Here is a 288,358-nt window from a genome sequence, read left to right on the forward strand (position 1 = left end):
CACGTGTTGAACTTCTAGATGACTGCTTAAAGCTTTTAAAAGTTATGTGCCATGACATATTTCAATTTAAAATAATCCGATTCATCATCTGGACCCTGTTCATACTCCATACAGCGATTGCTCTCTTGACAGTATATGCTGTTTTGTATACAATAACAATGAAAGATTTTGCCAACTTTGCACCCGTATTTTGTGGAAGTTTTTACGTAAGTATCACCCTTGGTTTTTGCGTAAACTACATTCTTCTTCAACTTAGAGCTTAATAGCACTTTGGACCCTGCTGTGCAAATCCGAGATGGTCGACAGTTTTGTGAGAGATTTCAGTTTCTGGAGCATCGACAGCGCTGGAGAAGAGGTCCACTACAGGATAAAATTCGAATCAAAAATAATAAAAATCTTCGTTGTGGCCAACGCGATCGTCACAATGATAGGAACGACACTGTTTACCATTCCTTTGTCTCTAGATGATGACGTCTTTTATGCTTTATATTTCTTCAAGACGTATATACCTGAACACAAGTACATATTAACGTTCATTTATAAACTTACTTATCCGTTTTTGGGATACGTCATGATAGTACATCCTTATCAGTTCCTTTACGCAATCGCGCACGCCAGATTCCAAATTATAATGTTCATTCACTATGTGGCAAATATAGCAGAATCTGAAGAAGACATCGAAGAGAACGAAATCTTCTACGACAAGAATTATCAACAGGTTATTCAAGAGAGACTCAAATTTTGTGTTAAGAGGCACCTGGACTTTTTAGCGTAGGCTTCCCCCAATGGATTTTCCGCTTCTCTAAAAACTGTCAATTTTAGAATCCATTCGAGCCAGATGAGTCAAATGAGAAACTTGATAGTGACATTTTCGATCTCTGGATGCTTGTTAGGAATAAGCCTTACATTCTATATGTTTTCGGTATGAAAAACACTTTGTCAATAAACACATAACCAATTACGAGTCTGTTGCAGGACAAATTTACTCCCGAATATTATTTAAGAGTTGGTATTACAGCTATTGGAAGTTGTAGTACTTTTGGTGCTGTCATCTTTGCAGGGCAGTCGATTGAAACGGAGGTACGTATAAACAAGAAATCAAAAGTTATTGTGTCACAATTATTGCAGTTTGATGTTACTCTCAGTGCCATAAACAAAGTTGCTTGGTATAATTTCAATCATAGTAATAAGAGGAGTTACTTGATTTTTTTGTTAAACATGATGCAACCTTGGAAACTTAAATTTTCCGAAAACTATTCCGTTAATTATGAACTTGGTAGAGCTGTAAGTTTTTGGTTTCTAACTGAATGCATTCTTGAGAATCTTGTTTTAGATTGTTCAAGGAATCTACTCGATTATGTCCGTTGTTGTTAATATGATGTAAAATAAATTTTCACTTTAAGTGTTATTTACCTCTTGATGGTGTTACCGATAGTTTAAAATTATATAGCACATACTCTGCAACATATTTTATTTACTGTCAATAAATTGTGACGGTGTGTACGTAGTTAGTAGGTTCTGCGTTGATTCATTGTTATAAAATAAAAAGTGTACGATCTATTAATAATTATTATTGATCTTTATATGGATATTTCTTTTTGTAGTAAGCAGGTTTATGTTATAATTATAATATTTTTTTTGCAAATCTTAAACAAAAAGATTCGCATAGTGTTGTAAGGAAAAATTCTCCCCTATCGAACCTTAAAGAACTAAATATTTAAGGCTAGGAAGTTTCTAGATTACAGACCACATTAGGAATTAAACAAGGTCTCATTCATTATGAAAAATGGCCGCTTATTAAAATCGAACAGTTTTAAAATAGTGGTTATTCAATTTTTTATTGTCAACCTGTGATTATTTGTTTAAGTTTATTTATTAATCTCTATCTACGCCACATTTAATACGTTTTCACGGTTCAGAGAAGAAAAGTACACAGCATTGTGAAAATGCAGCCTTTGTATAAATTATGGAAGAAGAAATTCTTGGAAGAAAACGAAGGTGCAGAATATGGTTAAAAAGCCCACAAACTTTGCCTGTATAAGCACTTACAAATCAGCAAACATGAATGAAAGGGTCTCAGAATGGAACAAAATGATAGCTCATTTAATAAAATTTTTCTTTGTTTACTTTATAGTTCTCTTATTTCCGTACAATTGCGTTGAAATCAATCGCTCTGTTTATTTTTCTAGTTGATTGTTTTATTAAACTAAATGACGAACGTTTAACTTTCATAAAATAAACATCGTGATTATAGCATGACATTTATCAAGCATCCAGATTCCATATTTATAAACAGAAATAAGGTAAACAACTAATAACCCCAATCCACATTTCTGGAACTTTTATAAGTATAAGTATTTGCTTCAATAGCGTAGCAAAATCAACCTTGGGTAAAATATTACAAACTATGGACAAAAATATTTCTTATGTATTATTTTAGATAAACGACGAGAGTGTAATCAAAGCTATTTTAACCATTAATCCAATTAGCTTCGTTCGAAACAATACTTAGTTTAATAAAATAGAGAAAATTGTATTTTGCAGCTTCCTATATTTTTATTACGTCGATGTACGAGTATTTTCTTATTATTTGATATAATTACCTTTTTATATCGACATTCGTTTTACGTAGCAGTCATTTTCGTAAGTGGTGTCCGAAACTCTGGGTTGAAAATGGATTATACAACCAAAAATGAAATGCAAGGTAAGTTAAAGATCAAGATAAAATACTGTAAAAGACATAATTTTTTTGTTTGTTCGTGGCCATTTTTTTAAATTTCATTTTTATCATAAAGTCTTTAGATAGGGTGTTCAAATAACTGATTTACTTAGAAAAATTAACTTCTAAAGTTTGAAACAAGCTAAAGAAACATACTTTTAAAACTTTTTCTATAAAAATTGGATTTGCCCAATTTTTTGAAATTTGTACTTTAGAAAAGTATTTCACTTTAATAGTGCGTCCTGCGCTTAAGACTTAATATACCACAGTTATTCTGAATACTTCCCTGATTTTATCTACTTAACCACAACAGGTGTTATACTTCTAGATGACTACTTAAAGCTCTTAAAATTTATATGTTGTGACATATTTAAATTCAAAATAGTGCGATATCTCATATGGATCCTCTTCATAATTCACACAGTAATTTTCCTCATGACAATTTATGCCGTTTTGTACACAATAACAATGAAAGAATTTGTCAATTTTGCACCGGTGTTTTGTGGAAGTTTCTACGTAAGTATGACACTTGGTTTTTTCATAAATTATAATTTACTTCAACTTAGAGCTTACTTGCACTTTGGACCCTTCTTTACAAATCCGAAATGGTCGACAACTTTGTGCGAGATTTCAGTTTTTGGAGCATCGACAGCAGTGGAGAAGAGATCCACTCTAGGATAAAATTCGAATCAAAATTAATAAAAATCTTCATTGTGGTGAACGCGATCGTCACACTCATGGGAACGGCATTATTTACGCTTCCTTTATCCCTAGATGATGAAGTGTTTTATGCTTTATATTTCTTCAAGACGTATATACCTGAACACAAGTATATGCTAGCATTCATTTATAAACTTACTTATCCGTTTTTGGGATACGTCATGATAGTACATCCTTATCAGTTCCTTTACGCAATTGCGCACGCCCGATTCCAAATTATGATGTTCATACACTATGTGGCAAATATAGCAGAATCTGCAGAAGACATCGAAGAGAACGAAATGTTTTACGACGATAATTACCAACAAATGATTCGAGAAAGATTAAAATTTTGTATTAAGAGACACGTGGACTTTTTGAAGTAAGTTCGCTGATTGGGTTTCCGGTTCTTTAAAAACTGTCGCTTTTAGAATCCATTCGAGCCAGCTGGGTCAAATGCAAAACATGATAGTGACATTTTCTTTCGCCGGATGCCTGTTAGGAATAAGCCTTGCATTCTATATGCTTTCGGTACGCAGAACTTAAAAAAACAAAAACAAATAACCAATTTATGTTGTAGGACAAGTTTACTCCAGAATATTATTTAAGAGTTGGTGTTACAGCTATTGGAAGTTGTAGTACTTTTGGTGCTGTCATGTTTGGAGGGCAATCGATTGAAACGGAGGTATGCATATACAAGGTATGTAAAGTTATTAACTTTTTAGTATTTCAGTTCGATATTACTCTCACCACCATAAACAAAGTTGCTTGGTACAATTTTAATCATAGTAATAAGAAGAGTTATTTGATTTTTTTGTTGAATATGATGCAACCCTGGAAACTTCAATTTTCCGAAAATTATTCTGTTAATTATGAACTTGGTCGAGCTGTAAGTTTTTGGTTTCTAACAGAATACACTATTGGGAATCTTGTTTTAGATTGTTCAAGGAATCTACTCGATTATATCCGTTGTTGTTAATATGGTGTAAATTTTAGTGTTATTTACATGTTAATCGTGTTACCGATAGTTCAAAATTATGTAGCACGTACCCAATTTTGTACTGCAATGTACTTTATTTATACAAAACTCACCTAACACACATTGTAAAACTTAAGCCAAAGCACCCTTATAAGTCAAACTGGCTATTGTATAACTTAACTCAATTCACATATACCTAGCAAAGCTTTACAGTTCCATTATGGCAACAATGGACAGTAATAAAAGGCTGATTTGACTTAGCCCGCTTAAGTCATAAAAGTTTTACAAGGTGTATGTCAAATGAATTTTGTATACTATGAATAAATTGTGACAATATGTAGTAAGTTCTAAATTTATTCATTGTTATAAAAACATATCGACACTCTTTTTGTAGTAGGTAGGTAGAAATTGTGATTGTAATAATTTTCTACAAACTTTAAATAAAAACATTCGCACGGTGTTTTAATGAATAATTCTCCCTTGTCTTAACTCTTAGAGAACAATATATTTTAAGACTCAAAACCTTCCAGATTACTGATCATTGAGAGAGTTAAACAAGGTCCCATATGTCTGTTTGATACTGACAATAATCATAATTCATTATAAAAAATGGTCGGTTGTGTTTATTCAAAGCTAACATTTTTATTAATCCCCGGCGAAAAATGAGCGGTGTTATAAATTTGTTCGTAGTTCCCGAACAGTTGAACAGCTTTCAGTGCGTTTTTCTGTTTGAAAGCTGGTTTAATTGGTATGGTTCTTAGCTATGTTTTTTTAGAGTTATTTTTTTTGTGTCGGGAGTTGATTTCATAATAATTGATATCTTAGTATGCGTATTAGATACTGTACGGTTTGGTAGATCTAAACATTAAAAAAAATCAATGCTTCGCAAAATTACAAAAGTTGTTTCTGAAAGAACATTTAATAATCTTGAATCCAAATTTATAAATAGAAATAATGACAATAACCCACGTTTTTAGAACAATTAGAGGTATTATACTAGCTACAATAACGTAGTAAAATCAACCTTGGATATAATAGCACAAGTTATGAAACAAAATACGCCTTACGTATTGTTTTAGATAAACGAAGAGAGTGTAATCAGAACAATTTTAACCATTAATCTAATTGGCTTCGTTCGAAACAAACAATATTTAGGGCCAGTTTGGGGAATATTTTAATTGAGATTAACTTAATCACGCATTTAATGGGGCGCTTAGCGACATCTGACTGGCGTAAAGTCGGTCACGTGGTACTTTAATGGAGCATTAAAAATTTAATTGCAAGAGTCACTTGAGCTTCGGGTTGTTAGTTTATTAACTAAAAGAAAAAGCTGTATTTTGCAGCTTCCTATATTTTATTACGTTGATGAACACATTTTTTTATTATTTGTTGTAATTGCCGTTTTATATCGACATTCGTTTTACGTCGCAATCATTTTGGTAAGTGATGTTCCAAACTATGGGTAAATAATGGATTGTACGACAAAAAATGTAATGTAAAATAGGTTAGAATTTATAAAAAAATAATATTTGCGGTCTCCGTTGAAGTTAAACTCTGTATAATTTGCATAAATTTGTACAAAATATTCGCAGTAAAACCCTCATTCATTTATCTATTACAAAAAATAAACGTATGCAGCATTTTGGACCTCGTACGGTGGTGGTATAAATTATGTAAAGAAGAAATTGTTTGCAATAAAAGATGAAAATAAAGCACAGAAGTTACTTAAATAATCATAAACAAACCCACAAATGTTATAAGTTAAAGCAGCTTAAATACAGGAAATCTAAAAAAATGTTATTTAAGTAATCAGTTGACTTGTTTGTTTAATTTGTACTTCTTTTATTTCTATGCAATTACGATAAAAGTAATTGTTTTGTTTATTTTTCCAGTTGATTGCCTTATTATACTGACTGACAAAAGTTGAATTTTCATTAACTAGTGATTATAAAATTCAACATTTACAATAATTATTTAATTAAGAAAATATGTGTGTGCTCGCAACGTCGAGGTGTGCGGTAGTTGTGATTCGCTGCTTCACACTCAAGTTTTAGCGAGAACGTTTAATTTTATTCTGGGCAGATTGAAGAATTTGCTATTACTAGTGCAGTGCTTTCTCCATTACAATTGGTGAGGGTGTGGTGGTTCCCTGTAAAGGACCAATTTGTAATTTAATGTGCTGGTCACTACTAAGGTCTTTTATCGCTTAAGTTTTTCTCTATGGGTCCTAAGTTGAAAGAGGTGAAGGACTGCGTCAGGTCGTAGTCTTCGCCTCAGTACATCTCTCTCTACACTTTGTTTTAAAATATTTTACAACGGCGGGTGATATGCCCGTTTTTCTCTCAAAAGAACAAGCGGTACTTTTTAACGCTACCGACGATCTTCAAAGAATAGGGTACCTCACTACTATTGGGTACATTATAACACCTAAGAATGTTCTGTTTTCATCGAAAATGTCGAAAGGAAGGGTTTGCATTTATCTGAGTAGAGTACCACATCCTTTGTTGACGAGGTCGTTTTTAAACACTCGTCACTTACTATAAAGAATAAGATTACTGCAACCATTTCTAGTCTTCAGGAAGAAGTTAATAATTTAAAAAAAGTAGTAAGTGATAACTTAAACAAGGCAACCTCTGATAAAGCTGATATCGTCAATGCGATTACAACGAAATAATGAATGAAATTATGGATCGTCAACGTCGTGAATCAAATTTAATCTTCTTTCAAGTACCGAAATCCCACAATGATGATTTAACTGTCATCCAAGAACTAATCACCTCTTTGGTACTACCTCTTTAGTATTGTTCCTAAGATCGATGTATTCCACCTCCGCTAGAGCTTTAACTAAAATTTCCTGCTGAATATAAAGAATTAGTTAGTAATATTAAATTTCGATATATGTAATTTCAGAAAGGATTTTTTTTACTATTTTTCCCAGACTCACCAGTTGATTGTTAAGAGGGTAGCGGAGAGTTAATCCGCCATTTTCCAGACACCCGGTATTTTATAATATTTTAGATAATGTATATGATAGATTTGTCCCTAAGATCCTATTAAATGATTGTCATTTTCCTAATTGGTTCTCAGTAAACACAAAAAAATTTATAAATAAGAAAAATAGATTATATAAGAAATTCAAAAAATGTCAGTCAATTTACTTTTTTAATAAATAAAGGTTATACGAGCTTTAGTTAAATCTTGTACTAAGAAGGATTATAAAAAATTTATTATGTATATAAATGTATATGTATACAGAAAATAACATTAATTTAAATACCAAATATTTTTGGAATCAGTCAGTTTGCCAAATTTTATGTCTTATAACAATACTAGTTCAGCTGATCCTATAATTACAGCAGTAATTATAGCTGTTGAAACAAGTTAGGCAGTTTTGTAAAAAATCCAAACTCGGTTATTTATTTGTTATTCTGAAATTGAATTAATATAATACTCCTACATAATTGTACGATTCCACAACCTTCAGGTAGTACACACTACGGTCACCTCATTTGCATACTTTCTCAACAAGGGTTTTAAATCTGTCTAATTTATCAATAGTGGCCAACCCCCATCGTAAATCACATACTTTCTTGACGAAAGAAGATGTTTGGTTGTCTACATTTACAAAAATGCCCTTTTTAGGTCTTGCTTTAATCAACAATAACTAAAAAATGGATAGTTTAACGAAAAAATAATTATTAGTCCCAGGTGAGCAATAATATTATCTACACTGTCAGATTTTTTTAAGCCAAAATACGTTATAGCTTTGGCTCAAAAAGAAAAATACGTTTTTCTGTTTTTATTTTTTATTAAAAAACGAAAGCCTTTAATGCAATATAAAAACTATTTCCATGAAGATTTTTGTATCACGAACAAGTAGATATGTCTTCAAGTGCTATAGTAAGGATGATATTGGAAGTGGCGTTTTGCCGTATTCCGGCAGATTTTAATGACTGTAAGGAGGAGCCTTAAGGCCAGTGGGGTATTTCTCATTACACTGTTTTGCTAAATGGTTGAAGCCAGAACAATTGTAGCACCGTCGAATTTCAGTTGCATCCCAAACTTTGCAATAATCATACCCAATCAACAATTTACCTGCTTTGATTATGTTGTTATATGAATTTAGATCAACTTCGATAATTGCTTGATTGAATGTATTGTTATTACGCAGGGGCAGAAATTTCTTTAAGTTACACACATAATTAGAACAAAATAACGATGCATTTAAGTTCACAGCATATTCAACTAATACTGACTCTTTTGCAATATCTTTATCTATGCCTGCTATTCTAATTCTAGGATTCAATTGTTTAAATTGCTTCACTTTGTATTCTGTGAGATTAGTTGTGATCAGATTTTTTATTTTATTCGAATCCTCAGAATTGTTGCAGCTTATGATTAGACTGCCATTGCGACACGTTTTTACACCTGATATGCCAATGTTTGACTTAACAGGATCTATTTTATTTAGGAGATGTTTTTTAGTCACAGATGCTGTTTGTTTATTATCTTTAGGTTGAAGAATGACAGATGACGTCTTATTGATAACAGTTTCTGCACTTGAACTTGGGTATTACTGACAACAGATGAATTATTAGAATTAATTTCCTTTAATATTTATTTATGTATTAAGGGCATAATCAGGGAGATTGTGGCACGAGGGAATGTTTAAAGCCCGACGAAGGAGGGCTTTTAATTTCCCGAGTGCCACAATCGGACAATTATGCACGTGGTACATACAACGTTTTATTCTATTTTAGTTTCTAAACTATTTTTAACGAAATATTGAGTATTTTCGGCAAGACTGTGTTATTGTGCCGATGCGAATTTTAATACATAGCTGGCTATTATTTTGATGTTGTTATGGATACCACGTTGATTATTTGATAATTCGTTTTTCAAAATGGAAACTAAAGAAGCGGAAAACGAAAGTTTAGAAGAATTTGAAGTCGGTCAGGTAACGATTTGATAAAATATTATTTTCCCAACTTAAGAAAAACGTTGAATACCGAAGCTTGTTTGAATAATTAATTGATTAGTGTAAATGAACAATCAATTGTTGCTTAGCAATTTTTGACAGATTTGTGCTAAAAAGACCAATTTAAGCCCGCATTTGGGCGCTTATAAATAAGATTATGGTTCTAAAGTAGAATAAAATTTTTGAATGGGATTCAATTGATTCATTTTATTTTGCAATGAGAGACATACATTTATCCACCAAATCTTTTAGAACATCGAGTTTTAATGAGCCTCCTACAGCGATACATTCATTACATAAATAATGAAAATTAGACTACTTATTTAGAACTTTTAAGTCAGCATCATCGATCTTTAAACATTTAGAATGACATTTGCACTCGCATGAGAAACATTTTAAAGTTTTATCGAAGTTTTTCAGGGTAACTTCACATATCTTATACGTCGGCAAGATAGAAAAAAGTGAAAAAAATATATCAGCTGATAGCCTCAACAGTGACATATCACCGAGACGTTAAAGAACAAGATAACCTAATTAAACTAAATACTTAGATGCAAAATATTAATCTGATGCTGAAAAAAAATCACACCATTATCCTTCGATACATCTTGCATCAAAAACTCAACCAACCTAACTTTTATAATGAATCTGAGGAAACTGCTCACCACACATCCACCTTGACACATACCACCGACAGAGTTAATTAGCTATAGATGCTTTTGTTTCTTCAATATTTATACTTTTTAGTTACTGTCATGAATTAGTTTAGTTAGTTTGATATTATTGCTGTAATTGGGTGTTACCTGTAGGAATAAATATTATTATTATATAATATAGCAGTCCTTGCAAAAATATTGATGCCGTTATCACAAAGTTTTGTATTGGAAAAACTCACTTGAAACAAACGCTTATCACGTTTCTCTATATTTATTTAATATTAAGACATATCGTTATTTTAACTTATAAGGGTTATCATAAAAAAGTTAATTCGCAAATTCAATTGGTTTTCGAAAAATTGGACTTGTATTCAAAGGCGAGGGAAGTTTTGTCGAAATAATTTTCGACCGATTGTTTAGATTTGCTCATACAGAGTGACTCAAAAAAAATAATGAATGATTTAATTTATTTTACTGATTAAATCGGGAACTGTAACACCGAACGCTTTGAAATCTTGCAGACGTTTTGAAGTTATTGTAAACATGGTATTTTTAAGCAAAATATATGTATTTATCTCCCTAAAAAATTGATGATGTCATCTCAAAATTTTGTAAACTATGTAGAAACTCATTTGGCAGATAAGCGTAGGACGCTTCTTTATATTGCACATTACATATACGCGTCGGCAAATGGATAAAACCACTTGTCACATATGCTTGCCTACATATCTTTACTTACTTACTTACTTACTTACTTACTTACTTACTTACTTACTTACTTACTTACTTACTTACTTACTTACTTACTTACTTACTTGCTTGCTTGCTTGCTTGCTTGCTTGCTTGCTTGCTTGCTTGCTTGCTTGCTTGCTTGCTTGCTTGCTTGCTTGCTTGCTTGCTTGCTTGCTTGCTTGCTTGCTTGCTTGCTTGCTTGCTTGCTTGCTTGCTTGCTTACTTACTTACTTACTTACTTACTTACTTACTTACTTACTTACTTACTTACTTACTTACTTACTTACTTACTTACTTACTTACTTACTTACTTACTTACTTACTTACTTACTTACTTACTTACTTACTTACTTACTTACTTACTTACTTACTTACTTACTTACTTACTTACTTACTTACTTACTTACTTACTTACTTACTTACTTACTTACTTACTTACTTACTTACTTACTTACTTACTTACTTACAAAGAGTTTCAATGGGCATATCCTTCGTCTTCCCAGCATGAACACGAGTTATATTTTTTCAGTACGAAACCGTGGCAGTAACTATAACATTTACAACTGTACTTGTCAACCACCCAGTCCACGTTGTTTATTTTTCACACCACCCAGTGACTCAGTACCATCCTCTTATCGTATCATTAACCAGCTCATTTTCCTGCAGTGTTCGAGAAGTCAAATAAGAACGCCTCTACTCCAACACAAATCCGGACAACTTCCCGAATATCCTAGACCTTTCCCATGGAAGAAGTCAAAATGGTTTACGGATTTTGAATTCAAAGATCTAAATTTTCACGTATTTGAAAAATTCGTCAGAACGAGTTTTCACAATTCAGGATTTATTTAATTTTGCCATTTTTTAGATCTTTAGGATTTTTATCATCTTTCCAATTTTTAAATATTTGAAATTTGTGGAATTTTCGGATTTTTGGAATCCCTGAAATCCCTTTAGAATTTTTAAATTGCCGGTTTCTCTAGCTTTTTTTAATTTTTTGAAATTCCTGAAGTCCTTGTAGTCCTTAGAGTTTTTGGTATCCTTGGAAGCTTTAAAACCTTTGAAAGAGTTAGAATATTTGGAGGCTATTTGTTCAGAGAATATGTCATTTGCCGAAATAAATCTTATCTTAGCAAGTACTAGCCCCACCCACCCACCCTCTATTTTATTGGAAGGTATGTGATTTGCCAAAATCAGTCTTATCTTGGCAAGTACTACCCCCGCCCACCCACCCTCGATTTTCTTGAAAAGTATGTGATTTGCCAAAATCAGTCTTAGCAAGTACTTAGTCAACGAATGAAAAATTTATCACATTTGAGGTTGGGGCTTATTTTTTGACTCTTTCTTTCTTGACATACCTATATAGTTTTCTTTTAAAAACATAATACGTATACATGAAAATATGTTTTACGTGGTAGATTCTTGTAGAGAAATAAGCATTTTGCAATTAAACTCCGCCCCTCGGCTCACAACAATTAAAAAAGTCGTCACAATTGAGATGAGAGTGGGTGAGCGGGGTTTGTGTTTAGCTTTTTTTTCTTAATATATTTTCTTTTCTTGTAAATTTGTATAGAAATATGAGGGAGAAAATGTACTATTTTAAACATGTTTTCAGTTTCTTGTTGTGAAGAGAAAATTATATTAAGAAGAAAAAGAAAAGACGTCAAAACCTTTAACCATAATCAAAATATGTATCTTCATTTCTCCTCAAAAAATGATGACGTCATCTCAAAATTTTATCAAATAAATTCTACTTGTGATTTATCATTCCATTCATATTTTTAAAATTGCTTCAACAGGTGGGTCAAAAAAAATGAACGAATTTATTTTATTGATTAAATCAGGAACGACTCACTCCATTTTTCCAGAAAATTTTGGGAATACAATACTGTTATTTTTAGTCTTGGACTGCACCAATCCAAGTTGATATACGTGTCCTTGCAAAAATGCTGGATATGTTTCATTGTACTTCAGGAGCGAGGGAAGTTCTGTCGAAACAACTTTCGACCAATTTTTAAAAATTGCAATATTTCAATTGGCGATTCTGGAAAACCGGTTGGAGTTAAAAATAAAATTCGCAAAATTAAATCTTATTTTTTGGAAGATCTGGATTTATTTACCTTCGATCAATTTTTTGATATTGGAATTTTTCGTTTTTCCTTTTTCTTCAATTTCAAATTTTCCATATTACAATTTTTCGTTTTTTCATCTTCTTACATTTTCAGTCCTTCGATTTTACAATTTTTCATTTTTCGAGTTTTCAGTTTCTCGTTTTTAATTTTTTGGATTTTTCAATTTTTCGTTTGCTCAATTTTTCAAGTTTTGATTTTTGTTTTTCATATTCTCGATTTTTTGATTTTCTCGATTTCATATCACAATTTATCCGTTTTACAATTCCTTTATTTTTTTATCGAATAATAAAATATTGAAAACCGATGGAATTCTTTCTTCAGAGCCAATAAGAATGAATGATGAAATCGGAATAAGGGTGGGTGGGAGAGGCCCCCAAGTACTAGTAATTTTGTTCTTCTGTCAAGTAGGAGGGGCAACTAATAGAATCTAGGATGTAAAAACAGTAAAAAAGCGCTAATCGTGACATTTTTTTGTGACCGAATATGTCAAAAATCCAAAAATCAGTCTTATCTTATCAAATACTAGCCCCGCCCACCCGCCCTCTATTTTCTTTAACGATATGTCATCTGCCAAAATCAATTTTATCTTAGCAGGTACTAGCCCCACCCAACCTCTCTTTTCTCATTATAACGACTAATTTTATTTCTGTTCAGTGTAAGATTATTAATTTCTTTCAGATCGGATAAAATCAATCACTGAAAAAAGACAGGGTGGGTGGGCGGGGCTAATTATGTTCTTGTGTCGTGTGGGAGTGGAAACTAATAGAATCTAGAGTATGAAAAAAATTTAAAAAGCGCTAATCGTATTTTTTTTATTATATACTATTTGTTTTTCGATTCTTCAATTTTTCGATTTATCAAATTCACGAATTAAAAAAATTAACACATTTCAAAAACAAAATAAAAAAAAAGAATAAATAAACAATGAAAACTTTGAAAATTCTAAAAATTGAAAAAATAAACAGTTATTATTTTCAATTTTAATTATTTAAATTTTGCGATTTTTCCGTTTTTCTTTATTTTTCGCTTTTTTAATATTTCATTTCTTCACATTTCCCATTTGCGATTTTTCGTTTCTATTTTTCATTTTCTTTGTTTTTTACAATTTTTCGGTTTTTCACTGTTTTGTTTTTATAGTTTTTTTTCTTCAATGTGAAAATTTTCAATTCTTGGATTTTTAAGATTTTCGGTATGCAATTTTTCGATTTTCCAGCTTTTGGATTTTTTAATTTTTCGTTTTTTCAGTTTTCCGAATTTACAATTTTGACGATTCTATAATTTTTTTCGATTTGCAAGTTTTCCGATTTTTATTTTTTAATGTTTCAATTTTTCGTTTCTTCAGTTCTTTGGATTTACAATTTTTCGATTTTCCAATTTTTCCCAATATTTTAATTTTTCGACATTTAATTTTTTGGTTTTCAACTTCTCGAATCAAACAAATGGGAAAATTGTAAAACTGAAAAATAAATGAAAAATACGGAAAAATATAAAAACTGGAAATCAAGAACTTGAAAAATTGAAGAAACGAAGAATTGGAAACAGAAAGATTGTAAAATTGAAAAATTGGAAAACCCAGAAAAAACGAAAAATTATAAAGTTGAAGGAAACATTGAAAAGTAAGGGAAATGAAAAAACGAAAAATTGTGACGAAAGATTAAAATAAAAAAATCTGAAACCTGAAAAATTAAAATCAGGAACTTAAGAAGAAATTAAAGAAACAAAATTCTGAAAAAACGAAAAATGATAAATTGTAATTGAAAAAACAATTTTTGTTTTTTTGAATTTTAATTTTTTAAATTTTTTGTTTCTTCAATTATGCGATTTTTCAACTTTTCATTTTTCTGTTTCTTCATTTCTTAAACTTTGCGTTTTCGTTTAAAATTTCTTGAGTTTTTTTTTAATTTTTCAATTTTTCCCTTTTATAATTTTTCGTTTTTTCAATTTTTCAATTTTTCGTTCCTTCAATTTTTGCTATTTTTGATAAGCATGTCCCAATTTGTCCAAATAAATTCAGTAAGATGCAGTTTCCGCCATGGTTTAATTCTGTGATTATCAATAACATTAAATTAAAAGGTTATTATCATAATCAATGTAAGCACACTAATGATAGCTCCTATTACGTCAAATTTAAACATTACCGTGCTATAGAGGTTCTCAAAAAAAAAAATTCACAAAATCAAATTTTATAATTTTCGAAAATGCTGGATATGTTTCATTGTACTTCAGGGGCAAGAAACGTTCTGTTGAAACAACTTTCAATCAATTTTTTTAAGAAGTAGTTCTCTAAATAGTTATGTGCCGAAAAAATAAAAAGTCTTTACTGCACAGAAAATTCATAAATTTCTAAAAAAAGCTTAAGATGTAATATATTTAATAAGTAATGACAAAGGTAATTGTACAAGTAGAAGGTTTCTATAAATGATTATAGGGTCGCAGTAGGTCATGTAAACGTGCCGCCTCTCAAATGCTTCATGTCTTTTTAAAAAATAAAAACTAATTCATTACAATAAAAAGAAACAAATTTATTGCGGCTAAACATCGCAGTAAATGTTCAAAGTCACATGTTTACTCCCTTTTTAATTTCAAAAATGTTCTGTAACATCCTTTCGTCAATAGTTTGGACCCACTGTTCAATTTCATATTGCAGCAGAAACTCCTGACTGCTGAGCAAATTTAGTCAAAGATGTTTGCGAATTCTGCTCAAGTCGTCTCAAATCATCAACACCTTCCTCAGATACTGAAGGTGTTCCACGAGATTTCTCTTTGTTGACTCTGCACTAATGTAATCCTCAAACACTATATAGTCTGTCATTTCTATTGAAACACCACTTGTTGTTCCTAAATTTGGCAACGTTCATCTTCAGAGAATTTTCTAACTAAAAGCCGTTGTCAATCAACCGAAAGCTGTTACCAATTGCTAAATTTTAAGCAAAATCAACAGATGGTGTTTCAATAGAAATGGCAAAGACAATAGGCACGCTGCATAGGCAGTTTATCAGGATTAAAAAATGTTCAATTTATGTTTGTTTCAGATGTGTCATTTATTTAGTGAATAGTTTTACAATAATAATATTTACTAAAAATAGTATTAAGTTTTATGATTTACTTCAACAAGTTATAGCTATTAACATACCTAGGACGTAAAGAATGCCATAACCGCCACAGCTGTCCGTTTGAAATCCGAGCGTTTAGAGAGATAGTGTATTTTACCGGTTTCTGCCCATTTTAATCCAATGATCCAAAAATTAATCAAAAAATAAATAAATTTGTTGATCAGGTTTGCATGATATATTTCGGTGTCATAGTTACATTTTGTTGTTTATTCAAAAAAATTTATAAACAGAATTAGAAAAATCATGGATTAAAGTTTAAATAAAACCGGTAAAGTTGCTTCCATTTATTGTTTTTCACATCCATTGCTTTTCGATTCCTTGACAAATGTTGACAATTGACAATTCGGTAAGGTAATATAGTACCCTAGCGATTTTACATACAGGATACAGTTATGGCTTTCCTATCAGCCAACTTTCATAAATCTAAACAGGCATTATAGACACTATTATAAAGCAAAATAGCTGTATAATGTACTCACATTGGCCCAGTTGTGAAATATGTTATTTAAGTAGTTAATTAGAAAATAAAACATTTATTTTTAATAAAAAAACGAAACCGCCAAATAACCAACAAGGACAACACAAGTTTTACAAATCTGTAATGTAGTAGCTTTTGGTTCATAAATTAAGATTTCTCCAGATGGCTACACTAATGTACCTCAAAAAGGTAGTTGATAATGGACACTGATTTGGCAAAATCCTTAAAAATAGCTATTATTTATCAAATTGAATAGAAGCTATACAATATAAAAAAAAATATATATTAGGTACTTGGTCGTATTATAAATATTGTATTACTCTAAAACAATAAAATTTCGTAAGTTCAGAGGCAGATGCAATGGCAGATGTTAAGAGGATAACAATACTGCAAGCTATTGGGGAAAGTCAGGAACAACTGAGTCTATTATGAAGTAAAGCAAATGACAAACATTTTTTGAGATCTAGATCAATAAAGAAGCACAAAGTTTCTGTTTCACGCTTCTGTAAATAATGGCCGCGGAAAAAAAGTAACGTTTTATTCAATATGTTTAAAAAGAAATGTAAAAGAGAGTAGAGGTCGGAAGCATATTGCAGGCAAGTTTTGTGACATTTATTTAAGAATCTATGCAGAAACTGGAACAAATTCAATATCGAATAATTTACGCCAGAAGAATTCTGGGCGTGGTTCAACGAGTTGTTTAGTAAAAATAATAGTAACGTTAAGTAATGATTATTTTAGTTAGGAGAAATTGCAGTTAAGTTTATGTTATCTCTATTTAATTATATTTTATTTTCTTAAATATTGTTGATGAATTTGCAGAGAGTACATTTTTCGTTTCTGAGCCAAATTATCATTGCCTTTTTTTATTCTCATTTATAAATTACTTATACAAATATTAAACTAACTTTAATTGTGTGGTTGTAATATTAAGATGTGTAAATAAATCTAAGCTATTCCAAGTTATTTGGTTTCATGGAATTCGCTTAACTTAGCCATTACTGCAGCAAAAGAATATACAATTTTCGAAACCTAAAAGGAAACATGTAAATACGTTAAATTCCCTTAAAGTAAGTTTAGAAATAACTAAAAATGAATGCAATTTTTCTGTATCAATTTTCACGTAAACTTTCAAAAAAATTTGTTACTGATAGGTAAGTTAACGACAACTCAATGCATTTTACTTAAAAGCTAGCACCTCGTTGTTTTAACCTAGCACTAGCTAGCACCATCAATCAAAAAGCTAACGCTGTCACATTATTGGGTTGCCAACTTAATGGACCCATACCGACAAGCTTATTTGCCTGCGAAGATATTTATATCGGAATCGATAAATTTATAAAGATGTATAGTAGAGGCACGTTATGCTCGTATTACTTTTTTGTCTTGATTATATACCACTTAAATCAGTAACAAGTTACAAGTTGAAACCAATATAACTTGCCAATTTTACATATTCATTCACATATGGCTAAACACAAGTAAAAGGCAAAAATGTGACAAAATGGAATAGTATATTAAAGCAACTTTATTTTGGTTGTTCTTGATGCAAACCATTCTACATCACTGAGGAGGAGTTGTCGAGTAAAATTTTATACCGGGCTGAGCGTCTTTATACTCGTTTGGTGTAAGAGCCAATTTTGTTCGCTACTCGTTTTAGACGAAAACTGCAATCATTTTCACTTATTTGTGTAGTACGTTTACCGAATAGATGGAATGATTACATACGTTTCACGTGCTTACAAACTTAGCGTGCAAACTACCACGATAACGTCAAAATTGAAAGCATACAGAAAATCGACGGTATATTTGAAAATATTTTTCCTTGCTTATAAATGCATATTATTTTCCTTGTTTTTGAAATAGCATGCAGTATTATTCACAGTGTTTCTCACAAGAAACGGGCATGGAATAATATATTCTCAAAACAACGTACAAACAACAATCATTGACACAATGTTTAAGGTGGTCAATAACGGATATTTTCCCCACGAGCCTATAAGATTGTTGCCATTCTCCAGGGCATCATACGAATTAAAATGTACTTATTATTGTTGGATATTTTACAATTCTAAAAGTACATTTTAAAGCTTATATAAATTGCGGGATGCAATTAGACTCAATTGATATGCTGGCTAAGACACAAGATCAAAAAGTTTTTGTGCTGGTGAATCTATTAGGGTTTGAAAAGATCACGTGAAATCACGCACCTTTACTACTCCATTTGTTCGGTAAACAGATAACCGTTCTTTAATTTGAGTTTACCTGCACTCCAAGTTCGTAGTTGCAAGAAACAGTGTCCGTAAAACTCAGCTTCTTAGGTTCCTGTACCGCCATCAACGTCAGGAGAAAAATTTTCCTGTTGCTTCGGTCAAACGAGGTCCAACGCGTTTCACAAAGTCCATCAAAAAGTTTTCCTGTCTGAAAAGTTCCCGCAAAATAAAGTTGAGATTTTGCACTGTCGTATGACACTAAATTTAAACAACTAGTAGCAAGAAAACAAGGGAAATCGTTTTCCCGTTCTGAATTTAAAGTCGTCATTCTTACAGCAAGCTACGTCGCAATCGACACAATATGGGATTTTAAATTTAGTGGCACTTGAAATAGGCTTCAGATAATTACCACATTTTCAAAGGTTTGGCCACAATGCGTGTATATTACTAAGACCGACGCTGTCGCGAAACACCACATGAAATTTTGAAAATAACACCAGTAGCCGAAAAAATCACCCTACAAAATGCAACAGCTCTAACTCAAAACTTCGAAGATGATATCAACTTACAAGATAAGCGAAACTCATTGCACTAAGACCCATTAAAAATCCAGAAATTGCAATTGCTGGTATCATTTCGTAGCAGATATTCGCTGCATAATTAGTTACTCTAAAACGAAAACAGACAGTTAAGCAAATTATACTAAGAATTTTGTTTTACTTCATCAAGTTTTGCATTTTGGTGACAACAGATATGAGTCGCTCTCTCACCACATCTTGATATTCTTTCGATTCGAGTAATTCGTTGTCGTCTTTGTTGTCATAATCAGAACATATCTCTTGTATGAAGTCAAGGCATACGTAAACAGAAAATTTTGTATGTGAGACGAAATACAACAGTCCGTGTGGCAAGCGAACGGACAGTAAAGCATATATCGGAAACATAGGATAGTAAAGCATCTCCAAGATAGACAAATGGTGGTCTTTCAAGAAAGTGAGTATAAACTGGAGCTTTCTCTCTTTTCCAACTGGAATAATAATACATCCGGTTATTACTGCTAATACTAGATGAACTTTTACGAAAGTTGTTACATATTTGACTTCTTTTTGTATAAGTTTTGTTCTTTTATGTGTAGCGTCATTTAGATATCTCGTATACGGTCTACATTCAGTATCAAGACGTTTTATTGCTGATTGTTTCCACAATAGAGCTGAGCCAGTAACTAAGCTCTAAAAAATACAAGAATAAACAACATGATGTGATATGAGCAACGAACGACGTCAAATAGCTGATTGGGGTTGAAAAAGAATGTTGATTAAAACAAAGTGTGAAATACTTTAAGGAGCAATCGTAATTGAATGATTTATCAAAATTCGTTAAAAATATCTAGGTAGGTATCTTCCATTAAAAAAAACATAAGTCATATCTGCAATGTACTAAATTAAACTTTCCCATTCAAGCTAATAACAATGGAGTTTACAGAATTTCAATATATTTATTCGGTCTTAAGTTATAAGGCCAAGAATTTTAATCTGGGCTACATATAGCGTTTAAAATGACTTAAAAAGTAAATAAATGTACATTCATAGTTTAGCAACCTAACTCTTAAAATATGCTGGTAATATTTTAGAAAAATGTTTAGCTTTAGATAAAACAAGAAATATTTTCCTATGTTTTTTAAAGACATTGTTAATATTTACATCTAATTTCAATGCTACCAGTTGCGGAGATTCTAGAAAAAATTCTTAATAAAAAAAATGTCCTCCATTATTATCTACCGATTTCTAGCACAACAAAAATGCTCTATAAAAATTTAGTAAAATTTTGACGATTGTTAAATCTTTTGTTAATTATAATTTGTCTAACCAGACTAATTTAAAGAACTTTATAATAAAGACATTTGAGGTTTTTATACTTACCGACAATGTGCCTAAATATACTGAGACATATTGATTAAAGAATTTCATATTAAACTCCTTTATGAAGTAGTACGAGTTAAGTAAGACAAGAGATGCTGACAGAGCAAGTACAAAAATTTGAATCATTACCATATATTTATTTTCATAAATTTTCATTATGAGGAAATATATAGAAGATAAAACATCGTCTGGAAAGATAAAATAGACATTTTAGTGACTGAATTTCAAGTGGATGATAAGACTTCTATTGTTTATATGTACGACTCTTTAACAATACATTCACAGAATTTGGTTGCCGTCAGAAATTGGAAGAATGTTGGCATGAATCTATCAACTCAAAATACTACCGTCAGAAAATATTATGTTAATTTTGTGGAAAATTCACACAATTTTCAAAATTAGGTGTGTTAGTTTTGATATCAGTGGCACACAAATGTAATCTTTTAACTGGTGAGGTTAATTAGTTTTAATTTTTATTCTCAATAGAACTAAGTAGGAATTCAAATATCTGTTGTTTATAATAATTACTACGTAGGTATTATATACTTGTTCAAATATTGTAAGAGTCTATTTGTTGAAAAAATCTAATAAGAGTCGTAGATAAAACGTCGCATATGAGGGCTATTATTTACTCGGAATGATTTATAAACTCGCGTTCGGTTCGTATGGAAATTTCATTCACTTGAATCATAAGCCACGTTACATAACGTACTGTTAAAATCATACCTGATGCTGTCTGTTGGGTGTTAGTTTTTTTTGATGTATTGTTCGTCATTTTAACTAACAAGGCAGACCTTTAGGTACAGAGTAAACTTACGAATGTCTGAAGTTTAACTTTACCTAGAAGTATAATTATTTAGTATTGATCACAAATACATTACATTAATCTTAGTTGACTAAGAGTCAAGGACAATAAAGATAATTAAGAAAAAATCAATCACCATGAAAAATTTGTGGTAATGTAATAGCTATTTACGGGGGTATATAACTACTTACGAAAAGCTAAGAGTCAATTTTATGAAACGAGTTTACGTACAACGTTTTATCGATTTCTGTCCATTGACCCAAAAATTGAGAACAGTTAATTTGCTTAGAAAAGATTGAGCTGATCGAATTTGCATGAGATGTTTCCCTGTCATTGTTACATACTGTTGTTTATTCAAAAAAATTTTGGAAACAAATTTGGAAAAATTCCCGAAAATGTTAAAAATGCAGCCAGTCAAGCATTAAAAAGTTTCATTCCGGAAAAATCGAACGTCAGGTAAGTATAAAAAGGCGTAGCAGGCATTCAAAAATTGGCAAAGGAAGAACGGCATTTCATTGATAAACCAAGATGTTCTTCTAGGATATTTTCCGGTACTGGTAAGTTAATTCAAATGTTATTTTCTGATATATTTTTTTGGACTCCCGTTTTTGTAGTCTAGAAACCATAGCCCATCATCGTTATGGGTATATTACTCAAAGTTGCGAAGTATGTTTAACATCAATGAAAATATACATATAAAAGAATTTTACAAATTGCAAGCATTTAAATATTGAAGAATTAAAAAAGTTTTTGGTAGGAACATGTGATGAAAAATATTTATTACCCGAGGTATTTCTAAATTTTCTTTTTCTAAAAAGATAATAAATTTTAAGCTTTTTAGGTTGTTAAGTCGCTTGCTGTGCATAATCATAATCAGCTAATGCAATTTGATTCTATTTTCATCGCATTTATTCGGATCCTTTCGGCATAATAGCCACCCGTATTGGTCGAACGTAACTTGCGTCGGTTTCGGACTCGCTTCTGTTAGCAAAACCTGGTGTTGAACTTTCTTCCGTTGCGTCATCTGGGCCCGTTTGCGTATCCGGAATAGTTATAAATTAGCTTTAAGCATGATATATTCTTCCTTAATTGCAGGGGAGGTAAAGATACCCAGCAACCGGTAGGAATAAATAGAATTGCAAGAATCCCAAAGAAGATTGCTATTGCATTAGGATTATCTGAACCAGCGAATTATACTGGTCATTGTTTTCGTATACCCCCGGCATCACTATTCGCAGATGCTGGGGTCTATATGCATACTTTCAAGCGTCACGCAGGCCGGAATTCGGATTGGATATGTTGAAACATCGGTCGAAAATAAGAAAATAAATATATAATAAGTTCTTCAGTTCCGTGGGTTCAACAAACGTCACGGTGGAAAAGCCCAAGCTCCAACAAGCCAACGGCGTGTGGAGTTAACTTCGTAGTAAATAATTAAATAGTTTCACTGTCATTCGTTCAATATATCGTCCTTGAACCTTATGAATATGCTATTTAATATTAAGTTTAAAATATTCAGAAAACCACTCTTAAAGCAACCGTTACCATTACCAATTTTGTTCAAGCCATTCCCGACTTAAAATTAATACCAATAAAAAAGTAACAACAAATTAAAGCAAAAAAGACGGGATGACTTATCTATTTTCCTTGACGAACGACTTGTCCTCCTCCTGAAAGGTCGGAAGTTAAGGTGTTGCTGGACCGCTACGATCATCGCTTAAGAATCATTAAAAACAAAACAGGAAGCGAACCAGGCAAATCAATCCCAAAAACGGCGAAATCGATAATCAAAGTTGCAGTTGTAATCGTAAACTCTGGACAACGTAACGAAACTTGACGTAATTCTCAATGTAACGTCTAACGTAACGGCTACGTTAACTTCAAAACCAAAAAAAAAAATTGGTCGAGTTGTTTTGACAGAATTTCCCTCGCTCCTGAAATACAATGATTTTTTTTTTGAGTCAGCCAATCTGCCAGTCCTGTTGTCATTAATGTCCCTGCTCCTGACTTGACCTGTTCTCACCTGACCTGGTCTGACCGATTTTTTTTTTATGTTTTCATTATTTATTAGCTACAATAGTTGTAACTACATATTTCAAAAAATAGCTATTTCAGTTCTTGGTTTTTTCGGTTTTAAGACACAAAAGCTTAGATCATATAATAAATAGATACCAATACTCAAACTCAAAGGTGTGACTAGACATGAAGCTATCTGTTGTCGTTTTCTACGTCAAGGGGAGTAGTATAATGCTATCCTTGTGTGATCACTACATCTTCATCTTTGTTATATGCATTTCATCTGTATATGTCTATTTCACTTCCATCCTTGTACCGCACCAGCACAACAAATCGCTTTTGACAGATGTTTCTTCTAACCTCTCTTTCGAGTTGTTGTACAAAAAACAATTTTAGAATTTAGAACAAAGATCCTATTTTAAGTGATGTAATCATAAAGGATCACAATTGTTGCCCAATAATTTACTATTCCTTTCGTTATCTACTGTGAATTATTTATAAAATCAAGCTGTCAACATCTTTCTTCCGAAGTTATTTCAGACATACTTCCTAAAATTTAGGCGCGCAAAATTCAAATAGTGATCAGGCAAGGATAGCTTCATTGTAATCCCTCCATGCACGAGAGAGATGTGTGACAGGAGGATGTCGTCACAGGCTGTCCTAGGGAAAGAACACGGCATGGTGGTATCTATTTATTATATGATCTAAGCACAAAAGGCACTAATTACTCCCGCAAATTATTGTATAAATGACTTCATTTTAGTACGATTTTACAAAAACGGTATTTTTGATATTAACCCGGTTTTACAATGTATAGTTAACTATCAAGTTCGAGTTAACTTCAAGTTAAATTTTTGAATGAGTTTTACAAAGCGTGGTTATGAACTTAACTACTAGTTCCCTTGACCACCACTTCGACTGCTGGTTAACTTGGAGAATGAATTGACTAAAACTTGTACGTCGGCGCATGATGACATAACCTTTTAAACTGTTCTGTGCTTGTAAATTCTGTGTGTAATTTGTGTTGGAGTATCTTCTTTACTTTTATACTTGTAATGGATTACCTTATGGATTTTGACATTAATGCATATAGTAGTGACGAAGAACAATTTCCCAGACGGCCAAAAATAATACGGAATCGACCAAATCATCGTGAAGAATGGGATGAAACTGACTTCATTGCAAGATTCCGATTATCGAAAAGAACGACGGAAAATTTGATAGAGGAAATAGAGGAATTAATTACACATCCTACTGAAAGGTAATTTTGTAAAAATTAATTTTTAACAAATCAAAATATTAATATCCTTTTTGTTTAATAGAAATGACTGTTTATCAGCCGAAAACCAGGTACTTCTGACCCTAAGGTTTTTAGCAACCGGCTCATTTTTAAGTGTAGCTGGTGACTTTTGTGGTGTACACAAGTCGACAGCGAGTAGGACCGTAAAAAGAGTAACCGTGGCATTAGCAAATTTAAGGCATCGGTACATAAAAATGCCACAAACCTACCAAGAAATTTTAACTTGTCGGCAACAGTTCTTCAATATTGCAAGATTTCCACGATGTATAGGAGCTATTGACTGCAGCTATGTAAAAATACAGTCGCCTGGTGGAGATAATGCAGAGATTTTTAGAAATCGGAAACAGTTTTTTTCGTTGAACGTTCAGACGGTGTCAGACACTAATTTAAAAATTTTGGACATTGTGTCACGTTGGCCAGGATCTGCACATGATGCACATATATTCCGGAACTCTGCACTATGTGCAAGATTTGAAATGGGCCAATTTAGAGATAGTGTATTGGTGGGTGATAGTGGTTATCCAGTTAAAAAATATCTGTCACCCCACTATTAAATAGAAATTCGAATGCAGAAAATTTATACAACGAGTCACTCATTAGAACCAGGAATGTCGTCGAAAGAAGTTACGGGGTGTGGAAAAGGAGATTTCCGTGTCTGCCAATGGGGTTGCGATTAAAGTTAGACACCGTTCAAGCACTTACTGTCGCTACAGCAGTACTTCACAATATAGCAGTAAATGAAAATGACATCTTACCAGCTGTAAACTCTGAACAAGAAGCAGCAATAAACATTGTAAACAATGTTGATGAAGAATTATTAGCTGTACAGGCAGTTGGTTTAAATTACAATTTAAACAACCAATCTCGTTTGAATTTAATAAATAACTATTTTGCACGTTTCTAAAATGTTAATATGTAGTATTAATTTACATTTGCACTGTAAGGTATATAACTTTTTAATTGTTTTTATTGTTTCACATGATTTGCTTAACGTTTTTTTAATTGTTTAGTGTTGTACTTGATGTTCATAATAAAACTACTCTAGTGACTGCATTTTTGTTTTATTGTTTAAAATTACGCAATTGTCTTTGCTTCAATCTTATCTCCGTTTTCAATATCGCCATTTTTAACTGATGTTCTTCCAAAAACTTTTGTTTTTGCAGCTTGATGAACTCAAGTTTCGCCTCAATGACAGGATTAGAATAAACTTTTTTTCCTTGGTTAACTCCAACTGAAAAATTAACAGAATTCATTTTGTGGACTTTAAAAACAATGCAACTTACATCGACTTTTCCTCCTTAATTTTTTGGAAGTTTGTTGAGAGAGTTTTTTTGGACAATATGCAGTCCAGTCCGTCTCTATTTCCTCCACGCCTTCTTGTTGATTACTTCCCGAAGGTCCTGGGACAATCTGTTCATATTCTGCCATCACATATTCCTCAATACTAGGGGGGTTATGAACTAAAAAGTGAAGATAAAAAATATTATTTCACGACTAATTATATATATAATATATATATATATATATATATATATTGCAGCAACCTAACTTTTTATAGTCACCAACGCGTGGAGAGGTAATGTCGACTTTTTAAAAAACACACGGGCGCTTCGCGCCCTGCGCTCCCTTACAAATATACTCCTAAACGTGGACATTCTTGCTCCGTGGATCATTTAGTTATTGTAATTTGTGCGAGTGAAATTGCGTGTGTATTTAGTTGCCTACACTTGGCGTAACTAATAGGGTGCCAACCACAGTACGAACAATAAATATTTTTTATATTATACATCGACTTACTCGCGCCAAGATGGCTTGCGCCAAGATGGTTCGCGCCAAGATGGCTTGCACCAAAGTGTCCCTGCGCCAAGTTGGCTTTGCGCCAAAATGTCTCGTGCAAGTCAGCCGCGCCAACTTGCCCGCGCCAAGTCGGTCGCGCCAAATAGTCCCATTCCGTGAAATTTCGTTTGACCTAGTCTTTAATAAATTATCTTTATTATCTAATACCACTAATCCTGGTCCGGATGGTATTCCACTGTATTTTTTAAAACTTTGTAGTCTAACTATTACAGTTCCTATCACTCTCCTCTGTCAGTCATCTTTAAAAAGTAGTATTTGCCCTGATAAATAGAAAATGTCTTATATATTTTGCCATTATTTAAATCTGGTACAAAAAATGATGTGTGTAATTACAGACCAATTTGTTCCATCTCACTTTTGTGTAAAGTGTTAGAGTCAATTATCACTGATAGTTTCTTAACCATATCTATACTTATATTATAAAGCTGAAGAGTTTGTTTGGTTGAACGCGCTAGTTTCAGAAACTACTGGTTCGAATTGAAAAAATCTTTTTGTGTTGGATAATCCACTTATCGTATCTACATATAGGCTATATAACATCACGCTGCGATCAATAGGAGCGAAGTAGCAATGAAAAAGGAAAATTAGTCCTCCTTTGACAGCTTCCGTTGCTTACGGTGCTTAAACGGTTAAAGTTACTTAAAAATCATGTATGATGAAACTGTTCCCCTCTAAAAGTTCTAAAGAAAAGTCCCCGACAGCATATGTCTATCTTTTAAGGTCGACTCAGTATTACGTTTTTTATGGTAATGAAATTTGTTCTAAAATAATAACGCATCTATGCATCTATATAAATAAAAATGAATCGCCGAAATGTATGTACGCGCATAACTTCAGAACGACTGCACCGAATTGGATGATTCTTTTTTTTATGTGTTCCTTATTGTCAGGACAAGGTTTATATGTAAGAAAATTTATAAAAAATAAGACAGCTAAAAGACAAAAAAAATTTAAAAATTTTGTATGGGAATCGCAAGTGTCCCTAGATATACTTTGGGGTTTCTTGTATTTCTTGAATTTTTCTTGGATTTTTTTGGACTCTTTGCACTTTTTGGACTTTCCGGACTTTAAGGTTTCTCCAGATTCTTTGGATTCTTCGGATTCTTCGAATTATTTTCTTGGACTTTTGGGATGTTTTCCATTTTTTTTAATGTTTTGGGTTTTTTTTTTTTTGGATTTTTGGATATATTGATGTCTTGAGTTTTTTGGATTTCTTGGATTTTTTGGAATATTGGAATTTTTGAGGTTCTTGGGTTTCTTGTATTTCTTGGATTTTTTGAATATTTTTGGACTTTTTGGATTTTTTGGACATTCCGGACTTTGCGCTTTTTCCGGATACTTTGAATTCTTCGGATTCTTCGAATTCTTCGGATTCCTCGGATTCTTCGGTTTTCGATACTTCGGATTTTTTTTCTTTGGATTTTTGGAATATTTTCGATTTCTGGAATTATTGGAATTCTTGAGTTTTTTGTCTCTTGGATTTTTTGGATTATTGGGGTTCTTGGGGTTTTTGGGGTTTCTTGCATTTCTTGAATTTTTCATGGATTTTTTTGGACTCTTTGGACTTTTTAGACTTTCCGGACTTTGCGGTTTCTCCGGATTTTTTGGATTCTTCCGATTCTTTGGATTCTTCGGATTCTTCGAATTATTCGGATTATTCGGATTCTTCTGATTTCGGATTATTTTCTTCATTAGACTTTTGGGATATTTTCGATTTTTTGGATTTTTGCAATTAGGCTCCGCCCCATAATTACAAAATCCATATTTCGTTGAAAAAATGTAGGGAGTACCATTTTAACCATGTTCTAAGTTCCCTGTTGTGAAAAGTTGACTATGTATATTAAGAAAAAAAAGCCAAAATATAAGTCCCATCCACCCGCCCTGTCTCAATTCTGATGATTTTTTTTATTCGTCGTAAGCCGAGGGGCGGAGCTTAATTCTAAAATCCAGATTTCCTTACCAAAAATTTACCATTTTAAACGTGTTTTAAGTTTTGTAAGGATAAAAAGAATCATCACAATTGAGATGGGGTGGGTGCATTTTTTTCTTAATGTACATAGTATTCTTTGAACAACACGATACTCAAAAATATGTTTTTCATTTCTTGTAAAGAAATAAGTGTTTTGCAGTTAAAATTCGCCCCCTTGGTTCACGCTGAATAAAAAAAAATTATCACAATTGACACAGGGTGGGTGGGCGGGCTTACATTTTGCCTTTTTGTTTTAATATGTGTAGACTTCTTTTCACAACGTGAAACTTAAAATATGTTTCAAATGGAAAATTTGTAGAAGGAAATATCAATTTTGCAATTAGGCTCCGCCCCATAATTGCAAAATCCATATTTCCTTGCAAAAATGTACCATCATGTTTTAAGTTTCTTTTTGTGAAAAGATGCCTAAGTATATTAAGAAAAAAAGTCTATCTGGGGTCTCTAGGAATCGCCACTTCGAATTAATGTCAATAGTTGGCGTTCCTGACGGACCTGTCGTCTAACTGACGTATCATACAAAACTATTTCTTCCGTGCGATTGTGAAAAGTACATTGTATTTCAAATCGTTTTTTGTTTTTTCGTAAAAAAAACGTCGTTTATTTTAAGAAAAGTCTTGGTTAAAGTAAATTTAGTTACACATTGCGAAAGTTTTTTATTAATTTTGATCTACCATTCTATTTACCTATTTTCACTTTGTTGGTTTCGACAAAACCTCAAACTTTACCGTTATTCGAGGATTTAATTTGAAGTTTTCAATATTTTAACATTCTCAAGACAAAATTTACAGATTTGATTGACTGTGAAAATAATTCTGTCTCATTTTATGAAGTTCATTACAATGCCGAGAAGACGACAAGCTGACATAGGTCCACGAAGTCAATCAAATGTGCAACGACCTACCTCATGTGCAAACCGCAATCAAAGCATCAAAGGTGCATTTAAAAAACACATTAGGAGCGGGAATATGGAGAACTTTTCAGGTAATTAACTTTTATTTATGCATAAATTGTGCAGTGCGTTTTTTCTAACACTGGCCATAGAGATTCCCATCTCAAGGTGTCTACTCCATACTAACTTATATTTTGGTTACTCGATTTTTGCCTTGATGGTTGAACACTGTCACTGTTTTCCTTTTTTGTTGTATCGAGACGCTACTTGAGCATCAACTGTTACCGACTGAAGTATTACCACCATCTAGAAAAACTAGAAATATTTTGGGTTAATATTCGAGTAAATACTTCGTATTTCGAGTATGAGCATCTACTGAGTTTTATTTATATCAACCATTGTCAAAAATTGATCGAACGTTGTTTCGACAGAACTCTCTTCGCACTAAAAGTACTTATAATGGAACATATTCAGCATTTTCAAGTTGAGTCTTTTCTTCACACAATTTTGTGATGATCTAATCAACATTTACGATCAACACGTATACCACCTTGGATTGGTGCAGTGAATAATTATAAAAATAACTGTATTGTATTCCCAAAATTATCTGCGAAAATCGACTGAGCCGTTCCATCAATTTTTTGGGGGAAATAAATAAATATTCTTAAGAATTTACCATGCTTACAATAACTTTAAAACGTCTGCAAGATCTCAAAGTATTCATTTCTGCAACTCTTGAGTTATTCTCTAAAATAAATTGACTGATCCATACATTTTTTTGAGTCACTGTAAAAGCACATCAAAAAAATATGATTGCAATGATAAATTACGTATATATATCGATGATATTTTGCACATTTTAGATAGGATTTATTCGGCAAAATTTTGAGATGACGTCATCAAGTTTTTGGGCTTGATATACAGATATATTTCGATTAAAAAGCTACCATGCCATACAGTAACTTCAAAACGTCTGTAATATTCCAAAATTCAGTTTTGCAATTCTTGATTCAGTCAATAAAATAAATTGACTCAGTGATTAATTTTTTTGAGACACCCCCTATAAGCAAAACTAAACAATATGAATGGAATGATAAATCGCAAGTACAGTCTCATCCTATTTTGGACATTTTAGATAGGATTCATTTGGCAAAATTTTGGGCTAAAGTCATCAATTTTTTGGAGCGGATAGTAAATATATTTTGAATAAAAATTTATTATGCTTATCATATGTTTAAAACATCTGAAAGATTTCCAAGCATTCGGTTTTGCAGATTCAAAGTTAAATTGTAGGTGAAACGAAGTTCACGGGGTCAGCTAGTATAAAAATACAATTACTACAAACCAGCATGATTTTATGCCCCAACGTAGTACAGTTACTAATCTTTTCGTTTATACTAACTATATTATTATCAAAGCGCTGGAACGTGATAACCAAGTTGATTCCGTATATACCGATTTCTCCAAAGCGTTTGATCGAGTAAACATTAAATTATTATTAACAAAACTAACGAAATGCGGTATAATCGGAAATATTTTTAAATGGTTAACTTATTCACACTTAATTCGTCGTATCCAAAAAGTCAATCTTAAGGGCTTTTTATCAGAAGAAATCCAGGTAACATCCGGTGTTCCCCAAGGGAGCCATTTAGGCCCAATATTATTCCTATCATTTCTCTTATTTATAAATGATATTGTTCATTTTTTCAAATATTCAAAGTGTTTATTATTTGCAGATGATTTAAAACTCTTTTTACAAATAACGAACAATAATGATGCTATTAATTTTCAAAAAGACATTGATTCATTAAATAATTGGTGTAAGGATAACGACATGTCATTAAATATAAATAAGTGTAAAATTATATCTTTCGCATGGTTAATACAGCCCCTTGAATATCGGTATTATATTGGTTGCAACCATTTCGGACCTAAGTATTATTTTGGATCCTCTACTTAAATATAATTTTCATATTGACAATATCATAAAAAGAGCGTATAGATTAACTGGATTTATAAAAAGGCAGCGTAAACATTTTAATAATGTAACGATAAGCATAAAATTATTTCATTCGTTAGTTAGGTCTTTTCTTGAATATGGCTATGTCATTTGGAATCCATATTACAGAAATGGAGTTCAGCGTATTGAAGAGATACAAAGAAAGTTGGTTAATTTCATTTTATTTAAGCTTAAAATAGACAAAAATAAATATTCTTATGAGGATCGAACTTAGTTGCTAGGATTGAATCACTTGAATTTCGTACGAATAAATTTATGTTAATTTACGGTTATAAAGTTTTGCACAATCAATTTGATTGTCCAATTTTAATATATTTTTTTAACTTTCGAGTTCCTAATTATAATACTAGAGGTAATGATTTATTTTCTATTGAGCTTCAAAGAACTAATTATGGAATTCGCTCCCCTTGTATGAGAATTGCAAGACTAATTAATGACTTACCTTCATCTATCGATATATTTAATTGTAATTTGAATCTCTTTAGAAAAATGTTATCCTGTAATCATATTTATTGAGTTTTATTATTTCTGTTTGTTTTTAAGGTACAATTTGCATTGCTTAAATTAGATTAATTTTTATTAACTATATCTCATTAGTTTTAGGTCTAAATTACTTTGTAAATTACCTATTTGGATTTTTCTGTTGGCAATTAAGTAACAATAAACAATAAACAAAACAAAAAAAAAGATAATTAATATGCGCCGATTAATAAACCCAGCCCCGGGTATCATTATATCCAATGTCTGCCTGTCCATTCCTCACCAGGTTGCTGAAACCTTGATCAAGTCTAGTTAGGAAAAAGTTTACTTTTCCAAATCCAAATGAATATGGAAAACTTAAACAATTAACCACCGAATTTTACAAAATATATATTATCAGTCTGTATTTGTTGCTTTTCAATACTTTCATATTTTTTTAGAATCACTTACACACCGGTTATGTGTTTCTATACTTCAGGGGAAAGAGCACTTGTGTCTAAACCTGTCTAACATTAAACCATTTTTTTTTGAGACATGTGCGTGTATTTTTTCAAGTTTTTAACTATCTATGTATACTCTGTATTGTACACACATAATTTTCTCACCAAGCTTCAATCCTTGTTTGATTTAAACGTTGTGCAAATATCTTTGAGCTTAAAATATATTAAATAATCAAAATGTGCCATTATTTATGAAAGCACTAATTAAACATAAAGTCAAGGCAAGTTTTCCTGAGGTGAAGAACTCAGGTTTGCACAGCAAGCAGAAAATTTTAGCATGCAATGACTGCTTTCGTCCATGTTTCATTTCAGAGCATATTTGACCGTTGAATATTTGGTAGCATTAGCTGGAAAATTGTGTCTGATTCGCAATCCAGGCTTAAAAAACATGTTTTGTTAAGATAAACTTTGTTAAAAGATATTTATCCAAAATAAGTGGTGTTAAATAACAAAATAATAAAAAAGACGGTAAACTACAATTTAAACAATTTTGGTAATGCGCCTATTTAACCTTGGTCATGTCATATGATTTATAATACTTAAAATTAACGCAATAGTAAACAGATAAAATGAAAACCGTATTGTGTGAAATCTGTAATTTTATGCATTTTTTGCTCTTCTCGCACAACGCATTGCTCACCTAATTGTCCCAATTTGACAGAATTAACTTTTTACACAATTTCGGTCACATAATTTTTGTCGTCAGATGAAGGTCCATGGTTTTTGCAACATATAAAAGCGTCCACAAGTGTTAAACAACATCAAACGCCAAAATGAAAAACTTGCGTCTCTTCTCAGTGTTCGTTGTTTTAGCAGCTTTATTGGTGAGTTCTATTAGATATATAAAAGCAGTTGTTTTTATTTAAATAATTTAGTTGGTTAATCTTGCATTGGCCCAACAACAATCTGGGGGACCACCTGGCGGTTCTGGTGGTGGACAAGGTGGATTCAGCGGAGGTTTTAGTGGAGGAGCATCTGGGGGAGCATCCGGAGGTGGTCCTAGTGGAACTGGAGGATTTGGTGGAAATGCTCAAGGAAATTTCGGTGCGGGAGGACAGGGGGGTGTTCCTGGACAGGGTTAAATGCTTGAATGGTTTATTTGTTTGAATGGGAGTGGTGAATATTATTAAAATATCAACTAAACATGTTTTTTTTATTTTTGTTATGCTTCGATCGATTTGATAAGGTTTGAAATATTTTTTTTAACGGGAGACTATTTTTTTTTCGTACTGTTGGGGTCATGAAACGTCGAGAAAACATATGGCCATTCGTCCGATAGACTCGGTTACTATACTTCGTTGGCTTACGCTCGGGAAATAATATTATTTTGTTGTTTTAAAATTTATTTTATTTATTATTTGGCAATGGCATTTGTAATGACCGCCAATCCTGAAAACATAAGCTATACCACTTCTATTAAAGCATTCAATTTGGGTTTTTTTTTAAAGGACAATTTGCCGCATGAGCCCAAGGCAAGTGTACAAATACCCCTAGGGGAAAAAAGTTACTTTACTCACGAATTGCATACAAACATTTTTTCACGTTCGTAATAAAAATCAAGAACTGCAGCATGTTTCAATAAAACTACAGGCTTTTCTTTCAACTCCCCATTTCACAAATAAGTCGTATATTTTTAAATATTAGCCCTTGGGTTTTTCCGGCAATAGATTCAATGTGATCATACTTGCCTCCTTGACAATTTATTCAGGGGTAAAAGAGAAATTCGCGTCGGTATCTGATTCCATTGTGCGAACACACCGTGGAACCTAATACAAAGCACTCAAATAAGAACTAAATTACAAAATTTTTCGATGCGTTCTAATTTCTGATAAATGTGTTAATCAATCGTCATAACAACGACAACGCGTCGACACATTTTTTTTTTAAGTGCGTGAAGAAAAATCCTATGACAGTTTTTTCACGGTTCTAGAGGATTGAAAAAAACTTACCCTCCGTATACAAAAAAAAATGAAAAACGTTACACTTTTTTCACAGACGGATTGCTAATGTTTTGCAGTATTTTACGGCATTAACGAATTTTTAAACAATTGTCAGTTTTCATATTTATTATAAGCATTAGGCGGCTTCCGGTATTTTATCTCGACAATTTGCAGACTTTTCACAAGTCTTGTGATTGATAGTGGGACGATAGTGGGTGAAGAGAAATATCTCCCTTTCTACAATAATAATAAAAAGGGATAGGCATCAGTTTAAATGTTTCAAAGCAATCGGATTTGTGACACGATGGAATGGATCTCGTATCAAACGATGAACGGAAGATTTCGTTTGACACGTTCCGTCTAAACGCAGAAAAAAAATGTTGAGGAAAATCTACACGATATTTGAGAATTTAACAACGACGAGGTGAAAGTTTAGTCAAATCAGTAGTGCATGTGAATAACGACAAAAAAAATTAATAAGTTCACAAAATTTTAATGAGTTAAAAACCTACGTAAAAATCAGTACATCTTGTGAGATTTTATAAATAAAAATTGAAAAATCTACAAAGCTTTACCTGTGCTGTTTTTTTCTTAAAAAAATCTTATAATTCTTGTACAATACAACACAATTTGCGATGTTACTTGGTCAAATTATTTTCAATAAAAAAATGTATCTAAAGATTGCGTGTTTAATAAATATTAACATAATTTAAATACATACTCCTATTTTTTATTCAACTCTTCCTAACTTTCTTAAATTTGTTTAAGTACAACAACTTTTAACGTTGAACATGCAGTGTCTTGCATCAATTTAGGACTAAAATTTTTACAAAATTAAAACAAGGGATGAGCGGTTAGGTGTTTAGAATAAAACTGGTTGTACAGAAAAATATATGATAATCAAATATACGAGTATATTACAAAAAATTAAAATAAGAAGATTAGAATAGGGGTTGTTGATGTTATTTTTTTTTCAACATTTCAAGAAGAAAGGCACAACGACAAGAAACAGCCATGATGGAATCCTATCGATATTTGTGGATGAATCCACATATGCTGAAACTAATATATTGTAAAATTTAAGTTTATTAATAAAACTTGAACAAACTTTTATTTGTTTCGTGTTTCAATAATCCAATAATGTTCTAAAGGTGACATACAATTTAAAACATTGTAACGAAATTTAATCAATATGCGTGCTTGAGACACTTTAAATAGAGTCGCACTGGCTAAAAGGTGAGAAAAACACATTGTTAACCGCTAACTATCATACGTCAAAGAAGTTTTTATTAAAGCCTCGTTGAATGTACAGGTCTAGAAATACAAATTTCCACTTAAACCTCTATTAACCAGCTGTGGAAATTGATTAAAGTGTGTAAATTTTTGGGCTAATTCCTCCAGTTCGGTAGTTACTGAAAAATGTTTTTTTTTTTTTAATTGTTGATATAAAGTGAATTAGCTTGCAGACAAAGTAATTTTGTTTGCGTTACTGATACGATTATAAGAATATGAATCGAAATTTAACTTTAAAGAAAGCGTACACATTTTCACTTTTGTAGAAAAATAAAACAACAACGCTTGTGATGAAGCTGCAAAGAAAATGGTACAACTTAAATAAAATATTAAATTAATTAATATCCATTAAACATTGGTGTTACTCAAGCTTTGGCATAAAAAGGTATTCACTTTTTTGCAAAAACGATAATTGAAAAATTTCACCTTTGTATACGATTTCTTTCTGATCCAGAAGCAGTTCATACATTAAAGGTCAAACGGCTAAAAACATCATTTTCCAACAGCTACAGAACAATATGGATTTTATCTTAATTTAAGTAAAAAAAGTTGGTTACTGTCGCCACGACGATAAATACATCTTCTGGAAAAATTATGTTTTCAAGCATTATCGTATAAGCTACAACCAAAGCTGATGAATTATTTACAAGGGTGAGTGTTAAATCGCCGAGAAACTCTTCGCGATAATCATTTGTGGAAAAATAGCCTGTTACATTTTACGACCATAAGTATAATAATGTTGTATTATTAGCAAATAAAGGGTTTCTTATTAATGATAATAATAACTTTTACTGAGTACCATGAAACAATTAAAAAAGCAATAACAGTAAAAATAATAAATAATAAATTGTGCATACTCAAAAGGACTACAGATTCAGTAGTACTGATTTACAATCTGTCTCTAAGTAAATAAATAAATTAGACATTGAAATAAGTATAAAGTGTAAAATATTGAAGATATACGCGAATACGTATTATAAACTAAAAATTAAATAATGACGTTAATAATGTTATTTATGATATACGCAGTTAAATATAAAAATAACGATTTATATAAACTCAAGAAGTGAGGAGGTACGTATATCAACAATCAAATCCACTTGTCGCCGTTTTCTGTCATGCACAGAGCTACGAAGTACGATTTTATTATGCAGGTAAGAGACTCATGATGAAGTTGAACTTTTATAATAAGTTTTACGGAATGACGAAAATATCTTTCAAGGATTTTTATCCAGTGTAAATTTTATACAAACGGTGTTATATATAGTTCTCGTGGAAGCCCATACGCCGCCCCGGTACGACGTCTATGCGTCTTCTAGTATGTACGCGTTGCTTCTCGTATGTAGTCTGACTCAACGGCCGCGCGGATGCAAGCGGATGTCTAATAAAAAAAGGCAACGATCTTCACGGTAAATCTAGGCCCAAAATAGTACGTACAACTCTTTTTTGTAGGCAAAAAATAATAAAATAATGATGGAAGAAGTACAGCATAGGTAATGTTTGAATAAAATAAACCGTAGTAACCAGACTTTAGCGCTTCAAAGTTAATAGTGTCCTTAATATTGTGTATAGGAATAGGACTGACGATAGTTTACCTGCCAAATTTTTTATATATTCACTCCATGTTATACTTGCAGCAATAATTATGCCTAGTAATTTAACACAACTGATGCTGGTGGAGTTACTTAGGGATACCTGAAGTTGCTGAGTTTCAGATCTGTTGAGCTTTAAAGAAGTAGAGACAAATCAAACGTTGGCACTATTTAATGCTGTCTCTGTTATAGCTCGGTATTATTCTTGATACAGTTATAAAAATCGTTAGTGTAAATAATAAAAAGAAGGGCCCCTAATACGGAGCCTTGAGGCACTCCATAACTAACTTTTAAGGTATTCGAGTGACTATTATTCACAGAGACACTATTTTCTACCAGTGAGGTAGGATGCAAGTAAGTCAAGTGGCACTCCTCTAATTCCATAAAACTCAAGTTTTGCTATTAATATTTAGTGTAATCATACTATGTTCATAATAATTAATGTTCAAGACTTTGTTTTGATCAAAATTTCAAATATTTTACCAAAAATTGGGACAATGTTAATGGGTCTGTAGTTATCCATATTAGTAGGGTCATCTTTCTTGAAGACTGGTATAATTCTACTCACTTTGAAGGAATCAGTAAAATTTCCAAAGCTAAAACATGTATTAATGAAATTAGTGAATGCAGTTAACAATACGTTCACAGTAGATTGCAAAAGTAACAAAGCATTACTCAGTAGCCGCCTGGAGCGAGTGTCCAGAAGATTTTTATAAGGATCAATCATTTTAAATGCATTAAATACAGTTTGACATATATAGTCAGTAAATTTTAGCTGATTCTCAAACCCAAGACTGTTAACTACTCCTACAGAAGAAATTGCCTTTATTTTATTGGTGTACCTACAGTAACTAAAATAGTTTTTAACGATTTAAAGAAAACAGTTACCTATTACAAGTCCAATCACGCGAAATTTCAAAATTTGAGTTAATTTTATCTGTAGCGTTGTTCAGATACAAAATTGAAAGAATAATAAATTTGAAAGTCATCAGCACACATATGAAATTGACAGTGATGAAGATATAGTTAGGAAAATCAATAGATTGTATAAATGGAAAACTAAACAGAACCGTGCACAGATCGTTGAAGTACGTGGTGTCAATGTTACCGTCAGTCACCATGATCAACCTTTAGTAAAAGAGGATAGTTATCACCCTTGTTTGTCAATAGAAGTAGACTGTTTGATTAATAACGACTGCAAATTTGTAAATGATAAACTGCTATCCAGATACAATTATCGTAAAGCAAAATTCTCAGGTATGTACACAGCAATGCAATCGCTAACTTGGGATGAGATTAATAGCACTGAAGATGTAAACCATGCTTGTGATATATTGTACAATAAGATATTTTCAGTTATTGAAATGCATGTCCCAAGATCTAGTGTGAAAAATTCTAAATATCCTATATGGTTTACTAATGAGATAATAAAAAATATCAAGAGTAGAAAATATTACTGGAAATTATATAAGAAGACCAATTTTGAAATGTATCGCGACAAAGCAAAAAATTTACAAAAGTCAGTAAAGAGAAGCATACAACGTGAACACGAACAGTTTATCTGTTCGGCTGAATCTGATATCAAATTGAATCCAAATAACTTCTGGAGTTATATAACTAACAAAAAAAAAAACAGCAGAATACCAGGGAAAATGTTCCAAAATGACTTCTCCTATACTACAGCTCAAGAAATTGTTGATGGTTTCGCTAATCATTTTAAGAGTGTCTTTGTTAAACCTTTCAACTCTAGTCGTCAAACAAGTGATAATTCCTGTGATATTTTTCATTCATCTAATGATAACATAGATCCAAATTTTGATAGCGTTATTGATACTAATATTAGCTGTGATAAATTTAATGTCTGTGATATCCCTGTCAATTCTGATATTAATGTTTTGCATACGTTTGAAATTACTGTTATTGATGTACGTAAAGCTAGTCGCAAACTTAAGTCAAACTTTACAATGGGCTGTGATCAACTACCCTCATTCTTTATAAAAGACTGTCTTAGCTGTTTTGAGGTCGCTCTTTGTGTAATATTTAATCGAATTATTAGAAATTGCACATTTCCTGATATATGGAAAGTTTCTAAAGTGTGCCGAGTTTTTAAGTCTGGGAATAGATCAGATGTTACAAACTATCGTCCCATAGCTATAATTCTCAACTTCGCAAAAATTTTCGAAAGTATAATAGCACACAAATTATACAGCCATATAGCTAACTCTCTTGTTCCTGAACAACATGGTTTCGTTAGAGGTCGGTCCACAAGCACAAATCTTTGTAATTTCACTCAGCTTGTGTCAAATGCCCTGAACGATAGAAAACAAGTTGATGTCGTATATACTGATTTCAGTAAGGCGTTTGATCAAGTGAGTCATGAACTTGTTGTAAATAAGCTGCACACTTTTGGTATCTGTGATAATCTTGTCGAATTATTAATTTCACTATTAGAAGACCGTAAGAATTATGTAGAGTATCGTGGCGTTGAATCATAATTATATGACACATTTAGTGGGGTTACTCAAGGGTCAAATTTAGGGCCTCTTATGTTTCAAGTATTCATTAATGACATTGTCAAGTGTTTTAATTCAAAAGTTTATTTATATGCGGATGACTTAAAAATTGTTACAATAATTGAATCATATGAGGATTGCCTAGTCCTACAATCTGACATTAAAGCTCTATGTGGATGGTGTAATGGTAATAAACTTCAAATTAATAAGAAGAAGTGCGATGTCATGACACTCTCACGGAAGCCTGTGAATATAATATTTGATTATACTTTTGATACCGATTTAATTAATAGGTGTGACGTTAAAAAAGATTTAGGTGTCATATTTGATCCAGTATTGTCATTTATACCCCATTATCAGTATGTAGGTAAAAGCTACAAGATGCTTGGTTTTATAATAAGGAACTCTAGAAGTTTTACACATATTGATAGTTTCAAAATATTATTTTTTGCATTTGTAAGAAGTAATCTAGAATACTGCAGCATAATATGGAACCCGCACTATCAAATACACATTCGCAACTATGAGTCAATTCAGCGCAAATTTTTTAAAATACTTATATTTTGTTAAACATAGAGAGTACCCGGAGCGTGGCTATCCATATTATAATCTTGTGACAGAATTTGATATAGATCCACTTTATGTAAGACGACAAATAAGTTCTGTAATGTGTCTTTATAACATCATTCATAACAACATAGACAACTCTGAATTGTTAGAGATGTTAAACTTTAACGTCTCTAGGTTAGGTATACGTTGTGTTAAAACTTTTTATTGTTCAAGTGCACGAACTAACCAGCATAAGAGTTCACCTATGTTATTGATGTGTACGTTATATAATGAGTTACAAATATTTGCAGATATCTTTCTAAATAATAAAAAAAATTCTATTCTGATATTTCAACAGCACTTAAAATGCGTGTATTACTGTAAGTTAGATACTTATTTAGTATACTTATTTATTACATTGTATTCCTTTAATTTTTTAATTAGGCATAATATTTTTATTAATTTCTTCTTTATTATCTTAAAGTGTGTCCTAAATGGTACCCTTCTTGGACATTTTGTATTTTGTTCTTGGGTTAAATATATATTATTATTAATAATATTATTAGTACACCACTTTCTATTGTTATGGCTTTAGAAATAGAATCATGGCAGGACACCACTTGAGATCTGTTACAAAGGTAGTTTTCAAGCCAAAATACGCAATTTTCACAAAGGTCATAATATTTTATTTTAGCAAGCAACACGTTAAAATTAACCGCATCGAATGCTTTAGACATATCTAGTAAAGTAAGTGAAGTTACCTTCCCATCACAGCAGCCTCTCAATACGTCATCAATTAAAGCACTAAAAACAGTGCAAGTACTAAAGTATATTCTGAAGCCTGCTATTTTCAACAATGTAATAAGTAAGCTAATCGATCTTAGATCTTTAAGGCAAGTTGGAACACATTTCTTTGTAAATGGTTTTGCCATAGCATATTTCCATTAGCTAGGAGTTTGTTTTAAAATCCATGGAAGGGCAATTTGCAACATTTGACATGATATTCCATCAAGGCCTGCAGAGTCAGCTTTTTGTTTACAAGTGATTTCAGTAATAGTAAATAGTATTTACGGGATGACAAACAGATTTTAAAGTATTATCATAAGCATATTGAGATGAGAATTTAGACAGATATTCGACATTGGGAGTCAATTGGGGGACACTTCTAATAAAGTATTAATTTATTAGATCTACATCATTAAACATTTAAGAAATCATTGTAGTAATACATATAATATTACTCCAGGATTTTATTTTTCTCTAGAATAAGATCGAGTTAAGTCCATATGAAGCGAGACTGTGACAGTAATATCCTCGTTTTTCTAGAATTATGGCTTAATTGTAATAGTTTCTAAGTTAACAATAATAATTTTTATATTGAAGTTTTAAAGTTTTTTTTTTTTTGCTTTACTTGTTTTTATATTTCACTCAATCATTAATAGCTTATATCTATGATACAGAGTAAGACCAGGGCGTTATGAGAGGGCGTTATAAATCATAATAGCCTTTAATTTTCACATAAGTTTATTGTTGCTAATACTCCTTATAATAACAAAATTATATAAACAGTAAATAAATAGTTATATTTTCCAAAATTAGTCAGGGTTGTGAGATGTTCCTGAAAATGAAGCAAATGTAGAACGTGAAAATGGACTCTCTCTACGATTGCATCATTCAAAATCGATAATGAAATTGACTGATCTTGGGTCTTTAGCCATTTCTCTTTGTTTTGGTGACAACTTTCCTTGGGAATGTGTTCGGAATGTTTTCATTAGTCAGTAATATAGCTTCCAAAATTAATATTTTGACCACAATGACTTGGGAGGGACTTTATTTTTCAAATTACAAAAGAACAAAAATCTTAACGAAATCATTAATCTAAAACAAAAGAATCATAATAGCGTACCAATTCTTGAAAATACGCCATCATCGTTTCATTTGCGGGATGTACAGAATTTTGTAGCTTCCAAGTGGTAAACACTTTTCATTGCCTTTCTGCGCATTAGTCAAAATTTCTTTAGTAATATCTTATTTTTCCATTTTTTGTCGGTAGTGAAAACTACATATTTGTTAGTGCAAATGAAGTAAGCAATAAATAGCGCAACGTCAAGGTTGCTTTACTTTTTCCCGCATTTTTTTTTTTGAAAAATTTAATAAATGAAAAAAGGGGTTTTTGTATTTTTCATGAAACATAAAATTACCTATGAACCACGGGAGTTGTCGGATGATAATGTCCATCAGGCAACATCCATCCCTCGGGCTGGATCCCCGCTGCCCTCCGGGCATTATCACCTTTGCAACGCCCTACATACATACGTAAATATAAAAATTTCAAATTGTCAGTAAATCAGGAACAGTTGTTGCGTGTTATTTTATAACCGGAGCATGAACATCAAACAACGATAGTCGAGAGCCGTTAAACTACTCAAGATTTTCATCTAGGCCACAAATATCATATTCGTAAACCTTGCTCTAATTCATTTTAGTTGCATCTTCGAAAAATAACTCAGTTTAGCTTCTTAAAAGATCTAACTCTTTTAAGAAGGCACCTAATCAAATCTACCGCTAGTTCACATACATTTATGTTGTGCTATTTATGGGTAACACTCATAGACACAACTGTTGTAGTAGAGAATATTAAAGCTAATAAATGTTCACTTGTAAGGTAACACGTGTTGGTGAGTCAATTAAATGAGAGAAATTACTCATGAGATTTAACAAATACATAGTTTGTATCGGGTTCATCTACAAGTAATTTTGCGTTAAATCTCGAAGGGGAATAATATTAAAATAGTTATTAATCACTACAAAGTTAAAAATATCTTCTAAATTAGAAAAACAGGAATAGTGAATTTTTGGAGTTTTATAAACCACACCAACAATTAAGATTACCTTTAATAATGATTTTGACAAATAGGAATTCTAAATCAGTTGAAGTATTAACAGATATATCGATAACTGTAATGTTAAATGTTAATAGAACATATAATCCTAACCCTCTAGATGGAAAATCTTTACCTATCATGTTAGAATAGGGATTGAAACGACAGTCTTGATTGAAGCCATGTCTCTGTTACAGCAAAAACAGAGAATGGATTTTAAAGAACAAATTTTCTAAAAACATCAAATTTCATTCATATGAAAGAATAGAAACCAGTTACGTACCTTAGTAATTATTATTATTATTATTATTAAGATTAAGAATAACAGAAGGATTAACTAACGCCATAAACAATATTGCAGCGGCCTAGAGGCACGTGACTGATGAAGGTAAGACCAAGAGCTCATTTAGGTTTACACTAAAATGGGCAATATTTTCGGAATATACAGTAATTTAATTACATTCGTTTAATAAAAATTACTAATTAATGTTGTAGCAATTTTAATTGCAACTTCAAACTTAATTAAAAATCTTATTGGAAGTGTTTGCCATTTTTTTAAACACTGGTTTAATCCCCGACATGCTAAATCCTTTCCAAAGACTACAAAATGTTGATCGCCCAATACAAGCATGTTCTTACAATGAAATCGTTATTTTTATGGATACTATACAGGATGTTATTGAAAAGTACGTACATACAACAAAATTGACAGTTATTCGCGAAAGTCTAAAAAGTCTGAAAAACTTATTTTGTGTTATCAAATAATCCTTATCCTTCTTAGACGCTACTGAAGGATAAATAGGTAAAATTAATTTATTTTAGTAAATCCTAGGAACTGTAACAATGAAACTTTTGTCAAGACTAAATGTTGCTATAGAAACAAAAGATGATATTTTTATCAGAGGCGTACAACAAATTTGGATATAAATTTTAATAATTTTTGTCTCTAAAAAGAGAACACATTTACCAAAACTTTTTTTTTACTTTTAGCAGCCATACTTCCAGACCAACTGCCGATTTTATTTTGTACGTACCTTTCAATAGCAGGCTTTATATAATAATTGACATCACGAGGTATGTTAATATATTTTACCATATCTGAACAATGCTTAGTTCATCTTTACAGGTATAACATCTTCAAGTTTTTCGTTCCGAACTTTCCGTCTAAAAAACTACGTTTCAATCAAACCAAATGGAACAACGACACAACTCTGTAGCTTTCCGCAATAAAACGAACAGCTTCCTTATTTCAACCATCAGCACGTATCGCATCCTTTTGTTCTATCCTGGCGTTCACCAAACCATGCGACGTAACCCCATTCGCCAAAAAATGGCCCCAATTTATTACCATCCTCTCCAAAACCCATCTCCTGTCCACAGATAACGCTCCGGCTCCGCCCGACACCGTCCGATCTCCTCGAGCTTTCTCGATAAGCTCTGTACCATTCATTCTCATGTTCTGAATCCGCGTAGCTTACAAGCTTTTTCACGTCGCGTAAACAAGGCGATTCACAACAGCTGTTGACTAATTTCCACGTTTCGAGCATCGATTCCGGCCGGAGTTTCCGGTAAGTGCCACATTCAATCAAATCAAGCCACAAATTTTCCTCAAAAAAAATAAAAATAAAAACAGAATTAATTGCGAACAATTCCAGCGCGCCGTATTATACTGCGCTCCAACTTTATTATGTTGTTGTGTTTTCGGAAAGTGTTGGAGCGGGGGCTTTCCGTGGTGTAATTTCCCTGTGCGGAATGCGAATTTAGGTAACTCGTAAAAGCTTTTTGTTTGAGATTCGACTCACGTTGCCGATACGTCTTGATATTTCTCCTGGTTATGCAGGAAGTGTCGCAGGTTTGTCGTTTAATCAAGGTTGCATGTATTTTTGGGCGGAGATGTTTGAGGTCTGTTAAGTCCGGATGCGAGTGATTATCCGCATTTTTGCGTCGAGGACTGATTTTTCCGTTTGCATAATTTAATACCTGCGAGGATTCTGTCTTCCTTTCGAGGCGTGAAATTATTTTTGTGTCCGTTTTGCGAACTTGCTTAATTTAATTTCCGGGATTCATTTGCCGGGTTGTAGCGACTTGAGGAATTTATTATGATTGTTATCGGGGTGCTTCCAGTAAACACATTTCTTAGTTAAGTGTTCAAATTACTTGCAAAACGGCCAGTAATTGCGTTAAAGTTGCATCTGTTTCGAATTAGCAGCTTCCCGGCTTCAATATTTCCGCTTTATATTTGAAATTTAAATTCGCGTAAAATAGCCTTTGGATAATTGCTGATTAAAGCGAAACCTTTTTTCGATATTTTCGGTCGTTGAGAGCGTTATTGCTCTCCGACTCCTCTAATTAAACAAATCGTTTAATTTTTCAACGGGTTTATCGCTTTTTGTTTGTTTGACGTTTTGCATGGAAACGAGTTTTAATGTCGCATATATTAATGTATACTGCCTGTTTTCTGCAAATGATAAAAATTACTGCAGGAAGTTATGACCGGAATCGGTTATAACGTACTTTATTCCCTTTTTATTTTTTAAATAAGTAAATAATAAAATACTCCTACTTTGTTTATGGGTATAGAGGGTGCCACACTGTTAGTGCATATTTGAATTGTTTTTTTAGCAAAAAAGTGTCTAAATCACAATTTATTTGTAATTAAAATTTCTTCAAATATTTTGACTCATACATACTTACAAAAACAGCTACCACTCCACGCTTATCATCCCCCCTTAAAAAATTGATCACACCACCCCAAATTTTTTTCGAAAAAATGCTATCTTAAATGTGCATTGTGCAAAGTATGATGAGTCTATAATTGTGCTTTATCACTGCATAAATATTTTTTAGATTTGCTTATACGGGGTGTGTGAAAAAAATCAATGACTGAGTCAATTTATTTTATAGATTAAATCAAGAATTGTAAAACTGAATACTTTGAAATTTTGACGTTTTAAAGTTATTGCAAGCATGGTAACTTTTTAATGAAAATGTATCTGTTCATCAACCCCAAAAAACTGATTACGGCATGTCAAAATTTTGCCGAAAAAATTCTTTCGCAAATGTGCAAAATATGAACAGACTTTTAATCATTGCATTCATATTTTTTTAAATTTGCTTAAACAGGTGACTCAAAAAAATTAATGAACCAGTCAATTTATTATTGATCAAATTAAGAACGAGCCACCCCATTTTCTGGAAAATGTGAGAATACGCTCGTCTTTATAACAATAAAATAATGATAAGGTAAGAATAATAATAATAACATTCAGAATATTTTGTTCAATGGAGGCTTATGAATAGAGAGCGGAAAATATGCAGCAAAATTTTGGGAAATATGATCATATGATATGCATCAAATTTATGCAAATATGCAATAACTTTCTTAATATATGCAGAGATATGCAGTTGCATATGCTCCAAAAATAATAAAAAAGCGTAATAACCGAACTAAATTTATTTACAAATTGCAAAAACACCTTACCTTTTATTACAAAAAATACATAAATCACATTGCAAAGTGTTTAATTAGATCTCACTGACAAATAAATGACACTTTTTAAGATAATATTCTTATACTAAAAAATAAATATAGGTAAACAGAACGAATTAAAAAATAGTAGTAAGGTAATCGACTATTTAATTACTATTTTGGTAACAATTTATTTTTAAATATTTTTCGAAATATTCTAACAAAAATTTTTCCGGTGATTCAAAAGTATATATTTGTAAATAGAAAAACTGCGTATTGCGTGCACAGATGTAAAAATACTTATCGGATTAGAGCAGGCACAACAAAACACAGTTCCTTCTTGAAGAATAAGTTCAGGAAAAGGTTTAATTCATAAATTAATTTGAGTTATCTACATATTGACACACATCTCTATCGCTTTAAATACTTAAATGCAAACTCACGATGAAAAATAATAGGATAACGTCCCTTCGACCACCATAAAACATACCATTAATACACTTAAGTAACGAACAAAAATATTGAAATGAACTGTATTTCCAAAAGTAATTAGGACCCGAATTTACCTGGAAGGATGGCTTAACACTCAGTGGTTCCTCCAAACTACCATAAAACCCAAACCTTTCCCAGTTATTTGAAGCTCAGGACAATATTTGCAATATGATTCATGAAATTTCGTCTTTCTAGAAAAATGTCGATCGAATGGCAATTTTTTTTTTCAAAGTAGTACAAAAATTGATAAAAATGCTAAATATGCACCCGTTACGTGAAATATGCAGCAGAAGGCAAATATATGCAAATATGCAATTTTTTTATAGCTGTATTCATTTTTAATTAGCATGATTCGTTCACATATTAAATATCAAGACTTATATGCAAAAAATAACAGATATGCAAATTTCATAAAATCCGCTCTCTACTTATGAATAATTTTAGTCATCTGTTTTGGGGAGATAAACTCATTCAAATCAAACAAATGTCTACGGGACATTCTTCCGATGTAATGTACTCCCGTTTATAAGGTGCTGTAAATAATTTTTTTGCACTCATAACCTTTTTTGATGATCTTAGCGTATTCAACAGCATGCGGCACGTCGCACGTCATGCACAGATGCGTTTTTCTATGACGTCGTTGTTTACAAATAAAGCTGGGCGGTCGAAATTTATTCGTCCTATCTACCCGTCTGAAGTGCGCCCGATGCATCCTTGCCTTACTCGCTTCTCGCTTTCCAATTGTGGATCATTTTTAATAATTTACAGAAATAGTTTTCTATTCAGCGAGACCGACACTGGAAAATTATTAAAAACATTATTATTATTTGCCACAGCGGACTATTTAGGTTAAGTACAATAAATCGTTGAATTCGCTAAATAAAGTGGCACGGCATTACAATAAGTAGTGCTCTAGTGGCATACTGTTGTGTAAAAGTAGACATCATTTTCACAGGAAAAAGCACCAAAATGTTTGAAGCAAACAACCGTAAAATTCATTGTAGAAGGTGTTGAAATGAAAAGACATAAAAGAAAATTAACTTTTTATGAAAGATATTTTACGATTTAAAGCAATCAAGAAGATATTGGTTTCATAAATTATGCAGAAAATTGTAATGAACTAATGACTAACCATCCGTTCATCGGAATTTAATAAACACAAACTATGAAGAGAAATATGGATTTTGACTGTTCTGAAGATAATCAAAAATAATGAAGTAGACGGTTACATAGACGCACATTGGGATTTCTATGTCCAGGATTGAAAATTATACACTGAATAAGCATTTATATTCGGAGGAGCAGCTATACGGCCAGTATCATGCAATAAATACAGAACTGTAGAACCCTACAGCAGTAGTCCGATGCTACAAAAAAAGCTCTTCATTTGGAAATATTTCTCTCTATTATTAGTGTTTTCAATTTCAATAGAATCAAAGTACTCAAGATGAACTTAAAAGTTTTCAATCTATCCAATTGTCCGTTCTAAAAACAAATTAATAAGAACGAAAGATTGTATGTTCAGTGACAGTAGTTAATATGCTAAATATGTATTAATATATATATGATTGATTTAAAGTTATAAAGAAAACAGTGCTTTGGTCAAAAGAACGGTGTAGATTAGAGTATGCAAATTTACTTCCATGTCTTATCATCGTGATGGAACTTTCCAGAATGCACATACTCAGTACAAGCTTGTATAAACGAAATGTTACAAAGTTCACAGATATCCAAATTGAAGAAGTTTCTGTATTAAATCACACTCAGAATAAAATTTATAACTTTGTTAGAACTGGTACACTGAATAAAACTAAATTACCATGACATTAGCGACCAGTCAAAGTTGTTGAAAAAAGATTTCGTATGCATCCATACACGATTACAACAGTTGATGACCTTTCATTTGTGGACATTAGAGGCAGGAATTTATGCAACAATTCACACATTAACTGAACGACGAAGAATTTCGCTTGAGTTATTTCCAACAAAATGGAGTGACTACAAAAAAGGCAGCTTTAATTTTGCAACAGTTTTATGAAAAGCGAGTTGTAAGCCTGGAGTTTAATCGAAAATTCCTCTCATCTTACAGCATTAGATTTTTGAGTTGGCTGTTTAAAAGGGCAAGGATATAAACAGGAATTTATTAATTTAGAACTACAAAATGAAATTAATCCGTCCTAACATAAACGAAGAAATGTTTCGTAATATGAAAAATGTTTACTTTTTTGTACCTATAAATAAAAAACTGTTTATGATAAACTTGAGAAATTATTTTATGTTTATTTAAGCCAACGTTTTTTAATTTAAAATTTTCAGTTTTAAATTAATCTTTTCTAGTTTATGGACAGATTAAAGAGTTAGAAACAATAAACAGTGCAGTAAATCAGCTTAAACTATTTAATTTAAAAACATTTTCTTGAATGAAAAATCTGTTTAAAGGACTGCATTGACTTTGGTTGGAATACTTAATAAAAAATGTATTAGTAAAAGACCATCCGTCTGATAACTAGTAAGAAAATAATCTTAATGTTAAAATATCGCGCAAACAACATACTTTATAATCGACTCATCGTTGGAAAGGACTCAGTTGCATAGGATTTGTTGATTACAAATTATGTTGTTCGCTCCTATTTTCATTTCCTGGAGATTACATATTTGGAAATATTTCTATAGAAAAAATTATTATTTCTCTTTGATTTTCGTTCCCGATCGTAAGCTAAGGAAGTACTGTAATCGAGTTCATTAGGTGAATGACTGCTTTCATGATTTCTTGACATTTCATTAACCCTAGAGTACGAAATAATGGGTCTCCCATTTCCTTCTGTCTGTCAGTCTGGATGTGTTGATTTTTTATGGACAGATAATCTCCGAAACTACTTACTTTACCGACTGTTATCATATTTTAGACAGGTGTTTCTCAGAATCAAAATAAATATCACATTATTTGGAAATTAAGTTAAAATATTCACACATAACAGAAATTGGTGACCGTATAAGCGTATTGCTTCTGGATAGATTTGTATAAAACAACATATGTTGTCTTGAACTGAGACATGGAATATTGAAATTAATTAGGCTCAAAAGGGAACTACAATTTATTTTGTTGTTTAATAAGTTAAATAAAAATTTAACTATGATAAAAGAACGACGTGTTTCCAAGAATTATAACTAAACCTAAATAATAGTTCTACATGATCACAAGCTCTAGCAGGGTAGACTCCATCTAATACATAACACATGAATTTCAAAAATTTCCTCTAAACCGCCTCAATTTGGTTAATGTAGAACTTATATACGGGATTCCAAGCAAGTGCTGCATATTCGAGATGTGATCTTATTAATGAAAAATACAAAACATTTAGGGATTTAATATTAATGAAATCCTTACAGTTACGGTATATAAAGCCGAATATCTTGTAACATTTACAAACTATATCTAATATGTGTTCATTGAATGTAAATTTGTAATCAAAAGGTACGCCTAGGTCTTTAATTACGGATTGCCTACTAAGTAGGTGCAACATTATCTATACAATACGGAAAAAAAATAATACTTATTTTTCGATTATACGATACAACAAAGCACATAAGTATATTTAAAAACAATCTATTAACTACACACCATTTCAAAATAGCATTAAGATCCCTTTGAAGAGACAAACAATCCTCAATAGAATATATTTTAAGAAAAATCTTCAATAAGAGCTTTTGACTTGTAATGACTTCAACTATGTCATGCATAAATAGTAAAAACAGTAGCGGTCCAAGATTAGAGCCTTGTGGTAACCCAGGTAAAGGACTGTATGACCGAGAAACATAATTTTTATACCTAAAACACACTGTTCTCTACCAAGGAAGTAAGACTTGAATAAATTAATAATAGGTGCTGAAAAACCATATTAAGGATAACTTCCAATGGACGCGGGCGAGGATTAACCCATATTAAAAAAAATCAAACTTATATAATAACATTTTTTATCCCTGCCCCCAAAAAAATTATCACGTCATCTCAAAACTGTACCCAATAAAAATAAAATTTGCAAAATAATATCAGCCTATACTTGTTTATAAATGCATTCATATTTATTAGAATTGCTTATACAGTATGACTCAGAAAAATTATGAACGAGGCAATTTATTGTATTGATCCAATCAAGAACGACTCACCTATCCAAACTAATATTAGATAAATGAAAATATCCACAATAACCAGCTTAAATTTAATATTTCCCAGTAGTTAAATCATCGTCCTCTCTAATGTACATTTTATTGCGTTTGCTTCTCAGGACGTCTTTATCACCATACATATACGTATTCTCCCACACGTTCTGAGAAATTCACATTTTTCAAATGTTTGATGCAATATTTCCCACTGAACGCACTCGTTCTTCGCGACTTATTTTACCCTACTTAATCTTATTAAAAGTCGTTTACAGTCCTGAAAGAGAGGAACTGTAATCATAACGCATCATAAAACAATGTAATAAAAAATGACAAAAGGAACATTAAAGACAACATTTCTCGTCAGGTTCGTAAAACCCTCGAAAATAAACGCTTTAGTAACACATAAAATAAATTATGAGATCCAAATTGTGCCTAGAGTGACGGAAATAACGATAAAATTTAGTTGCAAAAAGTTCGGTGAAGTTTATTGAAGACCCAAAACGCTGTAAAAATACTCACAAATTTTATACAAACATTTACTTCATTTCAACTCCGTTTCCCTTTAATAAAAATGCATTTCAACCTTTCTAGAACTAAGACGAATTTTATTTTCTTCTACCAACAAACGCAGCCTAATGAAAACGGCATTTCGAATATGAAAGCAATAACGTAGCCAAGTTTATGTCGTCTGAAAAATATGTCAACAATCCCCCGGATCTGCAAACTCCACTAAATGAAAACTTCACGTAAATTCCATTAAAGAACAAAACGCCAATTCAAATAGAGATTTAGTTCGAAATGAAAACCATTTCACCGGGATATTTCATCCGGAAGGTAACAAATATACCATTATACTGGAAATCGTAAATGCTCCTTAAGTGGCCGTAAAACAAATGTCACAAACGTGATGAACGGAATTTAAACAAAAAAACTTCTCTGCAGGACAAGCAGCAGAAAAATGGGTTTCATTTTGCAGAATTCGTGGCGTTAATGTGATGAAAAAAGTTCCGGTGTTGGTAATTAATGGAATTTTATTTTAATTTTCAGGGCGCTTTGATGGTTAATTACGAAAAATAGCTACATGGGAGGAGCTTTTTGTCTAAGTTTTATTTAACAAATAGTGGCGAAAAGCTCCCTCCTTTTTTTGTTAAAAATCTATCAATATTGCAGCTTAACTTTTTGATTGGTAAGGAAACAACTTCGACTTATTTTTGACGATTTCTAAGATTATCAACACATACTTTTCAATCATTTGTAAGACACGTGACGCGCACGTTTGTCCCAATTTGCATTTGCCCCACGTGCCCCTAGTTCCATAATATAGTAAGTTGTAATTAAGTGAAATTATTAACTGAAGCTCCTCATTACTGTTTATTGCGGGAGTCTCTTGTGATTAAGCAAACGTAACTTGAAATTAACTGGTAATGCGAGCCTTTGAAGCATAGATGTAGAGAAATATAGAAGCGAGGTGCATAACGACGCGGACTTTTAGCACTCATCCGTTCTATCTAGTTCAAGAGCGCAGTAAAATGAACTGTTTCATCAAATTCAAGCACAGACAAGAAATCCCTTTATTTGAAATTGTTCTAACTTGTGTAAAGTTTCGAATATTTTATCCCTAAAGTAAGTTTTGTAAGGGTTCAGGACATAATTATCCTTTTGCGTTTTCTGTTGAAATGTATCCTGTTTTATAAGAAAAGTTTAATATAAAATTGACGCCATTCACACTTTGTAGTTGAAGGCAAGTAATATAATTATTATTATAGGTCGTAAATGGAGAAAATTATTTTCCAAAATTATGTCGGTGCTTTTAATGATTATTTTCACCCAGAAACATTAGAATCTATTGATGTAATGAACAGAAAAACAAAAATGTTTCAGGTTCAGCTAAAGAGTCTAGAATATAAATATCAATGTCTATGATCTAGACTAATGAAGAAAGTTTTGTATGGCATCATAGAGAACGGCAGTCCTGCACCGAAATAAAAATCTATTTGTATTCTATTAAATAAAGAAACCTTCTTTCAGTTTACATTAGCTGCCTCCATCATCTTTTTGATTGGGTGATTTCGACTCATATTTCTTCTTGAGGTCGGAATCCTGAAAATAATCTAACCTCTAGTTGTTCTAGACGAAGATGGTACCATAAATGTCAATTTAGACAAGAGACTTGGAGTATCAATAAGTCCATTAATAATACCATGCAAGAAGCAAGCATCAAAAACACGTTTTCTGGACTCTAAAGTTTGAATATTAAAATAATGCATCAGTTCATGAGTTCTTCCAAGTTTAAACACCAATGTACGTAGAAATTTCTTCTGAACTCTTTCCATTAACTCTAAATTGATGATATAAATTGGAGATCATATAGCTGAGCAATTGTATTCAAGACGAGATTCAAGACGAGATCGAATAATGTTTTTTGAATGTAAGGACGAAATCAAATATGATCCCTAAATCATTTATCTCGAAGACACGAGTTAAATGATGGTTGCTTAACATATATCCAAAATCAACCATTGATTGTATATTATAAAAAGAAATAATTTTGAAATTTTCAGTATTCAAAGGAAGCCATTTATTGGAGCATCAATTAGATAATGTGTCGAGATCCTTCTGAAGTTCTAATGCATCATTATATGAACAAATAGTTTTGAAAAGTTTTAGATCATTGGCATATAAAAGGAAAGATGAAAACTTAAAAGAAAAAATCAAATCATTAATGAAAAAAAAAGAAAGAACCGGGCTGCAGTGAGTGCTTTGAGGAACGCCAAAGGGAACACATAAGGAGGTGGAAATAAAAGATGACAACCACTTTAAAGTTTTATCGTTAAAGCCAAGTTTATTTTGCTAATCAGCAACCTACGATTCGCCCAATCAAAAGCTTTAAGGTAGATTTATAAACTTGCCGCTGACGTTGCTGTTCGCCGTTGACGTTGCCGCTATAAGATAAATACGCAGCGAAGGTATGCGACGTTGCCGTGGAAAGTTGGCAAGCCGTTGGGGTGACGTTCGACATGACCAACTTTTAACTTTCGCCGTTACGTTGCTATTGACATTGCGGTAGTGTGCAGTACTGGCGCTTGTAGGGAAGTCCCCTGAAGCATGGGGGGACATTCTCGTTGAAAGCACTAATTCCAGGAAAATCAAATTTTGATATAAATAATAAGGTCCACTAATATTAAGTCATTTAACAAGTGTTCACCGAAACCCTCATATTTTAAAAAGCTGCCATCATTTTCTACACTGTAACCACCTATGGAACCTATCCACGTTTGAGCAAAGAAAAAAAAGAGGCGATAGGATAATTACTTTTAGAATTCTTCATGATCATTTTCCAGTTGATCTCCAAACATTGTTTACAATTAATGACGATGCACATCTTCGAGGCCACCCCCTGAAGCTCAAAAAAAAAATTCAAAACTTCCATCCTCCAGAATTTTCTCCCAAATAGAATATTTGATACTTGGAACAACCTCCCCCAGGAAATTGTAGAGACGCGAACTACAAACAGCTTTAAAAAAGCATATGACGATCTCAACGGGGCAAATAACTAATACAATCAACTTTTTTTTTAATTTTGTATTATAGAATTTAATTTCAATTTTTCTATAGAAGACCATTTATATTTGTTAACTTAACAGTCTCAATCTGTATTTATATTGTAATAATAATAATAATAAAAATTTGTTAACAGATTCACTAGCTTCTTTAGTTTGGTTTCCACCTTTTTTTTTCTTCCATTACATGGAATTGTTTCACAATTGAATACAAACACAAATGTCTAGTGCCTAAAGACTAGTGGCGCCGCGGAAAGTCAGCGGTACATAGTGAACTACACAATACAATCTCATACTTCCCCTACTCTGTGGCATTGCTAAAGATAGTCCTCGACGTTCAAATCAACAACATTTAATGCTATTCATCTCAAAAAAATTAGTCTTAGGTATATCCACAAGGGCTTATATTTTGCTCTTTTCTCTTAATACATATATATATATATATAGTGCAGTCTTCTTTTCACAACAAAAAGGTAAAACATGTTTAAAATAATAAATTTTTGTAGGACAGTATCGATTTTACACTTAAGATCTGTCCCTCGGTCTAACAACGAATGAAAAATTCAGCACAATTGAGATTGGGATGGAAATGAGTGGGGCTTAATTTTTGGCTTGTTTTTTCTGAATATACATAGTATTCTTTGAACAACACGATACTCAAAAACATGTTTTTTATTTCTTGTAGTATCATCATTAATTAAAATAGGGCGGGTGGGTGGGGCTTATATTTTGCCTTTTTTGTCTTAATATACATATCCATCTTTTCACAACAAAAAATTTAAAACATGGTTAAAATGGTACGGAGCCTAATCTCAAAATCAATATTTCCTTATACAAATTTTCCATTTTAAACATGTTTTAAGTTTCTTATTGCGAAAAGGAGTCTATAGACCGCCCACCAGCCCTATATCAATTGTGATGATTTTTTTTTATTCGCCGAGAACCACGGGGGCTGAGCTTAACTGCACAATACTTATTTCTTTATAAAGAATTAAAAACATATTTTTTCAGTATCGTGTTGTTCAAAGAATACTATGAAAATTAGGAAAAAAGGCAAAATGTGCTTCGACATTAAATAACTATTAATTAATGAACCGAATCAACTTGGCAACGATTTGCAAAAGACTCATTCAGGAATGACTGATACTCAAGTAAATTAGTTCATTAATTAGTTATTTAATGTCGAAGCACATCACTGAATTTGGGTAGTTATAATTGAAACTAATAATAATTTTGGAATAGCAGATTGATTATACACCTCTCTGTAAATGTCAACTTTATTACGCTCATTAGCTTTATGAACTAGACTAATATAACTACTTTTCCATGCTTTAGGAAATACTCCTTTCTCCGAAGAATTCTTAAACAACAAAAATAAAGGTAGACATTATGAAAATTTGCATTTACTAATTACTATGCTTGGAGCACCATCCGGACCAGCATTACATGTTAGTTTCAATTTAGAAATATAATTAAAGACTTCAGACATACTGAGTAGAAATAAGATCAGCTATTTGTTGTCCATCGGCATTTCTAAAATCTTTTCACTGGGAATTCCATTTTTTTTTCTTTAATAAATTTCCAAAAAAAAACTGAGGATTTTTTAAGATGCTGGTGTTAACTTTGTTTACATAGAAAGCATAAAGATGTTCATTCAGTTCTTTGCATCCAGATCTCAAGGATTTAAAATGCTAATAATCATCAGTCAATCCAGTCCTTTTATATTTAGAATGGGCCAACGTTTTCGAACGACAAAATTCCTTCAATTCTAAATTAAACCATATAGGATAACTGCTAACATTGCTCTTGATAATATTTACGGGAATAAATTTTCTAAAACCAGATAAGAGTAACTTATAAAACATCTCCACCTTCCTATCCAAGTTCTCATCAACCAAATAACTCTCCCAACAGATAGAAGCATAGTACTCATTTAATAAATCATAATCCCCGTTTATAAAATCAAAAACTCGCTTTTAAGAAGACAACACAGGCGAAGAGTTACATTCGAGAATATCAAGAATTTGGTGATCTTGGTTTCTGGGGTACCTAGGATCTAATTTCATATCAATTATAATCATCCCCTGAAATCATTCGTTATATCTACATCAGCTACTTCGAATTTTTCTGGAACATTAGAAGCGCGGATAGTCCTTTTAATGGATTCCTGAATTAACTCACCTTGATTAGAAACAGATATTTCAGAAGTTAAAGCATTATTTTCAAAAGATGCTAAGCGATCTTCGATAAATTTTCGCATTTCAGAAACGAACTTCTTCAACTCACCAACAGTGGAAAGATGAAATTTACATGGATTGCAAATGACATGCAAGTTTTTGGACTTCGAATGTTGTAAAAAGTTGATTTCGTCTTGAGTCAAACCCCTATATTGCAAATGAATTGATAATAATTTACAACAGCCAAGTTGTTGAGTTTGAAAGATTACCACTTCCTGAACAATAAGTCCATTTGCTGGTCACTTTGTTTAGAAAAGGCAAAATTAATAAAACTCCAGCGACTGACACACAAAAGGAGAAAACAGACGGGGTAGGTACTGATTGACGCTTTTTACAACTGCAGCGATAAGGTATTGCAAAAACTAGATGTAGATGGAATTTTCTTCAAATATCACCGCTATTCTTGCAGGTGACAAACAACCAAAAATATTACGTGGTAGAATTACAGAACTTGACAGACAAAACATATCGTCATCGCACAACTAGCAACCACTTAACAATCGACTTTTATGAAGAGAAAAACAAGCAGGACCTACTGGTGATATATATGTATATATCATATGCAGGACTCTATCTTTAACGTCATTAAATTAATACCACAGATCCAACAAGATGGTTTTAAGCTATAGTTGCGCTACTTCTGTGGATATTGTTGGTGTTTGTTTTAAGTTAAAAAAATGGATGTACTATGTGGCATTTGCAAAAAAACTACCCCAGATAATGACAAGATTATTTGTGACTCCTGCAAGAAACCTTATCACTCTGCATGTACTGGACTATCAAGGCAAGAAATCCAATGTATGAGAGTTGCTAGTCGTACACTACATTTTTTCTGTGAAAATTGTGATATTTCCACAATACTGAATAGTCTTTATGCGACGGTTACCAAACTGCAAACGGAGGTTGATCTTCTCAAAGCTAATGCTAAAGAAGTTCAAGTTCCTCACTCTTTCGATTCTGAGGAACTTATGCAAGAACTCGAAGAACGTCATCGTCGGTCTACTAATCTAATTGTGTTCAACGTTGAAGAAACTACTCCCAGGAACCTAAATGCAGACCGTGACAATGTAATTTAACTAATATTAGAGTGGCTCGCTTAGGTAAACCTGAACCCCAAAAAATACGACCTATTAAGGTATGTTTGCAAGACAAGTCTGACGTACTAAATATATTAAAAAATTCAAAACTTCTACCTAATAACATCAAGGTATCTTCGGATAAAACCAAACTGCAGCAACAACATCTAAAAAATCTCAATCAGGAGCTCAAGGCTTTAAGGGATAATGGTGACAACACTAAGACCATCAAATACATTAGAGGAGTTGCCCAACGGTTTGTCTCGCTTATCGATATATTTTCAAAATGTACGTGGTTTGAGAACGAAATCTGCTGATCTCTACTTATCTGCAAGTGCCTGTGAGTACGATTGTGTTTGTTTAGTCGAGACCTGGTTGTCTAGTGATGTGAGTAACTCGGAATATTTTACAAATAATTTTTGTGTCTTTCGGAAGGATCGTAATCATGAAGTTTCAAATAAAACGAGAGGAGGTGGTGCACTTATACTTAGCGGTATCTAGCAAGTATGTGGTTCTTGGTTTGGACCTCTCGGCATTTTCTAATTCTATTTCTGCAATTGACATAGTGGGATGTAAAATTAAGTTTGGCCATGAATTTACTTATTTATTTTCTATATATATTCCCCCTGATATTTCACTGCATGATTTCGAGTCATTTTTTCAACTTTTTGAGTCTTCTGTACTTGATAAAAAAAATATATTGCTTTTAGGCGACTTCAATGTACCAAATTTTATCAACAGCACTAAAAAAGAGTTGAAATCGGAGGTAATTGTTAACTTTCTATATTATTGTAATTATGATCAATTTAATACTATTACTAATAACAATAACCGTTGCTTGGATTTAGTTATTAGTGATTTTCAGTGTAATGTGTCACGAGAGTGCAGTCCATTGCTTACTGAAGACGATCATCATCCCTCTTTGCTGATTGAGTTTACATTAGTTAAACCAATTAATAATAACTTTCCTTGTGCTTCTAACTCCAAAGTGTATAACTTTAGAAAAGCAAACTTTCCAAAACTCTATAATGCTATTTTGAATCTTGATTGGTCTGAGTTAGAAAAATTCACTGACGTCAATGAGGCTTGTGATGCTTTTTATAATAAAATATATTCTGTATTCGACCTATATGTCCCATGCTATAGAAACAAAAGCTTTTCTCGTTCGTATCCTCCATGGTACAGCAAAGAAATAATAATTAACATAAAAAATAAATTTAAATGTTATGAAAGATATAAAAAAGCGGTGTTGCATTCCAGTTACAAAAGTTCAAAGATTTAAGATCGCTAATTAAGGGTCAAATGTCTGCAGCTTATCGGATTTATATTGATAATGTGCAACATAACATTTCAGCTGATCCAAAAAAACTTTGGGAGTATATTCAAAGCAAAAAGGGAAGTACTAGAATTCCAAAGGTAGTAACCGATGAAAAAAATAGTTCGCATGAAACTCCTGATGATATAGTGAACAGTTTTGCTTCATATTTTAAGAGTCTATATGCTGTGCCTGATACTATCTCAGCCAACGTGTCCCCTGAACTGAACCATTCTCCCCAACATGTGGTTGTTACTAGTATAACGTTCGATGAAATTATATCAGCATCAAAAAGTTTAAAAAATAAACCAACAGCGGGTCCAGATCAAATACCAAGCTATCTAATTAAAGATTGCAGATATGCTTTGCTCAAACCTCTTCACATCTTATTTAACTTAGCACTATTTGCTAACACTTTTCCAAATACCTGGAAAATTGCCAAAATTTGTCCAGTGCTAAAAACAGGCAATCCATCATTAATTTCTAACTACCGCCCAATTTCCGTTCTCAATAATTTTGCGAAAATTTTTGAAAAGACTATATAACTGCATTTATAATCAAGTTAAACAGTTTGTATCTCCACAAAAACATGGGTTCATGGACAAAAGATCTACAGCAACAAATCTTTCCTGCTTTGCCCAGTACGTGGCAAATGTGCTCGACAATCAAGGGCAAGTAGACGTAATTTATACGGACTTCTCAAAAGCTTTTGATAAGATTAACCATGAACTTCTGTTGCAAAAGTTACACGCTTTTGGTTTCAGTGAATCCCTAATCTTATTATTTAGGTCATATTTAAGCAACCGGAAACAATACGTCACATACAACGGTTTTAAATCTAATAATGTTACACCCTGTTCAGGCGTGCCCCAAGGCTCTAATCTTGGTCCGTTATTATTTATACTTTTCATCAATGACATCACAGATATTTTGAGACCTGATCTTTTGATACACCTCCTATTGTTTGCTGACAACCTCAAGATTTTTTTCAAAGTTACATCTATTGCAGACTGCATTTTACTGCAAAATGTTTTAGAGAAGATTGTAACCTGGTGTGTCAAAAATAAGTTGCCGCTCAACATAACTAAATGTCATGTGGTTAGTTACACCCGCAAAAAGGAATATTGTTCATTTGATTACAGTATCTGTAACACATCTTTAATCCGATGTAACGTCGTTAAAGATCTAGGAGTTATATTTGACAATAGTTTCACCTTTGATGACCATATCGCACATATCACTACTTCTTCTTTAAAAATGCTGGGTTTTGTAATAAGGAACTGTAAAATATTTGATGATATCGAAACTCTTAAACAAGTATACTACTCTTATGTCAGATCTAAAATAGAATATTGTTGTATTGTTTGGACGCCGTATTACTATTGTCAAAAAAACGCTTTGGAAAGAGTACAACGAAAATTTTTGAAATTTCTCTATTTTAAGGCTTTCAGTATCTATCCGCAAAGAGGCTTCGATCACGCTACCCTTCTGTCAAAATTTGATTTTAAGTCGTTAGAGTTTAGACGTAAGATTGCCTGTTTGAAATTTTTATATTTCTTATTCCATGGTAAAATAGATTGTGCACATCTCATTTCACTGTTTGATTTTTACATACCTCGAGTAAGTACTAGATCCAACTTAACGTTTCGGTTACAAGTAGCTTAAACAAATTTGTTAATTAAGTCACCAATCTATGTAATGTCGAATTTATTTAATCAAATTTCCTTGGTTTCTGATCTTAACTTTTCATTGCTATCTGACATATTGCATGCGGCAAGCTACTTTTTCAGTAATAGGAATGAATAATGTAACTTGAGTTAATCTTATATATAATATTATTATTATTAGTATTATTATTAGTATTATTATTTATTTAGTTTAGTTTCATCATTCTTTTCTTTGAATTTTATTTTATTTTTTGTTATGTTTTATTATCCATCGTTATATTGTGTGTATTACGTGGTATTACCATGCATTATAATTTTTGTTTTTTTGTTTTTTTTGTCCTATAATTGGATTTTCTAATCTGTTGGGCAAATAAAGATTATTATTATTATTATTATTATAAGACTAAAATTGAATTTGAAAAAGACACAGTCAAGTCTAACACACAGTTACTAAGTTGTGTTAAAACGACAGATAAATCACAAAATTTTGATATATTTAATTCAACATAAAATATTGTAATATTTATTCCCCAAACACGGAAACCACACAAAATACTTGTCGGCGCGTTTCTCCAACCACAATCTATTTTTGTTTAGATAATGCCAACGTGGTTGGCGAAACGCGCCGACAAATATTTTGTGTGGTTTCCGTGTTTGGTGAATAAAGCGTACCGAGTGGTAATAAAAGATTCCAACATGAAATCCGTTGTTTAGAAATAATCGATGTATTGTTTTATAATGCATCTCATACACAAAATTTAATTGTGCTTCAGAGTTGCAAGCTGGTTTGAAAACTACTGTACCTTTTGTTGTCTTTTTATTTAATGATACTCGATACTAAACAGAAACGACAAGATTATGCAAACTAAGTGCAACCTTAATTCTCATCAGCTGAATCAAGTACATTTTCTTTTACGGTGTGGATAGAACTTCATTAAAACGTGAAATGAACTGACGTCAAATTAAATTCGTTGCGTCACAACTCATTATCCTCAAAAAGTCACCGGTGATCACAGACAATTTATTTAATGCGGGAATAAATCGGTTTCTTTATTTTTTAGCAGAAGTTTCAAGTCACAATTATCGCACTGGATCTTTTTATTGTGAAAATATATAAATTGTAAGACAAAAAGTTAAAAAAATGTATCTGTTTGAGAAGTCTGTGATAAATTTTGGTGCTATTCTTTAACATAACTAGTTTTTTTCAATGAAGAGAACAATAATAAATAATAACAGTATTTTTACTATAATATGCTAGAAAGAAACATGATACAAACTTATGTAATCAAATACTGGGCTAGGAAATATATATTTATTTAATTCAAAACGCTACAAGCCAAGCGAGATTTATAAAATGTGGGCGAAGATATTTCAACATTTAAGTAAAAAAACATACTAAAATGGGATATTTTTTTTACTTCAAAGAATAAATTAAAATTTGTAATCGAAACATACTCAAAAAGAGCTTTGTCAACTATGAATAGAACTGCGCCCTATTAACACTTCCTTAAAGGTATATGTAATTATTTGTAAAACAGCTTCATTTAAAACTTTGCAAACTTTTCCAATTTAGTTTTTTAATATGCCATGTACTTTAGCACAGTTTTTGCTATTTGTAAATGATTAGTGCTTAATATTAATTTGATCACATTTTTATTACCCAGAACTGTATTTTTTAAAATCTGGGACACCGGATATACTCGTACACAGCAAATAATGTTTTGAGAAGAATGTACCAAAAGGCTTTTCATAACAGAACAAAAACCTGTAATTTGAAACAAATTTAAAAACACTGAATTAAATAAAATCTTGTGGAATCCGAACGACTAGTGAATGCCCTCAGTGAAAAGCACTCTTGTTACACAACTAGAGCTTTCTTAACGATTTGCTTAACTAAATAAAGTCTATTTAAAACGTTAAATAGACTTTAACTGTGTTTTTGTTTCCACAGTCTACAGCACCGCTCCAATTAGTTTAAAGAAAAATTTGAATTAAAATAATTTCAATTAATTCTGCTTTGCTTCAACAAGATTTATCTGTTTAAATTACCGAAAAAAATTTCTTGGCATTTGTAATCAACAAACTCTCGTAATATCCCCGTATCAACTTCAAGCCCAAGCTAACCAGCTTAAAGCAGAAACTGCGTTACGTTACAGACAGCAATCAGACTTTAAGCACAGTAGTTACAAAATACACTTTAACAAAATCCGTACTAGTTACTAACAGAAAATTAGTACATTTAATTAATCCAGAAATGTATCCTCATATGTTTTTCCGTGTGACTGCGCAATATTTGGATCTACTAGTTAGACATATTCCAAGCAAGTCAACAAACAACTAAAACAAGTGTGATTATCTGCACGAGTCTGTACCTCATGAATAAAAACCGACCCCATTCCAAAGACGTCTCTAAGTCTTCTAAACAAAGTTAAAAGCCTTCGAAGCAAGTTCCACTGTGCTTTATTTTCAGGTGGAAACACGACATTATAACGAGTCTCCGGAATGAGCGAAAAGGTCGCATTATCTATGTGTGATATCTTTATTCATACGAAATTATGACGAACCTCCTTACGTAAAAGCGACGTGAAATTTCCCAGGAGACCACTCGTTACTATCTATACGGAATTTAAAAGTTTATGCTTCGCAGACTCCAACTTTTCACTTTGGCCACTGCATCAAATTCGAACATTTAGAAACTTTTCCGATGCACTAAACTCCCAAAAGGTTAATTAGAGTTTCAGGCTTGGTAAGGATTTTATTTTTTTGCTTGTTTTTTCTCATCAGAAATCCTGTTGGTGTTTAATTTGCGGAAATTAGCGCTAATTGAGTCGCATGGAAGGAAAAGAACATCGAAACGACTGTCTCAATCCTTACAACTATCGATTCCAGGAAAGTAGATTTCTAAACCCACTCGACGTCTAAATTTAGAGGTTCTGTCGGAGCTTTAATTTATTTTCTACCTGGAAAAAAGAAGTTTAATTGGGATTAACTTATTTCGGTGAAATAAAAATAGGAAAGGGATTTTATAAATAGGTGTGTTGAAAGGTTATTGACGTTCTTGTTTACTCTTTCGATGCGATAATTACCTGCTGTGTTAAACCTAAAATGAAAGGCAATTATTCTGAGTGATGACTGATGAAGCGATGGGTTTCGATGGAATTATTAAATGGCACGTAATGACAAAGGGACGAACAAATATGCTTTGCTGAGTTTTGACGTGGTCTCCATTCCGTTGAGCGTGATTAAACCCAAAAAGTTTAATTTTTTCGAAACTAAATACGAGAACAACTCGCTCTCTATGGACAATCAACAAAATTTTGAAAATTTTGGATTTCTGTAAAAATCTCAAGCCGGACAGATTCCACAAATGTTGAAATGAACTAGCTTTTATTTTCTTTGACTTATTATTGTAACACAAATTTCACTGTACTTCGCCCTATTTTAGTTTTTACAGTTTTATAATTACTATTTTGTTGCGAAAGGACTTTCTACAAATTCGTTGCTAAAAGAGATCAATAAGGATACAAGGTATTTTTATATTGTCGCTAAAAAAACCCTTTACGTTTGATAAATTATCAGCTTGATTTATCCTTATTAAAGGTAAACACAAAAATATCTTCAAAGTGTTTAGGAATTATTTTTAATTTTGTGCCTAAGGGGACGAAAAGAAAAAAATCTTAAACAACGTTCAAAAGACTTGCCTTTAAAGTATTTTAAGTGGGCGAACTCGTGAAAAAAGGGTTTGTACCGTATAAAAATAACGCACATTTTTACGCGCGTGAGATATAAATTAGTCGTTCTAAAAACAGCTCGATTTTTATTATATAAACCAACGTCTTCCCCGCCTCAAAACTGGGAACCCCTATTTCTAGATTTTAATTAAATGGGCTTTTATTCTAACAAACATTTTTCTCAAAGTCTTCTTTTTTAGCTTGTCAGAAATAGGTATTTGATTTTTGATACCTCGTCTTAACACCTCCAATTCCCAGTATTTCTATATTGAACTCGATACATATATCCAGTTTATTTGCCAGAACGGTTAAAAATAAGAATGAATCATTTTGAATTTCTCGAAGACCTAAAACGACAAATTGCTTTATTGATTAATTTTTTTTTTCACTAGCAGCCATAAAGCATACAAATGTCGACTCATTTAGAGGTAGCAAATTCAACTTTTGCGACCACGGGTTCAAAAAGAAGATTGAGGTTATGTACGCAATACTTGATGTGATTATTTCTCTCGGTGATGTAAATTTTAGCGTTGCGAGAAAGTGCCTCGGTGATGTAATCAATCTTTAACGTTGCGAGGACATGCCTCGATGATGTAATAAATCTTTAACGTTGCGAGAAAATGCCTCGGTGGTGTAACAATGATAACTGTCTAAGGGAAGAAATTATTTTAACCTCCCGCTAGTTCACGGTATGAGTTAGTTAATTTAACTGCCGTAAATGAACTATTAGCAATCTTGTGTGAAGAATTCAGAAGTGTTATAATGTAAATCTTACGTATTAGCAGAAACTTATTTATAATTAGACAATCAAAATGAAACGAGTCCTGACTCAGTTAATTTGTGTTAGCACCACTTAACGATTAAAATCCTAACCTGATCGATGAATTTACAAACAATAAAAGAAATTTACAGTATGTGTTGGTGTCGGCATCGAAAATTAACACTTTGTAAAAAGCCGCAAGAATTAGCTGCGTGTATTGGGGAAACCTGTGACGTTGTCGTTATGATTAATTGTCGTTAAACAAAGGCTTCCTCCATTTTATTAACTACTAAACCAACTAATTTAACTTAGCTAACTTACAGCGTCTTTTTCACCATGCACCCAAACACACCACCAAATCAAGACTACACACTACCGTCCTCTCATCACCATCCCCAACTAAAATGTCCCATCGACCTACCAACTACCAAAAAAGAACTAAACGTGCACAAGACCTATGTTTAACGAATTTTTGTTTATTGAATTTTTTTTTATTCAAATTCGGTCACCATGGTATGTTTCTAAATAAATTCATGTACAATGCCTACGGATTTTTTAATATGTACGGTGATGAATAGTCATCACCGATAACGGTGTTCGATTAAAGGAAGCGGAAGTCGCGATTGGTACTCCAGAACAACTTCGATCGCGAAATACCTAGAAAGGAGCGATGACTGTTTAAATAGGGACCACCGCCGGGAACGGTCAGTCGAGTTCAGTCAATGAGAGGATGACTCTAGTCCACTTCATTTTAGTCGAGTCGGAATTATACTGTACATGTGTATTAGTCATGTAAGTTAGTATTACTGAGAAATAAATTGTTGAGTTTTACCCACGCCGATTTTAAATTACCGATCGTCGTAACAGTATTATACCTAGATATTTAACATAGTCATAGGTTATTTCCACTTCATATTTTAAATAAAAAAAATTGCAATTTAATTTTGAATCTGCAAAATAGATTGTTTTCCAGATATTTTATAGTTAAATTGACAATTGGTAAATTTTTAATCAAAATATATGTATTGTTTAATAATTATTCTTTAAATTTTATAAAATTACATGCTCTCGCGTGTATGACTTATGAATCCGTATTGAGTTCTTACCTTTTGCATCTAGATTTTTGTGAAAAAAAAAAGTCTAACTAGGGTTTACAATTATTTAATAATCTTGCAATGACAAAAACCGAATGCTATAAAATCTTGCAAATATTTTAAGGTCATTGGAATCATAGTAAATCGTTAATCAAAATTTATTCGTCATCTTACAATTTTACCGAAATGTTCTTCAAATTTATTAGTTTTTAAGAAAAAAAAACTAGTATGGTTAATTAACTAAACAGTCCTCTCCACAGCGTTGAGGAGACAAAATCAATAAAATTCCATTTTTTTTTTCAACAGCTCATGTTTATAATAAGAACGTACTAATTGTCGAATTCTTTCGAAGTATAAACATAAACAGTTGAAGTTAAGCATGCAATAAGAATTTGAGAACATGTACATTTTTCCCCGTTAATTATCTGCTCTAAATATATTTCATTTTGTCCACGCTTGTGCGAACCGCACCCTCTTAGAATGTATTGGTTTTATTTTTTAATAAGATATGAATCATTTAGGCAACCAATTATACAAATGCGTGTCGTATATGTCGTGAATCCTTGGGCATTTAGTAAAGTGCAAAAGTGAAAAGCGGCACGTTTTCATGACCTACTTCCACCCCATAATTATTTATAAAAGTACTGTATAAGAAAGTTTTTGTTGTAAGATATAATTAAGAACTTCATTAATGTCCATAGATAAAAGAACTTAGAATTTTAGTGATTGACTGATGATATGGACAGTGTTTTTTTCATTTAGTATGATAGCTACAACTTCGGAAGATATTTCAACACAGTATTGCCTGACGTCAAATTCATTCCTGTTCTAGTCAAAATACTCACATTTTTGACATTATACAGTGAGGTTTCTGAAGTCGACAGCTAGTGTTCACTGACGTACAAGATGGCTGTATTATTTTTGTTCAGGAAAACTTCCGAATAATATACCTAGTTTATTGCGGATACACTGAAATGTTGATATACTTAGAACAGAGTTAATTTATTTTCGATTGAGAGATCCCATATTTTGCTTTCGAAAAACTTAAACCGTTGTAATACTGCGCCTTTGGACCAATAGGAATCGTAAATTGTATTTGTAATGTTTTCCTCGTAGTGAATGGCCACCTGGAAAGAGGAACGAATGTCTTTACTATCTAATTTTGTTACTTCTCATGATTGTATTAGGCGAGCAAGCTTAAAGATGCTACCCTCTTTCTTTGAGTCGAGCTTATTATCGTTCAAAATTACTGTTTCGGTGGAGTCATTTAAATTGTTTAATCCCTCGAAAGTCACTTCGTCCTGAAGATACGAGTACATTATTAAACCACAAAAAATATATAAATTTCAAGCAAAGTTTACTTAACAAAACACCACGAAGAGTCTGCAAAAATTCAGAAAAATACGTTTTGCAGTTTACATGTTAAATTGTAACATTTTTTGGTGCAATTCTACGTTATTTTTCGAAAAAAATGCATATAGGAAAGTAAAAATACGGCCGAAGATATAGAAAGATCCTATTTCTATACTTTAAACAAGGTTCAGCTACGAAAAGACTGATTTCGGGAATTGATATACCCTCTAAGAAAAAAAATTGAGAAACTTTAAAATCAAAAAAATTAATGAATTGAAAAAAGGTAAGAAGAAAAAGCGAATCGAATTGAAAAATTGGAAAACCCAAAAATTGTGACATCGAAAAATTGTAAAGTTGAAAAACTGTAAGTTTGAAAAAATTAAATATGTATCGCGAAATTGAAAAATTAAAAATCGAAATATTAAAAATTGAAAAAATGAAAAGTTGAATAAATGACAAAGTTTTAAAACCCAATAATTGAAAAGTGTAAACATCTTAAAAATTACAATTACTATTCCATATTTAAAAAGGAAAATTTTACTACTAAATTAATGACCCGATTATTGTACAATTAGTTATTTGTAAGTTAAGTTTAGTATTTAAAAGTATACACAGGGCATAGTTATCACGGTGAAATCAGAGGAAATCCACTCTAAAATCTGTTGTCATTTGTAGTTGTTCAAAATTTTTTTAGCACAAAATAAAGAGTCTAATAATAAATTATATTATTGTCATTGATTATAACAAATTTGGATGATTTTAGTAGTAAATGAACAAAAATAGACTTGCTGATTTTTTTTTAAATGGACAGATAAATTTTGATCTGCGGTTTAGAAAAACGATCAAAATTTTTCGTAACGTTCAGGGATTTTTAACAATAATTTCCAATGACTAGTAAATCAAAAACTGAGACTTTACAACTAAATTAGTAACTAGATTCTTGTACAGTTAGCTAGTTATTTGTTAATTTAATACAGTATACACCGGGCATAGTTATCACGGCATCGAAAATATCTGACGCGTATTCGCTTAGAAAAAAAAAGGGAAAATCCATTGTCTTCGTCATTTTTAGTCACACAAAATTGTTTCAGCACAAAATAGAGTCTAAGAAATTTAAAACTTAGTATATAAAATTTGGATTTGAGCACCGCTGGTCTGGAGTACCACGACCACTGGCATCTCTGGAAAGTTCCCGATTTCCAGTTGGTAATTTGAAGAATATGAGTAGTAATCCCCGAAAATCCCTTGCATTTGATATTTGAAGTGGTTTGAAAGAATCTGGGGATCCCTTGTTTGGTTTTTGAAGCAGTGTGAAAGAATCTCAGGCACACCTTTCTGTTTTTAAAGTAATTTTAAAGAATCTCGGTAATGTTTCTGCACATTGCTTTGAAGCAATTTAAAAGAATCTCGGGAACCCATTGTGTTTGTTTTTTGAAGTAGTTTGAAATAATCTTGGGGATCCCTTGTCAGGTTTTTAAGTAGTTTGAGAGAATCTTGGGGATCCTTTGTCTGGTTTTTGAAGTAGATTGAAAGAATCTCGGTACCTGTTGTGACTGGTCTTTTCATAGTTTGAAAGAATCTTGAGGTTTTCTTTTATTTTGTTTTTGAAGTAGTTTGAAACAATCCCGGGATCCTTTGATTGGTTCTTGAAGTTTAATAGAATCTTGAGGATACCTTGTCAGATTTTTGAAGTACATAATTTGAAATAATCTCCATTACCCCTGTCTGGTTTTTGAAGTATTTTGGAAGAATCTGATGAGACCCCTTGTATTTGATTGTTGAAGTAGTTTGAAAAAATCTCGGGGACCCCTTTTGTTTTATTTTTGAAGAAGTTTGAAAGAATCTTGAGGATCCGTTGTCTGGTTTTTGAAGTAGACTGAAAGAATCTCGGGGACACCTTTTGTTTTGTTTTTGAAGAAGTTTGAAAGAATCTTAGGATCCCTTGTCTGGTTTTTGAAGTAGATTGAAAGAATCTCTGGACCTGTTTTGTGTGGTTTTTGATATATGTAGTTTTAAAGAATCTCAAGAACCCCTTTTGTTTTGTTTTTGAGGCAGTTTGAAAGAATCTTATGGGTTTCTTTCATTTTGTCTTTGCAGTAGTTTGAAAGAATCTCGGGATCCCTTGTTAAGGGATTTGAAGTAAATAGTTTAAAAGAATCCTAGGGATCCCTTGTCCAGTTCTTAAAGTTTAATAGAATCTTGAAGATATCTTGTCTGGGTTTTGAAGTATTTTGAAAGAATCTCATAGGACCCCTTGTGTTTGGTTGTTGAAGTAGTTTGAAAGAATCTAGGGACCATTTTTGTTTTGTCTTTGAAGTGGGTTTAATGAATCTCGGAGACACCTTTTGTTTTGCTTTTGAAGATAGAAAATAGTTTAAAAGAATCCTAGGGATCCCTTGTCCAGTTCTTAAAGTTTAATAAAATCTTGAAAATATCTTGTCTGGTTTTTGAAGTATTTTGAAAGAATTTCATAGGACCCCTTGTGTTGGGTTGTTGAAGTGGTTTGAAAGAATCTAGGGACAATTTTTGTTTTGTCTTTGAAGTAGTTAAAATAATCTCGGAGACACCTTTTGTTTTGTTTTTGAAGAATTTTGAAAGAATCTTGGGGATCCCTGGTATGGTTTTTGATGTAGATTGTAAAAATCTCGGGACCTGTTGTCTGGATTTTGACATAGTTTGAAAAAATCTCGAGAACCCCATAAGCTTTGTTTTTTGAAGTAGTTTGAAACAGTCTTGGGGACCCCTTGTCAGGTTTTTAAGTAGTTTTAGAGAATCATGGGGATCCCTTGTCTGGTTTTTGAAGTAGATTGAAAGAATCTCGGTACCTGTTGTGACTGGTTTTTTCATAGTTTGAAAGAATCTTGAGGTTTTCTTTTAATTTGTTTTTGAAGTAGTTTGAAACAATTCCGGGGATCCTTTGATTGGTTCTTAAAGTTTAATAGAATCTTGAGGATACCTTGTCAGATTTTTGAAGTACATAATTTGAAATAATCTCCATTACCCCTGTCTGGTTTTTGAAGTATTTTGGAAGAATCTGATGGGACCCCTTGTATTTGATTGTTGAAGTAGTTTGAAAAAATCTCGGGGACCCCTTTTGTTTTATTTTTGAAGAAGTTTGAAAGAATCTTGAGGATCCGTTGTCTGGTTTTTGAAGTAGACTGAAAGAATCTCGGGGACAGATTTTGTTTTGTTTTTGAAGAAGTTTGAAAGAATCTTAGGGATCCTTTGTCTGGTTTTTGAAGTAGGTTGAAAGAATCTCGGTACCTGTTGTGTCTAGTTTTTTCATAGTTTTTAAGAATTTCGGGGACCCGTTTTGTTTTGTTTTTGAGGCAGTTTGAAAGAATCTTGAGGTTTTCTTTTATTTTGTTTTTGAAGTAGTTTGAAACAATCCCGGGGATCCCTTGTGTGGTTCTTAAAGTTTAATAGAATCTTGGGGATACTTTGTCTGATTTTTGAAGTATATAATTTGAAAGAATCTCCATTACCCCTCTCTGGTTTTTGAAGTATTTTGAAAGAATCTCTTTGGACCCCTTGTGTTTGATTGTTGAAGTAGTTTGAAAGAATCTCGGGGACACCTTTTGTTTTGTTTTTGAAGTAAATTTGAATGAATCTCGGGAACACTTCTGTTTTGTTTGTGAGGGTCTCTTTTAGTTTGTTTTTGGACTAGTTTGAAAGAATCTCGAGGATCCCCTGTTTGGTATTTGAAGTAAATAGTTTAAAAGGATCCTAGGAATCCCTTGTCTGGTTCTTAAAGTTTAATAGAATCTTGGCGATATTTTGTCTGATTTTTGAAGTATATAGTTTGAAAGAATCTCGATTACCCCTGTTTGATTTTTGAAGAATTTTAAAGGAATCTCATAGGACTGCTTGTATTTGGTTTTTGAAGTAGATTGAAAGAATCTCGGTATCATTTTTCTTTTGTTTTTGAACCGAAAAATTGAAAAATCCGAAAATTGAAAATTTTCACATTCAAAAAAAGGAAAATTATAAAATCAGGACAATGAAAAACCGAAAAATTTAAAAAATAAATAAAATAAAAACGTAATGACGTGAAAACTCAAACTCAAAGAAACAAAAAAAAATTAAAAATAGCAAAATTGAAGAAATAAAAATTGTAAAACAAAAGATTATAAAATCTGAACAGTCATGAATCGAATAATTGAAAATCGAAAAACTGAAAAATTATAAATTGAAAACTCGAGAAACTCAAATCCAACAATTGCAAAATCTAAAAATTGAAAAATTTAAAAATTGGAAAATTGAAAAACTAAAAAATGTAAACTGAAAAACTCGAAAAATTGCAAATCGAAAAACTGAAAAAATGAAAAATCGAAGAATTGAAAAATGCAAGTGTCTTCTGCGCTCCGAAATCTACAAGAAAATGTATTCAGTCAAATTTCGAAAATCGTTGAAAATAGGTCGAAATAAGGGGGGTATACATAGAGGAAAATATCATTTTGAAAAAGTCGTCTAAAAATTCAGAAAAAATTCAGGATTAGAGATCTTGATGTGCTAATTCCAGAAACATACGTCTTTACGGTTACGGAGTAATATTTTCGAAAAATCCGGTGTGAAATTCCAATTTTTTGAAATTTTTCAATGGGTGATTCTGGAAAAACGGTTGAAGTTATCCAACAAATGAGACCGGAAGTGATTTCTGCGGCCCGAAATCTACAAGAAAATATGGTTAGTTAAATTTCGAAAATCGTCGAAAATGGGTCGAACTTTGCATAAGGCAAGTTTGGCAAGTACTAGCCCCGCCCACCCGCCCTTTACTTTTTTAGAGCGTAGGTCATTTGCTAAAATCAGTCTTATTTTGGCTAGTACTAGCACCGCCCACCCGCCCTTTATTTTTTTTAGAGGGCATTGATTTTACCAAATGGCATGCTCTCTAAGACAATAAAGGGCGGTTGGGCGGGGACAGTACGTGCTAAAATAAGACTGATTTTGCCAAATAACGTATCCTCTAAAAAATTAATTTTTGAAAAAGATGAAAATTTCAAAATTCAATTTGTAATAATTTGTTTCTGTCAGATGTTGAAATACATGTACCCACTTGTTGGATGTATGATTGTTATTCATACATACGTACCGAAAAAGATTGATATAAAATGAAACACAAACATGTGCTGTGTAACACTGTATTTACTTGTTGTTGACGGTTCGAAGTCTATGTACAAAGTTGTTAAAATCGGAAGCGATACATTGCAGGTAGAAGAGAAAGTTGGGGACGCTTGTTGACAAGGGTTGCGGTTGGTAGGTAAAACCGAAACCCGAACATGGTCCGGCGCCTTGAAAGAACTAACTTTCAACATGACAAAGTATAACAATTACAAATATGAAATACATAATATGTGTCTACATGACAGGTGCATACATTGACAATGAAATAGAGTACAGAACACATAGAAAAAAAGGGGTAAATTCAGACACTGCACATTTGTTTATGTCGGAAGCACACACAGCTTAGTCACTTGCAGGTTAATCACATCATGCGCGGTTCTCACTGTCACTACGCGAATGGGGGCATGTAGACCGGGATGAACAGTAATAACGCGTCCCAGTGGTCCATATAAGCGGGGGTGTGTGGTCTTCCTTAACGACCACCAAATCGTCCACCTTATGCTGTTGCGGCTGGCCTTGGTCCATTTTGGGCGATGATGAAGTTTACCCATATGTTCTGCTGTCCACCGTTTCCAAAATTGCTGCTGAGTGCGGCTGAATTGTTGCCACCTGGAGAGCCGGTTCGTTGAGACCGTGGTGACGTTATCCTCTGGAATAACAGTTAGAGGGGTTCCAACGAGGAAGTGACCGGGAATTAAAGGAGTCAGGTCATTTGGATCTTTGGACATGGCGGTTAACGGGTACGAATTCAAACACGTTTCGACTTGTATTTGCAACGTCTGCATTTCTTGCAAATTAAATAAAAATATACCAGTAACGCGCTTCAACTGACTTTTCGAAGATTTGACCATTGCTTCCCCGATAGTCCCCATATGTGGCGCAGAAGGCGGAATGAAATGAAAATTGATGTGGTTAGTTGTCAAATCATTCAGCAAATTTGTATTCGAAGCCCGTTTGGCTAAAGTGACACGTGCTTGGTAAAGCACGGGATCATCCCACCACAAAGTTTTTTCGTATCGTCTGTCTTCGGGTTGAAATAAAATTTGATGATACATGTTACAAATGTCCGCAGTAAAAGCGACCTCATGCGTCCTAGATCGAATTATTGAATCGGAAATGTCGTTTTGTATTTTTGGCCCTGTACTCAGACAAGCATTTATGCTTTTTCCGACTAATGGTTTGACTGACCCGTCAAACACTACGCAAATCTTTTCAGTGACCCCGTCATTTTTGAAAACCGCGTGGTGAGGCAAGAGGTAATAGGGTTCACTTTCGATTCTATGCTCTGTCAATGGACCTAGTAAACGGATGTGATTTGAATTAATGTTTTCTTTTATAAAATTATGATAGTTGATTTCTAACATAATATTTTTTGCGAGCTTAAGTTCCGATGAGTACAATCGTTGAAGCGCGATTTCTTTCGAATTCCTCAAAATTGGGAAACTCTTGCTAAAGGTTAATCTGACTTGAAATCGTCCGTTGGACAATCGAGTGGCATTGTTAATAAAATAGTTCTCCTGTTGCATTTCAGGAGCTGTGAGCGACTTGGCATCGCTTGAATGGCTTTCAAGTTTGCAAAACTTTTCAACTTGCTTTTCTAAATTGACATTATTGACCGCGCAATGTAGATTTTGACGAGTGTTACTGGTGGGGCATCCATGCAATGGCCCTCCTGCAATCCAACCTAATAAAGTTTTTTGTAATATTAAGCCATGTCCTATCGTTTGAATTTGACCTACACATAACAGTTGCCAAAATAATCCAGCTCCGATTAACAGATCGATTGGCTGTGACAAATTGAAATTAGGATCGGCAAGTTTTACCGCTTCAGGTATGTCCAGCTCATCTTTAGAAAAGGTACGGACAGGTATGTTCTTCGAAATTTTTGGGATTACCAGACAATTTAAAGCTGTTGTAAATGAGTAATGCAACGACTCGATCTGTACCTGAACCTTTTGTCTAGCGGTCGTATTTGAACATTGAATACCTGCTACGACCACATTTGCATTTTCTGTACTTAAACCCAATTTGTTAGTGGCGGCTTCAGTAATAAAATGCGATTCTGAACCCACGTCTAACAAAGCCCGGAATTTTTGAAATTTGTTTTTACAATCCTTTATTAGAATTATTGCTGTAGACAAAACGGCTTGTGGAAAAAGGGCGGATGAGCAATAAACTCCACTGGTACTAGGCTGGTTTTCGTTTGAATGGGAGGGTTGGTCACTATGTAAAAGTGTATTATGTTTCAATTGGCATAATTTACATGACATAGATTTACAGCTATCGGACGTATGCGATGGTTTGAGACAATTTTGACATAATTTCAACCTATCTACCTGAGACCTTCTTTCCGAAACACTGAGTTTTGAAAAGGTAACACAGTTGTAAATTAAATGAGATTTTTTACAAAAATAACAAGTGGATTGTGTACTATTGCGATTTACTGCCGCTGTAAATGTAGACACCTTTTGTGTTTTAAATGTATTATAAAAAGGTAGCCATTCAGTATAAATTCCGCTAAACGGTTTAATAACATTCGGGAGCAACTGCACCGATGGTGACGGTGTGCTCGTAGGTGCGTTACCTTGCGGTGCAGGTGAAGATGTGTTAACGCGTTTTTGTTCAATAGCATCTTCGACATCTGCACATAAATCGTAATACGCGTTTTCAAAATAAAGTCTTGTGGTAGCTTGTTCTAAATCGGGGGTGGCGTCATCAAGAGCTTCAATCTGAGAATGGATTTTGTCAAACTGAGCCTTAATACGTACAAAATCGCGCAATCTTACTCTTAGTCGAGAAGCGGATGTACTTAGATTGTTTGTTTCAAACCACAACTTGAAACGCGATATTTCGTCGTGAATGCGATTTCTTTTTAAGAATAAAATTTGTAAATTTCCTGCATCCTCTGATGTAGGATTTGAGTCCGAAAATGTTTCGGCATTGTCGTCACCTTGCGCGCCTGCCATGTGTGGAGCATCGAAAGTTTGCGAACGCGTCATAACCATTTGAAAAACCGCTTAGTTGAAATACGTAAAACTGGTACAGTTCGGGCAAGGTAAATGGTACTTGCCAATGAAATTTAAATAAAATGACGTGCAATTACGGTCGAATGCGTGCTTGACCGGAAATAGATAAAGAAAAGGAATAGTTGGAACCCACTCACCGCAATAAGGCCCTCTGGCACCTGGGACGGCTAGACTGATTCGCTGCTCTCCTGTCCGGTTGGGAATTTCCAATGGCTGGATCCCGTCTCCCGATGCAGGCGTCGAAAATTGCCAAAACCGTAATAAGATCACCTGGAGCCTGGGTGAATTGACTAGATGGGCTGAATTCGCTGCTCTCCTGCTCGGTAGGGAACTCCGATGGCCGGTAGGTCACGTCTCCAGATACAGGCGTCGAAAATTACCAAAAACGTGATAAGGTCACTTGGAACCTTGGATGAAACGACTGGATGGGCTGGATTCGCTGCTCTCCTGTCCGGTAGGGAACTCCGATGGCCGGTAGATCACGTCTCCCGATACAGGCGTCGAAAAATGGCACCACCGCGTTTTATTGTTGAATTCACAGCACTGGATCACACATGTGGAGAGATCCGGCTCGAAGGACCAATGTTGGATGTATGATTGTTATTCATACATACGTACCGAAAAAGATTGATATAAAATGAAACACAAACATGTGCTGTGTAACACTGTATTTACTTGTTGTTGACGGTTCGAAGTCTATGTACAAAGTTGTTAAAATCGGAAGCGATACATTGCAGGTAGAAGAGAAAGTTGGGGACGCTTGTTGACAAGGGTTGCGGTTGGTAGGTAAAACCGAAACCCGAACACCACTTTTTCTAGTTGTATCTAAAGTACTTTTTAAATAATATCTAAGCAAAATGTTTCACCAATTCATTTCCTAATAGTGTTTATCTCAATTAATCTTACACGAGTTGTACCTCGAGGAGTGTTTCGCTTATTTCATTTATGTACTCGTGCATGAGTCCATCATTGTAGAGCATAAGCTGTATGAGTGTTGATTGCTGCGACTATGTCGATAGTAAAATTTGAATATTTAGTCCTATTTACTTGGTAATTTTAGCAGCAGTTTAATTAAGTCTTTTGTGCGATGCATTCTAACATCTCTGGGTATGAATATCGGTACACAAATTTAATTAAATTTGTCTTTGACGAACTTGTATTGATGGATGTTCTGTATAATTCATCACATTTACCTCACTGCGGCAATTGTAAACATTTCAAATTGCAAATTACAAAAGAAAATTTATTAAGGAATAACTACATAGTTTTAACTAAATTGTAAAATATTGTGCCGAAAGAATACAGATCCTAGTTTTTTATTATTTTTAGTCATAAAATAATGGTCACCTTCCTTCGTGAATAACGATGGTCCCTGCCCGAACATGGATTATTCTGCTTTCTAACATCTGGGGATTAACGGCACGCGACAACTTTAAGTTGTAAATATCTCTTGCTATTGTACTAAGTACTACTGTCCGTCTCGTTATTGCCAATAAAATTTTATAGGGTAGAATTAAATTTCCAAAACTATACCACCATATTGGACCGCCTCAACCCTTATTACCCCTTAAATTATTATTACTTAACTTCACCGTGAGAAAATAATGCAATCAATACATTTTATAAAATTTTGCAAAACAGACTAAGAAATTTCTGCCGCTATTAAGGAAGAGTCTCAGTCACGCACTCGCTTTTTCAATAAAGTGAGGCGTCTGCCCATAAATACGCCACAAAGAAACCACCCAACCTTTCAAACCCTAATTTCTAACTCAAACAAGGAAGCGCCCCTCGAAAATTTAACCGAATTAGTCCATCACACACTCAACTCATGTCAATTAACTCTTAAGATGTAACATCCCGAACCCAAACATCCTGCATGAGGTCCAATTACGTGACGTCAATGTAATCTAATCATTGACAGCCCCCATATTGCGAGTAGAACCGATTTGTGATTATCGGCAAACTCATATTGATTATGATGGAGCAAAAGATAAAAAGCAAACGAACGGATACGAAATTAACTCGACGTCGAGCTTAAAATCTTCCATTTCGCGTGGACGCAAAAAAGCGATAAAATTTTCTCAAAACAGGTGAGAGAAAAGCGGATAAATGCGCGATTTAAATCGCACTTGAGGGAGTTCGATGCGGGGAAGAAACGAAAGATAAAGGGCGAAAAAACTCCGGACGAATCCGGTTTTTATCTGGAGGAGACATGATAACGCGGCAGACGTGTGTTATTGACAGAAATGTCAAGGGCACGCGATGAGACACTTTTTTTAATTTTGTGTTTTGCTTTGCTTAATAGGAAAGTCGATAAATTTGTGTCAGGTTCAGAGGAAGTCGGTGTGGGGACGGTAGAGGGGGTTTTATTGGAAGATTGAAAGGAACGGCATTTTGTGGGCATCGGAAGAGAATAATATATCTGGTATAATGTGATTTTAGGCGGCCATTTATTACCGCCACTCTAAATAACGATCGCTGTAACCTACATTTACAACACTAAATTTGTTATAGCGTCTATTAGAATTTATTAGCTTCGACGAAGTGGAGAAAAGGTAAAAATCTATTCCGGCACTATATATTTTACAGGTGGACGGTTTTCACGACATATAGGTAAAATAAATTAACTGCTCATAAAAAAGTAAATCTGAACGTAAAACTTCTAAATAAAGCGCGTATTTTATTATGTTGTATTATAGGTAAACAGTGAACAATGAGCCGGTCGTTCCTTTTGATTAAAAAACATGTCCTACACCATGTCTGTGCATTGTTGCTGTAGATTGTAGAAATATTATTGTCCCAACTGATTTTATGAAGGACATACAAAATTTTTTCCACTAGCATAAATTAAGAAAAAAGATGTAATTTTGTGATGAATTATGTTTTTGCCGTTTCCATGGTAACGAATTTGTTTACTTATGAAAACCACGCACGGTAGTGAAGACCACTGTAGACCTCACGCTTACAACCCTCGACATTTCGCCTCTGAGGCTCTAATCCGCGTTCGGTCTATAATGATTGCCTTCACTACCTTGGCGTATAATATACTATTATAATTCTCTAGTAGCTTATAACCCTAACTCACTAATGATTTATAAGTCTAACTCACTAACTTCATACATCGCCTTGTTTATAAATGCAGACTAATCATTATAACTCCATTTCTCTAACTTTGAAACCAAATTTCAAAATTAAATTTAAAAAATCAATATTTTTACCAAAAATTACTCATGTGTTGAATAAAGTTTTACATTAAACTGGTGTGTTATTGTTCTATGATGTAGATATGTATGTAATGTTAAAGTAAATACAAGGAAGCCTGCTACATGATGTTTCAAATAAGTTTTTCTTTAACAAAATTTTGTGATGACGTCATTAATATTTTTGAAAGGACACGTAAATCAATTTGTACAGATACAGTGCAATACTAATAATAACAGTATTGTGTTTCCAAATTTTCGGGAAAATAAAATAAGCCGTTCTTGATTTAATAAAAAAAAAATAATTAACTCAATCATTAATTTTTTGAGACACCCTGTATAAACAATTCTAAAAAGTATAAATCCAATGCTAAATCACAAGTATAGATTTATCATATTTTGTATATATTTTAAATAGGATTTATTGGTAAAATTTTGAAATGACGTCATCCATCTTTTGGGGGGGAACCTCATATATTTTAGCATACATTAATTTCCTCACGCGTGTATTCAAGTGTTCATTTTCAATAACATGGTTGTAGGGAAAACCATACGATTTGTTTTTATATTTATTATTGCGTGGGCGCATTTTTTTAATCGGCATTTAATTTGTTAATTTTACAAATTCTTCAGTTTTCGATTTTACGATTTTTCAATTACTCCATTTTTTTGCTTTGTTAGTTCTTCGATTTTACAATTTTTTGAGTTTTAAACTTTTAGTTTTTTAAATTTTCAATTTCGTGTTTTTTTATTTTTCTGCAAAAGAACAAATTTATCCAAACTAAAATATTGGAAAATTGGAAAATTGTATCATTGAAATAATGAAGAATACAAAAATTTTAAAATGAAAATTCCAAAAATTTTAATATGAAAATCGAGAAACTAAAAAATCGAGACACCGACAAATTGGAAAATTGTAAAAACATAGAAAAATTAAAAATAAAACTGCAAAATCGGTAATTGGAAAATTGGAGAACGAAAAAATAAAAAATCCCGAAATTGAAACATTAAAAAATCGAAAAACGAAACAATTTTGCAATTTTTCAATTTTAAAGATTTCAGGTTCTTGATTTTCAATTTTAATCAAAATAAAATTTTGCAAAATCGAATCACTGTAACATCGAAACAATTGCAACAATTAAAAATCGAGAAATTGAAGAATCGCCCAAACGAAACAATTTTGCAATTTTTCGATTTAATATTATATATATTTTAAAGGACAAATTAATTCAAACTGAACTTTTGAAAAACCGAAAAACTGTAACACTGAAACATCAAAAAACAAAATTATTAAAAATCGAGAAATTGAAAAAATCGACAAAAAGAAACAATTTTGCAGTTTTTCGATATGAAAATTTTTCAAATCCTCAATTATTGTTCTTTTTTTTTCTCGATTTTTCATTGGTTAATTGTTCAACAAAAGGACAAATTTATTCAATCTGAAATTTTGAAAAATTTAAAAATTTAAAAATCAGAAAATTGTAACACTGAAACGTCCAAAAACTATAAAATTGAAAAATCAAAAACTTTTAAGATTGAGAAGTCGAAAAATTGAACAAATAAAAAAAAATAGAAAAAATCGAAAAAATGAGAATCAAAAATTGAAAAATAAAACTTGAAATATCGGGAAATTTAAAATTAAAAAATCGAAAAATGAAAAAATGAGAAATTAAACAAGTGGATAATTGAAAAAACAATTGAAAAATTGAAAAATTGTAATATTGATACCTGAAAACCCTAATTAATTAAAAATCGAGAAATTTGAGAAACCGAAAAAACGAAAAACAAAAGTTCTATAAATTAAAAAATAAAAAATACTAAAAAAAATTAATTTCAAAATTCAAAAATTTTAAAATGAAAACCGGAAAACTAAAAAATTAAGAAATTGTAAAAACGAAACATGGAATAATTTAAAAATTGTAACCTCGAAAAAACGAAACACTGAAAAACTGAAAAATTTAAAAGTTGAGAAATCGAAGAATTGAAAAAATACAGAAACTGAAAAATCGGAAAATTAAAAAGCCAAAAATTGAATAATAAAAACCCTAATAATTATTTGAAAAAAGTGAAAAAAATACAAAATTGTAAGTTTGAAAAAAAAATTGAAATTGGTACAATTGAAGAAATGAAAAACTGAAAATCAAAAATTGAAAAACCATTCTTGAAATATTGAAAAACTGGAAAAAACGGCAAACTGAAAATTGGGTAGAGAGAAAACAATTAAAAAATAGAACTGATAAAAAGATAGAAACTGAAAATCGAAAATTTGTAACATTGAAACCTGAAAAAGGGATAAATTAAAAATCTAGAAATTGAAAAATCGAAAAAACGAAAAATTGTAAAATTTTACTGAAAAATGCAACAATTTCATAATGAAGATGGAAAAACTAAAAAAATGGAGAAATCGAAACACGGAAAAATCGAAAAACTATCAATTCAAAAAAGTAAAAACTGAAAAATCGAAAAAGAAACATTGAAAAACCGAACAATTTAAAAATTGAGAAATCGAAGAACTGCAAAAAATGAAGAAACTGAAAATCGAATAATTAAGAGGTTCAACAATTGGAAAAAAAATTGTAACCTTAAAAATTAAAAAACTGAACATTTAAGAAACAGAAAAATCGAACAATTGCAAAATTGAAAATCAAAAATAGAAAAAACGAAACTTGAAACACCGAGAAATTCAAAAATTGTAATCTTAAAACTTGAGAAACTGAAAATTTCGGTAACTGAAAATACAACTAAAAATTTGAAAACTGAAAAAAAAAACTAAAATCGAAAAACTGATTAATTAAAAATCGACAAATTGTAACATTAAAAAGTTGAAGAATGTCAAAATAAACATCGAAAAACTGTAAAATTAAAAAATCGAAAACTGAAAAATTGAAAAAATGAAACACTGAAACAATAAAAAAAATAAATACCGAAATGTTGAAAAAATGGCGAAAGTAAAAAATTGGATAACGAAAAAATCAACAATTGAAAAATCAAAAAATAAAAATATCTTAAAATGGAAAAATCGAAAAAACGAGAAACTGTCAAATCTAAAAATTTTTATTTTGAAACCTGAAAAAATTGACGAAATAAAAATCGAGAAAGTGAAAAATCGACAACAAAAAAAATAAAAATGCAAGAACTCCAAAGAGAAATCCTAAAATCGAGAAACTAAGAATCTTAAAAACTTCAGAAATCGATGCGAATTAAAAAAATGCTCAGACCACACAGATGAAAGCAATAATAATATTCGACTTTAAGCCAGTTTGAATTTAGCGCGGATGTACTTTATTGTGATTGGTCGGCATGGGTGCGGAAATTAATATAGGCTATGTATTTTCATTAAAAATTTACCATGTTTACGATAAGTTACATCTGCAAGATTGCAAAACATTCGGTTTTGCAGATTCAAAACTAAATAATTGTAAACTGTTTTTATAAAATTTTGATTTTTTCCAAAATATGGATGTCTCAGGTAAAAACTCTACACGGATTCTTAAAAGACACTTATAGGAGTACCTGTGCTATTTTTTACAAATTAAAACTCATTTACTATGTTCAGTTTTGAGCTGATGTCATTACATTGTTGGCGGGGACAATTAGACGAAAGCTGGTTATGGTTTTACTTTACCATCGACATGATATTCATAATACATATGTAAAATTTGACAATAATCGGTCCATTAATTTCGAAGATTATCTGGCTAATAAAAATCGACACACGTGTCGTATCTTACGGGTCAGGACACATCGAGAAAATTTGAAAGTAGTCAGTCGCCCGAAAAATAAAAGCCAATGACAAGATGGTAGTTACTAACTTGGTACCCAAAATTTTAATTTTAGGTGAGGTAAGTGTGTTGCCAACCTGACAAAAAATTACAAACATTGTCACTTGGCATTTGGGTGTATGAGATGTTTTTTTAGTATTCGTTTGTTTTAAACAACAATAAAAAAAACAAAAACCGATGGAAAATTAAAAATTGTTTTTGATTATCCTTAACTTCGACGAATAATGTATGAATCAACGAAAATCGTGGAATACTTACACATGTGTTCTTTCGTAATTTTTAGTATACACTGGTCACGCATTTCGTCGAACCTCAACACGATAATGGTGTAGGTGTGTGTACCTCTTGGGGCTTAGCTCAAAAGGTACATAGGATGGATTTAGAACAGTTGCCAAAAATTATACTGTCGAGTCGGTCGAAAAAAAACAGACTTGTCAAAAATTTTTGGAAAAAATTCTGCATCAAACTTAGCTTCTTACATTATAGAATAAAAATGAGAAGTCGTTAACAGTTGGCACACATTAGCCAATTACAATAGTGGAACTTTAATTAGCAACTCGTTGATTTTTATTTGTTTTTATTTACTTTTAACGATTTTATGTAAATCTTAACCATGATAATTAATTATTTTATTAAAATTTTATTGTTCCATCACTTGACTTAATACTTAAAGTCTTAGTCAGTCGACGCCACATTAGTTTTCATAAAAATGCAGATATAAAATTCACAGTCATAACTCCTGATATTTATCAAAATAATTGAGATTTACCGAATTTAAATATTCAGTATTCGATATTTTAGAGAGACGGATGACAAAAAATAAATGCTGTTGAAGTGATTGGAGCTTAAAGACCCGTTAGATATTTTTTTTTATGAATCACAGACGACAGGGTAATCCTTCACCTTTTTTAGTCAACACAAAAACTGAATTCATCGCCTCAGATCGATCCATAAAATATCTTTTTACGCGTACAATTTTTATGTAATAAACTAATAAATAATTAATGAGGCTGTCAATTTTCTTTCAATTACGGTAATTTTTTTTAATGATTGGCTAACGAGATTAAAGCTTTTTTAACTAGACAGAAATAAATATTATCGTTATACAGTTAACAAAAATCTTCGATATTTAATGTAAGTATATTAAATAACCCAATTCTGAATAACGTCTAAGCTGAATTGTTTATTAACTTACTTGTTTATATTCAGTTAGAGTTAGGGTTAGTTTTTTCAAATAACAGGATAAATTTGTGCTTTAGCTACATTTTTCTTTTTTTCAACCCGATAAACCCGTTTTCCTCGATCGTCCTATAAATCTACACTCTCCATCTCCAGCCCTTCAGACTGTGTACGAACCCCCTTTTGCCATCGCATCTTCTTCCGTTGAAATAAAACTAAATCCCCCTTTCGATATTTTTTAGGAATGGTGGCCTCAGCAGTGTTGGGCGCCGCCGCAGGGACCGGCATGGCCCTTTTCGTAGCCATGACGATCGTCGTTTATCGCTATTACAGTCACCGAAGGAAGATTAAAGAATGGGGCTCGTTAGACCGAATGCCCTTCCCCAATACTCCCAACAGGATCATCAACAAGCCAATTTATGCCCTTGCACAAACAGTAAGTGATATTTCTATCAACGAAATGTAGATCAAAGATCACAGTTGATAACCAATTTATGTTTCTTGATTAAAAAATTAAAAAAGTTTAGATTAGTTTTGAGGAAGAGGCGGACGTATTTAGAACTTTGAAGTGAGAAAGGCGGCGCTGGTGAGGTTTAAATAAATTTGTGTTAAGAAGCATAATTTCCGTCTAGTTTTTTTGTATAATTCTTTTGGAAGCTTTTTGCTTTGAGCAACTTTACTAATGGATTTTCGGTTTAACTTAACAAAACCATAACTATATTCAGAAGACGACTTTTATTCGAATAATTTCTATGAAAAATTTGTTTTCTACGAGCGAGAGATTTAACTTTAAATGACATTTGGAAATCCTGGAATCGAAGTCTACTGGGAGCCGAATAGAAGTACTGACAAAATATAGATTTAGTTTGTATCTAGCAAAAGTAACAAATATATTCATTTTAGAAAGAGCAGCTGTCGTAAATACTATTTTCGAAGAAAATGCAATTCTTGATTTTCTTTGTTTATGCATATTTTTTTTTTTTTAAAACAGGTAGTAGTGTAGGTAGACAGCAATTGCTACATAAAAAAGGAGAGCTTTATAGAAAAGTGTACACAAACATTACCGTTACGTAGATTTCGTGAATTATTTAAAATTTATAACAATTTTATTCACAGGATATACCTACGAAAGAATTTTAAGAAATTTTGATAACTGTTGAACTTTATGTAACGATATCTAAAATCCATTGTTCACTACTACATTACGAATTGTAAGAACTACAAAAATCAGTGCATAAGCATACATTATTATTTATTATATAGAACATAGGTGCTATTCATCTCTAACAAAAATTTTGAATTGTATATCGAATTTAATTGGGTACTTCCACTTCTATGTTTTTTAACTATTTTATTATACAGATGTAAAAACTACTAGACTGATTGTTTTTAAATTTTCAATCATTTTTCGGATACATGCATGCATATTCCAACTGTTACTGTATCTCTTTCCACTTTTTCTATGTCTGATTTTTTTTTATTCGCGTCTTTTATCTCTACGTTTTTCACTACTATGTACCATCCCTTCATTCCTCTCCAGCAAAATTTTAAAATAGTTGCTCTAAACTTACTCTACGTGAGAACATTTGTTTTGTTTTTTTTTTTGTTGTTTTTTAGTATACGATGCTTTCTTTAAATCAACTTTCTGGATACGAGAAATAAATCAGTGTTAATATCTTACTAAAATTTCGAAAAAATCTGTAACATAATCTATGGCCGAAATTACCAAGACAACTTGAAATTAGGTGCTTGTCAAAATAACGTTATTTTAAAAACCCTTCCCTTATCTATGCTTCCAAAAATATGGGAACTATGAAACCCTAGATAAAGGAGAATCTGACGCTACATGTTTCATATTTGGCAATGTTATTTAATGTCGCTAACAACTGTGTGGAAAGCATGAATGGATCAATTGTAGTTAGCGCACGTTCAAGCGTGTTTCTCTGATGAAATCAGCTCGTAATTTCGAGGTTAGATAATTTAACTAATAAATTTCTAACCGACAATAATTGACACGACAAACAAGCGGCAAACAGGGAAAACGACAGTTTGTATTCCAAGTGCTATGAAATTCAAGCAAAACATGAAATTAGTTATACACTGAAAACACCCGGTTGTTACACTTCGCTTAGTTTTCTCGGGAATAGGTTGGAGATAACTACAGTGACGTTGCTAAGTTCTAAATGAATGCAAAAAGGCCAGGAAAGTTAAAGGAAAATAGACATACAAAAATTGGTCTAAAGAGTTTAGACAGTACTTCCCTCGCTGTCGGAAACTTGACAACTGCATGCCTATTGTGTTTTTTTTCTCATTACATTTTTGTAGTGGGAATTTAAAAAAAAATTGCGATGACGTCATCAACATTCTTGCAAGGACACGTATATCAGTTGGGATAGATGTAGTGTAATACTAAGAATAAAATTATTATATTCTCAAATTTTCGGGAAAATGAATTGGGTCGTTTTGAATATTGATTTGTAATAATCAATAAAATAACGAAACAATTTACTCACGTATACGTATCAGAGGCAACTTAAAATCGTGTATGTATAAACATTCTTAATTTAAGATGACAGGCGTAACAGCATACGTGAGAGTCAAACAGAGAAACTGTAAACAAAACGACCATCGGTTTTATTGCTTCGACTTCCGCTTATTATATAAAACATTGGGTTTTATTTTAATTCTTGACGGTGAAATTCACAATTGGTTGATTATAAACATGTCTATTTCACATTCGCGGAACCAAGTGAGCGCATAAAACAAATGCAGGTCTGTAATGTTAAAGTCGATGTAAATAAGCGTGCTACCCTTATGTTTCAACCGAGTTTTTCCATTAACAAATTTTGTGTCTACCAAATTGGGTTGGTTGGGGTGTAATACTAATAATAAGTGTTGCCTTTAATTTAATCAATAAAATAAATTGACTTCATTAATTTTTTTGAACCACCTCTTAAGAAAATACACAAATAAATATAATAAAAATAAATCACAAGTACAAACTCATCATATTTTTTGCATTTTAGATAGGATTTATTCAGCAAAATTTAAGGGTGACGTCATCAATTTTTTTAGGAGGGATGAACAAATACATTTTGAACAAAAGTTTACCATGCTTATAATAACTTTAAAATATTCCCAAGATTTCAAATCATTCGGTTTTCTAATTCCTGATTAAATCGATAAAATAAATTCACGCCTTCATTATTTTTTTTGAGTCACCCTGTATATGCAAATCGAAAAAATTTGAATGGAATGATAAATCACAAGAAGAGACGCACCATATTTTGTACATTTTAGATAGGATTTTTTCAGCAAAATTTTGTGGTGACATCATAAATTTTTTAGGGGGGACAACCAAATACGTTTTGATCAAAAATTTACCATGCTTATGATAATTTTTAAATATCTTCAAGATTTCGAAGCATGCGGTTTTGTAGTTCCTAAGTAAATCAGTAAAATAAATTTACGCTTTCATTTATTTTCTTGAATCACCCTGTATATGCAAATACAAAAAATATGAATGGAGTGATAGATCACAAGTACAGACTGATCATATTTTGTACATTTTAGATATGATTTATTCGGCAAATTTTCGAGCTGACGTCATCAAGTTTTTGGAGGGGATAAGCAAATATATTTTGACTAAACATTTATTATGCTCTTTATAACCTTAAAACATCTGCAAGATGTCAGAGCATTCCGTTTTGTAGTTGTTGCTGATTAAATCAATAAAATATATTTACGCATTCATTAATTTTTTTGAGTCACTCTGTATATGCAAATCCAAAAAATATGAATGGAGTGATAAATGACAAGTACAGGCTCATCATATTTTGTACATTTTAGATATGATTTATTCGGCAAACTTTCGAGCTGACGTCATCAAGTTTTTGGAGGGGATAAGCAAATATATTTTGACTAAACATTTATTATGCTCTTTATGACCTTAAAACATCTGCAAGATTTCAGAGCATTCGGTTTTGTAGTTCCTGATTAAATCAATAAAATATATTTACGCATTCATTAATTTTTTTGAGTCACCCTGTATATGCAAATCCAAAAAATATGAATGGAGTGATAGATCACAAGTACAGACTCATCATATTTTGTACATTTTAGATATGATTTATTCCACAAACTTTTGAGCTGACGTCATCAAGTTTTTGGAGGGGATAAGCAAATATTTTTTGACTAAAGATTTATGATGCTCTTTATAGCCTTAAAACATCTGCAACGTTTCAAAGCATTCTGGTTAGCAGATTAAAAATTAAATTTCAAAATGTTGTTTTATAATTTTGATTTTTTTTCCAAAAATCTGGACGTTTCGGGTGAAAAGTCGATTCAGAGTTGTAAACTACATGTGTAGGACTATGTTATTTTATACAATTGAAAACCCATTTACTATGTACAATTTTGAAGTGACGTCATCGCATTAGTGGTGGGGATGATTAGACAAATTTTGGTTAGCGTTTTACCATCTACATGATATTCTTAATATAAGTACAAAATTTCACAACAATCGGTCGAGTACTTTCGGAGATTATCTGTCTAATAAAAATCCGGGACAACAGACGGACAGACGGACAGACGGGCGGACAGACGGACAGACAGACGGAAATGGGAGACCTATTTCTTCGTCTTCTAGGGGTCATGAAAGATCGAGAAAACGTAAAAGTAGAGAGTCGGCCGACGGACTCGATTACAATACTTCCTTTGCTTACGCTCGGGAAGTAAAAAGGCGAGAAGGCTTCCAGTGAATCAATAGAAGTTAATCATTTAACGCTGGTACCTTAGCTAACCTAAACATGTAATTAAAATTGCTAACGAATTACTAGAGATGGGAGAGAAATCAAAGAAGAACAAAAATAATATAAGAAAGAAATGACAACGGTCAGAGTAGACAATGAAAAAAATTAAGCAATAAAATAGAAATGTGCAATAAAAGAATTGAAATTATAGACAGAAAAATGAAAACTATGAAAAAAGAAAAAATAATTATCCAGCGACTGAAAACAAACGTAAGTAAACAGGATACGCAAAAAGAGGAAATAGAGAACTATCTATTATTATTATTATTATTATTATTATTATTGCAAACATAGAGCAGAGGCTGAAGCCTGTTATGCTCTCCGAACACAAAATGAGTAGCTAGGCATTTACTACTTGTCCCAGAGAGGGTGTTCGATTTACAGATAGAGTTTTATTGTGTTTTAAGGAGATGGGTCGTAATCTTGTATTTGAATGTGAACTTGAAAAAAAATGAAACATTAAACAATAAAAAAAAATGAAATACCGAAATGTTGAACAAATAGCGAAAGTAAAAAATCGGATAACGAAAAAATCAACAATCGAAAATTCAAAAAATTAAAATATCTTAAAATGGAAAAATCTAAAAAACGAGAAACTGTCAAAACTAAAAATTATAACATTGAAACCTGAAAAAATTGACGACATAAAAATCGACAACAAAAAATTAAAAAATACAAGAACTCCAAAGAGAAATCCTAAAATCGAAAAGTAAGATTCTTAAAAACTTCAAAAATCGATGCGAATTAAAAAAAATTCTCAGACCACACAGATGAAAGCAATAATAATATTCGACTTCGAGCCAGTTTGAATTTAGCGCTGATGTACTTTGTTGTGATTGCTCGGCATGGGTAAGGAAAATAATCTATGTTCTATATTTTGATTAAAAATTTGCCATGTTTATGATATGTTACATCTGCAAGATTTCAAAACATTCAGTTTTGCATATTCAAGACTAAATTGTAAAATGTTTTTATAAAATTTTAATTTTTTTCCAAAAATATGGATGTCTTAGGTAAAAACTTTACACGGATTCTTAAACTACCCTTACAGGAGTACCTATGTTATTTGATAAACAATTTATCAAACTGGTGGACTAAAAAAACTAATATGTGAAACAACGAGATATAAGTCAGATATTACCGCAATAAAAAAAAAATTGGTCTAAAGAGTTTAGACAGTACTTCCCTCGCTGTCGGAAACTTGACGACTGCATGCCTATTGTGTTTTTTTTCTCATTACATTTTTGTAGTGGGAATTTAAAAAAAAATTGCGATGACGTCATCAACATTTTTGCAAGGACACGTATATCAGTTGGGATAGATGTAGTGTAATACTAAGAATAAAATTATTATATTCTCAAATTTTCGGGAAAATGAATTGGGTCGTTTGAATATTGATTTGTAATAATCAATAAAATAACGAAACAATTTACTCACGTATACCTACGTATCAGAGGCAACTGAAAATCGTGTATGTATAAACATTGTTAATTTAAGATGACAGGCGTAACAGCATACGTGAGAGCCAAACACAGAAACTGTAAACAAAACGACCGTCGGTTTTATTGCTTCGACTTCCGCTTATTATATAAAACATTGGGTTTTATTTTAATTCTTGACGGTGAAATTCACAATTGGTTTATTATAAACATGTCTATTTCACATTCGCGGAATCAAGTGAACGCATAAAACAAATGCAGGTCTGTAATGTTAAAGTCGATGTAAATAAGCGTGCTACCCTTATGTTTCAACCGAGTTTTTCCTTTAACAAATTTTGTGTCTACCAAATTGGGTTGGTTGGGGTGTAATACTAATAATAAGTGTTGCCTTTAATTTAATCAATAAAATAAATTGACTTCATTAATTTTTTTGAACCACCTCTTAAGAAAATCTAAAAAATATGAATGGAATGATAAATCACAAGTACAAACTCATCATATTTTTTGCATTTTAGATAGGATTTATTCAGCAAAATTTAAGGGTGACGTCATCAATTTTTTTAGGAGGGATGAACAAATACATTTTGAACAAAAGTTTACCATGCTTATAATAACTTTAAAATATTCCCAAGATTTCAAAGCATTCGGTTTTGTAATTCCTGATTAAATCGATAAAATAAATTCACGCCTTCATTAATTTTTTTGAGTCACCCTGCATATGCAAATCCAAAAATATGAATGGAATGATAAATCACAAGTACAGACTCATCATATTTTGTACATTTTAGATACGATTTATTCGGAAAACTTTTGAGCTGACGTCATCAGTTTTTTGTAGAAGATAACCAAATATATTTTGACTAAAAATTTATTATGCTCTTTATAACCTTAAAACATCTGCAAGATTTCAAAGCATTCGGTTTTGTAGTTCCTGATTAAATCAATAAAATAAATTTACGCATTCATTAATTTTTTTGAGTCACTCTGTATATGCAAATCCAAAAAATATTAATGGAGTGATAGTTCACAAGTACAGACTCATCATATTTTGTACATTTTAGATACGATTTATTCCACAAACTTTTGAGCTGACGTCATCAAGTTTTTGGAGGGGATAAGCAACTATTTTTTGACTAAAGATTTATGATGCTCTTTATAGCCTTAAAACATCTGCAGCATTTCAAAGCATTCTGGTTAGCAGATTAAAAATTAAATTTCAAAATGTTGTTTTATAATTTTGATTTTTTTTCCAAAAATCTGGACGTTTCGGGTGAAAAGTCGATTCAGAGTTGTAAACTACATGTGTAGGACTATGTTATTTTATACAATTGAAAACCCATTTACTATGTACAATTTTGAAGTGACGTCATCGCTTTAGTGGTGGGGATGATTCGACAAATTTTGGTTAGCGTTTTACCATCTACATGATATTCTTAATATAAGTACAAAATTTCACAACAATCGGTCGAGTACTTTCGGAGATTATCTGTCTAATAAAAATCCGTGACAACAGACGGACAGACGGACAGACGGACAGACGGACAGACGGACAGACGGACAGACGGACAGACAGACGGAAATGGGAGACCTATTTCTTCGTCTTCTAGGGGTCATGAAAGATCGAGAAAACGTAAAAGTAGAGAGTCGGCCGACGGACTCGATTACAATACTTCCTTTGCTTACGCTCGGGAAGTAACAAAGCAGGTTGGGACTGGAATTTCAAAACTGGAGGGAACAACAAGATTGCTTGATTCACCAAAATACCAATTTTCCGATTTGTCAAAGTGAATTCCTCGATATTCATCCTTATTAAACGAATTCGCTCGGTGTTGCGGTGTGTCGTGTGCACGCAAGACTGCTCAAACTTGTAGTAATCTCAAGAAACAAATTTACTTTGAGGTAGGAAGTTGACTCTTAGTGTCGCCTACATCTGCACTGGTGAGTTCGTTCTGTTTGGGATGCTGGAATAGCGTCAAATTGTACTTGTTCCTTAGGTAGTCGTACTTAAGGTCGATTTTGGGAAGGTATTTTTTATTATCCTCTGATACCTTATCGGTCTTATAACTTTTTACCAATCTCCCCCGCTGGGAATATTCTTTTTGTAATCTGCCATAATGGCTATCAAATGCAGAAATCGTGCAATGTACATTCACAGGAATGAGAACTACATTAATTGTAGAAAAAAGTGTGGTGACAACTATCATCTTAAAATTGCGTTAATCTCAATTTACGTGCTTATGGAACCAAAACATGGGATTGAGCCTACTGCCAACAAGGCAGTTCTGAACGAAACCGTGGTTATTAAATTTCCCGAATGTTTTTGCGGACTTTGCACGTACAGTCTGCGACAATTTTGTAGTGATTGGTCAACAAATTACTGATTTAACACATGAAAATTACTGCGACAGAATAAACAGACTGTCGATTTAAAACGGGAATATTCTTTACTTCGTGAGGAAATCAAAAGAGTAACTCAGCAAGCTTATTCTACTACTCTTAAAAGTCGTCAGACAGAAAAATACAACCCAAACAGCAGCACAGACTAAATCTGACATTATTTCGTCTATAGTGATAGTACCCTGATAGTGATAGTACTGAGGAACTTGGAATTGCCCAAGTTAAACACGTTAAGAATGGTGGTATACTTTTAAAATGACATTTTAAGGATAAATATGAACTGAGTATCGCTCTGACGTCATTTTTACACTTTTAAATTCTGCTGCACACTCCGAACTAAGAATAACTACGTCAGTTATCCTCTTTTTATTTTTGCTTTTGTCGCACACCTCGAACCGAAGAGAACCTGAATCACCTGATTACTTCTATTTTATATTAAATAGCGCACACCCTGAATTAAGGACACTTAGGAAAATTTTGTGAGTTCAGAACTTTAGTACTGGTGCCTATTTCAACAAACATGTATCAGGTTAATACTGATGAGAATTATGAGAGCGGCCATGTGTAAAGACAAGAAAAAAATAATGTAAGTAATAGGAGGGCGGAAGATGAATGTACAAACGTTGAAAATATAGATAGACGATGTGTTTGAGGCTTATGACATACTCGGAATGCACATAACAGAGAACCTAGAAAGAATAAACAAAATAGTGAGAACAATAAAGGACGCAGCGACAAGAAAAACGGAGGGAGCGAGAGGAAAGTTGAGCTTTACTACAACTGAGCAGATACTAACGAAACAACAGAGGACTTTGGCAGATCTATTGAGTGAGAAAAGTAAACTTCAGGTGAAAGAAGGGGAGTACTACACTTTGAAAGATAAATTTAGAGAAAAAGAAATAGAAAACGAAAAGTTGAGGTATCAAATTAGAGAACTAAACAGTGCAAGGCTAATTATCTATCAGAAGAAAACAAAAAGCTCGGGTAAGAACTAAATGCTCTCAGATATAGTAACGGCAAAGGAAAAGAAACGGAGAAAACATAGGCTAGAGAAAAATAAAAAGAAAAGAAACCTAGGACAAGGTATGCTTCAGCTGTAATACTCCAGAAGGAAGACGGGATGAATAATGCAGAGCCTCCACCGGAACAGAATAGTTTACCACAGGGACGTGCTATTAAGAATATTGAAGAAGACTCTGAACATAGAACAGATCGGTGGTCCCACTAAAGCAGTAATCCCTTTATCTATCAGAACGCGCGTGGTCTGAGATCTAAAACTCATCAGTTTTATACTAGTGCTTGTGAGTTGTCTTTTGATATCATAATTGTGTCTGAGTCCTGGTTAAATAGTTCAGTAGGAGACTGTGAGCTTTTTCCGGCTACTTATAACATCATCCGTAGTGATAGAAAATTCGATATTGTTAATAAACGGGATGGTGGAGGCGTTCTTCTCGGATTATCTGATAAAATTAAGTTTGAAGTGATGGACACTCCTACTGTCTTGTTGGTGCCATTAATTGATGTTATTATACATATGTAGATGTCAGTTCTTTCACTTTAAATTCTTTCTGGTTGCTTGTTACATACCTCCTTCGCTTAATTTCCATGAATATGAATTGTTTTTTGATGCGTTGGAAGCAATACTCGTAGATAAACCTGCAATACTTATTGGTGACTTCCTGGTTATAATGGTTCAAATGCAGCATGTTCTTAAGTTCGTCTTCTTTCAAATTTTTCCGGCACACTTGAACTAAATCAATTTAACAATGTTTTTAATGATCAGAATAAGCTGTTAGACTTAGTTTTATCGAATATGTCACATGAAATCAAAGTGGAACGTGATGAACATCCAGTCGTTAAGGAAGATTCTTTTCATTCTGCGTTATTTATTTCGATGCAGTTCTCATTAGCATCTGACAGTACGACTTTTCCATTAGCAATTAAGAAAATGTTCAATTTTCCTAGAACTGATTTTATTACTTTGTATCAAAATATTTATGACGTTGACTGGACTGAGGTTATGTCATGCACTGATGTCAATATTGCTTTGAATACATTTTATAACATTCTATATATCATTTTTGAAAAATCAGTTCCTCAGCGTTGCCCCGCTAAATCGTCTTACCCACAATGGTTTACGCCATTTATAATTTCGAATATTAAACTTAAAAACTTTTATAGGCGAAAATGGAGGTCTACTAACTCTAATTATTACTTAAATCAGTTTAAGAGGCTTCGTGCTGTCACTAAGAGTAGTATATCGGAGGCTTACAAGATCTATATGACTGATATCGAGCAGTATATCCAACATAATCCAAAAAGTGTTTTCAGTTACCTAAACATGAGAAACAAAACTTCTAGAATTCCGGGGAAAAAAGTATAACGGAGATATAACATACGAAAATCCACAGGACATAGTAGATGCCTTTGGAGAATTATTTTCTAACATGTTTCTGCCAGGAGAGTCAGAGTCGAGAGATGATGTTAGTGCTTCTTCCAGTGGTCCATGTTTTAATTTGCAACTTGTTTCGGAGGATAAGGTGATAGAAATAATGTCGACTTTCTCTTGTAAACATACAGCCGGTGATGATCAAATTCCTAGCTTCTTGGTGCACGACGCCAGGTTTGCTCTGGCAAAACCGTTGACGTTCATCATGAACATGGCCATTTCGAAGTCAATATTTCCTGATCGATGGAAGCGAGCTAGAATAACACCTATTTTTAAAAATAATGATAAGAAGCAAATAAAAAATTATAGGCCTATTGCTATTATTTGTAATTTTGCGAAAGTGTTTGAGAAGATAATCTACTTGTCACTCTTTAACAATACTCGATCCTTAATCTCAACGAATCAGCATGGGTTTGTTCCTGAAAGATCTGCACAGACTAATCTAAGTGTCTTCACTCAATTTGTTTGTAAAGTTTTGGATCAGCGTGGCCAGGTGGACGTGGTGTATATCGATCTCTCAAGTGCTTTTGATTCAGTGGATCACTCAATTTTGCTAAATAAGCTTGATATGTTCGGTGTTGGTTCATCATTCCTTGCATTGTTACGTTCGTATTTAATCAACAGGCTCAACTATGTCTATTACAATGGTTATAAATCATTTGATTACATGCCCACTTCTGGCGTACTACAAGGTTCCAATCTTGAACCCCTGCTGTTCCTGTTATTCACTAATGATCTCTTAATGTCCACGTCTTGCTCTATCCTTGGCTTTGCAGATGATGTAAAACTTTTTTCTCCTGTCTCGTCAGCTAATGATGTTGACCATCTCCAGAATAATATTAATCTTATTGTACAATGGTGCTCTGATAATCACTTAAAATTAAACACTAACAAGTGCTTCTATGTTTCTTTTTGTCGTAATAACAGCGTTATACCTTCTATTTACTACATAAATGGTCAATTTTTAGTCAAAACTGATACCATCAGAGATTTGGGGGTTATATTTGATCATCGACTCAGTTTCTTCCCACATATTATAGCTATAACCTCATCTGCATCAAAAAATTTGGGATTTGTAATGCGTTCCGCCACGTATCTCAAAAATACGGACCTGCTTAAGTCACTATATTCTTCTTTTGTCCGTAGTAAGCTAGAATATGTCTCGATTGTGTGGTCTCCGTGTTATCTTACTTATCAACTACTTATTGAACGTGTCCAGCGTCGTTTTCTCAAATTTTTATCATTTAAAACTACAGGTGTATACCCAGCAAGGAATGTTCATTAAGAAACTTTACTTCATCAACACAACATGCAGTCCTTGACATCAAGAAGAAATTTGCAGAGTGCTCACTTTATGTGGAAAATAATCCATGGTCAGGTAGATTGTCCCAATATTTTGTCTGAAGTTAACTTCCATGTACCGAGAAGAAATGCTCGTCATGCAGTGACATTTAGTTTTCCAACCTCGCGAACTAATATTCTGAAAAATTCACCACTCTGTCGATTGTGTAAAAATGCCAATGATCATTATGCGGACATATTTTTTCAGAAGAAATGATGGAGATACATGTATAATTAGTGTTCTCATTATCTTTATGTTTTATTTTATTTTAGTTTTAATTTTAAAGTCTGAACTGTATTTATTTTTGTCTTGTTAATGGATTTGTATCTGTTGGGCAAATACATATTATTATTATTATTATTATTAAAAAAGAACGCTGTTCTATTAAAGTCATAGACCAACAATCAACGAAGGAAAATCGGGGAGTTATTGAAAAATGTGTTGAGTATAGAGAGGTAAAAAATATAGAACCTGTTGTCTAGTTGAGTGGCATAGAGAAAGGGTACACGTTCGCCGAATTGGTAGACGAAATCTATTACCAAAACCCATTCTTGATAGAGGCTGGAGAGCTGGCGTCAAAATCCTATCGCGTAGAGCGTGTCGTAACAAAAATAAGCAAAATATCTTATTGAAGTGAGGCCCATTATCCCGAAGGCAATTGAAATCAAAGGTGGAAAGATAATTCTAGATCTCTTGGGCGATTTTTGATGAATAGAGACTACGAGTGGCTGTATGTCACCAGTGCTCACAATTCGGGCATGTCCAAAAATATTGTACTGTGCAAAATGAGGTGAAATGTCCTAGATGTTCTGGAAGCCATGTCCTGGGTGAATGTGATTCGTCGTCGAAATGTTGTCCCAATTGCACTCGTTACAATAATAAGCATAATGAACTGCATGCCACAAATGGGTCAGACTGTTTTTTATACAGAAGGCACATTGAAATTGAGCGCAGGAAGATTAAGTACTCGGACGGGGTTTAATACAAAGCATGAAGTATAAGTAAAGATTTTTCTATAAGGTTGTTGCAGCAGAATTGTCAGAAGTTGCAGAGTGTGATGGCAGACATGCTGCATATGGCAAGGTTTGTGGCTTGAGTAGAGGGCTGGATGTGGTCCGGTGATATTACAAAAACAGCTGTTGCAGTACGTAAGGGTGTGTGTGATGTCGTCTTAAGGAATAAATATATGTGCGTTGTCCACGTAACAAAAGAAAATCAGCTTTCACTTGTTGTCAGTCCCTATTGTCGGCATGCAGGCGACATAGACCGAGACATCGAGCATCTTCGCAGAGTGGCGTAGCAAAAATCTAAAAGCGGCCAGAGATAGAGATATTAAAGGAAACATATTTGCTGAGTCTTTTGTTGAAAATCGAAAATCTGAATAAACATTCAGGTATTTCGTCTCAGATGAATTATTATCACCATAGTACTTTACATAATTCGTTCGACATAATGAATGCAGTTGCAAAACATTTCAGTACAAATTTTTCTAACACCCTTTTAAATGCAGATCACCTACTCAAATATGTTGATTATTCCTCTAATACCACCGTTCACATTTCATCTGTTGAGAAGAACGAATTCTTGAAGCTCTTCAAAGGATTAAATCCAACTTCACTAATTTACATTACAACAATTATCTCCCCACATCATTATTTTGCAACTTCTACAAAGTATTTGAGACCATTCTACATTAAATTCTATTGTTTAACCTTCGAAATCGCATAAGTGAATCTCAGTATCACAGTGGTTGGTCTGCAATAACCAGTTCATGCTTCCCCACCCAATTTATGTCCAGCTGAGTCACGAAATATTGCTGGTGAAACTACCGAATATTGGTCTGTCAGGTCATTTGGTTCAGCCGATTTATTCTTATTTGTCATCAAGATTTCAGTATGTTAAACATTATGCTTATGATTCCGATAAGATCTCGATAATCGCAGGCGTTCCCAAGGAATCTTTTTAGGGCCTCTCCTCTTCGATGTTGTTATTAACGATATTGTCAAGGATATTAAATCTGAAGTTTTGATTTATGTAGATGACTTAAATATTTTCCGACGTATTTAATTTGTAAATGATTATCTGAAACGCCTGGAAGATATTAACACCTTTCTGGATTCGAGTAAATCTAACAATTTACCTGTAAATTATGATAAATTCCGCATTATGTCAGTGACAAATGAGAATTATAGAATATCTTATAACTATACCGGCTATGCATCTGTTTCATTTAAAGACTTGGGAATCATCTTCGATGCCAAATTTACCTTTTCCTACCACATTGGAAATATAGCCACAGAAACTTTTAAAAATCTTGGCTTTATAATTAGGTCTAGTAGCTGCTTTAATAACATCAACGCTCTTTGCAATCTGTACTGCGCTTTTGTAAGATCCAAATTAGAGTAGGTATGCAAGCATCTTGTGGGCTCCGTCGTCTCAAATTAAAGTTGATACCCTTGAAAAAATCCGGAGACGGTTTCTGAAATTTTTGACAAGGTTGATGATGTTTATCCCGTCAGGGGAACTTCTCAGTCCGATCTCGTGCAAATATTTGGCTTTGATACTTTACAAACCAGGCGTACTTAGGCTTCATTGTTCTTTCTTAAAAAAGGATTCACCATGAGATCGATTACACACAACTGATGAATCAGATATGTGTTGGGATACCTAATTGCTCTTCTCGTTACCATTAACTATTCTGTTTGGCAACACCATGTTGTAAGATTCTAAAACTTTCTCCCTTGTATGAAATATGCTCTAATTATCATATAAATCATAACTTCGAACTATTTAGATTAAATTTGTTTATTTATTTATTTTTATTTCTTTGTTGTTCTAACTCGCCTGTCTAGGATATGCAGTAATATAGTAGCTGCTTACTGTGTTAGACGTTGATTCTCTAATATTTTTTGTGATAGGCTGGCCTGTAATCGGGTGGAAACCTGTTGGTTGGCATATTTAATAATCGTATTATTAATAATAATAACTAGAGAGCGGATTTCTAGGTTTAATGCTTTTTGTGAAAAATGTAACCACTTCAAAACTTTTTTATATCTGTAACTATGATAGAATTTAGAGTTATTTGACACATTTTTTTATGCTTATTTGCTTTTTTTTCAATTTTATGCATATTAAAACTTATATGCTTATTTAATGCTTTTTTCGACGAATATGAGTTTTAATGCATATTTTGTTCAAATGCCGGCCTTGTCGGGATGACAATTACTTGTTAGTTAGCCGTATCGTATCGTATGCATTTTACCTGGACTTGACCATTGAAGTACACTTACTCAAGACCTTTTCTGTGAATAGGTTCCGGTCGTTTGGGTAAGAAAATTTTATTATAGGTTTGGAAAAATACTCCAGAGATTTTATGACTTTAAATCCTTACTTCCGTTGATAATGAATTAAAGCTTTTAACCAGATGTTCTTTTTCGGCATTTTGCGGCAAGACCGTTGAAGATTTTCTAGAAAAAAGGATTATTGTACCCAACTACCTACCTTAAAATTTTTCTAATGGAAACTTTTAAGTAAATGAATCGTGTATTTCACAACCATCAGTCTATCGCATCTGTCGTAGTACAGTGTTATACGTGGTTCTCCCTTGTTACATGTTGAGTTCTTTTTGGTAATATTACTAATATTTTAAAAGAATGCCGAAAGTAAAATCGACGCCGGATGAGTGGATAAGGGATTTTCCAGAATTAAAATTAGAAAACAACAAAATATTCTGCAGAGCTTGTGTGAAAACCGTAAGCCCACTATTTTTTTTTTTTATCTATTTTCCTTTGTTAATTCTGTATATGTACGGTGTTTTAGATTCAAAGTGATAAAAAATATAACGTGACCCAACATGTCAGAACGACTCTTCATGTATCTACTTCCACAAAAGATGAACAGTTTCAGTTTAATTTCGATTTATGTAAAATGATGATCCATCCAGTCCAATATACCTTTAAAAAAATTGGAGAAAGGCCCTCTTCAAGAATTCCTTGAAAAACACTGCAATCGACATATTCCGGTTGAAAGTACTCTCCGAAAAAATTATGTAGGCCCAGTGTTTCAGCAAGTTTACAACGAAATTAAACATCGCATTGGAGATAATTATTTATGGTGCGCTGTCGATGAAACAACCGATAGTTGTGGAAGATACGTGGCAAGTTTAATTGTTGGAATCTTAAATGAAAATTTCCCTAGTCGAGGGTATGTAGTAAGTTTGAAATAAAACAAATGGCAATACGATTACCAGATTTGTAAATGACAGTCTTACGCCACTATTTTTGCCAAATGCCGTACCGCCGAATAAAATTTATTGATGATCTCGGATGCAGCTCGTTACATGTTGAAAGCAGGGAATAATCTAATATTTTGCCCACGGTTTAAACAGAGTGGCTAAAGGAATACGTTTGCAGTTTCCTACTGTTAATAAATTAGTGGCAAATGGTAAAAAGATTTTTGTTAAAACCCCACTAAGAGTGTAACATTTTAAGGAAAAATTTCCAAACATACCATTGGCCCCAGAGCCGATTATAAGGAGGTGGGGAACATGGTTACAGGCCACATTTTATTATGATAAATATATCAAAGAATTTGAGGAAGTAGTTACGGAGTTTAGCGAAGATTCTTCTCAATCGATTAAAGATTGCATAAATATTTTGGAAAACAAAGATTTGCGACAAGATCTAGCTTTTCTAAGAAGCAATTATCAATTCGTATGTGAGGTAATAGAAAAGTTAGAAAAACCCAACATGTTGTTGGTAGATGCCATAAACTTAGTGAAAGAATTTAAACAACAAGCAAACGCAGTAAGGGGTGATATTGGTACTAGAGTATCTCAAAAACGAAGTGTTAAATAGAAATGCAGGTTTCGGTGTTCTTTCCGACGTTGCTCGTGTTTTACAAGGCCAGAAGGTGGAAAATTTGGAGTTAGATTCAACATTAGTTGCAAAATTCAAATTTGCGCCAACAACGAGTGTGGATGTTGAACGCACATTCTCCAATTTTAAACGCATTTTAAATGATCGGCGAAAAAATTTTACATTGGACAACTTGGAACATATTACAATCATAAATTGTTTTAAAGAAAACTGAAATAGGTACGTGTGTAAAATATAAAGTCTAGGATTATTGTAATAATATTTTATCCAAAGTTCTAAGAAGTGTTTTTTGATTTGTAATATGATTATGTTTTTAATGCTTTTTTGCTTAAAATAAAACTTTTTTATTGAAAATGTTGTGCTTATTTAAGCGCTTATTCTTAATTTTTTTGTGCTTATAAATCCGCTCTCTAATAATAACAATATGTAAATGCAAAAATATATTAAATAAACTGGCTTTAACATCATCTCTGGAATGACTTTATCAAGCTTTATATAGTTATCAAACTAAATTAAATTGAGCATTTTTTACCAAAATTTTATTTCAAAAATTCTATTTATATTTCTTTAACACAAACGTTTTCAATAAATTATATAACTCTATCTAATAACTCATTCAGATTTTTTATATTTTCCAATTCATTTATATTTACGTTGATAAGTCGGTCTATCGAGATTTATTTCCCTCCGAACGTGGTGATTTCCAGACATTGGCAAGAGATACAAATACCACAAAAGACCCAAAATTTTCAAATCCTGGGTAGTATGTAGCTTTCCATAATTATAATGGTTGACGTTACAAATTCTGGATGCGCCCATTGCCTTTTATAAAAACTTATTATAAAATCAATAAAAAGTTCTTGAGTAACGTTAAACTTCTTTAATATGGAGCCATTTCCTTAGCAAAGACTGCATACTTTTCTTTTCTTGTTCTGTAACCATATTTTCTCAGTCATTTGAATTCGAACTTGTACATATATAAAACTTCTAATGGTAATTAAATTAATCCACAACAACAATCAAGATCACTTCGACTAACCTGGTCCTTTTGTGGCATCCCTAGCTCGTACTCATGTTTTAAATTATCGATTTCATGGACAGGTTGTTCTTTAATTAGTTCAATTTCATAGACATGTTTAAGTTTTTCTTTAATTAGTTGATTTCTTAGTACTACGATTTTTTTATGTTCAGGATCCAAGGACGCATAGGGCTCAACAACCAGATTAACCTGGAGTCACATACACAGTGAATTTAATATAACAAATTAATAATGCATTTTCATTTGCTGGCCCTTGAAGGACAGATGAACGTCTGTCGTGGTTCGGTTGTAAATTTTGGACATCCGAAAAGCAATATAATTTTACCTTCCGATAGCTGAAGAGAGAAAAATTATAAAATCTTATTTTGCCAAATTTATTTCAACTTAACTTCGACTGTTTTTGTTTTGCATTGAAAGACTTCGACATATAAAATGTTGCGGCGGCAACAAATAAAGCGCAAGGGTAGCTTACGTTTCCGGTAAATTTTCCCATTGGAAAATGGTCCGAGCAACATTTCGGCAAGAACACGTATGTCAATTCAGTATTGTATTCTCAAACTGTCGAGAAAAGTGTGTGGATGGATCTTAGCGTGATCAATAAAAAAAAAATGGAAACGCCGCAGCGAATCCAACCCAGAATCCTCCATGTGCAAGACAGAACGTCTTCCTACAAGTCCATCAATCAGACTGACGTCGTTACGTATTATGTGAGTAAAGAACAAGAAGGTTTAAGCAATAAAAATAATAACGATAATAAAAAATCCAGGTGGATTCATAAACTACATAAAGTTAAAGTTAGTGGAGATGATCAGGCAAAGTTTAGTTTAGTTTGATCATCTGTACAATATGCCTTGCATGAGTATAAAATTTGACAAAAATCGTTCTGGTAGTTTCTTGATTCTCGTATGTCTAATAAAACTCTGCACAGACTGACAAAGGGAAACGAGAAACCTACAAGTCCATACTCTTGGGGTCATGAAACGTCGAGAAAAGATGAAAGTACCCATTCATTCTAGGCATTTCAATACAGCATTTCCTTAACTTAAGATTGGGAAGTAAAAACAAAAATACAAAGACTGGTATCGAGAAAAAAGAACAGAGATGAAGAAAATACGTAAAATTAATAAAATAAAATTTAATGAAAATAAATTATGACAACCAGAAGATATGTTCCAAATGAAGAAATTGAAATGGCTTTGTTCAGTAGTAAAAAATACAGAAAAAGAGTATCGACACTAATGCACATTAATCAAAAACATGGCAGGAAGACTAATTAGCTAGAAAACAAAAATAAGGCAAAGATCAAGGAATTGCTAAACCAAGAGAGAGGAGAAACAGAAAATTTTAACGTGGAGAAAGGAAGACAGAAAGAAACAAGAAGTGGAACCACCAATAATAAGAGTAGAAATAGGAAACCAGATTACTAATTTGAAAAAGAATGAAAACTGAGAAAGAACTGAAATAACAACCTGAAAACCGATGAGTCATCAAAAGAATATGAGAAAAAAAAGTTCTGATGCAATAACTAAAGAAATGTCCAGTAATGACACCAATGTTTAGAATTTACTGGCACTCAGCGAATATAACAAAAAGAAAAAAATGTAAGCGAACGAGGCAGAAAAAACGTAAGATAATTTTCTGCAAGTTATTCCTCCCTCTGTATTTATTAATTTTGCACATTTTAACGACGTAACACACACTTTATAAATGCAAAAGGTCATGCACTTTTCCTGGTTCTTTGACAACTTCCGTTTCAAAGCGTGTCCAAGTTTAATAAAAAAAAATATATTAATTTCTCAGTTCCTTTACATGTAAACAAACAAAAGCAACTCTACACAGAGCAACAAGAAAATATAATTATGGAAGTACACAACATTTACCTAACAGAATATTCTAACTCGAAAATTGCACATTAACGGTATTTTAAAACACCGATTAAGGTTTACTTTCGTCTACTTAATTGCGTATCTGCGATCTAAAGCAACACGACGCGCAGTAAAATTATGTTTACTTTATTTTTACTCCAACACCAGCAAAAGTTTTTTAAGGTAAACAATACAGCTGACCTGTTTTAAGAAACTCAACTCAATCCTGAAAAGTTCCCGCATGAATAACCTTTACACAGAACAAAGGCATGTGGCATGTTTTAGTGTGACGTTCTAAAGGAGGATACGAACATCATTTTCGCTCGAGAATGGAGAGCGTGCTAAAAGTTTTAATAAAAAGTGTTGACAGTCAGTGGATGCGTTTGAGATTCTCAAGTTAAACTTGTTCTCCAAAACTGTTAGTGTCTTAGTTAGGTCGCTACAAAGATATTTAAATTGGTGTTGTTAACTTGTCGGTAACTCTGATAATTATTACGCTGTAGTTTCCCGGCACCTCCACCTTAATTAAACATTTTCATTTTCTCGCAAGACTGTTTTTTACTGGGGTTAACTTAATTGGGAATTACTGCACCCGCAAAATGTCAGTGTCTTTTGGACTTTTAATAAACTGTGACATTCTTGCCAATTAGCAAAGGGTTTTCAAATGTTCGTAAATTTAATATATCTTCACGAAAAGTTCATTAATTACGCCACCTTATCATTAAATAGTTATAATGAAATATAGTGTTTTCTCGTACTACTTTTTTTCTATAGTTCACTACATATAACAAACCTTGTGACAGTTTTCTGAACTAACAAACAGAATATGATATGCACATAATTTTAAAAGTCTTGAACAGATATCTGTGTGGAAAGTTTGCGTCTAGGCTAAAATCAATATAAAGAGTATTACCCAGAATTTTTGTTAGTGTTATGTTCCAGACAGTTTCATTAAATGCCGATGAAATCAAATAAACAACGACATTAAATATTTTTACGGGTAATGTTGCACCCCCTGTAACGATAAAATGCATTAATTTAACTTTTCACTAGCAGATGGTACAGCTGTCGAATTTGGTTTTGCTATAGCTTGTCAGAAAATTTGTTAAATATGATCATATAATTGTTTTAATTATTATTGGTGTAGGAGAGGATCTTTTCGGGAATGACCCAGTATATGTGGTTAGTAATCTATAAAACACAAATATTCGCCTTGGATCATGTGTCTGTGTTTCATTGCCCACAAAGGCGGAAGTACTTATTAACCCAACGATGTAATCGTTCATCAACCGAGACTTTGGTGATTAAAACACCTGAAGAAACATCAAAAACTTCTGCTGTAGCCGTAATAAAATTTTAAACACCCGCCGAGAGTTTGAAAAGTGCTAAGAGCTTGTGCTGTGGTTAGACAGTATTTTTATTTTATAAAATTAAAAACTATTTACTTTACTGTTCTGCAGTTTCAAATGAATTGCTAAAATGAAATAATTTAATGCACTTTGAATAATCAATTACAAGCTGTCTGGAATGTCGAAAATACCCTTAAGGGTACAATACATTATCGAGGAATGTCAGTACAAGAAAAAATTGAAAACATTCCTTCTCGTATTTTGGTGGAGATCTGTGATCTTAAAATAAATTTCTTTTGTTGTAATCAAAATAATAAGACGTTTAGTTCATTTTTCCGTTCCCCATGGTAATGTTTGATTACTATTTTGGTTATAATAGACAACATTACGAATATCTTATTTTTATAAAACAAAAGATAAAATCTATTTGACAACAAGGTTTACCAAATGCAAAAAAAATATAAGCATTGCTATGCTTATCAACCACAAAAAGAATTTCTTTATTATCCTCTATTTCTTCGTACTGTAGGGGTCATGAAAGGTCGAGAAAACGTAAAAGTAGTCCTTGATTGAAGAAGTATCTGGAATAGAGGATTAAGGAATTATTTTGTATTCAGAACTCAGCTATAGTCCACATATTCAATACATTTTTTAATAAGACAGCTAAAACTTTAGATTCTGTAAATAGACCATTGTTACTTAACTTGGAAAAGTTGGATCAACAAAATAACGTAGCCCGAGTTATTTGATATAAATAGTTACACAAAAAGCCTTTCTTAGCACATTCTTTCAAAGAAAACACTCATTTACAAATAAATCTAAAAAATAATAAAATAATACGTACCTTCAAAATTTAAAAAGAATGATAAATGAAATTTCCAATTTCATCGATTTATATATATAAATTACAATTCTTTTCTAATTCCAGAGCGAAACTAGAAAAAGTAAAAAAAAAGAAATGCACAGTTAGTATTCTAAACGCGTTATTACACGTTCCCATGTTTCATCTTTTTTGTCTTTCTTAATTAAAGAGGTTCTCTCAGACTAGTAGTAGGTAGATATTTGAGGTCGATCGTTACAAAGATATTTAAATTAGAGTTGTTAATTGGTAACTAACCCTTATAATTAACTTGGTAGTTTCCCGGCGCCTCCACCAAAACTTCACGTTTTCATTTTTCGACCAGACTATCTTAAATCGAGCTTAAATTAATTGGAAATTACTACACCAACGAAAAATATCTTTGTTGTTTGTCTTGTTCGTATTTTCAATAAATTGCTCAGCAAAAACAAGTCTGCTCTTGTGAAAGTGGTTGCTTGTCCTCGATTTGTTCTTCGATGGAATGTTTTTCTCGTTATTATTTTTAACGTCCCCAGTGGGAGGTTGTTTTTCTTTTTTGTGTGTGTTATTTGTACGAACTCAAACACATATTGAAGTCTAAACGATTGATGTATCTAATGTTTGTAAACTTATATTTCAGAATTCTTCCTAATCATTTTTTTACATTTAAAATAATAACAGCTAAAATGTGCTTTTGTGTGTTAGGATGGCTAAATTTATACGTCCTTCGGAAATTATTGCGAAAATCAAGCGATTAAATAAGTACGATCCATGTAAACCGAAATTTCCTGAACTAAAAAGTGGATGTGAAAACTGTACTGAATTTAGCAACGTTAAACAGATCTCTGGATGTGGTTTGCGTCAACGCTAAAAAATCAATAAGGTTTCATATAAAGATAGAATACTTTCGGTGTTGTATAAACTGTTTCTAGCAGCTTCTTGCTAAAAATTAAGTCGCCAACAACTATTGCTTTAAATACAACATTAGTAACGTTCAAATTATCTTAACAAATATTGTTTTCTAACAATAAATTGAACGTAATTCCACTTTTCGCCGGCAGGTGGCACGTGCTACTGTAGCTGCAGAAATTTCGCTTCATTTTCACTCTCCCAAGAAAATTAGAAGTGTAAAGAGCAAACCATTTTCATCAGAGTTTTTTGCTCTTTGTTTACACGCATGTTTTCGCGCTCGTCGGAAAATTTGCTAGATTTAATAAACATCTCTCGTAAATGTAGTAATCTATACAACACAAGTGTTGACCTTGTTTTATTTGGTTATATTTTATTGCTCTTGTGATAGATCGCTAGATTGGAGGCGATTGTCACCCGGGACCTCGATGATTAAATGGATTGGAGAAAAACATCGAACATTTTCCACAGAGAGCGCGAAGTTTACCATCTAAATTGTAGCAACATTCGAATGATATTCGGACTGAAGAAATGACAGCCGACAAAACATTTTTAAACAAATGACTCGTTTTTAAAATTAAAAAATTTAAATTATTTTAATTTTAATACTGTTTTTAAGATTCGTAAACTCTATATAAAATGTATTTCTTTTAATTAAAATTATACGTCATTGACTGCAATATTCTTTTATTTTTAGAACTGCTTACATCAGAACTGTAAAAAAATAATATGTGACCTGATTTATTTTATCGATTACATCAGAAAATAATCAAGTAAGTTCTCTGAAACGTTACATATACATATTAAATTCAATATACAACATTTGTGTCCTCCAAAAGATTGAAAACAGCATTTAAAATAATTATCACATAAATATTATATGTTCTTAGATGTATGCGGCATTGGTTTTACTTCAAAGATGACGAAAGTTCGATATTAATAAATTGTCAAATGATAACATTCGTCGTAGATATCGCATTACCTATACATACTTCTGCTACTCAATAACGCATAGTTAATAAAAAAACAGACGAACAAAGTAAGATTCAAAAAGATTTGTTTTTAATTAGGGTCACTGGTAAGTACAAGTCATTAAACGGATAATATGTTTCAAATAAGCAACAATATCTAATATCTTATTAGCATCAAGAAACTATTCTCAACTCATGAAAATCAAAGTAGAGTGGGTAAAAGGTTCAATTAGCTATGATCGTTCGCCCACAGAGGATCAAGTGGAAAATAAACAACCATTGCATCATCTGGTTGGAAAAATTCCACTCAACATTTTTTTTTTCGATGAGGAGGTGATAGATTTAGTACTAAGCCTTATACAAACTACATACATGTAATACAAATTATCTCTTAAATTTCTGTCACATATGATTACAAAAATATTGAATTTCGTGGACAATCTTGCCTCTACCTTCCGTGTGACATGCAAATAAAAAAAAAGTAAATTCTCTTTTATCCTGTCATTTATAAAAGCAATCGATTATCTATAACTGTAGGTAAACCGAATTCCTTTATCAAACATTAATTTGTCTGCTTTTTTGTTGAATTATTGTTGTGCATTTGTTTCAAGAAGATACTGATATAACCTAACTTAACGGATAAATCACGTCACTACAGAGTATTAGGACATTAAAAAATAGCACTGTTTTTAACAAATTATATTATTTAGAAACTAAAGTAAAAAATTTCTCATGTAAACAACAGTTTCCTATTACAAATATGATCTACAGGGTGCCGCATCCAAGTCTGAACATAGGGAATTAACATGGCAAATTGGTTTTTATTTTATAATATCTCCCCAGATCATTTTAAAGCTATTAGTGAGTGATGCTTTTGTGGAGGTCTAAGAGGCCTATCGGCCAGTATTTTTTTCAAATCGTTGCATCGCGCTCATTCACTGTAAAAAGGTTTTAAAAATCATATTTTGAAATTCGCGCCCGATCCGATTTGTCGCGAAATGTTCCCTCGCACTGTCGAAGTTCGGCGATCGCGTCTTTGGATTAACCACGCAAAATCCAAATGTCAAAGTGAAATTAGAAAATTATTCTCAGAAATCAACGAACAACTCAAACTGAATTATATTATCCAGTGTAATGATTATTGTAGGACAAATTAAACGGAATAAATGCACAAATTAATCCATTCATTCGTCATAGTGCGCGACTCCGTCAAACGAGCCATCTCGAACAACACTCAGACCATATCCTGGCCGTATCCAAAAAAAACCCAGATGAAGACTTCGAGGAGCTGGTCTTTCTCAAAAACCCCATCGGCAGCATTGTGACATGTCCTGGGAGCCCGTCAAGCTAGGGATTTACTCGCTCTGCCTCACTCAGTAATCACTGAACGACTCAAATTGAATTATTTTAACCAATATGACGATTATTGTAGGTCCATTTAAACGGAAAAATTCACAAACGGCACAAAATATTTTATTAGGTTATGTTGCTGGTGCTGGTCGAGTTTTTATTAGTAAAATCTCCTTAAAATGCCATGTCCTACTGCGTTTATAACATAAACATAAAACCATCGACTTAAGTAAACAGTATCAATTGCTAAATATATTAGTAATAAATACTCAGTCAATTAAATCAAAAATTTTAGAGTTAGCATTTCTTATAGACAAAAATTTTTCACTACTGGGAATAACGGAACACTGGTTGAACGACATACATAGAGGCTGAATGTTTACAAATAGGAAACTTCTCAACGGCATCATATTTTGCAATAAGTGCAAGAACCGCTTCTCAATATGGAGGATCTTTAGTTCTGCAACACGAAGAATTACGGTCAATACCTATTGAATTGTGTAAGAAATTTTCTATAGAAAATCATATTGAAATCTGTGGTATACATCTGACAGATAGTAATATTTTCTTTATTAATATTTATCGACCACCATCGGGCGAATTAGAGTGCTTTTTCACCAATCTTAGTATTTTGCCTCATCACATAAATGTGTTGAAAAACAATGTCTTAATTGCGGGTGATTTTAACGTTAATTTTCTGTGTGATAATAATTTATCAACCCAAGTTTGTGATTTTATGGCTTGCTATAATTTAATAAAACTCGTACATTTTCCCACAAGAAAGTTAAATTTCCTGGATAATATTTTCACAAATATTAATATTGATTATTGCAAAACTAGTCCATTAGATTTAGCATTATCTGATCACACAGGAATAAAACTTGAAATGTCCATTTTAAAAGGTACTTCACCAAATATTGACTTAATAAGAACACATAGGCCAATAACAAACGTTGGAAAAAACATATTGTTTAATTTACTTTCAAATAGTGACTGGAAATTTATTGAGAGTCAGGAAATTGATGTTAACGCTAAATTTAGTAAATTTATAGAAATTATATGTACTAGTATGACTATTGCTTTTCCTGAAAAAACTATAAATTTAAGAAGTAGATCCAAATGGTTTGACAATGACTTAAAAGCTATGAGAGATACTATCAATTTTTTAGATAATTTGGATAAAATTATAAATTCTTCTGAAACAAAGAAAGCAAGAAACAATTATAGGAAGATTTACCGTCAACAAATTAGACTTAAAAACATTCACAGTAACAAAAAAATTATTGACACGGCTAACAACAAAACAAAAGTCATATGGCGAATTATCAAAGATAGTACCAACAAATTATTTAGTCATAAAATAAAAACAAATAGTAACTGTGATATATCCTGTGATGATTTTAATATATATTTTAGTACTGTAGCTTCTAACCTAGTAAAAAATTTGCCTGATAACTGTGATGACCCGTTGTACCTAATGTCTGACTGTGATAATAGTGTGATAAGTGATTGTAGTGTGCCGACTCATTTTACTTTTTCTGAAATATCTGGTATACTGGTTAGAGATGTAATAGATAGTTTAAAATCTAGTAATTCACTTGACATCGGACTTAATGTAACTATAATTAAATATATAAAAAATGTACTGATATCGCCATTAACCAAATTAATTAACTTATGCATTAGAAATTCTATCTTCCCAAAGTGTTTAAAAACAGGTGTCATTGTTCCTATCCATAAAAATGGTGATAGTAGTAAACCTAGTAATTACCGACCAATAGCATTACTACCAGTTTTTTCCAAAATATTGGAAAAAATTCTGTGCAATCAATTAAGTTCCTTTTTGGAAGATAATAAATTAATTTCTCCAGTTCAATATGGATTTAGGAAAGGCCAGTCCACTACTGATGCAATACTGGCATTAACTGATACAGTCATTAAGTGTTTGGAAAAGGGTGAAGTAGGCATGGCGTCGTTTTTAGATCTGACAAAGGCTTTTGACTGCGTTTTGCATGAAATACTAATAATAAAACTATGTAAGTATAACTTACATCCCACCTCTTGTCAGTCAATTTCATCTTTTTTGGAAGAGAGTTGGCAAATTGTAAGAAACGGGTCTGCAAACTCTGCAAGCCTCCCCATTACACACGGTGTACCTCAAGCCTCAGTATTGGGCCCCCTACTGTTTCTAATCTACATCAATGACTTTCCGGGATATTTGCAGACTCGCTCATTACTTTTTGCCGATGATACAACCATTTTAACAGTGGGTAAGAACATTGCTGAGGCAATTTGTATCCATGAAAGGGTGCAGTCGAGAGCAATGCGTTGGTTTCACAGCAATAAGTTAACAACTAACGAAAACAAATGCATTAATATGTTATTCAGTCTAAAAAAATAAGAAATACCTGAAGAATACTCAGAGTCCACTAAATTCCTGGGTTTGCATATTGATCGTCAGTTAACTTGGAATGATCATGGGAAAATAGTTGCCGATAAATTGTGTAAAAATATTTTTGTACTACGACACCTCTATAACCAACTTCCCCTTGAAACTTTGAGAGTAGCCTATTTTGCCCTTATCCAAGCACAGTTATCATATGGTCTATTGATTTGGGGTCACTGGAGCTCAAGACACCGAATATTTGGTCTACAGCGTAAAGCTGTTAGAGTTTTAGGTGGTTTAAAATATCGTGACGATTGTAAGGACCACTTCAAACGTTTTAAAATTATGACTTTACCCTCGCTTTATATTTTCCATTGTTTGATTTACGTGAAGTCTAATTTAACCGTTTATAAGACACACCGCGATGTCCATACCTATAATACACGTCATAATACAGACTTGTGTCTGAAAAATTTGAGATTAACAAAATCTCGGACAGGTACCGAATATTTTCGAATACAGTTTTTTAACATGTGACCCGTTGCAATACAAAATTCACCATTTACACATTTTAAAACGACAATAAAACATTACTTGACATGCAAAGCTTTTTACAGTGTTGAAGAATTTTGTACTGACAAAATATTTTAAACTTAATTTAAATTTGAATTACATATTATAAATTGTAAACTGACATGTGCACAAACAATAGTGATGTATTGTAATTAAGGCACTAATAAACATTATTATTATTAAAAGTTTCTCAATCCCAAAACACATTCGTAATAGAGAAAAATATTTTAAAATGTTGATGAGTCAATGTTTTACATTTCTCTCTCAAAAATTTCTTATAACGAACATGCTTCCAGGCGGCAAAAATTGCATCCCTGCTTACGAATGTAAAATCAATTAACTTCCAATCTTTAGTGATTCGAAAAGAAAGTGTGAAATTTACCCAAATTACCTACTAATTAAATTAATCGTTGAAGAACAAGCAGGCCCTCGGTTTTTCATCTAATCGCACTAGAACATAGCATAACCTAATAAAATGTTTTGTGCAGTTTGCGCATTTATTCCGTTTAAATTGATCTATAATAATCGTCATTTTGGATAAAATAATTCAATTTGAGTCGTTCAGTGATTACTGAGTGAGGCAGCGCGAGTACATTCCTAGCTTGACGGGCTCCCAGGACATGTCACAATGCTGCCGATGGGGTTTTGGATACGCCCAGGATACGGCCTGAGTGTAGTTCGAGATGGCTCGTTTGACGGGGTCGCGCACTATGACGAATGAATGGATCAATTTATGCATTTATTCCGTTTAATTTGTCCTACAATAATCATCACACTGGATAAAATAATTCAGTTTGAGTTGTTTGTTGTTCGTTGATTTCTGAAAATAATTTCTAATTTCACTTTGACATTTGGATTTTGTATGATTAATCCAAAGACGCGATCGCCGAACTTCGACAGTGCGAGGAAACATTTCGCGACAAATCGGATCGGGTGCGAATTTCAAAATACGATTTTTAAAACCTTTTTACAGCGAATGGGCGCGACGCAACGATTTGAAAAAAATACTGGTCGATAGTCCTCGTCGACCGCCACAAAGGCATCACTAAATAATAGCTTTACAATGATCTGGGGAGATGTTATAAAATAAAAACCAATTTGTCATGTTAATTCCCTATGTCCAGACTTGGATGCGGCACCCTGTATAATCTGGCTTTGGTAGGACGTTTTTGTTGAAGCATGAATAGCTTTTTTCGAAATACTTGTGAAATACAATAGTAACACCATCCTTGTACTCATGTAATATTTCAAGGAATTGAAATTCAAAGACTTGCCACAGAATCACTCACAGATTAAGAATTTTCCATTTTTCCATCTTGTGCGTACACAGAAATAAACTCAGATTACAATCAATATATTTTTACAATATAATTTGTCAGTCTTATACTAAATACCGAAATTCCTTTCTTAGAATTAAAGATCGGAGGTTTCGCATCAATTTCATTAAAATACAACAAAAGGAACGTTTGAGATTCTGTAAAATTAGTAAAAAAATCCAGAAGAAGTTCGTGACATGCTTTCACATTTTATAAAAAAATACACAAGGAAACTCCTGAGATTCTTTGACATTGTTTAAAAAAAAGCAAGGGTACCTTGAGATTTCTTAAAATTCCTGAAAAAATGCACATGGAACTTTTGAGAATGTAGAAGATATTATGATAGTTATATGAAACCCCAGAAGCTCAGATCACCCCGCCTCTTATTTTCCCAGGGGATATGTCATTTGCCGAAATAAGTCTTATCTTAGCAAGTATACCACCCCGCCCACCAACCCTTTACTCTCTTATAGGATATGTCATTTGCCAAAATCAGTTTTATCTCACCAAGTACTAACCCCGCCCACCCGCCTCTTATTTTCTCAGAAGATATGTCCTTTGCCAAAATAAGACTTATGTTAGCTAGTACTGTCATTAAATTTTTCTTTTTCCATTCACTGTATTTTTACTTCTATATCTTCTTTAATTTAATCTTCTTCCTAGGAAAAAAATTCGGTGCTCCAAAATTCTGTAATTCATTTATAATTTTACTCGAGGCATGTCCAGCGATTTTCATCGGTTTCCTTCTCTTTCTTCAGTCCATGTTTATTAGTAAAAACACTCGCTGTTAAATAATTAATATTTCTTTGCTTTATTATCCCATTCCGAAGAAAAGTATTTGTGTTCAACAAATTGGGTGATCACTTTTTTCAGTACCATCTGCAATCCCAACTGCAATCTCAACTTTTTAGACGAAGTGTTTCTTGAAATACTAAGGTACTAATGTCACTACTGATGCTGACAATACGTATTCACTAAATATTGGAAAGGAATATTGCAATGATTCTGAAAAAGGTAAAAATCCTAAAAAAGACAAGGAAGAATGGACTAAAGTAACTAGACGTCATAAAAATAAAAATAGGTCTGATAATATCAATTTGTTATCCGTTGAAGTACTTGAAAAAGACACCAATGCTCTTTCTTCCTTTGGTGTTGGCAATATAACTGATAAATTGCTTTCTCAAACCCAACAAGATAAAAATCTCAAATTTGATAATGTTAAGCTAAATCCTGCTCCTAAACGTGATAATTTCTCTTCCGAACACGAAAATTCTAACCCGAAAAATGAAAGAAATCTTCATTCTAAATTTTCTAAATTTTCTAGGAACAACAATGTGTTGACTGGTGCCAGATCCAAAATAATTCCCTTAGAGAGGTCTTGTTGGATCTATGTTTAATCCTGATCAAACTACTGATGATATATCGGATGTCCTCAGTGAATTAGATCAAGATTCAAAGTTTGAAGTCGAAAAACCACCTCATCTAAATAGAAGGGAAACGTCTAGTGCCTTTACTATTAGAGCGCCTATTAGATTTCAAAAAACTCTTCTTGATCCAAATTTTTGGCCAGCAAATACGTATGTTAACCGATATTTTTTCTCGAAAAACAAAGAAAACCTTCCTCCTCAAACCTCACAGGTAACTACAATCTAAACGACTCTAAATCCTTAAATTCGTCTTCGAATCTACTACCTATAGAGTTTGCTCATATTAATGTACAGTCTTTGCGAAATAAATTTCATGAATTCAAAAATTATGTACTTGAAAATAATTTCACTGCAATTGCCGTTTCTGAAACGTGGCTCGATTGTAGTAATGATAACAATAGTTTTCTACTGCCTAACTATAATTTTGTACGTAGAGATCGTTTAAATAGGGGAGGTGGTGTCGCCTTATATATTTCCTCTGCATTGAAATATTGCGTTCTTGATCCTCCTATTGATGATTCTTCAGGCTTAGAGTATTTGATTGTTAAATTGACTATTAAAAAACTGCATCTTGTCGTAGGGGTATTTTATAAACCTCCTCATATAAATTACTCATGTTTCTCGGTGTTAGAAGATGTTTTTAATTTTTTCAGCATCAATAATCTTTCTCACTACTTATTACTGGGTGACTTTAACATTGATTTGTTGACTTCAACTACTGCCAGTAAATTTTTACTTCACACAACGACCATTTACGGATGCGTTCAATTAATTAATTCTCCAACAAGAGTAACCATTCATAGCGAAACCCTGCTAGAACCTATATTTGTTAGTAAATATATCCCTGTGTTAAACTCAGGAGTATCTGATTTTTGTATTGCGGATCACAACGCTGTTACTTGCCAACTCAATTTATATATGGAAAAGCAAAAACCTTATTCTAGAATCAGTCGCTCTTTCAAAAATTTCAACCTTGAATTCTTTAATAGAGATGCATCCACTATTGACTGGAATTACGTATACACGTTACCTGATGTTGACTCAAAAATCGAATGGTTAAATGAATCAATTCTTTTTCTTTTTAATACACATGCTCCGCTGCAAACAGTAAAAATTTCCAATAGAAAACAACCTTGGTTCACTGAAATACTTGACTTAATCCGAAAACTAAAGTGTAAAGCATGGCTTCGCTACAAAAATACCAGAAATTTAACTCACAAAAAATATTTCTGTCAGCTGAGAAACTATTATAATACTGCATTGCTCAATGAAAAGAAGGCATATTTCCATTACAAATTCAATAAGTATGGGAATAATAATAAAAATATGTGGCGGGAAATAAAATCTTTGGGTATTGTTGGATCAAACAGTAAACTTCCCTCTGACTTAACTGATGTGGAGGTAATTAATAAACATTTTCTTTCAATTGTTCCTAATAACCTAACTCCTGACCCTAACTATAAAGCTTCTTTTTTGTCTGGTTCATTTTCGTCTCAATATTTTACGTACAAGCCAGTTGATGAACAAACCATTAGTCAAGTAATTAATAAACTAAAACCAAATGTGGCCGGAATTGATGAAATATCAGGGAAGATGCTACAAATTAGTTTAGACTGGATTCTGCGTCCATTAACGCATATTATCAATTTCTCGTTTGAACAAGGAATTGTTCCTAAATTGTGGCATCTTTCTGTTGTCACCCCAATTCCTAAAAAATCTGACCCCAAATCCTTAAATGATTTGAGACCCATCAGTCTACTGTGTAATACCCTTAAAGTTGCTGAATCGGTTTTCTTGGAACAAATGAAGGAGCATTTCAATGAGTTGGGCATTATACCTAATGTTCAATCAGGGTTTCGAAAAAATTATAGTACATCTACTCTTCTGGCTTCTCTAACAGATGATATTTTAAATGGTTTTGATAATGGTCACATTACATCTCTTACACTTTTAGATATGTCAAAAGCTTTCGACAGTTTGGACATAGATTTACTTTCAGTTAAACTGGCGTACTATGGTGTTGCAGGGCAATCCATGGTGTGGATGCAAAACTATTTGCACAATCGTTCCCAAATTGTTCATTATGAAAATAATTTCTCTTCTTCTCTTGATCTGTTCTCTGGCGTTCCTCAAGGCTCAATACTGGGGCCCTTTCTTTTTTCCGTTTACACTGCAGACTTACCAGATGTAGTAAAATCCTGTTCTATTCATATGTATGCGGATGATATACAAATTTATTACACTTTTCCTCCTGATTCTGCTTTTATGTCGTCCAACCTTATCAACCTGGATTTGAAAAATATCCATCTGTGGTGTCAAGAAAATTGCCTGGGATTAAATTTTGCGAAATGCGAAACTATAGTTTTTGGTACTGTTGCCAAGTTGAACCAGTCCAGAGATCTTGTCTCTGTAATAATAGGTGATAACGTGCTCAAACCGCAAATGTCTGTAAAAAGTCTGGGTGTCATCCTTGATCAGCAACTAAAATTTGTTGATCATGTTGACTTCATTTGCAGAAAAACTTTTGTCTCCTTGAAACAAATCTCCTTTCTTAGAAGTTTTCTAAACACGAATACTAAAAAACTCTTGTCTGATGCACTAGTATTATCCCACTTAAATTATGCTGACGTGGTCTATGGCCCTTGCCTTTCTATGGCGCAGAAATATCGTTTGCAGAAGGTACAAAATTATTGCACAAGATTTGTTGTCCACGTGCCTAGGTTCTCACACATCACACCATTTATAAGACACCTAAATTGGCTCACTACAACTGAACGACGCTTTCTCCATTTCAGTATGTTTGTCCTGAAAGTCTTAAATACCTCTCGTCCAGCATATCTTCGACAGAAAATCATTATGCGATCGATGATCCACAACAGATATCTTAGGTCAATAGACTTTATGGCTGATGTGCCTGAACACCGATTGTCCAGCTTTAAATCTTCGTTTGCTTACCTAGCCTCACTTATTACTAACAAGATTTTGATAAGGTACCGAGACCGTGGGAGTATCCACACAGTAAAGAAGTATATCTGTGAAGATCTGGTGGCAGGTGTCGCAACCCAACTTGTTGACTTGAAACTATTTTAATGTATGTAAATAATTTTAATGGATTCTTTATATCTTTGTATTGTAAAAACAAATGATTTAGATTACTTGGTAGGGCAAAATTATATCAGTTTTAAACTGTTTTTGTTCCTTTTGGATCTTTTTTTTTTTGGATTCAATAAATGTATTATTATTATTATTATTATAAAAATACCAATGCTTGTCAGCAAGATGCGTGTTACCGAGAAAACCGAAAGCTGAGCAGGTGGCTGTTGTTAGGTGTTTGCACAACTGAAACAATATTAGAATAAAAGGAAAGTAGATAACACAAAAAGGAACAAATGAATTACATTTTTTTAATACCTATTTTTTTCCTGTTAACGAACATACTGCCTAAATCTCTTTGAAGCAAATAATTTATGTTTCAGAATTTGATTCTGATACGAAATGTGAATGTTCGGAATTTGTTACAAACTCATCATCTATATAAATTTGGAATAGAAATTATTTTCAGCTCACACTTGATGTATTTGGTGTACCTACTTAAGACACAAAAAAAAATTAGTGAGAAATACTAATAACAAATATAAAAATATGATTTTTATAAATATTTTTTCTTTGAAACAAAATAGGTGATAAGAGCTTAATTTTGATGCGAGTATTTCAACCCCTGCCAAATCAGCAATATATTTTTAAATATATATACATATTACGTACCTTCACTTTCGCTGTCTATTACTTTCGCTTCACGTCTACCCCATTTCCCTTTCAATAAAATCACCTAAACCTTGAAACTGCCTGCATTGTTCGTCCTTGTTCCTTAAACAAAACTTCAAACCCCTCAAAGCAAACTTCCTGACCTAATTTTTAACACACTCAACCGTGTGTATTCGTTTCCACCTACACCCCAGACGTTAACAATCAATCTCTTAATGTCAAGGTGAATCCGCGGACTGCAATAAAAAATCGGCCAGACTCTAAACAAACGAGAAATCAATTCCGCCCCCAATAATGTAATTTGCAGGTGTATCCTGAAAGCAAAACGCACTACATCGAAAGCGTTCCGTTCGGTACAAGACAGAGAGCAAAATAATGTCAAGGACTAGGATACGAAATCGTTAAATAAATGATTTCCCGAAGACGGCCACCATCACGATTTCCTGTCTCGCTCATTCGAAACGGCTCTTTCACACGAAAATCAAAGTTTCACACGTGCTCGACGCCGAAATTTTGCACAAATGCACTGCTAAACGGCAAGGATGGACGGTTCGGAAGGGTATTGATTAATAAATTTAATTGGATTGTGATGAGGGAATCGGGCGGTGAAATTCCCGTCATGGGAAGTGCGGAAAGTTGGATTTTTTGGGAGATTTGAGGCGAAGGAGTGAATGGAAAGATAAACTGTTGATTTCTGATATGTACATGCGTTTCTATTAGGGCTGGGTCAGGACCGGAGTGATATTCTTTCAGATGGCGGTGACGCTGGGCGTCGGTTAACGATCGTGATGTATCGTCCGACGGAGGCTGTCTGCAATTGCTAGCAAAAAACTGGAAACTCACAGTGATTGGATCAGAGCGAAGGTCCCGCATACGTCATATCCACGATTCTGTGACCGTAATAGCACAGACGATGTCTAGAAAATTATATACCGCTTTAAAATGTTCAAAATTTTATAGTTTTTATATCAAATGATCAAAAGTGATTCCAATCGAGTCATCCTTGACTTTTAATATGCATGTGCACTTTTTACAATATACTACTGTTTGGTATTAATTTTGGTAGTGACCTATAATATTATTATCCCAAATTTAAATTATAAAATATGCCTGTAACCAAGACTCGCTCAAAAAGTGGTGCTAGTGAATGTGTTATGATCAATGTTCAAGATCTTGAAACATTAATAAAAAATGCAGTAACAGAATCGGTGCAACCTTTAATAAACAAGATTCAAAATCTTGAAAAACAGATCGAGGAGCTAAATCAAAGTCCATGTCACAAAAACCAAAAGATCAGATTAGAAGTTAAATCCGGCATTAAAAGGGATGACCAGATCGACGAAATCGATGAATTAAATTCGAGTACCGAAACCGTTATCAGCTGGTCTCGTTATCTGAAGAGAAAGTAAATCCCAAAAAAACACAGAAGCGCTCACACAAATGAAGAGACTAATCAGGAAAATGCCTGGACCCCAGCAAGGAGCAAAAGAAGTAATAGATCAAAGGGAGCAATTGGAATGAAAAAATTGGAAAACTTCCCCACTATTAAAATGGCCCAACGAAAAAGTTCCCTTTTTGTGTCAAGATTTGCACCTGACGTATCTGAGGAAACTGTGATGTCCTCTCTAATAGTCCCGACGGTGGTAGGTTAATAACACCAATACATATTTATTATCAATTTATTTGCCCATATTACCACTACAAACCCAGACTTAACACTCTCTTGTTTTAGCTATCACTTACACTTTTATACACTATTGATGACCTAGTTCCTTGCAATGGACAAGCATTTGCTGACTAACGAATTGACACTTACTCATTCCATTACACCTCCCCCGGTCGGGAGAAAAATTTTTTTTCGTGTTCTCACGTTCCAAAAAAAAATTTTTCCTTACATTATTCATGATACTTCTTAACTCTATTCTTATGTACTTCTATTAATTTATTACCTATATTAATTACAACATTTGGTGCCTTGTCTACAACTACAGTATATGGTCCTTTATACACTGGCTCACTCTTATTTCCTACATTGTTTCGTAACATAATTTTCGAACCAGTTGGATATCTTACAATTTTTGAAATTTGACTATCGTACAATTTTTTCCTTTTTTCTTTTGACAAAAGTAATTTGTTTCTAGCGTCATTACATGCGGTCTGAAGTCTATATTTTAACTCTAATGGATAATCGTCGAAACTATACAGAGGATCCGTCCGAGTAAGCACATTCGATGGCAGTCGACACGTTTGTCCAAATACTAACTCGAACGGTGTGTACCGTGTTTCGCTATGCACGCTATTGTTGTACGAAAAACACCAGAATGAAACCCATGAACTCCAACTATTTGGATGTTTTGCCACTTGTATTCTTAGATACGCACCTAAGTGTTTGTGGGAATTTTCTAACGCACCTAACGTTTCGTGGTGATACGCTGTCGAATTCAATTGTTTTATTCCTAATACTTTACAAGCCTCTTTGAAAGTTGACGATAAGAATTCTGTACCTTGATCTGTAACAATTTCTTGTGGAATACCATACCTTAAAATAAAATTTTGAACGAATGATTCTGCTACGGTAACGGCTTCTTTATTTGGTATTGGATACGCTTCAACAAACTTACTCAATTCACACTGTATTGTTAATATGTACCGATTATTTTGAACGTCTTGCTCTAAAGGTCCTACTATATCTAAAAAGATTTTTTGAAATGCCGAATAGGCTGTTGTTGTAATCGCCATTGGTTCTAAATTGTGTTTCCCATGCTTATACCTCTGACAAGAATCGCATTTCTTTACAAATTCCTCAACGTCTTTCCGTAATTTTGTCCAAAAAAAATACTTCCTTACATTGTTATACATTCGGTTTATACCGGCGTGACCTCCTGTAGGCAATATATGAAAGTCGTTAAGAATTATTTGTCTCGCTTCTAAGTCATCTATTCTTTGAACGTCTTTAATTACGCTTATTTTTAAATCTCTGAACCTTACTTCGTTAACTCTAGTCATTATTTCACGCAGAAATGATGATGATGCATCTCTTTTATTTTTAATTACTACTAGTTCCGGAATCTTATATTTCATAACAATATCTTTGAGTACTCTCAACGTCTCACTTAGTGCTGACGCCGATCGAATATCCCATTTCATATAAATAACATCTGATTCATTGTCGACAATTAAATTATGACTTTTATAAATAGAACACGTGTTGGACATTTTTGTTTTACTTGCAAGTATTTTGTCAAATTCGGTTTTATAAATAGGACGCAACTCGAAAAAATTTTCAGGTTATTTTATCAATTCCACCACGCCAGGGTGATCAGTCCTTTCGGATGAAACTGATTCACTGTTCTCGCAGGTCTTACTTTCAGCTTTACTTTGCGCTCTTGTTAATACATTCATTGTACAAAAAACTCGGTGACTCATTGATTTGATTTCACTAGAACTAATTTCTATTCTTGATAAGGCATCCGCTGTTACATTATCTTTACCTTTTATATATACAACATCAAAATCGTACTCTTCCAAAATTAACCTAAATTTCGTCAACCTACTGGAAGGATTTGTCATTCCGAAAAGATATACTAAGGGTCTGTGATCTGTCTGAATAATGAATTTTCTCCCGTACAAATACGGTCGAAAGTATTTAACACCCCAAACTATTGCCAAAAGTTCTTTCTCAATGGTACAGTAATTTTTTTCTCCTTTATTGAGCGTTCTACTGGCATATGCCACAGGTTTGTCACTTGCATTTGTTAATACTGCACCTATCGCTGAACCCGATGCGTCTGTTTTTAAATTAAAAATATTTTCCTTTGAAAAATTTGGATATTCTAAAATTGGTGGGGTCATCAAACTGTTTTTTAATGTTTCAAAAGCTTTCTGACAGTCATCGTTCCATTCGAACTTTACACCTTTCTTTGCTAACCTATTTAACGGAACTGCTATGTATGCAAAATTTTTTATGTATCGTCGATAATAATTCGCAAAAGCTACAAATCTTTTCGTTTCTTTCGCATCCTTTGGCACCGGATAATTTTGAATAACACGAATTTTTTCGGGATCCGGGGAAATTCCGGTTGCTGAGATTACATGACCTAAGTATAAAATTTCTTTCTTTAGGAATTCGCATTTATTTGGATTAATCCGTAATTTTACTTGTCTTAATCTTCCCAAAACTTTAACTAGATTTTTATTATGATTTGGTAGGTTGTTACCAAAAATTACAATATCATCCATATAGACGAGACAACTAGTGTAATTTAATCCCGCCATTGCGATTGTCATTGCTCGTGAAAACGCAGATGGACTAATTTTAAGACCCATCGGCAGTCGTTTCATCTGATATTGCCCTTGGTTTGTAAGAAACGCGGTACAAGGACGACTTGCCTCATCTAGTTCAATTTGATAATAACCTTGTGATAAATCAAGATGTGAAAAATACATTGCACCAGACAAAGAATCCAAAATTTCTGTAATGCAAGGTAATGGGAATTTCTCATCTTGAATTTGTTTATTTAATTTCCGATAATCAATGACTATTCTCCATTTCTTGATACAATTATCTGCGGATTTTTTAGGTACGATTAGCAAAGGGGCGGACCATTCTGACCTAGCTTCTTCGATAATTCCGTCTTTTAACATTTTACCGACCTGTTGATGTATTTCGTCTTTTTGTGCATGTGGTAACCGATACGGCTTAGCGTAAACAGGAGTCGCATTACTTCGTAACCTTATGCTTTGTTTATAAATATTAGTAACTGTCAGTTCATCACCTTCTAACAAAAATACATCGGAGTATTTGGCACAAATTTTTTGAATAGAGATTTTTTCTTCATTATTTAAGTCGTCAGTTTTTAACAACTTCAATAATTTGTCAACTCGCGAAACCGATTGCATAGTTTCTTTTGCTTCACAAATGTGATAATTGGTTGCTTTCTCTAATTTCGGTCGAAAATTTTTCAGTTTAACATTACCGTCTCTAACGTTTAATATTTTCACAGGTATCAAGTTATCTCTAGCGCAGACTATACTTCCGGCTATGTAAACTCCTTCGCATATTTCATCAGGAAGGACCACATAGTCGTCATTATTCTCGACATAACAATATTTGATAATTTCGCATCTGCTTGGAATTTCTGTATAAAATTCGCATTGCGATTCAATTGGAATAAAAATTTTCCGGTCATTACTCCAAAAGGAAAATTCATTCTTTTCGTAATTGATAATTGCATCATGTTTTATGAAAAAGTCAGCACCGATTACACCATTCATTCCACATTCAAACTCCCTCATCAACAAAAATTCCTGTTGCATTTCAACATTGTTAAAACTAAGCAATAATTGTACCGAACCTTGCGAAACTGTCGAACCAGCAATACCGTGTATTTTAATTTTCCGTGTTTGATCAATAACCTCATCTTGCGCAATTGAATTTTGAAAAATTACACTAACTGTTGCACCTGTATCTAGCAAAAATTTTAATTCTTTCCCGCGATAATTTACTCGCACAAAGTTCACTGCGTTCATACTTAACACTATGGTATCATTAGCTTCACTGTCAACAATTTTAGACTCGAAAAAACTGACTTTCCGAATTTTCTCTTTCAACTTCTCGTTCAGCTGATGCATTCATACGAAACGCTGATTGATTCCGCCTACTATTATCTCTAGTGTACCTTCTATCATGACCTCTGAAGTTATTTGCTGATCCTCTAAAATTACTTGTTGAACCTCTGAAATTTCTTGTTGTACCTCTAAAATTATTTGTTGGACCTCTGAAATTATTTGTCCCTCTAAAGTTATTTGTTGTACCTCTAAAATTATTGGCTTTACCTCTGAAATTATTTGTTGTACCTCTGAAGGTATGATTACCGCGATTGTAATTCCAATTATAATTTTGTTTATGTAAACGGTGTATTTGACATGATGTTTCCGATTTTGGTGTTTCTTCATCCGTCGCGCCTCTTATCGCGTCACTTAATTTTTCATAGTTCCTAGCTTTTATTACTGTTCTTAACTCAAAATTTTCTAATCCGTTTGCGAAAGCGTTTATAGCAATTTTTTCATTGGATTGTCTTAAAATTTCTAATGCCTGTCGGTTGCCATCGGCCTGAGTTATCGTCAGGTCCACTAATAGTTCCTCGATCGATCTTCCAAATTCCTCCACAGATTTGGAGTACTGTTTTGCTCTACTCAACTGAACAGATAATGACGCTGGAGACTTTTTTGTTAGTAAATAATTTCTTATATCTGCGATTAAAAGACAATTTGTCGCGTAGCTGGATTTCAACCGAATTTTCGCACTTTCCGATAAACGCGTCTTTAGAATGTAAGTAGTTAAAAGTTTTTTCCCGTTATCGTCCAGCATACTATCATACATCTCAATGCCGTCGATTAATTGCTTTGTAACTCTCTCCGAACCGTCCATAACAGGCAGCAAACTAGCCGCTGTTTTTAAATCGAATTTTTCTGTCATTTTAAAATTTACGCCCGCAGAATTAACACTATCGGAGCTATCAGAACTCTCAGCCGAGTCAGAAGCTGCTTCAGTTTGCCCTAATCGTGCTACCCTACTACTTAAAATTGATTCACCTTCTTCTAACCTTACTTCTATATCTGAGACAATGCGTTTTGCCTTATTTAACACATCTAAAACATGCACTTGACTGTTAAAATTATTCTTAGCAACGATAAATTTCTGCCGCAATTCTTTGAGTTTCTCACTTTTACATTGAAGTACCTGCACATCCCGACGTCTTGTGATATTGTCCTTCTTCAAGTTTCTTCTGAATAAGCTTACTTCTATCTGTAGACTTTTGAGTTCGTCTAAACTGGTCATTTACACTACTACACTTAGGAGAAAAACTATTTACAGGCCTTTTTTTTCTCACTCCCGCACTTCACAATCACACACTGGTGGAGTCCATTGGAACGGGATTCCGACGCAGACATCTTCTTCTCCGATGGTATCGCTGTTTCTCCTTCTCCTATACGACCTCTTGACTTTGGCTCTCACAACGTCTTGCATGATCTTCTATTCTAGCCATTTTAACAATAGCAGTAGTACTGCCGTATTAACACACTTTTTTTTTTTTTCTCTTTCTTCCGACTGGCAGGGTCGCCATGTGATGTCCTCTCTAATAGTCCCGACGGTGGTAGGTTAATAACACCAATACATATTTATTATCAATTTATTTGCCCATATTACCACTACAAACCCAGACTTAACACTCTCTTGTTTTAGCTATCACTTACACTTTTATACACTATTGATGACCTAGTTCCTTGCAATGGACAAGCATTTGCTGACTAACGAATTGACACTTACTCATTACATTTTACTACATTTTAAATATAGTGAAAGAAGTGGCTCCGGAGGCTGTTTGTGAGAAACAAATAAGCAAGTTTCCCGGATCATATTCATCTTTTAGAATCGATGTAAATCAGTCTAACTATGTAGTTGTAAGCAATCCTGAATTGTGGCCTGAAGGAACCTTCATCAGTAGGTTTTTTCTAAAAAACACTAATCAACCAAAGTAAGATGACATATCAAATAAATTTTCTATTCCTAAACATACAATCACTACGTAATAAATGTGATGAGCTAGAAGTTTTTGTCAATGACACTAGTGGCAGTAGCCTATTCTCAGTAATTGGTATTACTGAACACTGGGAAAGATCCTTTGAGATGGAGCACTGCAATATAGATAATTACATGGTTCCATCATACTTCTGTCGACAAGGCCTCGGTTATGGAGGTTCACTTATTATGACACATCAGTCTCTTGAATGCCGAATTCTTACTCAAATAACGGATCTTTCAGTGGAAAAAATTTGTGAATTGTCTGCTATCAAATCAAGTTAGTTGTGATCACCCTGTATCATGCGCCAAGCGGTGACTTTCAGGAGTTTCTCAACATTTTATCAGAATCCTTGACCTTGGTGGATACCGTCAACATGAACGTACTAGTTGGAGGTGACTTTAATGTGTTGTTAAATACATGTGATAAAAATTGTCAACTTCTTTGTAATTTAATGTTAAGTTTTGGCTTAATCCAGATGGTTCATTTTCCAACTCGACAAAATAACTGCATTGACAATGTTTTCTCTAATATTGACGTCTCTCTGTGTTCGGCATCACCAATAAATGTCACTACATCCGATCACCAAGGTATTAACTTCAGTTATGTGTCATCATATTGCAATCGGCAATCCTATTCTGCAGTATTAAAAACATATAGACCGATAACACAAGCGGGTAAAAGCAGGTTCTACCACCTATTAGAGAATGCTGATTGGACGTTTATCGATGATTTGAACACAGATTTGAATGTCAAATTTTCCACATTTACACAGATTATAGGAAAAAAATATGTTTGTGCTTTTCCAGAAAAATGTATACAAAAAAACGGAAATAATCATGTCAAAATTAAATGGTTTACTGAAGAATTGTATGTAATGCGGGATAGACTAAAATATATAGACGATCCCTACAAATCTACAAATAACACTGATCGCGAATTAAGAGAGAAACGAAATATCTTAAGGTCGCACTATAGGCAGGCAATACAACAGGCTAAAACTGCTGCAAATAACAAATTTAGTAATTGTGCTGTAAACAAAAACAAAGCTATGTGGAATGTTATCAATTCAAAAATTAAGCGTAGTGTTAGCAATAAATCCAACTGTGATATTGATGTGAATCATTTTATTGATCATTTTATAAATATAGCCTGTGATATTATAAATAGTTTACCACCTCCTACAGGTGATCCTTTAATGTTTATGTCTCAAAACATGTGTGATACTGACAAGAATTGTGATTATTTTACCTTTAGTGAGGTATCCATTTGCTACGTAAGAGATATCCTTCGTAGTTTAAAATCAAAAAAAGTTAAGGACATCTATGGCATGAGTGCATGATTGACTATTGCTTTATTGTAAGTTGATATGTGTTCTGTTATGTTTTGTTAACTTGACGTTTGTAAGACTATATTGTTAAAGCACGAATAAAAGATTATTATTATTATCTAAATGTATTAAATTTCCAAGACGTTAAATAAAATCACAATTGTAAACAGCGCCTCTTTATCCTGTGAAGTTCACCGTTGATGTTCACAAACAAAAATCGGTCTTTGGTAGACGTAAGACCTTGGCCAGAGATTTTCTGCGTTATGGGCTGTGGCACCATCTTGTTGAAAAAAAAATTCTATCGCCAATTCATCACTATAAAGGTTCTGTTAATATTGTGCACCTGTGAGGTTACCTTAAAAGTGATTAAACGCCTTGTAACTATTGACTTCAACACTATGACACATGTAACAATTTAGCGCAGTTTGACACAATTTTTGTTTTTCGATAGAAATATGACCTACAGTTTTCGTCTTCTTGTTTGTTAATTCATAACCGTTATTCAATCAAATCTTTGATGTACCTACATATAACTCTAGACATTTCGGGTCCAAATTCCTTATACATCAAGGGCATTTGGAAGCTGTAAGCTGATTAAACTCCACTAATAATTTGTTTAATTTCACCCCAATTACGCTGGAGTTCAATGCATCGTGATATGCTTTACTTCATAAAAGATGCATTCTTCCAATTGCAAAGGCTATTTAAAAACTTCTTTCTTAATATTTATAATTAAACTGATGATTACAAAAAGTAAAAAATATTTATAGTTAATTAGGAGTGTTATTTATCGTACAAAAAAAAATGTATGTATCTACTTTACGGTTCTATATTTTAGAAGTTTATTGAAATTTAAGAAAAACCTTGCCATTTATTGTTATTAAGTAATTGTCTGATCATTTCCACCAACAATTTAATGACGGCGTCCCCAAATTTTCTATTTTTTTTTGTTTATTTATTCATAAAAGTAAAAAAAATATTTAATAAGACATTTATAAATTATAAGCAAAAACAAAACCAACAAAAGAACAGTTCCTTAAAGTATAACCAACTAAACACTAGAAAAGATGTTCAAAATTCCTGGCATATAAGTAAACTCGTAATATTTCCAAATTTTGATCATTTTTTGTAAAAGTTAGTCTTCAGTACTTGCTAAGATACAACTGATTTTGGCAAATGACATAGCCTTTAAGAAAAGAGAGGGTGGGTGGGCGGGCCTAGTACCTACTAACATAAGACTGAATTTAGCACATGAGATGCCTTTTAAGGAAAGAGAGGGCGGGTGGGTGGGGCTAGTAGCTGCTAAGATAAAACTGATTTTGGCAAATGACATACCCTCTAAGAAAAGAGAGGGTAGGCGGGCGGGGCTAGTAGCTGCCAAGATAAAACTGATTCTAGCTAATGAGTTACTCTCTAAGAAAAGAGATGGTGGGTGTGTGGGTCTAGTACCTGTTAAGATAAGAGTGATTTTAGCAAATGATGTATCCTCTAAGAAATTTAATTAAATTATTATAAGAAAAGACACTACAAGCTCCAAATCACTTTCAAATTCTTTCCAAACAGGAATACCTACAACTTGAAGACTGTTTTAAATTTTTCAAAAAAAAAACGGGGTTTCAAAATTAACTCAAAAACAGGTCACGTCAGAATTTTCCAAAAATAGAACACCAAAGTCCCCCAAAATTGTTTTAAATAATTTACAAAAAAAAAATCTCGATGTACTCTCAAAATAATACACCATGGGTAGCCGATGGTCTCCCGAATTTGAAAAAACACTGCGGCACTCAAGACTTTTTCAAATTCGTAAAAAATCAAACACTAAAAGCTTGAAGGATTTTTTCAATCCCGCAACAAAACACCAGATTCCTGTAAATTTACCCGAAAATAAAACACCAGGGGACTTAAAATTAACTGCGAACATTTTAAACGTAGCGTATTGAAAATTTTGACAATTTTTGATACGCCAAACACTTTTTAACTGCTCACTCGATTTTTGCCGATTTGTACCATTGTTTGTACCATCGCTTTATATCAAGCAAACATTGTTGTCAAATGGAATTTTATCAAATTATTACAAAAACAAGACAACCATATTTTTTTACAGTCTAATTGAAATGGTAATTAAACATTAGGTTTATTATTAGTTATTGTGATAACGAATGTGTTGTTTAGTTGTTAAACGTAGCAAAGGAATGAATTTTAAAATCATTATTATAACTCCATCAAAATGTGAGAAGCAATTTTTTTACTGTTTTTCCCAGACTCTCAGCGTAGCGGAGAGTTAATCCGTCATTTTCCAGACACCCGGTATGTATTGTTACGTTGATCGGCAAAATAAAATCGGCGTGAATTAAACTCAACAATTTATTTCTTAATAACTCGAATTACACGACTAACTATTACAGCAATTATGTACAAATTAACTTCGTGGTGCAACTTGAATGAATTCGTTCATTCGCTGGACTCGACTTCTGAATAATAATCCTCATTCCCGACGGTGGCCTCTATTTAAACTCGTACTTCCTTCTAGATGTTGCACATTCGAGATCTTTCTGGATTACCGTTCGAGACTTCCGCTTCCAGGGTTTTTTGTGGCGATCGGCCGCTTCGAGACTTTCTTGGACGCCGCAATCGAGACTGATGACTCATTACCCATCAACGCCGGCCGTGCGTATTAGAGACATAGGTGTCGTACCGGGGCGGTGTATGGTTTTATTTCGTAACAATATGCTTGATGATATCACAAAATTTGAAACTTGGAACATACGCACAGTAGTCTCCTTTACCTATGGTTAACGGTGCACAGATTTATAGCAACAGCGTATAGCAGTTATCATAAAAAAAAATAAAATTCACAAAATCATTTTATCATTTTTCTATGAAACTGAATTTGTTTGATTGTACTTCAGGGATGAAGAAAATTTTGTTTGAATAACCTTAGACCAATTTTTCTGAAATGATATGTTGATAACATTACCTTGAGACGCAACAAACTTGAAATTTAGCTGTAAACGTTTAGGACCCTTAATATGCGGCAAATTTATTGGGATTATGATTTCACTGGAATCATTGAAAACAACTCCTAAACTCCTATGGGCACTTATTTTTGAATTCTTATACATATGTATATAACATAACCATTTAAAGTCACTGAATTCAAATACTTGTTTATATAAGTGGCGGCTCGTGACATTTTGAAATGGGGAGACACGGGGACACAATTTGATTGATGAGTTAAATATGAAGATATAAAACAGGTTATTATTCCCAATTAATAGACGAATTTGTGTGACGAAAATAAATACAAAAATACATTCAATAAAATAAAAAAGGATTTTTCCACATACCTTTTGGCCTTCGATCAAAATTTTACGTTCGCGGCATCTAAAAGTTTATTTTGGACAGTTTTAGGCGTTCCTTTAAAAACCGTTGCTTCTTTCAAATGATATGGCAAAGTCCAGTTCAGCCATAAAATCAATCAGACCTCAAAATATACCTGGATTTTGTGATTCCCTACTTTCGTCATGTGCATGTAAAGCAAAATCAAACACTCCACAAAATTTTATGCACATTATCAATCGACCTAATATATGGCGATTTTTGTCAACCCTTGTATTACCGAGAAGATTATCCAAGAATATTTCCCATGCGTGTTCGCGCAGAATGAAAATTAAAACCGCGATAGTAACTCAATCCTGCCGAGCACTGTCGGAACGGGACCGCAGTCCAGGTGAATCACGCGACTGGGACGTGAGGTTTCCATGACAGCGGTGTAAACAAAACGTCTAAATCAGCTATGATTCGGTCTCTCCCGGTTTTTATCAGCATTTCGTCAGAAATAACATCATATATCCAAGACACGTCTTTAGTATATAAGTTTTGATACATTTCATACAAGTGGGTCATAATAAAAAAATTAGTTTTGATAATTATGACACAAATTTCCGGATAATTTTTTAAATATTGACAATTACTATTTTGCTATGTCCAGTGTGTTTGTAGACGTTATAATTTTGACGGGGCACGTACCCTTGTGTCCCCCGGCACCAGGCGACCCTAGTTTATATTACCACTTTAAGTTAAAAAGTGTTTGGTTGTTATGGAAACACTTTTTATACCTAGGATGAAAAAGAGCCAGTTTAGTCCGGATTTACAGCGACTAAAATATCAATTTTATATATGTATAAATATGTATATGTGATGCTAATTGTGTACAACGTATAGTACCTTTAAGATTCTTCGGGATCTGTTTCTTGAAAACTACTGAATCTAAACCTGTCTTAATTATAATTCAAATTTAATTTGTAATAAGGTCCATTTGGGGAATGATTAATTTTAGGCTTTCTACCGCCTATTATCTGTTGGAAACTTTTTGAAATTACGAAACAGATAATCTCCGAAACTACTGGATAGTGTATTTTGAGAATATTGTGTAGCTGGTATATAATACCAACCTAAATTTATCCGACCCTCCTCACCAAAAATCCGATGACGTCATCACAAAATTTTGTTATATAAATGCCTATTTAAAATAAATAAAAATAATATGCGTCCAAACCTGTGAGTTATTCATACACCTCTATTTTTACCATAATGCAAATAAATATTTGAAAACCTATTTTAAATGTGTACAATATGTGCTTGTAATCGTGTGATATATTATTCAATTAACTTTAGAGCAGTTTTTACGTACTTGCAACAATCAAATTCACGAATATTCCAACTAAAAAACGATTTTTTATGTGCTATACGGTAACGACGAATCGCGACCATCACACCATAAAAATTCATTCATACTCAAATTCCATACAAAATTCAACGCAATTTCTTGCATCTTCGTCAAAATAATAAACGATCTGCAAGAAACTCGTTTGATTCATGGGCTTTTGGTTATCCCGACTTGAACAGAATTTTAAGAAGCTCGTTTACAACAGGATGAATAGAAAAGAGATGAAACGACTTCTAAAAATTTACATTGCGTTCGGCACACACGAATGTGTTGAAGCTGTTAACATTTCGAACTTTTGCGGCATGTCCTAAGTGAAAAGAAAACGTTGAATTTTTTTGTGATGTATATTTAATAAAGTTACAGTATTGAAGTAATTTAATTTAATTTAATTGACCTAACTAATCTCTATAATTGGACATAAGATGACGTTGTATGAACTCGTCAGTTACAAAGTATATTTGTGACACCTTATGTATGTATCTATGTATATGTATTATAAATTATAATATTTTGATTAAAAAACTAACCATTGTCTGTTTTCGAGTTCCACTCAATAAATTGTATCTTTTTTTTGTTTTGAGGCATCGCATAGCTAACGATTTTCGTTTTATTCATTAAAAAAGCATTCCCAAAGCAGTTATTTTAGCCACATAATTTCAGTAAAATATTCACGAATAATGAAATATTTAATACTTTTTTTAGCTACAAATAAATTAGTTAAGTAAACAAGATTTCCTCCTCGAGAACACTGACTAATTCGAAATTGTTGCCTGGAAACATTTTCCTCACAAAAGGCTCTCATGCGCCTCAAGCCACCAGGCAGTTAATATATTATAATTCTCTTTACATTTGGGAATTTAATGAATTTTTAAGCATTCTTTCATCATTTTTCCCCATTTCACAAAAACTATACATATTGATACACTGATACTGCGTATTATAAAATATTACGCATTAATAGTGACAGATAGTAGGTAATATTTCTTTAGCAATATTTGTGGGCCACCATTGGGTGAACTGGAGATTTTTTTCACCAATCTTGGTATTCTATGGTACTTATTAATCACATAAATGTGTCGAAAAGCAATATCTTAATTGCGAGTGATTTGGTGAATTTAATGCAAATTTTCTTCGTGATAATTGTTATAATCTAATACTTAGAACTCGTACATTTTCCCACAAGAAAGTTGAACTATTAGATAATATTTTCACAAATATTAATATTGATTATTATTGAAAACCTAGCCCATTAGATTTTAACATTATCTTATAAAATTTGAAATGTCCACTTTACAAAGTAATTCACTAAACATTGACTTAGTAAAAAAGCATAGAACAATAACAATCCTTGGGAAAACATATTGTTTAAGTTACTTTCAAAAAGTGACTGGAGATTTTTTGAGAGGCAGAAAATTGATGTTTACACTAAATTTAGTACATTTATATAAATTATATGAAATAGTATGATTCTTGCTTTTCCTGAAAAAACTATAAACTTTAAAAATAAATTCAAATGGTTTGATAATGATTTAAAATCCATGGGAGATGCTCTCTATTTTCTAGATAATTTGGATAAATTTATAGATTCTGACAAAACAAGAAAAACAAGAAACGGTAGTTGGAAGTTATATTGTCAAATAAAAAATATTGATATGGCTAATAATAAAACTAAAGTCATGTGGCGAATTATTATTAATGATAGCACCAATAAATTCTCTGGTCATAAAACAAAAATAAATAGTAAATGCGATATATCATGTGATGATTTTAACATATATTTTAGTACTGCAGCTTCTAACCTGACGAAAAATTTTCCTGTTGCTGTGAAGACTCTTTATACCTAATCCATGACTAGGATAATACTGTTAATAGTTTTAAAATCTATTAAAGAATCCAGAAAATCATACCGTTAATATTTTAAATTTATGTTATTAGTTTTACAATGTTTGCTTACGTTATTACAAAACAAAAATATAATTAAATTTGTGAGGAAACAACAGTGAAATAAATTATTAGTAATGAATATCATTCAATCTTGGAATATTTACTTAAGTATCCGACTTGTATTGTGATTTCTCACTGGTGACAATCTTTTTGTATTCAATTACTCGCTTCTTTCGTTGAGAATTTACTTGACTAGACCAATCTGAGTTATCCTGCTCTTGCTTTGGTTGTTTGTTTTCATCAACAGCTAAATTTAACTTGTCTGCAAAGGTTTTTGCCCCAGCAGTCGGTATTTCTTATTTACCTTTCAGAGTTTGTTTACTGTTATCTTGATAACATTCTAATCTCTAAAGCAGTTTCAAGGGGTTTTGGTGAAAAATGTTTGTACTCTAATTACCCTAACACATTACATTACAAAAATTAAAACCCAGGGGCATTCTTGACTTTTTTTTTGCATAAATACAGAACTAATTAAGTATTTTATTCTGCTAGTTAAATAATTAATTTTGATGAGTCAAAATAGATTTGTATAGAAACTAACAATATATATTTGACTCTCTAATAATTTTAAAAAACAGTAATTGAACAAAACATTTTTATTGTTGTCTTGTTATCGCAATGAGACATTAGTAAACAAAGAGTGGGTGTTTTCTGTTACCGCTTGTAAGCAAGAATATCTGACCAAATACCGTGATTTAATAATTCAAGAAACATCGTTAAAACTGGGCGTGTCAACAAGGAGAGATCCCCTGGAAAACCTTCAGTATCTCAGGAAGTTGTTGATGATTTGAGACGACTTGAGCAGAATCCGCAAACATCTTTGACAAGATTTCCTTAGCAGTCAGGAGTGCCTGTTGCAACATGAAATTGAACAACGGGTATTGACGAAACTATTACAGAACATTTTTGAAACGAAAAAGAGAGTGACAATGTCCTCTGCACAAAATGCTGAACATTTTCAACATTTACTGTTATGTTTAACAGCAATAATTTTGTTTCGTTTTATTGTAATGAATTAGTTTTATTTTTTAATAAAATATAAAACATTTAGGCAACCAGTTATGGAGATGCGTATGGTCTATGTCATACGCCCTTGAGCATTTAGTAAAGTTCAAATCTGAGAGGCGGCACTTATTCATGAGCTAATTCGACCCTATAATCATTTATATTATTAGTAGTCAGTGTCTAAATATCTATTAAATAAAAACTATCATAATAATTAGCATATGAAACAATGATATAAACAGAAATGTCAAAAAATCAAAGTTTAACAGAAAAATAAAAGATTATTCCATTTAACAGGTAATCGCTTCTTGAAGGTGCAAGTATTAAAATGCAGTTGGCTTGGCAGTTTTGTAGATAACAATGTTGATGTCGTTGGAACAATGTTTACAGTCGTTGGTTTGACAGCATTCAATCGAATTCAAAATTGAATTTCCTTCGTTGATCTTATTTTCAAATGAATCGTCAGTGTAATTTTCAACCATTGTTATGATTATGAATTTTCATCTACCGTGATGTTCTGTCACCATCAGTATCAATTAATATTGTAATAAAACTACACCGAAAGCAGTGTCCGGTGTATAAACTGGAATTCGAAAGATTTAATATTTCCAAACTTGTTTATTCCAACGATTTGATCTGTGCATTTTCAGTTGATGAATTGATAAAGAAATATGGGATTCTACAGTTTTCTGAGCGAAGATTTATGTGCTTCTTGCATATTCATTAATACTTTCCCGTAAGTGTGAATTTTCGTGTTATTTCATCTTAATATTTTTAATTGTGACTAAAAGGGATAATTCAAAATCAATTGTCATTCTGGTGGCTCTTCAATTATTTTAGGTGGCGTTAAATTTTCGGTATCGCTCATATTATAGGACATTTTCACCGAATTGAATGGTAAATACTTCACCTGTTGCCTCCGATGGCAACCTGTAATATAAGGGCATAATCTGCATTTATATTAGTTAAGAACTTAGACCTTAAAGACCTCATTAAAATACATATAGTGGATATGTAATATCAATCAAAGTAAGGAAGTAGAAAAATTATATTTTTGAAAATACTTTGACAGAAAAAAATGTAAATACAAGAATATTTGTCTCAGCGCAACCAAAGATTTCAATACGTTTAACATTAAAAACTAACTTGACAGATAACCTGAAGAAGTTCGTAACAAATCAGTAATGTTGGCATCTTAATGCAGTTGAATCTCACTTTGAGAAGTTTCAGTGAAGTTGTAATAAGTAATAAACAGAGACATCTTACCAAAATTTTTCTGGTTCTTACAGTTAGAACTTCATTTTCATACAATTTTAACATTTTATCTTTTTCTTTCAACAACACAATGCAATTTTCGGATTTCTTTCGGCTCGATCCTCGTTGGTGTGTAGATCGCCGCGACTCCGGTCCTGTCCCAAAAGCTTCCGCCGTGTCGGCCGTAGGTCGTAGCTTCCGAAAGCGCTCAAGCCCTCAACCTGTTGAGCCCGGGAGAAACAGACCGCCGAGACGAGCTTTCAGTATGTCGGAACGCGTCCGCCCGACCTGTGCCCGGAACGACCGGAGCCAGCCACTCAAAAATTCCGGCCTCAGTCCGTGATGTCCGATGTGTTGAACGATGTCCGGAATGGGTCCTGCCGGCTGCTGGGTGACGCACAAGAGGTTGGAGTCGTGGGCTAAGGCCGCCAAGGAGCGGGCGCTGGGGACGACGAAGTTCGCCTCGACCTCCCAAGAAAATGGAAGCAATACAACCAGTAGCAATAACAGCGTCGAGGTATTTGTTTATTGTTTACACGTTGGCCGTTGTACGCACGTTCCGGGAAATCGATAGAGTCAGAGATGACGACGGGAAGTTGAGATTAATCGGGACGAAATTCGCGAGATCGAGAGAAGATAATTGATGGGAGAGAGAACGGGGATGATGATGATGGCGTGCGGAGGAAACGAGAGGAATGGACGGTCTGGGAGTCGGGAGTGATGTTGTTGTTGTGACGCCCACGGGATACGTTTTTGCATGTGTTTTGATGGCCTAGATATGATTAGTGACGCGGTGGGCTCGCTCTGAAAATGGTGCCGTGGGAGGGCTTTAGGTTTTCGCCAAATCTGATAAATTTAAAATTATATCCGAAATAGTTTTGACAGAATTTACAACATAACATTTTAATGTTGCCGTAAAATTCCACCCTAAAAAAATCATTTTATAGTTCGTATTAGTAACTAAACTGTGACAGTACAACAGACCTCACACTATAGATACTAACTATAACAACAAAAAATATATATTCGACCCCATTTTAAAACGGGCCGCATACATTGTACCTACCTATGCCACTTCCCCGCATATCTACTGCACACTGTTTATATTGGCTTTTCCGACTTACCTGTGTAGCGTAACTGTGCATTGTTTTAAACTTAAAAGTGTAGTAGAAATATTGCTATTACAAAATTTTTAAAATGGAAAGGAGATATAGACAGAATATATTTTTTATGAAAGCGTATTTAAAAATAAATTTTGAAGGTATTACACTGTCAATCATTTTATGACCACTTATCTGGACACTTATATACTCTTGAAACAAAACACACAGTATCCAGAACGCATTTCGACCATTTTTGAACAAGTAGCTCGACACATTTTCTTTGTATAACGCCAAAAAGTTCGCAGTGATTCAAACTAAATTTTGGATTATACTTATTATTTATAGTCATTCTTTATTTCAAAATGTCGTTTCTCTTGAAGCTTCTGTTTTTAACTTCCTGTTTACTAAATGTTTTTGGTTTAATATTACCTCTTTCTAAATTAAGGACGCATTCAAATAAAATGAGAGCGTTTTTATATCTATTCGAGAATTTCCACAATACAAACAATACTTATGAATCATTATTATTAAATACGTGCAAAGTAGATAACGACAATTTAACTTATGTACCAAGTTTTGAAGCTCCTAAAAGCAACTTCGTTTTTTTGTGAAAATCTTGAAAAAGAACATTTTTTTGATTATTCACATTTTCATAACATCGTAACACTACATAAAGACATTTTCGGCATTGTTTTCAATTCGTTGACAAATGTTGACAATTACCATACCGATTTTACATACAGGAGACAGTTATGGCTTTTCTACCAGCCAAATTTTATAAATGTCAACAGGCATTTAATAGACAGAAACCGGTAAAATATATTCACAGCACATTAGCAATGTTTAAAATGTTTGTGTTTATACATCGGAACAATGTCACGAAGACATTTGTTTTATTTGAATGAGTTTATCGCCTCTAAATAGATGACTAACATTATTATTAATAAGTCTCAATTGAACAAAATATTCTTAATGTTATTATTATAATTCTTACCTTGGCTCGTTCTTAATTTGATCAATAATAAAATGAGTGATTCATTGATTTTTTTGAGTCACCTTGTAAAAGCAAATTTAAAATTATTAACGCAATGATAAATTACAAGTATAGATAGACTGATTATATTTTGCACATTTTGCAAAATTTTGAGATGACGTAATAAATTTTTTGGGGTTGATAAACAGATACCTTTTGATTAAAAAGATACCATGGTTCCAATAACTTCAAACGTCGAGATTTCAAAGTATTCAGTTTTGCAAATCTTGATTTAATCAATAAAATAAATTGACTCGGTGATTATTTTTTTCATTTACACATCAAAATTTTGGTGTGACGTCATCAATTTTTTAGGGGGGCTGAGCAAATACATTTTGATCAACAATTTACCATGCTTATTATGCATTCGGTTTTGTAGTTCCTGATTAAATCAATAAAATAAATTCACGCATTCATTTATTCTTTTGAGTCACCCTGTATAAACAGATCAAAAAAATATAAATGGAATGATAAATCACATGTACAAACTCATCATATTTTGTACAATTTAGATAGAATTTGGAGGGGATAAGTAAATATATTTTGATTAAACACATATCGTGCTTATCATCACTTTAAACCATCTCCAAGATTTGTTATTATAATATTATTTTATACAATTTAAAATCCATTTACTATGTACAATTTTGAGGTGACGTCATCACATTATTGGTGAGGATGATTAAACAAATTTTGGGTAGCGTTTTACCATCTATATGTTATTCCTAATATATATGCAAAATTTGACAATAATCGGCCCAATACTTTCGGAGATTATCTGCCTAATAAAAATCGGGACGGCAGACAGACGGACAGACAGACAGACAGACAAACAGGCGAATGGAAACGGGCGACCTGTTTCTTCGTTTTCTAGGGATCATCAAAGGTCGAGAAAACGTAGAAGTAGAGAGTCGGCCCACGGACTCGATTAAAATACTTCCTTCGCTTACGCTCGGGAAGTAAAAATCAAAATAGTGTAAATTGTTTTCATGTAAAATTATTTAATAAACTGTCAATGTTTATTAAAAAGCTTAATATGCCAAATCTTAAAATAAAAATCAAAGAATATCTAGTCAAAAAATCATATTATAACATAGAAGATTATCTTGTAGATGAAGGTATAAACAAACTGTGAGTTGTTCACAGCTAGAGATAATGATATGACTTGTACGAAACAGATTTTGTAACTACGTACTAATAAAGTTATTCATTTATTTATTTATTTATTTATTTATTTATAAATAAATAAATTGTTATTATATGATATAGTCGTTTTATTTAAAAATACGAAAATAATTTAAGAACATGTTTTTATGTTTTAAATTATTATCTACTTAGAATTCCCACTAAGTCAATTTCTTTAGTTACTTAATCCTGCTAAACGATAAGGGGATTGATACTTAATTTGCACGTTGCAAATTGTCATTTTGAGGCGTATGAGTTTAACCCCGGTCCTAAAACCGTGATGCCCAGAACTAATAACTGAAGACAACTTACTGAAGATAAAGTTATACAACACAAGTTCGAAAATCTTAGCGAAGTTGTTCAAGATGGAAATAGATCGATAATTACTTAGTAACGATGAATCCCCATTTTAAAAGATTGGACTTATTCTAGCGATTTTCCAACGATCCAGAAACGTACTGGTTTTGCCATAGTTGTAATCAAATCCTCCGGAGTGACATCGGGCATAGATAAACAATTGTTGTAGGCGTAAGACGAAGATCCAGTGAGGACACAATTTCTTCTAGAGGTAAATACGTTGGAAAAAGTTCTAGCAAACGCATTCACAATGTCCTGAGGATCTGAAAAGGTTTCTCCGGCGTCATCAGATAATGAACAGGGAATTCTTGGTATGCAAAAACTCCATAAGGAAGATGGAACAGACTTGATGTTACCATTTTTGACACCATATTTTTTATTTAATCATTAATAGTATATTAAAGAACAAGTTTCATAAAGCAAATATTAAGGCACGAATCCAAGTTTGTAGAACGAGCGGCGAAGCCGCAAGTTATGTAAAGGATGAGTGCCACAATGGCCCTATGAACGAGTTATTTATACTATTTTTTCTACGGCGCACGTGTTTTGGCAAAATTTTATTGAAATTTGCGTTTTTTTAAATCTGGGGCATTTTGTTGTGGTTGGTGATGCGTTGATCTGACACGAACCACGAAATATTTGAAGTTCGAATTTTCACAACAACTGTAATTCGAATCAATTCGAGTTTCTGTAAGTTAAAATTAGTTAAAATGAAGTTAGTGAAGTCCTTACGCATCCCGAAATACGGGAAATTTTAATTTGACATTTGGCAATGACATTCACCTGACATTTCTCGTCATGGCTACCAATCTTACCGATCTAAATTACACCAGAACTATTTCAGAACCACTTTCGGACATTAATGAACCGCTTTGACGTCATTTGGGTGCTTTAATATCTCTATTAGAAAATCGAAAAACGTGCGCGGTAGAAAAATACCTTTACTGCAGTTTTTAGAAAAGTCAAACACAAGATAATTTCACTGAAATTCCGTTTTTGATGTCCACGATCGAGAAAACCTGTGTTTATAAATCTGGCATAAAATTTTTAAATTATGCTCTTACCGGGTATGGGACGATCTCAGAATGCTGCAGCAAAATTTTGCGCAATTTCTCTGTTGTTGATAAGCCTTTAACGTAGCCATCAGTGGGCATTCCATTTTTTCTTTAAATGCGTACTGCGACGAATTTTGATCACTAAAAACCTGTAATCAAACGAATAATCACATTTGACAAACGTCATATAAATGTCCGTTTTTACACGACTGTCTACAATATTACCGACAAAATATCCAAATCATTTAATTTTTTTTTAAGAAATACCCTTTATTTTAAAGCATAACCTTTAATAACATCTACATACAAAAGATGTCCCAAATTACATCCGGTAAAAATTCAACTCTAAATTTTTACTCAAACGTAAGTTTACATGGAGTAAAGAATTTAAGATGGGAATCCCTATAGCCACTTTTAAAAAACATGCACTGTATACAAAAATTTGGAGCAAAGTTATTTCGATAGAGGTCTTCTCTCCCTTGCAATACAATAAATTGGATAAGTCCAATTTCTTAGATAAATTTTATATCACAAATTTAATATTTCTATGATAAACCCTATATGTCAAAGTCAAAATATGAGTGAATTATTAAACTAAAGGTATGCTTCATATTTCAAACAAAAATTTTGAGATGACATTATTGAATTTAGGTTTAACAAGAAGTTATTAATTTTAGTTTTGTTATAAATATTCAAAATTTACACTGTGGTTTACTACAAAATTATGAACTCCGAAAAGTACGTTGCTGATAGTATGTAAAATCCAAATACAGAATTGTAAAAAACTAAGAGAACACCCAGAAGTTCATGGAACTTGTATAGAAACTATAAGATATACAAATTCTCAGAACAGTTATTATTATTATAGAGTTACAGTGTCACTGTACTACTGCTACGGAAAATCTACTCATAGCTAAGAAATTAATTGAATGACAATAATATATCATGTAATTTGAACAAAACTAATACAGCCTTGCATTTGCATAACAAACTGAGTATTTTCAATAATCATAAACTGTGTATAAAATAAAGTTGTTTTCACACGAAAATATACGGATGACATGATAACGTCTACTCCCAGCAATACATTCTCGTAAAGACATTATGATAATTCTTAACTTATACCAAAAGACCACTATCAATTGTAGCTTACGCTCACTAAGCAAAAAGTTGATAACATTTCATCACACTAGTAAAACAAAGTGAAAATACTTATATGTTAAATGCTTAAAAAAATTAAATAGTAGAGGAATATGATTTTTTTAAATGAATTAAGCAAAAAACGTACACTCGGTACCAACAACAATGAAAGCTTCTGGAAAACAAAAAACAGTAAAAAATATATAATCGCCGTAAACAAAAGTGAACAGCAACAAAATATATAACTAGAACAGTATCCAGCGAATTAGACGTTACTGAAATTTTGCACTTAGTTTGATTATATTGTTACGTTGATCGGGGAATAAAATCGGCGTGGGTAAAACTGAACAAGTTATTTGCCGATTACTCAAATTTACACGACTGATTACACAATAATTATGTACAAAATAATTCCGGCGCAACTTAGCTGGACTCGATTCGTTATACATACTTTCTTCTAGATGTGCTGAGATCGGGATCTTTTTCTTTAGCGATCTGCCGCTCTGTCATTGACAAGATTCTGAAAATAGCAACTATTTGAGTATTTATGCATAAAGTATGACAACATTTAGAAGTAAACAAATACCTACTGGACGATTTTTTTTTAATTCGTGATCTATGTACTTCCCCAAGAATTTGTTGACAACAAATTCGGCCGAAAAATAGGATGTAATTAGCGCAGACGACGGTCGTAAATTGACTGGAAAAATGACAACAAAGCACAATTTAGGCTATGTTAAAACGCGAGATTGTCACGACACAAGTTGTATGTTCTGAGAGGCAACCTACGTAATTTAGCGACGTAATGGGCAATGAAAACTAGATCACAAATCAAAAAAAATCACAGTAGGTATATACGAATTAATGAGTTAACGACTATTTTATATACTAAAGCTTAATACGTTTTGGGAAAACTTTATTAGGTTTAAATTTTTCTGTACAACATCTTGTAGAACATATTTTTAAAATAGTATGTTTCTGTTTAGACACTCTTGTGCCCATATAATTATTTTCACTAAAACATACAATTATTGACTTGACAAACAAAAATTGACAATTACCAGACTTTTAAGATTACATTCACGTGGGATGTATTTGATCTGATGCTGGACAAAAAACCTACACACCTGAATGTTGTTCCTAAAAGCAAACATTAATGTATGTATTAGCAGGCAACATAACTTTATTCTAAAATATAAGGAAACAGAAAAAAGTAAAAAAAAAAAAGTCAAAATCAAAATATAACACTAAGAGATTGGCTGTTGCATCTTAGTCCAGCTGTTCCCATTCTTCCCGAAGAGAACGTGGTAGTTGCCGAATTGTTTCTGGAACGTTTTCACACCTCTTAATGCGTTTCCTCACTTCGTCCCAGACATGCTCGATGGGTTTTAGATGTGGGCTACATGCTGGCCAATTCATGCTTCTAATATCAACTTCATTCAAATAAACCCTTACAGTATTCGATATGGACGGGCATCATCGTGCATAAAAATGAAGTCTGGACGTATGATACATGGTCTACTAAACAGTCGGTAATGTACCTTAGAGCTGTTATTCTTCCTTTTTCCATAATAACTAAATCTGTGCTTCTAATGATATGCCTCCCCAGACCATAACACCGCCCCCTTCATAGGGTATTATTTCATCAAAGCAACACTATACATAAAGTTCATTTAGTCTTCTTCAAACCCGTTCTCGCCCAGCTGCTGATCTTAAATTAAATTTGGACTCACCTGAGAAAAAACCTTTTCCCACTGATCGATTGTCCAATTAAGATGTTCTTTTGCAAATTTGACGTCGATGCTGTGCAAACAGTTTTCGGCCCCTTGTAGGTTTTCCAGATGACAAATTGTTTTTCTGTAGTGTTCTGTAGACTGTTCTTCCAGAAACAATAGTACCACGCAAATTTGTTAATCGTTGTGCTGCAATATTGAATGTTGTACGGCGATCTCTCAAAACGGAAAGGAACATAAACCGATCTTCCCGGCCTGTGGTACACCTTTTTCAGTCAGAACATTGTCTCCACACACAAGAATTTATAAAAAGACACATTATTTTAGGCAAGAAACTGGTTTTCTAATTGCAATGAATCGTTCCTGTGTGCAATATTTACATAATACAAGAAATGGGAATATTCAAACTCTACAGAATTCATCTTTTAAAATAGCATATTTATAATACTAATCTTATACCGAGAAAATTTCATCGTAATCCAATATCCTAAAAGCAAAATTAATTTCAACACGACGAGCGGGAATTAAAAACCCCAAAACGTTCTCCAAACTTCCCGCAACATTTTTAAGTATCAATATCAAAAAATGAAGACTTCGCCATTAATTAAAGTCGATGTAATTTTAGCAACAAGCAGCAGTTTTCGTCGTAACACGTTCGAGCTCGTCGAGTTCCTGAACGGTTCCGAATTTTCCGAGAAACACAGCGCTCCAGCAAAACACGTTCCTAAGAATTCGTCAAGAACTCGTAACAGGCCGTATCGGCGAATAATTAAACAGACATAACTTTTAATTAAATCTTAATGAAGGTAAACCAACAGTGGTTTATTGATCCCGCAGGCGAGCCGACTTTTTTCTTAGGCTCCTGGAGCCCGTGGAGCTTACTTTATTAAGGTAAACACGAATTACCTCGTAGTTGTTAAGTTTGCCGCGATCAAAAATTTACGATGTTTACTCTAACAAGGTGTTTTATTTATCTGTTCCATAATCAATTTGCTTGGACCACTGTTACGTAACGGGAGGAATATAGATGTCAAAACAAGCGGATCGATAAAGCACTAATCCGCAATTACACGTTTCGTGTGCTAATCGTCGATTAATGTTGGCAAGCACTAAACGAAATTCATGCCCCTCGCATGATAACGGAGATAACGATAATGGATCGTGTGTGTCCATTTGACAGTTGACGACTAAATCGAAAAGTAGCTTTCGCAATGGAAGACCGTTTGGTACAATAATCATAATAATAATAATGATAATATATTTCTTTACAAAAGGTATGAGTACCCAGTTACAAGGAAATTTATCCAAAATAACTGAAAAAACTTACTAAATACTGTAGTCCAAAATTGATCATGTCTGATCCTGACAACTTGTATTCCCCTATTTCAAAAAATCTTCATTTCAGAACTTTATGTCATGCTCTGTTATCTAACATGATATTAACGTAAAAATTCTCTTATATCTATAGAATGATTGTTACATTTGTAACAAAAATTGAGGAGTGCGGTGGTTAAATTTTGAAGGTTATTCTTTATGCAAACGACTCGGTATCTTTGAGACTACAGGATTCAGTTTAACGGAAATATTCCGAAGAGGGAGATTTCAAAACAACAAAACTCGACATCGTCGAAAGACACCTACTTAGAATAAATAAAGAAGTTTCTCCCGAATATAAAAAAAAATGTTATCGATCCAGTGTAAATTGCGTCAGAGGGTGGAGCGGTGCAAAAAAAGCATATCAAATGAAAAAAAGAGGATTTTTATCGTAATACAACTGGATTCCATTAATAGGGGATTAAAAGAAAAAGTGAATGTAAAACATGGAATGTTTCATGTATATTTATTAAGAGACTGAAATGGTGTGTTTTTGTTTGCTTTCAGCCACTAAATTTACAAATTGTTTTAATGTTTGGGGTGTAATTAATGGATTAGAGAACTTATACCCGGAGAGAGTAATAATGTAATTTCCAGTAAATCGTCGTTTATGTCGATGGGTAATGAAACTTAATAGGACACATTTCGTGCCAGGGGACGCAGGCACCATGTTTACAGTTTAATGACGGTCCTTGTGACATTGAAGCGTCAAAATAAAAAATTACTTATTCAACGAATAAGACAACTTTATTAGGGTAATTTATAAAATAAATGTATGTGTGCTAACGTTTTGTGTTAGTTTATTTTCCACAACTAGTTTTCTTCGTCGTTACTGACGTGCCTGTTAACACTTTGCCGAACTTTATTTATAGTTCAAGACTAAGTACCTCCTTAAGTTTTTATCACCCAAACCTTAATACCTAATTTATTTACATTTCCAATATTAAATTAAAAACATTTAGAAGCTTTACCTCTGTAAATATTGTAACAATAATTGTATAAATCACATTATAAGGAGTTTCTACAGATTTTTTCGAAACATTGTACCATTTGAATTGCTATGCAGAACAACATGGGTATTGTGTTCTCAGTTCTAAGACTGCTGCCGTACCATTGCCGTGAGTAAAAGGTGGCAGCACAATAACATGTTGGTAAGCGGAGAAAGATAAGCGGCTTCGTGGTCTAGTGGTCAAGGCACCCGGCAAGTGGGAGATGTGTGATTCGATTCCCACCAGGGCAGCAAACATTTTTGTTCGCTTACCTTCAGCACCATGATTTCGGAAATTACTGCCCTCTAAAATACTCGAGTAGGAACCTTCCGGTGAAACACTTTCACCTCTTGTATGATTCCCACTTTTAGGTCTTCATTTGTAGATATCCATTTATTGTTTGAAAATAGAGAAAGAAATAATCTAAAGATGACAAATTAGGTGATTGACGTGGGTGGATACGGTCGCTATGAAAATTCTCTAAGAAAGTTCAAACTTGTTTGAGTCATATGAACTATTGCACCAAAATATCTATTCTGCAGTTCTTCAGGATCAAGTTGGTCAAAAAATTCCTGCAGCTAGAAGTGGCCCTAGTCGTCTTCAAGAAGTGGTCCATCAAACTCCAATTTTTTATGGATGCAATGGTATTTCTCCAAAATAATGAGGATTTTCTGCACTGCAGATCTTCCCATTTTGCAAGTTTACAAACCTGACCTAACCTAACCAGGTTTCATCAATAAAAAATGTCATATCAAGATCATTGTTTGATTGAATCAATTACAATAAATAATTTTCTGTCATCTTCAGGAGCAGGTTTGAGAAATTAGGAATAAGGCAAAAGAGCACGGTAACTCAGTATGTCAACCATACCAGAGGCGAAACTCTTCAGAAGAAAAAAACTTTGTATAGAATACATACATGTCATTTAGAATATTCCAAATTGTGTTCACATTGAGTATTCCAAATTAGCAACAAAGCATCCTACCCTAAAATACCCACGACATATTTTAATCAACTTGCTAATAATCGAAAAATATGAACAAATTCATACCTTAAAACAGTTCTTGAATAGTTTAAATGATTGTGGTATAGTTTTTGCGTTAATTAAGTAGTGATAATTATGGGTTAAATCTAGAAACAAGAACAACATTCTACTACAGATGTTCATTGTTCAAACACTTAAAAAAAAATTGATCGAATGTTATCTCAACAAAAGTTTCCTCGCCCCTGAAGTGCAGTCCAGTAAATTAAAATTTTGCGATTTTGTTTACCTCTTCACAGTAAAAATCAAGGGCGTAAATAACACTCCCGCAGCTTCTTTGACTTAAATTTTTCAATACTTCTTTTTTTCTTTTTTTCTTCAGGTCTTCGATTTGTAATTTTTCGACTTTTCAAGATTAAATTTTTCACTTTTTTAATTTTACAACTTATGAATTTTTCAATGTTTGGTCTTTGCAATTTTTCGAATTAGGTACGTTTCTCGAGTTTTCAATTTTTAAACTTTCAGTTTAATTCCCAATTTTTCATTTCGATTTTTTATTTCCTTTATTTTTTCAATTATTCGATTTTTCAATGTTTCGATTTTATGATTTCTTGTTTTTTCAATTTTAATTTTTTCAATTTTTCATTCTTTAATTTTTCATTTCTTCAAATTTTCGATTTACAATTTTTCATTTCGGTTGTGGCGGCACACGTCGGTAAGCGGAGAAAGATAAGTCGCTTCGTGGTCTAGTGGTCTGGATGTTTGCCTGGAATGCGAGAGGCGTGTGTTCAATTCCCACCTAGGTAACATTTTTCTCCGCTTACCCACACGGTTTTTTATTTTCTTTATTTTTAGAATTTTTCAAGTTTTCCATATTGGGATTAATAATTTTTTGGTTTTTAAATTTTAATTTTTTCAATATTTCGTTTCTTAAGTTTTTCGATTTGCAATTTTCCAATTTCTTATATATTTTTTTTTGTTTCTTCAATTTTACGATATGCATCTCTTCGAGTTTTCATTCTTAATTTTTTCAGTTTTCCGATTCTCCAAGTTTTGGATGTTTCAGTTTTTAGATTTTGTGATTTTTCGAACTGCAATTTAACGTATTTTAAATTTTTTATTTTAAAATTTTTAGATTTTTCACATTTTCATTTCTTCAATCTTCCGATTTACATTTTTTTGGGTCGATTTTTATTTTTTGTTTTTCAATTTTTTCTGAATTCCTAATTTTTCTTTTTTGGGTTTTCATTTTTTCGATTTTTCAACTTCTGTATTTTTTTAATTTTTTGTTTCTCCAATTTTAGATTTTTAGTTTCTCAATTCTTCAATTTTTGTTTTAAAATTTTACTAGATTTCATTTTAAATATATATCTAATAATTATAATTTTTAAAATATTTCACTTTTTCGCTGTTACGATTTTCAATTTTTCAACATTTCAGTGTTACAGTTTTTCAACTTTACAATTTTGACGACCTTTGAAGTTGTTCCAATTTTTCAATTCAATTCGTTTTTTCTTCTTTCCAATTTTTCGATCATTAACTTTTTCAAGTTTCTCGATCTTTAGTTTTTCAATATTTCAAATTTTTGTCTCTTCGTTTCTTCGATTTGCAACTTTTCAATTTTCCACTTTTTCGATTTTGCAAATTTTTCGTTTTTTCAACTTTTCGATTTTTCGGTTTTTCCGATTTTTAAGTATTTCTATATTGAATTTTTCAATTTTTCAATTTTTCGATTTTTTAACTTTTCGATTGGAAAAATTGCATAGTTATAAAAATTAAAAAACGAAAACGTATAAAATGAGAACTTGGAAAAATCAAATCAAGAACTTGAAAAACTGAAAAATCGAAAGATTAAAATTGAGACACTTAAAAAATCGGGAAAATAAAAAATAAAAATCAAGAACTGGGAATTTGAGGAAAACAAAAATTGAAAATTTGAAACAATTATGATGTCAAAAAATTGTGATACCAACAAATTGGTCAAAGCTAAGTAAATCCAGATTTTTCAAAAAATTGTAGGATTTGATTTTGAGAATTTTATTTTTTTATAATAACACTAATAAGTTAAAATAAAGATATGGATGTATAGTTAATGTATAAAGAAAATGTAAAGAAGCGTGCTACGCGTTTATTTCAAGTGAGTTTTTCCATTACAAAATTTTGTGATGACGTCACAAAAATGACTGTATTGTATTCCCAAATTTTCGGGAAAGCAGAGTGGGTCGTTCTTGAATTAATCAATGCAATAAACTACCTTAATCATTAATTAAAAAACTGTGAGTGCATTGATAATTGATAAACTACAAGCATAGAGTCCTAACATTTGCATATTTTAAAGAGGATTTTTTCGGCCAAATTTTCAGATAACGGCATAAATTTTTTAGAAAAGGATAAACAATTTTGATTAACGATTTACCATGCTTATGATAACATAAGTGAAAACGATTTTTTTTTAAATACCAAATTTCTAATCTTGAAAACCGCCATAAACTTGTTTAACTATTAACCAAAAGTTAAAATTCGTTTAAAAAATTTTATATCCGTTTGTATAATAATCTACATTTTATGATATCGTTTAGAGTTCATAAACTAACTTATTAGGACTAGTCCGTATTGATAAAAAAACGGCCGCTTCCCAATGTTAAGTAATTATAAATAGTAATTAAAAAAAATAAACTCAAAATAAATTTTTATTGAAATCAGAAAAGTTACAAATAGGTACATAAATTATAAATATTAATTAATCATTAGAGTAATAGTTATTGTTAAAATTGATCACACAATTAACACTGTCGTTTATGGAAGGTGGTACTGTCGATCAATGTAAAGGGTGATCAATAAGTTTTCAGATTAAAGTTGCCCATGGAAATATTTGTCATGTCTTTGATTAAACTGTAAAACTCATGCATAACCTTTAAGAAATGTAGTCGTTAGATAAATAGCTACTAAATCTACAAAGACTTTGTTTCACAGTATATGTACATGACAAGAACTGTAATTTTTTTATGGTGTTCACACAAGTGTTCTCTTGCCTTGGGACTGAATGATGGTCTAGCAGATCCTGATAACTTCCTGCAAATGGAAATCCATAGTCTTGGTAAATTAACACAAAAAAAATCATTTAAATATCCATTTTGAATGTCACAACTCTCCAACTCTGATCTATCTTTTGATCAAAAGTTGTATTTTTATTGAAAACAGTTAACAGTCCATAGAAAAGTGGTCACATTTTGTGGAGAAGTATTTCTGAAAACAAACAATATCTCCAAAAAGACTTTATTTTGTCGCAATATAACTACTTGCCCTTTTTATTGTCGCAGCTGCGTCACACTATACACCAAACAATCGAGCACACAACAAACAGTAACAATGTTCAGGAAATTGGTGGGAAATTTCGACAGAACAACGGTCGGTTCGTCGTTTAATAGAGTTCTGTATATTGTGCGTCGATTATTGGCAATGAATTAGTACCCTGTTTATTGTCACCAACCCTGCATTCTCCCTTTTGCCGTATTTATCTTAAATGTATCTCGAACGTTCGTGGCAATTTTTTTTAGTTTCGGCCGTCTGTATTAAAGCACTTCTCATAATCGTTATCGATGTTTTATTTCTAATAATCTTCTCTTCGTCTTCAAGCTTGTCAGCCTTAATCCCCCATATTTCTTCTAGCCACTGTTTACATCTGATTCCACAAAACATCCCCGAATCAATATAACTCCGAGTCTGCAAGAAGCCCAAATCCACCAGGGACACCCCCACAAAGTACTCCGTGGCGTTTACAATTTATTGTATTAAACGATAAAAAGAAAAAACATCAATCTCCGTAATGTGCGCCTTACAAAGAGCCCCTTTTGAAATTCGTTTTTGACGGTTCGTCGCCCTCCAATTAGAAAAAAGCTTGCGACTTTGTGGAGCTACAGAATATAATTAGCACGTTTAAGAAACATCAACAAGTTAATTAATAGTGATAAAGTTCAAAGTATACTTTGAGATTAGCAATAATGGAGTTGTTTAAGTAATGGTCGGTGGAGAGGGCGAGGGACGTATTAAGGCCCTAATGCATTATCACTAACAAAGCCCGGCACAAACTCGTAATTTAATCAAGATTTTTGGCCGGGTCGCGATGTGTTTGGTGGTTTTGATGGGGGTTTGCGGCAACTGCACCTTTAACCTTTATTGTTCGGGTGATGGGGGCGATAAGGGAGGTTTTTGTTTGATTGACGTGAGGCGTATTGGGCGATGTGGTGAAAAATACCGGACCCTGGTGGCACCAATGATGACTTCGTTTTATAATGAAAAATATCCAGCTCGGTTTCAACGTGATCATGAAATATTCAATGTGTTCAGTATTGACCGCCAGTTTAAATTTATTGAACGTGTAAATAAAGCATGCACGTTTCATTGATTAGCGGAAGACGGAAAATGTTTGCAAATTGTCTTTGGTTTCATACGAGAGTTAAATTTCGACGATTTTTTCAGACTTCAACCATATTCTAAATTTCGGATGCATTTTCGGTCAGGATATTTCAATTAAAAATATATAAATAATGCCGAAATCCTCATCATGCACATTTAAAAGTATTAAGTTTGTTCCATAACATATTTTTTTAATAGGTCGTGGAACTACCTTTTAAAAAATATATATCTCTTAGAGAGATGAAAATAACACAACAAGACTAACTGGGGTGAAAAAATTAACGTAAGGACTATATTTCCTAGAAGTTTCAGATATTCATCTTTTTCTCATTATAATGATTTTCGAAAATGAAATTATTAAATTCCTCAAAAAAATTGATTCTTTCAGAGCAGTAGTGTTGACACAGAGCCAGCTGAAATCACAATAATCAGCAAATTTTCGGTAGTTTACTTTTCATTGGTGAATTATAGGTATGCCGATAATATAACAACTTACACTTATGATTATTGAAAACACACTTACCAGGCAGTAAAATAAAATTGAAATCATTTCAATATGTGTGATAGAAAAAACTTTCAATCAATAACAGAACAGCATAAAACTGGCACAATCATTCAAAAAAAGAAATACCGACGGTTTTCCGTATTTATTACCTAAAAGCTCATTCCCAGTTTTTTTCATTCAATATCAAAAATCATGCTGCGCGCGTTTTCATTCCAATTTAGTGTTTTCATATGGAACGTCCTACTGTTAGTTTGAAACATTAACAAGATAATAGAATAGGCAACAAAATAGAGAAATAACGGAAAGGGTTAGAATGGGATATAAAAAGTTAACTGTGGTCGGTAGAAATTTTGAATGGAATGAAGAAGAGAGCAGGAAGGAAGAAAAGGAGGAAAAATGGAAGGAAACCAGGCAAAGGAAAAGGAAAAGGAATAAAGGGTGCAGATAGGGAAATCGGAAAAACAGAAGCTGGTACAAAATTACGAAAAAAGGAAAAGGGGAGAGCAAGCGGGGAAATAGTAATGGGAATTCGAAAAGAAATGGAAAAGGGAAGTAATGATAAAAAGAACTAATGAAGAAAATAATACAGTTGGATAACAATCGATGGGAAATAATAATCGTTTATAGCAAGAAAATGGAGGAAACCAAGATAAACCTAGAAAAGGAAACAAAAGAAAAAGGCGAAGGAAAAATACTTATAGGAGAAGATTTTAACCCAAGATTGGGCGATAAGGGGACAAGAATAATAGATAAAGAAAAGGGAGAGAAAAAAAGATCAAAAGACAAAGCAATAACAAAGAAGGGAAAATAGTTTGGGAGATTATAGAAGAAATTGGATGGGAAATTTTGAATGGAAACAAGGAAGGACATGAAGAAGGAGAATGGACGTACGTAGAGGCTAGGGGAGAATCAATTATATAGACTATGGGATTGTCAACGAAGAGGCGTGGGAAGAAATAGAGAGTTTCAAAGTGGGGGAAAGGGTAGAATCAAACCACATGCCACTAGAAATAAAAATCAAAAGAAAAGAGCAAAAGTACAAAAACAAGAGAGAAGAAACGAAAGAAAAGAAACAGAAAAAAGAATATGGGATGAAGAGGGAATTCAAAGATACAGAAGTAGACTAGAAAAAAACAAATTCCAAGTGAAAGAAGTTATAGAAGCTATGATAGCAGAACTGATAAACTTAATTGTAGAAGCTACGGAAAAAAGAAAGATATACATATAGCAAGGGAGGAATAATGGATGGAACGGAGAATGTAGTGAGTTGAATAGAAAAGCAAGGGAAAAATTAAGAAAATGGAAGAATAACAGGGGAAGGAAAGAAGAGCACTTAAAAGCAAGAGAGAATTATAAGAGAAAATGTGAAGAAAGAAAAAGAGAAAAACGAGAACAAAAAGAAAAGATAATAAAGTCCCTGAAAACAGAAGACGAAGTATGAGTAGGAAAATCAAAATACATGAATGGAAAAGACATTTTATGGAATTATTGGAAGGTTGTGAGGAAAAATGCTGCAAAATAAATAAAGGGATCACAACGACGGAAGAAATGTGGAGAGGTTCGGAAATAACAGAAGATGAAATAGGAAGACAGATTGAAAGACTGAAAAGAGGAAAGGCACCAGGAGGGGATAGAATCCAGAACGAGGCGTGAATGTTCGGGACAGAAGGAGTGAAAGAAAGGATATGGGTAATGCTAGATGGAGTTTGGAAAGGAAAAGGGTTTCCCCAGCAGTGGAGAGAAGGTATAATAATCCCAGTATTTAAAAAGGGGCAAAAAAGTGATGTGAAGAACTATCGAAGGCGTACAAAATATACACAATGATACTAGATGAGAGGTTACGAAAGGAGATGGAAGCAAGGGGTATGTTACCAGACGGTCAGGCAGGGTTTAGGAAAGGAATGGACAATGTGTACATCCTGCGGCATTTAGTGGGAAGAGAAATAAGGAACGAGGGTGGACGAATATACCCATTGTTCATAGATTTCAAAGCAGCGTTTGATTGCGTGAATAGAGAGACAATCTGGGAGTATTTGAGGAGAAAGGAAGTAGATGCGTACCTGGTAACGAAAATGGAAGAAATATATGAAGAAACAGTAAGTAAGGTGAGAGTGAATAAAATAGAGAACGAGAGTTTTTATACAAACAGAGGAGTGAGACAGGGATGCCCACTCAGCCGAGCATTGTTTGCAGCTTATCTAGGAAATATAAATGAAATGTTCAGAAAAGCACAGACAGGAGGGGTGGTAGTGGGCAAAGAGAAAGTGTGGTCGTTGGTGTACGCAGATGATTTAGTGGCAAAGAAAAGAGAAGAAATGAAAACAACGATTAAAAGTTTCGAGAAGTACGTACGAAATGGTGGTGTTTGGGAAGAAAGTAAGAAAGGAGAAGGAAGAGTGGGCATGGAGAGGGAAGAAGATTGAACAGGTGAAAGAATTGCAGTACTTACGATGCACAAGTTCAAGATGGCGGAAGAGGAAGATGTGTCTAAACAGCTCTGTTGCGCAAAGTGCAAAGCGGGTTGTAAATCGTATGTTGAGTGCATTAAGTGCAGTGCAAAATACCATCCTAGTTGTGCTATACGTAAAAATAAAAAATTTAAAGTAATCAGTACAAATAAAATAAATGGTTGTGTTAACGAAGATAACGACATCGACACTGAGACCCCAGAAAGAGATGATCCCTTAAGAACTGAAATTTATCTCCTAAAATGTATAATAGAGCAGAAAGACGCAATGACAGAAGAACTCCATGAAAAAATTCATGTTATATGAAGATATCCGTAATACCATGAAATTAATGATAATAATCAAGAACCTTCAAAGATAAGTTCAGTAAAAAGAACAACCAAGAGTACATCAATAACGCCACAAAAAGCGGCAAATGAACAAATGCGCAGTCACAAACAAATGCTAAATGAAAAATGTCAGCCCAAAAATTGGTCATGGTTGTGAATATTAGTCCTAAAAAAGGTCCCTTCATACCGCCTTCATCTGACAACAACAAAAAGTTCTCTGACGCACCGTGGTACTTAGAATCACCGAAAAACTCTCCGACTAAGAATGTTGAGCAAAATGAATTAACAGATTGGAAAACAGTTACACACCGAAAGAAAGAGATGAGCACCAACAGTAGTACGAACATTAACCGGAATCTGGACAGCAACCATAATAAAGGAATCCGGAACTCAGCAGCCAAAGTGACCTTTTGCACTGGAAAGGTTAAACAACAGGACAACTCTGGAAATTCAAAGATCGTAAATAAAATTCTTGGTGCCACCCGTAAGAAATGGTACTACGTTGGAAGAATACAAGGAACCAACATCACAGTAGATGACATCAAGAACTATATTGCTGATGTAAATGGACATGAAGATGTTGAAGTGAAAAAACTCAACACTCAGGGTAAAAATTCCGCCTTTTGCTTGGGTCTACCAACCGAAGACATAATCAAAGTTATTATATCTCAAGAATTCTGGCCAGAAGGCGTCTGTCTGCGTGAGTTCAATTTACGTAATATTTTTTTAGAACAAAAGAAGAAGTTGATGCAAGTCAAATCTTGAACAATAATTCTAGTACGTGTTTTTCAAGTACATGCTCTTCCAGTGAAAAGTGCACGGACAAAGCCTTAATTAACATGTTGTTCCTAAATGTACAGTCTCTTCGCAACAAAGTGGATGAAGTGGATGTTTTTATCAAACATCAATCCTGTGTACGTCTCCTGCTTTGTCTCAGCGAACATTGGCTCACCGCAAGCGAATGGGAAACAGTACATATTGAAGATGTCCGCACTACATCTATATACTGCTGTGGAAATTTAGGCTATGGTGAATCCATTATCTTAGCACACGAAACACTTAACTGCAATAATCTAGAATCTCTGGTAAATTTATCGGTTATCTCAGAATGTAAACTAGCTGTTGTTATGCTAACAGACCTCAATACTATTATAATCTCTGTATATCGACCACCCAAAGGTAATTTCCAAGAATTTTTATATATAATTTCTAATATACTAGACAATATCAAGCTAAGTAGAAATATAGTAATTGGCGGAGATTTTAATATTGTTTTTAATAAAAACGATCAGAGAAATGTTGTTCTCTGTGACATGATGTCCACTTATGGTTTAACCCACAAAGTAAATCATGCTACTCGGGGCAAAAATTGTATAGATAATGTCTTTACCAACCTTGAAACTGAATCTTGTACAATATCTCCATTAAACAGTAGGTTGTCGGATCATACAGGAATTATATGTCAAATTAGCTTGAACAATATGACTCCCCGCAAAGAAAAATTATTGTTACACCAGTTACTCAAATAGGCAAATTCAGCTTGTATCAACTTTTAGAATCTGTAAACTGGAACGAAACATTGAAATTTTCAAATATTAAGAGCACAGATATAAACAACATGTTTCAAAATTTTGTCAACATCTTAGAAATGTATGTATGCATCTGCTTCCCAAAAAAGCAAATTGTTAGTCAAACTAGGGAGAAAAAGATTATATGGTTTAAACAAAACCTCTGTAAATTAAGAAGTCATTATCAATATTTATGTGACTTATACCGAATAACAATGAATATTGAAGTAAAGAAGGAAAGGAACAGCTTTAGACAATGTTACAGAAATAGTATTAAAATCGCTAAGCTTGAGGCCAATGATAATTATATTAAATCCTGCAATAACCAACAAAAAGCAATGTGGTCTTTGATTAATAAAACACGAAAATGTAATGCAAAAAGTGACTCAAATAACTATAAGTTAACGGTGAGTTTAATTCATATTTTTCTAACATGGCATCTAGGATTATACAAAACATTCCGCCATCCTGACCATCATGACCCTGTCATTTTAATGTGTAAAAATGTTAAATGCTTAAATTTTATTAAGTTGAATACCCATTTTTATTTTTCTGAGGTATCTTGTGTCACCGTGCGAGACACCATCAACAGTTTAAAGAATAAGAAAAGTAGGGACATCTATGGGATGCACGTAGAAATCATCAAAAGTGTAAAGGATGTGATTGTGGTTCCTCTAACTAGACTGGTTAATTTGTGCATCAAGCTCTCGGTTTTTCCAAACTGCCTAAAGAAAGCTGTTATAGTTCCAATATATAAAAAGAGAAGCTCCAACGACACGGGACATTACAGACCAATATCGCTATTACCAATCCTGTCAAAAATATTGGAGAAAATCTTGGCAATGCAACTATCAGAATACTTTGAATTAAAAGGGCTGTTCACTAATAATCAGTTTGGTTTCAGGAGAGAGCGAGGTGCATCTGATGCGCTCATGCAGTTTGTCTCTGCAGTGGAAACAAACTTTGAAAAAGGCAACTTTGCTATAGGCAAGTTCCTAGACCTCTCAAAAGCGTTTGATTCCGTTCCGCACGATATTTTAATCAGGAAAATGTTTGCTTATAACATCCATCCTACCAGCTGCAAATTGATAACTTCATTCTTGTCAAGTAGAGTACAAAAAGTTATATACGAAAATACAACGTCCACATTCTTGCCAGTAAAATGCGGCGTACCCCAAGGATCTATTTTAGGCCCATTTCTTTTCTTGATTTACATAAACGACTTACCTGGTTCTATCGACAAAACACTGTCAATACTTTATGCGGATGATACATCGCTACTAACTACTGGTGATAATTTGGATATTGTGATTTCAAACGATCTTGAAGGTCAGTCAAAGGTTAAAAACTGGTTTAACAGTAATAAACTACTACTTAATGACAGTAAATCCGTAGAGATACTATTTACTCTTAAAGACTGCAAAGTGGATTTGGAGAAAACTAGTACCACTTGGTTCTTGGGAATTAATATTGACAACAAACTTTTATGGCATTCGCATGGAGAAACATTGGCTGCCAAATTAATAAAGATAATATATTTACTCCGATAATTAAAAGAACGCGTTCCACAAAAAACTATATTATCTGCGTACGTTGCATTATTTCAGTCCATTTTATGCTATGGTATTATGGTTTGGGGTCATTCTTCCATACATCATCGCTTGTTTTCATTGCAGAGGTGAGCTGCTAGAGTTATTCCCAACTTGAAATATAGAGATAACTGTCAAAACGCACTTCGCAAACTACAGATTTTGACATTTCCATCATTATTTATTTTACAATGTCTAAATTATATTAAGACAAATATCAATACTTACAGAACTCATAGAGAAGTACATTTATATAACACCAGGAATAATGACAATATCTATCCAGAGTATGTACGTTCAACCAGAACTCAAAGTGGCAACAGATACCTCGGAATTCGTTTCTATAACGTGTTACCCGATTATGTTAAGTATTTCTCATCTAGTAAATTTAAAAGTAAAATAAAATTTGTTTTAACAAATCGGGCACTATATAGCATAAAAGAATTTTGGAATTGTGACTTTGGTAAAATATAGTTTTAAGATTTTGGTAATTTGTATTCGCTGACCTGTGCAAAACATGTGTGTATTATGTATTATGCACCAATAAACTCAATTTCAATTTCAATTTCAATACATTAAAGACCAATAACTAATAGAAAATTTGGACATGATTATAAGAGAAGAATGATGATGTTTGATAGTTTGATCAAAAGTGTATTTATGTACGGAGCTGAGATATGGGGATGGAGGGAATATGAAGAAATAGAGAGAGGGCAAGAAAAAAACTTGAAATGGACATTGAGATTGGAAAAGTATACGCCGGGGAATATAGTGAGAGAAGAAACAAAAAGGGAGAAAATGAGAGTGGAAGCAGGTAAAAGGGCGTTTGGTTTTGAAGAGAAGTTTAGTGAGGGAGGTGACTGCAAAATATTGCAAGAATGTTGGAAAGAAATAAGAAAGGAAGGGGGAAAACATGTTTGGAACGAAAGAGACAAGTATTATGAAGGAAAGGGATATCCATGTGAAGAAATAGCGAAAATGAGAGAAATGGGAAGGAGTATGAAAGAAGAACTGAGTGTAAGAGATAAGGATATAGATAAGCAAGAACGCAGATCGAGAATATCGGAGTCTGGATTATAATGCAGAGTATAGAAAAATAAAAAAGGATAAAGTACCAAAGTAGAGAGAGAGAGAGAGTATAAAGGAGAAAAGAATGATGGCAAGATTTAGGTGTGGAAATTAAGAGAAAGAAAATAATTTTTGGATGGATGAAACTGACAGAAGGTGTAGGACATGTTGGAGAGAGGGAGAAACAATAGAGCATATGCTGGAAGGATGTGAAGAATTGAGAGAATCGGAGGAAATTAGGGAAGAAATGCTAAACGAGGATGGAAGAAGAGTGGACTGGATGAAAGAAGTACGGAAGATAAGGGAACTATGGCAACGAGTGGGCAAGCAGAAAGAATAGAAAAATTATTATATAAAACTCGAATATTTATTTTATTTTATTTATTTTTATTGATTTATCTGTATTATGTAGATTAAGTTAATTTGTACCCCTACTGGGAATCTTATTAAGCCAGTAAGGCAAATAATAAATTAATATGATGACATTAATAAAATGAAGTTAAAAACTTTTTGCTACATTTGTATTTTTTTTTAATCCTCACAAAATCACGATCTAAAATTTTATTTTGGCAAAAAAACAATCAAGTAAGCCACGTTTACTGACTCTGATGTAATGACTCACTTACCTAATCCACAAAAAACACGTGTTTTTAGTATCACAGTATTTGTGTTAATTAAATAAGTTTTAGCTTCAAGTGTTTGTTTATACGTCGGAAGAATGTCTCACGTAAAAATTTGTTCGATCTGAATGAGTTTGTCAATTACAGGTATTCCATGGACACTTGCAGATTGTGACATTTTATGTTTTATAAACACTCTTTATAGTTATTAAAACTGTATTTAATGGATGGCACAATAAAGTGCGTACGTCTGTTTATCTCTCCATAGAATATTGCATGGCAGATCTTAAAAATAAGATTATTGGTATTTCGCATTGCCCTGCAAATTCGAAAAAATTGCAATAACGTTGCACGTAGCATAGCAAGTTTTCACCTCTGTTTTTATTAGTATCACACTGCACCTAATATACATACACTTTTTAAAGAAGAAACTCACTCGAAACTTACGCGTAGCACGCTTCTTTACATTTACGTTAGCATTCTATACATGGATTTATATTAACTTATAGAGGTTCTCATAAAAAAATTCACAACATCAAATTCTATAGTGTTTCGAAAATGCTGTAGATAGTTTCGAGCAATTTTTTATTTAGTTTTCATAATTAATTTTGATTTTTCGAGGATATTTACAAATTGTACTCCGATTAAACTCCACTGATAGTTTATTCGTCGTAATTACCTCTAAAACCAAGTATTGTAGCTAGGTCCCAGAGATGTTTTACTTTGTAAAAATTGCAATTTGCGATCGAGCAAACTACTTCCAGTAGTTCCTTACAAATAATAATAATAATTGATGATTATCCTCCATAAAAACATATATAAAAAAGTTAATGTAAAAATTCGTCGTTGTGGCAACAAACATACAAACTTAGACAAAAAACAAAAATTCTAATGTACTCGCTTCACAACTCTGTATATTACATTACTATTAATAGCACTTCATATCTGTCGCCACTATTTTTGACGTCTAGGAAGTATTTTCACGAAATGATTGCGTGGAAAACATTTCTTCACTTATTTATTGTTATATTTAACATGTTGGAAACCGTGCCTGAAGACGTAAACTATTTGAACCTTTCTTACAAAATCGAGTACCCAGATTCAGCAATTTCAAAAACGTCACCTACTATTAAAATTTCCAGAGACGCCAACGCGTTGATTATTTCCGAAAAAGGTTTACGAACGTTGCTTTGTAAATTTTTCGATATTCAATTTAAAATAGATCTACTAAGTCTTGACGACTGTGAAATTGAAGAAATCGAAGCGGAATGCTTTTCAGAAATTCTACGATTTGTAAATGATATTATTTCCTTGAGAAGTAACAAACTCGAAAATATAACAGCAAACACGTTTACGGATCTTAATATTCGACAAATTTGTCTGCAAGAAAATGTTATAAGAATAATTGAAAACTATGCCTTTGTGAACTTGCCACACTTGGAAGATTTGTATTTAGGGCGCAACCAATTGCAAGCATTGAATTCAAATGCTTTTGTGAATGTTCCGAAACTGAGAATGTTAGATTTAAGTAGAAACAAAATAGCATTTTTTGTAGATAATCAGTTCCATTTTTTGAAGAGTACAACAGCATTTACTTGGTTATCATTGGAAGACAACTGCATTACAACAGTTAGCGATAAAATCTTTAATGGTATGTCTGCAACAAATATCAAGTTGGATCTATCCAGAAACCTCATAGAAATTTTGCCAGCAGGAATTTTCAATAATTATGTTTTTATGTCTATTAGTCTAAGGAAAAATCCCATCAAAAACGTATCTGATTCTCTGTGTAATAGTAACTGCACAATAAATATGATTGATATTAGTTGTGATAAAATGGATCCGGTAACAATTACAATGCTTATAAACTGGATAAGCGTGAATAACATTATCCAGCAAGAAAAAACCGACTGTGAATATTCCAAATGTAGTCAACGTCGTGTGGCCGAGTTTATTGTTTTTGTAGTACTTTTCAAGATTCTTTGCGACCTATTTCGACAGCAAATTCCTTAAAATGATTTGGTGTTGTTCCGTCAAACTAAGTAAACTACGAATTAAATTACTAACCTATGTTTGAACACTGAATATTCATAAAATATTCTACTACTCGAACAGAAATGGTTACTATAAATTACTCGTTTAATGTGAATGATCACAGCTTCATTGCAAATTTAAAACCAAGGTTTGTCAAGAAAAAAATTTTTGTACATTGCACCCTAAACAATGGTTGTTTGTTAGCAAAATCTAGTTTATTCTAAAATGTTTCTCTATTTTCCAGAAACATTTTCATTTTACAGCATGTATCATGTAGCCTAAATCTATTCTTCCTAAATATAGCAACATCAGAAAGAAGTTTATTTTTTCATACTTCCCTCAGGTTCCCCAAATACAAAATTAAAAATACATGCAAATACCCTACATAAAAATAATGTTCTACACACCTGCTTTTCATATTCGATCTCAAATACTTTTGAAAAAGTGATCTTTAAAACTGAGCATTAGTCCTATACACGTGGGGCAGTGGAGACTATGTCTTTACTTACACCATATTGTTATTTTAAATAAACATGTTTCTTATTTTGCTGATGGGTATTACTGGTTGCCTAAATCTGACGAGCTTCAGTAAAACCTTTCTTGAGTTCATTAATATGATTTTTGAACATGATATGTTTAATGTGACCCAGCAGAAAATGGAAGAAAGAAACGGGTCTGGGAATCTAGGAGACCAAAAACCAACCGATTTCAAGCGTTCCTCAAAATATTCTTCAAGGTCCGTGATTGTTGCCTTATACTTAAAATTTAAAAAATTACCAGCCAGTATTTCGACAATGAGGAGTCTATGGAATTTGGGTTACAGACTTAACTAACCCAAATAATCATCTACAGTCCCAAACTGTTCAAAACAGTGAAAAATCTAACCTCCAATCCGCCCTTAATTATCCCCCAGATTAATTTCGCAAATCAATATCGCTAAAATGTCACTCACATCCCTCAACATCACATTTTAATCGACTTGCCAAAACGCACCCCGCATTTTCGCCGTCCACCAAAAGAAGCGATTATCGCACACATGCCTCGCATACTTTCTCTTCTTCGACGCGATTAAAACAAAAACAAAAATAATGCAAACGCTATTCCATTGCAGGAGTTCAACGTAGCGAAAGAACAACACATCATCCAGCCTCCCCAAAACGCCTCAGCTCAAGCATTAACTGCTGAATTAATGAAAATGCCGTTGGAGCTGTGTTCGGCACCTCAGGGTTCCCACGCGCTGCAGCACCAATCCAAATCGTATCCCGGAGGACAACCACTTCTGTGCAGGACGCCGAGTGTTTCATCGCAGAGTAGTTTGGATAGCAGTGCGTCGAGACAGGTAAAGGGAAATTAAACGTTTTACACTGTTATTTTGTAAAATGTATGTTGGAGGACCAGCATCTGCGTCAAGGGCTCTGCTCTTGAGTTTGAGATTTTCTAGAGATGTTGCGTTCATTATTATTTAAAAAAAAAATAATCAATGATGAAACTAATAATTATGAAACGTAACATCGTTCGAAATTTCAATGAATAGGGAACCTTGAGTTTTTCTTCTGAAAAGTTTTCAAACTGCGTTATGTAACACCAAAACATGTCTCTCTTATAATACGATACAAAGTCCGTATGTTTTTTGTTCGATATCATAATCGTTTTCAAATGATGAGTTGGAAGATAATTTAATGGCAGCAGTTTAGAGTTTTTATCTTCGACTTAAATGATAAATGTTTTTGATCGAATATTTTAGTAGACTTGACTCGATTATGAAACTGCTATAATGGAAAAAATAACGTAGCAAATCAAAAAGTATCTATAATGTTCCCAGTTAGTGTTAATAAAGAAAGTTTTGAACTGTCACCTCAGCACAACTAAAAATAATAACAATGTTGCAACTTTGTCTCATAAAATATTGAAAATGTCTTGGATTAGTGCCTTTATTTTAGTCGGACATTCTACCCTTCTGTATCTGGGTATTTAAAATAAAATTCAAAATAGTACAATAAAATTCTTGAATATATCTTATAACCCACAAAACCGATTTTACTTTGGAATTTTTCAGACGGTCTTAAGTTTATCGTGAACATGTTAAACCGAAAACCACAAAATATCTGTTTATCCGTTCCACAAATTTGATAACATCAAGACTTTACAACCAACTTTATTGATAAAAACGAAAAATAATGATTAAACAACGTTTATTTATGCTATGAAGGTAACAAGAAGTCAATACATTTTGTGTACATTAGTTTTAAGTGTTACAATATGTGTGACATCTGGAAACTTTTTTAGTTATTAGCAACATTTTTCAATAAACAAAGAAGTAAATCAATACCAACAAATTATTTAAAATCGTTACAATAAATACAAAACCGATGTTGTATATCTTCCCACTTTTGGAACAGCTACTATTTAGAGCACAAGTAACATTGTCGTATTGTGGACAATTTGCAGCATTCAGGAAAATATTATACTTCAGTGCCCATTGCACCATATTTTTCATAGTTTCTAAGTCAATTCTATCACAATCAATCGCAAAATATCCTATGTCACACTTTTCGTCGCAAAGCAAACCTGGAATTTTTTTTATAGGATTCACATGCAGAAAAATACTAAAAAAATGGTAGGAATAATTAAAAAGCGCCGGTGGTAAGATTTCTATAAAATTGCGTGACAAATCCAATGAGATGTCTGCAAAACCGTCAGCTATTCCATCAAAGGCTTTTTCGCTTATGTCGGTTATGTTATTACGTTGGAAATCCAAAATAAGTAATGTGTTAGATTCCAAAAATGCCAAAAATTTTTCTTGAAGGGATTTAATTCTGTTCCTGTCCACATTCAAATTTACAAGTTTAGGGGTGTGCGTAAAGGCACCAGAATTGAATTTTTGCAAGTGATTACTTGAAAGCAATACGTCCCTTAAATTTGATAAATTCGCAAAAGCGTTGTCCTCTATTCTAGTGATAAAATTATTTTGTAAATTAATACTCACTACACCGATGTGAATAAAGGTGCCTGTTTGTATCACTTTAAGTTCGTTGTCTGCCAGATTTATATGATCGACATTTTGCAGCTGCTGAGAAAAACACTCTTCTTTGATCGCTTGAATTCCACATTGATTCAAAATTAGATTATTTACTTTATGCTGAAAATCAAATGCATCACAAGGTAATTTGCGCACACTTATTTTAGAAACTGAAAGGATATATACGTCGTTCGGAGTTTCAATGAATTGAGCGTCATCAGTTCTTCTTTCTGTCAAATTTTCAAACTGCATTGTATAATTCACACTGAGCGGTTCTGAATTCACTTGTAGAACGTTGCATATCAAAAGATAATTCAAAAATTTGCTCCAGAACATTTCTGTCTTGTAATCTACACTTTACGCGATACAACGTCCATATGCTTTCCTTTTTTTACTGGAACTAACGAATTCGTAATCGTTTTCAAATGATGGGTAGCAAGTTAATGTTATAAGTTTTTTATCTTTGGCTTTCGTGATAGATGTTTTTTGATGGAATGTTTTGGTAAAGTGAACTCGATTGTGAAATCGGTATAATCGAAAAAAAAAGTTTGTTACAAGGTAGACTTAGCATATATGAAATTATCTACAATGCTCTCAACTAATGGAAAACTTATTCCACAAAAAATCATTTCGTGAAAATAAACCTAAAGGAAATAGGGAACTGTCACTGTAACACTAGTAAGAACAGTAATAATGTTGCAACTTTTTCTCATAAAGCAGTGTTAAAAGGGAAACGCCTTGATTTGGTGAGTTTATTTTAAACCGACATTTTTATTTAGTTAGCATACAAGGATTGTACATACAGATAGATTCTGCTTGAATCACCTAATGGCATGTTTTTCTGTCAAGAATGCTTTCCTTTTTTTGTAATCACTTCCATTTGGTCTCGTTTTTTTTTTCCTAATAAATTTCAATAGTTTGTCTAAATTTTGTATGGTTACTTTCTTCTTTTGCTGTTCTGGTTTAACATATAATAATTTATGCTATTTTTACTTCCAAAGCCTAAAGTAGGGGTTGTAAAATGATATTTTTGACGAATAAATAATTTCTTGTTTCATGATTCGTACAATATGAAGAAGTAAATCTTCCAATTGTGCCTAGTTGTGGTTTATGGTGTATCGTCTATCGGTCTTTTGTTGGAGATTTTGTTAAACAGACGATCTCCAAAACTACTGGACTGGTTGTTGTAAAATATTGAATGACTACATAATAATCCTTCAATTTCAAAAGCAATGTCTGCACTTTTATTAAAATTTCTTCACCCGTTGCCCTCTTTTCAAAAGTAGTTGCTGATTTCTAACAATTAGGTAATTTAATTTATTTTAATTTGTATTCTAAATTTTGCTTGCGTTCAATGCAAAAAAAAATAATAAATTTAATGGAATTGCAGTTAATTCTGAAAACAGAGCAATTTTACTAATCAAAACGAAAAATAATCTTCACACAACATTTATTTAAGTAATACAGCAAAACAACACACTTTGTGTACGTTAATTTTTAAAGGTTACAATATGTGTCACAAAACTTCGAAACTTGTTTTAATTCTTATCAACATTTTTCATTAAACAAAGAAGTAAATCGATACAAACCAAATCGTTAAAAGCGTTACAATAGACAAAAAACCGTTGTTGTATTTCTTCTCACTTTTAGAACAACCATCATCTGGAGAACAAGTAACACTGTCGTATCGTGGACAATTTTCAGTATTCATGCTAATATGGTTCGTCAGGGCCCATTGCACCATATTTTTCAGAGTTTCTATATCAACTCTGTCACAAGCAAACGCAAAACTATCTATGTCACACTTATCGTCGCAAAGTAAACCTGGAATTTTTTTGATGGGATTCGCAGTTAGAAAAATATTTAAAAAATGATAGCCGTAATTAAACATTCCCGGTGGTAAAATTTCAATAGAATTCCATGACAAATCCAACGTGATGCTTTCAAAACCATCACCTATTCCGTCAAAGGCTTTATCACTTATGTCGGTGATGTTGTTATAGCGGAAATTCAAAAGGAGTAATGTACTGTTAGATTGCAAAAATGCCAAAAATTTTTCTTGAAGGGATTTAATTCTGTTTGAATCAACAAACAAAGTTGCAAGTTTCGGAGTGTACGTAAAGGCGCCAGAATTGAATTCTTGCAAATGGTTGTTTGAAAGCACTAATTCCCTTAAATTTGATAAATTCGTAAAAGCGTTATCCTCTATTGTAGCGATAAAATTGTTTTCTAAATTAATTCCTGCAATATCAATGTCAATGAAAGTGCCTGCTCTTATCACTGTAAGGTCATTTTTTGCCATATTTATGTGATCAACATTTTTTAGCTGCTGAGAAAAGCAATCTTCTGTAACCTCTTGAATTCCACATTTATTCAAAATAAGATAATTTACTTTATACTGAAAATCAAATATGTTACAAGGTAATTTGGACACAGTTATTCTCAAAATCGATAAGAGGTCTACGTCGTTCGGAATTTCAATAAGCTGAGAATCATCAATTTTTCTTTTTGTCAAGTTTTCAAACCGCATTGTGTAACTCACACTGAGCGGCTCTGAATTCACTTGTAAAAAATGGAACAACAAAAGATAATTCAAAAACTTGTTCCAAGACATTCTCGACTTGTAATGTGCACTTCACAAAATACAACGCCGATGTGCTTTTCTCGTACGGCTAGAATTAACGATATGGTAATGGTTTTCAAATGATGGATTGCAAGATAATTTAATGATGTAAAGTTTAAGTTTTTGTCTTCAGCTTACGTTATATAAGTTTTCTGATGAAATATTCTGGGTTATAAAATTTTGCAATTAAAAAAAAAGTTTTGTAACAAGTGGTATAATTTAGAAGAAAAGTTATTTCACATCAGGTGATCATGACATTTTTTACAAATTTTCATATCCCTTTTGGATTTCTGGTAATAATACGATACAAGCAATATTTTCCACCTCACCAACACTGAGTAATTGTATTAAAAAAAAAATGTACTCAATTATATATATATTACTCTTATGTTTATTAAATTAAATTCTTTTTGTATAGCAAATTCAGTGTCCCTTTTTATTAGCACGCTAAAACGAAAAATATTCCAGAACCTTCTTACGACCGACCGTGACCAAAGCTTTTAAGCTTCTCTACCTTTCAGGGCCACCGTGGCTCCTCTCCACAGATCCGCACCTTCGCCCCCGACGGCAAAACACCAGTCCACCAGGAAGCCATCCACACTTCTAGCTACCCCCTCCGCAACCAGAGTCGCTCTCCCTCGCCTCTCCGCGCCGCCTCCCTCGACATCCGCTGTTCGTCCCCCGGAACGTCCACCATCAGCGGCGAGGAGATCCGCACCCCCTCGCCGTCCCAATCTAGTCTGGCCTCCTTGACCGGGACGTCGGTCAGTTCGTGCAACTCACCGATTCCGCCGTCACCGAGGACCGTAGGCCTAGGACGCTGTCTGTCACCACTACTGATACCGTCGACCAGGTCACACACCCCGGAAGTGAACGTGGCCGCACCCCCGGCGAGTCCTCTGGGGGCGATACAGCCGGATCTGTACCTGAGGAAGGACGGGCCGCTGTTCATCGGGAGCAGCCCGAAAGGGGGGCCGAGTTTGGGGAGGCTGCATTTTCGGCTGAAGTATGATTTTGATAGGAGCGACTTGGTGGTACATTTAATAGAAGGTAATTATATTACTGATTAATAAATCAACTAAGAAAGGTTGGTGGTTAAAACTAAAAGTCTAAAGGTTACAGTTCTGAATCGAAAAATTGTAATAATTTTCTAAAATTTTATCGTTATATTGTTTAGACTTTCTTCCTTCTTTCTTTATATTTCTTTCCTACTTTGTCTTGTGGTTTCTCAGGACATCTTTACTGGTTTTATTCGATTAGTAAATTTTCCATCAATTTTGTCTTGTCATTTTAATTTTTGTATTTTCGCATTCATTTTGTCGCCATTTGTCACATCTTTTTTTTTCCACATTCGTTTATTTTCGCCACATAATAAAATAAAACTAAATGTTTCGTTAATATTTGGAAGATATTTAAACTTTAAAAAATATATATCCCTGAAAAAAATGAAGATAACAGAACAGGACTGTTACTGGTACAACTCAGACTTCATATGGGTGTCAATCGGAAGCATCCAAAAACATAAATCAAAAGTCATGCCCCAGTTGATAGTTTCATATGGAACGTCCTAATATGGATATCTGTTAGACTGGACTCGAACATTTAACGCGTTTATGGCTTCACACCAAATTTGACTCCTATTATAATTCAATAGGCCGTCACAGCCGGATGTCTTAAACCCGCTCACCGATACCTACCTGAAAAGACCTGTTCTGGTAAAAGCACAAGGCAAGACTGTACTGGTCTTCTTCTTTTGTGGAATGTCGTACACAATTGGCCCACGTTTCGGCAGTTATTTTGGAAGCTTCTTCCCTAATTGTGTCAATTGTTGCACTACTAAATTTTGGTAATCTTAATAATATTTTCAAATGTGCAGAATAATGATTAAATAATTAACGTACGGAAGAAACATTAAAAACAAAATTACTCTTAGTCCAGTCCTTCGCGTCTCGGCCGTCTCTGGCACGTGGCATGGTTTACATTTACTAAATTTTATGAAAGGTCGGCTGTACAGTACTTTAAACGTCAAAGCCATAAAGGCCTTAAATGTTTGTGCCCAGTCTACCGACAATCTGTATAATTAGGTATTCTATACAATACCTAGGCAATGTATAGAATGCCTAAAACGTTAAGGTAATGTATGAAATATTATTCATTTTATACTTTGCCTAGGTATTCTATACAATGCCGCATGCGCAGCCGGTAATGTATGTAAAAGACGAGAGTAGGTAAGTGTGAGATACGCGAGGAGACAGTTGAAAGTATGATTTTATGCACTTCAAAATGTCACAATAGTTCTTTATGTAAGAATAAATAATTATTTTTTTTACTTACTCCATTCTGAGAAGCCAGTAGATCTATTTCTTATTTTTATAGAACTGTTTTGTTTCCTAAGTTGTTAATACTTGGTAGGTACCTACCTGATTATTTTTGAGAAACATTTTATTATTTTAGCTTACCTGGAAGAATTTTGAGTTTAACGTGATTTATTTAAGTATAAAAATTGTTTTATTTTACACATTACCGATGGACCACCAGGTACTCTATACAATCCCTAGGAATTGTATACATTACCTAGGCAAAGTATGTAATGGATAATCATATTCGTAATATTTCGTACATTGCCTAGAGGCCCCCGATATTCTACACTTTACCTAGGTACTGTATAAAATACCTGAATTATCCAGATTGCCGGTAACACATCCAATGTTCAAATAAATTCTGACTTTAATATTGACGTCTACCTACTTCATATTTTCAAAAAAAAAAAAACTCTCAATCTTCTAAATTGTCATCCTCAAGTGGACACGTGTTGCACGTAAGAAGAAGTAAACAAACAAAAAATAAATTTTAAACATTACCGCAAAAAATTGCTGGGTCAGAAAAAAGAGTTCATATTAGAAAAACAAAACAATTTTTTAACAAACTCCGGGATATATAAACTTCATGAAGTCGGACGATTCAGGAAAATTACGAACTATTTGCATAGACTACATGCAAAATTTCCAACCACCTTCTTTGCAAGTTCAAGAGATTTTCTACTTAAAGCAGCTGGCTGCAGACGTGCTTTGCATCCACAATTTAAAGGATTATAGAGCTGCTTTTATAATTTATCATGAAGTTCCTCTACGACAACGACAAATAAAATATGTTCTTTCATATTCTATTACTTGAAGACACATGTGAAACATGTGGAAACATTGCACATGTTTTTTTATGGTTGTATATAGTACACAAAATAAACATCATAGCGTCTTACGTATATTTAGTCTCATGGTAAGGCTCCGCCATTTCAAAAAAAGTTTATCAGTATTTTACAACCGTTCATAGAATATTTCGAAGAACTGGTAGTATTTTCACAGGGAGAAAACGTGCTGATTTTATTACTTATATTACCCTTTAGAAATAATTGTAAAGTAAATCATCCTCAGACTGACAAAAATGATTGATTATAAGTCGTTATAGTCCAAATATTACTAAAAAAACGTGTATTCTCGAGAGGCTGTTGACTCCCTAAATATAAAAAGAAAGTTTGAAGATTATTATTTTATAGGAAAAGCCTACGTTCAAATCCTGTGGATAATGTTCGTGTTAATTTTAGGTCCCTTACTGTTTTATTTTTTGATAAATTCAAAGAAATCTTGTGTTTTGTTGCTAGATCAACTTAAAAAAAACTTTTAAGCTTTTACTGTTTAATTTCTTAAGAATTTCAAAAAGTCTTGAGTGCCGCAGTGTTTTTCTTTTAATTCTGGAGACTCTGGGGTACCCATGGTGTATTATTTTGACAGCCCATGGAGATTCTTTTTATAAATTATTTAAAACAATTTTGAGGGACTTTGGTATACTATTTTTGGAAAATTCTGACCTGACCTGTTTTTGAGCTAATTTTGGGACCCCGTTTTTTCTTTTTAGAAAAATTTAAAACAGTCTTGAGGTTCTACGTATTCCTGTTTGGAAAGAATTTTAATGAAAGTGCTTTGGAGCCTCTAGTGCCTTTCCTTATAATGATATAAGTTTCTTACAGGCTACATCATTTGCTAAAGTCACTCTTATCTTAACAAGTACTAGCTCCACCCACCCGCCCTCTCTTTTCCTAAAGGATATGTCATTTGTGAAAATCAGTCTTATCCTAGCAAGTACTAACCCCGCCCACCTACCCTGGCAAATGACATATCCTCTAAAAAAAGAGAGCGTGGGTGGGCAGAGCTAGTACCTGCTAGGATAAGACTGATTTTTAGCAAATGAGATCCCTCTAAGAAAATGAAGGCGGGTGGGCGGGGCTAATAGTTGCTAAATCAGTTTATTTTGTTTATTGTCCTAAAAAAATAAAAGGTGGATTTCAGTCACCCTAGTTACTAAGAAATCAGAAAGTAAGCCGGAGGTATTTACGCGTTAGGTGCGTACAATGTTGACAATTTTACTTTTATAAAATTATGTTTTTTTCGTAATCTACATCATAAAGAATTTTTTTATTATGTTTTTGGGACTGCCGAAACCCCCGTACATAACGTACTGATGAGTTAATCTACCATTTTCCAGACACCCGGTATATAACACTAATTATTTTGTGCTTAAAGGAAGGCAGAACAAACTGAACATAATTATACAAACAAAAGAACATTGCCAAAGATTTAACTACAAAAAATGGAAAACATTTCGTTTTTGCTTTAATATGTAACCATAACACTGAAATTTCAACACAATTCTGTAATGAACTTTTATGATTTTATTACCATACAGTTCAAACCTTGCAGATGGTACACTTTACCCCACAGGAGTGTGAAAACTGAACTATCTATATGGGCAAAGTGGTCATGTTCTTCTAAATTATACTTTTAATTTCAGATAAATATATTATTGACAGTGTAAGTGTCTTTAACTTCACATATATAATTTCATTCTATTGTTTTCTGATTGAACATAACAGTTTAGAAACCATTTTTCGTATCCGTTTCTAGTGTTCTGCAAACTGAAAGGAATATTTTCCACAATTATATGGAGTTCGGAAATATCTGCTAGAATATTTTGATATGGGATTATTGTTTAATATTTAGTTAGCTGGGCAAACGTGCCTATTTAAAGGTACAATCCCACAGAGATCCTTTGTCCCCATGAGTTACTTTTTCTTCTTGACTTTTACCCCTTTCTGATGAAATTTTGGAAAATTCATTTGATACATCGTCTACATACATTGTCGACGCTCCTGGAGAAATGTGTCCATAAATTCAGTTAACAAGTCAAAAAATTTATTCACGGCTACTGTATTAAAAGCACCATTCTAGCAAAGACGTATTTTAGGCACTTTCTGGTGGAATTTCTTATTAAAAATCCACATAACCAATCTTTACCCATTAGACCTTGGAATTTTTTGAAGTTGTAAATAACTTACTAATCGTAATAAGTAAATTCGTGTAAATTCGGTCAAGGTGAGACAAAAAAATTTCCGATAAACGACACCTTAATTTTTTCTTATTTTTAATAAATATTGTTATAATAAGTCCTCCAAGTTTTCTATTTGCTGTATTTTTCTTTTTAAATCTTCTCATCAGTAGATATATTCCTTGCTATGTTACAAATCTGAAGATTACCTACAAGATATTTCTTTATAAAATACAATATATAAAGGTTTATTATAAACGGTTTATTACGTTTATTTAAGAAATTCAAGATAAGCCCTTAACACTTCATTAATAATAATTCTTAAACAAAAATAAGTGCTCAATTTGAAGACAGCATAAGTCCACATCACAAAATTTACGACAAATTAGTCTATCAATATCAACTAATTATTTTTACACTACTGGAAAATATTTAACTAAATGCTTAACTCTCTGCAATCACCGAGATTTTTATGACAGTTGTGATAGAAATGATTTTATATTTTTACGTCTTCTATATTTTACGAGGACTGTGTTGTGATAAAAAATATTTTTACAAATAAAATTTTATTGAAAAGTATTATGGCAAAATCCCGTCATTCTACGAAAGTATTTCCACAAATTAAAATACTTTAGAACGTGCGTCTATTATTATTTGTTCAAAAAGACCACTCAACCGGCAACATTGTCTACGGAGATTTTTGGTCCCAAGATGTGCTGTGAAGTTAGGATGATTATGGTTAGTATTCAAAACATGTTGTTTTTGTTTATTTTATTTTGACATTTTTGTCATGAAATTTCAAATTTAATTTTTTTTGTACTACCAACTTGCCACTGTAAAAAAAAGCCCTAGACATTAATGAGCTTTATCCGGTACCAACTTAGTTCAACAGGTGATAGTTTTTTAATATTTGAATTATAGTCCCTAGACATATGAAATACCACAATCCATTGTACCAATGTATTGAAAAGAGATGGTACGACTTTTGCTCAAAAATGGCGACGACATGTCAGCTGATCTGTAAAATGTCAGGTATCGTCGACGAATTTGGCGTGCTTAGTCAGTTATCATTGTTTCGTGAATAAATCTCATTAAAAAATTGGTTTTAATTAATTGCTTTACAAAAATGTTCGGTTGTTGTACAAGGTTTCTACAAATTATTATAAGGTCGAAGCAGGTCATGAAAACGTGCCGCCTCTTAGTTCTCGACTTTATTAAATGCCCAAGGACGCAAGACAAAACGCATTGCCCAAATGCTTCATATCTTATTAAAAATAAAAGTAATTCATTACAACATAAAAGAAACAAATTTATTGCGGTTAAACATCACAGCAAATGTTGAAAATGTTCACCATTTTGTTCAAGACACATGTTCACCCTCTTTTTGATTTCAAAATACCGAAGCCAATACCCATTATTCAATTTCATGTTGCAACAGAAACTCCTGACCGCTGAGGAAATCTTGTCAAAGATGTGGATTCTGCCCAAGTGGTCTCAAATCATCAACAACTTTCTCACATACTGAAGATCTTCCAGGAGATTTCCCTTTGTCGACACTGCCAGTTCGAACAAATCTGTTAGTTACATCTCTAATGTGAACCTCTAACGATGTTTCTTGAATTATTAAATACGATAGCAAGATATAGCAATGAAAGTGTCTTGTTCAACAGACTAAACCACTTTCACGATCTTCGCTTCCTACCACAAAAACAAAATTTTCGTACGCAAGCACCAACACTTTTGAAAACGACTGTTTTTTTTTTTGGTTGTTTTGAGCTTGGATCAACGAGAATTAGTGTAAGTCACACTTGAAAAGTGTTAAAATAATAAAAACGATAACTTTAAATGACAGGTTACAAATGACTTTAATGACAAGCGGGAACTATCACATAATGAGGCATAGTTTCAGCAAAGCGGGATTTTTGAAATCCATGGCCAACCTACGTCCTTAGAATAATTTATAAAAACCCTATATATTTTGATGTAAAAGCAATAGTGCAATGGGTGTAAGACTATTTTGTTTACCAAGTGATGAGAGAAATATATAAATATGTAAAAAATACTCTATATAATATTTAATATCTCATCGTCGTATTCTCCAATACTAAACCTGCACTATTTATTAATTCAATTCAATTTTCTATAATTCACAGTTGTAATAAATGTAGATAAAAAATAACTATGCATAGAAACACGATAGAAATCAATTCTTGTGATATGATACACCCTAATCCAATGAAACTGTGAATGTCTAACAATTACATTAATTACATTTTATGCAATCTGAATTTCAACTGACGGTTTCTGAAATAGAATTATTTAATCTGAATTTCAGTCGATGCCTTTTGAAATACAACTGATTAAACTCAATTATATCTGAATTTAGATAATCTGAAGTCAACTTCATCTTTTCTAAAATACAATTGGAATGGTAGAGCCCAATTTCAAGTTGAAATCTTACTGTTGTTAAATTGAATAGCAATCAAAACTGTAATATTTTAAAGTTGGCAGATAGTTTTGCCCGAAAATGGCGGATGATTGCGGTACTTTATATATCTAGGGACTTTTTTTTTAATAAACAGCAAAATGGGCGGCACAATCCTGTCCATCAATCAGGTGTATGGGTGTATTCGCCCTTCTCTTGATATTTTGGTGCGGTAATGTTTTTAAATATTTTGATTTTATTTTTGAAATATCTTTTCTGTCAAATTTTTTCAAATAGATTTTGTGAGTTTCTGAATATTGTAATTTAGTTGTACGTAACTTCTATCTACAAAATGGTGGATGCGCCGGGCTAGTGATATTTTCATATTTGGGGGCGACAACGAAACAGTAATATATGTCCCAAATTGAATTCCTATCAGTGTCAATTTTTTTCAGAAATGTCACTTAGGTACTGGCAACAAAAAAATTGTACATACTCAAACTCAAGAAACAGTTTGTAATGCTTATATATAACTACATGCCACGAATTTTTTCCGGCGAAACCGTAGCGAAGAGCATAGAACAATTGTTCGAGTACACAAAAATATCTACCCACAAGTCAAAAAACACAAAACATGGCAGAACAAGAATATAACGCCAGTTATTGGTTCACAAAAAAAAAAAACACAAAAAATGTACCATTACTAATTTGGCAGATAATGAATGAAATGATTGTAGAAACATTATATCCAATTTTCAATTTAGTAAAGGATGTCGAGTAACAGCAAAACATTTAAATCAGAAATTAAAAAAATTATCTTGGAATTGAAGGTAGTAATAACTCGTCATTTCGACAGAAAAGTTTTGCTTGAACCTAATGAAAGTTTATTATTACTCAAGTGACTGGCTACCTATTTTATTTTTAGATGAAACTTGTATTCATGCAGGTCACAATAGCTCAAAATGTTGGACTGATGGCTCCTCAAAAAATCATTTGGCCCAGATTTCAAAAGGCTATTGTTGGGAGTAAAAACTATGACTATCACGATTATATAAACTCCGGAAATTACGGCAGGTGGTTAAATGATAAATGAATTCCTAAGTTGCTGCCCAATAGAGTGATAGTGACTGATAATGCATTTCTTCACAATGTATCGCTACACAGTGTCCCAACATCTAATTGGAAATGACAAACTGGCTTAACAAAAAATATACCATGTGATTCGAACAATTTTAACATTGCACTTCATGAAATTATTAGAAGACCCACAAAATTGCAGTATTTGTTAATCTTCATTTTTAATAATTTCTTAAAACTCCTATAAATTATCCCCATTTATAACGTTTATAGAAAAAATGACCAAAACAGTTCCATTTTATGACCAAAACAGTCCCATTTTATGACATTCATCAACGTCTTTTCATCATCAGAAAATATCTCTACCACAGTAAATGCAAAACAGTACAGACCCAAACTCTCATGTCAATTAATGAATTATTATGTCTAAAGTCCAAAACCCCCTTACGTTTAAAACACCACGCAAAAAACAAAAACCCACCCCGCACTCAACCACCACTCCAAATAAAACTTCCTCAAACACGAACGCTCATAAATATTCGATCTCTGCTCCTCTCCTCCAGCTCACGACCTAGCCGGAAGCGACCAAGGAGGCTTCAACGACCCCTACGTGCGCCTAGCACTGTCACCGGAAGTGGATTCGCGTAAACGTCAAACGACGATCCGTCGCAACGACCCGAACCCGTTCTTCGACCAGCACTTCAAGTTCCCGATTAGCCACGAGGATCTGCAGTCCAAGATGCTCATCCTGCAAGTGTTCGACTACGACAGGTTTTCTAGGAACGACGTCATCGGAGAAGTGAGGATGAGCATGGACGAGTTCGACGTCACGTCGAGTATCGAGGTGTGGGGCGAGATCACCAAGAACAAGAAGCCGCCAGAGGAACTGCAGGAGGTGCTAGTGTCCTTGAGTTACCTGCCGTCGGCGGAGAGGCTGACGGTGGTGTTACTGAAGGCGAGGAACTTGTTCTTGCCGCAGGAGAAGGATAGTGTAGGTGAGAGAGAATAATTTCTTTGATATTTATTTATTGAAAACTACCATAACGTGGTTGTGTTAAAATCTGAATACATTCTGGTGTTTTGGGTCTTAGAAATCTCGGAGTACATCGTAAATACATAATATAGTATATCCAAAAACCAAAATCTCAGTTAAGCGTTGTCAGTGTTCCAAATACTTAAAAATTCATTCCCTTGGCTCTAACATTAAAGAGTCAACATCGAACAAAAACAAAAGGAACATGTCAGCTAAGTTTCCAAATTTTTTCTATTCAAATTAACTAGCTGATGTTATTTTTGAAAAACGACACCCGTCTCTTTCGTCTTGCAATTTCGCTACAGCAACTACAGTCATTATTATGTTATGCAAGGAAAAAATTGTCCAATAATGACTGCGTGTTGCTTTTTCTGTTGAATACACCCACCTTTGAAAAGCCCTTAAAATTTTGCTACGCCAAACTAACAAAATAACGACTGACATTGTATTCCCTAACGCACACGATCTAAAATTTTCTGCAATTTAAAAGAACACCATAACAAATTTCCGCCAATTACACATCGAAATAGACGCAACCTTTGAACTTTCTTTACTTCGCACCTTAGTGCGCCGCCTTTTCATGCAAATAATTAATTCAACACTTTTCACGGCAAACACTGCAATGCAATTTCCTTTAATGATAAGACAAAGCGGATTCTGTTTTCTCATGATATTCGTCGCAGTTTTCTTGCTCGCTGCCTCCTCCTAAATAAAATACATACCGCCACCCCGTGGGTTTGTTTTGTACACATCATTAAATGTCAGTCTTTCTTTCAAATATTTGCTTTTCAGATCCATTCGTTAAAGTGTATCTTCTCGTTAACGGCAAGCGAATAAAGAAGAAGAAAACAGCCGCAAGGAAAGGTAGCTGCAATCCAGTGTGGAACGAAGCACTGACCTTCAGCCTGTCGGCATCAAACGTTGCCAATGCTGCCATTGAGGTAAACATTTTTTGTAAAAGATTCGAACTTATTTTAACACTTTGTATCTGTAAGTTAAACCTAAAGCGGAAAGGCAAATGTGCTTCCGAATTCTTAAAAGAGTATTTGTACTCGTGTCAGACAAGCAGGAAGGATTAATAGACGGAATAAGGAAAGCTGTGATAAAAGGATGTTATACATTGCGGAGATATGTCTTTGAGGTAGAAAAACGTAAGGTTATCAGCCACTTTCGCCGTAAAACACCGACAGACAACAGGTGGGCTATAGATCACTTAAAAGACTGCAAACATTACCGTAATGTTCAATAATTTTTTTACTCTCCAGAAGCTACTACCAAAAGCATTTTTCTTAGAATCTCGATTTGCGTCAAATCTCGCCTTGTAATCGCTGAAGGTCCCATTCCGGCAGTTTCATCCCCAACTTTTCTTTATCTTCAGCTAATTTAGTGCTAAACGATCGATTAAACGCTTTCCGACGCCCACCCCTTGATTAATCTATTTTTAAGTTAATTGAAAATTTTTGATAGTTAATTTGTAATTGTGACGAGGGATATTCAGAGCCGGCAAAAGCTGCCGACGTCACTAACACAAATTTGATTTTTCTTTGAAGCAAAAGATGTGTCACTCTTCGCCCCATCCTACGCAAATATCGGAGGAGAAGTGGATCAATCCCGCTAGTTTTCGTGTATGGGATTTTCTGACGGCCTTTTAGATGTAATATATCAAATCTGGAGACTTGAGAAGTGATATAATTGGTTTAGACAGCCTGATAAATCCCGCACATTTTACGATAAACGCTAGAGAGTAGCAAGAAGTGGAGCGTACATCAACATATAAACGATATCTTCGTTATTTTATCAAGTTTTATTATGATACTTGTTATTTAAAAATGCTTAACGTCGAAAGTTAAATATTATTACAAAGACAAATAACAGTGAAAGTTCGGAACAGAAAACATTGTCATAGGTTATAATAAAATCACTGAGCAGAAGCAATGATCCCGTAAATAGCCTACGCTGAAGATCCATTCTTTGTTAATATAATGAATCAAAGTATTCTGACATGTTAAACATCTAAGAATTTGAGGAATTTGCACATTATTTAAATAATTTTCTAAATAATAGAGATTAATTCTTAAAAAAACAATTACTTTACTTTGTCCTAAGCCTATTTACCCTTGGTGGTGTGGTTGAGTTATTATCTTGGTTTCCTATGCCTCTGTTTTATGGTTGCCTGCATATCTCGTTCCACTGAATGTCTCTTTTCAGCAGCCACAACTTCTTCTGTCCACATTTATCTTGGTCTTCCTCTTCGTTCTGCTAATTGTATTTTTCCCCTAATTAACTTTTCTTCGAACTGAACTCTCTTGCCCCATTTTTATTGCAAGTCCCAGACATTTTAGTTGTTTCTCTTATATTAAAGTTTGTACTTGGTGAAGTACTAGTTTTTCTCTGAACGCGGTGTTATTTATTTTCCTTTCGATTTTTTTGAGGAACCTCATCTCGACGCTTTGCACCTCAAGAAAAGTTTGTGGTTCCCCTAGTAACCTGTGTTCCTGTTTTTCTTCGAATTCGATCTAACTTTTTTTTTATTAATGTTTTAACTTTATTTCTTTCGTTCTTACATACTACGTAATATTGTTAGCTTTTTGTTTCTAAATAGGTATATTTTAAATTTTTTATTGTATGATTCCACCAGTGACTCCTTTTTTGCTTCCTATTTGAAATTTGTATTGTTCCATAAACTTTTTAGCTGCTGCGAGTAAATACTGCTTTTTTTATTTCTTTTTTTTTAATCTTCAAAAGCTATATTTTTCTTCTTTCTTGTCATCTTCATTTCACCCATACACAACTATTAGTAGGTAGTCCTCCTGTCCTTCCTTGATGGTAACTGGCAATCTCCTTTCTCTTACGAACCTCTCGTTTTTGACGTTAATCATTTTTTCTCCCTTGGTTAATTAGTACCACTCCAGTTCTCACATGCTTACTCTAGACCATATTATCCAATAACCATTACTATTCCGTTATCCCTTTTCCTTTCTTTTTCATCTGTGTTATTCCCATGTAGTCTAGATTCACCAGTTGTTCTTCTTTAGGTACTTTTTGTATTCCATTTTTCTGTTTTAATGTTTGATTAATTATTATTAATTTATTAATTGTTATGAGTTTTCGTTCGATACCTTTATACATCCGTTTCCTCTGTTTTTCGTCTCGTTTATTCCATTTTTCTTTGCCTAGTCATTATCGTCGGTTGTCATTATCACTTCTGCGATAACACAAACATCCCGCTTTAAATTGACATGTGAAAAAAAAATTGAAAGTCTGCGAAAAATTCAAAAATTTGGTCTTAGCCTTGATAACAATCAGACAAAATGAAACCTATGTTGGGTGTTTTTTCTGTGGTAGAATGCGTTCAGATGCTAGTGGTGGACCCCAAGATTCGAAAAATACCGCTAAATAAAACACAAAATATATGGAGGAGACAAAATTATTTATTCCTCCACTGACAAAAAAAGAAAAAAAAGCTGTGACTAAGTTGTGTCAGTTGAAGGCACCGCTTAATGCTCAGCTACAAAAAAAAAACTTGCCTACCTTTGAATGAAATCAAATTAAACGTTCTAAATCAATGCAAATATTTGAATAAAAACTCTATGCAGCGGCAGCGGCACTAAAGCGCTATCAGAGTGTGGCTATTGAACTATTTCAATTTCATTCTAGAACACAGCAGAATTACCCATAAGGAGCGTTGTAGCACGAGCGGAGTTTGGGGCTCCTGGTCGCGTCTGTTCCCCCCTCCACGACGGTGATTCTTTTCTATCAGCAAGCACTGCCGCCCAGCACCCCTCTATCACGAAGAAACGTACCGCGCGGAAACAGGCCGTTGCGGTTCAAAATGGCGTCGGACGAATGCGTCGTTCAAAAAAATGCGTTAACTTATGTTTCCACAGAAATGCGATCAATCCTGCGGCGTTGTGCAAATAATGGTCTAAATCAAAGGAATAAAATGCAGGCCCCACATGATAAGATTTTACAATCCAAACATGTGCTCGGTATGAAAATACTCTTTCAAGATGGCCGCTGCCAGAACAAAGAATTTACCTGATGTTAAATTATGCCACATTTTATCAACGATTCAAACAAAGAATTTACATTATGTTAAACTATGCCCTGATTCAAAAGATGAGTTGCTTAAAACAATTTACTTTGGGAGTTTAAATCGTGGACTGTCCCCAGCTTATCCCACATGATAAATAAACATAAAAATGCATCTGGCGTTGCGAGGAATATGCGTCTCGGTGATGTAATATTCAACGTTGCGAGAAAAATGTCTCGATGATAACAATGATAACTGCCTAAAGGGAAAAATTTAATCCCCCCGTACCTCAGTGTACGATATTATGAATTCTACCGCACTTTGCACGGTCCTTTTCCCAAAGTGAGACGACGTGAGGTTAATTTAACTGCCGTAAATGAAGTATTAGCAATCTTGGGTGAGGAGTTAAGAAGTGTTATTATGTAACACTCAAGTATAAGCATCCAGAAACGTTATTCATAATTTGTTAAACAAAGGATGAGCCCTGACTAAGTGAATCTCATGAAATCTTCTAGCAAGTAATTTATCTGAACAAAGCTCTCACAGTTAAACTTGTGTTAGAACCAGTAACGATTAAAACCCTAACATGAACTGTGAATTTACAAACAACAAAACAAATTTGCACCACGTGTTTGCGTCGGTCGAAAATTCGCATATTTTCGCTTGGAAAAGCCGCAAGAATTAGTTAGGCGTGTTGGGGAAACTGGGGTGTAGTCGTCGTTACGATTAATTTTCGTTAAACAAAGGCTCTCCATTTTTATTAACTACCGAACCAACTAAACTTAACCTAGCTTCCTTACCGCCCGTTTCACTCACCAAAACAAAAACAACAGTGACGCCAACGAACAATGACTCATCTACCAAGCCAGCCAACTTCTACCAACCCTCTCACTAGATACTACCGACAAACTCCCCTAGAGAGCTACCAACTACCCAAAAAGAACTAAACGTGCACATGGTTGCCTACGTTTAACAGTTTTCTTGATTGATTTTTTTTCAAATTCAAATTATTCAAATGCGATTTCGCGCCGCTGTTTTTATTTTCAGCGTGAAATTTTAATTCAAATTTGGACACCACACTTCACTTTTTAGTATTTTTTTCTTTTCCAACTTTTATATTTATCCATATTCCCCGTCCACATTTCGCTGTCAATTGTTATTTTGTTCTTTGCTCTTATCTTTCTTCTTTTGCATGACCAACTCTGTACTGTCTATTAGTTTTATTTTATTTACCATAAGCAATTCTTTGTCTTTGCTACTATTTATGTAATTATATCAGGCAATTTTTTCTCCGAGTTTTAAGTGCTGATTTCCCTGCCTAAGTAAGTAGCTACCTATTATTTTTATTCGCCTTCTGTTCTACGTAATAGTTGGATTCTGTTTTTGTTTTCTTATTTTTTGCGATGGTTCCTTATTTTGTCATTTTCCTTTTTCAGTTGCTCAGTTTCCGAGTTTAGTTGTCCACCTCTTCTTTAAATTCCTTGTTATGGTCTGTCTTATTGTTTCATATCATTTCTTATTTCCTTAAATTCCTTTTTCATTTCAAGCACTTTATCAAGTTCCTCTCCATTTCTTTCCTTATGTTTTCCTGGAAAGTTGTTCTTCTTCTTCGGTGTTCTTTTCGCTTTCCTACTTTCTCCAAACACTTCTTTTCTCCTTCTTTTCTCGTTTAAAAATAAACCAGACCTGCCTTCTCTTGATTTATTGTCACTATTTTGTACTCACAATATTTTGTTTTCTTAATTTTGTTGTTATTTATTGATAAATTATGCAACACAAAAAAAATCACATTTGTTTTCCTATGAGAGTCTGTCAAATTTATTTAAAACATATTAAAAACATAGTTCTGGACATAATAAAGAACCGTCTTTTTTTTATTATTGCTGTATCATAAATTCTAAAACTAATAACAAAAAACGTTTTCCAGGTTTGGACTGTAATAGTTTTGAAAAGAATTTCAACGTTTTGCCCCCTTCGTTCTGGAAACTTTTCGTTCTTTTTGTCATTTATTTCCTGAAGATAGCCTCTATGGAAGTGGGCAAATTGTCGAAACCGTTTTCAAAATTAAATTTTCATTATTAACCCTGCACGCAAATCTTCGATTCCATTTCTAAGAATAGTAAATTATATTCTTTAAGAAATATTTATTGATTAACATAAAATTAGCAGTTTTATGTCCGAAAGAAATAATTTACAACACTTTTAAACTACAACCTCAGTAGCAAATTGCAATTTTTTTTAGCCTCAAAGTATATAAACAGCTAAGGAAAAATGTTAACTGTTTTCAACCCTCTTGGAAAGCTATATTTAAATCTATCCAACCCATCGACAACCTAAGCGTGTAACGTGTCCTAAGATCATGAATTAGGTTTGTGACAATAAAAAATGCAAAGTGGAGAATAAAATACCAAAAAGAAAGCTTTTACGTACGTCGTGTTTGAATGTTTCATGGTAGGTAGTTGGTAAGGAATACTTTAATGGCTAAAAAAGGCTGAGGCTTTCACTTGCGTCTGCCTCTCTCACAGTTTGAAAGGTTTAGTAGATCTACAAGTGTTTCACAAGCATGAAGGAACTGAAACGAAATCAAGGTTTTAAATTCCCCAAGGGAACAGATAAAAGGCAGCACGTCGAACAGGAAACCAGTAAAACTGAAAAAATCCGTTTGAAGACTGCAAAATTACAAATATAAGAGTATAACTTAGCAAAAGGTCGTCGGATCGAGATAAATCCTTTAATGCAACTGGCTAAAAATATCCTTGCTTTGAACATTATTTATTACTTATTAATTATCACTGGTTAAGAAATTATTTCCAAGTAAATAAACAACTCATTGATCGTTCTTTCAGATTTGCATAATGGACCAAGCCAACGACTTAATCGGCAGCAACCCTCTTCTAGGCTGCTGTCTCATAGGCCCTAAGGAAACCGGTCCGGAGCGCGACCATTGGCTAGACATGACCCAGAGTCCACGGAAAGCCATCGCCTGTTGGCACACCATGAGGTAAATCCCCGACCACGCTCAATTCATCGATTGATCATAAAACGACTTGAAGAAAAAGACAAGAACAAGAAGACAAAGAAACGAGTCTACGTGTCCACATTTTAATGTTATTCTATGTTAAACGTGCCCATATAATTAAGTGTTGCTACTAAGTTAAAGTATGAGCTTGATTAGAGTATCAAAACTCATTTATTTGATAAGTGTTGAGATTGATTCGAGTTTAAAAAAAGGCCTCGTTATCACAATAAGTAAACTACGCAAGGAGAACTTATGAATTCCATGTGTCCTTTTGAATGTTTTTACAAGACAATCATTTTATTTAATATAACTCGATTTTTTAACTGTCATAGGAGTAATAGTGAGGGAAAGCTGTCTAAAAGGATATTTATATTTGATATTGTTATTCTTTTAACACTACTTGTAACCACTGCACTTTGTATAAAATGTGAATTTTATCGAGAAAAAAGCGCTTAAATTGACATCAGGGATGTTGAATTAAATTGGGTCTTATGACGTCCCTCATACTTATGATGAATGTGTCTATCTATTTACACTACTGATAGGTAAATTATATCAAAGAATATCTTAATCTATTTATATCTGTATATCGACTGTTTTTAAATACTACCTACGATTTATTTAATAAAATCAAACGATGTACCTAACAAATCCCTCTGTATCAACTCGTCTGGCCAAAATCAATTTGCAAAATTTGAACTCGCTTAGAAAAATTAAGAGTTTCGTCAGCGTCGTCGTAGCTATTCAACTCGCACTTTACAAGTTTATATTATTAAAGCAAGACGCACTTTCACCAGATGCAATGATGGCCGGAGGGGTTGACACGGACAATATATCAGTATATCAACTATAAGTACCTAAATGTTATATGTTGTTTATTTAACTTGATACCTGTTTATTGATTTTTAATAATTATTGTAAACAGTGTACCTAAAACGATTGTTGCAATAAATATCAGTGACTATTTACCGTAACACTTCGTATGAAATTATAAATTACAACCTACTGTGAAAATAATTGTTAGGTCACACTTATTTCTTTTATTAGTCGTCACAAACCATACACGTGAAAAAGAACGTACACTGAGTATGCAGATGAAAGCAACTTATGTTTTTTTTATTAAACTACATTTTTTTAATTATTGCTTCCACAATAATGATATACAATTTCTACTAACTAACTGTCGTTATAAAATTGTAAATTAATTACACTTATAATTCGGACTTGTATTATTCATAAAAATTTTGCTACCTAACAAAGTGAATGAAGTATATACTATTTTGTATTAACAAAATAATGATCATAAAGTGTAAGAAAAGATGGTTCCATTTAACAAAGTTAGCAATCCAAAGTTTGCTTTAGCTTTCTGTAACATGCAATTTTTTTTCAGAGTATTTCGAATGAGTAAAGCAAAAAATTCAGTGGTCAGGATATTACAGGTACTAAGCATAAATGTAACACAAGAATATTATATACAACATCCGTGCTGAAATCACTTTTCTTAAACTGCATAACCAATTTCCTCTACGGTAGACGATATGACCCGCAATGAAATTCTGTTTGTATTTTGGTAATTTTTTGTGTTTTATAATTGGTATACAGAAAATTAAAAAAAAACGACTGCCAGGATTTACGTACTTTATTGATTGAATCAAAACACATTAAGCTATTTTTTCTGAAATTTTGAAAACTTGGTACTGTTGTAATTAGAGTGGCACTGTATCAAAATCAATGTATTTGTTCTCACTAAAAAGTTCATGAAGACATCACAAAATTCTGTTTATGAAATATACCTTACAAATTTTCCATTGTTAATGTACGAAAATCTAAAAAAAATAGATACATTTCAAAACTAAAAATGAAACTTTAGATATTAGCTCACAAGGGCACGTGTCCTCCCAAAATTACAACGTTTACAAACACACAGGACATAGCAAAATAGTAATTTTCAATATTTAAAAAATTATCCGGATTTTTTTTATCTCGCTCCATTTGTATAAAATGTATCAAAATTCACATCTAAAGATGTTGTGTCTTGGATATATGATGTGTTGCTGAAGTGCTGATAAAAGCAGAGACCAAATCATGACTCATTTAGACGTTTTGTTTACACCGTTGCCATGGAAATCGTATGTCTAGTCGCTGTATTTGGCTGCAATCGGGTCCTACACAAACAGTGACCACTAGCAGTAACTCAGTTGCGGGATTTCATTTTCATTCTGCGCGAGTGAAACTGTTTGACTTTAAATAAAAATAATGAATAATTTAATCAAAAAATGGTCCTCTGTCTTACGACGGTAAAGTTTTACTGAAAAATATAGGGACAGCCACTCCCGATTTGTTAATTAAAAAAAAAAGTGTTCATGACAAAACGAGAAATTTTCATAGATATTGTAATAGACATACCAATTATGGTAAATTTTTGTGGATATGCGGTTGTGAAAAAAATAATAAATTGTTTTGTTTTGTATGTCTCTTCAGTAATAATTTAAAATGAACGGTATGTAGACAAGTACTTTTTTACTTTTTTGAATGTGTTTTTGTATTTATTTAGGTCACACAATTTCATCCATTAATTGGTAATAACAGCCTGCTTTATAAGTATGTATCTTTATATTTAACTCATCAATCAAATTGTGTCCCCTCATTTTAAAAGGTCACGAGCCGCCACTGTTAGCTCACACAGCTCTCACAAATACTTCACCTGTTAAACAAAATTAAAATACGTATTTTGTCCAAAAATACAAAATTGGATATTGCACTTGTTAAACAATAGAAAAAGACGAAAAAAAGAACACACAGAGGGCTATTTCAAGAAAATAATAATTTTTAGACAATATATATGCATACAGGTATCCTAGTTAAAATTATTATATCTTGAGAACGAATACCGAAATTGAAATGCTGTAAACGCCATTGTTTTTCGCTTGAAGAGGACAGCTGAATTTAGTACAATGCAAATATGACGCATATATGGTGTCGACGTATCGGCGCATACTTACCTAGGTATATTTTTTTTAATTTCAACGTACTTTTTTAACGGATTTTGACAGATCATTAAATTACAATGACAGAAACATTTAAATATTTAATTCAATTGCAGTTGATAAAAAAAATAAAAATTGTAAACATAAAACAATAAAAGATGAGTGAAATAAACTGTGATAACCCAAACTTCCCGCCTTAAATTGACTTTGAAAAAGTTTGAGAAACCCGCGAAAAATTCAAAAATTCAAAATTTGGCCTTGGCTGTGATCGTCTAACGAATGGAAACCTAGTTGTGTTTTTTCTTTTTTGAAAAGTGGCGGGAAGGCGTTCTTTCATACAAGTGAACATACACTGTGTACGAGCAGAGAGCGCAAGAAATAATAGACAAACTTTTGGGCAGGGGGTAAAATCGCACCCCTCTCTAGGAGGAAAAGGAACTGCGAGCGAGGGCGACACGGGCTTGCAATCTCGCATTCACCATTCACTCCCCAGCCCCAAAAACCCCCTATGGTTTATTCACCCACATATAATACATCGCAAATGGAAAACGTAAAAATATGAAAGAAAGAGACAACCGCGAGTTGACAGACATACACATATGGGAAACCGACCAAGTACAAAAACCCTACGTTTATGTTTCGAATCAATGCAAATATTTGAATATCACAAATTTAATAAAAACAAAGCAAAATCTAAATTAAAGTAACTGGATGAAAATACACAAGTTATTACAGGCGTGTGGCGTCAAATTTAAAGTTACGGCAGTTAACAGGAGCACAACAAAAATACCCCTGGAGCGTTCTAGCATAAGCGGAGTTTGGGGCTCCCGGCCGTGGCTGTTCTCCCCTGCCGCACTAACGAGGCTGTTACGGTCGAAAACTGTTGGTTGGAATGTCAAGGTTATAAATAAGCTGACAGCTACACATCGTCCAGACCGTTCCCACTAACTCTATACAAAGCATGCACCCCTTGTGCAGATGGCGCAACAAATCCCGCTAGCCCCACTAGGAACCGCGCCCTACGCTTCTGCTACGTGTTTCAGTGTTATTTAACCTCAGTTGTTCCATTTTTAAATGTTCAATTTCTTATGACTCTAATATTGTCGACAACTGAACAAGTAAAGTTTCAAAGAAGCAATAAACAACATTTAAATTCGCCATTCAATCTTGTGAAATTTTAAACAACACATAATTCTTATGTAAGATTAAAATTGGACATCAGATAACTTATACGACGGAAACATTCATCAACAAAATATTTACAAAACATAAACTTAGCAAAGATTTATAAAAAAAAAAGATCTTTTGTGAAATAAACTTGTTCAAATAAAAATATTATGTGAGGTTAAAACTGCAGAGAATGAAATTTACGTTCAATTAAAATTATACAACCAAGAAAATTAATAAAGTTAAAATTGTGAGAAATATTGTATGAGGTGAAAAATTGCAAAGCCAACAAAACATGAGATTAATATACTTGCCACACTTTATCAACGATTCAAAGAAAGAGTTTACATTATGCCAAATTATGTCATGATCCAAGTGATTGGTTATTTAAAAACAATTTACTTTAAGAATTTAAAATACCGTGAACTGGTTACCCCAACAAAACACATAATAAATAAACACAAAAATATCCAGTCATCGTTGCGAGGAAAAAGCGTCTCGGTGATGTAAATTTTATCGTTGCGAGGAAATGCCTCGATGATGTAAATTTTAACGTTGCGAGGAAACGCCTCGATGATGTAATCAAACTTTAGCATTGCGAGAACATGTCTCGGTGATATAATGATAATAACAATGCTAATGACGATGATAACTGCCTAAGGGAAGAAATTATTTTAACTCCCCGCCAGTTCACAGTATAATGAATTTTGTTAAGTTAACTGCCGTAAATGAACTATTAGCAATCTTGTGTGAAGAATTAAGAAGTGTTATAATGTAACACTTACGTATATGCATCCAGAAACTTATTCGTGATTAAACAAAGGTGTTATCCTGACCAAGTGAATTTCATAAAATCTTTTAGCAAGTGGTTTATTTAACTAATCCTGATTGTTAAATTGTGTTAGCACTAGCTGACGATTAAGAAAAAGTAACTTGATTGGTGAATTTACAAACAATGAAACAAATTTACAGCACGTGTTTCGCGTTGAACGGATGTCCGCATTTTTCCGATTAAAAGGCCGCAAGAATTAACGGTGCGGGTTGGGGACACCTGAGTGACGTTGGCTACAATTTACCATATTTCCGATAACCTCAAAACATTTGTAAGGTTTCCGAGCATTCGGTTTTGCAATTTCACAGTTAAATTGTAAAATGTTGTTATAGATTTTTTTTATAAAAATCCGGATGCCTAGGGTGAAAACTCAACACAAGTGAATGAGTAAGTATGTTATTTTATACTCCTAAAAGTTAATTAAAATTTACTATTGTAAAGTTGGAGATTATATCATATAATCGTTGGTGGGGATGATCAGATATATTTTGGTCAGCGTTTTATCATCTACATTCTAGGCCATATTTCTAATATACAAAGTTTGACAACAATCGGTTCGGTAATTTGGAAGATTATTCAATAAAAGTCGACACAGATGCGGACAGAGGGTTGACGGCAGACAGTGGACAGACAGACGGAAACGAGAGACTTAAGTTTTCGTTTTCTAGGGGTCATGAAACGTCGGGAAAACATAGAAGTGGAGAGTCGCCCGATGGATTCGATTACAATTCTTTCTTGGCTTACGCCCGAGAAGCAAAAGTACCGAGTGTCTTGATATTTCTTCGCTCACCTGGTCACATAATTAAAAGACTGAATAGAAAAAAATATATACCTATAGGAATAATTAGATATGACACAAAGTACTTGAACTTAGTTTTTAAAATGGGAAACAGAAACAGACGAACACAAAAATAAATATATAAAAACACCAAGAAACAATTGTCACGTTTTATTCAAGACTAATAACCAAACAACGAACTTAAGTTTTTAATAGAAAACTTATTCTGCTCAACATCAACAAAACTGTTCGAGCCGCTGCTCCTCACTCGCAATTTAATTTCAGGACTTGCGGTATTTTCGGGCCACACCGTCGTAATCATCACCGTGCTACCTTTACCTATAAATCCACTTTCGTGGGCCGCCGCCAATTGGTTAACAACTCTCCTTTCAACTTCGTACTTGATAGATCTTGCGCCATAGTGGACATCGTAACCATCGGCTAAAGCAGACTCCACACTTCTGTCCCAATTCAAGTCAATCTTATGCTTTTCTTTAGCCTGAAACAACGATGTATCTAATTTTTTACTTTTACTCTAAGAACAGCTCACTCTTTGCGCCCAAATCGCCATCTCCTTCCCCACAAGCTGCAACAGCTCGTTTCGAGAAAACGGCAGGAAGTAGACGATCTCGTTAATCCGTCCTAGAAACTCGTCTCTTTTGAAATGTCTCTTAAGGATAGGTTTGACCACCTCGTCTTTGAATTTTCGAGAAACTGTAATGTTGTCGGAAATATCTTCATCTAAAAAAGCGCGTCGTGAAAATGAGTCTAGAATTGTTGAAAATAAAGAAGTCAACCTTTCTGCTTCGTCTTCAACCGCTTCGCTCTCAAAATTTCGATTTCTTGTCTCAAATTTAAACCATGTTGGGCAATTTCGTCGCTCGCCAAATTCGAAGTCATCACAAAAATTGCATCTTTGCACTCTATAGTTTTACCGTGACCGTCAGTCAGACGGCCTTCATCAAAGAGTTGCAAGAGAACGGTCAACACGTCAGGGTGTGCTTTATCGACCTCGTCGAATAAAACCACGGCATTAGGACATTGTCTGAGGCGCGAAGTGAGCTGACCGCCCTCATCGTGGCCTATGTAACCCGGCGGAGCCCCAATAAGTTTAGCCACCTATGAAATCAACAAATATATTTAAAAAAATGACGCCCTAACAAATTACTCGCTTATTATAAAACAGAGAACCAAGTCTTACTTCGTGTTTTTCCTGATACTCAGACATGTCCAGTCTAATGAATGCCTGAGCTTTGTCTTTGTGCATGTAGGAAGCTAGTTGTTTGGCCAATTCGGTTTTGCCGATTCCAGAAGATCCCAAAAATAAAAACACTAAAGGATGGTCATCGTCGCCCCAACCGTTTTCTTTTCGTCGAATTGCTGTTGTGAAAAATAGAAAATGGCAAGTTTTACACAAATTGAATGAAAATTACTTGCCGCTACGATTGTGATTGCTCCTTCCTGTCCGACGATGTGCTTTTTCAGTCTTTCTTCTAGGGGAAATCTTCGCCGCTCTTCGACTTCTTTTATTTTCTTCAGTTCTTCAAACTAAGGTTATAAAAAGGAGTTTAGAAGTTAAGAGCGCTCACTCACGGTGTAAACGTTGAGTCAGTTTTTCTCGATATATTAAGGGTGCTGTGTGCTAAAATTGGTGTCATTGTAACCCTCATTGTTGGATAAACAACATATTAAAAAATCCAACTTATCGGTAAACAAAAGGTAGGAACTTTGAGATATTTCAGTACACCTTAACAAATTTCCTAATCTCTCAATGTCTAAAAACTGTTGATAACGTTTTTTTTTTTGTTAATTGATTCTTTACTATTTCTTTTTACACGTATATTTACACCTGTGTACCTTTATTGTTTAAATCCGTGGCCCACCTGTTAGTGCAAATAGTTAGTCACCTCGAAAGGCCCCTTGGTGCGAAGAGTATCCTTGTAATTCATTCCACTTCCATAGTAAATATTCTTTTTTTTGTTATACCTATCTAACTGACAATATGAATCTTTGCAATAACTGCGGGAAAGCGACGAATAACAACCATATACAGTGCGATGGTTGTCAGGGTTACTTACACCTCGGATGTGTCGGACTGAGCGAAAATGATATAAAGATAACTCGTGGTAAATCAAGAGCTATTAAACTGGTTTGTAATACGTGTAACACGAATATGTCCCAGTTTAAAGACATCAAAAATTTAATTGCCACTATTACTTCAGATTTTGACACAAAGTTAAATAATTTAAAATCTCAATTTGAGGTTCAGTTAATGGATCTTAAAAAGTTAATTGATCAACCTAAACCTGATCCTTCGTCTAAATCTAATGATAATTTCGAAGAGGTTGTATTTGAAGTAATAGAACGCCAAAAGAGGAAAAATAATATTGTGATTTTTGGTTTGGAAGAGCCTATAAGAAACGATGGGGAGCATACCAGCAACGATCAATTAGAGGTGTTAAACATATTGAAAGAGATTAATCCTAACTGTGATGGTAACAGCCTAAAAATACTCAGACTTGGTAGATTCAATAAGGATAATCCTAGAGCAAGACCGGTGAAAGTCATATTCAATAACGAATTTGATGCCACATATTATTTAAAAAATTCGAAAAAAATTAAGAATAATGCCCGTTATAAAAACTGTTTTGTTGCATCAGATAAAACTCCTCGACAACTAGAATACTACAAAAAGCTTAAACAACAATTGATTGAACGAAAAACCAAAGGCGAATCAAACCTCACAATACGCTATTTTAACGATGTTCCCAAAATCACTAATTTAAACTAGAAGCTGTATCCAATTGCTCTCTTCATTGCTTGTATCAAAATGTTAATGGACTCAACTCAAAACTTACGGATTTCTATAATAATGTTGTAGCTTGTAATTATGACTTCATAGCGTTAACAGAAACATGGCTGTCAGATGAGGTAGGAAATGGTGAACTATTTAATGCTAACTACAATGTATATCGAAAAGATAGGGACTTCACGAATCTTGGACTCTCCAGAGGAGGAGGCGTTCTTCTCGCAATAAATAATAAGTTCAGTTGCACTGATTTAAAAATCTCCACTAAAACAACTGCAACACCGGAAATTGATATCCTTGGTCTAAAAATTTCAATCAACAATAAGACTTCATTATACATATTTCTTGTTTATATACCACCTTCTACATCGTTGATAAATATTGAACAGTTCTTTGAAATATTGGAAAGTGAAACTAATTTACACTCTGAGAATGTGGCATTCTTAGGAGATTTTAACGCACCCTCATTTATCACAGATAACTCAAACAGGTATAGTGTTATCCTAAATAATTTTCAAAATCTCTATAACTTGGTTCAGATTAACGCTGTTCACAATCAGATTGGTCGTATATTAGACTTAATATTTACAAATATGGAACCAATTTCAGTATGTAAATCAGATAATCCGTTAGTAAATGAGGACAAATATCATCCCGCACTTGATTTTTCTATTCAATTCACTCGAAGCCAATTTAAACCTTTTGCGATAAACCACGGTACACCACATTTTAATTTTAAAAAAGCTAATTATCACCTCCTTTACGACATGCTGCGATCTGCAGACTGGTCATGTATCAATGCTAATGACAACGTGGAAACAGCTTGTAATCGTTTCCATAAAACACTGCATGGAGTACTTACTAATTGTGTCCCTATATATCGTTTCAAACAGAATCAAAGTTTTACCTATCCGCCCTGGTTTGACAGCGAAATAATCCATTCCGTACGTCAGAAGTGGTTGGCTTTCAAGAAATATAAACGTCACAAATCTGAGTATTTTTATAATATTTATCAGCAATGTCGAACCAAATGTAAAAATTTGATTGCTGCTGCGTACAAACAATATTTACAGAATGTAGAAAATTCTCTCTTGGGAGATCCAAGCAGGATTTGGGGATTTATTCAATCAAAAAAAAAAGATTCCAGGATTCCATCTGTCATGAAGCTTAATGAATATGAATACTCCAACCCTCAATCTATTGTTAATGCATTTGCAACACACTTCAAAGATGTTTATATAATGCCAGACCCTAGTATTTCCAACGATATTTATTCATCTGATGAATTTAAACTAAACTTTTGTATTAACATTGAGAGCATCTCGGAAGAGGAAGTTTTTAAAGCTTTAAAAAGTAGTAAGAACTCATTTACACAAGGGTTTGATGAAATCCCCAGTTTTATCCTCAAAGACTGCGCAGGAGTCTTTTCGCAACCTTTATGCACACTTTTCAACCTCATTCTCAAACATTCTACTATCCCGGAAATATGGAAAAAATCATTCACAACACCAATTTTCAAAAAAGGTGATGTACAAGATGTAAAAAATTACCGACCCATTACTCTAATTTGCAATTTTGGTAAAATCTTTGACACAATACTTTGTCAACGTATATATCCTATGATCAAAGATATTATTTCTTCTGAACAGTACGGTTTTATGAGAAAAAGATCAACAGTAACTAATTTGGCTTGTTTTAATCAATTCGTGGCCGAGGTAATGGACAGTGGCAGTCAAGTTGATACCGTATATTTAGACTTTCAGAAAGCCTTTGATCAGGTGGATCATCATATTTTACTAACGAAGCTAAAAATGTATGGGTTTTCTGACTCCCTTGTTTCACTGTTTACGTCGTACTTGCTGAACAGAAAACAGTATGTTAGGTATCGAAACTTTATCTCCGATTTTTACACTCCGACTTCCGGTATTCCCCAAGGGTCAAACTTAGGACCGCTACTTTTTTTATTATTTGTAAACGATATTACTGCTGAAATTTCATGTAACAAACTTCTTTTCGCGGATGACCTTAAACTCTTCACCGAAATCAAATCAATAAATGACTGTCAGTTTTTAAAAAATAACCTCGAATCAGTTGTGAAATGGTGTGGAAGAAATCGCCTGCATTTAAATAAGGATAAATGTTCTATGGTTTCATATAATAGGAAGAAGATGATTATTGAATATGATTACATAATAGATGGTGTTACAATATCAAGAATGGATAAAATTAGAGATCTAGGAGTATTATTCGATACCAAACTCTCTTTTAAGGAACATATCTTAGATATAGCCTCCAAATCATTAAAAATCTATGGTTTCATTTATCGGAACTGTCGTGAGTTTCGTAATATTGAGACATTACGTATGTTGTATATTGCATGTATAAGGTCGAAACTAGAATGCGCCTCCTTAATATGGGATCCTCTATACATTACTTATATCCATATTCTTGAAAAAGTGCAGCGAAAATGCCTCAAATTTTTAGTTTTTATTGCCGATGGCAATTACCCACCACGAAACTGTGACCATAGTCTGTTACTAGATCGCTTTCTTCTAAATTCATTGGAGACTAGACGATTTATAGTATCAATAAAATTTGTGTTCTGTTTACTCAAGGGAAAAATTGATTCGTCATATCTTGTAGGTAAAATCTTTTTCATTGTTCCGAGAGTAAATTCAAGATGCTCTTTAACATTTTATGTATCTACTTGTAGGACGAATATTTTGTATAAGGCTCCTGTACAAAACATATGCAACAAATTTAATTTAATTTCTAGACAATGCGACATTAATGCGGATCCTCTTCAAATAATTTCTAAATGTATCATAGATGTAGTAGGAATTTAATGTAAAGTAATTTAGTTAATTTTTGTGTATTTTAGGTGCAGTATTGGTTAATTTTTCAATTTATATTATATAGTTAATAAGTATGTTCTTTTTATGCAAATACGCTCTTTAATGTGACCGCTACTTATTATATTTCCTGTAATTGGGTACATATATACCTGTTGGAAATAAAGATATTATTATTATTATTATTATAAAATCAAAGTATTTAATGTCATTTGTATGAATCAAATTTTTGGAAAAAGTAAATCATAATCAAACGAATAGCATAAATTAGTTTATGAACGACAAAATAAAATAATAAATTATACTTGTGGCAGGTATATAACGGTGATTATCGAAAGATATGACTTTAGACTTAAATTAAATGAATTGTCTAAACTAAATGACTTAAAATATAATCCAACTTTAGATAATTTACAACTTGTAGGCAGTCATTAAATAAATTTGATGTTTGTTATGAAACCTTGATTAGCGAAAATACTGAAGCAAATGAAATCTTAGTGTCAAGGTAATACACAATCTATGTTATTTTTCCATCTCAAGCATGAGTTGGAGTAGAATATAATAGGGTTCATGTGGAAAATTCATTCAATTAGCCAAAAAGAACATTCAAATGACAAAAAACGTGCAAGTTTCCTTTATGTATTGAATGACTCAGTGTTTATGCCAACCTGGTTGGCCAATATTGTGTAATATCACGACATTTACCTTAGTTGTTTCCTCTTGTAGATAAGTTTTCAAGTCTCCTTCTTTAGCATACATTAATGGAATATGTCCAGCTTCATTTTCAATCACAGGATTTGCCCCTTTCTCGACCAACAATTTCACTATTTTAAAACTATTTATTAATATTGCATAATGTAAAGCCGTGAAACCTCTAAACGACGCCTTATTACTCAAGCTACCTGAAAATTCTTCCTCCCTCATCATAAGAGCTAAAAATATGCAACCACTCAAGCCACCAAAAACTTCAAAAACAAAAATAAATACCCTCAATCGGATGAAGCCCTTTATCTCTAGCTGTACGTTTTGCACTCACAAATTCCTCCCCCAAATTGGGATCCGCTCCTGCTTCCAATAACAATCTCACAGCTTCATATTGATTATTAACAGCAGCTACCATCAGAGGTGTCCATCCTAACTGGTGCCGAACGTTCACATTTACGTTATCTTTGATAAGACTAAAAATTGCAAAATTGAAAACTACCTAATCTGTGAGGTTAAAACACATACAAATTTAGCTCATCCACAACACCAAACTGGGCAGCACGTAACAACTTTTTCTCTTTTGATGCCAAACGATTGTCGCAATAAGCGAGTGTCACTCCGAGCAGTCCCATTAAAGCAAAAGACTGGATTTTGTGAGTCCTGCGATTCTTCGTATCGCCTTCATGCCCGTTTTGGTGAAATTTGTAGTTGATGACAAAGTTACAGGCTTGTCGTGGCGAGTGGGTGAGGAAGTTACGGAAATTGTTTTTGTTTCTATGACTTGTAATGGTGCGAAGGACGGTGTGGATGTTTCTAACTTTAAACATTTCTGGAATAATACAAGGTGAATTTTAGATTGAGACACTTGCAGTGTTTTTAGGTTAGAATTTCAAAACTGACAGCTTATTGACATGGTTGACAGAGAGGGGAGAGCACGTGCCTGGATACTGCCAATCTAATAAAGGTGTAAAAACAATATTACCAATTACTTTTATGATAAAATTGGGTGGAATAAGATAACAAACACAGCACCACAAAACTGGATTTATTGTATCTTGTGAATTCACATGATACAATTGCGCAGATATGTATCTGTGTGGTTTATTTAGATCTGTGAATAGTAAAGTGGCCCAACAATTCAAGGTATGAAATCATTTTTATTTTATGTAAAGTGAACAAATAAAATAAAAACAATTCTAGACCTCAATGGTTGCGTAAGGATAGAGTCGCAAATTTCAATTTTTTTTCCTTACTTGATTCAAAACGTTAGGCTTTATCGTTGGTTTTACCAGTGATGATTTTACAATAAAATTATCAAATGATAAAAGCAAATATTTACATGTCTCCTGTTTAGTATAGTACTAGCAGTTCCGGTGAGAGATTGGGATTTCTTGACAGTTGACATGTAAGTTGGCAGCAACCTAACACTACAAAATGTGCTAAAATTCTTACGCTGTCGCTGTCTGTGTTACAAATGTAAAACTACTGAAGTTCCATTACTGCGGTTGCCTTTTTTTCTCAATAGGTGTAGTCATCTTTTCACAACAAGACACTTAAAACATGTTTAAAATGATAAATTTGTATAGGGAAATATCGATTTTGCAATTACGCTCCGCCCCTCGGTGTGACAACCAATGAAAAATTCATCACAATTGAGATCGAGACGGATGGGTGGGGCTTCTGTTTTGGTTTTCTTTTTTAATTAATACATCTAGGGCCGGTTTATAGAAAAGCGAATTAAATACTTAATCCTCGATTAATTTAGCACAGGATTAAAATGAGGAATATGAGCCCGTGATTTGCACGTTCGTTGCCTATGAACAGACCTCAATTAAAAGTTAAACTGGAATTAACTTTAATTTCGCTTTCCATAAACTGGGTCTTAGTTTTCTTTGTATAACATGATTACTTAAGAACAATTTCACATGGTAATTTCTGGTAGAAAAGTAAGGATTTTACAATTAACCTCTGCCCCTCGGTTTATGACTATTAAAAAAAAAGAATTGAGATAGGGCGGGTGGACGGGGCTTATATTTTGCCTTTTTTTAATATACGTAGCCATCTTTTCACAACAAGAAACTTAGAACATGGTTAAAATGGTAAATTTTTGCAAGGAAATATGGATTTTGCAATTATGGATCGGAGCCTAATTGCGAAATCAATGTTTTTTTTTACAAATTTTCCATTTTAAACAAGTTTCATGTTGTGAAAATAAGTCTACACATATTGAAACAAAAAAGCAAAATGTAAGCCCGCCCACCCGCCCTATCTCAATTCTGATGATTTTTTGATTCACTGTGAACCAAGGGGGCGGAGCTTAACTGTAAAATACTTATTTCATTACAAGAAATTAAAAACATGTTTTTAAGTGTCGTGTTGTTCAAAGAATGCTATGTATATTAAGAAAAAAAAAGCAAAATATAAACCCCGCCTACCCACTCCATCTCAATTGTGATGATTTTTTTTTTCTTAAAAACTTAAAACACGTTTAAAATGGTAATTTTTTTGCAATTAGTAAACTTCATTACTATTTAAATCAGGGCGGATATGGGTGGGGCTTAATCTTTGACTTTAATTTTTTCTTAATATATGTACATAGTATTCATTGAATAACACGATACTCAAAAACATGATTTACATGGTAATTTCTTGGAGAAGGTAATAAGGATTTTGCCATTAAATTTTGTTCCTTTGACTCTCGACGATTAAAAAAATCATCACAATTGAGATAGGGCGGGGGGGCGGGGCTTATATTTTGCCCTCTTTCTTAATACGTGGTCCTCTTGCCAAAACAAGAAACTTAAAACATTCATACAACAAACATAAAATTCTTGTAGACAAATATGGATCTTGCAATTAAGCCCCGCCCCTCGAACTGACAACGAATGAAAAATTCATCACAAATGAGAATTGAGATCGGGGCGGGTATAAGTGAGCCTAATCTTTGACTTTATTTTTTCTTAATATATACAGTATTCTTTGAACAACACAATACTCAAAAACATGTTTTTTATAGAGACATAGCAAAAATTGAAAAAACCGAAAAAATGAGAACCAAAAATTGAAAAATGAAACCTGAAATATCGAAAAATTTTAAAATTGAAAAATCGAAAAATGAAAAAATTGAAAAATTGAACAATAGGATAGTTGAAAAAACAATTGAAAAATCGAAAGATTGAAATATTGAAACCTGAAAACCCTGATTAATTGAAAATCGGGAAAGTGAAAAATTGAAAAAACGAAAAACAAAAACGTCTGAATTAAACAATCAAAAATACAAAAATAAAATTAATTTCAAAATTCAAAAATTTTAAAATGAAAACCGGAAAACTAAAAAATTAAGAAATTGTAAAAACGAAACATGAAAAAACTAAAAAATTGTAACATCGAAAAAACGAAACACTGAAAAACTGAAAAATTTTAAAGTTGAGAAATCGAAGAATTGAAAAAATACAAAAACTGAAAAATCGGAAAATGAAAAAGCCAAAAATTGAATAATAAAAGCCATAATAATTATTTGAAAAAAGTGAAAACTTAAAAATCGGCAAATTTAAAAATAAAACAATTACAAAATTGTAAATTTGAAAAAAAAAAATTAATATGGAACAACTGAGAGAAAGATAAAAATTGTAAAATCAAAAATTTGTAACATTGAAACCTGAAAAAGTGATAAATTAAAAATCTAGGAATTGAAAAATCGAAAAAACGAAAAATTGTAAAATTCAACATATAGAAAATCGAAAAATTAAAAAACCAAATTAGAAAATCGAAAAATTGAAATATCTACAAATTAAAAAATCGAAAAATACAACAATTTCATAATGAAAATCGAAAAACTAAAAAATAGAGAAATCGAAACACGAAAAAATCGTTATATTATCATTTAAAAAAACGAAAAATATAAAAATCTCGAACTGAGACAATAAAAAATCGAAGCAACAAAACAACTTGGAATTACATACTTGGAAGTACTTTATTTTTAATTGTCCATTTTCTCAATTTTTCGTTTTTTAATTTTTAAACAAAAAGACAAACTTATTAAAAGTGGAATTTTAAAAAATCAAAAAATTAAAAACTGAAAAATTGAGAAAGAAACATTGAATAACCGAATAATTTAAAAATTGAGAAATCGAAGAACTGCAAAAATAAAGAAACTCAAAATCGAATAATTAAGAGGTCACCAATCGAAAAAGGAAAACCTGTAACCTTAAACATGAAAAAACTGAAAATTTAAAAAACAGAAAAACCGAACAATTGCAAAATTGAAGGTCAAAAATAGAAAAAACGAAACTTGAAACACTCCGAGAAATTTAAAAATTGTAATCTTAAAACTTGAGAAACTGAAAACTTTGGTAATTGAAAAAACAGCTGAAAATTTGAAAAATTGAAAAAAAAGAAACTGTAAAATCGAAAAACTGATTAATTAAAAATCGAGAAATAGAAAAATACGGAAAACAAAATTTTCTAGAAATAAAAAAATCGATAAATTGTAAAATTAAAAAATCGAAAACTGAAAAATTGAAAAAAGTGAAACATTGAACAATAAAAAAAATGAAATACCGAAATGTTGAAAAAATAGCGGAAGTAAAAAATCGGATAACAAAGAAATCACCGATTGAAAAATAAAAAAATATCTTAAAATGGAAAAATCGAAAAAACGAGAAACTGACAAATCTAAAAATTATAACATTGAAACCTGAAAAAATTGACGAAATAAAAATCGAGAAACTGAAAAATCGATAACAAAAAATTAAAAAATGCAAGAACTCCGAAGAGAAATCCTAAAATCGAAAAGCTAAGAATCTAAAAAACTTTAAAAATCGATGCGAATTAAAAAAAAAAGCTCAGACCACACAGATGAAAGCAATAATTAATATTCGACTTTGGGCTGTCCCTACTGTATGATATACTGTGACCATACACCATAGTATGATATACTGTGGTTCTGTTTTACGTGGGAATGTGGAATGTCAAAGGTTGGCTGAAGTTGGCAACGCTGATAGATTCGAAAAATACAAACAAATGCGTTATGGCAGGTTATGGTTTCTGTTTTCCGGTTTTTAACTTTTCTGTGTCTGTACTCGGTGTGTTGTGTGTTCTTTGTTTTAACCACAAGAAATAGAAACGTTACTATTTTACAAGGAGGTGAGAGGTTAGAAGTACCAATTGTATTCACGTATTCTCAAGACTTTTTGCGCTTTAACACATGTACGGTGATTCGTATCTACAACCCTTTGAATATCTGTGGCGATTTTTTTCCTTCGACTTTTTCGCATTCTTTGTCGATATGGCTTGTGCTCAGCCGTCCACCTCGACAACCGTCCCTGCAAATGAAGACTCGGAATTGGACGAAGTTTGTACCTACAATAACTGTTCAGGTTGTTCAATGACCATGCGATCCTTTTATCGTTTTTATAACGACGAAGAAGCGTTGCTTCGGTTCTTCTACAGTCATGGTGTGCTCCCGTGTCATTATAAATGCCCCACGTGTGAAACACGGCTCGTCAAAAAATCCCAAGGTTTATTCCGTTGCCGCCGGCGAATCAAGAAGAGAACCAAGAGGACTTGCGATACTTCAGTTTCCATCTATCATTCGTCCTTCCTTGCCTGCACCCACCTGAAGTCCATCCAGGTTGCCGAAATCGTCTGGCTGTACATTACAAGACGACCACCTCGTCACACTTTCATGCACCTAGAAACGGGATTGTCGACGAAGACGTTGGTTGACTGGGTCTCGTTCATAAGGGAAGTTTTGATTGTGTGGGCCGTTAACAACTCTCAAGAAGTCGGAGGAGAAGGTGTCGTTATTGAAATCGAGGAGGCGACGATTGGAAAGCGGAACGACAATAGAGAATGCTTCCTCGAAGGCCAGTGGGTCATTGGAGGGATTGAATGGGGAACAAAGAAATTCTTTCTAATGACAGTTGAGGGTCGTGATACTGATACCCTTGTTTCGGCTATTATGGACAAAATAAAACCAGGGACCACTATTTTCAGTGACTGTTGGAATGATTATTTTGAAGATGAAGACTTTCAGAATCTCGTGGTTAATTATCCGCTTCGTTTTATGGATCCAGGCAGTTCGACTCCGCCACAGAAAAGTGGGAGAATGTGGGATGAAGTCAAGCAACATGTGCCAAATTATGGTCGCAAAAATGAGCACTATGATGGTTACTTGTCAGAGTGTCTTTTTATGATGAAACATGAAGACCATCGACAACGTTTCCATGAGTTTTGGAAAGCGGTGGCACAACTACATCCTGGTTTGCCACATGCTTAAAAAGCATTGTTCAGGTGAGCAAAAGTAGTCATTTTCATTACCACACTAAAATTAATTACCACATTTCATAGACAAGTAATTCAAAATTCAATGAGTCATGGAGTGAGGAAATCCACGTTGATGAGTATGTTTGATTCAAACGCGTAGCACCCTACTATTCCAAGGACGTGCCACAACCATGGATTTCCATGGACAAACAACTTATTACATTTTACAATGTCTCCTGCAGTAAACAGGTAAGTCAAAAGGATTGCCTTTAATTGCCCAACTAATATATTTTTTGTATTTATTTACTTTTTTTTTAGTACAGATACTTCAAACCCGAGATTCGCGTGGAACTTGTTTTATGCAAAACACTCAATTAGAGATTTCTAAAATTCTTTGTTTCATGAACCAAGTTATTCTACATTTAGAAGTATGTGTGAGAATTTTCTAGAACTGTGACATGCATGAGATTGCATAAAAAGAAAAAGTTACTTTCAACCAGTCAAGTGAATCCAGTGTCTTAAATAAATTCTAAAATTGATTCTGCGTTTTTTGTTTTTTTTTTACTTCCCGAGCGTAAGCAAAGGTAGTATTGTAATCGAGTCCGTCGGCCGACTCTCTACTTTTGCATTTTCTCGACCTATCATAACCCCTAGAGAACGAAGAAATAGGTTTCCCGTTTCTGTCTCTCTGTCCGTCCCGGATTTTTATTACACAGATAATCTCCGAAAGTACTGGGCCGATTGTTATCAAATTTTGTATTTATATTAGGTATATCATGTAGATGGTAAAACGCTAACCAAAATTTGCCTAATCATCCCCACCACTAATGTGACGACGTCACTTCAAAATTGTACATAGTAAACGGGTTTTAAATTGTATCAAATAACAGTCTTACACATGTAGTTTATGACTCCGAATTGAAATTTTACCCGAAACGTCCAGATTTTTTGGGGAAAAAAATCAAAATTATAAAACATTTTGACATTTAATTTGTAATCTGCAAAATCGAATGCTTTGAAATCTTGCAGATGATTTACAGTTATGATAAGTTTTTATTCATTTATCTGTACTACGCATGTCCAAAGAACTAAAAAAGTCGACTCGATTTAATAACATTTCTATTACAAGAGATAGAACACCTATGCAATTAGAACTATATCCTAACACAAAAATTGAGCTGAATCAAGGTATCGCGAACGGCGAATCAAATCTAAGAATTAGATATGACAGAGGAATTCCTGTTATTATATCATTAAAACTCCCTGTTAGCCCCACGGTAAACTAAAATCGCCTAACAGATTATCAGTCTCCTTAAACATATCCCCAGTAACATTTTATATGTAATAAATATTGAAGTTCTGACATTTAAATAATATGGGTAACGACAGATTTTTTTTTAGAAAATCAATATTGGTTTTAAATATTGAATATATATTTATTTTCAATGTTTAATACTTATTTAGTTCAGAACATTTAATAAATGTTCTTCATATGAAAGGGGGTATGGATAAAAAAAAAACTTGTATGGAATACAATATAAAATTTATTAAACACAAAAATACATTGTCACTGGAAATAACAGTGTATTTGAAACGTTGCGGCAATATTTTTACATTTAAAAATTATTTGTCCTAGAACCAATTCGTTGAAAATTTGTACCAGGTGATTTTTTTTTAATTTCTGCTGTAGTTACCCATGACACTTATGTCAGCAGTGAATCTGAAACTGCTGACATAATCTTCATGGGCAACCAGAGCATAAATTTAAAAAATCACCTGATAAAATATATAAATATATATACATTTTTTAAACATAAACATACACTGCCAACTTATAATGAAATAAAAATACATTGTCAATGGAAATAACAATGTTCTGCTACATTTCAATCGTTACACAGAAATATTTATTTAATAATTATTTGCTCTATAACCAATTCATTGAAAAGAGATATAATTAATTAAAATAAAAAAATCATACCTCATGTTTTTTTCGATGAGAATTCATTCTTGCTTTTGTCTGCGCTTAATGAGGTCCTACCATTTATTAAATTTCAGTAGTTGTGGCGTTTTTGTGACGTTTCCGTGTGGTACCTACAATTAAATTAACTTACAAAGTTCGTAATTTTTAAGAAATCACATAACTTTACATACTGTAGCCTTGTTAATTGTGAGTTCACTAAAAGAGAGCTTTTTTTTTTCCTTGCCCTGAAAACTTGAAAGCAATTGGTTCATTATTAATAATTTCTTCAAAATTGCATATATGTTTTTTTACGTCTTCTCTTCCTGGCAAATAAACATTATTATCAGTCTGAAACTAGTTTATAAATACTAGGAGTTAATAATAATAAATGCTTACCAATTCATCCAATTTCTGCGTATCTCCCGCAATTTCCAACTCGATTTCTTCTTTTTTTTTTGTTGCGCCCGAACATTCATCATTTTGTCTCTACATTCATAATATACTTATATTCAGAAATATTAAACCTCTTATTAAATATACTTACGTGTTGAGAAATTGCATTTTCTGCATTGCATGTAGAAGTGAGGTTATGTAGGTTTAGTACTGTTTTCTTGACAAAACGGTATCTGGTGGTATCTACTACAGTATTCTGAATTTATCGCAGTACCGATAATCACAATTCACAATAGGACAAACACCATGAACTTACACAAAATACTTTTTGAACCACCAACAATAACAAAAAATATGTATATGTTGCACATTGCGCAAACGCGTTCCAGCAGAGCAAGCGCATCTGTAGGTGAAACGCAAATTTAACTAAGTTTTATAAAAATGATGAATAAAATTGTTATTTTTTGTTCGCAAAAATAAAAAAAAATATTACTTTTTAATGAGCAATTAACAGTGTGCAAAGCGAGATTTCGAATACTGTCAATTTCACAATAGCTGGTATTTTTTCAAATCAATTTTTAATATTGCTCCAATAAAAACCCTATGAAATAAATTACCTACAAGTTGTCCCAAAATGGTACTTTTTTTTCAATTTTGTTGTTCGTTATGTTGATAAAAAGACATTTCATAAATATGTAATATATGTTGAAATTCATATATAAATTTATAAATATAAAATGAATATTATATAAATACTTGTAATATCTAGTCAACATTTAACATTATATCAATCTTGTATAAATATTAGAAAAATATTGCTTGCTACTGGGGATACCTATATTATCAAAATACACGAGACTTACGTTCTAAATTGCACATATTTTATGAAAATATATCTGAATGTTCTTTTGATATCATAGTAGCAACGGAAACATGGTTAAATAATACTTTTTTTAATTCTGAAATATGTCCTTCATTTTATAGTGTTGTTAGATCTGATAGAAAATTTTCAACTATCGGATGTACTAAGGGAGGTGGTGTTCTTGTTTGTTTGTCTACTAAAATCAATTACAATGTTATTGATACTACAATCATTACAGAGATATTGCCCTCTATTGATTTGGTTGTTTGCAGTTGCCTCTTCAATTCGTTTTAGTTTTATTTAGCAGCCATTTATGTGCCTCCTGATACTTCTTCTGCCAATTTGGAGTTACTTTTTGAAGCACTAGAGCCCGTATTACTAAATAAACCAACTTTATTTGTTGGAGATTTCAATTTAACGCACTACAGTAGTAATAATTTAATATATAATTCTCCTCGTAGTAAAGAACACTTGTTTTCTACATTTTGTAATTTGCTTAATTATTTAGACAACATAACTGTATTAAATGCTAATAATAGAATGCTGGACTTAATTGTATCAAATTTTGACTGTAACATTTCAGTTTCTCAAGAGGAATTTCCATTTGTCCCAGAGGATGCTCATCATCCTTCTTTGGCAATTACGACTGAGTTTCTTCTACCTTCTCAAACTAATAAGTTCCCAACTGCTGACAATACTAGGTACAATTTCAGAAAAGCCAATTACACAAACTTGTATAGTGATCTGCTGATGGTTGAGTGGTCGTTTTTAATGGACTTCAGTGATGTAAATTCTTGTTTGGATTCTTTCTATATTAAATTTTATAGCATAATGCACTCTTCAGTTCCGCAGTATCGATCAACTAAATCGCATTTTCCTTCCTGGTTTAATAAAATGATAATTTCAAAATTAAAACTAAAAAAATACTACCATAAAATATGGAAAATTACTTGCTATGATTCTTACTATATCGAATTTAAGAGGCTTCGAAGTGAATGTAAGAGATTAATAAATGTTGCACACCATAGTCATTTAAATAAAATTGAAAATTCTCTATATGATTCTCCAAAAAACCTATGGAAATATGTTGAATCTAAGAAAGATACTACTCGTATTCCTAGTAAACTGTGTCATAATGCCAGGGAAAGTGATAATCCTCAGCACTGTGTTGATATGTTTGCAGAACAATTTTCAAGTTCATTTAGACCAAAACTAAATGCTACTGTGACAGATGCTTACACTAATAATCTTTCTTTTATTGTCCAAAATGTTTCCGAAGAAGAAGTTATATCTGTAATGTCAACCTTATCTAATAAATTGACAGCCGTTCCTAGTTTCTTGATTCATGATACCCAATTTGTTTTTGCTAAACCTATTGCTATTATCATTAACCTAGCCATTAAGTCAGCAACATTTCCAGATAAATGGAAGATAGCGAGAATTGTTCCTATCTTTAAAAAAAAAGGTGATTGCCACTTAATAAAAAACTATAGACCTATTTCAATCCTTTCTAACTTCGCCAAAATATTCGAAATTCTCATTTATCGAAATATCTATTATAATATTAAATGTCATCTCTCCATTCACCAACATGGATTTCTACCAGGTCGGTCAACAATTACCAATTTAGCAGTAATTACACAGTTTATCTCGCAAGAATTAGACAGAAATAATAATCAAGTCGATGTTATTTATACTGATTTTTCTAGCGCTTTTGACTCAATAGATCATTATAGTTTATTAAATAAGCTAAGCTGTTTTGGATTTGCGGTCAGTTCTCTCAAGTTATTCCAATCGTATTTAAATAATCGTCCTAACTATGTTTCGTATAACGGTTTTAAGTCCAAGAATTTTATTTCCACTTCCGGAGTCCCCCAAGGGTCTAATTTGGGTCCCTTGCTGTTTGTTATATTTATCAATGATCTATTACTCGTAGAGCTTCTTAATTGTAAAGTACTGGCATATGCAGACGACATAAAGTTATACTCTTCAATTAATAATATCAATGATGTTAAAATCTTTCAAACTAACTTTGATAAATTAGTAAATTACTGCAGTAACGTTAAACTGGTATTAAATACTGAGAAATGCTTCTATATGACATTCACAAGAAAAGTAAATCCTGTGCATTCTATGTATACTATAAATGGTCAACATCTAAAAAAACGCCAAAATGCTAAAGATCTAGATATAACATTTGATTCGCAACTTTCTTTTTGGCAACATGTTAACAATATTTCCCTAGCGTCGTTCAAGATACTAGGATTTATATATCGAACTGCTAAAGATTTCACTGACCCGATCTTAATGAAAATATTATATTTTCCCTTTATTCGAAGCAAACTTGAGTACCTATAGTTCCATTATCTGGTATCCTTATTATGCGTCACATAGCCTGATACTTGAAAAAATTCAACGCCGTTTTCTCAAATACTTGTGTTTCAAAATTGATGGTAACTATCCCGAGCGTGGTGTAGACTATAACTCTCTATTATCAAGACACCAAATACTTAGCTTAAGTAACCGAAGGGATATCCATAGTGCAAGATTTCTGTGGAAGCTTATACATGGCAAGATCGACTGCCTCCAATTGCTATCTAGCGTCGATTTCTACGTGCCAAGAATCGCTTCTCGACACGCAAGTACCTTCTTACCACCACGACCAAGAACCCAACTTGTTACGTAAAGCGCCACTATCGCATATGTACATAAATGCTGGAAAACTATATCAAGATATTTTTTGTTGATGTAAAATGTAATGGGAAAGCATTTATTATTAGTTTCATATTACTATATTTTTTCAATAGTATTATTATATGTACTACTTTTTGTTTTTTCTCTTTTTAGTATTGTCCTATAAAAGGATTGTATATCTGTTGGGCAATAAAAGTTATTTATTTATTTACTTATTATTCAAAATATATTTACTTGTCCCCTCCAAAAAATTGATGATGTCACCTTAAAAGTTTTTCGAATAAATCCTATCTAAAATGTAGAAAATATGATAAGTCTGTACTTGCAATTTGTCATTCCATTCATATTTTTTGGATTTGCATATACAGGTGACAAAAAAATTAATGAATGCGTGAATATATTTTATCTATTTAATCAGGAACTGCAAAACCGAATGCTTTGAAATCTAGGAGATGTTTTCAGTTATCATAAGCATGGTAAATGTTTGATGAAAATATATTTGCTCATCTCCCCCTCCCCCCCCCCTCCCCGAAATTGATCACGCCGCCCCAAAATTTTTCCGTAAAAATGCTATCTTAAATTGTGCAAAGTATGATGAGTCTATAATTGTGATTTATCCCTGCATAAATATTTTTTAGATTTGCTTATACGGGGTGTGTGAAAAAAATTAATGACTTATTCTTATTAGTCAATTTATTTTATTGATCAAATCAAGAATTGCAAAACTGAATACTTTCAAATCTTGACGTTTTGAAGTTATTGTAAACATGGTAACTTTTTAATGAAAATGTATCTGTTTATCAACCCCAAAAAATTGATTACGGCATCTCAAAATTTTGCCGAATAAATTCTTTCGCAAATGTGCAAAATATGAACAGACTTTTAGTCATTGCATTCATATTTTCTGGAAAATGTGAGAATACGCTCGTCTTTATGACAATAAAACAATGATAAGGTAAGAATTATAATAATAACATTCAAAATATTTTGTTCAATGGAGGCTTATGAATAATTTTAGTCATCTGTTTTTGAGCGATAAACTCATTCCAATCAAACAAATGTCTACGTGACATTCTTCCGATGTAATGTATCCCCGTTGATAATGTGCTGTAAATAAATTTTTTGCACTCATAACCTTTTTTGATGACCTTGGCGCATTCAACAGCATTTTACGTTTTGTTATGACGTCGGTGTTTATAAATAAAGCGAAATTTATTCATCCTTACTCGCTTCTCGCTTTCCAATTGTGCATCATTTTTAATAATTTAAAGTTAGTTTTCTCATAACTTTCTTCGCGATGCGTAACATTGGTTGCGAGCCACTGGTCTGCCGTGGTCCATACACAGCGCATAAATTTCAACCGCCTAGCCCTATTTTTTATTATTATTTTTTTTAATATTACACTACATCTATCCAAACTGATATACGTGTCCTTGCAAAAATATTGATGACGTTATCGCAAAAATTTTTTAAAATGCTCCGCTACAAAATGTAATGAGAATAAAAACATAATAGGCATGCCGTCGTCACGTTTCCGATAACGAGGGAAGTATTGTCTAAACTCTTTAGACCATTTTTTTTTGTCGCCCTGAATAAGTAATTCTAAAAAATATCAATGCATTGGTAAACTACAAGTTAGTATAAATGTTCAGTTGTGGTGTACCAGTTTGAATTAAAATTTCGTGCTTAGAAAAAAATTAAGCAAATTGTTAAACATATGGTATTTAAATCGTTAATTACGACGTCATCTTATCAATGTTTATCAGTGCATACATATTTTGTGAATTGCTTATATATGCAAGGTGATTAAAAAATTAATGAATGAGGCGACATGTCTTATTACCCATCCCATTTTCTTGAAAATTTGAAAATACAGCACTGTTATAAATAGTATTACAGTACACCTATTCAAATTTACATGCGTATGATGCTTCCTTACTTTAACGATCCACACTTCTATTAACTTCAACTCATAGGGTCATCATAAAAAAATAATCGTAATAAAATTCACGAAGTTAAATTTGATCATTTTGTGTGTTTTTGCTTCAGAAAGCGGTTTAGACCCACAACGTGTTTACAAATTATTGGATTGAAAAATTCTAGGCAGTCACATTTTCTTTTAATCCAGTTGCAACCTTCGTAATATCTATAACCATATCCAAAAATTAAATACACGAGTTACGTGACAATTTAAATAAAAATACTGTGCAAATTTTAAATAAAATACTAAGCAGCACTTAAGGCCAGTCCCTACGTTTAGCTCTTATGGGACTTTCAATGCATTTTCATAATGTAATATCTCCATTACTAGTATACACATGTCGTTGAAATTTGAAAGATAAGCTGTTCACAACTTTCTCTAAAAACGTACCGGTTCAATTTTCAAAAATAATGTACCATTTTCTTTAAATAAAAACCATGTTTGTGCTGAAGAAGTTGGTTTCGCTGTATCTCGTTTTCGGTAAATATAATCAAGAGTTTCATCCGGGACGTACCTAGAGTTTACTAATGGAAAAACATCGACGACAAGCGCACTTGAGAATTTTCGTAAATAAGTGAGATATTAGCTTTAATAGATTTTCGATGAAAAATTTCGGCAACATTTTAAGATTTACAATGTGCTATTAAGGGTGGCGTCTGGTTCGGTTTCGCCCAATACTAAATACATTGAAAACATCGTCGTAGTTTCCGGAATTGCATTTTTAAAATACTGAAATCTCCAACCAAGTCAGAATCTAAGTAAACCTGTATTCTGCTACCGCATCACAGCTCGTTTAATGCCGATTTCTCGTTTCAATAGATTTTGACTTTTCGCGAGTTAGTTACCTCAGTCGTGGATTTTTTAATATTATAAATGGTATCAAAAGAAAGCTGACACTTTTCCCCAGGGGACCTCCTATCTCAGAATGCAAAAAACTTCAGCACTTCGTCAAAAAATGCATAAATGTGCCGGTTAAAATGTGATGTAAAAGTTGTTCAACTTTATAATTTTTTTTTGTAAAAACTGCATACTAAATATGAAAATAAATATGGAGGTCCCCTGAACTGAAGTTTGTTAATTCGAAATATAATTTTTTTAAAGCGATATATCTCATATTTTTAAAATGCAACTCCGGAAACCGCGACGATGTTTTCAATGTATTTAGTATAGGGCTAAACCGAACCAGACGCAAGCCTTAACAGTTGGCCACAAACCTCATAAACTGAACCCTTGTTGAAGATTTATAATGGGAAAGTACGGACGGTTTATTTTGTGAGGATCTGGTAAGTAGGGTGTATGCACTTTCATCAACCCTACAGTTGCCAGCCAAGAAATTATTCTACAGGTATTATGTATCAGATATCGACTTGGGAAGGAAGTAATTTTAAGAATGTGCTCACCCGCTACCTGGCCTTTACACTACATATTTATTTTTATAATAAGTGTTCTTGGTTTACAGTTCTCTCATAACCAATTAGTATTATTTTAACTGCTTTTCATATCAAAGATTAAAAAATGAAGTCGTTTTCTATTACAGTGGTTTGTAAAAGGATATTAAAAAAATTGCTGGTTTTAGTATTAAAAAAGACTAGTGCTATTTAGAAGAATTCAGTTTCGCAAATTGCTCAATAAAAACCAATAAAACCGAAAATTTTTGTACAACTGAAATAAAGTTAACGTATTGACCGCGCTTTAAAGAACGAGGGAAATTCTGTTTATGAACAGATTGTTATCATGCATATGAATCTAGAATGATATAGTTAATTCTGATATTCATTCAACAACGGATTGTATGTACTATTTCCTACAATCATTCTTTTTTGTACAAACATTGATTTGAGTAATTTTTTTATTTTATTTTTGTATAATTTGTAGGACGCTAATTTTGTATATATATAATGTTATTGTTCAAAGTGTTAAACTTAAAAAAAAATTGGTCGAAAGTTGTTTCGACAGAACTTCCCTCGCTCCTAAAGTACAATTAAACATATGCAGCATTCTCGAGTGTTTATTTATGTTTATACATCGAAAGAATGGCAAGTAGAAATTAGTTTGATTTGAATTAAATCTCAATCGACCAAAATGATCTGAATAGTATAATTCAAACTAATTTCTACGTGACATTCTTTCGATCTATAAACATAAATAAACACTTGAGCGTCAGATTGCTATTAGTGCTGGAGGACAAGGAATGTTATTTATGCCTATCGTGTTTACTTTACAGCGTTTATCACAAAAGGAAAAGCGGAAAATCAAATTTTATATATTTTTTAAGAGCTGGATTTGTCGGATTATGCTTATAGCATTCGACCAGTTTTTTATTAATCAAATTAAGAACCTCATTTTTCAGATTTGCTTATACAGGGCATTGATTAAATACATATATGTATTTAATCAATGTACAGGGTCATTAAAAAAAATTAATGAATCAGTCAATTTATTTTATTAAATAAATGAAGAATTGCAAAACTGAATACTTTGCAATCTTGTAGACGTTTTAAATTTATTGTAAGCATGGTAAATTGTTAACCAAAATATATCTGTTTATTCCTTCCACAAAGTCATTTCAAGATTTTGCCGAATAAATTCTACTCCTACTCAAAATGTGCAAAATATGATGGGCTTTCACTTGGGATTTTTTAGATTTGCCTAAAGAAGTGGCTCAAAAAAAATGAATGAGACAATTTATTTTATTGATTAAATCACTCCATTTTCCCAGAAAATTTTGAGAATACATTAGTGTTATTTTTAGTAATACTCTGCACATTCCAAGTTAATCTACGTGTCCTTGCAAAAATGTTGATGACGTCATCACAAAATTGTGTAAAGAAAAACTCAACTCGAAAATGCTGGATATGTTTCATTGTACCTACTTCAGGAGCGAGGGAAGTTCTGTCGAAACAACTTTCGACCAATTTTTTTAATAAGCAGATAACTTCTTTCGTAATAAATTGGTCAAAATAAAGTACATTTTGACAAAATGCATTTAAAATAATGTTTCCACTCTCATAAACATTTTTGCTGCAAAAAGTTCACCAAAACGTCAAATCAAACATGAATTTTGTAATTATTAAATGTTTTCAAATATGTGTTATCTATCTATTTGTGTTTATTTTTACGTTTAACAACGCAGAAAATTAGAATTAATTATTTATTGTTATTATTTATTCATTGTATGTACAATCATCTATTCGGCTGCCAGAAACTTCGGGGCACAGACTAGATAAAATAAAATTTACTTGGTCAGAATCCGAAAGCTGGGATCGGCAGCAGGCAACATTGTAAATTATCCTAATGATTATACGACACTCAGGGTAGGTGGTGAACACTACTGACAGCTTGTCAGACTCAAACGGATTTTACAGTTACTTTTGCTGGGGACTGCTCTTAATGCCATCCATTTAAAACGTCCATATGATAGAAAAAAAAGACCTCTAGTAGACCATGAAATCTATTTTGAAAATAACACTGTTGGCAGCACATCTATTTATTAGTGTTACGAAGATCATTATTTTAAAAATATTTACATTTTATGATGTACTAGAGAACTTTTTTTGAAATTTACATCATATGATATTTGCTGAAATACGTCATAATTTGTTCGATGATCACAAGGGAAATTTTGTGAATATGAATTCAAACAAATTGGTGGATATCCTTGTTTTAAACTGTGATTTTTAATTCTTACTTTGCATTGCGGAAATCTGTTACTCGACTTTGTATCGTTTTCGCTTATTTTCTCAGTTTTTTAAGCAAATTTATTTTCAAAAAACAAATGTTTGCATAACTTTTTCTTTTACTTTTTTGTCCAAGTGTCCTAATTATTTGGATCCGAATAAATCAGCGCTTTAATAATTGCACAACATATAGTTAATATATTGCATATATTTATCATTTTATAGTAATCAATATGTGGTGTTTTGTATTCATAGTATACGCATCATCATTGCCACAGTAACAATATAAAAGCTATTCTACTACTTTTCTCGATCGATATCCATTACGAAAAATACTATATTGAAAGGTCATGTATTTTGTGTTTTCTGCAGCAACACAAGCCTTCGAGCTCCACTACTTTTTTGGCTATTTTTTACCAATCAGACTTTTTATATTTTATCTTCTAATTATTATACAGCTTTTATTTACAGAACGAAGAAAATGGAGAATCAAGTTGAAAGAATGCACAACCACCCACCAGACCCACTTGAAAACAGTTCTTTACATCTAGCTGTGAAAAGACAAGACAAAGAAAGTGTGAAGATATTACTGTCGCAAGAACACCCCATTGACGTCGTTAACCGAAAAGGTAGAACTCCACTCCACCTAGCAACAGAAGGAGCGAACATAGATGTCCTAGAAATTTTAATCAAGTCGGGGGCAAATTTACACGCTACTGATAGAAAATACAAACTGACACCTCTGCATTTAGCTGCAGACAGTGGAGTGGTTGATATCATCAAGATTTTAGTACAATCTGGGGCTGACGTAAATCAACCAAACATCAATGGACATACGCCTTTGCATAGAGCCATCTACAAGAATCGCATAGAAGCAGTTAAATATTTATTACCAATAAGTAACCAGCTTGTTCATGTGCGAACTAAACAAAATCCTCTGCATCTAGCCGCAAGTAAAAATCTATTCGATTTAGTTTGTTGTCTGATTGACAATGAAGTTGATGTTAACATCAAAGATGCTGCAAGAGGACAAACACCTCTTCATGTATCAGCGGAGAGAGGAAATTTTGACGTGGTTAAAATTTTAGTGGAAATGGGAGCAAATCTTGATGCTGCAGATACAAGAAGAGGAGAAACTTCTGTTCATCTAGCAGCCTTAAACGGATATCCGGAAATAGTAATTTTTTTACTAGAAGTGGGTGCAAGGTTTGATATAGCAAATTTCGAAGGGAATACTATATTTCATCTAGCTGCTGCAAAAGGATATATTGAGATTCTTGAATCATTACTAGAGCGACAAATTGATATCAATCTGAAAAATGTAAATAACGAAACAGCTCTACATCTAGTTTCCCTTGTGAATTATTTAAAAACTGTTGAGTTCTTAATAAGTAAAGGGATTGACGTCGATTGTGTCAATAATAAAAGACAAACCGCACTTCACATCGCTACTAAAAAGGGTTTTGTTAGTTTAGTAGAAACATTACTTGATGCTAGCTCAAAAAGCATTAATTTAAAAGATATCAAAAAAGGAAAAACTGCTCTTCATTTCGCTGTTGAAGCTGCTAACTGCAACATCATTCAAATTTTACTCAACAAGGGTGCCGGTGTGAATTTAGAAAGCGAAAACGGGCAAACTCCTCTTCACTTGGCGGTTGATAATGGATTTGCTGATGTTGCGAAACTTCTTACAAAACATGGGGCAAATGTCGACCAACCAGGACTTCTTGATTTAGCTTGTGAGAAAGGTTTTACCGAAATAGTGCAGTTTTTGACAGCAAACGAAGCACGAATCTGTGACGAGAGAGTTATTTTCACGATTGTGGAGAACGAGTTTAATGATATCCTTTACGTATTATTAAACGCACCAGAAACACTAGTAGATGTCAACGTGCTTGATGAAAATGAAGCAACAGTTCTTCATTTAGCTTGCAGACGGAAGTATCTTAAAATTATTGATATTTTACTCGACAAAGGAATAGATGTTAATGCCGTAAACAAGGACGGAGAAAGTGCCCTTCATATTGCGGCATATTTTAGTGGAATATCTGTTGCAACTAGTTTACTGGAGAATGGAGCAAATCCAAACGTACCTGGATCAAGAGAATCTGTTCTAGAAATAGCAGTCAAAAGGAACAATTCAAAACTTGTTAAAATTCTTGTCGATAAAGCAGCACATATTAACAAGAAAAGTCTTCGTCATGCAGTTAGCAACAGATGTACAGAAATTGTAAAGATCCTTCTCGAAAAAGGAATTAAAGATGTGTTAGCTCCGGATTTAGTTTCCCTAGCAGCGGATTTAAGATACACGGAAATTGTGGAACTTTTATTGGAAGCCGGTACTGATCTGTCTAACATTGATAAAAAAACGCAACAGGTTATATTCCATTTAGGTGCTGAGTGTGAATCGTTAATCATAGTTAACTATTTACTAGATGCTGGTGTTAATATTGATATAACTAACACTCGAAGAGAAACTGCTTGCCATTTAGCTGCTGAAAGAGGTTTCAACAGTGTCGTTACTCTTCTTGTAAATAGAGGAACAGATGTTAATATTGCCGAAACTAGACAAGGGCGAACAGTTTTACACTTGCAAGCTCAACAGGGTTCAGTGGATATGGTAAAACTGTTGGTTCAAAAAGGAGCAGATATAAACGCACTAGATGTTGACGGACAGAATGCTGCTCATTTAGCAGCGGACAGAAGACACACTTCCGTTGTTAAATATCTCGTTGACAGTGGAACTGATATCAACGTTGCTTCGAAAGATGACAACACACTTCTTCATCTAGCGGCCAGTGAAGGTTTAACCGAGCTTATTCTTTTTCTGCTTGAAAAAGAGGTAAATATTAATGCCCAAAACGTAAATGGGCTCACATCTCTACATTTTGCTCTACAAAGACCGTCTAAAGAAGTCGTCGCTTTGTTTTTACAAAAAGAAGTCGATGTTAATACAGTTTGCGTAAAAGACGGAAAAACACCTCTTCACTTGGCTTCTGGTTTAGGATGGGTTGATATAGTTGGAATCATGTTGGATAAAGGAGCAAATGTTAATGCAATTGATAGCAGCGGAAGAACGGCACTCCATTTCAGTGCAGAAGGGAAACACGTAGATCTGGTTAAACTTCTTCTTGAAAGAGGAATCGACGTTAATGTTGTAGACATTGCAGATGGACGAACTGCTCTTCACTTAGCTGCTGATGTTGGTTCATTGACAATTGTGATGATTTTGGTGGAATGTGGCGCAACCGTTAATGTTGTAGACACCAAAAGCGAATGTGCAGCAGTACAGTTAGCAGCAAAAGGTTGGTACTTTGAAATTGTTAAGTTCTTATTGAAGAATGGAGCAGATGTTAATATTGGAAGTACGTATGGACAAGGTCTCTCTATTTTGCAGTGGGTTCAACGATATGAAGATAAAATAGATACATTATGACTGTTGTTTTCTATTATAAACTACTTTGTGTTCATATTTTATTATTATTAAACTGGGTTGATATTTTCGTACGTAAAAATGAAAAAAAAGGTTCTAAAATTTTGAACCTAGAGCTTCCCACGTCCATCAAGCACAATCAAACATTTAATTTCTTCGATAAAATACATCCTGTTATTTGTTTTCTTTTAATATGTTCGTTATGGGTTTGAGGTTTGACAGCTTTTATTATTTCTAGATTAAAATTGATACTCACCGCTGTTCCTCGGTATTTACCACTCTTTGTATATATAGTTAGTGCTTACATACCTATGATATTTTCCATTGTCTGGGTATTTTATTTCAATTGATACATTTCTGAAATAATAATCTGACATTTTCGTATAGTCTTTGCCATTTCTATTCAAACACCACCTGTTAATCGTAAATTTGGCAACGTTCATATTCAGACAATTTTCGAATTAGAAGCCGTTGTCAATCAACCGAAAGCTGTTACCAATTGCTAAATTTTAAGCAAAATCAACAGGTGGTGTTTCAATAGAAATGGCAAAGACAATATTTCTTTCCGTTTGACGCTACTTTTATCAACAGCTTCTTGGTAATAGTTTTCCCAATTTTTATGGTTTTGTTGTTATTTTACTATTTCCCTGTTTTTGTTACTCATTAGATTATTATACTTCTGGTTCTTCCCATGCCATCGGGGAAGCAAGCCCGTATACCCGAGAGAGCACGTCCCCCTATGGCATCTCAACGTAGATGTAGCAGTGATTATAGAAGCTAAAAAGAATGAGCAAGACTCAGAAAACTTGGGTAGGTACGTAAATTTGATCGCCTGTATATAGTGGAGTACCTAAAGAGAATACAAAGCTCAACAAAGAGTTTCCAGAAGACTAATAAGGAAGCATACAACCACATGAAAGAATTATTTTATAATACCTAAATATATATGTACATGCGTATGTATGACAGTTACGGGAATATGTTATAAGAAATGAATATTGTGCCAGTAAGATCAAAGACGCATTTTTTGAACAAGTATGTAATGGAATAACAAAGTATACCAAAGAGATATCAATGGGTAGAGGAGGAAGGAATATAACGATTCAAACCTCTGATGGTAGCGCAAAGACTTTAAATACATAGACTGGCTGTTAGTAACATTTCTAATGCATTTTGGTGAAGCCACGGCGCATGGTAGTATGGACGCCATTGCTATAACTTTTATGTCAAATTAAGTGAGGTTGTGGTGGTTAGCAGCAGTAGTTTCTAGCACAGAACGTTTCTAGACCTCGAAATAAAAGTGCTTGTGTGTCGGGACTTACGAGATTGTTTGTAAATATGGCCATTAAAAATGATTTGGTAACTAAAATGTTTGCCCTAACTTTGCAAAGTAGGACCATACATTTTTTTTTTTCTACATAATGAACATTTGTTTAGTATGGATTAGTTGGACGTAAATAATTCTTATTTTAATTTATTGCTTAAATTTATTTTGAGAAATTATTTGACTCTCGGAATAGGTTATGAGTGCCGCTTAAGTACTGAGCGTGAAAAAGCTATCTCTTTAAGACAAAAATTCACGAAATTAATTTTGTTTCAAGGACATTAATATTTTTAAAGGAATTTACATATACATATAGATATTATTATGCTAAATAAATAATTACGATTTGTTGTCTTTTTTATTTAACATTTTAAATTGCATTTTGTGACCGGAAAATTCAAATTTCGCGCACTTACGGTTATAAGCAATATGGCGGTCGAAAAACTTCACGTTTTTCCTGACACAGCCAGTCTATGTATTAAAGTCTCTGTGGTAGCGATTGCATCCACTGAATGAATTTATCTGATTATTTACATATCGTTTACATAAGTAATTAAAATGAATCTTATATTTATTTATTTTTTTTTATTTTACGTTGGAACAAAATCCGTTTTCTATAATTCTATTATTCTTACTTTTTGTTCTACAGTTTTGTACGTTTGTAGATATTCTAGTAATTTTTGATGTAATAAATATGGTGGCGCAGCTGTCTGTCATTGTCAACTGTCACAGAGTTGTCAAAGTGACGTCTCAAAATTCAATCAACAAATTTAAACAATTTTAGAAAAATGCTGTAAAATAACAAATAATTAAAATGAACCGATGGAAATACACAACTCCTTTACTTCTAGACAATGAATCAACTCTAACCAGCGAAAAAAACGTCAGATTGTATGATGGTGATCAAAAGGTAAATTTCACTTGTAATAAAAATTCTTCTCTAAAAAGACTCAATTCGTCTTTTTAGACATCCTTTGAAGGCGGCGAACTCATTATAACCACACACCGAATACTGTGGGGGCGCCCTGGTGCAATATCGAAAGGCCAAACCTGCCTAGCTTTAAATTTAGCATTAATCGTCTACATTGAAGAGGAATCCCCAAGTGCTTTCAGCTTCAGCCGCTCTAGAAAAGTCGTCTTGCATTTATCAGAACCAACAGATTGTAAGTTTCACTTTATAATTAATAACATTTAACCTATATTCGTACAGATGAACAAGACAAACCACAACAGACTAGCATTTACAACTTTATAAAATTATCATTCAGAGAAGGGTTTAATTCAAACGTGACAGGCATACTCAATGATTGTATCCAGCGAAAACATTGGGAAATCTTTCCACAACCAACCGCTGTAGAACCCCAAAAACACGCCCCACAGATAAAACTGCGAACTGGAATTGTAGGCATCGAACGCAGTTTGCAAGAAAAGCAAAAAGCCGCAGATGAAAGCATATCAGTGGCTTTTCAAGATTTAAGTAAGCTGATGATCATGGCGAAGGATATGGTGCAGATATCGAGGACAATTTCTACAAAGATTAAAGTACAAAAGAAGTTATATTTAGCTTCAAGTGATTAATTTTTATTTCTAGGAAAGACAAGGCGACATCACAGAGGACGAGACTGTGCGTTTCAAATCATACCTACTGAGTTTAGGTATCGATGATCCAGTTACTAGGAATTCATACAAAACTGATAACCAATACTACAGAAGCTTGGCTAAACAAATCTGCGATTTTTTGCAGTCACATATTGAAGAAATGGGGGGTATGATGGCGTTGACGGACGTATTTTGTAGAATTAATAGAGCGAGAGGGTTGGAATTGCTGTCTCCAGAAGATATTTTGAATGCTTGTCAAATAATGGAGTCCATGGAGTTGCCTTTGAAGTTGTTTGAGTTTAGTTCTGGAGTGAGAGTTTTGCAGCTTTCTACTTTGGACAGTGAAAGTGTTGCAGAGGCGACAGCGATTTTGGTAACTGATTGAGTAGTTATTGCAGTCTTACTAATGACATTCATTTTGTAGCTTGATGATAAAGGTTCATTGTCGTCCGAAGAATTGGCTCAGGCTCTGGGAATTTCTTTTACTATAGCTAAAGAAAGGTTACTTACGGCTGAGAAGTGTGGGAAGTCATGCCGAGATGATTCAATTGAAGGCCTAAGATTTTATCCTAATCGATTTTTGGCAGAGTGAATGTTACTACTTGTGATTTTTTTTATTGTATACCTGCCATTTTAAACTATTATTTTTTGCAATTAATATCATTGTGTACAGTTATTACAAGTAATAAATATTTTAGAATATATTCTTTGGCTGATAATGTTGGTTTTAATGTATTTAAAGTTTACACATTACATTTTGTCCGTGTTTATCTGGTTGCGTACGCACTGACAAAATTTACATAAATAATATCGTATTTAGAATGTAATGCAAGGATCAGTAATCTAACTAACTAAATTTTAACTATTTCAAACCACAAAATAGAAAAATATTACCAACACTAAAAACAGTGCGTTAGAACGAAAATCATTACAAGATATTTTAACTGGAATACAAAACGTTAAAAATAGTCTAAAACGAACATTTTCAATTTCAACCAAGGGCGTTATATTTATTAACATAATGTCAGTGAGTATAGATGTTAAATACATAGTCACTGATAATGTACTTGCTTCGAATTAAAACTTTTAATAAATCCTGCCAGAGATTGTGTTCGAAACTGATCAACTGCGTGTATAGTTGGTTGCATATAGGAATTTAATTTCTCTTGTATTTTTAAAATTTTAAAATGAAAATTGGTCAAAGATTCTTCCCTCGCTCCTGAAGTACAGTACAACATATTCAGCATTTTCAAAAAGTTGTAAAATTTGGGATAAATGTGTAAATTTTGATTAACGATTTACTATACTTACTAAAACTTTGAAATATTTGCAGGATTTCAGTGCATTAGGCTTTGCAATTTCAAAGTTAAAAATTTGGATGTCTAAGATAAAACTTCAAGACGGATTCATAATCCACAAATGTAGGGATATTGTTCTTTTATAAAATTTAAATAACGTTCTACCCGATTTTCCTAAAATACATATAAAATTTGACAATAAAATCCGTCCAGTTATCTATAAAATAAAAATCAACACATCCGGAAACCAACTTTTTTGTTTCAGGAGATATGAAACGTCAAGAAAACATGAAATTAGCCGTTTGCCCGATGGATTGTATTACAATAGTTCTCTTGTTTGCGCTACGCCGATTCTGGTAGATATCATTTACACAGTTTACAGAAAAAAGATAAGATACATCTTCCACGAATTTTGCTAGTTGCCAACAATATTTAAAACCATGTATGGAAAACTGAATATTTTACTAGTTATCACCGGATTGTTTCTGAAGATGTTTATATCTCAACTCAATTATTATGTCCACATTTGTTATTAAAATTAACTGTTATCATGTACCTACAAAAATGGATATTAACTAAACTCTTCGTTATGCTGCCACTTTTGAAATTCCAATTTTATTTTAATTGTTATACCTATGAGCCTAGAAAATACCTATTCATATCAGTAATTAATTAGTTTGTTATTTTACATCACATTGTCTCATTTATTTGTACTTATTTATTTACTTTTCTTTTTTTGTATTGATAATACTTTAGTTTATATCAACTGCTCTGTAATAGGTTCTTATGAGCTGTTGGGCAATAAACACATTGTTATTATTGTTATTATTATTATTATTATTGTTAAAAACTAAAATTAGTTTTCTCTAATTGCTTGCAAGCAAGGTCATTTACATAACTCTTGTGCAAAGTACTTTCATTCGGTACAGTACGACCACACATTTCTGCAAAAAGTGTTTTTACTTTCGGATTTTGCAATTTTTGAAATGAAATGTTAGCAGACAAGAAAGCTTTACATAACGCTGAATTAAATTTTTGCTGTTCATTTTTCGTGGTACTTGCTTGAAGTGTTTGTTTTAAAGATTGTTGAGCCATTTTGGTTAGATATTGAAAAATTAAGCGATTGTAAATATGATTAAAAAAAGTAGTTTAGTCAGTTTTTTGTATGATTTCTTTGTAAAAAATTAATAACAAACATAACTTACTGTTTTACTACATGCTTTACAAAAAACTTTTTCTTCTTGTAGAATAAGTTCTGGAAATTTTTTTATCCAAGACACCACCAATAAGCAATTTTTCATTTTCGGCATGTTTGAAAAATTTCAAAATTATATTTCGTAGAAACCTATCCAACTACCTACTCCCTCACAAAGTTTGTTCAGTCATAAACTATTCTTATTTCTGGCATTATTCCATTTTGAAGAAAATTCTTGTTAAACTGCATTATTCAGGTAGTTACGGTATTGTAAACAAGCAAATTCGGGTTGGCCCTGTTACTGAAGAATGCTACCGTCATAAAATGGTAATACCTAAGTCCGCCTCAAATAAAAGTAGTAACCGACAATGAGTTGACCAGATGGACCAATCCTCGAATAAAAAAAAGGTTAAAAACGCCGACACTTGCAATAAAAAGTTCGCGTTATGCTTTGAAAATCTAAAAATTGTCAAAATATGCAAAATTTACGAAAATATGTGAAAAATCTTGCGGTTGGGTCAAAATTCATAATTTATTTAGATATTTGCCTAGTTATTGATTAAAACTATAATAATAATTTATACCATCAAAAAATTAAATTTTCTGACAATTTTTGTTCGCGTAGTATTAATAGTCCAGTACCCAAAATTTTTAAAAAGTTTATTCTCAAATTAATACAGAAATATGGTTATAGGACAACATTTTTTTTATCTATCATATTTGCACAAAATTGCATCTCGTGTGTGTATTTTGCACCTTGGTCTCAAAATCATTTTTTTTTTTTTTAATTAATAAACGATACTCTGATCTTTCTTCTTTATCGTCTGTTAACTATCCTTGTTGAAACAACACTACATGCTGATAAACCCAATTTGTTGATGTTTGCGCTAAAATTTCATTTATCCGTCAAATGCAACTAACACAATTTCAAGCCAATTTTTGCAGAGTTGCCATTTTATCGGATGGGAATATCAGTAAACAATTTCGATATGTAAATATGAATTATTCCATGAGTGTAATGGCAATTTTCTTCAAGGAGAACATGAGATATCGTAAGATTGCCGAAATAATGGCGTAGTAGAGCACTGAAACACCCACAAATTCGTTTATCTTAATAGGTATAACTCTCAACTCTAGAAGCCAAAAGGTCACTGATTAGAATTATGCGAGATTTTGATTATGTTTCGTCATTTATGAGGCGCCACTTCTGGGTTGATGACACGATTATTCTTTAAAAAGTTAGGGATAGGTGGAACTGAAGGCAGAAAAATATAATATTTAATCTATGGGTTTTGATCGCGTTGTGTAGTAACATGCCATACTTTGCTCTTAAATGCAAAATTCAACTTTAATGACTAACAATTTTTTTTACCGGAAATATACTGAAATTAATGTCTCCTTCACGTTTATAATATAAGTAAACAATATTTACTGCTAAATTACTGAAATGAAAAATCTAGATAGATTTAAGATTCGCTTCCAGTAGATATCATTTTTAGTTTTATGTACAAGTTTCCCAAAATTTTTAAAAATACGTGACGCACAAACATGCAACAAGGAAGACCTAAAAATATCTCCAATTTTCCCCTCGTTGAATGTTATTAACACCAACCGGGAAGTCCTCGCCCTTATCGCATCTAGCAATTTAGTGAAGACCACAGTAAATAAATCAAGTACAGCACTAATGTCTCATAAGGTTATCAGTGTTAAATATACAACAACAATAAAAGAAAGAGGTCGCTACGATATTACCATAAAATAAACTGGTTTACCTAATCGCAGCCAAAATATGCATGTAACGTAGTGCTAGCAAGATGCCGATGACAATACTGACGATACAAGAAGTTAACAATATCATAAGTGAACACTTCATCAAGATTTTCGGAAATGTCGTAGAACACTACCCCGCTGCAGCCATCGGGATTCTCAGATGTAGGCCATTCAAAAACGCTGGGGATATTTCAGTCGCTTTTAACAAATTTTTGGACAAACTGAGCTTGAGGGGTAAGTCGGAAATTTTTATTTCCAAAAATTTCTTTATGGTTTAAAAAATTCACATATTTATTTTTAAAATTAAGTAGTTATAATTTCGAAAATTTTTAATTTCCGTGTAAAAGTTCAACTTGATGAAAGTAAAAATTTTACCAAAATCGGAAATGTACTAAAGTTTAAAACAATAGTGACTCTTATTGTCTTATTAATGAAGTAAAAAAAGTTGACTTGTTAAAAATAGAGTCACCAGATAATAAAATCACACATTAATGACGTGAAAATGCTGATAAAATGACAAGAAGGTTAATATTCTTTTATTGTATACAGTATGTCACGTTACACGTTTATCAGCTATTATGCGTATTTTAGCTATCAATGTTTTATAAACACTGAGGTGATATACAATTTCTCGAATTCTTCTATCTCAAACAAATAAACACAAGATTTTGATTGTAAAAAATATTGAACGCAAAAAATTATTGAATTATCTTTGACTTTTGCCCTTTTTTTTTCAGAAAAACAAAACATTTTGCAATTGTATCCAGATTTAGTGGCCAAACTGGCTGATTTGAGTAAATTTATGTTACACATTGAACAGTATCAGAGGATTTCTGGAGCTGATCTACTGACCATTGAGGATAAACAGAAGTTGGGACAGTTGAATAAACGGTACAAAATACCTCACATTGCTTTTTCTACGGCCTCGGAGAAGAAACACTAGTTTAAATTTTATCAAACGTGTTTGTTGTAAAAAGGTCGTAGAAAAATTACGTGTGTAATTTTAAAATAACATTCTTTTTGGTGTTTCGTATGCAAACAGCTCATTCGTTTCTCAGTTACAGGGAAAAATTCGGCTTTCCATTCGTTACCTACGGAAAAGAATACAAAGACGTTTTCACGATATTCTCTGAAATGGAAACGCGAATCGAAAATAATATTGAAGAGGAAACGGAGCTTGCGATTAACGAAGTGAAAAAAATTGGAAAATTGAGAATCTGCGAAATTTTGCAAAGATGAACGAATGTTTATTATTTGTCAGTATATCCTTGTACATATTTCTTTTTTAATTTTAGGTAGGTAAATAAATAAAATTTAAAATCCAGATGTTTTGTTGATTATTTATTAGATAAATCTATTACGTTAAGGCTCGTTTATACACGTCTCTTTTTTCGGTTCGTTCTAACCTCAGGTTGTCATCACAATAAATTTTTGACGTTGCCCACAATCGTAACGCTAGTCGTTTATGGTTGTTAGAATTTAAACTTCGATTCTACCTTCCGTGTTATTAGGACTGCAGAAATGTGGAAAAGTGCGACACAATTGTATAACATTGTTTTGTTGGAAACATTTATTAAATTTATTTACCTCATTTACATTATCATTTTAATGCTTATACAAATTCTGTATTTATTTTTAGTCCCATTTTACGAAAAAATTCAGTTACTCAAGAATATTCTGATTAATTAAATAATAGAAATGACATAACATAATAAGCAACCTAACCTTCAAGTGATTTTTAATTATAACTAAAAATAAGTTTTTTTTTTTATGAAAAGATAACGTGGCGTAAGAATGAAATACTTAGTTTATGTTTTAAATTGTTTACAGCGTTTATCATGCGTTAATGCAGTGATAATGTTTTGTAGCAGTAAAAATTAATTCTGATTACTTATTATTACACTTTATAAGATGGATGAGAATTAATTCATTTTTTTAAACATGGATCCCGTGTTGTTGAATTTACGAGTTGAGTTAAACTCGGATGCAACCCGAGTGAAACAGGAGGTCAAAAATGCGAAGAGGTGAAGAAATACCGCACCGCTTCTCGAAAATCTTCAGTAAAAAAGAAATATGTTTGTTTTCATAACAAATAATAGTTCAGAGATGATTAAACAATTATTATTTATATTTAATTAAATTAGAAACTTGAAATGTGAGAGGAATTCATTTTAAACTATAAAATACTTGTTTGTATAATCAATTCCTGTGAGGTTATATTTTGATCTGTGAACCTGTGATTGTCGATATCTTATCCACAATACGACGTATATTTCATAGGTACTTGCATAATGCAGATAGGTAGGTAAGAAAATTAATGTCATAAATATGTCATTTGAGAGTGGATGACGACAGCAGAAGGGTCGAATCTGTGTAAAATTTTCAGCGATGTAAAGCTCTGAATATATTGATTTTATCGACTGGTCTGGAACTTAACTTTACGGGTAGTTTTTCAGTAAGTACCTTCCCAGTACCCCAAAGGGGATCGGGTTCGTTGACGTACCTGCTACAATGCAAGGTCGGATTTGAAAATATTTGAGAAATGATTCAGTACCCGTTTAAAAAGATATTTATTCTTTCATTAGTTTATTAACCCCGCCGTGTATTTGTCAGTAGTAAGAAGCCTGAATGTTTTGTGCAACTCAACTCGTAGTACCAATGTTTTTTGTAATCCAGTTGATACGGCCATGTATGGTTTTGATGAGTACCGAATTGTACTTTGATATTGCTTGAAGGACCTTTGTTTTGTTGTGGGCGAAATAATAGACAGTGCTCGGTTTCGATATTTAATACAGGACGGTTACAGAAGTACTGAAATTACATTTGTATTTACAATAACAGGTAAAGAGACCCAAAAGGGTTAGTGGCCGCTTCCGACTCATTACTTTGATCACCTTGATATTTTTCAAGAGTTATAGTTTTCGCTGAAAATGGACTCTCATTTTAGGAATTTAATTTTTTATTTCAAAAATTCATACATTACATTTTTATGTCACGAGCATGCAACGATTAAGGGTGCTGTAAACTACCCGCAAACTTAAACACGGAACCTGTTCATAAAATTCATATATTTTTAACACAACTTTATTAAAAAATCAGAACGTTTTGGTGGTGAACCAAAATTCAAAGTACTTATTAAAAAAAGGCAACAGAAGGCTGATAAAATACCATACAGCGCCGATGTTTTTGTTATAAATTAATAGCTTATTTTCAATGTCAACTAAAAAATGCATTAAGCTTATTTAGGAAACAAAAAACTTTTGTTAATCTGCAGTATTTCAAATTATTAAATAGGTTACTGGAAGCTGGAAGTATTTTCAGTATTTCAAATATATTCAAGTACTCGAAGTATTTTCAGTATTTCAAGTATATGCAAGTGCTTGAAGTAATGTATGTACTTCAAGTACTTTTGTTGAGTACTTTGAACAGCTCTGGTAATTATTTATATATTAAACTTTGAACACCGGTTTATAGCCGCTACATAAACTAAATAAGTAGGTACATAATTGATATTGAAATTTAATGTGCGAATAATCCGTGAGTCTAATTCACGTGGGGAGAAAACAAGTCCTTTTGTCTTTCATACACAATATAAGTTAAAAGCATATAAAATATAAAAAAAAAACTATTGTAAAACGAACATGGAAACTTTATTATTAACATGCAAACCGTTCCATGTAAAAATATTTATTACGTCTTTTGGTCTGATAACGTAGGTATGATAATTAATTAATGAATTAATATGTTATTATTTGCTAATTAAATATTGAAGTGTTAGAATCATCATTTTTAATAGACTAATTATTCGTATGTAATCTTATAAACATTGACCAATGACGTCACGATACAAATAAAGTGTAAATTGTTTAATTTTTAACAATAATTTCAATTAAGTACAAAGTTTAATGACGCAAAGCTATTTCAACAAAGTAATATTCATTTTTAAACAAATCCTGCCTAATTACGTCAAAGTTGCGAAAAGGTGGGTACCTAGTGTTTCAAATATGCGAGTAATTATTTTCCCATAAAATCAATTCGTAATATTTCAGCTAGTTTAAAATGTTATTAACAACACTCGGTCTTAAGGCTCGCGTCTGGATCGGTTTCGCCCTATACTAAATACATTGAAAACGTCGTGGTTTCCGGAGTTGCATTTTAAAAATACGGGATATATCGCTTTAAAAAAATTATATTTCGAATTAACAAACTTGAGTCCAGGGGACCTCCATATTTATATTCATATCTAGTCCGCAGTTTTTACAAAAAAAAATTATAAAGTTGACCAATTTTTACACCAGATTTAACCGGTACATTGATGCATTTTTTGAAGAAGTGCTGAAGTGATTTGCATTCTGAGATAGGAGGTCCCCTGGGGAAAAGTGTCAGCTTTCTTTTAATACCATTTATAATCCTAAAAAATTCACGACTGAGGTAAATAACTCTCGAAATGACAGAATCTGTTGAAACGAGAAATCGCCATTAAACGAGCTATGATGCCGTAGCAGAATACAGGTTTACTTAGATTCTGGTTTGGTTGCAGACTTAATTTAATGTGGACCTTGTCCACCAGGGGGAGGTGTTTCTACTCAGCGATTTATCGGAATAAAATTTTGATATCGCATTTCCGATTTTACAATACCATTTCGGTTTTTAGAAGTGACAAAATAACGTACTAAAACAGTAAAAAAGATGGATACGTTAAAAGTTAGTTATTAAGTATGTTTTATTTAAGAGATCAAAAGGTATTTACAATCCTCCGCAGCTGAGGCACATATAAATCTGTTTTATATTAATTATTTTTTATCCTCTATGAAAAAATAAAATTGAAACGTGTTTTATTATATATACTCTGAAACGTCATTGAGTTGTTGGTGAAGATGAAAGAAGTAAAACGATGTCAAAGTTTTGTAATCATAATCAACCTACGCCGATATAGGTATGATTAAAAAGAGATGAATTGATGGCAGGTAGAAAAGCATATTATTTTCTGTAGGACAGTAACAGAACAAATCGGGTTAGCGACTTTCTATCCAGACTGTAATACTCAGTATAATTTCACAGCACACACTTGTCAAACCGAACCCGTGCAATATTAATATTTGTAAATGCTGCTTATTTTAATTATATATTACTAATCCCTTCAAAAAATTGGGCATACAGACAACCAACACAATTTAAACAGCTCTAGTCATGTAATGTATATGTAAAATGCAACCCTACGTTAATAAACGCCGCATTATAAACGGGATAAAGAGTGAAGGAGAAATAAAAGGCTGAATAGGAAGAATATATATTTTATTTGGAGCAGGAAAAAAATGTGAAACGCATTATTAATTATGTGATAGTTTGTAGTATATATATGACTAAAAAAAGATTCACATTTCACAAAGTTATAATATACTTTATACCGTAAACATTTTACCAGTAAAAATTAATTAACACCAACTATAAACTACCTCCTAAATAATCGCAATTGTGATATACACATAAATCTTTCTTTTTTTTGTTTTGTGCTTCTATTATGTAGGGAGGATCTCTACATTTCAAATTTGTTGACCCCCTGTTCAGTATCATTTCAGGAGCCAAACAGCAGCGATAGAATTTTTCTAATTTTGGAAACATAATTTCTGTCCATATTTTTCGATCTCTAAATATTGTTTCTATATGGAGGTTATTCTGATCTCCACTATAAACCACAAAGTAGCAAATCTCCTTTTCACAAATTTCCAGTTGACCTTGAATCTAAAAATGTTGTAGTTTGAATTATGACGAGGAAAGGATTAATGTTTCACAGCTTATAACATACTTGATAAAAGTATTGATGATTTTGTTTAAGTTGGATGTTTTTATTGTTGGCATCATAGTGTAAATAGGGCATCTCCTTTTTTCTCACAGCTTCTTCTAATTTTTTCCCAGATGTAGCCACTTTGTAGAGACACTTTACTTCTATTATTTCATTTTCGTTTATAACTCCTAAAATTTCATTGTAATGCTTTATCTATGCAATAAGCGAGTAATTTGGATTTTATAAATAAATTTTTTTTAATACCATCCGGGCTAGCCCCCAAATAAGCACACTGTTGATATATATATATAAACCAGCAGAAGCTACACTTTTGCCTGTAAATTCTTCAAATTTCTTTATGGCTACATGTTCGTTAATTTTGCCATATTCCGTTGCTGCGGTCACAAAACGCTTTTCTGAAAGAATTGATTTCACCAATGAATCGCAAGATGTAGATTGTTTCCTTTTTATGACGGCACCAAAATTGGAAGCCGTTAACCGATTTATTTTAGCAACAACATACGCTTTGTTATTGTATTGACCTTTAGTTGTGTCTACAATATTTTTTATGTTTTCTGGGGTCATCTAAAAATACAAAAGATAGATTTTTATTATTATTTTTTTAATACAAAAATTACATGCAAACGTTCTATTAAGTGATTAACCTCCATTTCAAGATCTTGATCATCAATAAAAACTTCTGCTATGTTGGGTCCGTAATCTGTATTTATTTCTTTAGTATGTGGAAAAAGTGGATTCAATAAACTTATGTGTTTTTTTACTGTTTGTAGAATTTTTTGTACTAATTGCACGTTTTGTTTTTTTTTTGCGTAGATAAAATTTGTCACGAGCCATTATTGTAATATAAGGTGTAACAACAAAAATATAGTGCAAATAATTTGTAAGCGGACGACCGAAACTATGTTTTAGGCAGACACTGACAAAGTGGTAGTAACATTGGCAACTGTTCCAAAACTGAGTTTTGCCGAAAAAAGGTACTTTACGTGCATTTCAAACAATTACATTCATAGGACTCTACCATTTCTACCAGCCAGATGTAAACAACCACCTACAATAAATTTAATAACTTTCGTTTGTCACCGGAAGTGGGACTGGTATTGCGGACTGAAATTATCCCTTGTACCTACACGCTTTCGACTCCAATTTTTTTCCGAATTTAAAATTACGTTCAAGCTGTTGTTCAAGCCTAAAATTTAAAATTAAATCTTTCCGAAACAGTATGACAAATATGTAGTGAACAAAAAATATTTACACCTTATACAAAAAAATGAGGTTTACGATGCGCAAGCATATGATATACGTAAAATTAAAAGTGCAAGTCAAAGTTAATATGCATAAAAAATAGCAGCTGCTTCTATTAAAAATTTAAAATTAATTATTTAAATCCTTACAAAACGATATACTAACAAACAGTTTAAGCAAAGTCAAATTTTTAAATAAACTGCCCTCTGCCATGCAGTTAGCCGCCAAAATAATTAACATGAATATTTTAGTACTTACATAAAAAACCACCGTTGAATGCTTAGAATTACTTGCATACAACGTACTAATGATTTGCGTTGAAGAAAGTAAAAAAATTTGCTATGTGGCTAATAGCTTCAAGGACACGTTATTATTCATTTTCAAACGATTGCGGCTAATAATTTTAACAATTTATTGTTATTTACTTGGTAAATATATTTTTATTTTTATTACTATTGTTTTGTTGCAAACGATAAAGTAAATAACAAAACCAAACTCTTATACATTAAGAAAAATTTTCCGCCAAAAATATTCTATTTGTAATGAATGGGCATGTCCGACAGTGCAGATAGTAGGAAAATAATAAAAATATTTACTTATACCGGAAATATTGTTAATTCTCTTATTTCAAGTTTAGCCTACAAATGTGGAAAATCCCTCCCGTTCGTAAATAGTACCTTGGCGCGACCAATTTTTGCTTTACATGATGTTCCTGTAATTCAGACAAACAACACATCCTTGATAGGAATAAATCACATATCTACAGATGATTCCCCGACAGTAGGAGGTACTTTAATATTTACATATATTTAATATATTTACTGAAAACAATTTAAGTACGGACAGGGCCGGCTTAACACGGTAAGCGAAAGATGCACTGCATCGGGGCGCCCGTGACAAAGGGCGCCGGGCGGCGGGCGCCGCCTATGCTATTATATTAACTCTATAAAAAAAAATAATATTAGTTTTGCATTGAATCACTACCAATAAAATATTATAGCAGTAACAGACCAAGGCGCCCATCGAAAACTTTTCAGAAAAAGCAACATTTTAACATTCCACTATGACCACCAAAACAGATCCCAAGAAGTCAATTCCTGGCACTTTCAAACTGTAATAATTGAAAAAAAAGTGCGCCTTTGGGTTGGGTGATGGGACCTTTAGATCAATACCGACAAAAAATAACCAGATTTATTATGCATTATCTGGGTAACAATTTGACGAGACAGCGTTATGACCACACCCAGATGTTTTTCCTAACATTTGTCACGTTTGTTTTTACCATAAAAGTCCATGTCGGCATACTTAAAAATTTTATTTTCCAAGTCTAGTAGATTGGTTTTGGTTGTGGTGGTTGTTCAACAGTTTTGTTATATTTTTCACTGTTCCTGTTTGTAGCCGAATTTGGTTGTGTGTATCATTTCGTGGTTTTTTGTCACCATTAATTTTAAATTTAAATTTCGATTAACATTGATGTAAGTCTAAATTAAACATAACTTTGAAATCGTATCAATTTTACAATATTAAAAAGTGAAAAACGTTTGTAATATAAATATTTTTCTATTTATACTATATATAGTTTAGGAAATATCGGTGTACCCTATAAAATTTTATTGACAATAACGAGGCGGACAGTAGTACAGTGGTAAGAAATATTTATGGCTCACACCAGTCCCCCCGAATTTGTAAGACAACATTTAGCAGGTAATTGTACGCATAGGATCGGACTTCCGCTGCTTTAGAAATTTAAGGTCTGCGGATTACTGCCATGCGACAACTTTAAGTTGTAAATATCTCTTACTATTGTACTACTGTCCGTCTCGTTATTGGCAAGAAAATTTTATAGGGTACAACGATATTTCCTAAACTATAGAAACGTTGTTGCTCGCAGCTCCGTTTGCGTGGAATTCGCAATTAGGACTCATCATTTTTCATACATGATCGTTTTCCGGGTTGGAACCGTGTAAATTGGGTTGTTGGACTCAACGTTTCGCACACTTTCGTAAGTGACATCTTCAGGAGCAGGGTTAAGAATAAGGCAAAAGAGCACGGTAACTCAGTATGTCAACCATACCAGAGGCGAAACTCTTTTGAGAAATTACACGGTTCCAACCCGGAAAACGATCATGTATTGATTCCGACCGTTCATCTCGTTCACTCCTCCCTCCCCAGTGAACCCGTCTGACTTAAAAACTCACGGCATTTCTGCACAAAGCTTCATCCCCTATTTTGTCCCCGTGGGGGCGGAATTTCCAGAAATCTTTTCTTAATGGGTGCTTATGACATAAAAGTAACCTACTCTCCAAATTTCATGTTTGTAGCTTCAGTAATTTAGGCTTTGCGTTGATGAATGAGTCAGTCTGTCAGTTAAGACAAACATTTTTATATATTAAGATTGATTCATCATAATTTTATGCATGTTTGTTAATAAAAAGTATCTCTCTACAAAAATAAGTATGTGATTACAAAATTTTATTTGTTTTTTTTTACAAATTTTTTTTAAGGGCGTTGAACAGTAAGTTTCCATCGGGGCGCCTGGTCCCTTAGAGCCGGCCCTGAGTACGGAAACAAAATAAATAACTGGAAAGAATTAACTGTAGCCAAAATAGGAAAATGAATCAGTGAGTTTTACATCTTTCCGGTTTTGAACGGTCAAGGGTAAATTCAGGTACCCGGGTTTTGTTTGCAATTATTATGGCTAGACAGGCACTGCGGCTTGTGTACTAATAGTATATTAAAAAACAAGTTTCCTAAGACAAATCTTAAAGCACGAATTCAAGTTTAAAAAAACGAGTGGCGTAGCCACGAGTTTTTTTAAAGAATGAGTGCTTTAGGGTCTTATGAAACGAGTGTTTTATACAGTTTTTTGTAATTTGCCATTTTATGCCGTTTTTCGAAAAAAAATTTTCATTTCGCCGATTTAGGGATTTTTGTGACAGTTGGTACCTACTGGCAATGATCTTTTAATTTTAAAAGTGAAAATTTAATCTAGTCGGCTTTTGTTTTATAATGTCACAAATTACTAAAATGGAAGACAATCAAGACAACATTTTATGTACGGCGCCGGAAATCCGTGAAATTGCCAAAAATACGGTTTAAAACTTACTACCTGATAAATCTCGTGAGGAGTATATGAAACAGTACGAAAAATTCGAATCATGGTGCAACCAAAATAATATTCACGTCATCTCCGAAAACGTCCTACTTGGATATTTTGAAGCGTACAAAATACAAGCCATCGACGTTATGGACAATTTACTCGATGTTGAGGTCCTGCTTGAGTGTACACAAAAACGTTGATATTTCGAAATTCAACAAATTGCAGGCTTTATTGAAACGAGCATCTCAACATTATACTCCGAAGAAATCTAAAATTTTAGAGGAGAATAATAAATATAAACACATTTCTGAGTGATGCCGATGATAAGACATACCTGGCAATGAAAGTAGGTTACCATTATTGTAGCTTCAAATTCAACTATGATATTTATTTCAGGTTATCTTAATCATGGGTTATAATGGAGCATGTAGGCGAGAGGAGTTGACGAATAGGGGAAGAGGGCCCAAAGCGGGCACCATAAGGAAAAATATTAAAAAAAGTAGTTTATGGATAATCTAGATCCTTTAAATTTTTATATTATAATGCTTGATTTAACCCTTTTCAATGATGCATAACTAAAATTGAAGAAAGTTTATTAAAAAAAAAAGTTAGAAGCAGATAACTAAATCTTTACAACTGCCCGCTTTGCCCTACGAGGAGGCCTAAAGCGGGCATTCAGCTAGGGCAAACCAGGCAATGGTTAAGGTTGGCGTCTGGTTCGGTTTCGCTCTATAATAAGTACATTGAAAACATTGTCGGGGTTTCCGGAATGGCATTTTAGAAATACTGAAGTCTGCAACCAAACCAGAAGTTAAGTAAGCTCATTTTAATAGATTTTGGCTTTTCGAGAGTTATTTACCTCAGTCATGGATTTTAGGATTATAAATGGTATCAAAAGAAAGCTGACACTTTTCCCCAGAGGACCTTCTATCTCAAAATGCAAACCTCTTCAGCACTTCGTCAAAAAATGCATCAATGTGCCGATTAAAGTGTGATGTAAAAGTTGCTCAACTTTATATATTTTTTTTTTGTAAAAACTGTAGACTAGATATGAATATAAATATGAAGGTCCCCTGGACTGAAGTTTGGTAATTCGAAATATAATTTTTTTAAAGCGATATATCTCGTATTTTTCTTTTTGGTTTTTTCACTTCTTAGACTTCGTTTATCTTCAGCAAGTTCTTCTTTTATAATTTGTTTCACAGACTCCACATTGCCTTTGTTCTTCTTTTCGAAACAACTATAGATATTTAGTAAATACACTTGAAGGACAAACCGGACAAGTGCCCGCTTTGCCCTGCCCGCTTTGCCCATTTCGACAATTAAAATTGCAAACAACATCTAAACTCAAAATGATGCGACAAGTGGCAGTTAACTGCTACCTTATGGTAGCCGAATAAACACAAATTGACTAACGAATTTCATTTTTAGCTTAAAAATCACAATTATAGAAAAAACAGATGTGACACACTTTGCAATATTTTTCAAAACCATGTGAAAATTATTTATTTATTACAGCACATAATTGGGTACTCGCAGGAGACCCGGGCGACTTATGTGAAGTATGCGGGGGGGATGCACTATGTCCGCGCGGTTAGGGCGCACCATCTTTTGAAACGCCAAAACTAAAGAGAGTGCCCGCTTTAGGCTCTATGCCCGCTTTAGGCCCCCTTCCCCTATGTGTGTAGATGACATACAATATAGAGCTGATTCCATAATGGTCGTTATACCGAAAACCAAAAATTATGTCCCTAGACCTTTCCTCGTGACAGACGAAAATTGGATTCACCTAATTAAAAAATATGGCAACTTAAGGCCTAAAAGAGTAACCCACCGGCGATTTTTTTTAACGTACCGTAATGGGTATTGTATTAATTGCCCTATGGGGATTAATATGATAGGAAAAGTGCCTAAAATAATTGCTGCCTTTCTTAAATTATCAGATCCTGAACATTTTACAGGGGATTGTTTTAGGCGATCTAGTGCCACACATATCGCAAATTCTGGCGGCGATTTATTAACAATAAAACGCTTAGGTGGATGGAAATCTTCAGGTAGTTCACTTTGTTTTTAATTTAGAGAGGAAACTAATATCTGTTCTGTTTTAATGTTCAGGAGTTGCTGAAACCTATGTCGAAGCATCCCTGCAATAACACCTCCTATTTTTTTTAGCATAAAGTGATAGTCCCTTGAAACAGAAATTTTTGATATGTGGTTTAACCGGGCGGACGCCAACTGGGCACCAACTAATCGCAGGTAAATTTTGCGGGTAGTTACGATAGGCCAACTCGGCACCGAGCCCCAAATAAAGATGGGTGAACTCGGCACTACAGCAGCAGGTATGGTAACAAGGGTTAATCCGTCCACTCCCCGAGATATCTTCCCTCTAGTCAAACCGTTATGTGCAAGTCTGCAAATTTAACTTTTGAAAATTTGTTTTTGTTCTGATGGCTGTCTTGGGTAGTTTTTTTAGCGTTGATTACGTCTACGATATCTGCTTGTCGCTTTCACGTAAGGTTTATTTGTAAAACAAGATTAAAACTGAAATTTTTAAGTAGTATAAGAATATTATAGAAATACTGTAATAGATTTTTTCATAATCTGCATACAAAAATTTATTGGATGAGGTGATTTTTCTGTTAACAGGACCGATTTTATTTTTTACTTTGTTTCCTTAATTTTTTGGTTTTTTAAAATTTGTAGGTGATAGAATGTTTTAAATAGCTTTTTCTCGTAATTAGCGTTTAAAAATCTAGGCGATTACTCGAGGATTCTTGTTAATAAACATTGTTTTGTTGAAATCCTATATAATGTGTTACCATTGTTTAGTTTCGTTTCTGTAAAGTTTTTTGAAAAAAAAAAAAAACACTGCTATATGTATATGTAGGTAAAATCATTTACCTGTATATGATTTTAAGTAATAAAAGATATTTTGGAACAATTGTGTTAATTTAATGAATTGTACAAATATTTCCTGTTAAAAAACATATTTTTATAATAATAATAGGAGTGATATTTATTGATTCCAACAGGATACACCCACTTACCGGAATCAAGTAAACACAAGAGTTACATTGCACTAAGTACATATAAGAATTAAAAAAATTAAATACCATAACAGTGATTGTAATAATGATAATAACTACTTAAATTATACCTTAAATTAACTAACTAAATAACTTAAATTAATAACTAATAATATATAATGCAATAACTACGACTACATCTGGATGCTGTATTGAGATGAGCTGAATATACGCAAATCGTTTAAAATTCCACACTACTACAAGTCTTTCATACAGGAACAAACATAATTTGCAGAATCAAAAAATATATCACAACCGCTAGCAATACCATTGTAAAGAGAGCACATTAAGGCAACAGGAGATCTAGCTAATGCGTTGGTACGAGAAGCAGAAATGTAAAATAACACATGTTGGCGAACTGCTGAAGAACGAGGCACTAAAAAAATTATTTTGCTAAGAAGTAAACGGCAGTCTAATTTATTATTGAGTAGGTTGTACAAAAATCTTATTATTAAAATATTGCGACGTGTATAAAGAGATAAAAAATTAAACCTATCTAGCAGAGTAGAGAGATTGAAACCCTGAGGAGGATATACAGCATCTTGTTTAAAAGCCAATCATTTAAGAAATTTTCTTTGAATGGCCTCTAGATTACTACGATGAACTGCGTAAATTGGAGACCAGATAATTGCTCCATACACCAGCCTTGAACGCACTAAGGGACAAAAAATGTCTAGACGTTCCAAAACAGATCTATTTATGTTGTAATCAAAGTAGGTAGTCTGATTTCTTCGTGTGTATGAAACAACTTTGCATTTTGCGATGTTCAGTTTCAAGCGATTTTCCGTACACCATGTACATGCAAGATATAAACACATTTGTAAAATAACACAATCTTGTATATCATTTAAAAGTGAAAGGCTTAAAGTCATCCGCAAACATTAGTTTCTGACAAGTAATATTATTAGCTAGATCATTAATAAAAAGTAAGAATAGCAGAGGGCCCAAATTTGATCCTTGTGGTACACCCGACGTCGGAACAAAAGGCTTAGAAGTGAAATTTCTATACTTGACACAAAATTGTCTCTGACGCAAATATGAACAGAAAAGTTTAATTAAGGATTGAGAGAAACCAAAGCGATTTAATTTTTCAATCAGTATAAAATGATCTATTTGATCAAAAGCCTTTGTAAAATCGGTATATATCACATCGCATTGCCCTTTTTTATCTATGACTTCTGATACATACTGAGAAAAAGTGGCCAAATTCATAATCGTCGATCTTTTCTGAGTAAAGCCATGTTGTGTATAGAAATTGACTGCTTCGTTTGATTATAAATATCAGAATATAAAGTTGTTTCAAATACTTTGGCGAAATTGCAGAGTAGAGAAATACCTCTGTAATTGGTAACATCATTTGGATTTCCTTTTTTTAGGATCGGACATACATACGCATGTTTCCATAAAGAAGGGAAAACTGAATGCTTGTATAAGATTAAATAATACACTTAACAGATGCGCTAGCGACAATGCACAGTCTTTAAGTATGAAAGAAGGAATGCCATCAATTCCCATTGTGAGGGAGTCCTTTGATCGTTTCAGAATTTCCAACACCTCCTGTGATGAGATCGGAGAAGCGATAATTTGTGTAGAAGAACTAAGTTTAGGGGGTGGTTGTGTGTGGTCCCTAGGAGTAGAACAAATAAAGACACTGTTGAAATATTCGCCAAAAGCATTAACGATGTCTGAAGGGGTAGAGAGTTCGGTAGCGTCATACACCATAAGACAAGAAATTCTGATAGTCCCTTTTTTGAATTGAATAAAAGCCCAAAACTTTTTCGGGTCTGCAGAAATAGACTTTTCAGTGTTTGATATGTACCTACCTCTTGTACGCTTCCTCTAAAAGATATTTAGATGGTGACCGATGGAGCTTAAACAACTCCTCATAGTGGATTGATCGTTCTGTATTTTTTTGTAATTTTTTGTAATTTTTATAAGCTAAAGTTTTTTGTTGAACGCAACGTATTATTTCGCTCGTGAACCACGGAGGATAGTATTCTCTATGCCTAGATGAAGAGTATTTGGGTATAGCTAAATTAAACATTTCGTAAAGCTTGTTATAAAAATGAAGACAAGCTTTTTCAACGTCGTCTATATTCTGTAGAGGAGTCCAATCGATGGATGAAAGACTTTCATAAACTAAAGGGTAGTTGGCTCGTTTAAAATTATATCCATTGTTACAATTCATCATGTGAAACGAAGGTGTGCCTTGAGTGAACATCTTAGAACAATTAATGCAGACAGCCGGATGGTGTGGATCATCCTTAACTAAAGAATATTTTGCTTTATCGACAACACAATAAAAGTTAAAAAAATTAGATCTAGACAACGAGCATTGGCATTTTCAATATGATTGTATTGTTGTAATGAATGTAATTCTTTAAAAAAATGTAATATTGAACATAATTTATCGTTTGAATTGGAGGATAAGCCCGGAACATTGAAATCACCTATAATCATAATATAATCAACCAATAATTCATAGTTCTGAGAAGAAGTGTGAAGTGGAATATATACGACGAAAACTAGTAATTTACGGTTGTTGTGACTAGTAATTTTGACAATATCTATGCAAGGAACAACATCATTGATGCTCGATAGATCTAATTCAGTGGCAGTGATAGAGCTCCTCACGGCAAGAAGCACCCTACACTTGTTACACCTAAAGATTCTAAGCCGTGGTCTTTTCGATAAATAGTAAATATATCTGTGGATAATTCACTGTTCAGGATATCATTAGTTAACCATGATTCGCCATGATTTATGTTATTTAAACAATATCTCTTTTTTTTAGATGTGATAGAATTTTGTTAGTATTTTTCCTGTAATTAACGTACTAAACTCTATCAAATAAGTCATTTCTCTACACGCCAAGGCAAGGTAAGGTTTCTGTTTTAATTTTATTGAACTTATTCTTTTTTTGTGGAGAGGGGGGGGGGATCTAAACATGCTGGAATTTTTTTGAATTTTTTTCCGTTATCAATGTCCACAAATCTAGTAGACCAACAGCCTGTCAAAGTTAAGACACGTTTTTTGTTGCAGGCCTGTGTAATAATTGAAAACTAGATGAAACACTTTTTATTAAATGCAAAATGCTTAAATACAATGATTTATTTTATATACTTACAATTAATTTTATTATTAATAATTACAAATTTTGTATCTATGCGATACGAATTTGACGAATTCGTAGTCTGTTAAGACGCCGTTTTTAAGTTGATGCAATTTTTCTTCTAAAAACAATTCGGCTTGTCGAACCCTACGTGTTTTTATCACTGCTGGGATGTGTATAGATTGAATTTTAATATACATATATACTGGTCTGCACTGTGAGTCGAGTCTGTATAAATATATTAATATTTGGGTGTGTATGGTAAAACGCATCGGAAAAGTGAGCATGGAATGACTCACATGGGTTTGTTGTCAAGTGTAAATGACTTGAATCGGAAGCCCACAAAAATGGAGGGAAAACAGCTTCTTCACTTATATAGTTTTCCACCAAGTAATCCGAAAGTTTGCCGAATGCTTCTGTAGAAGATGCATCTGCCATAAAATCATTCACGTAACACTCGCTGACACTTAGGGGGTGAAGGTAGAAGACATAATTGATTATGGTTCATAGTTCAGATCTATTAACGATATAGGTTCAACCAAAATAAATTTAAATTGTCCTAAAATTGCACATCTAAATGTAAGATTGCTTTTTACGGGGTTTGTTGAATTTACAAGCTATATCACTTTCAATTGCTGCACTGAAACGGGAAACAAAACGGATTTAGATTATGAAAGTAATACTTCAAACAAAAAAAGACTATGGGTTGCTCTAAAAAAGTTAAATATTCAAAAAAAAAGTTAAAGGATGTGATGATCTATCTACATTCAGTGCTGATGAAATAAATGAATAAATATTATCTGAAGATCAACCTGGTTTTCTCAAGGGATATAGCACAACGACAGCTCTAGCTTCTGTTATCGATGATTGCCTGATTAAACTTGACAGAAACCACGCAAGTATTGTAACTCTTTTGGATTATTCAAAAGCTTTTGATACTTTGGACCACCACCTCCTCTGCGCCAAACTGGAATATTATGGGTTCGATCAAATTTCTGTTTCGTTTTTTAAATCGTATTTACAAAATCAACATCAACAAGTTGTAACCGAGTCTGGTAAATCCAAAATTGTCTTAATAACATCAGGCGTACCGCAAGGCTCGGTCTTAGGCCCATTTTTTTTAAGGATATATACTTCCCAATTGTTGCAGATATCTTGAAGTTGATATAGCATCTAACCATATAAACAATGACTTAAAAAATATAGTAAATGTTTCATCTGATATTAACCTCCAATTGAATATAAATAAATGCAAAGTAATTTGCTTCGCTCCTCAAAAATTTAAAAAATGTTGTTTTTGACAATATTAATATTAAATTTGCTAATATAAAACTACCAGTTCTACATACTGTAAGAAATCTGGGATTGATGATTGATGACGATGTTCGTTTTAAGACCCATATTTCTAACATTATTAAAAAATCTTATGTAGCATTGAAACTTCTGTATTCAAATTACCTTTTACTAAATTTTAAATTAAGGAAGAAATTATGTGAGTCTCTTGTCTTGTCATATATAAATTATTGCTTAGTAATATATTACCCATGTCTTGACAGTATTGATAAAAATACCGTGTTCAAAAGATCCAAAATAATTATTGTTATCGTTTCCTTTTTGGGTTTGAGGAAATTTGATCATGTGTCTCATAAAATTGGCGAGCTCGGTTGGATGAAAATTGACAAATTGTTTCAATATCACCTATCTATCTTTGCTTTCAAGTTATTTTCCTCTGCCTCTCCGCCGTACTTACGTCGTAAATTTTATACAAGAAAAAGTATATTAAACTCAAATCTTCCATTAAGGAATCTACAAGAATCTCAATGCCAAAACATTATACATCTATCTTTCAGAGATCTTTCACGTATAATATTATCAAGGTTTACAATAAATTTTTATTAGAGTTTAATTCGAGTTCCTCTATCAATTGTTTTAGGAAAAAAATTAAAATGTAGGTACTTGGTTAATACTTAGATTTAGGTTTATTATTGTGGTTCTATTCCTTGTTGCTAACTTTTTGTTTTTGTTATTATATTATTATTTCTATAAATTTAGTTCTAAATATGGATTATTAATTTAGATTTAATTAGTTTAAATTGTTTAATTTGATCACTACCTAGCCGACTCCTGTCTAGATTTTTATTCCGTTTTTATGTACAAACTGTTTAGTTAGTTTTATTTCCTTGTAAATCTAAGGTTAAGTGGAATAGCCTATGGCTAGACTTCGCCTTTTATTTAATAAAGTCCTATTATTATTATTATTATAAGGTAAGGTAATCCAAAAAGATGATGAAGCCATTTTGAATTTGGATGAGACTCTTTATAAATGGATACCAATCCTAAATGTTGGATTTTTCTGAACCAACTCTGGGGCAAGTGAAAACGGCATCCAAAGATACTACTAGAGGGCCAAACATGCTTGACGGCATTATGAATAGATTGTTCAAAATCTAAAATGATTCTGCTAGGATTGAGCGATTAATTAAAAGACTTTACTACCTTGTTTAAATTTTCAAATGTTTTTATATACGTTGAAGTATGTTTATTGGGAAGAAGGCAAAAAACCAGTGCTATGTAAGGACTATTACGGATGCAGCGAATAGTAAATAGTTGGAAGAAGAATTTAGGGGCATATTTAAATGTTCCATCCATATAATAAGTCTCGGTTTGTGATAAAGATTTTAACTTTAAAATACAACCACATATAATTATATTATTTTCGAAATCATTGTCCAAAAGAAAACATTCTTGCCAATCGGTTTTAATAATAATAATAACAGTAATAATAGTTTATTGATCCCAACAGGTCGCCCCAATTATAAGAATCGTACGACTAAATAAAATAAAAAATTTTCTCTGAACAACCTCCAGATTGACTCTGTGAACTTCGTAAATTGGCGACCAAATAATAACGCCATATTCCAGTCGAGATCTGATTAAGGAATAGAATAAAATTTTTAGAGTGTTCTGATTGGAGAACTCACGACTATTTCGAAAAATAAATCCATACGTTTTGAAAGCTTTTGCTATTATATCGGTAATATGTTGCACAAATGTAAATTTAGAGTCAAAAATTATTCCCAAATCTTTGAAGCTTTCTAATCTTTCAATAACGACACCGTCAATGTTATAATCGTATTGAATAATCAATTGCTTTCTAAAATATGACACAATTTTGCATTTCGAAATATTCAGCATGAGTCAAAAGATGTAAGCAACATTGCAAGAAGGCACAGTCCTCTATCGATTCTATATATTTCAGTATATAATTTGAAATCATCTGCAAACATTAGGTTTTTACATCCTACTACATCCGCAAGATCATTGATGAACAGGAGAAAAAGTAGAGGGCCTAAATTAGAACCCTGAGGTACACCTGAACATGGAAAAAACGATTTGGAAATAAAATTTCTATATTTAACTACGTGTTCTCTTTCGTGTAAATATGACTAAAACAGTTTGATTAATGAATTAGAGAAACCCAGACGGTTTAAATTTTCAACTACTATAAGATGATCGATTTGGTCGAATGCCTTGGTGAAGTCTGTGTATATTACATTACACTGCATATTGCGACAACGAAGTCAGATTCGTGATGGTAGACTTTTTTTTGTTGAAAACCGTGTTGATAAGTAGATATCACATGCTTGGTTGCGTTGTAAATCTCACAGTACAGAATCATTTCCAGAAGGGATTTAGGATTTATCAAATTCAAAACCTCATGAACTTCACACTTCTGTTCCGTGGGTTGGTTAGCATGGCGCTCGTACGATTTCTATTGATGTTATATCTAATTAAATCGATGTCCTTTGTGGTAATGTTCGTTTTGTACGTGGAATGAGCTACTTCCAAATTAATAATTTTCGCATGGCCTTTCTTTTACATGAATGGCTGATGACCTGTCTACTTAATTTCTGCATATACGCTTCATGGTTGTGATTTAGCTCGTACCAAATTATAGCATCGGCTCCTTTAAACAAAAACAAAAAAGCTAAGCAAACAAGCATTTTATGCCCACGTTGAGTTGAAACGAAATCTATAGTTAAACTATCCATCTCTACACTCGCAAATGAAATGGAAAAATTGTTCCTACTTGCAGGGTTACTGTAAAACACCCCCACACCCAAATAATTCCTTTTAGGAAACAAAATTCCAGAAATATTGGGAAAACCCGTCATACAGCCCCTAGCAAAAGCGTTTTACTATGAACGCGATTGAATGAAACAGATGTAAATAAATCTCCTTTGGTAAATTTACAACAGTAAACCCCAAACACAACTGGTCCCCCATAAATTAAAGTGCTTATACATAAGCTGCTACTACCGGTTCATTCATGAACTACCTGAAGCGGGTGGTTGGTGTCGAGTTGGCCTATCGCCAAAGGGTAGTTTTTAAAATTACCTGAAATTGCTGGTGCCGAATTGGCGTGTTTATTTTATGACGGATTAGGCTTGGTGCCGAGTTCACCTGTACCTGTACTAACAACCCCAGCAATAATCCGAATTACCCGCTTCTGTACAATGCAAACTTTCGGTGCCAGTTTCATAAGAATACCATACCTCAAAAGAGACTCTACTTTTGCAAAGTAGATCATTTTCAGCTGGGCCTCTTCAAGAATATTACGTAAATTACGAAACAGGTATGATGCTGAAGCTAAAGATGTGACTACACTTTGGCAATGCTGTTTCCAGTTCAGGCACTCGTCAAAATGTATACCTAAAGATTTTGTTGAGCATCCATTAGTAATGAGGACCTTATTGTTGTAGTTAAAAGTAATTTCTGAACAAACCTTTTGACGATTATGAAATCTAATGATATTGGTTTTATTTGTATTAAGAAATAACAAATTTGAGCTAAACCAGCGCTCAATCTTTTCAAGTATGATATTACCATTTTCTTCCAGGAGCATATTGGATTCGTTAGATAATACAATTGCCGTATCATCAGCATACATGGTTATCTTTGCGTCAAATGCATTTTCCAAGTCATTAGCATGTATACAAAATATACAAAACAGGGCCCAAAATTGAGCCCTGCGGAACACCAGTATTTATACTGATTTTATCTGAGTGAACATGGTGCTGATGTTTTTTTGTAACGTGGTTAACGACAACATACTGCATCCTGTTTGTAAGAAAACTTTGCAGACTGAGGGGCCAATTCCAAGTTGGTGGCGCAAGTCACTGGTGCAGCGCAACTTTATAATGCTAATTTGGGTATCAAATGCTGGTTGCTAGGGGTGACGGAATAAACAAGCGCAATTTTTCGAGATAAATTGCGCCAACTTGCACTGCCTACTAGAGGTGCCGCAACTCCATGGTGCAAATTTCAATGGAAAGTTCGACAAAACTGCGTTTGTTGATTCCGTCACCCCTAGCAACCAGCATTTGATACCCAAATTAGCATTATAAAGTTGCGCTGCACCAGTGATTTGCGCCGACAACTTGGAATTGGCCCCTGAGATCGCAAAAGATCCCAACAGGGCATTCGCCGGCCTCTACAAAGCGAACCAGGTCTTCGTAAAATGAAACAGTTGCCGTGTTAGTAGATTTCTTTTTATGGAAACCATGTTGTTATTAGTCAAAATATTGTTTCTTTCAATGTGTAGAAGGAGTCTCTCCAAAAAACAGTATTCAAAAATCTTTGAAAACGCAGAGGAAACTGTAACTGGCCTATAGTTTTCCATCAGCATACGATTACCCTTTTTCTAAATAGGAACCACTTTTCCTAATTTGAGACACGTGGGAAACTAACGTGTACAGTGAGAAAGATTAACCAGATAAATCATTGGCTTCACAATGTTGGAGATTACTTTCTTTAGCAAAAAGTTTGGAACTTCATCTGCTCCCGAAGAATTTTTATTTTTTAATTTTCTACACATAAGTTGTAGAAACTCTTGCTCATTGAAAAGATGCAAGAACATATCATGATTGCAAATATTTGGATTGAACGTATCTTCAACACTATTATTTGAAATATCCTGTATAACTTACAACGAGACATTCTTAAAAAAAAATATTGAAACTAAGTATTACTTAAGATTTGATTCTACTTTTAAACTATTAGGCAGATTATTAACTATAATCGATGCAGATTTAATTTTGTTGTCAGAGTTTATAATTTTGTTTTGAAAATATCTCTTTTTAGTTTCTTTAATCAGTTTCTCATGCTTTTGTTTTTCAAATTTATACACTGGTTGTAAATCCTGGACAGTTTAACCTCATTATTAATCCAGTGATTTTTATGTGAGCCCTTATATTTATTTCTCTTCTGTCATGGATACATCTTGTCAAAAAAGTATAAAAACGTATTATACAAATATTGAAAGGTTGAGTTAAAATCTTGAATAAGATATAATTCATCCCAATTTTCTGTAGCTAAAGCATTCTGAAAATTATATAAAGCAGTCGAGTCTCCGTAATTTCTCGAGGTATAAGATATGTTGGTATTTTTAGTTAAAAAATAATAGTTTACGTGACACAGAACCGTTCTGTGATCAAATAAGTTGTTATCGAAAACATAAGCGAACTGCTATTGTCGAGATTGAATTGAGAGTAACACGCGTTGGCCAAAACGGAACAGCCTTACGAACCTATTATTTGTGATTTGTCAGTGTAAAGTTACATACTTATAGATAGACAAACATTGTAGTGAGTAGTGTTTACTATTTAGTTAGTGTAGTATTTAGATTAATTTAATAGTTTTTAGAATAGTAAATACGTAAGTGGTAGACAGATATATTCAGGAATATGGGGCATTCATTCCAAGAAAATTCTCAGCACTTTTGGTAAACGCAAAAGTAAAAAACGACTGATTACTTTGATCACCTTGATATTTTTGAAGAGTTATAGTTTTCGCTGAAAATGGACTCTCGTTTTAGGCATATAATTTCTTATTTCAAAAATTCATACGTTACATTTTTATGTCACGAGCATGCAATGACTAAGGGTGCTGTAAACTACCCGCAAACTTAAACACGGAACCGGTTGATAAAATTCATATATTTTTAACACAACTTTATTAAAAAATCAGAACGTTTTGGTGGTGAACCAAAATTCAAAGTATTAAAAAAAGGCAACAGAAGGCTGAGAGAATACCATACAGCGCCGATGTTTTTGATATAAATTAATAGTTTATTTTTCAATGTCAACTAAAAAATGCATTAAGCTTATTTAGGAAACAAAAAAGTAATGTTAATCTGCAGTATTTCAAATTATTAAATAGGTTACTGGAAGTATTTTCAGTATTTCAAGTATATTCAAGTACTCCAAGTATTTTCAGTATTTCAAGTATATGCAAGTACTTGAAGTAATGTACTTGGATTATACTTCAAGTACTTTTGTTGAGTACTTTGAACAGCTCTGGTAATTATTTATATATTAAACTTTGAACACCGGTTTATAGCCGCTACATAAACTAAATAAGTACCTACTTAATTGGAATTGAAATTTAATGTGAGTCTAATTCACGTGATCACGTGGAGAGAAAACAAGTCCTTTTGTCTTTCATACACAATACGAGTTAAAAGCATGTAAAATATACAAAAAAACTATTGTAAAACGAACATGGAAACTTTATTAACATGCAAACCGTCCGCTGTAAAAATATTTATTACGTCTTTTGGTCTGATAACGTAGGTATGATAATTAATTAATGAATTAATTTGTATTTTATTATTTGCTAATTAAATGTTGAAGTATCAGAATCATCATTCTCAATAGACTTCGTATGTAATCTTATAAACATTGACCAAATACGTCACGATGCAAATAAAGTGTAAATTGTTTAATTTTTAACAATAATTTCAATTAAATACAAAGTTTAATGACGCAAAAGTATTTCAACAAAGTAATATTCATTTTTAAACAAATCCTGCGTAGTTACGTCAAAGTTGCAAAAAGGTAGGTACCTAGTGTTTCAAATATGCGAATAATTTTCGAATAGTTTTTTCGTTGGATAAAATTCACTTTTATTCACTTATACCATAATAGTATATTATTAACTAAGGTTGTGAAGACAGACATTCTAGACCGAGCGCAAATTAGAACCTGAGACGCGCAGCGTCGAGGGCTCTAAAGCGCGAGGTCTAGAATTGGCTTCACAAACGTGGTTAATATACTATTTTTTCCACTAGTAGCCCATTTGAGGTTTGTGAATTTTCAAAATGTTTTTTCTGAAGTGCATCAATAAAAATGTGTACTCACGTCATTTTAGTAAGCTTTGGAATTTTATTATTTTTTGACAATCCAGAAATGGTCCAGAACTTTTGTTTTAATTTCCTCCATATTTCCTGTTTTTAATAAATTTTTGTGTGAAAAATGTTGTAAAGTGAACCATCATGTACCCCTCCTCATTCCGTCGTACTTACGCGACCGCGACAAATTTGGCTGAAAAAGGTATGGACCTTTTATCGTTAAAGCGACACGGGGAATGGAAATCCTCCAGCATAGCAGAAGGATACAACGACGGCTCGATCTTCAATAAAAAAAAAAATCGCCGAAATCGTCCAAAGCTCATCTACGGCAAATCAAATCAAACCAAATCGGAACCATGATTCAGTTTCAGTCCCGTAAACTTCATTTTCACTCCCATCAACTTCATCAACTTTGTTTCACCAATTTATCCTCAATTTATAATCAATTCAGGGTTTGGAAATCATTCCAGGGCATAATTTAAAAGCAAATTTTCCAAAATGATCGTTTTCAGGTTATGTCTCAGTTTTTCTGACAGTTGTGGACAGTTGTCACATTAGGTGGACAACTTCACGTTTACATTATTGACCAAGGTTCACAATTTTCCAAATTACAGACCTCTAGACAAGTCGACAATTAGCCATTGTAATGCTACTAGTGGAAAAATAGCTATTCTATAATTTTATCCATGAACATTAACATTTTAGTTTTATTAGATATTGTAATTATTTGTAGTAATCGTTTATTGTCACTGTAGACTGTACAGTTCTTAAACACAAGGAGATGGTCAGTAGTATTAGTTTTGTGGCTACTTGTACTCGATTCTACGACAACTGGTCGCAAACAACTGATCGCGCGACAATTGATCGCAAACAACTCGTCGCAGCACAATTGGTCGCACGCGACAATTGATCGCACGTAAATTTATCGCAGCGACAATTGATCCCACGTAAATTTATCGCAGCGTCAATTGATCGTAAGGTAAAATTCATCTGGAAGTATTTTCTTTTATTAAAACTAAATATTTTGTATTCTGAATTTTAAGTTGCAATAAATTTAGCAATAAGGTAAGGTGTAAATATCGAATTAAAATCAATTTGAATATAGATAAGTGACGAAGTTTGTAGTTGCACTTTACAAATTAAAAAATACGAGCGTAAACACCTTGTTACATAAGATTTTTTATTAATAAATTGTCATTGTGGTTATTCTTTTTAAGAGATTGTTACTATTTATGTCGTTGCTTATTTTACCTATTATATTATATGTATTATAGGAACTATCTTCATTATTATTATTATGTGTTTTTAAGTTGGTCAACAGGTAATACCCAATTATAGACCAACGGTTAGCGAATCATCAAATTGATCTCTCTCAAACAACAGCTATAAATTACTGTTGTCCCATACAAGGTGAAATCTAAAGTCAACGCGTAATTTGAGATTAATAATTAAAGAGCAGCCAGGAATTTTTACTTAAAGAAATCTAACATGTTTTCATGGCAGTTATAGTTAGAGCACATTTCATGTAGAGGAGAGTATTTCTGAATGTCAATCCTTGGCGTCGGCAGATAGAAAAGTTGTTGAAGGCCTGGGAACCCAAAAGTGAAGCTGTTCCAAAAGCTGTGGACAATCGATGCCATAATGTATTAGTTTTTTAAGAAAATATAGAGAAGCTCTGATACGTCTAGTCTTTAAGTCATTATATTCAAATCTGATCAACAGGTCAGATTGGGGTAGGCCTTTAGGAGGATAATTAGCGTCTATTTTGAATGCTAAAAACTTGAGAAAACGCCTCTGGATTTTTTCTATAGATTGAATGTAAAATTGAGCTGACGGAGCCCATACAATACTGGCGTATTCAAGTTTTGATCTTACGAAAGCACAATATAACGTATTAAAAGTAGTGATGTTATTGAAAGAACTGGACGATCTGATGATAAACCCAAGGGATTTAAACGCTTCAGCAATTATATTACTAATATGTAGAGAAAACGGGAGTTTAGAATCAAACATTATTCCAAGATCTCTGAAGGAATCCACTCTTGATAAGATATTCAAGTTAATAGTGTTTTATTTTTTAAAGACATAATGAAGCATTTGCCAAAATTTATAGGTAACATGTTAGATTTACTCCAGTTTTCAAAAGTATGAATATCTTCCTGTAGAATTTGACAGTCTTCAACATTAATAATATGACGAAAGATTTTTAGGTCGTCTGCGTAAATTAAAACTTGAGAACTAATGTTTTTAATAACATCGTTGATGTAGACATTGAAAAGTAGCGGACCTAGAACAGAGCCCTGTGAGACGCCGGACGGGACCAAAATTGTTTCGGATTGATGTTGAAGGTACCTCACGCATTGATATCTACCAGTTAGGTAAGATGCCATTAATTTCAGTAAACAATCGGAGAAGCCAAAGTTGCGTAATTTTATCAGTAGAATTCTGTGGTTGAGTTTGTCAAACGCCCTGGAAAAATCAGTATATATCACGTCCACCTGCTGTTTAGCATCGAAACTATTGGCTACGAATTGGGTGAAACAACTCAAATTCGTTACAGTAGAACGACCACTTATGAATCCATGTTGGGATTCCGTTAACCAATTGTGCACATTAAATGAGAGAAATTTATGAAGAATCATCTCAAAAATCTTTGAAAAATTGCAAATCAATGAGATGGGTCGGTAATTCTCTATTAAATGTCTCTCCCCTTTCTTAAAAATTGGTGAGATCACAGATAATTTCCAGACGTCTGGGAACGATGCAGTTTTCAAAATAATATTAAATATAACTGATAAAGGATAAGAAAACACTGAGGCACAGTCATGTAATAAAAAACCTGGTATATTATCATGGCCACTAGTCATATTAGGTTTGATAGTCATCAAGGTTTCAAAGACGTTGGATTCCGTAACAGAAATAAAATTAATGGAATTATTGCTGGACTCATCAATAAACTCATCAATAGAACTTGGACTAAAATCCGAATAACTGGAGTGAAAGTGCTCCATAAAGGCATTTACAATGTCTTTGGGATTACGCAAAATATTATCCAAATAAATCATTTCAGAAGGTATATCAGAACGCATTTTCAGACGACTAATATGCGCCCAGAATTTTCTTGGATCGGTCTTAATAGTGGCTTCCAGATTTTGAGTATACAACTGATACGCGATTTTGATGTCATGTTTAAGCTCGTTACGAATAGTTTTAAAATGCTGTAGATTTAGTTGGTTTTTGTGGGATTTATATTTACGCCATAGTCTCCATTTTCGCTTTAATTTATAATAAGTAGGGGAACGAGGGGCTTGTTGTAACAGTTTTTAGGAAAACGAATATAATTTGGTATCTATTAGCTGTTTGACCATTATAAAAGTACCTATCGGTAGTCTAACTATTCCCCTATTGGACTGAATAGGCAAAAGATCAAAATTGTTCATCTTCACTTCACACCAGACATTTAAAAAAAAAAAAGTGCAGTGTTACAACTTGCTCCACTGGACGGATATAATACTTATTTTAATCCCTTGTAAATTGCAACGGATCTTTTACAGGGTTTGAGAAAGGTTTACGTGTATTGTAAATATATATTGCAAAAACTTTTGTTAGAGCGTCAAGAATAATTTTGTGTTACCGGGAAATCCAAGAAATGTAGGTACTTATGCAACTAAAAATTTACTTTTTTTGGAAATTTTGTGTGGATATATAATTAAACATGGCGACCGGATTGCAATATTTTTTCTTTTTTTATCGATTTCTACATTTTCTAATGCAGAATAAAAAACGAATTTTAGAAATTACCAACATGCTTACCGATACAAAAAATAGAAAAAATGCACAAAAAACACCTAAAATTGTAAAAGCACGTCATCTTTGAAAATACAAATAAATAGTAAACGACGACTGGGACTACAATAAACGTTCAAAGTATTCTCCGTTTACAATTTGGCAGTGCTGTAATCGATCTACAAAATGTCTCAATCAATTATGTGTGATTTTTACAATGTTAAGAAGTTTTCTGTGATTTTTTTCTATTTTTTTGTATCAGTGTATAAGCATGTTGATAATTTCTGAAAGTAGTTTTTTATTCTGCTTTAGAAAATGTCAAAAAAATCAGGGGTTCCATTAAAAAAATAAAAAGTAGGCTGCCCTGTCTGTCAAACCTAGAGCGATAAAAAAAGAAACAATGTTTTAATCAAGTCACCATGTTTAACTATATTTCCAAAGCAAATTTCAGAAAAAAATCTTTTCAAATAACAAAGTTATTCGAATTGTTGTCGAATTGTTGACATAGGTCATTTGTTGAACAGTTTAAAGAATATTGTGGATAAAACTTGTTCATGCACTTTTGCTGATGTTGACATAACTAATGAAACACGTTTTGGTTTCAAAAGCATTTTTATCTACAAATGTAAGATGTGTGGTTTGGTAGAAAAATTTAGCACAGAAAGTTGCGATATAATTATTATAAAAAAAAGTAGAAAAGTTAAAAGCAGATATTTTAAACGGTCCTGCTCACATTTTTGGTTATCACTCCAGTTGTGCCACATAATTTTATTGTGTCCAAAATTTGGACAAACTGAAAATCCAATAGAATATTCCAACTTTTTGAATAATGATTTATATTCTCCTTTGACGGCAGAAGAGTAGCAAATTTATATATACTGACGATTTATTTAATTTATTGAACTGGCTAATTCACTTCAATGGGGTAGTGACAACGAAGAAGTAGCAAGAGAAAAATTTATACAATCTATAGGGTTGATTGTAAAATTATGTGGTTTTTTTATTGACAGAAAAAACAATTTGGAGGCGTCTCCAGATGATTTAATTGGAGAAAACTCTATAATAAAGAAAAGGAAATATAAAATTATGTGGGGTGATCAGGTAATTAAAACAGTACTTTCGTTTTGGCGTATTTATTTTGATGTTGTCGGTACGGCAGGTGAATGAAGAGTCTTTTAGTTTGTGAAATTGAAATGAAAAGAAAGGTCGGTAGAAAGCGGTGGAAACAGTTGTGTCTAAAGGTTTCTTGGAAGGTAAAGATTGTCCAGAATTATATGAATTTTATGGACTCCCAAAGTTAATTTGTTTTACAGCCCTGTTGTCAGTTTTATTGTTTAGCTGAAGAGCGGGGCGAACTCAGGTACAGAAAAGATCGGCTTTCCCCTGACAGGCTCTTTACCCGGACAATAGAATTGACGCCTGAGCTGTGAAACAAATTAATGTTGGGAGTCCATAAAATTCATATAATTCTGGCCAAACTTTATTCGAAATCTGGGAAAGGATAAGTATTACTGAGAAGGGCGAATAAAACAAAATGACAACAGCCGGTCGACCTGCAGTGGACACGTTGTTTACTACCCTAAAATCTTTTCTGTTGTAAACAACTTAACTTCCACACAATGGAATAATTTTATGATGGCCATATAACCTTATATTTCTTGGATTACTATACAAATACTATACAATTTTGTGGGACTTGCCAGCTAAAGAAAACAAAATTATTAAATATTTAGAGTTAGACCTAAAAAATAAAAATAAAATTTTGTTAAAAGCAAACGATATTTATATGTTTCAAGTCCAAGGGCTACTACATATAAAGGCATTGTCAGAAATGTTATTTTATTGAGGATACAGAATGTGATCTACAATACTGAATAATTGAAAGAGATGATCCGTTTTGGCATGAAAAAATGTTATCTCACTTAGAACAGTTTTACTTATATGCAATGTTACCCGAAATACTTGATTACGGATGTGGTCGCTATCTGCCGGTACGGAGTAAATATATTAAAAAAAAAGTTACCTAAAATTGAATACATTCAAAAGTGGTGTTTAAAGCCAAAGCCTTTCATATCTTCAGTTTCTTGAATCAAAAATCTCACTGTCGGGCGACTCTAGCCACCGCACTAATCCGCTTAACCGCCCGCTGTGAAGGGTGGGTCAAAACTTTCTAGGGTAATAAATCACTTTTTGTGGCCGGTTGGATGTATTCTTTATTGCCTACTTTCCGAAATTCTTTGATTTCGTTTTTTTCAATTATCACAAAACTTTCGGCAAATAACAACTGATTAAAGTTATACTCCAGTAGTGTTTTTATTTATCTATCGATTGGTCATAAAATTCCCTAGAAAAAAATATGTTATATCGCCCAAAAAGGTAATCAAAGTTTTGTTGAGTGACCGTGAGGTTCGGGCAAGAGAAAACACAGGAACAAGAGCTAATAATATATGAAATAAAGACTACATGAAGAATGAATCACCCGACGCGGTACAACTTCGTTACGAGGCGGATGCGAACAGAGTGCGGCTAAAAATATGGCGGCAGGAAGTGACGTGTTGTAGACGGTGAGCCAGGACTCGCAGGACGACACACAGGTGGCGCTCTAACAGTCGCCCTCGAGGCATGGGTCGTGTTCCTCATCCGTGCACCGCTCACGCATCTACTCCACGGAGATGAGCCCCGACGATTCAACGCACCACAAATGCTTCGTTCTGCGTCTCCGTGGTTGTGACGTCCTCCACGTCCTGTGCCTCCATGGTAGCGACATTCTCCACATTCTGTGGACCTACGGTTCGATACACCTTATTAGGACGGCCCCTAGACTCAGTCCTGACGATTCTCGGCCGGCCTGGTGCTCTCGCGGTGGCGGGTTCGACCTCGGGGATGCCGGCAAACTTCGAAGCCCCGGTCTGTTATCTTGCTTACCGACGCGACGTTAGGTTTGTCCGCAGGTCGGGTACGTGCAGGGCGCTTCTCATCGAAACTTCTGGTCTCCCGTCGACTGCACTGGCCTCAAAAAGAACTGTCCCTTCGCCCGTCGTTTCGGTCGCGCTGTCATTCGCGAGATTTAAGACACCGCGGTGCAAACAGTCGATTTCGCGAAACAGTCCGATATCATTGCACAGGTGCGTCGTCGCACCGCTGTCCAAACACCAATCACGTGCGGGCGCGCACACCTGCAAACATACGTTGTTCGCGCGCTTCTCGTTGCTACTTCTATTATTCTTGTTGCGACACTCAGCTGTCTTGTGACCGGGTTGACGGCATTTGAAGCATCGAAGTACTGGGGCGTCTTTACGTTGTTTGCCATCATCGCGCAAGACGCGTCACTGCGCGCGCTGCTACCGCGCGAGCTAACTCTACGCGCGTCGCTCTCCTCAATGACCTTGATGCGAAGCGCTTCCTGCGTCGGTAGATCGTCCCGCGATTCGATGGCGCAGCGAAAAACGTCGAAACTGGCCGGTAAGCTGTATAGCAGAAGGATTGTCAGCAAAAAATCGGGGTTGATGGCGGCGTCCATATCGTTGAGTTTGTCGACTGAGTCGAAAAACTCATTGGGGTGCTCGCGCACATCACCGCTGTCTGCCATCTTCCACAGGATTAAGCTTTTCAACAGCGTCGCTTTTCTTGCCGGCCCTTTGGATTGGTAGATTTCTTCTAATCGCAGCCACATGTCCCGCGACGTTACGCGGTTCTTGACTTGCTTCAACTCGCTGCTGCTGATCGATAGAATTATGTCGGACTTCGCTTTCAGGTCATTTTTCACCCACGTGTTCACGGCTGCCGCGTTTGCGTTGTTTTCGCCCGCGAAAGGCTTCTCGGACGCACCGCTGGCGTAGTCCCACAAATCACTCTTGATAAGCAAGGCCTGCATCTGCAGCCTCCATGTATCATGGTTCTCTTTCCCGAGAAGTTCGATACGAGACGCGTTATCACCATTTATCATGGCCGCCGTACCCACACTTCCCGAACTAAACACTTTGATTCACTCGCGATTTCGAGCACACGTGCTCGGGGCCCATAACCTGTTGAGTGACCGTGAGATTCGGGCAAGAGAAAACACACCCGACGCGGTACAACTTCGTTACGAGGCGGATGCGAACAGAGTGCGGCTAAAAATATGGCGACAGGAAGTGACATGTTGTAGGCGGCGGTACCATCGCGAGCCAGGACTCGCAGCACGACACACAGGTGGCGCTCTAACAAGTTTGGATCATGGCCGACTCCATTAATCTCTAAAGAGATATGGCCGTTCCATTCGGTATTTTTTGGCAAGTGCGGAAAGTATGCCATGAAGTGACCCTAAACTGTCGGACTCTGGTGGTCCTTACGCATATTAATTTTTAATTACAGATTTCTTTATTTACTGACATTGATGTTTTATCCTAATTTGAGCGGTAATTACAAATAATTCGTCAGTCATGAAGAAATGTTATTTATGTGAGAACAGTTGTAAACCTTTCTTTGGATTTCCCGCTGACAAATATTTAAGAATCAAATGGCTCGATGCAGTTGATAAATTATGTGGTATTTAAAGCAATTGCATCTTTTTTGACACTGTATTTTCAACGATTATTTTTACCTATTACAGATACTTCTAAAATTACAGATTATTCAGTGCTTTGTAAAGAACATTTTACCCCAGATTGTTTCACAATCATATCCAACAATAAGTGGCGTTTAGTTAAGGGGGCTATACCCACTATATTTGTAAGTATATTCCAGAAACCAGGAATAAATATTCTAATTTTGTCAATAATTTTGAGAATCCTCCCTTCCTACCTGATCCTGTCCCCAATCATGAAACTCCAGAGCAGTTTCTTTCTGAAAAAAATTGCAAATTAGTGCAAGTGGATTCAATTTCCACAAACGAATTCAGGAACCTACAATACCACTGCAAAATTTTAACTTCAAAATTAAAAAGATTAAAAGAGCAACATTCAAGGTGTTTAATTAAAATAAAGAATTTAGAAGAAGAAAGAAAAAAAAACAGGACAAATTTAAAACTTATTGGAAATATTTTAGAAGATTCTGAAAAGTTGGACGAAAAGGCCATATTTTTAATGGATTTAATTACAAATTATGGTAAAAAGCGACCTCAATGGTCAGAGATGTCAGTTCGGTCCTGTACTATTTGGAGGTATTGTTCTCCAAAGGGATACGAATATTGTAGAAATAACATTTTTAAGCTGCCGTCTAAATCAACAATATCGAGATACCTTGGAGCATTTCCTGGTCCTAATAAGTTAATTAAAGATAGGCTTTGTGGTGAAATTTCCCAATTATCAATTGGAGCAGAACGAATTTGTTCTTTGATTATTGATGACATGTGTATAAAACAAAAAGTATCCTACAGTCGATCTGAAGATCGCATTTTTGGGCTTGATAACACTCAAGCAGACACGGTTACAGAAAACCCTAAAATTGCAAACAAAATGCTTTGCTATGTTATTCATGGGTTGTCAACCAAATTTACGATACCTGCAGGGTATTTTTTCCATGCTTCCCTCACGACAGAAATATTTTATTCCTTAACCATGCAAGTGTTAAATCTACTGACAGAATGTGGGTTCATTGTATTAAGAATTGTGACTGACAATTTTTCGTCAAACATTGCTCTGTTTAAAAAATTGTCTGGAGGACAAATGAAAAATTACATTCCACATCCTATTTTAAATCACATACCACTTTTTTTAAGTTTCGATTTTTGTCACGCAGTGAAAAATGCACGAACTCTATTTTTGGACCACGATATGTGTTCTAGTGAGGGCGTAATTTCAACAACATACTTAAAAAAAATTTATGACATACAAAAAAATTTACCTGTTAAACCAATAAGGTTTTTGACAAGAAAACACCTTTTCCCCAGTAATTTTGAAAAAATGAATGTCATGAGAGCTGTACAAATATTTTCACCGACTGTTACAGCTACTCTTCGCTACCTTCAGGAAAGTGAGGATTGTCGTTTTCAAAGAGTTGATGCAACTATAACGTTTATGAAACACATGCATTATTTCTTTCAAATTCACAATGTTTCTAATAGGACTTATTACATCCGTTCCTTGGACAGCAGTATCGCCCCATATGTCGACGTTTCAGACGAACGCTTAGAGTGGTTACATGTGACATTTCCAAATTACATTGATGATATTCAACACATCTCTGTGACTGCAGGAATGAAGGGCTTATCCCAAGAAACGGCCCATGCGTTGAAATTTACCGCGGAGAGCATGTGCATAAAATTTCTTCTAAGCCAAGCAGGTTTTTATTATGTTCTGACCCGTGCATTTAGCTCTGATGCTGTTGAAGCAACTTTTTCACACGTAAGACTAAGAGGCGGTTCTAACGACGCCACAGACGGCCGTGCAGCAGAATATGCTATGCGTCAAATATTACGATGTGGAATAGTGAAAACATCAAAGTCATCGAACACTGCGTCAACTGTAAATTATGTGAGTCATGCCTTTGTTCAAAATTTAAACAGTCGAACTGATACTGAAGATTTAATTTTACCAATGGAGTTAAAGATCAAAATTTTCAATTTGTGTAAGGATATTGTACCACGTGCAGATATTTATTCCGCTTCTGTCGCCTTTTTAGCAGGGTACATTATAAAAAAAATAGATGACAAATTTCACTGCGATGACTGTCTTTCTCCGCTATTATCATTTGAACTTCCTGGACCTCTCTTAAAATTAATTTTTTTACAAGATCGTGGAGGACTAACTTATCCAAATTCTCGTTTTGTAGGGGTTGTGAAACAAATATCGGACATTGCACTGAAAATGTTTCCACTTTTAAAATTTGAAAGAGCTTGTGAACAGTTGCTGAACATAATATTTCCTCACCTAGAGAAGAACCCTCTATTTAAATGTGAAAAACATAAACGTTTAGTTTGTAAATTTGTTGTAACAACAACTGTAAAACCTGTTTTGGACAACATATGTCTTGAAACCACAGATTTAGTCAAGGCAAAATTGTTGCAGCACAAACCAGTCAGCAGAAAGGTTCTAAAGTTGTAATTTTCTTTTTATTATTATTTAGTGCATAGGTATTCAGGTATATCTACTTACATTAACATGATTAGAATTTTCCATTGTTATTTTTATTTATTCCATTTGATTTAATAAAATGAGTTCTGTTATAAACATTCCTGATCTGAATTTGACTTTATTAAATTAAAAATTGTCAAAATTTAATATGGCAACTCAATCGGGGTTGTATTTTATTAACATTTCCATTGTCAGATGGCACCACTTTAGAGAACTTTTCAATTGTTTGGAAAGCCAATTTATAAACGCCGAATGGAACGGCCATATCTCTTTAGAGATTAATGGAGTCGGCCATGTTTGGATAAAATAATTTTTTTTCTAATAACCTGATGCATTAATTATTATCATAATAAAATTATTCTCCCCTACGTCTATAAGGTACGAGACGAAAAATTATCACGGGGCAGAATTTTTGCCTAAATGTATTAAAAGAAGCGTTCCACATAATACTAATGCAAATTCTCCCACACTGTGTGACATTTTTCGATATAACTTCAAGAAGGCTGATTTTACTGGTTTATATAACGCTATGATTGAGGTGAACTGGAATTTTTTGGATAATATTAACTCTGCCGATGAAGTTTGTGAGTTGTTTTATGTAAAATTATATGAACTATTCGACAGGTTTGTTCCTAAAACAAAACCTAAAAAGGGTTCTTTTCCTGTATGGTTCACAGCTGATTTAATTCGGAAAATCAAATCAAAAGACAAACTCTTTAAAAAATACAAGAAGTTTAAAACTCAACCTTGTCTTGAGGAGTATAGAAATATTCGGCGTGAAATTAAATTGGACACTAATATTGCTTATAAAAACTATATAGATAATGTCGAACGCAAATTAATCAACGACCCCAGAAAGTTTTGGATGTTTGTCAATAATAAACGTAAGGATATGAGTACTCCGGGTTCTATGTCTCTAGACAATGAACGCTTAGATTCACCACAAGAAATAGCGAACGCTTTTTCTAGTCATTTTTCAAAGTCTTATGTTCAATCTTCAGGTGGTTATCAGGGTCAGTCTTCAGACTCTCGCATTTTTGCAGGTGTTAGTGTACGAACAATTTCTGAAAGTCAAATACTTAAAGCTATAAAGAGACTTAGACCGACGTTTTCATCTGGTGATGACTGTATACCTTCATTTTTTTTGAAAGACTGTGCCAATGTATTAGCGACTCCACTTCGGAAAATTTTTAATTTAGTAATTGATACGTCCGTCTACCCTGTAAGTTGGAAAGTTGGAAGAGTATGTCCCATATTTAAGTCGGGAGACAAAAACAAGATTGAAAATTATAGACCTGTAACAATTCTGTCCAACATCTCTAAGGTCTTTGAATCTATATTATATAAACACATTTATTATAACGTGAAGAATATAATTTCAGATGATCAGCATGGTTTTGTCAGCGGAAGATCAACTGTCACCAATCTGTCGTGTATCACTCATTACCTCGCCAAAGCCCTTGATAACAATTCACAGGTGGACGTTATATATACGGACTTTTCCAAGGCCTTTGATCGGATGGATCATAAAGTATTACTGAATAAACTCAATAATTATGGATTCAGCTCTCCACTTTTGAGTTTAATTGATAGTTATTTACCTTCAAGGCAGATTTAATTACGTGATGTATAGGGGTTTCATTTCACAAAAATTCATTGTAAAATCCGGAGTCCCACGCGGCGTCGCAGGGTGCGAATTTTTTTTGTTGGTTTTTACCAATAATTTCGTTATAATTTCAGCTATTCATATTTAAACTCTTTGAGCTTGTAGCGGAGGTTCTCATGCGCTCCGATAGTACACTCTCGAGGGCGCTGTCCTCGGCAGCGCCAGTACCAACCCCACCATGCTCACCCCCACTGGAACACGTACCCCACTCGAGCCTGCCTAAATAAGGGCCACCGCGGCCACTTTTCAGGCAGATGGAAGCGCACTTCACTGTCCACCATGTCCACCTTAAGGGCTTCACTGCCTCGGTCCCCTTCTGGTGATCACCGTGCAGATGGAAGCGCACTTAACTCTCGGTTCCCTTCTGGTGTTCACCTTACAGATGGAAGCGCACTTAACTGTCCACCATCTCCACCTTAAGGGCTGCACTGTCTAAGTCCCCTTTTAGTCATCATAGGGCTGCACCGTTTTCGGTCCCCTGCGTCGCTTCGACGACGTCATCACCAGGGCTGCACTGTCTAGGTCCCCTATACCTCATCACCGACGTCGTCATCAGGGTCGCACTGTCTAGGTCCCTAGGAGCCGCCACCACCCCCGCCGAGGTTGTCGCCCCTTCGAGAACCCATAGCCATACTTTTGAATTGTATTTCTATACTAGCTAACCCCGTGAACTTCGATTCACCTACAATTTAATTTTGAATCTGCAAAACCGAATGCTTTGAAATCTTGCAGATGTTTTAAACATATGATAAGCATAATAAATTTTTACTCAAAATATATTTACTTATCCCCTCCAAAAAATTGATGACGTCAGCCTAAAATTTTGCCAAATGAATCCTATCTAAAATGTCCAAAATAGGATGAGACTATACTCGTGATTTATAATTCCATTGATATTTTTTAGTTTTGCTTATAGGGGGTGTCTCAAAACAATTAATCACTGAGTCAATTTATTTTATTGATTGAATCAAGAATTGCAAAACTGAATTTTGAAATATTGCAGAGGTTTTGAAGTTACTGTTTGACATGGTAGGTTTTCAATCAAAATATATCTGTTTATCAAGCCCAAAATCTTGATGACGTCATCTCAAAATTTTGCCGAATAAATCCTATCTAAAATGTGCAAAATATCATCAGTACCTATATATTCGTAATTTATCATTGCGTTCATATTTTTTAGATTTGCTTTTATAGTGACTCAAAAAATTAAATTTATTTTATTGAATAACTCAAGAGTTGCAGAAATGAATACTTTGAGATCTTGCAGACGTTAACAGATAGACATATGCTGTTGCGGACTTTTCTTTAGAACTGTTAAGGGTGAACAATTTCATCATACATGATTTTTACGTAACTTTAACCGTTTAAGCAGCGTAAGTAACGGAAACTGTCAAAGGAGGAATAATTTTCCCGTTTTTCCGAATTTTTCATTGCTACTTCGCTCCTATTGATCGTAGCGTGATGTTATACAGCCTACATGTATCTTTTTGTGTTGGACTATCCAACACAAAAAAGATTTTTCAATTCGAACCAGTAGTTTCTGAGATTAGCGCGATCAACCAAACAAACTCTTCAGCTTTATAATGTAAGTATAGATATGTATATCAATAAACCACTGAGCTACCACAAGCTAAGATTTGAGCGGCCAACAACCACGCAGAGTTTAGTGGCAGAAATGTGAAAATTTAATACACAATTGTGTTGCAGGTAAATAGAATTATCAGGTCTAGGTACTCCCTTTAAAAGGCAACAAGACCCTGGTTAAGTTTATGATCACGCCCCTTTGCGAACAATAACAGTTGGAAAGCCACTTCTCGGGAATTTCCTAATTTAGGTAAATTTTCGAAATAAGTTATGAGTAACTTAAATTCGGGGGTCCACAAATTAGGTTTTTAAAAACTAAAAAGCTTTATTACGACCGTTACACAAGTGCGACTAAGAGTGTGCTACAATGTAGAAAATACATATTTATATTGTTAAGAAATGCTGAGTCCGCCCGCCGTCTCGTCCTTGCATATATGCCGGATGACCTAACTAATACGTACTAAATCTACGATGAGTTTGAATTTTTACCACTTCGCGTTTCATCTTCCAGCATTCTCTGGTTACATTATCTGAATTTTGTAAACGTTTATTGTTATAACTTCGTTTAACTTTTGACACTTTGAAATTTTTACTTTTCTATATCTGCTATTGTATACAGAGTTGTCAATTTCTCTATTAATGCTGAACATTTCGCATAACAGTGAATGTGGTTTTTTAATTTCTGGTGTGTACCACCGAGTCTTCTTATAAGTTATATTTTTCTTACTTATAGGAAAAGATACGTCAAAATAATATAGGAGGGAGTTATAAAAGCTAGTAAATATTTCATTAAAAGGTTCATCACTCTCTATTTTCTTACTTAAGGTGCTGCTCCACATTTCTTGTTGCATACTATCATAAAATTGCTGCATATTGCCCGATTTAAAATTTCTAAATATTATTTTTTTATTTTTATCACAACTGGATCTACATACCTGAATATTTGCAATCCAGCCCTATGATCGGAAAGATAACAATCTTGTACAGAGGTTTTAACATTGTCTATACTGATGAAAATATTATCTGGACAGGTTCCACCCTGTAGATTGATTATAGTTATTTCCTTGATTTTTGGTTTCAAGTCAAATTCTAAAAAGAAAGCTAAAAGCGTACTGGTTTCTTTACTACGATCACATAAAAAGTCTACATTAAAGTCACCACAGACAATAATTTCGCATTTTTTTATCTGATAATTGCCTGAGTAAATCACGCAGTTTGTTAATGAACAAGTTTAAATTACTATCTGGTGTATATTATAATCGTTATGTTTATCCTGTATATTAGATATGGATATTTCAAAGTCTTTTTCGACACATGTGTTAAATGGGATTGAATTTAAATTAAAATTAGTTTTTGCATAAATGCAAACTCCTCCTCTACTATACTTTTGACCATTTAGAATTCTATAGTTATTAAAAGTACATGACAGCAATTCATCTAACATCAACCAATGTTCGCTTACACAAAAGACATCGATATTAAATTTATCTAGCATAGCTTGTAATTAATCATATTTATTATTTAAACCCTGCACATTTAAAAGCATTATTGTCATTTGATAGTCATGTGCTACTTGCAATACAATATCGGAATTATGAGAATTTTCCGTGCTTGGGTCGAAAAAAATATTTTTTTTACTACGGTATAATCCCTTTTGGCCAGTTCTCACTTTGATAAAGTTGGTCCATGAGGTCCACCGTGATGAGGTCCGAATCAGCTCCAACTTTAAAGGTACGTGTCCACTGGAGAGCAACGAGTCGCTCAGAAACTCGGAGAAACCACAGGTAAAAACGATACGCTTACCCAATTGAGGACAGGCCCGACCATAGCTTTACGGGCTGATTTTGCAATTATTTCTCGCAAGCGCCCTCTCAAGTGGACACGTACCTTAAAAGATATGCTTGTATGTACCCTCTTCCTGTTTTGGAAGCAGTTCAATTTTAAATTCGTGTCCAGGACATTTAGCCTTTAGGTATGTATTTACTTGTTAAATCGTAGTATCAGGTCTTACTTTTCCTACATATAGCCAGGCCCTTTTCACCGCTGCTCAGAAGGTTGCCGAGAAGTTTCTTCTGAAATGGCCTTTTGAATTATTTCTTCCAATTTCTTCTGAGATATATTGATGATCTATTAGCCCTGGTTTCTCGTGTCGTGCTTGAAATTTGTTTGTTTATTATATTATTAATGCAAAACTTTATGCACAACCGAACTACACCGTGCCGTGCCGTGCCGGCGTCATATTTGATTCAAAACTTAGTTTTGTCCCTCATTTACAAATGACTGTTAATAAATCACTACGAAAGTTAGGTATGGTAACAACTATTACTTATATGTATGAGGATAATTGAAAGAGTTCAAAATAAATTTTACGTTACTGTGCTTGGAAAATTGGGTTTAGCCATAAAGACTGTTCTTACCAGCTAATTAGAAATATTTTAGGCCTAGATTCCCTTGAAAAACGTAGAACAAAAGCAGACTTGATTTTTATATATAAGCTCTTTAATGGTAATATCAACTGCTCGGAATTATTGAGTTTGTTTTCTATCAAGTGTCCTACAAGAATGTTACGAAGCAACCCAATTTTCAGTGTCAAGCTTCACAGGACAAATTATGGATTTTTTTCACCATTGGCGATAATGTCCCGAGTTGTTAATGTTCATAGTGAATTTATAGAAATTTTTGGGGTGTCACATTGATGCTTTACGACATCCATTCATTAATAATAACTACCATCCACGGTGCACGGTGTGTATCGTTTACGCTTTATTACTTCGAAAGTGTGGTTTATATTTACAATCATTTCGTAAGTTTCCTAAAAATTTGACTATTGATGGTATCGTGCCTATATGGCATAGCAATCGTTTAAGAGCTGCTATTATTTGTGGTACAAATTTGCTTAATAGTTTCGGGCGTTCGTGCATTGTTTACATTGTTAATTCTTTATCCCGTCACATTTTTCTGTGCGCTGTGATCATTTTTGAAGTTTTGTGGGTTGCTGACTACTACAACTATGTCTTGCCTTAAATGTGGAACTAACATACAAGAAAGTATTCCTAAATCTTATGTTAAATGTGATGGTTGTAGTCGACCAATACACGCTACTTGTTCTGAATTGACAGCCGCGGATTTGAAATGCTTAGAACTCAGATCTAATACCAAGCGCAGAATCAAATATATTTGCATTGAGTGTGAACAAGGGCTACATCAAATACCCAAAATAATGTCGCTACTCACCGAACTCAAAAATGAAATAACACAACTAAAAGAAGCAAATGCTAACCCTATTAATGTTGTAGCTACGAATAACTTGTTATCATCTCAAGCAATGGAAGAAATTGTGAACGAAATTTCGGAACGTGATAAAAGGGCAAATAATTTAATAATATTTAATTCAATGGAAAGTGGTATTTCTAAACAAGAGCAGGTCGATCAGGACACTACGTTAGTTTCTGACATAATTTCAATTGTAGGTTTGACTGAAGAAGTTAAACCTGTTCGGCTAGGAAAGTTTGATGGTAGCAAACAACATAGATCTAGACCAATTAGAGTTCGTCTTTCTTCGTCGAATGCAGTTCATACTGTTATACGGAATGCTAAAAAAATAAGAGCTGTTGAAACCTTCTCAGCATTATCTGTATCCTTTGACAGAACGCCAAGAGAACTCAATTTTTATAAATCTGTTAAAGAAGAGCTAAACACTCGGCGTCTCAATGGAGAAACTAATTTACAGATTAAATATCGCAATGGTATTCCAGCTATTGTATCCGTTCCTATCAACGGTGCGAAAAATAATAACACGATTACGGTAAACTAGGTAAGTCCGACAGAGTAGCTCCACTGAATATATTTTACCAGAATGCTAGAGGTTTAAATTCCAAAACACATGAGTTTTATCTTAATTCTTTGGTGCACAATTTTGATATTATTTTTATATCAGAAACATGGCTGAATGATTCTGTTTTTAACAATGAATTAGTACCAGGTGATTCTTATCATATTGTTCGGTGTGATCGCAAATTTGCTAGTGTAAATCGTTCAAAAGGTGGTGGTGTTCTTCTTGCGTTATCAAATAAATATACCTGTACAGTAATTGATACAACACATTTTTCCGCTATAATTCCTTTAATTGATATAGTTTTATGCAAATGTGTAATTCATACTTTTCATATTGTTTTAGGCGTTGTCTATATACCCCCCGATGTTTCAGCTAATGATCTTGATACGTTTACTTCAGCACTTGAACAATTCTTATTTAATGAGAAATTTATATTGATTGATGACTTTAATGTTCCAGATTATGTTACTTCAAATAAACCTTTATCGAGTAAGTCAATTTCTTTGCAGCATTTTTTTGATATCTTGGACATAACTCAGTATAATGATATTATGAATTCTGATAATAAATTATTAGATTTAGTATTTGCAAATAAGCAATGGCAAATGTCAGTTACTCAATGCAATCATCCATTAGTTAGAGAAGATGTACTTCATCCTGCATTGTTAATAACACTTGATGGTTTAGAAACTTCGAAACCTCTTAAATTTCCTCCAAATAATAAACGGGTGTACAATTTTCGTAAAGCGAATTTTCTATTGTTATATGATGCATTACTTAATATTGATTGGTCTTATCTTAAACATTTAGATAATGTTAATCACGCTGTAGATCATTTTTATTCTGTATTATATGATATATTTGATGCGCATGTTCCAAAAAAGTGTCCCCGTAAAACAAGGTATCCCGTATGGTTCACATCTCAAATTATAGCTAATTTAAGAAACAAAGAAAATTATAGACGTAAATGGATAACAACTCACAATGAAACATATCAACTTGAATTTAAACGTCTCCGCAGTCTAGTGAAAATGCAGATTTCTGAAGCTCATAATTCTTACCTCGATTTAGTTCAAAGAAATCTTAAGTCGAATCCTTCTAATTTATGGAACTATTTAAACCAACGACGTAGTTCTACAAGAATTCCTGCTCGAGTTCACAATGGTTTATCCGAATACACTGATCCACAAAGTATAGTTAATGCTTTTGCAGAAAATTTTTCGAAATCATATTCAAGTGATTCTGCACACATTCCATCTCAATCTTCCAGTAACGCTTTACCATTTCAATTTCCTTACGTCAGTCCAGTTGAACTTATTAATATAATGTCCAAGTTTCATGATAAATTCACAGCGCGAGACGATCTAATCCCGAGTTTCATTGTTCGGGATTGTAGATATACATTTGCGGAACCATTATCACTTATTTTCAACCTTGCCATTAAAACTTCAACCTTTCCATCAAAGTGGAAATGCGCCAGGATCTGCCCAATTTTGAAGAAAGGTGATAGTTCAGATGAGTTAAATTACAGACAGATTTCTATATTGCCAAATTTTTCGAAAGTTTTTGAACAATCACTATATTTAACAATCTACAGTAATGTGAAAAAATATATCTCTCCCTATCAGCATGGCTTCGTTAGTGGTCGGTCTACAGTTAGTAATTTAGCCACTATCACGCAATATTTAAGTGAAATAATTGATATTCGAGGTCAAGCTGATGTAGTCTACACTGATTTCACTCGAGCTTTTGATTCAATTCAAGATAGTATTCTTCTGCAAAAGCTCGATTTGTATGGATTGTCAGAGGATTCACTGCTGTTAATGCGTTCTTATTTAAAAGACAGAACATCTTACGTTGCTTATAGTGGTTATGTGTCTTATAAATTCTCAGTTAATTCCGGAGTTCCGCAGGGCTCTAATCTTGGTCCTCTTTTATTCATTCTATTTATTAATGATCTACTCGAACAATTTAGTTGCCCAGTCCTTGCATACGCTGATGATATTAAACTATATCACTCCATTGGCAGTGCAGTTGATGTAGATATCTTGCAGAATAATATCAATCTGATGATTAGTTGGTGTGACATGTTTAAGTTGCCATTGAACAAGGAAAAATGTTTTCTTGTCAAATACAGCCGTAAAAAAACTTCAACTCAATCGTCCTATGTGTTGGGAAATCATATTATTAAGGAAAAGAATTGCATGAAGGATCTAGGAGTAACTTTTGATTCCGAATTATCATTCCTTCCACATCTAGAGGTTGTTTGCACATCGGCGTATAAATCATTAGGTTTTGTTATGAGAACATGTAGGCATTTTTCTGACTTAACTTTAATTAAACAACTTTATTTTGCATATGTGTTAAGTAAAATGGAGTATGCAAGTCTTGTATGGAACCCTATTTATGTATCTCATATTATGGCCTTAGAGAAAATTCACAGACGGTTTTTAAAATATTTATCATTTAAAATTGATGGAGTTTATCCACAGATTGGTACTGATCAGCAAAATTTGCAAAGTCGACATAATATGAAGTCATTATTACAAAGGAGAGAAATGTGCTGTGCAAAATTTGCTTATAATTTAATACACAATAAGATTGACTGTGCATTTTTAGTTTCCAAATTACCATTTTATGTGCCACGTTTAGCATCACGATATGAAGCAAGTTTTCAAGTGCCAACGGCGAGAACAAATGTTTTACAACGTTCACCGATTCATGTCATGTGTAAAGCTGTAGATAATGTATATAATGATGTATTTTGTTAGGGACACCCAGAAATTTGTTATATTTTTTTCTTTTTTTTTCATTGTTAATTTTCTTTATTTAACTTTATTTTGTTAAACACACTTAACAATTGTTATTAATATTGTCCTATAAGTGGTAAATCTGTTGGACAATAAAGAACATATTATTATTATTATTAATATTATTATTATTAAGAGTTATTGTAGTAGTACGAGTTTTTATGCACACCGTAATTATTAATTTTTCTTCTTTATCTAGTTATTCTATTTCTCTTCTTCTTTCCTTTCTTTATATTTCTTTATTATTATTATTATTAGACCCACCACTGACCCGGAAATGACCGGCATTCAGGCAAGACTTCTATCATTACGGGTACTCTGACCAAGTAATGATATGCATTTTTAGATTAACAGAATAACTTTATTATTTTTGTTATTTGTTCTTTCTTTATTTTGTACATTAAGTAGGATGTTTAATTTAATTTAATTTTTTAGTGTATTTAATTATATTTGTAATTTAGGTATAATGGGGTTCCCCGTAACAAAGGTTGTTATTATTATTAAATGACACTGATCAAAAATTATACAAAGAAGAACAGAAGCGTTAAAGTAACTCTTTATTAAAATACATTTTGACCAGCAATAATATTCGGGTTTCAATGAATGCATTTATCTCTCATGGATTTTTTCTGAAATTTGTTGTATTTAGTAAACCTTATTTCACGTGTACAATGCCACTTTATTTTTGACATTCTACGTGATTCTACTGTTGTTTTTGTTGCCACTACCAACTCACGACAGCTTGAAAGGTTGCTTGCAATCCACGCCACAACAAAACAGAGAAGGGAGCCTTCATGTTTGACATAAACCTCCGATTTTGAACCCGAGTTTACTCGGAAAGCATGAAGCGAAAGAGGTCACTTAAACTTATAACAGTAACAGTATACCTAAGTATATTTATTATAGTCTAGTTATCGCATTGTTTATCTGGTATATAAAACACTTTTTTCTAAAGCCTGTACCGAGCCGGAGCTTTCTTTTGACGAAATTTAATTTTGTAACATTTGTAATTGAACCAAACATGTACGTATTGCTGAAATTTTTTTCACAAATATTTTTTCTATTCAAATAAAATTATGTAAATCTGGTAGTTCAGATCTGTTTTTCAAAGTGGCCACAATTAGTATTAAATCAAAAAGACACATATTTAAGTTAAGGTTTTATGATACAGTGACGGCTAACAAGTTTCAGGACCTACTGGTACCATCATCAGAGCTAAAAGATGAACATAATAATTTTCCCATCCTTTTTGTTTAATAAAATTATATAGTTTTTAGTTAAGGATCATTCCACGAACGAAAGTCTATTTCATACTGACCTTCTTAGGTGCATCTGCCACAAATTGTTTAAAAACTATTGTCCTGATCTCTGATCTGTCTGAAACTAGACAATTATCGTGATTATTTTTCTTAGCAAGTATAACTCAGACCGATCTGGCATTTTGCCAGTATAGACAAATTTTTGGTTAAAGTTTTACCTCACCTCTGCAAACTACACGCAAACTATGTTATTGGTTTTGTTTTATTTGATTAGATTTCGGAACTGTACACCAGTAGTTATTGTGATTAGTTTGTTCTATAATTTTTACTTTTATTATTTTTCTTTTCAGTTTAATTCATAAAAGTAAAGTCGCAGAGAAAACTTAACAACAAAGTGAATTTGCACTAATAGGCTACACTTTATTTGTCAAAATTTTGAAGTTTTAGTCACTGCATGTAAGTGTCAAAACAGTCACACAAGTGACAGATGTGTATCATCTCGACTGATATAACGTGACGTTCTAAAAAACAAAGTTCTCAAATTCTTTGTGTTGATGATTGTAGCCCGAAGTTGTTAGATTTTGTTTGTAATAATAACCATGAGTTGACTTTAATTGGTTACTGTTGATAAACTGGTTTCGGTGGACAAGCATCAACACCCACCCACAAACGGTTATTACTTCTGCTACTCACTCGGCAAACGGTTGTGCAACACTTAATAAATATCAATTACATGGCATCGGTGAACGTTAGTTAACTCACGACAGACAAAGGCACTTAGTCGTCACTTAATTAAATAGCCAAGTACCTATAAATAAATAATAATAATAATAAAATAGGTGTGTGCAAGTCGGTTAACTGAGTTTTAACAGCGATTTTAAACTGCTGGGAATTAGGACAGTAGGAATGGAAGAAGGTTACCTGTCGGTGATAAACTGATCTACTAGTGGCATGGATAGACAATTACATAGTATCGTTTGTATATTGTGTTGCCTACATCTGAATCTGTAACAAATCTTGTGGGTATTACGAATTTTATATTTTTACAAAAACATGTTTCTTAAAGTAGTTTTAACTTTTAACAAAATAAATGTTGTTTAAAAACTCTAATAAACCACAGTGTTGAATAATAATGCTGTAATAACATAAGCATCCCCCAAAATTGAGACACGCGCACACAGACATTAGGAAACCTCAGAAAATTTTAAAATCTTAACAAAACGAAGAACCTACGTTGTGCTCTGAGATGGCGAAATGCAATACATAAAAGAAAGTAACACATTTTATTACATTTTGTCAAATTGTTCGTTGCTGAAGAAGGGAAAAATGTTACGCTACGAACACGAAAGAGCATCAGTTTCAACTGTACATACTCACATCATCTCCTCTACTAATTTCTTATTTCTTCCGCAGTGATTACCGTAGCTGTAAACGCATCGAGTTGTGGATGACTTGACTATATTATTGAAACGAATTTTTAGTTTTCAACACAACAATGCCTTAATGGTATTAGTTAATAAAATATTAATTAACACGACTGTAGCAACTTCCTTAAACTTTAATTACATTTTTGGACCATCACAGTAAGTGTTTATTTATTTTTAAATAATTACACCGAATGTTTATGCAAGTAAGATATCATTTTTGTAAAAAGAAAAATGCTAAAATTCACGTACTAGGTATGTAAATAGTTAGTGTTTTAAAGGACAGATAAAAACGGAAACCTAAATTTTCCTTTTCCGGGAGTTGTAAAATACCCAGAAAGTATCCATTTGGAAGACAATGGTGATTTTATTGGAGTACATAGATACTTGTTTATGTTAATTGAGAAAACATTGTTCAATAAATCAGAAAATGTTTTCGACACTGAAATCGTATGTACCTAAGTCTTGTGCCTTTCATGATTTTCAATGTATTAAAGCTCAAAGATAGGCAATACTTAATATGATGGTGTATTTTGGGTAGTATCTATATAGAGACATAAAATACATAATCAGTTCAACAATGTAATGCGTTATCTTGTTTCATGTTGTTTTCTTTCTTTTGTTCCTGTATTACAAACCAACATACACGTATGTTGACAACTATTTACCGCTTTTAATTTATTAATAGTTGTATATTAGTAAGAATTTATTCTGCGACTTTGTTTGTGTTATTTTTTACATTCCCAGTTTTATTAAATACTTTATCAAAATACCTACAACTTTATAAATTAATTACATCTAATCTAATGCAAGCTTAATACGCATTCCGCAGATACCGTAAGTAGTATGTCAAAATTGGTAATTATTTCACTGACGTCAGAATTTATTTTTACTATAGTCTGTTTTGCTACTCATCATCAGATGACACCTCAAGCTGCCAAAACCAAACATTCGATCGTATCGCAACTATGTATAGATACGTATAGGTACATTTTTTGAAGATAAGAATAAATTTGGACTCCTCCTGTTGCGATTAACCCCGCCTTAATTTTATCTCCCCAATAAATCGACATCAAAGTTGGAAAAATCATGCATCAAACTTTTTTGTTATATTGAAAAAACAAAACATCTAAATATAAATCTGACATGACGTTTTCAATACAAAGTTTCATTTAAAAGGGTGTGCAAGCAGGTAAAATGTTTAGTATGTTGACCCTTTTGAGAGACACCAAAGTAGGCGTAAACTTCGAGTTAGCTTTAAGTGGATTAGGGAAGATTATAAAACTTATTGTGAAACGTATACTGTTTACAAGGCTTTTACAAAATTAACGACAGCGCATGTTATTCATTATTTTGTGAGAGAGGAAACATTTGTTTGTTTAATTGCCAATATAATCTTTTTATTGTTCCACAAAAATACAAAATAATTCTCTTAATTCCTTTAAGCATACTTTTATTTACGATAACGCGAAGAATTAACATCTTGTGTAATTTATTGTTAAATGGTAATATGTGGTTATTCTAGAAATATGAAAAGTTTCTTAAGTTATTGCCAATAAAAAAAAATATTAAGAGGCATACAAAAAATAATTCATTAAAAAAGGGTTGAATAGTTTGCAGCCCTTAAAAACTGGTCATTTTGTTTTTGTTTTTTTTTAAGATGTAACTCTCTGTATTCAATTTTAAATTACAAAACTTAGGATTTCCATGAAAATCGTAGAGCTCCATAAACCATTTTTTCAGTTCATGCACTCTTTAGGTCTCATAGTTCGTTCCATTTAACGTTTACAAAATAAAATAAAAATGATACGATTTTTTGTACTTTTATGCATATAAAGTTACAAATAAACGCGTAACGTTGTAACCGGTGTTGTTTTCTCCATATTTTAACATTTACCTACTAACTGGAAACTATAGAAACTTAACAATAATAAATACTTTGTTAACAGTGAACATATTGCATGGTTTTAAGTGATAGTAAATAACGACGTAGTTCGTAAATATTTCAACTCGAGTTGTTTACACGGAATAAAACAAAATGGAGTATTATTTAATAAATGGTATGAAAATATGTGTACTAAGGAGTTTTTTGACACTGTAAACAAAATTACGTCATTAACAATTTAAATTTTATACGAAAATCTCCAAAGAGAATATTGTCGGTGAAAAAAAAAATGTCATGTAAACCTTTCAACTTGACTTTTTAAGACAAATTCATTAAATATTCCAGTGTTATGTTGGCAGGATTTATTAATCTTTTAATTATGGTATACACTGAATCAAAATGCTAAATATACATTAATTATTATTGAAATAACATATAAAGAAAATAAAAAGCGACGTTTTTAGTTTAGGTATAATTATTTTTACATAATTTTTAAAATGCGTAAAATATTTGAATTATATACAATGTTTTTTAGTGGATACAATGTCGATTCAGAAATCTGAAGACAGTTAACTTGAAAAAGCTTCCGCTTTTCAAAATTATATGTATCTTTGGTTTGAAAATTTACTTGTTCTCCATACATATAGGTATGGTAGAATAATCATCTCTGAATGTTACATCTTATTTATTTATTTTCGGTACATCCACAGTTTAAAAAATGATACATAATTGTTGACAACACATGTGTTTATATGTATTCATTCTCTCTACCCAAAATAAATTAAAAGATCTGGAAAAATTTGAAAGCCACCCTGTATATAGAGTAAATAAAATAAACCGTTATTGGGTCATCCTTTTGGACTTGAAGTCGGTGCTTTTGCTGTGTTCCTTTGTTAGTTACCGGATAAATTGTGCCTTGAATTCAGTACATACAACTGATTTTACAAAATTATAAATTCTTTTAATCTTGAATTATCGCATATGGGATGTATTCAAAAATATCGACGATCACAAAATTATAAACAGTTAATATAAAAAACAGACGTGAAATTAAATTTATATGGTAATGCAGTTTTTAAGTTTTTCCGTTGCAGGATTAGTAAAGAAAGGTAGCTTGAAACAGAAACTTAAAACTATAAAATTCTAATTTGTTGACTTGAACGTCGTCATTTATCTACCTTTGGTTTAGTGCACTGTTTTTATTTTATTTGAAAATGTTAAGTGCTTTGTATCTTTTAACTTTTCTAAATAGATGTCAATATAAAAATATTAAACTACTGACGACTGTAGATACTGACGAAACCAAAAGGAAATCAGTATGCAGCTTTTCAGTGAATTACCTAGACTTTCAAATTAGAGGTAGGTATAGGTAAGAAGAAAAATGTTAATAATTCGCTGTGTATTAGAGAAAATGCGATTTCTTAAGAATATTACTTACATATTATGTTGTGCATTTTTATAGGTACACTTTTTAAATCTGTAATGAGTTTTAAACAATTTTATTTGTTTGATATTATCATTACTTAAATTCTGCAAATTATAAAAGAAAACTATGCTTTAAATTATTTACTTTATGACCGAAAATTTTAACACTATAAAATGATGAATTTTAGATTTTGAAAAACAAAGTAATATTGTCAGAAAAATTATACTCCTACATATTAATTGATTATGATATTCTACTGTAAAGTATAATAAACTTACATAACACAGTCATTTAAAAATTTGCAAATTTCCCAAACTGCTTAACAAATTAATAACGTTATCATGTAGTTAAAAACAAAAGGCAACAAAAACTTTAATTAATTCTTGTTTGTTTATTTATTGGGTTTGCAGGACCGGGTTTTGTTAATATTTTCAATGTCTTGCCAACGTTTCGCTACCTTTAGTGGTGCTTCCTCAAGGCAATGCACTGGTATTAAGTATAGTCAAAATTATTAAAATTATTGAAAAAGACATAGGTACATATTAAAATATTATACCAGTACTTAATGTTGTAATGACTGGCCTTTATTAATTAACTACTTAAAAAAATGAAAAATAATAAATAACGACCACTCATTACAACACTACTGGTATAAAATGTTAATATGTTTGTTTTTGTCGATAATTTTACTAGTTTTGACTAATAATAGTGTATAGACTTGAAAAAACACCAATAAAAGTAGCGAAAAGTTGACAGAATAATGAAAATATTTAAAAAACCCGGTCCTGAACACCTATAAATGAACGAACAATAAACAAAGAATGATGGATATAGAGGACAATAAAACATGAACAAATTAAATTAATGTTGACATATATTTTATCCCATAACTTTGGATCTATTTTGTTTTATGTTTGTGTATTTATTTACTGGTGAACTGACTCCACTATAGTAAATTACATTGCTATATTATATGTATATTACATTACACAGATACAGTTTATGTAATTAATCATGTGGCTGTTATTAGATGCAAGTTTTCAATTCTTGCAGCACATTTGTGCAAAAGTGAAGAAATTTTATAGCTGTTAGCTGTAAACATATATCAGTATATATTTTGGTAAAAAAATGTCTAGTGAATAAATACAAATTCGTTAAAGAAGAAATTCCTTTGTTTACTGACTTAAATAATAATTATTAATCTTTGTAAAAGCCTGTACAATTTTTTACGATAAAACTTGTATATAAACTGGAATTTTACAGAACCGACATTATTAGAAAAAAAAAAAAAACTAACAACGACTTAGGTAAGTATAATGAATTCATTAATTATTGCAAAGGCTGAAAATTAAACTAGTGGAAAAGCATTTTTTGGTCAAATTACTTTAAAATCTAAACCTCTCTAGTCCATTTTTTCTAAATTCAAGTATTTACTTTTTATAGAAAAATTAACACATTTTGTAATGTCCAAGTCGAGATTCTGATCCTGAGAAACATATATTTATTATAATAATTCATCATTTTTTGTGAAACAAATTCAAAAAAACAAAAAAGGATTAGATAAAACTTTGAAAATATTATACATTTTGAATTCTCACTAATTTTGAAAACTATCATAGTTTGGTTTCTTCATTTATAGGTATCCTTATTATTTTTACAAATTTAGGAATGGTAAATGAATGTCTTTATATAAGCTTTCGAAATTGTTTCTTTTGTACGTGATAATAACTGCCGTGACCAGACCTTATATTCACAAAATGAATTTTTTCCTATAAGGCGACCGATTCAGTATTAATACTAAGTATTATTAGTCATTTTCAAACTAATGTTTATATATCTAGGAGCATGTAATACAAAAGTTAATGATTTTATTTCATTGTTGGGAAAAGTTTGTTTAAGACGCGTACCTATTTAATTTTTAAAATCCACAGAAGCGTCTCCTATTAATTGTAATTTTCTTGCACAGTGTATTCAAATTTTCACATATTTTTTAAATGAGGTCAATAGAGAGACAGCTTTAGAAAATATGAATCATCACCCCGAACAATCCATTCCTCAAACCACTTCCAGTACTTCTGTGAAAACCCGAGACAGACCCTCCGTGAATATACCTTAGACAGAAGAGACATCTTGAGTTCATTTTCGTCCTTTGTAGCTTCCTCCCGACAATTTGTCGCTGGTCCGTCTTTCACATAATAATTTATTCCAAATCGTGTATTGAGTTGTCGGGCCGTCTGTTGACAAAACACAAAATATTTTGAACAGAGACTTTCCGCCCCAAGTGAGGACAGCCGCTCAGCAGGGGGCTCGATTTTATGGGCCGTGCATGGCACAATAGGGCGGCATCCTCCAATTTCGTAATGGACGTTACTTACCTTTGCGACTTTAGAAATAGAGTTTTGTGGTCTGACGATTTTTTACCATTTGTCAAACCTATTTTTCCTCTCTGACTTCATTAAAATAATATGTGGTAGACAAATAGCACCACTCTGTAAACTCCCTCTGTATATATGCCTTGTTACGGAGTGAGATATTTATTATTTAATCCCTAGATAATCAAAGTTTTTGTTAGGTTTGTAAGCATTTGGGGCGTATTTTGTCCATGGCCGTGTTTGAAAATTTACACCGTGTGGGACTTTTCCACGCGTTTTTCCCGAAATTGATTAAACAAGTGATAATTTTGTAAAATGTTCTTGTGCATGTCGCGTAAAGTGAATTGAATTATACGCTCTCGAGGTTTTCTTTTAATTAAGATCAGCTAGATAAACAGTGTGCTGACTTAATTTATGGCTGTGAATTATTGTACTTTGAGGAATGTACTTAAAGATTAAAAAATTATAAAAGGAATAAAGGCGGTCACGGAGTGAGAAAAGAGGAAAGAACGGAATGGTTGCAAGCTTTGTTTAATTTCAGCATGGAGAAATCGATAAATAAGAATTATACTATAAGACAAAATGTAAAAACATAAGAAAAATGCACTGGTACAACAAAAAAGTGGAAATAAAAATTATTACATTTAAAAAGCACCATTTTCATAAATATTTAAATGAAAATCTTCACTAGTCTGCCCATAATCCCTCAAAGAAATATTATTTACTTATGTTTGTATTTCGAATCATTTGAAAAGTTTCTCCTAAATTCGATTTATAAAAAAAAAATTGTGACCTTGTGAACAATTATTGTTTCTAAGAACAAGTGCAATAAGGATTAGTTTCTTACAAAAAACTGTTATTTTTCTCAACTCTGGGGCACAACCGGTTCTACTAAAGACTATTTCTGGGTATATTGATTAATTTATTCTGTATTGTTCTGTCCTAAAAATTTCTGAACCTTCCTGAAGTACTTAATATAAAAAAAAATGAAAACGTCAGGGATCGAACTGGGTGTCTTTTACATAAAGGGCGAATGATCTCTAAGCTGCAACTGCACGAGTTAATATGTTGTTTGCTGATCAATTTTGTTTGTAGAACAACAGTATCATAAAACTGCAATAAAAAAATAAATTTTAATCGATGTTTTGTAATCATTAAATTAATGCTGGCGTATTACCAAAATTTCCAAAAAGTTAATTTTGTGAATTCTGAGACAACCTGAAAAAATATATATAAGTCACTCAAACTATATATTTGTGTAAAATGCAGGTAATACTAAATTATACGATTATTATTATTATTATTTTTTTGATAAAATTTTTTTCGTGCTATATAAACTTTGTTTGTTCCCTCTTCAGTAAACACATTTAAGAATTAATTTAAAATCAAATTGTTTATTATTATTTAATTAATCTTTACGGAATTTTAGCTAAAGCTGTTTCTTGCGCACTTTAACGTATAGCACCACTGAAGACTAATTTACAACCGCTTTGGGTATATACCTACCATTTATGGGGAATTTTTATGATTACTCACAATGCAGATAATTCAGCAAGTGGCGTCTTATAAAATCTTGAAAATTATTATTTACGTTCAATATTCTTTATAGCTATGAACATATCACATGTACCTAAATATACCAGTGGTCTATATTTTTAAGTAAACATTTATTTAATAATTTTTTGGTGGTTGCACAATTGTGTATTCTTATTATTACTTACTATTACTTTACACGATATTAATATTTAACCGATTCTAAAGTATTTAAAAATTCTACTAGTACAAGTTATATTTTTCTGAGATCAGTTCCTAAATATTTTGGAGCCAAGTTTGTCAGTTCGACCACCAAACAGGCTTAATCCTTTTAGCTATAACCCAACGGATTAGGACTACGGGTCAGTTCGACCACCAGTGATAATTAGGGTTGGGGGTGAGGATTACCTGAAAGTTGGGATTAGGCGGGTATGTATAGGCATAAATTGTCGTAAATACAATTATTGAATTTAGTTCCAATTTTTTTACCAAATGTTCACCATCCATGGATTTAAAAATGGTCACTATATCCTCTTAATTTTCTATCTCTTAACAGACAAAAAGACTCAAAGTTATATTAATGTTTTGAAATTAATAGTTCAAAAAATCGAGAGTTACATTTAAATCTTCAATTTCAACAAATCGTTATTGACTTTGAAATGGCAATCCATAACGCCTGTGTGCCCTAATTCTACAATCACCAGATGTAGATTCCATTTATCCCAAATTTGGTTAAGAAAAATTCAGTCGCTGAATATAAAGACCAGAACTCTACAGTTGGCGGTTACTTAAAGTTATATTTTGGGCTTCAATTCTTGGAACCCGAGGATATGATTGCTTTTTTTAATAATGATTACATTATTTAATGTCTGCTGATGCCAGGGTTGTCCAGTTTAGAGAATATTTATCTAACAATTATTGTGGTGATATTGCAATCTTTCCGCCTTCACTTTGGGCTGCTGGAGGCAGCTTTCCACACAGAACAACCAACGCTTGTGAATCATTTCATTCCAGGTTCAATGCTTCTTTCTATAAAAGTCATCCTAATATATTTCAATTTACACAGGTACTCCTTAATTTTCAGACAGAAAATTACGTTAAGATTAGAAGCGTTAACTTAACTACAAAAATCCCAGAAAAACTGTTCAACGCAAAATTGACTTTGTGACACAAAAACGTAATGAAAATGTCGGACAAGTTACATCTCGTTATACGTTTGTAAAAAGTGTTTCTCATATGTAGGTACTTGCTTACTCTGTAACTTTTCTTCTTTTGTTTAAATGTACCTATATAATAAACATGTTTGTTTTCCTTCTTTACCCTTTACTTAATCCTCTTATCTACTTAATCCCTCAGGTCGAACACCGTAATCGAACTGACCGATGGGGTTTTATGATAAAATTGAGATTTACATTTTGGAATGTTCACCTCAGGTCAGGTCAGGTCAGGTCAGGTGTTAAAATTATATGCATAACATAAAAATTGACAATTTATGTTTCTTTCATCTTTCTAATTCTAGCGTCGTACTAATATATTTCTGAAATTGAAGTTTAGTTTTTAATTGTGTATTTCTTTAACTTCTTTAGGTATCATCTTAATGTTGAAAAAATCTTAAACAAAAAAAAAAATAATTGCTAAAAATGAGTTAATGACCATTTAAAATGATCAGCTAAATTCTTGTTTTTGAGGTTTTCTTCTGACTCTCTGGCAGCCAGTTGTTAAAAGTAGATATGTTAGACAGATAATCTCAGAAACTAGGTATGCATATGTATTTTGAAATTTTAAATTTACCTTAAGATTATTAAAACGACGTCACTGTATTATTTTATTTTATTTATTTTATTGCATTACGTTCCCCTACAGGTCGGTGACCGAATTACAGGAAAAACCTTAATACTTGTAGTTGCTATTATTATTTTGTTGTTACTGATAGTGATTTTTTTTATGAAGACAACAAGGTTTTATTCTTATACAAACTAAAAATTCCAGTTTATATCTAAGCCAACCCAAAAAACGAAAAAATGTTATCTTTCTTTACGCTATATAATTCCTAAGTAATTCCTTATCTTCTTGTCGTTTCATTTTTTTTTTTTTTGTTTTTTTCCGAACTATTCAATTGACTCAAATTTGTGTACTTACCCCCCTGACATCCGATAACGTCATCTTAAAAAATCATTAGATAAATATTTAATAAAGATCCATTGATAATACTATATTTCTATTAAATACACAATAATAATAAATAAATTATAATAACGTAATTTTCTTATTGAAATCAAAAATAGATTATCTATTTTCCTAAAATTTCAGAAACCAAACTGTGTTATGATTGGTATTATTACTAAAGAATTTCTCTTTGAACATGCAACATAAAATGCTATTTATAACTTTATAATAGAGCTTTGTTTTATTTTAACATTATTATAGGAGTTTAACTAAAAAATTAAAATAAATCAATCAAAATTTAGGACTGATCTAAGAACTACACAACAGACTTCTCTAAATTTTTTAATAAAACACTAATTTTGAATTACAATTTGTTTTTGGAAATGATGTAACGAACTCTTCGGAATCTCTTTTAATTCGCTGGGGCGTAAAAATAAACTTTAGTGAATGATTTTATTTTGATTATAATAACTCAGAATTATGCAGAGTATGGAACCTGTCAAATATATCGAAAATTATGGCGACAATTCCAAATTTTGCATAGACTTTATAAAGTTTAAGATCTATAGTAGGTATACAATTTTTTCATAAAGATTTTTTTTCTTTAACAAGAAAAAATCTTCCCTGACAAGCACAGGGTACTGGATCTGTTTCAGAGTGTAAGAACTGTATAAACTCTTTAAAACATTTTTTTCCCTCCAACATGTTCATATAATAACGAAATTCTTAAGAAACTGTGGTAAAACACTATATTAATTTAAGAACTACAGAAACTTCAACTAAAATTTACTTATTTATTGTCTATGAAAGCAAGCTAAGTTTCATTTCAACAATATTCTTTTATTTTGTAGAACTACTTACAATCGAAGAACGTTAATGGATTAAACGATTTAAATATTTTACTGGTTATCTCAGAAACGGTTCGTCTATTTTTCTATTTTTTAAACTTTAGCATTATCACATTAAGAACTGAGATAAGACTTTCATCCACTCGGTGAGTTGGCAAATTTTCCACCTGACATTTTACTCACTTGCGCCTTTTTCATATTACATTCTACTTAACGACCATACCAATCCAATCCGTGAAGTCTTAATAATCTGTCATTACGCCAAATAAAGTGATTGGACTAACGACGATGACAGTTATATTGTATTGAGTACGTCCATGATTTATGGGCTATTTAAGCTAATAACATCCGTAATTGCTACGTTGTCAAAATAAATACACCACAATAAACCAACATTCAAATATATGTACATCACGAGTTAACCAATCCCAATAAATCATTCACATCAAGGAACGACACAATCCGCAATTTTATTTACCCTAATATTCATCGATACAGGATAATCCTCAATCCCTTTCAACAGCTTTATTTCCACGTTCCTGGCACATATCTCGTGTCGAGTACACTCAGGGATCCTTGCTCTGTGTAACTTTTATGGCACCCGTGGGACATCTCAACTTGTGCCCTAACAGACAACTCGACAACGTTTCTTTTACATTTAGATCCAACTTTACGGGATATTGCATCGTTCCGGCGAATATTTTCACTCTTTTTTTTGTTGCTCAGACTTCGTGTTCTAATTCAAATCGCTGCTAGTCAACACAACAGTGTTTGTGAGGATTATTGACTTCTTGTACACAAACCAGAAGGTTTTATCGTTATATGAACTGAAAGTGCCGATCCATAAGCTAACGACGGAACAAAACAATAAAAGCTGTAGGCTTGCGGTGAATTCTGCGGGATTCAGGAGGATATGGACAAAAATAATTGCGAGAAAAGTGGTAGTTTCTAGAAATTATTTTTATAAAAATATTATCTTTACAATTGAAAACTGATCTATGTGAATTTTTGTCTCACTTGTTTGCTTTTATTATTTAGAAATACTGTTTTAAAAACCCTGATTATCTTTTAGGAATAACGTCTTCAAATTGATCTAAAAATTGACAAAATTGCCTTTAGTTGTTATTAATATTTTGTTGATTGCATCGATCATTATTGACGTTTTATATAAACACAATCAAACAAATTTATTGTTATATGAACTGAAAATTCCAGTTCATAAGCTAATGCAACAAAACGATAAAAGCTGTCGGCTTCCGATGGCCTGTTTACTCCTGTTAATTGATCGTCGCAAGCAAAAGAAACAAAACCTGCAATTACTGGTAACAACCGTGTGATTATAGCTCGTAAACTTCATGCGCGTCTAATGACTTTATTTATTTCAAAATCGCCTTCCCACATCATCAACCTCAACCGAGAAGAAAGTAAGAAAGTTGCCATTAAAAAAAATTTTCGGTTTTACACAAAGTGCTGAGGGTACTGTCGTAAAATCCACCTCTCTCAGTCTGTCTTATCTGTGAATTCTATAAATTTTATGACGGTATTGAGGCTTTTATTGTACGCTGTTTCCGTCCGACGGACATCTTGGATGTCGAGATACTTTAAAACATCAACCCTTAAAGTTTTTATGACCCTCTAGATGATGGCGGTATTTTGTTAATTGAAGGTATGGGGAACCGTGGGTATTTTCTCTGAGAATGATGGCGAGTACGAATTCTGAGTGAGGATTTTGCGTGACGAGTTTTGATTTATTGTTAGGTGGTGGTTGATGTGTGAAAATTTTTTTGCTTGCAATGCTACTACTATTAAAAGATTATATATGTAAAATAAAAACACATAAACTAAGTGTGTTTATTTTGTAAAATAGCGTTGTATTCGCACATTAAAATTTCATAGAAATATAGTGTAACAGTTAAACAAATGTTGAGAAAAGTAAATATTTTTAAAATTTTGTTATGAAATATTTTTGTAACTTATCAAATTATTCGCAAATTGAAGATTCAGGACATATTTCGATAAATATAAATATTATTTATACTATACATTTTTTCAAATATTAGGAAAATACGTGTAACATTAAAGAAAACTAAATATTTATGTATTTTGTTCTCCTATTATTTCTCTTTGCATGATTTTTTTTTGAAGTACCTATGTACTTACTGCCTGCTCTCCAAGGTAAGTGTCTGTAAAATATGTTGTTATAAAAACAATTCACTTTTCTCAAGATGTGTGCTATTACTTATTAGAAATAAATAGAGATACCATTATTATTTACATCCCAGCATATTTACTTCCATATTTTCTTCCACTTGGTCAAAAACATTTTCTACGAGTATCTGTAAGTAACACTTTTATTACATTTTCAGTTATTAGTTATTTGTTTATGTTGTTCTTACATCTTCATGTAAAAGATAACATGGCCTTAAATTCAAAATTTTTGCCACATTTTTAAGAATTAGGTAAACTAAACTTTAAGTATTCTTACTCACTATGAACAGCACGACTAATGGGCAATGAAATATGTACTTCCAACCAGTAATAACCAAAATTTGCTATTTTTTTTTCTCTTTCCAAGCTTTCATTGTGTTAATTGCAAACTAAAAAACGGCTTAAAAAATTTCATTTAAATACTTGGTCGATTTTTCCTTTGTAGATACGTATACATTTCATTTTATAATTTTTTTTCAATATTGATTCTTTATGTTTTTGATGTTTTTTTTTTAATTACTGTAAATGTCTCAGGCATATTTTATCTGATTTTAATTGTATTAGACACCATTTTACATTCAATATCTTGGCAAATTTTAAATTTATTTGTTTGGTGTTTACTTTTAAATTTGTTTACCTTTAATTTTAGAGCACTCTCTCAGAACATTTTCATAGGATTCCTAAAAATCTGCTTTTTTATTAGAAAATCTGTTATGTATTTTTTGTTGTTTTACTCATGGATGTTAAAAAAAAGCAGTAAGTAATAAAATTCGATTTTAAGACGAAAATCTAGTATCATTTCGTGTGAAGTGGAAATGTTTTTAATTCGATTACAACGAAATTTGCATAATTTTATAACAAGTATTTAAAAAAATTGTATAAAGTACTAACTTATAATAAACGTACCTATTACTTTACTTGATTCTGAAAGCAAATTCACTAACTATTCTGCCAATAGTAACTTCCAGTCGGTATAAGATACTTCTTTGTAAAATATCAGTTAAAACGAGAGATAAAGACTGAACCTAATTCAAAATTTTCGGTCTCATTTCTTAAATATAGATGAAAAACATAGATAACGTTTATTTCTTCAGAAATAAATTTATTATCAAAAATCTGGTTTAGTCGTTACATATTTCTCTTTGCCTTATGCTCAATAATTAAAGAAATGTACCTACATGCATTTTGTACAAAAATTTATGTAAGTACCTATATAAATAATTTTGCAAAAATATATTTTACCTTATTAAACGTTATATTCTGCGTAGTAAAGAACAGACAGGCAAGCATTTAGTTTTGAGCATTTATTTTTTTATTTTCCTTATGTACATATTTATATATTATACCTATATATTTTTTTTAATTTGTTATTGCATTTCTTATGGTTCTTTCGAAAAATAAACTTTGCTATGCTGATATAAATTTCTTCCGACGTTGAACCATAATCAATACATTTTCAGTACAAGATGAATTGTTTTTAAAATTATTTCATACATTTTTAGTGCTAATAGTAACACAATGTTACAAAACTTCAGAACAATTATATGAACTATATCCGGGGCAAGCAAAATAAATCTGTTTATAAGTACAACAATGTTTATAAAATTCCATGTAACTAAATCTTAAAAATAAAAACATATCGTTAAATTAAAAGGAGTATCATATTTCCCAAGACATATTTTTGGTTAACATTTTAATAATATGTTGGGATGAAGTAGAATTTGTTTTATTCATATTTTAATGTATAGTGATTCCGATTCCGAAGACAATGTTCATAGTTTACCAATATTTTACATAATTTTTCATC

At 32.9% G+C, this 288,358-nt stretch overlaps 8 protein-coding genes and 1 long non-coding RNA gene across 16 annotated transcripts; 7 read left to right on the plus strand and 2 right to left on the minus strand.

The window, feature by feature from the left end:
* The first annotated feature begins 24,491 nt into the window (after positions 1-24,491).
* On the plus strand, positions 24,492-25,413 carry LOC135137382 (putative nuclease HARBI1). The gene is made up of 3 exons (XM_064067008.1): positions 24,492-24,697; positions 24,759-25,239; positions 25,309-25,413. The coding sequence occupies exons 1-3, from the start codon at positions 24,492-24,494 to the stop codon at positions 25,411-25,413; spliced, it is 792 nt and encodes a 263-aa protein (XP_063923078.1).
* A 7,821-nt stretch (positions 25,414-33,234) lies between these two features.
* Positions 33,235-33,690, plus strand: LOC135137208 (uncharacterized). The gene is made up of 2 exons (XM_064066801.1): positions 33,235-33,296; positions 33,348-33,690. Exons 1-2 carry the CDS (start codon positions 33,246-33,248, stop codon positions 33,552-33,554), a joined length of 258 nt encoding a protein of 85 aa, XP_063922871.1. The 5' UTR covers positions 33,235-33,245; the 3' UTR covers positions 33,555-33,690.
* An 11,020-nt stretch (positions 33,691-44,710) lies between these two features.
* Sytbeta (Synaptotagmin beta) lies at positions 44,711-186,548 on the plus strand. 2 transcript variants are annotated; one of them, XM_064066857.1, is made up of 7 exons: positions 44,711-44,809; positions 84,713-84,906; positions 164,078-164,305; positions 169,130-169,658; positions 178,053-178,484; positions 179,315-179,463; positions 185,402-186,548. In XM_064066857.1, exons 2-7 carry the CDS (start codon positions 84,715-84,717, stop codon positions 185,558-185,560), a joined length of 1,689 nt encoding a protein of 562 aa, XP_063922927.1. In that variant the 5' UTR covers positions 44,711-44,809; positions 84,713-84,714; the 3' UTR covers positions 185,561-186,548. The 2 variants fall into 2 exon arrangements, with proteins under 2 accessions (XP_063922927.1, XP_063922928.1); XM_064066858.1 differs by lacking the exons at positions 44,711-44,809; positions 84,713-84,906 and adding an exon at positions 137,546-137,935.
* Positions 186,549-191,494: 4,946 nt separating this feature from the next.
* Positions 191,495-198,974, minus strand: LOC135137201 (mitochondrial disaggregase-like). Of its 3 annotated transcripts, XM_064066791.1 has the most exons (10): positions 198,958-198,974; positions 198,230-198,533; positions 197,987-198,177; positions 197,705-197,931; positions 192,932-192,980; positions 192,772-192,879; positions 192,540-192,718; positions 192,136-192,457; positions 191,889-192,079; positions 191,495-191,837 (listed from the first exon to the last, which is right to left on the minus strand). In XM_064066791.1, the coding sequence occupies exons 2-10, from the start codon at positions 198,529-198,531 to the stop codon at positions 191,520-191,522; spliced, it is 1,887 nt and encodes a 628-aa protein (XP_063922861.1). In that variant the 5' UTR covers positions 198,532-198,533; positions 198,958-198,974; the 3' UTR covers positions 191,495-191,519. The 3 variants fall into 3 exon arrangements, with proteins under 3 accessions (XP_063922861.1, XP_063922860.1, XP_063922862.1); XM_064066790.1 differs by lacking the exon at positions 198,958-198,974 and having other exon boundaries at positions 198,230-198,618; XM_064066792.1 differs by lacking the exons at positions 192,932-192,980; positions 198,958-198,974 and having other exon boundaries at positions 192,772-192,886; positions 198,230-198,618.
* LOC135137200 (serine/threonine-protein phosphatase 6 regulatory ankyrin repeat subunit A-like) lies at positions 198,662-219,044 on the plus strand. 2 transcript variants are annotated; one of them, XM_064066789.1, is made up of 2 exons: positions 198,662-198,847; positions 216,000-219,044. In XM_064066789.1, the coding sequence occupies exon 2, from the start codon at positions 216,023-216,025 to the stop codon at positions 218,975-218,977; it is 2,955 nt and encodes a 984-aa protein (XP_063922859.1). In that variant the 5' UTR covers positions 198,662-198,847; positions 216,000-216,022; the 3' UTR covers positions 218,978-219,044. The 2 variants fall into 2 exon arrangements, with proteins under 2 accessions (XP_063922859.1, XP_063922858.1); XM_064066788.1 differs by having other exon boundaries at positions 216,013-219,044.
* On the plus strand, positions 201,741-204,510 carry LOC135137257 (uncharacterized). 3 transcript variants are annotated; one of them, XR_010281791.1, is made up of 3 exons: positions 201,741-203,998; positions 204,056-204,220; positions 204,290-204,510. XR_010281791.1 is itself a non-coding variant. In XM_064066869.1 (2 exons), exon 1 carries the CDS (start codon positions 202,911-202,913, stop codon positions 203,982-203,984), a length of 1,074 nt encoding a protein of 357 aa, XP_063922939.1. In that variant the 5' UTR covers positions 201,741-202,910; the 3' UTR covers positions 203,985-203,998; positions 204,056-204,510. The 3 variants fall into 3 exon arrangements, 1 of the variants encoding a protein (XP_063922939.1); XR_010281792.1 differs by having other exon boundaries at positions 204,295-204,510; XM_064066869.1 differs by having other exon boundaries at positions 204,056-204,510.
* On the minus strand, positions 205,504-206,679 carry LOC135137611 (uncharacterized). 2 transcript variants are annotated; one of them, XR_010281885.1, is made up of 5 exons: positions 206,479-206,679; positions 206,331-206,420; positions 206,126-206,282; positions 205,953-206,065; positions 205,504-205,898 (listed from the first exon to the last, which is right to left on the minus strand). It is a non-coding gene; the product is annotated as an uncharacterized LOC135137611 (long non-coding RNA). The 2 variants fall into 2 exon arrangements; XR_010281884.1 differs by having other exon boundaries at positions 205,504-206,065.
* A 1,959-nt stretch (positions 219,045-221,003) lies between the features above and the next one.
* Vps36 (Vacuolar protein sorting 36) lies at positions 221,004-222,616 on the plus strand. The gene is made up of 5 exons (XM_064066815.1): positions 221,004-221,208; positions 221,266-221,461; positions 221,509-221,840; positions 221,890-222,270; positions 222,322-222,616. Exons 1-5 carry the CDS (start codon positions 221,113-221,115, stop codon positions 222,487-222,489), a joined length of 1,173 nt encoding a protein of 390 aa, XP_063922885.1. The 5' UTR covers positions 221,004-221,112; the 3' UTR covers positions 222,490-222,616.
* Positions 222,617-226,145: 3,529 nt separating this feature from the next.
* LOC135137539 (2-oxo-4-hydroxy-4-carboxy-5-ureidoimidazoline decarboxylase-like) lies at positions 226,146-227,484 on the plus strand. Its single transcript, XM_064067233.1, has 3 exons — positions 226,146-226,394; positions 226,898-227,051; positions 227,219-227,484. The coding sequence occupies exons 1-3, from the start codon at positions 226,205-226,207 to the stop codon at positions 227,397-227,399; spliced, it is 525 nt and encodes a 174-aa protein (XP_063923303.1). The 5' UTR covers positions 226,146-226,204; the 3' UTR covers positions 227,400-227,484.
* The last annotated feature ends 60,874 nt before the right edge of the window (positions 227,485-288,358 follow it).

The sequence above is a fragment of the Zophobas morio genome, unplaced genomic scaffold, assembly GCF_036711695.1.
Source record: "Zophobas morio isolate AGI-343-1 ecotype UQ-CSIRO unplaced genomic scaffold, CSIRO_AGI_Zmor_V1 ptg000029l, whole genome shotgun sequence".
NCBI classification, from domain to species: Eukaryota; Metazoa; Arthropoda; class Insecta; order Coleoptera; family Tenebrionidae; genus Zophobas; species Zophobas morio.

Excerpts from the sequence above, each read along its gene's own strand:
- LOC135137382 (XM_064067008.1), top strand. The coding sequence starts at position 24,492 with ATGGATTACCTTATGGATTTTGACATTAATGCATATAGTAGTGACGAA. Across the intron at positions 24,698-24,758 it reads ATTACACATCCTACTGAAAG|AAATGACTGTTTATCAGCCG; the intron begins GTAATTTTGTAA and ends TTTGTTTAATAG. Across the intron at positions 25,240-25,308 it reads AATTTAGAGATAGTGTATTG|AAAATTTATACAACGAGTCA; the intron begins GTGGGTGATAGT and ends ATTCGAATGCAG.
- LOC135137208 (XM_064066801.1), top strand. The coding sequence starts at position 33,246 with ATGAAAAACTTGCGTCTCTTCTCAGTGTTCGTTGTTTTAGCAGCTTTA. Across the intron at positions 33,297-33,347 it reads TTGTTTTAGCAGCTTTATTG|TTGGTTAATCTTGCATTGGC; the intron begins GTGAGTTCTATT and ends TAAATAATTTAG.
- Sytbeta (XM_064066857.1), top strand. The coding sequence starts at position 84,715 with ATGGTGGCCTCAGCAGTGTTGGGCGCCGCCGCAGGGACCGGCATGGCC. Across the intron at positions 84,907-164,077 it reads TTTATGCCCTTGCACAAACA|GAGTTCAACGTAGCGAAAGA; the intron begins GTAAGTGATATT and ends ATTCCATTGCAG. Across the intron at positions 179,464-185,401 it reads TTGCCAATGCTGCCATTGAG|ATTTGCATAATGGACCAAGC; the intron begins GTAAACATTTTT and ends TCGTTCTTTCAG.
- LOC135137201 (XM_064066791.1), bottom strand. The coding sequence starts at position 198,531 with ATGTTTAAAGTTAGAAACATCCACACCGTCCTTCGCACCATTACAAGT. Across the intron at positions 192,880-192,931 it reads ACTGACTCAACGTTTACACC|AACTGAAGAAAATAAAAGAA; the intron begins GTGAGTGAGCGC and ends CTTAGTTTGAAG. Across the intron at positions 192,719-192,771 it reads AATCACAATCGTAGCGGCAA|CAATTCGACGAAAAGAAAAC; the intron begins GTAATTTTCATT and ends TTTTCACAACAG.
- LOC135137257 (XM_064066869.1), top strand. The coding sequence starts at position 202,911 with ATGTACGGTGATTCGTATCTACAACCCTTTGAATATCTGTGGCGATTT.
- LOC135137200 (XM_064066789.1), top strand. The coding sequence starts at position 216,023 with ATGGAGAATCAAGTTGAAAGAATGCACAACCACCCACCAGACCCACTT.
- Vps36 (XM_064066815.1), top strand. The coding sequence starts at position 221,113 with ATGAACCGATGGAAATACACAACTCCTTTACTTCTAGACAATGAATCA. Across the intron at positions 221,841-221,889 it reads CAATTTCTACAAAGATTAAA|GAAAGACAAGGCGACATCAC; the intron begins GTACAAAAGAAG and ends TTTTATTTCTAG. Across the intron at positions 222,271-222,321 it reads CAGAGGCGACAGCGATTTTG|CTTGATGATAAAGGTTCATT; the intron begins GTAACTGATTGA and ends TTCATTTTGTAG.
- LOC135137539 (XM_064067233.1), top strand. The coding sequence starts at position 226,205 with ATGCCGATGACAATACTGACGATACAAGAAGTTAACAATATCATAAGT. Across the intron at positions 226,395-226,897 it reads GGACAAACTGAGCTTGAGGG|AAAAACAAAACATTTTGCAA; the intron begins GTAAGTCGGAAA and ends TTTTTTTTTCAG. Across the intron at positions 227,052-227,218 it reads TTGGGACAGTTGAATAAACG|TTACAGGGAAAAATTCGGCT; the intron begins GTACAAAATACC and ends TTCGTTTCTCAG.